Source organism: Chroicocephalus ridibundus, chromosome 4 (assembly GCF_963924245.1).
Source record: "Chroicocephalus ridibundus chromosome 4, bChrRid1.1, whole genome shotgun sequence".
Lineage (NCBI taxonomy): Eukaryota > Metazoa > Chordata > Aves > Charadriiformes > Laridae > Chroicocephalus > Chroicocephalus ridibundus.
Genome location: NC_086287.1, coordinates 55898586 through 56142566, shown reverse-complemented (window position 1 = coordinate 56142566; position 243981 = coordinate 55898586). Strand labels below are relative to the sequence as shown.

At 41.7% G+C, this 243981-nt stretch overlaps 2 protein-coding genes and 1 non-coding gene across 11 annotated transcripts; 1 reads left to right on the top strand and 2 right to left on the bottom strand.

The window, feature by feature from the left end:
• Positions 1 to 46464: 46464 nt before the first annotated feature.
• TUNAR (TCL1 upstream neural differentiation-associated RNA) lies at positions 46465 to 217908 on the bottom strand. 9 transcript variants are annotated; one of them, XM_063332745.1, is made up of 7 exons: positions 217468 to 217906; positions 203619 to 203736; positions 190546 to 190635; positions 116535 to 116654; positions 92252 to 92560; positions 82824 to 83118; positions 46465 to 52743 (listed from the first exon to the last, which is right to left on the bottom strand). In XM_063332745.1, the coding sequence occupies exons 6-7, from the start codon at positions 82860 to 82862 to the stop codon at positions 52558 to 52560; spliced, it is 225 nt and encodes a 74-aa protein (XP_063188815.1). In that variant the 5' UTR covers positions 82863 to 83118; positions 92252 to 92560; positions 116535 to 116654; positions 190546 to 190635; positions 203619 to 203736; positions 217468 to 217906; the 3' UTR covers positions 46465 to 52557. The 9 variants fall into 9 exon arrangements, with proteins under 9 accessions (XP_063188815.1, XP_063188821.1, XP_063188820.1 ...); XM_063332751.1 differs by lacking the exon at positions 190546 to 190635 and adding an exon at positions 112487 to 112646; XM_063332750.1 differs by lacking the exon at positions 190546 to 190635.
• Positions 217909 to 223016: 5108 nt separating this feature from the next.
• GLRX5 (glutaredoxin 5) lies at positions 223017 to 230056 on the bottom strand. The gene is made up of 2 exons (XM_063332727.1): positions 229677 to 230056; positions 223017 to 224416 (listed from the first exon to the last, which is right to left on the bottom strand). The coding sequence occupies exons 1-2, from the start codon at positions 229993 to 229995 to the stop codon at positions 224232 to 224234; spliced, it is 504 nt and encodes a 167-aa protein (XP_063188797.1). The 5' UTR covers positions 229996 to 230056; the 3' UTR covers positions 223017 to 224231.
• A 1905-nt stretch (positions 230057 to 231961) lies between these two features.
• LOC134515731 (small Cajal body-specific RNA 13) lies at positions 231962 to 232234 on the top strand. Its single transcript, XR_010071098.1, has one exon. It is a non-coding gene; the product is annotated as a small Cajal body-specific RNA 13 (non-coding RNA).
• Positions 232235 to 243981: the final 11747 nt, after the last annotated feature.

The following is a 243981-nucleotide window of genomic DNA, read 5'->3' as shown; positions in this document are numbered from 1 at the left end:
CCAAGGATGCTGAATTTTTCAGGTGAAGCCTGGCTGGACTGAATTCCAAAAGGGAGCTCATTCAGAAGCATTTGACTTCTTTCTTTCCTTCTGTTTGTTCAGGAACTGAGCATTGATTTTGTTAGCACTTTGTCTTTCAACAAAAAATGTTGACACCTGCAACTTAACACATTGCAGCCTTTAAATTTCAAGCAGCCGGTTTCTCTGAGTGGAATCCAAATGCCCCCACTTGCTTCCCAGGTCCCCTCAGGTAGTCACTGTCAAACTGTGAATGGAAATGTTTTGAACTGGCCATTAATAAACAAATACTTCTGGCCAAAGCACAAGTACTTGAGTCCATGTGGCAGACTGATGTCTCCTCTGGCTCCAGATCCATCCTTGTCCATTGTATGTTTGGGAACACAGATCTGGAAGAGTTTCCCCTGGCTCACCGAGTCCAGGCTCCACAGTCTCATGCAATTAGAGGACATCATTTTGTGGCCAGCAGGTGGAGGGAGGTCATTCTGCCCCTCTACTCTGCTCTGGTGAGATCCCACCTGGAGTACGGCGTCCAGCTCTGGGGCCCCCAACATAAGAAGGGCATGGACCTGCTGGAGCGGGTCCAGAGGAGGGCCACAAAGATGATTGGAGGGCTAGAGCACCTCTCTTGTGAAGACAGGTGGAGAGTCTGTTCAGCCTGTTCAGGCTCCAGTCTTGTTCAGCCTGGAGACGAGAAGTCTCCAGGGAGACCTTATAGCGGCCTTTCAGTACTTAACGGGGGCTTGTAAGAAAGATGGGGACAGGCATTTTAGCAGGGCCTGCTGCAACAGGACAAAGGATAATGGCTTTAAATTAAAAGAGGGAAGATTTAGACTAGATATAAGGAAGACATTTTTTACAATGAGGGTGGTGAAACATGGGCCCAGGTTGCCCAGAGAGGTGGTAGATGCCCCGTCCCTGGAAACATTCCAGGTCAGGTTGGACGGGGCTCTGAGCAACCTGATCTAGTTGAAGATGTCCCTGCTCATGGCAGGGGATTTGGATTAGACGACTTTTAAAGCTCCCTTCCAACCCAAACTATTCTGTGGTAAACTGCTGTGTCAACATATATTCCTCAGTCAGAACTGGTCAGAATAAGGCTGATTTTTTTTTCTTTTCTGTTTTTTTCCCCACAGTGGAACGTGCCTGGCTGTATCAGCAGTGGAATTCTGGAGGTCGGATCTACATCTACAACTCTCTACTGTTTGACAAACAAAAACATCTTTGTAAGTCAAGGCTGCAGCATCCCTGCTGACCTTTCGATATATCCCAATAATCACATCAGGCAGCAACATTGTCCAACAAATTTGGCGTGGATTACATCCCTCTTTATCCCTTTAAACTTCCAGTATCAGCAGCTGTTACATACTGAAGGGCTCACTCATACACAACGTGATAAAATGAGTTAGTGCCAAGTAATTTAAAGGAAAATTAAGTTTGGAACTTTCTATATGACTCCTGAATCCCCACAGTTGCTCCCACAAGAATAATAATAGTCAGATGTTACCCTCAAAATATTTTGTGGGCAAAATATTCCTCCCAAAAGAGTTTTAGATTTAAAACTCCCCTGAAAACAGTATCATTAGCACACAGATGAGCTATAATAGTACTCGAATTCTTAATGTTTCAAGCCTTTATCTTCATGTAGAATTTAATTCTAATGGGGAAGAACACTTCTGAAGTTCAAGAAGCTTCTCCTTGTATTGCTGGCACTGCAGCTTTACAAGCAAACAATCCAAATCACTTTGACACAAGGGACAAATGCAGAAGTATCTGAACGTAGAGACAAGAAAAAACATTGCCTTCTACTTCACCCCTAGTCCCCACCAAGGGAAGGATGTGCGTTCAGCCCTGTAGGAGTCAGCACTCTCCAGGGAGCCCCAGCCAGCTCCTTGCTGTAAATCTTAAAGAAATTGACATTTTTTGTCCCATTTATGTGAGCTGAAAATGCAACTGAAGGAGCAGCAAAGGCAGACTGAGAAATCTGGCTCCTTAAACTACCTTAATCTGGCTGTGCCCACGCCTGGAGCCCCACCAGTGACTCTTCCCATGGGGAGGATGGGGCTGGTGTCTGTACTTGCAGCTGGTCTGCACCGGGCGCTCCCAGCATAGAAAGAAGCTGGGAGAGAAGAGCTGACAGTGAGGTGGAAGAAGTGGGAAAGGAATAGGTAGGAGTTTATGTCCCCTCAGTGGAGATACACATCTATCATAGGCATCAAAACATCTCTAGATAAACAGTGTAGCCTCTCTTCCTAATTACAGTCTTCTTAAGTTTTTTGCTACAGAACCATTTGTCTTAGAGATTGCCTGTTCAAGTAATGGCTCAAGATCAGTTTATTTCATGTCAGAGAACAGAGAGATTCATGATGGATCTGGCACTTGGCACTAATTTAAGAGGCACTAATTTGAGAGGAAGGCAAAACCAGAAAATGCTGCATACTTGTTCATTATTAAAAACTCAAGAGGAGAATTTTCTTGGCTATTGGAAACATTTATTCCCTCCCCAAATTTACATTAGCTGATACAAAGGAATGAGTAAAGGATCACAGCCGGTAAGGCTAGAATTCCTGGTTCACAGGGGACATTGCCTGCAGTAGCCTCCTCTAGCCCTAAAGGAGAAGCTGTCTCCACCAGGTCTATCTATCACCAAGAGCTAAATGTCTATGAAAAAGCTTCTAACAGTCTAAAACATTTCTAATGGAAATACACACTACTTTCTTACTCCATCCAGACAGACTTTTCACCTGTCCTTAGATCAGCCAAGCTGTTTGAGGTGAGCAGTGAGCCCTGCAGTGTGTCTCCTGTCACAGCACATTCGATTCCTCGATGTTGACACACTCTGTACACACTTGGAAACAATATAATCAGCCATCACAATGTGAATTCAGTTCTGAGTCTGGAATGTCAGCATACGTTTAAGAACCATAATCCACGACGTAATTACCAAGATACTAATTAAAAGTATTGGAAAGGGGGTATATGGTCTTGAGAAGGAGAAGCTTATGGTCCCAGCCAGAGTTCTCAAGGGAATTAGTCTGCAAAAGAGATGACCCTGTGAAACTATTAACATGTGTAGACTTTCATTTTAGAAGATAATCAAACATCCTGAAGAAGACAGCACTGCATAGGACTTTGAGAAATTACCTACATCAGTCGTCTGCCTTGAATGGGGATCAACCATTATTTACCAGCCCTTGTGGGACAGTTCTTTCTCCTTGCTAAAGAGGACTTCAGCTTCAAGCACGCCTGCCAGAAGAGCTGGGCTGCCACTCAAACCCCTGGTGTGCCACCTTCTCTGGAAAATGGAGAACACCAACAGACAATTTCAATCATAAATGCCATAGCTGCTCTTAATGCTATATTTTCTTCAAATACTATGGAATATATATATATTGCCCTACTACATTGTTCCCAATACTCATGAGTCCCGCCTGTGAAGAACTGGCTCTGCTGGGGCATATCACAGACTCTCAAAGAGCAGGAGAGCATATACCTTCTCATTTTCCTGATACACGCTTGAAAGAGCCAGGATTCTTTGATACAGTTTCATTCTTCACCTTATTTCACACATTAGAGGAAAAGAGATTAAATATGTAATCAGGTGGCCCAGTAGGCCTCTAAATGATGCAGAAAAGGCAGAGAAGAAAAGGTAGGGGAGTTATCTAAGGGAGGCAGAGGCTTCATAAAATAAGCACCATTTATAAAAGCACAGCACAAATGTTAATTGAGCATTCCTTCAGCATGCTTTACAAATACTGTTAGGCTACAATGGAAAAAAATCGGAACACAGAGGTTGTGAGTGTATCTGCAACACAGGTGGTGACATTCCCCACAAGCCATCCATTGGTGGGCACTCAATGGTCAAGACTCATCACCTCAAGAATATCTGAAGAACAAGTCTGTAGAGATTCCGGTGCGGAATGGCCATGCCAGCACAGCCCTTTGCTGCGCTGCATCATATGGTTGTATCAGATTGGTTCTGGCTTGGAGGTCTCCATACCACTGCGTGATGCAGACATGTTCTGAAATACTGACTGAAGGCCAAGTTGTAAGCTCATAGCAGAACCCAGATCTCAGGAGTTCTTTGATATTAGTATTGGGTCCAAATTATTTGCCTACTGCACAAAATAATAGGTAATGTGATTATTTAATTCTGTCTTTTAGAGGCAACATTTTAGAGGCAAACAACAAACGAAAACCACTAATATCCCATGGGCAGAGGCAAAAAGGTTGAGATAGCACTGGCTTGCAAGAAGAATAAAAAGCAGGAGCCCGGCCGTGGCAGGGGTCTGCCACAAATGGCCTACAGAAGGAGGTGGTAACTGAAGCATTTTTGAACAACCAGTAGAAGGAATTAATAGGAGAGTAAATAATGGTAATGGGAGAAGGGAATGGATTTTCACTATTCAGATATAAACTGGGAAAACATAGCAGGAATTTATGGACCATGTTAAATACAACTTTCAATTTCATAAGCCTTTCTCAGAGCATTTGGTTTAGACTTGGGTCTGGCTAGTGGGGAAGAACTGATAGAATTAAATGCAATTTGGGTGAAAGCTGTAGTTGAATGGAACTGTAGAGATTGTGACATAATCCCTGGCATATCCTGATGTGTCATGAAATCTTCTAAGATGTGTAAGCTTTAAAGTGCTGAAGTGCTGAAAAGAACATTTAGAGTGCAGATAGGGCATACTGACCTGCCCTGTCTCTGGGTTGAAGGGATAGTGTTCAATCTGCTAAGGAACAGAAAAAGTGAAAATGCTGAATAAAGACCATAAACATCAGAAAAGCAGACTTTTCAGACCAAGTTCAGGAGTCTGTAGGAGGGCTCTGCAGGGAAGGTCATCAGGAGGATAAGGGAGTACAATTTCACTATACTAACGCACAATAAAAAGCCACCCTAATAAGGAAAAGAGATAGAAGCTGTAGTAAAAAGTCATCATAATTGCACCGGGAACTGAAATTAAAAAAATTACCAAATTAAATGTGAACACAGAAGTATAACAAAAGTACAGAAGGAACAAAATCAGAGAGGATAAATTACAAAATGCGATACATGGCAAAAGAAAGTACATTAAATGGCAGGACAACACAAGTACAGAAGACGATTCGAGGGTAGTGTGGAAGCCACTGAGGAGCTGGGGGAGATAAGGATGGTGGCAAGAAGGAAGGGCTGTAGCAGTTTTGGAGGTCACAGGAGACCAATAACAAGGAAAATCTTTGTGGAAAATTGCAGGGAATGGGTCTGTTTAGTCCAGAAAAGGGAATACCAAAATAAAACATGAGAACAATCAAAGAGTATATAAAAAATTAAAGAAAGCAATCTATGTAATTAGAAACAAAGAAAGAGAAGTTCCAGTTAGCATCATCTTTCTAACTGCTGAGGAAAGGCAACACTGACAAGACGCCCGAAGAGGATGTAGGATTGTTTTCTTGGAAGGTTTTTGCCAGTGGGTTGGACAAGCATTTGTCAGGGGTGGTCTATGTAAATTTGACCCTCATTTCAAAGGGTTAGGCTTTAAGTACCCTTACAGCCATGGTTGTCCTGTTAGCTGAGACCTCAGTCTCTCCTCTGGCAGGGTGGAATTTGGCCTCTGGCCCTGAAGTAAGAAAAAACCCAATTTGATGCATTTGTGCTGGGAAATATTAGCTGGCAATGAGCACCGCCTAATTTGATGCTTTTTTCTACTGCTTTTACCTGGGCATGCTGTCTCTACATCCCTTCCTTGGGGAAATCCTGGAGCCAGTGCCAAAGCAGGCTCATGACAGGACTGCAAATGACTGTCACGGAGCCAGGACACAGAAGTGAATAGCACAGAGCTTCACACTTGCTGATTGCCTTCTGACAGCTTTGTTTTGATAAGGCTTGAGGTGGGAGAATAAGAACAAGCTCCCTGTACATTTTATACAGAGCCGTCCTTTTTTCTCCCTTTCCCTGGAAGAGTGAGCTCATGGAATACTCAAATTGAATTTCTATGTTTCTGTCACCTGGTAGTTTTCTGATGTAGTATGAGCTAGTCCATGATATTCAGAACTGAGCTGAATTTGGGTCATCATCAGCCATTTAATTTTGCTTACCAGTGAGGCAGCGCTAATGAATACATCTTTCCGAGCAATGTAGAGCATGTTTAATGTGTTAGCACTTGTGAAATTGAGTTTTCCTCTTTAAAAGATGCAGGGAACTTTCAAATGTAGGGAGGTAACATAGTGGATGAAATGTAGATGTTACCATATTACATTTTGCTTTGACCTGTTGAAATGTTCCTATCATATTTCAAACATTCTGGCACGATACCTTACAATCAAAGGGTATCAAGAAAAGATTCATCTTGCCTCTGATCTCTGTTCAAATATTGCTGAAGTGAAGCTGATAAAGAAACTTCAAAAGGAGTGTAAATTATTTAGATGTTCTGGGGCTTTCACATTGGAAAATACAATTGGGAAAAAATAATGAGGTTTCATTTCTCCAAACACTGAAAGACAAAAGTGCTACATCAAAGACTCAGCTTCTTTTATCTTTAGATGGTATAAGATAAACAAGAATTCAAAATATGGGGAAAAGAAGACACCTAAGGGGCCAAATTCCTTCCTGATGTCTTCCATAAACTGTCTCAAAATAATTTTCCTTTTAAATATTGTGATGCATTGTTTGCACCTCTGCAGCATCTGCATAGGTTTTTTCTTCTACATATCTTGAAACATTTCACAAACACAGTAGTGACACCAGAAACAGGTCTGCCACTGAAGCATCCTATGCAGTTGCTTTTGCTACCTTTAGGCTAAAGGAGACAGGATCATTTCACTAACCATTCTCTAGGGCAATGCCCAGCATCATATTATGTGTATCACACTCCTTTGAGAGATTATTCCACAAAGCTAGTAGATTCCAAGAAGATTTTCTTGTCTTTCATCCTGTCAAAATACATAGGAATGTATTTTTTTCTACACATTATCTATCTATTTTTTCCACAACTTCTAATAGTTTGCACCCTTCCAAAATGTAAGGCAGCCCCATATGCCTTTGATAAAACAAAACTTTGTAGCTTTCTGAGAGAAGTCTAGGAGTCCAGAACCCATCAGGGAGGTTCCTACCCCACAGAGAACATCAGTACTTCTGGCACTGAGTGGCAAATTAAATAGAAAGGTCTAACTCTGATTAACCCATCTGAAGGCAAAATCTGTCTGATTTAGGAGCAGTGATTGTTCTGGGTCGTTTGGCAGCTCTTTTCAGATACTGCGCCTTTCCTGACTTGTCATGATGAGATGAAGGTGTTGATCAGCCTCCCTACCTCAGACATACCTACATAAAGGAAAACAGCGACCAGGCACCTCAGTGCAGGAACGTCCATGGGCCAGACTGAAGTTGCTTGACAGCAGTGAGAGGCAGGAAAAGGAACGTTCTCTGCTACTGCCGGTGCTGCGTCTGTGGAAAGGGTGTCATGGTCTAAGCATTGCAAGGGTTTTAGAAATTATCAGAAAAGGTTGTAACTTTTTTTCTGATTAAAAAAAGAAAATAAAGAAACAGAAAAAGTTTCTATCTTATGTACAAATATAACTGTGACAAATGCCTTGGTCTGTTGGAGAACCAATTACTATTCCTGACACATCAATACCACCTACTGCATTTTCAAGTGAGACACTTTAGCGCTATTATAAGTAAATAATAGAAAAAAAAACTGCTTACAAAAGCAGACATCAATTTTTTCCTTCCTCCCACTTGCCAATGTTTATCATGCCCAGCTTCATTCACTTATGATTAAGAGACGATGAATGCATTAAAGGGAAACGATAGAGAAGTGCAGGACCCCACGATGAAATCCACAATGTATTTTTGGCAGGGCCTGTTGTGGTAGGTCAAGGGCTAATGGTTTTAAACTAAAAGAGGGTAGATTTAGACTAGAAATAAGGAAGAAATTTTTTACAATGAGGGTGGTGAAACGCTGGCTCAGGTTGTCCAGAGAGGTGGGAGATGCCCCATCCCTGAAAACATTCAAGGTCAGGTTGGACGGGGCTCTGAGCAACCTGATCTAGTTGAAGATGTCCCTGATCATTGCAGGGGGTTGGACTAGATGGCCTTTAAAGGTCTCTTCCAACCCAAACTATTCTATGATTCTAAAGAGCACTGACCAAAGAGCACTGACCAAAGTCACATCTTTCTGGTTGCTGCGAGCTGCAGAATCCAAGCGAAGGCAACGTCTGCTCCGATGTTGGCTTCTGTCTCCATCTGGTCTGTACAAAGAGATGCTACTGTTCACTTTTCGTGGTCTGTACCTTCCTTATAAGCTGACTTTGCAAGGCTGGCAGAAAAGGGTCTGTCTCGTTTCGGATAGCCTGTGAGGTAACGTTTTTGTCTTCCCAAGAAACCTTGTATTACAAATGCATCGCTACTGTGTTAATGCCAGTTGAAGAGAGAGAAAAAGGATGTCAAGAGAAAAATAGATACCGAGATTATATAGTGACGTATAGGTTTGGGACCAGTAAACAACAGCAAATGTTCTGAAAGAGAAAAATTGTTCCCTTTTCCTTCTTCAAGTTGCCAGAGCTATGCCACTCATGCACCTTCAAAGCCCCTGTGAGCTACAGCATTGGGCATTATTAGATGGAGAGCAATGTCTCCAATAGACACAAACCCCCTCTCCAGTGGCATATGTCAGAGCTTTCTGCTTTATAACAGATACTGACTTATTTTATTATCTTTGTTGTTGTTGTGCCTTTCTTTAATAACATACTGGATTTGCCATGAGCAATTAGACTTTGACTGGTTTTGGCAGAGCGTCCCAACTGACTCATTGCAAATATTTTGTGCGTCTAAAAATATTACACAAGGGGGTCACATCCTAGAACTGTCATTCAGAGACATAATTATTGCTTATTCTATAATTCCTTGGTTTTGCAGCTTATGCCTATTTTAGTAATTACAGCAATAATAGTACTTACTGTTTAATATCTTAAAATACACTTTGATACTTCACCCATTCCACTATTAGTTTTTCACTTACAGACCACAGCTCATGGGATAAATTTTGTTTTCTCAAGGTCTCTTCATGGTAGGCATCTAGGGATGTCTGCTTCTCCCCAGAGCTCATCACGATATCACCTCTTACCATTTACATCATACAACACAAAAGCTGGGCTCTGGTGCTTTTCTTAGTCCTGTGTTTTTACAGGAAGGTTGTGCCGCCGTCTCCTCAGACCTTTTAAACAGATAAGGAATTACAATTACACTGCAACACATGAACAGTTTTTAAGCTGCGTGTGCACATAAATGACTGTCTGGCCTGAGCCTGGGTTGGCTCCAGGCTATGTGCTAAGCATGCTCTAGTCATGCAGGAAACTTATCTGTCAAGGGCAAAAAAAAATGACAGCACTATGGTTTCAAATATATTAAAAGCTTGTGGTATAGCTATACCCTGAAAGTGAAGAAATGTGTTTCTAAATTTTATGTGTCTCATATTTTGCTGCTAGCAAACATGAGCCCATGTAGGCAAAAAGTCAAATCAAGATCTTCCATGTACTACTGTCAAGAGTACGTATCCACCAACAGTTAAGAAATCCAGTGATAAAGTCAGCCTAGATAAATATCCACAAATAAGGCTGGCTGTCTATTTGCAACAGGAATAACACAGAACTGTCATCATTGTTGATGTTAATCATTGTTAAAGCAGGTGGTATTTGCGGTATATAGAGAAAATATGTTTACTGAGCAAGGAGTCAACACCAGAGAACGTGATCCAATGTCATCCCACCATACTCACGCATCAGAGCTCCTGTATTCAAACGTGAGCTGCTCTTTGATGATCCCAAGAGTGTCCCAGGTTCTTCTGTTTTCTGGGGGAAGGAAAGGCTCTGTCTTAGAATTACACAGCTCGGACCCAAAGTGAAGCTTATAGCGGAGAAAAGAAAAATCAAAAGCTAACAGACCTAACAGAGTGCTGGCCTGTGGGATGTATTCCTCCTCCAAGCTTTTCTCTGATTTCCCATTGTATTTTTGAAAATCTGTGGTCAACTTAACCTGCCTCTTAGTCTATTAGTTATATAGTTTAAACAGAATACTTGAAAATAGTGTCCTTAAAATTGTTCCTTTGTTTGAGATGCAAAACATTCACAGATATCACTAATTAGGCTTTCACCCTTCACAAAGAAAATAGCTTCTAGCTGGCATTTGTGCCAGCTCCGGCTGCTGTGACAGTGAAAGGCTGCAATACATTAAGAGTCCCAGAAACATACTTTGTGGGGAACTAAATTTGTACCTGTGGCTGTACATACATGGAGTTAATACAGAGACACAGAAAATAAGACTAAATAGGACCTGAAGAGACCATCCAGTCAATTTTCCCACACTGGGACAGAATCTAGACTTTTCCTGAGACAGGTCTTAAAAACATCCGGTGATGAGGTCACGTGGAGATCATCTGCAAACTCCCTAAGCAACCTGTTTCAGTATTAACTACTTCAATTCTTAGAAAGCCTTTCCTAATATCTAACTTCTTCTTTTCACTGTTTAAACTGACTACGCTCCTCTCATCCTCAGCTGATACGGAGGACACTTCATTGCCTTCTTTTTCATAGCAAACATTCAAAGATGTAAAGACTGCTATCATTTTTTTCATTCATTTCCCGTCTTTCCCGTAGCTAACCAACCCCAAATGTTTCAGCCTTGCTACACAGCTCACAGTCTCTAGACCTCATGAGCTTTTCTTGACCTCTTTTCATTTTCCTCTGTACTTCCTCCAATTAATCTGCATCACTCTTGAAAACAAGGCCTAGAATGGGATATTATACACCAAGTGCAGCCTTACAAGTGCTAACCTGAAAGTGTTTTGCTTTAGCTCTATAAATAATGAAAAAAAAAATGTTTGTTTCAAAAAAGAGAATATATCACCTGAGCCTACACAGCATCGAGTAAGGGAAAGTTTCTCTTAAAGAGCTTGCAAACAGCAAACATGACACAGTGACGTGGGCAAGAAACAGCATTAAGAAAATTTGTAATAACTAAAAATAGCAACACGGTGCATTCATTCTTAATAGACGCTACATACTCACTCCTGACAATAAACCTAAAATGAAGGTAATAAGGAAGACACTTTGAGGCTCCGTAATTCAGTATTTGAGAAAAAGTATGTTTGGTTACATGCTGTAAATACACCCCATATTGATTAAAGCAGGCAGCCCCTTGGTAAGCTGCACTGAATGGTACACCACTATCCAAAGTGAACATCTCAGAACTATCAACGTTTTTGACTGAGCTCCAAGCCATGTCATCTGTCAAAACTGATCCATCCTTTATGGACCAATACGTACCACCTATCAAGTCAAATAAAACATGATCTAATCAAACCAGATACATTGACTATGTAATGAAAGAAATCACCTATCAAATCAGACACTGATTGAGTTTAAAGATACCTCCAAGAGGGACAGAATATTTTTGCTGTGGCAGGTGTCCTACTCCAAGCTTTAGTCTTTTCCTCCAAACTTAAGGAAAGCCTTACCTGCTTTTAGTGAAAATTCCTCAAGTTAGGCTTGAGTTGGTAAAAAAATCCTTTCTGTAATCTTTTGTGCAGTGACAAATGCTTTTCACTCCATTTGAAAAAGTCTTCCATAAAGCTAGATGGTGAGGTCTATAATAGAAATACACTGTTTTTCCACGAGTAGTTGTAGACAGCACTAAGATGCCTTCACCTTCTCTTCTCCAGACTGAGCAACCCCAGGTGTCTCAGCCTATTCTCATACATCCCACCTCCAGCCCCTCAACCATCCTGCAAACCCTCTGCTGATCTTGCTCTGCTCCAGTATGTCCACATCTCTCTTGCACTGGGGAGCCCCAAACTGGAGACTCCAGAGGGGCTCTCACAAGCACAGAACAGAGCAGATGGACCATTTTCTCCAACCTGTTGGTACACTTCAAATGCAGCTCAGAGTATGGTTTGCCAGAGCCCTAGGTCTCCCACACACAGGGGACTCCTTTTGGCTTTGCCTCCCAAAGAAGGTCACAGTTTTCTTTTCCACTCTTTACTCACACACTGTTTCCCTTTGAAGATTTAAGGAATAAGATCCCATTGCTGGAAAGCCTGATGATTGATTAGCTTTTGTTGAATTCAGTCTTGGGCAGTTTCTCTTATTGAATTTAATGGAAATTGTTCATAAACTCACAATTTCCATGAAGAGAACAGTAGGTCACAAATCTGTTCCCTACAGGAAGAGCTGAGACAGAGGGGAAGGCAGTCTTTTAAATGCCTCCAGGGATGGTGACTCAACCACTGCCCTGGGCAGCCTGTTCCAATGTTTGAGAACCCTTTCTGTGAAGAAATTTTTCCTAATAGCCAATCTAAACCTCCCCGGCGCAACTTGAGGCCGTTTCCTCTTGTCTTATCGCTTGTTACTTGGGAGAAGAGACTGACCCCCACCTCGCTACACCCTCCTTTCAGGTAGTTGTAGAGAGCGATAAGGTCTCCCCTCAGCCTCCTTTTCTTCAGACTAAACAACCCCAGTTCCCTCAGCTGCTCCTCATAAGACTTGTTCTCCAGACCCCTCACCAGCCTCATTGCCCTTCTTTGGACACACTCCAGCACCTCAATGTCTTTCTTGTAGTGAGGGGCCCAAAGCTGAACGCAGTGCTTGAGGTGGGGCCTCACCAGTGCTGAGTACAGAGGTACAATCACTTCCCTAGTCCTTGTGGCCACACGATTTCCAATACAAGCCAGGATGCTGCTGGCCTTCTTGGCCACCTGGGCACGCTGCTGGCTCACATTCAGCTGGCTGTCGATCAACACTCCCAGGCCTTTTCCACCAGGCAGCTTTCCTACGTATTATTTCCTATTATTATTATTCCTATTATTAATATTATCCCTAGTATTTTTATTTCCTATGTACTATTTCCCATGTTGGCCCCTGGATGGACAGGAAGACTCTGTCAAAATGAAGGTGTCTCTACACCCATCCAGAATGAGCTATTTAGGAAATTTGCCAACAAAATCAGACATTGAAGTATTATGTGTAAACTGAGGAGAGTTTTAAGAGGCTAAATTTTGGACATAGGATAATATCAGATCGTGTTCTATCCAAGCCTGTATATCTCCCATCTTCATTAGAGCTTCCTAAATATTCAACTAGAGTATTTTGGTTAGTTATTCTCCACTCCTCCTCCTGAAAATGCGCTATGTAAAGAGAACTCAATGCAGAGAAGCAGAGAGAGCACAAGAGAGTGCCTGAGTGTGGTCAGATAGTAGGAACATGGCCTGGCAGGCCATGATTTCTGTCCTCATGCTAAAGACTGCTGCATTATTTTATGGTACAGCCCCTCAGTTCTGATGAGTTGGTCAGACCTGAAGTCCTCAGAGCAAGACACCAGTGCCTCAGGGCAGGGGAGTTCAGGCATTCCCTAAATGGCTGGACCAACTACTACTGAAGATGAACATTCACGCCTGTTTCAGGGGGATATTGGGATATTATTGTTCTTGAAGCATTTTGAGGGAGTACTTTAAAGCATTTTATCATAAATTCTTTTTTTTGAAAGCGACTGGGATACTGGAATTTGGAAAGGATATAGGAATTTGGAAAGGGGCGGTCATGCATTCAATGGATATTATATACACGCCATATTCTCACACACTTAACAATACAGTTTTGAAACACATACCCAAAATTGCCTGTAATGGCAGATGCAAATTACAATAAAATTCACAGATTTAAAAATGTAAGAACTGGTCACTTTTTGAAGCAAAAGGCTAAGGCTAATAAAAGATTTTGCATTTTAAAGTAAATAACAGTACATAATTATGTAAAGTAAATATCAATATGTAATTAAATATATTTTTACCATATGGATTCATTTAATTATTATAATTATGTATCTGATATACATTGTACATCATATTGAATGTAAAATTATTATGATATAGCACACATTTATATTTTAAATTACTCACTTTATGTGCTTCTTGGGAATGTGATAAATGATCTTGTGCATCCGCTTTCCAAGACTTTGGGTCCTTTTTGGGTGCCTCAGACAGATGTCTTTAAATCCTTGATTCATTCTAGAAAATAGGGCATGATAAACAAGATACTTGTTTAAGGTGCCGGTGCAATTATTAAAGTAAGAGTTCTGTTCAGGAAGACCCAAAGCTGAGCGCCTTTGAAGAAAAAGTATCCTGGAGATAGAGACTTGAGTGACTGTCAAATTTAGCAACCCAGCTTTCATCACTTGTCAAATGCTGTTGCAGGGAAGCCCATTTAGAAATGTCATGTGGTAGAGCAGCTGTGGAGGTGCACACTGGATGTCAGAGCCTGTTTCACTTGCTGTCTTTCCTCAAAAAGCTCATTAAGTGACCACACAATCTTCTAATGTTGCAGTTATGGGTATTAAAAGGCATTTATGCATCCACATTAAGTATTTTTTCATGCTGTCTCAGATGACAATGTATCTTGTACATTTTATAAACTGCCATTTAAAGTAGCATTTACTGTAACTTCATTACCGAATCCTAAGTGGAATTACTACCCCTTGAAAAAACAGTGGACATAAGAAAAACTAGCACGAGTGCATATTTTTGTCAGACCTGGCATGTCTAAATACTCATTGTGCAGTCAGTACGTGGTACCGATTACATTTCTTATTTTTCCGTGAGACTTACAGAGAAAGTGTTGTTTTCTGCGCTGTCAGAAGCTTGGTCTCGCTACACAGTGCACCGTTCTTGCCCTCCTTGTTGCTGGTGTTTGCTCTGGGTGTTTCCAATGAAGGGTTTGAGTAACAGCCCGGCAACACGTAAACTGGACTGTTCTACTCCCTCCAGTGGTTTTAGTTGATTCGGAGAGGCTGCTCAGCGTACCAGAGCAGGATGTTACCAACAGGATTTAAGGCAGCCGTCTCCGTCTCCCTTTCTCAGGTGGTTAGGAACGCTCACATCTTTGTCAGACAGCCCCTTCAGGTACCATTTCTAAAAAGTAATGCTGGATACTGCCGATATGCTGATTTTCTTGTATTTCTGCATGCACCGAGCTTAGCAAGCTGCGTTTGGGACCGGGAATAGCAGGGGTGCCTAATGAGTAGCAGTACCTCACTCACTCTTTAGTGGCCAAATTCTGTCACATTCTGCTTCCTCTAAAAGAAAGCAAGTAACAGATGCCTTTAGCTTTTCAAACACCCGAAGTCTGCAAATCAGTTTTAAAATTGAGAAGCCAAAGATTTTTCTCAATCTGCCTAAAACTGGAGAGCCACGAGAGTTTCCGCAGAGTGGCTTCTTCCTTCATCCCTCCCGTCTTATCATTCCCTAATATTAACACAAATACAGATATACCGTGCATTACCTTCTCTTCAGTGGTTGGGGGCGGGGGGGGCATTAATTACTTTATTACAGGTGTTCCAAACTAACGTTCTACCCCGGTAAGGCCAACTGCGGTTTTACACCACAACTTCAGCATGGTAATAATTGCTTTCTAAAACCCAGGATGTTTTCTAAAGTAAATCACCATCTTGATTGCATGATAGTGCCTTGGGAAACTTTTATGAGTGTTTATGAAAAGGGCAGGAAATGAGAGGTAAAATCAAATGTGTTTCAGAAAAGTTTACAGTTTATCTAAATTTCCTGGCCTTGAGGAGCTTAGTGTCTCTAATTCAGCACTGCAATAAAGTTAATTGCCTCGGATATGCCTTTTAATGTGAATGTAATGCTCAGACAAATATAGCTATTAAGGGACCTTGCGTCACTGAGTTCATGTGTATAACCACAGGGCCTGTGAGCCCTAGGTGTGGGCCAGGGCTCCACCGGACTCACCACAGTCCATGGGGGCTGTCTGTGGGCTGCCAGGTCAGTGCTCCCCACATCACGTTCAGAGCTCCTGGTTCTCTGCTTGTGCAGGTTGGGAACCCTCCCAATCCCTGTGCTGAGGGTACTTTTTCCCCTGTGGACCCAGAGAGGAAAGGGCAGGGAAGGAGGTGCTGTCTGGTGGTATCTGGTTTGTCCCAGTCTTGGGAGGCATTCCACAGAGGCACGCCAGGACGCGGGCAGCGTGCTCCCTCCTCTACCATAACAGCACGTCATGAAGAGCAAAACGCCTTCCTCGCTATGCAAAGCTCACAGGCTGAGTGTCTTGGGAACAGACTTTAATATTTACTTGCTATTACTCCATCCAGAGAAGACTACTCTTCTCTGGGGAGCCGTCAACAAGCCTTTAATGCAATATTCAAGCTCATTAACAGCCTGTGTAGACAGCCCAAAAGAAAGAGGTCATCACCGAATATTTGAATGTATGATGTCTGCACCTGAGGAAAAATGCAATAACCAGAAAATATCCACTCTCGGAAACAGTCTGTTCGTTAACAGGAGCAATGCTGATGGCACAAACAAAACATAAATGCGCTCTACATTTTAAAGGGCAAATCCCCAAAGTAGAAGTTTTTATCCAGGAAGCAAAACAAAAAGCCAAACACTTTATGAAGTCTGCTAGGGACTACTATTGCTATTGATTACATGCAGTAAATAGTAAATTGGAATGGTAATGGACATGGACAGTGCTATAAAACTTCCAGACAGAGAAACAGGTAATAGCTTGCAGGTAAGAGACTACACAACCGCAAAAACTTAATTTAAGGTAAGAAAGAAGAGGCAAGAAAAAATTAAGACATTATCACAAAATACCAAATATGAAAATATAATAAATCTGTCAACTAAAGTCCCAAATCATGGCTTAGCTCCCAGAACAAAGTTACCTTACGTGACATCAAGGTATCAAGAGGACCTCTCCTCCACCCCTGCTCTGCAATATGATCGCTTTCGACAGAAGGTTTTTTGGTCTGTTTTTAAACATATCCAGTAATCAAAATTTCATAGCCTTCCCATGAAATCCTAGTGCTTCACTAGTCTCACTGCAAGAATGGCTAGTGCATTGAGGTTGTCTCCCTGCAGCCCATGCAGGACCACGGTAGAGCTGATACCCACACTGCAGCCCATGGAGACCTCACACAGGACCGGACTCCTGGCAGGAGCTGCAGCCCGTGGACACCAGCCAACCCAGGAGCAGGTTTTCTGGCAGGACCTGGGGTCCATGAGGACCCACATTGGAGCAGCCTGTTCCTGATGGACTGTGCCCTGTGGGAAGGACCCACACTGGAGCAGTTCTTAAATGACCATAGCCCTGGGATAGACCCCATGCTGAAGCAAGGCAACAGTGTGAGGAGAAAGGAGCAGCAGAGATGAAGGGTTATGAACTAACCACAACCCGTATTTCCCATCCCCTTGCACCGCTTGGAGGGAGGAGGTAGAAGAGCTGGGAGTGAAGGAGTGAAGTTGAGCCTGGGAAGAAGAAATAAGAGGGAGTGGGGGTAGGTGTTTTTCATAGAATCATAGAATCATTTTGGTTGAAAAAGACCTTTCAGATCATCAAGTCCAATGTTAACCTATCACTGCCAAGTCCACCAGTAAACCATGTCCCTAAGCACCACACCTACACTGTCTTTTAAATGCCTCCAGGGATGGTGACTCAACCACTGCCCTGGGCAGCCTGTTCCAATGTTTGAGAACCCTTTCTGTGAAGAAATTTTTCCTAATATCCAATCTAAACCTCCCCTGGCGCAACTTGAGGCCATTTCCTCTTGTCCTACCGCTTGTTACTTGGGAGAAGAGACTGACCCCCACCTCGCTACACCCTCCTTTCAGGTAGTTGTAGAGAGCGATAAGGTCTCCCCTCAGCCTCCTTTTCTCCAGACTAAACAAACCCAGTTCCCTCAGCTGCTCCTCATAAGACTTGTTCTCCAGACCCCTCACCAGCCTCATTGCCCTTCTTTGGACACACTCCAGCACCTCAGTGTCCTTCTTGTAGTGAGGGGCCCAAAACTGAACGCAGTGCTCAAGGTGGGGCCTCACAATTGCCAAATACAGGGTGACAATCACTTCCCTAGTCTTGCTGGCCCCACTATTTTTGATACAAGCCAGGATGCTGCTGTCTGCCTTGGCCACCTGGGCACGCTGCTGGCTCCTATTCAGCCAGCTTCCTGTTTCTTCCTTCATCATTCCCTACAACAGAAGGATACAGGAGAAGTCTACTTGTGCCCAAGGCTCTGAAGTCTCTTTCGATTGCCCTCAGGGTTCTTGTTGCAATTTCATCTCTGCGTACCTGAAAATCAATAATGGATAGTAATCCAAGGGCCGTATCAGGGTAGGAAGCTTTCTCTTCACATCTTTAACCCAGGTGCCGGGGCGGCAGCACACTGCCCTAGGAAGTGGGTCCGGTCTGCATGTTGGGCCTTCTGTTCCCTCCAGAAGGGAGTCTCCTATATGACAATAACCTGTCTTTTTTTTTTTAATGGAAGCAGTTTTGATGTAGGGCATAGGCTGAATTAACCTTGGCGACACCTCCGAGCCAGATGAACTAGTTTTGTCTTTGTTTCTCACTACCTTAATCTATTTTTTATTGATAATAAATTAAATTAATCTTCCTCAAGTTTGTTCTGTTTTGGCCACGATGGTAATTGCTAAGCCATCTCCCTGTCTTTACCTCAACCCACAAGCTTTTTCATCTTATTTTCTCACCCATCCCATTGAGAAGGGCGAGTGAGAGCGCAACTTGGTGGTCATCTGGCAGCCAGCCAAGGTCAACCCACCACGTGTCCTTGCAGCTATCTTTTAAGTATTTAGAAAACGTTATTATGCCATTTTGTAGACCAGACTTACAGTATCTCTCCTCTTAGGTCTTAAATGAAGTGAATTTAAATTGAAGGTTGCTTTCGAAATATAGACAATTACCTAGAAAACCATAAGCAGTAAGAGTTAAAGACCACCTTAGCCTCTCCTTAGCACTATTTAGCATAAGTAAACTTCTCAGAAAGAGAAGAGCAGGGAAAAAAACACCTCAAAAGCAAGAGATGAGCTGGAACTTTCCAGAAGCACAGTTTGCAAAATGACCTTAGCTGGAAATAACAACATAATTATACCCACTTCTCATACATAAACTAGAACAGTTTTATGTTAGTGGTACGGTAAGCAGGAAGAACTTCCCTCCGAAACAGCGGTCCTTGTGGGCTGAGTTCATGCTCATACAGAGGCCAGACACAGAAATTATTAGGTCTTCTCGGAAGCCTTTTTTTTGATTATCAGGGAAGTTGGCAAAGTTTTTGCTTCTAATGTCTGGCCATCATTTAGTGATTTCTAAATTAGAGATTAAAACTTTCTAAATTCCTTACTTTAATTCCTTTCTATCATCATGGTTTGAACACATTCATTTATTAATTTATTGTATCGTATTATTCTTCCCATTCTCCTGTTGGAGTTTCTGGTCGGGATTTTAACAGTCGGGGTTTTTTTATTCTTCACAGTTGTAAAAGCCCAGTTTTGAGGGTTGAATTTCTTCAGTTCTCCTGCTTCTCACCTTATAGCAAGGAGTCAATACTCTCTTTCTTCCTCACTTCTTTAAACTAAGTAGATCCCATTGGTCTATTCCTCAGAGGGCAGCACTCAAAAGTGAATAATGTATTTGAGCTGAAGCTTTACCGACGAAGGGAACAGTGGAAGGAATTATTTCACATATCTTGCAAGTTTTGCACCTGTCTATACATCCTAGGATGACATTTTCCATTTTTGTAATGATATGACATGGCTGACCAAAGGCCAGTTTATGACCATACTAGACCAGATTTTCTTCTTCAAAACTGTTGAAGAAAGTTGCTCCCCATCCATATCAATGGAGATGATTAATTCCACTTACATATCACGCCTTTGGCTTCTTTTAATTTAAGTCTGGCTTCTTTTTAATTTCATCCTATTGTTAAGTCCATTTTCCATTTTGTCAGGGACATTTTGAACTCTATTCTTGTCATCAAAAGAATTTGCTGTCCTTCTTGGTTTAGTGACATCTGCAATTTTAATTTAAGAATTAATTAGTAGAAACTAGAAGCCATCATCATTAGTACACTGCAAGATGAATCATGGTTTGAAATCCCTGAAAAGAATCAAGATTTCATTTTATGCTGCCTCTAAATTGTAATGAAGGTCACACAGACAAGAATTCAAAGTCTCTTTGGACTGGTGCAATGGGAAACTGTTTACTTATCTCCACATTCTTTTGTGTCTCACACTACCCAAGGGTCTGGCACGTGTGAAGGTCTATCTCTTTACCCAAGGTAACATGCAAATGACACCAAACAAGAGGCTTTGACTCTTGATTCTGTTCACCACTCATGCTATTGTCTTTGTTTCATTTATTTTATATTATTGTATTATTACTTTAGTACTTATATTATTCCATTCCCCAGTAAATTAAGTTCCCCATTAATAAATGGATTTGATTCAGTAGGCATGTATTATATTAAGGAGAGGATTCAGCTAAGTTCTCTAGGTGTTCTGCCTGTCCTTTTCATTAAGTGATAAATGGAGTTGTTTCTAAAAATGGTCGTTACAAGTTTTGTCCATAATGCATATTTCAGTAGCTAAGGTATTCAGCAGTATGGAAAAAATGAGTCATTGCTCAGAGCTCCAAATTAAAGGGTTATTGTCTAATACAGAAGCTCTGGATCAGTTTGGAATGGCTGTACCCAGTCCAACAGGGCCTGTGCTTGCCCGTGTTGGCTGCTCCACGCTGCTGGAAGCCATCAGCCAGCAGAGTGGGAGCTCAGGAGGTCGTGTCTACACAGCAGCGGGGGGATGCTGCATACCCATCAGATCCAGAGCTGTTGGCAGGTAGAAGTAGGCTCTGATTTAATTTTAGCTTAAACCCCACAAATGTACATAACTTGATGCCCAATCTCATGATGCTTCTTTGTAGTAATTTGTCATAATTTTGGACTAATGTCTACGCATAGAGAGATTTCCAGGACTTCCAGCTATATAAGGTCAGGTGTTACCTGTGCATTAAAGGATTACACCATGGGGCCGTGATCCTGAAAAGCCTTGTGTCTTTGCTCTACTCTTATGGCCTCGCTGGAATTAGCAAGGATACCGACACAGTTAAAGCCAAATGCGTACAAACAACCTTTTGGTATCAGAACGAAAAGATGAACATACAAAGAGGTGCAAGGGGAGATAATCATGTTTTAAGTGTATCGCACCTGAAGAGGTTAGTATATTTTTTGCATTTTCTCTTTTCCCCAGCGACAGCACTTGTATTGCAGCTGGATTTTAAGAGAACAGCGTGAGAGCGGGTAACGATGCCATTAAAACCCCCGGTTCCCTGGAGTCCCTCGTTCCCAAGATTTAGTTCTTTCACCAGACTATAAACAAAAATCGTTTCAGACCTTTTTTTCGGGGCTGTGCTAATAATGTGCTGGCCATAACTATATTAAGTCGTGTGCTTACATTTTTTTCAAAGAGGATTTAATGAGTTTGACTGTAAAAAAAGGAATCCAGGGGAGGGAAAGCCACCTTTGAGCAGCAAATCTAATCTTGGGCTGCTTCTGCCCCCTTGTGACCACTGCGATACGCTTTCTGCAGCTCTTTTCTGTGTAAATACATCAAATTTATTCTTGTTCTCATCCTCAACCCTTCCCAAAACTGGCTCCCAGTGTGCCAGGAGGTGGCTGTGCTTACACACGCTGAGACTCCCCCATGCCAGGGCTCTCTGCCCAGGGGAAGGCAGAACACTGACCCTGGAGTTTTACTCACAGAAGAAGGCGGGGGGGCACAGACCACAAAACCAAACCAAAAATTCCCAAACCACCACATAAAACAGGTTTACGATTTAATCTGAAATTTTTGTTTTTCTCCAGCTGCAAAATGGAAGCTTTGCAGTATAATATAATAATGAACGGTATGTAATATAATATAATATTATATATAACTATCTCCGCAGACACCCTGGGAACACGGTGCTGCGCAAGATCTCTTTGCTAATGTTGCTTATGTTTATAGCAACTTTCAAACACAGTGAGATTCAACAGACATGCCCTTTAATATCACAAAGCTCCCATAAAAACAGAGCCCAGCTAACCCAGTCTGCTGTGACTCATTCCAGTGAGCTTCCATTACCATTTTTGAATGTGTCTGCTCAACAAACATCAAGGAGCTCCTGCTTACCTCATCTTTCGCCCTAGGACTTCTAGGGAAAGGCTGTTTTCCTCCTCAGGCTCTGGGCCTGAGCCCTCAGGTTCCCTGTGGAGGTGCAGAAGGAGCCAGTCCGCAGGGCGATGCCATAACAGCCTCAGATCATCACACACACGCATATATATACACATATACACAACAGCTCTCCTCCCTTACACGGCTGCTTTTACATATATAAATACAGACACATCAAAACGCAGACTATTTAAAAAATACCGATGATTCCCTCTACACAGAAAGTGGGAAAGTAAAAAGTGGACATTTTTTTCTCAGGTAGAACTTCATTATTTTTTCTTGAGAACTGCTGGAGATGACTATCGTTTCTCTTGCCCTAATTTATGATGCCACAGATTTTCAAAAGCAAGATAGGTTTTTAAAATTGAAAGTTAGTTACTGACTCGGGTTCCTTAGGTAAGTTCCTCCCCTCCCAGCCCCCCTCCAAAGTTTAAATGCACGGTCCAAAAATCAATAGTGATGGTATTGCACAATAATTGGTTTATTTTCATATAATATTCTCCAGAGCCACCGTAAACTAGGAGCTGCTTATTGATATGCAAGTCATATTACCGAAATCCCTTCTGCCTGATAAAACCATGGAGAATGAGGATGGAGATAGGGAAGGGGAAGGCTCAGCCACGCCAGCACTATAACCAGCAGCATGGAAATCATTCACCGGGACCATTAAAGAAGCTGTGTTTGGCAAGAAGAGATATTGTGATGTGCGTTAGGTATGCTCGTCGCATATGGCAAACAGCCATATTTTTGGGACTTCTACAGGTACTTGAACACTAACCTTGTTCCATTTTTCCTCCTACTGTGATAAAACATTACAGACACTAATGCAAAATATTTTGCTTTGAGATTGAAATACCAGCATCACTGGCTGTCTGAGCATGAATTGTATACTAATGGTATTAATCATATAGCAAAACTCACCGCAGCTGGGTAAGCGTATGATTTATATTCTGGTGGTGCCTTAAAACAGGTACGATTATTGATTTATAGTGAGTTTTCTTAATGATTAAAATTTTAATTCATCTTCCTAACAAATTGTACTCCAAAGTGGTATTATTATGCCTCTGCAAATAAAGAGAGGGCGGCCATGAGGCTGGACCTCTGCTCCCTGTTTTTCGGGTCCCCTCCCTCCATGGGCTCCCTCATCCCCGCCGCCTGCACCCCGGGGTGACGCTGGGATAAGCTGGGTGCTCTGCAGGATGACTTTAGCACCAGCAGGTGTCTCTGCCATGTAAGAAATCACCATCCAGAATATATCACCTTGGAGGAAAAAGACTACCTTTTTTGGATCAATTTGAGCACTATTTCCAGAATGGGCACAAATCCGAAGAGCATCCTTCCTCCCTCCCTGAGTACAGCCTGTGACAAAATTTAGATGTTTTGTGTGCATGAGAGGACAGGCTAGATGCAGCTTTCCGGAATTTATGTAATACAGATTACTACCCCTGTTTTTGTCATGTCTATTTGAACAGAAATGTATGTGGGAAAATATCCTGATGGAATCTTAGAATGTGACAATGGCTGTGGGATGCTTTCCAAAGGGAAGTAACCTGGTGCTCATCTGCTCGCCTTCAGTGGCGGCTCTGGGAGTGTGTCCTGATGGTCCGCTGGGAATTTCCATGCCAGCCTCCTGCACAGCATCCTGCCTTGGTCCTTGTCCCTGGGAGCAAGCCTCCAAGCCCAGACTCATGGGGTCAGGGCAGAGGTCCCTCCGGCCCTGTGGCTTGTCACAGAGTGGCCAGCAGCAAATGTTTAAAGAACTAATACAATAATACAGAAATAGAAAGTGGTCTTTCCTCATTCCTATCCTCCCAGCTTCCAGTTCTCAGGCAAGTCTTTCCCACGCCTTCAGAGTTGCCCTTTCTGTGCCCTTTTATGCTTTTCCATTACACACAAAAAAATTGAAACTACTGTCCTTAACTGACATGTACAGTGCCACACCAGAGAGACCAATGGACTTTGTGAAATAACATAGATTCACTACAGCATGGATTTATTAAGTTTCCCGGTCTCAGCTCTTTTTTCACTTCCCCGTGAGACCACGGTTGTACAGGGAAGTACATCCAGCACAACACAGTTCAGGTGAAAGCCTCCAGAAGAGGATGAAAAGAAAATAGTGGGAATGGCCAGGAGTTCCCTACCTGGATCAGCTGCTGCATCAAACAGCGACTCTCTGTCAGAGGCAGATTTTTCCTCCCATCCATCCATGCATCCATCCATCCATCTCCCCACATCCAGCCCAGACCCCACCTGCTCCTCCCCTCTCTTTGCTGGAGGTCTGTGGCTCTACTGTTAAAATGGCCACGCTCTAAGTGACGGGGCAGAAACATCAGCCTTTTCTAGCATTAAAAAAACAAAAAGATACTTTGGCAGACTGTTGAAGCACTAATATACCTGTTAAGTATGAGTTCTTGTACAGACTCCTTCAAATGTTTATTTCCCTATTGCTGATTTTCTTATTAATTCATTTCTAGCTGCCGATCTCAAGCTCTTTCTTTCCAAACCATTGATATTGCTAACACCCCCTACAAATCTACTGAGATCCATTTTAAAATTTGGACATAGTTTACCAAATCATGCTGTGGATATAAATCTTACCACTATGAAATTGTTTATTATTTTATTATAAGAGCTTTCCGCAGTATATATACCAAAATATTTATAGTTAGAAAATCCCTGGTGCAGAGTTGCTATTAATAGCTGTTTTGGCATTTATAGATGTAAAAGATGCATTAGATCACTGAATCTAGCAGCAAAAATGTAGCTTTGCTCATTAGAGCTTAAAAGGAAAGCAATTTTTTTTTAACTGAACAGCGCACAAGCGAACCAGAGATGTCTAGAATTAAATCATAATAAAAAGTTGTATTCTCTGAAATGATCATTTGAATTTCTGTACCATTTTCTGCCTGAGGGTTTCACAGTGAAGGAAAACTGTAGCTCTGTGGAAACTCTGACCAATGCCAACTGGAGGCATCCCTTAGTCCTGCACACTCTGTTTCTTTGAGAAACAAATTAATAGGCAACTAAATGTGCACAATCTGTGGCTGCACCTCTCTTACGCGCCCACCTGAATGTCACCCAGCTGCTCCCCTTGCTTAGCAGGCAGTAAGTCCTTGAGCAAATTCGATGCCTCATGGTAAGCCCATTGTTGCTTTCCTCAACAAACCCAGAGTCACTCGGAGATGAAACCGGGCCGTGGACTCCTCCACGGCACCTCCTTTTGTTTGCAGCCCTTTGCGCAGCTCCAAGGGAAGAACGAGTCAAGCAGGTTTAAAATTCACTTGGAACTCATGTCCCAGTGGTAAAGGTTTGAAAGAAGAGACAGAAAAGAAAGAATGTGGGATGCATTCATTAATTCCTGCTTCTTCAAGATCTAACATATTTCTTCTGTCGCTAGGCTTTTAGAAGTGCTTCCAGACCATAGTATTCCTTTGAGTGCTGTAATGGCATTTATGGAGGCCAGAAGGAAGCTCCAATGTATAAAACTTTCAGCAAGGGTGTTTTAATACATAGAGCAATTTTGGCATTTGAAAAGAGTATCATAGGAAAGATCAAGACATTTTGCTAAAGAGGACTAAACTTGTAAATCAGAAAGTGTCAGCTCTATTGCTTTACATCTATATATTGCACAAACATTGCCAGAACCAAAGTATCTGTACAGTGTTTTTTTCCCAATAATTCCAAGACACAGTTGCTGTTTAGTATTAATTTTGACATGTAGCAAATCCCCAGACAGATAAAGGCTCAGCAATGAGACGCTTTGGAAACGACATTCCCTTAAATGTTTTAAGCATGTCCTCAATACCCACTCCATAAAGGAATCAGACAGGCATGTTCGTGCTCCAATAATGCAGCTAAGCTGGTAGCCACGTTGGTTTTTTTTTGTTTGGTTTTGGGTTTTTTTTTGTGGCTGATTTGATAGGGTGTCCTTTAGGCAGCAAAATTAAAAGCAGAACAAGGAGCAAAGAGGAAAATCAGGATTATTTTTTTTTTAGCTGAAATCATTCTAGAGAAAATTTTCACTGCAGAATTCCCAATAGACACACAGATAGCAAAACGCACCCAACAGCACGTTAAACACGGCAGCACCATGAGGGCAAGTCACGCATCAGAAAAAGCCCTCCACTCACATCAAAGGGAACGGAGACTTCGGGGAGTCCTGCTGAGCAAGTTATAGCCCTTTCTGGAGTCTTTACATTTTAGTTAAATTTTAAGTCATGGTGGTTTTGGTCATACAGGATGAAAACTTGCTCTTGATCACAGGCAGGCACCTTCATGAATCTCAAAGATCCCTCAAACACAAATGTTAAAAAAAAAAAGCCCAAACAAAACAAACCAGAAGTTGGTATTGTGTTTACAGTAGATGTATATTATTATATCAGAAAGACAAGTTTTGCAAGAAGGGTCTGCCAAACGAAGGTCCCCACTGTAGTAAGAACGTAGCCATAGTAGAAATCAAGAGACTCCATGTGAAAGAGAGGCATTATTAATGCCATAGCTATAGGAAACGTTTCTGTCAGAGCTGTCATCTTATTAGGTACTCCTAATCCCATCACGAAACTTTAGCGATCATGCAACCGCTTGTTTTGTGTTGCTGTGGCTAAGGGGAAAGGGAAAGCCTGGGTGGATTGTCTGGTGGATGCATAGCGCAAGTGAGGTAAAAAAATCTGATTGAATATTTAGATTTAAGGAAAACAAAGGTGATTTGGGACATAAACCGAGCTGTGTTCATGATTAACAAGAAAGCGTTGATGCTTCCTTCAACGAGTAGGTGGCAGCACTACCATTCTCTGCACAAATACTCTCCTGTAACTATGCTTTTGTAATGGATGGACAAAGAAGAATAGCAGTCCTGTTCTGGAACAGGCAGCTGGAGGCAAAGGAAAGAAGGAAAGAAAATAAGCATAGTTCCTCTAGCAAATTCAGCTCAAGGAACTCAGAATATTGCCATTCACTATGTAATCAAACATCCATAAAAAGCCTATTTTTTCTTCCAGATAGAACTTCATTATTTCCTGGGCATGAAAAGAATGAATTTTGCCTCAGGTCTGTCAAAAATATTCTGGCCATTAGGAATCTATATGGAGTCAAGAAGAACACATACAGGGTTCACATATAACGTAGAGGAAATAATCAGGCTGCGGTGCACATGCTCTCCCATGTCCATTACTGCGCACAGCTTTGCCTTGACCAGGGGTAAGGACGTGGCTGGTGTGCATGAGTGTGTGCATAGCATAGCAACATTTCTGCAGGTTTCTGTGGCAGAAATGATATTTATTTATGCGATATTCAACAAGATTTGAGAATTTGTCCTGCCGTTCTGTCTCCAAAGGTTAGCCCTGCTATTCACAAATGCTTTTTCTGCTTTAACAGTCAGGAAATTAGTAGCCTTCAGGGCTTGGAAGCCTGCTTGCTGTCTCTCTCTCAATTTGGAGAACTGAAGCTGTGGCTCCTGTCCCCAGCTGTCAGCCCTGCTACACAGAGCAGAGAGGAACAGATGATGGCCAAGTACTCAGAACAGCCAAATAACAACTGGAAGGAGCTGCCTGTATTAATCTGGCAGAAAGCCTTGAGTTTTTTGGTTGTTTAGCAAGTTTGGGTACCATGGTTTGTAATATGTAATAACACAAGTGCTCAGAATCTTGGAGCTATCTTTACTATCATCTACCGTGTGGCAAAGGTTGGAAGCTTTAGGGCAAAGAATGGCTTTCCATTGAAAAAGTACTTAGCTGAATTGCCAGCACATAGAGGCTCAGTTTACCTTCTCCTGCTGTGTGTAACAACATTGGTGTGGAGGCATATGGAGATGTGACACAACTTCCAAAGCTCACATGAGAGGTTCCAGATTTCTTGTAGGTCTTAGATTTCTCTCATATCATATCTACAGGGCCAAATACCACAAGTGCATGGAACACAGACACAATAGCTTTTGGGAAAGCTGTTTGGAAGAGAAAGCCATTTGGAAGAGTAGGAGCTGAGTGTGCAAGAAGAGACGGTCATACACTGGGAGCCTGAGGAACGAGCTACTCAGCAATCAGGCAACCCAGGACATACATATGTACCTTTCACAAGGGAGGGAATATGTATTGCATACCAGTAAGGGATGGAGAAGGACAGGACTTCTGAGGAGACGTGCAGAGGTAACTGGAGGGAAGGCATTACTAAGAATTGATACAAAGAAGAGCACAGCCTTAACGTGCTTAAAGGGTAAGAATCTTGCTCAAGAGAGCATGCATTTCATTCTAAGATGAATCTGTGTTTGGTTTGGGTGACTCAATTCTGCCTGTGCTGTTCTAGGTTTGACATGAGCCATTTTCACCAAGTTGTTCAATACAAAGTTTTGTTTTTCATTCTTCCTGCAGAAAGAAAACCGTAATTGCAAAAAGTGCCACTTGCATATAAGACAATTTGATGATCTGGTGAATGCGAAAGAGCCCAGCCTAAGCCTTTGACTGAGCACACGAGCCTGTTTGCTTTACCTAGATCAACTGACAGCATACCAAAGACTCCTTTTGACAGTGTAAGGCTTAGGAAAAGGCTTCTGTGGTTCTTTCACTTGAGGCTGTTGTAGCCCAGACCTTATTTTGCACCCCTAAATATGAAATCTGGTAACTGTTAAACTCAATTTGGATGCAGACAAGGAAATTTCCTTGATGATACCGTTGCTGATATCTTGAATATTTAGCTAAAGAAAGAAGTGATCCAAGAATTCTACTTTGAAAAATTAGAATAAATTAAAAGACAGAAATCCAAGATAAAGCATGAAGACTGGAGAAAGAGGGCTACTTTGTAAGAAAGGCAGGTATTGCTTTTGCAGAGGAGAAAAGCCATTTCCATCAGAGGTGGCATGATAAGGGAATGACTAAGACAAAGAGGCTCCAGGAAAGGCTCGTAGAACATCTCTTATCACACAGACAAAAGGACAAACTGATTCCTACTGGATTAGTGTCTAGAAGGGTAGTCAAACATTTAAGCAGGGCTAATGACATTGAGCAGTCTTTTACCAAAAAGGAAAGAAATAAACTAGTCAGATAATCCCTTCAGGTGTAGCATAAAGAGAAGTAAACAGAGGCAGGACATGTGGGAAGAATTTTAAGGCGCCTCGGACAGACTGTGAACCCTGGAGTACCTAACCAACGGGAAACAGGGGAGGGAAAAATTCGGCCGGGATTAGGGAATAAAAAGGTGTGTTTCAAGAACTGGAAGTGTGCCTACTTGCTAGGTCACCCGTTCTTGCAAGAACGTAAATAAAAATGTGCTTCACAGAGGATTCTGCCTGAGCCTATTTCATTCGGACTGGAACTTGTTTCTCACAACTTGAACAAACTAAGGTGGAACTGTGCGTATGAGAGAGAAGCAGGAAGGACTGCCTGGGTTCCTTTTCATTTTTATTTTAAAAAGGTATTTACTGTTGCTTCTTTTGACTCAGACACACTCATTTATATGCGCATCAAGGTCTTTATGTAGGTTGATATACTGCCAGAGGTCTATAGGTCATCTAGAGTTGGCCAGTATGAGCTTGTGGATAGTCAGTGGGTTGGCTGGGTGAAGAATAATGCCAATACAAAGGACTCACTACATGAACAGGGACACGAGGGAATTTGAGGCACAAGGCACTCCACAATTGTTTCCTTGTATTTTTTTATCTAGAAAAGAGGAACTAAGCTAGTTTACCAGGATTGTTCTGAGATTTGCAAACAGCACTTTCCCACATTAACACTACGTCATCCCCATTAATTTTTTCCTCCCCCAAAAAGTGCTATCACAACCATTCAGCATCCACTGATGCTGGACTGTTGCATAAGATGACATAGCTGACTTTAGTAGTGGGATGACCTGAGGATTAATGAAGGCATGGATTGTCACACAGGAGGAGGGGAAGCTGGTCAGTATTTTGTGGAAATCAGTGCTTCCAGCCATTTTCTTACAAAACATCAGCATAATCAATTTTATCTGTCATATACATACATAACGTGGATCACACACAAGGTTGGTAGTTGGCCCAGGATTAATACAGGATATCGGGTCCGAGCTAGCCAGAGTTCTTTCCTAATACTAGAAGTTTCTGTTGTAGATTTGATGAGGCATAGAAGTAACAACTGCAGGTACTGCAGCCATCCAAGGCTGACCAATGCCTTCTGGTACTCATTCGGTCATTGACTTAGAATCATAGAATGGTTTGGGTTAGAAGGGACCTTAAAGATCATCTAGTTCCAACCCCCTGCCCTGGGCAGGGACACCTCCCACTAGACCAGGCTGCTCAAAGCCTCATCCAGCCTGGCCTTGAACACCTCCAGGGATGGGGCAGACACAGCTTCTCTGGGCAAGCTGTTCCACTGCCTCACCACCCTCACTTCTGGACTTCATGGTGTTATCTAAGTCACAGGGGCTTTAGTGGATTAAGCGAGATAACAAAAGGGTAAGAGACTCATAGCTTCCCTTTTACTCACAACTTTGAAAGCAGATCAGAAATCACGAAGATGGAACTTTTCCATCTTTTTCCTCTTTCCCAAATTTCAATTTCTGCTTAAATAACCTCACTGCACCATTTGATTTATTTCGTCTCAATAGAAGAGAGACCAGCAATGCATGACATACTTACAAACCAGAGCCATGCATTTCGTAGGGCACAAAGAGGTGAAACGTATGCTAAGTTGAATTCATGCTGAAGGGTTATCTACCATGTTTACAGAACAGCCTGAATACTGCAGGCATCACTATGGCCTTCCAGAAAACAGTGAAATAACATAGAAAGATGCCCAGTGAGTTTCAAATGAGGGCCACTGAGAACAAATGGGTGCACAGCAGAAGAGGTATCTGTTAAGGAGGGGTAGAGAGTTTGGTTTCTGGAGGGACTTCGTTTGGTGCATTACTTGATATTCTGAAAAGCAAACGGTTGGAAAATTTGCTACAGTCTTTAAGTTCATAACAGTCCACTTAACATCCTCATAACAAAGACAGATCCCACAGGTCTGCCTGAAGCATTACGGCTCTTTGGTACCAACCATCTGCAGATTATCACCTCCTATTCAGGTGAGGAAGATACTCATGTTCCTTTTAACCTCCGCCCCTAAAGCCCAGGTGTGCTTACTCCTTCCTCCCCTCTTCCACATACTCTTTACACATCTGTATTTGCTTCCCTCTGCATTAACCTATATTATTTAAGTGCTATTTGCAGTACTCAGAGATTTGAAACACAATGATGGTAAATTATTTAGCAAACAATTAGAGGATGGAGTGCAAACAAAACCACTAACTTCCAAAAGTATCTTTAATCACTTGGTGCCGGCTCAGGACCCCAAGCAAATATTGAGATAATTAATCGCTGTCAACATGTCAGTCACATGAAAAGCACCTTCAGTCAATTATGCAAACGTGTCCCTCATACTTCAGAAGGTGTGAGCACAGCTACCTGCTGCTTCTGTCAAGGTCACGCTTTGAATTCACCACGCTCTTCCCACAATGTAGAAGTTCAAATCTATTCTGATGGTTCCTTTAGGATCTTCAGGCCTTTGTTCAGCAACCATTATCAATGAAAGAAATGCTTGCTTTGTATGTCAAATGAGTACTTCAAATATAACCTTTGAATAACCTCCAGTAATTGCTTGACAGATGACATACACGTGAGTTTGAATGTAAAAATTATTCTAACAAAATCCAGACAAGCACAGAGACATAGAAATTCACGATCAAAAAGGCAAACCAAGGCACCATTCCAGAAGCCAGCTGTTCACATGCTTTGTTGTGCAGAAAAGGTTTTAGCTTATAGAATTTAAGAGTACCTCATCACAGGATGGCAACATAGTCATGCCTTCAATAACTACTTAAAATATTAAATATAACTGCAAAGTGCTAGTGTTGGGGGTCTTTGGGATTCCTAACATCCATATATATACATATATGAGACAAAGTAAGGGATTTGCTGGAGGTACGCCAGTGCTCCCACTGAGAGAGCACTCATACCCTATAAGTAGCGATTCTAGTGAGGCCCTTTGAGCTCTTCTGGATCACAGCAGGCTGTGACCAGCATCTCCCCTGAGTTGGGATGCTGCTCAGGCAGATACCTCCAGGGCTAAAAACCCAGGGCAAGTCAACCCTCTCGAGTCTCAATTATCACCCTTTGAGAAGTTCTGACGCATTGTGAGTAGTTACTTCAAACTCGAGAAGAGGGAAATTTTAACTATAGGCTAGCTTCTCTTTCATCCACCTCTCCATCCATGTGTCCATAATATACACATTAGCTCTTATGAGTATGTGTGCTCTTATCCTTCACTGGATCCAAATACTTTACGTCCATTTGTCTGTGCACACATAAGGAGTCAGAAGGGGCACTGGAGCCGCTCACTGCGAAGGGATCTTTGGTCCTAGCAGTTAAAACTCATGTAGGTGTTTGTATCTTTGTGCTCAGGTGCGTACGTACTGATTTGGGATACCTTACAGCAAGTTAGTGTGAATCTTGTCATTTTCAAATCTAATTAAGTCCCTGTTCAAATGTGTTGTTAAATCATCTTCTAAATCCTTAGATCCGTTAATCATTAAGTTCAACCTCTTGATCTATCTCAAATCATCAATAAATTTTGAATTGCTGCTAAATAAGAACCACGTCAAATATTTCCACCCGCGACACCTACAAAGGGGTGAGTCCAAGGTTTAGGTTTCCAAATGAACTAGGCACCCAAATGCTATTTTAGCATGACTTCAGCTGCTTTTATCACGTGAAATCCTCAACCTCCACTGCTCAGGCAATGCCTCGCATCCCAATGGCCAACTCTACGTATTCAGACTCCTTGTCTTTGAGCAACTTATTTCTACCTGTGACAGAAGGAATTAAAAAAAAAAAAAACAAACCTTAAAGCAGCTAAGCTTAAGTAGTTAAGTAGTTCAGAGCAGCTGCACAGGGCTCTGGAATGACTGCTTTTCCCTAACCCTGGATGAGGTGGCACCGGGAAGCGCAGCATGGCCTCCCCTCACCAACTGTCCAGCAGGCTGAGGAGGGGAGACAGCAGTACACCTGTGGGATCCCATGGCTCAGGCTCAGTCCTCTGGCAAAGGTCTGGCTGAAATCCCTGTTTTGGGGCCCCTGTGCTGCACTGCATGGAGCCCAGCCCTGGGAGAACACTTTGGAGACTCGCTTGCAATGCCTTTGCTGACTGTTGTGAGTCTTGCTAGAACGCTTTGCAGTTGCATCCTCACAGTCTGGAGGCCACCCAAGGGAAGCCAGCATTTCACCTAAACACATTTTGGACTCCGGAGCTGATGCTGCATTTCGGGAGCTAGCTCATGCTGTATGCTACTTTTTGCCCCGGGCAGATTTACTGCAGGATCCCTTTCCCAGGGTGAGAGCCAGCCATGGCTTTAAACAAGGGGATGCAGCTTCTCAGCATCTGCATGCCTGTAACATCAAGAATGGTAAGGGCTCTCTAGAGACAGGTTTCACTGTACGTTAACTTTTGCATTGCGTCGGCTTTCCAGTACAGTTGGAGAAGTCCCTATCAGAGCTCAGGGTATTAGGACAAAGCACACCAACGAGACAATAAAATTTGCCCGACTAATGTAAGTCAGAAATCTTTCTGGTTGACTCTTCTCTGCTAAAGTCATCCTGCTTCTTCACAGGTCACACAACTTAAAAGGGGATGAAAAGGCATGGAAGGGCACATTTGGCTCAGAGGCAAGTCAGCAGCTCCCCGTAGAAGTCCACCGCTGGGCAGGAGTGGAGGCAGCGGCTGGTGGGGATGGGAAGGCAAGCTCTGAGGTTAGCGCTGACCTGTGAGAAACGGTTTTGTACATGCTGCAGCATAATCAAGTAGTTTCAGTACTTTGTGAAGGATTAGAGAAGAGATCAAGAGCAAAACTGATTCTGCAGCACAGGAAGGACAGCAGTCTGGCTCAGGATGCTCAGAGAGGTCTGCTTCACACTCCTACGTGACCACAGCATGCAGCTTCAGGAACGGCAGCGTTCCACGCTGCAACTGCACATCTAGCCTACAAATTATTCAAGGCGGAGCAGGTAGCAGTCTCCTTGCTGGCAGGGAAGGACTGACCAGGAGCCTAGAGAGAGAAAAACACTGAGCGAAGTCCTGCTACCCAAACAACAGATACCATGGGAAAGGAGTTCAACTGCCTGGAAACCTGAAGGGGAAGCAGCATCTCTCCAATAATGACAGAAAACAGGGGCAAAAAGGGGTTTGGGTCTCCCTGTGACTAGGTACAGTGACGAGGTGATCTTTTTCTTTTAGTTCCCTAGCCTTTGAAGAAGCAAGAAGGCTGTTACCACTGCATGACCAGGGGGTCACCATAACCCTCTAGCAGATAAAGTGGAGTATTGTTGGCTAAACATTGTATAATCTGGTCCTCTAGTAGAAAGACGTCCTCCAATGAAAAGGAGTTATCTCCAGATAACTGTTCAATAAGACCTCATTCTTCATGTGTGCTCTTAGATGTCTCCTCTGTTCACTAAGGAAATTGCTGCAGCAGGACAAGCACTCAAAAAGTGGTTTTCTTCATATCTTTTTTTCCAGTGTCCACAGAAGTGGACATTTTTAAAACAAATGGAAGTCAGAAGGTATTTAATATAGACAATTAGTCTCCAATACTGCACATGCATCATTACGCAGTATTGAAATGGCTGCTTCCCACTCTTGTGCGCGGACTTCCACGCTCATTTGTGTTTAGGTCTTGCGCTTAAATTACATTTATAGCACCCTTCTGAAGAGAAGGGATTTTTCTAAGGGGGTCAGCCTCTGCTCGTACCCGTTATTACTTCCTTAACAGAGCCAGAATGGTATAAGGAACATCAGCGTACACTAAGTTTAATCTGTGTTAAGATGTCCATCTTAGAGGGAAGGATAGATTACTCTAATATGCAAGGTTTTGTAATACCAAAGTGTCTCGCCTAAAACTGCAACTGAGTTGGTAGATTGGGTAGAAAGAATTATTCCCATGTAGATTCTAACATTGTATTTTAATAAATGTTTTAAATAAAGAGAAGGCTACTTCCCATGCAGTTTTGCTTTGTTCTAATGAAATATTTACCATGCTGTAATTGCAGTCCATCCCTCAGGCAGAAGGATACTGCCAGCCATGTAATAAATATTCTACTACGCCTCAGATGGGCTTTTTGAAGAGGAAACTTGGTAGGTAGCAGTTTTGTTGATAATGGCCTGTTCGGAGATGACCACCAGGGCTGTTGTTCACTAAATGGATTTTAGGAACGGCAGAGGTGTAAGATGCAGCACGCATCATCGCATTCTGCTAATCACTTAAACATTCGAAAAAACTTTAGTAAATATGCCTCACAGAGGAGAAACAAGCCACATGAGTCAAATCACTGAGTTACTTCTGAACTGCAGAAGTACTTCATAAAACCACTTCCAAAAAAATACAAGAAACTCTCTTAAAAAAAGACAACAAAACAAAACAGAACAGGAGAGCTAGAGAGAGCGGTGTGCAGAACTGGGTCCTCCCCCCACTGCTGTAGCTCTGCTGCTTGACTTACATCAACTGAGAGCCTGGATCTTCATTCAGTCAATGCCAGACTAGGCTTTTTTTTTCTTTCTTTCAGAACTCTTTCAAAGGCACAAAACCTGATTTAATCATAATAAAGGACATCAAAACGGGCCTGGATTTATTTCCTTACTTGAAAAATCTGTAGTCAATGTCCAGTGACACCTGCAGTGCACCTGTCTTTCAGTCACTCCCACAAGTCATTCTTGCCTCTTCCACTACTGCTGATATGGGCCCAACATCTTCAGGGTCACGTCAATTATCAATCTCTGTTTCCATAAGCCATCTGTAAGTATTCCTGAAACCAAATCACTTCGAATAGCAGAAGTTCATGTGATGCTGCAGAGAAGGCAGAAAACCCGACAGGAACTCCCATACTGCTTCCTGTCTCCATTACTGACCACAGCTTCTCTGTCGTGGGACAGAACGCGGTGGGGACAGGCAGGGAGGGCGCAAGCAGCAGCAAGAGTGAAGCTATTCAGTGTCTCGGTTCCCTCTCTCAGTCCCTGCCTTTCCTTGCTGGGCTTTGATCTAATACTTCAATCTGACAAATGGAAGAGAACAGAGGATAGCCAGGAGGTAGCAATAAACATGCAGCCGTACTTTTCCGCCTTTAGTTTCCACCTTCATTCATAGCAGCAAAATTGCCTCAACATATTCCTCCTTACAGGATGGGGAGGAGGACACTTTATGCCAAACAGAGATGCATTCGTTTCTTCTTAAAAGAAAAGATCAGCCTCTCACTTCTCTATTCAGAATTGCATATTTACAGAGTTGTTACATTGCCTACAACCAGACTTTAAATATTTATTGCTCGTGTGGTTGAAAAATAATGCAATCAGATGACAAGCAATCCTCCACAGACTCTCTCTCTGACAATATTTCAAGCCGTGGGGGAAAGCACATTACGGCTGGCTGGCACCTTGCTCCGCAAGCAGCTCTGTGGGGACGGATCCTGCTTGGATACTGGGTTCCTCCACGTTTGGGCAGGGGAACACATGCCCAAGGAGCCCAGTGTTTCACAGCTCACAGAAGAGACCCACAGGCTCCCTAACCAAAGCAGGGGAGAGAGAGAGAAGCAACACAATAGTCATTTCCAGTTTTGAATACTCTTGATGGGCCCCACAGAAAATTACGTTGGCTGGGTCTAGTGGGGCTCTTTGTCTGCAGAGCCTGTACCAGCCAGTCTGCCAGCCTAGAAGGAGACCTCCCTCCTCCCCATGTCTCCATCCTGGCCAGAAATGAAGACAGAAATCACAAAGAATGGGAAACATTCAGCTGACCTGACTCATCCCCCAACTTGACAAATGTTTTTCTGCCCAAGAAGAGCCATCAGTGCCACTGGAATAGGAAACAACATCACAGAAAGGAGCAGCAGGTCTCAGAAGGGCCATACAACATCTTCAAATGGCTTGCATGTCATCAGTGCTCACCCTACAACCTCTGGGAAACCCTTGATGTATTCACAGGAATTCAAAGAACCATTGCTAGAACAAGCTGAGTCTCAAGGACCGATCAAACCTTTCCTCATGAAGCATATACTGGCTGTACAGTGTGTGTTCCCTCCATGGTCCAGGACCTTCTGGAAACTGTGGGATACTTTCTGCCCACTACATTAAATATATGGAAGATGGAGTCAAATGCAAAATGCTCTTCAAAGGTTTCAATTAAAAATAGTAACCACTTTTCAGAAAAAAGGCTTTTGGCTTTTAGTCATCTTTGTGGAAAATGACAACATCTTAGTTTTCCCCTTGTTTGTGTTGATTCAGATACACATCAAGCCCAGTTCAATAAGGGCATCCAATCCCTATCGAATTGTCCAATCTCTATTGGATACTTCGCATGATGCATTGTACCAGCTCCTTTCACAAATGGAAGCTCTGAACCAAAGACTTAAATATTAGAAATTTTATCTTTTTTTTCCTGAAAAGATAAGATGTACCTACAGAGAGGTGCAGATGCATAACTAACATCTTAATACATATGACAAGTCAGAAAGCTTTCCTGTTTCTTATTTGATCATATCTCTGTGGCTATAGGAGGGAGAAGATTTTTTTTTTTCCAGGGGTGGTGGTGTCGTCTTATATCTTGGCAAGTTCTACACTGTTTCCAATTTTTCTTGTCTGGGTCCTGCAGTTATGCAACTCCCGATTTACTTTCGTATAGAGTAAGAGTAAGGATCTTTCTGTGCAGAGCATGGGTTGCCAGAGGCTTGTTGGCTTCTTCCGGGAAAGATGAAGTCATTACCTGTGCTCCTTTGTAAGTACAAAAAGAATAGATCCAAGCACACCATACATCTCACAAATAGGTGGAGATGGGCCAGCAGAAGTTGCTATGAAAAGAGTATAAATAGCTCTGTTAGCAGCGATGCTGCACCCAGAGCTGAACTCCCGAGCTGGAAGTACAGGGAGACTCAAATAAGTGACAGAATTGCTCCATGCTTCTCCTGCCCCATCACAAGACAGAAAAAGTGTTTTTTTTTCCAATGTATTTTCCATCTAAAAAATCTGCAAGAATGCAAAAGTGTTATTTATGGCTTTAAAAACACTAGAACAAGCAAAATGTTGGCAAGGACTTACATATAAAGGGACAAACCCATGTTATGAGATAGCCAGAGAGAATGGAGATAAAAACATCACGGGTAAAGAAAGGCACAATAGCAAAACTTAATTTCCCAAACACTGCAGAAGAAAAAACCACAGGAGAAGATGTTACATGCCCCAAAGCACATGGCTAAACACACACCAAAAATCAAAAACACTTAAGAGGGAGGCAAATTTTCACATCTTTTGTGATGTTATACCAGCCAGAAAAACCTGGAAGTAATGCCAATGAGATGGCAGAGAGAGGGAACAAGGGAAGGTGGCCAGCGATGGGCATCCTGCGCTCAGAAAACATGCTGGGAAAATGCCAGAAACAAGTGGCAGACAGGATTTCTCCTTCTGCTTAAACTAGTTTCATTCCTTGAGACCCTGCTCTGCTGAACTGGCACAAACCACAACATTGGGTTTTACTCCTACGAGTAGAGGCGCTCTCAAAAAACTCCTTGTGCATCTGACAGAAAGCTGGTATTGCCTGATTAGCCCAGTTTTGTCAGATTTTTTTGTACCAGTTTAACAACACTGGATTGAACTATATTGTCTAGGTGAGATAAGGGGGTTCACAGACTTGGCCAGAGGTGGCCTCGTGCCCTTTGCTTTGGTGGAATCCCACCCTGGGCAGAGCAGATGCCTCCTCGTTGCCCCCCACCCCATGCTCACAGCCACAGGAGACTCCAGTGGCACACGCTCATTTAAATGAGGAAAAGCCACAGACTTTCAGGAGTTAAACTCCTCCTGTGCAACAGCAATAACTATATTAATAGCCAAAAGTAAAAGTAATGCTGTGGTTTACTGCAGGAAGATCTCCTCTCTCCCTCGTGTCTCAGACTGCACCACACAGAAGAGCCACGGGCTGCTTTCACCACGCACGAGCAAACCACATCTTCAGGGAACAGCTTTAAGAACTTACCTTTCCAGAGGAGTCAGAGTCCTCTTCTCATGGGTAAAGGGGGGAAAAACAAAAAAAAAAATCCAATGCCCTGCCTAAGATACAACTTTTTTCCTGCTGACAAAGGTAAATTCTACCAATCTTTTCTTCTCATTGGACAAAATACTTTGCTTTCTTCCTAACACAAACAGCTCAATAGCCCTTTGTCTCAGGTTTATCCCTGTGGAGATGAAGGAACAGGGAAATTACCCTTGCCCCCTCCCCAGCCGCCCCGCTGGCAAAGCCCCACACCCCGCTGGCAAAGCCCTCCTCCCCTGCATTTCTACTCTCTAGAAGCTGGCTTTATACATCCTGTTTTCCCCAGCATTCCTTGCTGCCTCAGGGTACAGGCTTCAACAACATCCCAGGTGCCCCAAATCTACGTGCCCCTCCCAGGCAGGGTGTCGATGGGGCGGGTTCCCATTTCAGCAGGTGTCTCTGCAACCAGGAGAGGATCAGGACCAGCAGAGCAGGTCCCAAAGCTGAAGCATCTCTGGCTCTGTCCCAGCCAGGAGATTCGGCCTTGGACATGGGTGCAGGAGGGAGCTGTGTTATGGAACGTATCATTTTAATCGCAGAAAACTTGTCGCCTGCAACTCAGGCCACTTTTCAGGGCAACCGCAATGTGCTGCGATGGTCTTCAAAGGCTTCCCACCACCAAAACCGTCATTGACATTGTAACAGTGTGACGCCATACCCAGCAAGGAGAATGACAAACAAATGTAGTCCCAGATGAACTACAAAGAAAAAAAATTAATTAAACATGCGTATAAAAATAATTACATGCGGCATAAAGACACATGCAAACTGACATTCTACAGATGACTCATACTTCCTTGATTTTTTTTCCCAGTGTTTCTTTGAAGCCTGCTCTTAGTCACGGCAAGGAGAGAGCATTTGCTCATGGAGCCTTCATTAAGATAGCTCGCCCTGATCACAAATCCTCTTCACCACCCGCCCGGCCGCATCCGTGGTGACCGAGCACGTAAGATCTCAAAACTGTCTCACTGGATCTGCCTGCGTCTTCCAGAGCTTTTCCAATCCCCTGAAACAAACAAACAAACAAACAAACAAAAAAACCAACCAGCTCAAAAAGCCTACAGGATTGCAAGCAGGCAGATTTATTGGACAGCAGTTTCTTTACAGACTGCTGCAAACGTTCGATTAGATTAGCTGTGACCTTGTAAGCATGAAATCAGCGTGATCACCATCACTAGTTCTGTGAGTAGACTAACACCGAGGGAAGAAGGGGATTGCACCAGGCAATAAACCAAAGTGAATTCTTTTTTTTTAAGCAGCTTTATGAAAACAAAACCCTCAGAGGCCTCATTAAAAGAGATACTGACACCCCCCACCCCACACCTCTCAGCTCTTTCCTCGATTGACCGAAGCGTGTAAGGGAAGAATTATAGCCAGCCCTTGCCACGCAGCACTCAGTGCGGCCACAGATCCGTGTACGCTGGTCTCCCTCGCCAGCCTTTTTTTGTTCCCAGCCAGAAAAGATCTGCAGAGGGGTAGCTGTATTATCCCTGCACGGTGCGGATGTATTCCTGGCAAGCTTTAGATAAAAGAAGGAGCGGGGCTGGTAGGAAGGGCAGGGTATGCCATGGGAAACCCCCCCAGCTGCTGCGGCTGTGGGAAAGGGTGATGCTCAACAGCCGGTGCTGTTGGGGCTGGAAATGGCGTCAGAAGAGAAAATAGGGCCCTGGGCAAGGAAGAGGTTTTCCATTTAAGCCTGAGACACACCAAGCAGAGGGCGATAGCAACGTTAAGCAAGACTGTTTAGCGGTGATGTTTTGTAGGGAATTGACAGGGCTGATGTTCTGAGCCAGGAAACCAGGAGAAGGGAGTTGGAGAAAGGGGGGAAGGAGCAGAGAGGGAAATGAATGAGTGCTCTGGGACATTTGTTCCCTTCTTCTCTTTGAGACAAATACCTCTTTCAAGCCGTAATAACCTTCCTGCAAAGCAAATTGGACCGAATATTTTAGCGCGGCTGCAGGATGCTGCTCTGCTCCAGTGAAGCACTTAAACACCTACTTTCAAGCTTATGGGCAGCCCAAAAGCTACCAGGACCGCGACTTTCTTAGAGAGAATTATGAATATAAATGCTCTGCTAGATTCAGACCAGGGAGCTCGATTCTGCCTTCTGCTCCAGTCACGTAACTTTAGTCAGGGCTGGACTGAGAGCTGGGAAACACCACCCTGCGTACCTGTGAATGCAAGGAAAAAAAACCTCCTACCAAAGGGAAGCCACTGAAGTGAACTAATATACTTAGCTTTTACATAACAGAGATATATCTTCCAAGGTAGTTTTCAAAGAGCTGCTGGATATATACTGTACATCCTTCTGCTTCTGCCAGTCCTTAAGAAATCACAGTCTCTTAAAAAGTACTTATTGCTTATAGGGTTCTATACATTTTCTTCTGTGTAGCTTGAAATGATTGACACAAACTGACATATATTTTATTTTTACATCTGGACTATTTTGTGTCTTAAAACTTCTTTTCTGCAATGACATATCAACAAAAATATTATCATGTAGGACTTGATGAATAAAAAGACGCACAGAAGGAAGAAACCATCTGGTTGAAAGTAAGAATATCCAGCTTCTGTACAGGGGACAAGGGCTATAAATAAAAACTTACTGATCTGAAAGGATATTGGAAAGTACCAGTCAGACTCTGTTTTACTGTTAGCCACACTTCAGTACATCCTCCTGCAAAGCCAGCACGGGTGGATGGAGAAACAGCCTGCATGCTTATCGATTTCCTTATTTAGTTTCCAGGCAGTGGAATTACAACACAAGGATCATTGTTTCCAGACCCTTTGCTATATTCTGCGAAGGGATGAAAAGGTGTATGAAATTTTTGAGCTTATTTGTTAATTGCAGAGATGTCTCAGAACCAGACTGATTACCTGGATCCCCTTTTTTCAAAGTAAGCAACATTATGGTATTTTAATAACATGGGATTTTGATCCTCTTCAGGTTTTGTGGCAGCAAAACAACCCTACTTCAGCTGTTGGTTATGTTAGGACCTTTTGTTTTCAGTACAAGCCACGTTTGAATCAATTTAAATGACTAACCTCTTCTATTGTGTTTATTCTTTTTACATTTCATTATGTGTCTGAGATGATGGGAGTATTCCAGCTATTACATGAAGAATTTGTGAGCATTCCAGGCACTGTGGATGAAACACACCACTATTGTAACTCGCACAACACCATGTCACGAAAGCGCTCACAAGTCAAGTAAGACTCACATGAGTGATTCTTCAAAGCTGAGCTGGACTTACAAATTATCCCTAAATGATCTGAGAACTCAAAACCAAACAAAATAAAAATTTAGTGAAGGAAAATCTCAGCTGGATTCCCAGGCCTTCATCCTGTGGTCCTCCCACCCACGCTGCCTCATGGGGATGGCAGGAGTCTGGGGAACACAAGGATGCAGAAAACGGGTTCCTTTTCAAACTCTACCAAGGCGTGAGACAGCTCCTACGGGGAGCGGCTGAGGACTTTGGGCTAGTTTGGAGAAAAGGAGGCTTAGGGGCGACCTCATTGCTCTCTACACCTACCGGAGGAGGGGACGGGGGGAGGGAGGTGAGCTCTTCTCCCTGGGATCCAGCGATAGGACACATGGGAGTCGCTCAAAGCTGCACCAGGGGAGGTTCAGACTGGACATGAGGAAGCATTTCTTTACCGAGAGGGTGGTCAAACCCTGGAGCAGGCTCCCTAGAGGGGTGGCCAATGCCCCAAGCCTGTCAGTGTACAAGAGGCATTTGCACAATGCCCTTAAGAACATGCTTTAACTTCTGGTCAGCCCTGAAGTGGTCAGGCAGTTGGACTAGATCACTGTACGTCCCTTCCAACTGTAATTTAATTCTATTCTATTCTATTCTATTCTATTCTATTCTATTCTATTCTATTCTATTCTATTCAGGTATAGGAAAATACACACAGAGGAAGATATGGAGAGTGGGGCCTGCAGCACCGCACAGCATCCTCAGAGGAGGCAGCACGATCCCGTTCAGGAACACACCATTTCAGTCCACTTGAGTCGGAGCAGTGGTGACTGCTGGGGACGAGGGCCACACCGGCTGAGCCAAGGGCCCTTCAAAACCACTGAGACCCATTTCTCAAAAAAGATGTGTTTTGGGGAGGGACATTTAGGGGCACCTTAAAAAAATCCCTGGCTGCTTTTCTGTTTTATATTAGGCATTGGGGTTATTTTGCTTCTTCACTCTAACGTTTTAACAACACTGCCAAAGAAAGATATGACAAGTTTTCCCCCTGAAATCATAACCTGGGCAGCATGAATCGGGAAGCTCCCGTACCCTGGCTGATAGAGATGGTCCATGGAAGAACGAGGCAGCCACTGACCACGGCAGGACTTTGATGCCGCAGAGAAGCCTTTCAAAGCCCTGAGACACCCCAGCCCCGGTCCCCTGATGCCCTGGCCTTTGCCATAGTCACCGTCACCACAGCCAAGCCAGCTGAACATGTAACTCAATGGGGATGGGAAAAATGTGCCGGCTCCCCTCGCTCCCCCTGGGAGCACCAGGGACAACGTGGCCAACAGCCGGGCACGGGGAGGGGGTGGCCATGTGCTCGCAGCCTGAATCTTGTACCTCTGAAGATTTGTTACAGGGTTGTCAGCGACAAGCGGGCGTCTCACGGCCTCTCGCTTTCCGCCTCCCTCTAGTGCTCCCGAACGCGTGGGAGAAGCAGCCTGACGCACAAGAGTTCTGCCGTGAGCGGCGGTCTCAGTTTACAAAGTATTTATGAGGGTGTGTGGGGGGGAAATCAACCTAAAAAATTGCATTCGATGCTGAACACTCTGCTGATTCACACAGCAAGTTTTATAAGCCAAGTCTGCAGCCGGTGCTTCCGAGCGCTGAGCAGTTTTGTTTGTCCGTGGGACAGCATTCCCAGGGCAGATCAGTGCCAGGGAGGGATGCGGCGCCAAGGGTCCGGCTGCCCGGACACAGGCTCTGGTTTGGACTTTGTAGGGGACGGCCACCTCAGGGGGGAAACCGTGATGCTGAGGTTAAAGCACAAGAGTTGTGGGGTTTGCGGCTGGCCCGAGAGCAGCCGTCCACCTTTGTGAAAGTAAGCGGCGAGAGGGGAAAACATAACTGAAGAAATCAAAGAGCATCAGAAATCTTTATTTGATACCTTCTACCACATACACAGGGACTACAGATGACTGAGAGAGTGGGTCTGAGCACTGTAATCCAGGTTGTGCTCAGCGACAATGTGATAATGCAATAAAAAGGTTGGTTTGTTGTTTTTTTTTTTCCCCCAGACTTTCTTTGACGTCAATGAAAATTCATTCAGGAAAAAGGTGGGCAAAGTACTGTGGCTTTCTGGAACTGAGTTTTGACTTTAATCTGCAACAACTTTTCAGTCTGAAATTGATTTTCTATTAAGAAAAGGAAAACAGCCAACCCAAAACTTGTTTAAAAGACATTTAAATCCAAATTGCGACAAACAATTGTTTCCAAATGCCATTCTGTGACAATCTCTGAACTGCTGAAGTTTTGGCTTCAGCTCAGGTCAAAAACCATTTCAAAAAATAACAAATACCCAGCAGGCAGAAAATGCATTTTCTCAGCATCTCTGATGATGAGAAGTCACAGCAATGGGAGGAAAGCCCCGAGTTTGGGTGTTTTAACCCCCAAACACAAGAGCGAGGGTTCTGTGTTGAACCGCGCCAGTGTTTGGCTGCTGCCTTGTTCATAGCTCTGGTGTTAGGTTACATTTTTGCACCAATGGAACCAGGCACATTGGTGATGGTGAGGTTTCAAATTTTGGAAAGTCAGTCGCCTGACTATTATTGGCTTTCAACGATATAATGTGTTGCCTTTCACGAAGTCCACGGGGCACCGGGCGTGAAGTTCGTCGGGGTGCGCCGAGGGCTGCTGCGCCACAGGGAAGGTCAGCCAGGAGCTGAGCACTGCCCGTCCTCACCAGATTTTTTGCCGCAAAGACGGTGCAATGCACTGCTTCACGAAGTTGGACAGCTGAACTCCGTTTTTTTTTTCTCTAAAATCAAAAGAACCTAATTTCGTAGGGCTGCCATACTGAGCGTGGTATTGGGGTCACTTGGGGCTGGCCATGTGAACCGGCTCGAGAAATAAGACCCCCTGGTTTGTGTAAAAGGCCATATACTTTCTGCCTGAACTTGTCGTGAGGTTTGGATAATTGCATGTTGCTCTAAGGATGTGGTTATATTTCTCTTCTTGGCCTTTAAAACGGGAGATCAGTATGTACTAGAAAGAGGCTTATAAAACTTAAAAAGCAAGAAAGGATGCAAAAGCCATTTGCTCGTGTTCGCAGAGCTCAGTGGAACTGTACGCAAATATTATTATACAATCAAATAGAAACATGATAAAGCCGCTAATGAGTTAGCATGTTGCTGGCTAATGGTGAATCATATAAAGGAAAATGTAAAACATTCAGCACTGAGATTTTTTCGAAGCAATTTAGAGAAATGCCTAGTTTCTGAGGGAAGTTGTAGACTGAATATTCCTCCGTTGTCTTGATTCTTTGATTGGTTATATTAGACCAGCTTTAGTACCATTCTCATCAATCATAGAGTCTCAAGCAGACCAACTGAAAATAAGGCCAATGAGGCAAAGAGAAATAGCTCGTTGTACAGGAAATGTAGTATTTTTCCCTGTCTGATTAGGTGCATTGTTGCTATAGCTGAATTGCCAGCTAATTGTCAGCTAATGCCCCAAACCTGTACATACATATTCATACGCATATTGACTGTAAAGATACTTACCCCCTTAGTCTGAGTTAGGTACGTGCACCGTCTTAGCAGGGCGAGCATCTAAATTATGGCTTGGTGCGTACTGTGCAATGGCAGCAGGGGTGTAAGAATGGGAGTTGTGCGCTCTCACTTTTGAGTTTGAATCTGCTAAAAATGTATGTGTCTGACATCGCCTTCTTTTAGCTAATGCAAACATTTCATACGCTTCTCTCTCTCTGCTGACATTTGTTTGAAAATGCACAGCCCCGAATGCTGAATCTCTGTCCCACAGAATTCCTTCAGGCTCCAGAAATAATGGTATCAAATTATTATAAAAATACTGCTAACAATGTGCACTGGATGCAAAGAAAAACATTGCCTATTTTTTCCTGCCCACGATAACAAACTAATAAAACATTGACGATGTCATCTTCGTTCTTTCCTTATGGATTCAATACCAATATTTTTGCATTAGCCACCGTTATTACAGAAAGCAGAATAGTAGCTGCAAAACTAAAATTGAATTGACTGGTAAGGGAAAAAAAGGCAGCACATTAAAATTTGAAAACATATATAGTAAATTTTAATCCATATCTTAAATTGACAAAGCCAGAATAATTTATAAACTTTTTCCCATTAAATTTGCGGGAGCTAAAGGTGAAAAAATCACTCCCCTGCCACACATACATTTTATTACATTTACCCACCATCAATATCAGCCCACCATAATACCGCTGCTCCTCAAGAAGGTAAGGAAGGACGTGCGGTGGGAAGCAGCCAACCTCCCCTGCACAAGCTCTGGCTCAGGGTGGCTCCCATCCGGTGTCCCTCGCTAACGTTAGCGCTTTGCTGCCAGAGACTGCCAATGACCAAGGGTCTTCTTATGGTGAGACCTTCATGGTCTCAAGGCCATATTAAGGTATCAGTGCCTTTAATCTATTCCTGAAGACCTTTTATGAAGACCTCTCAGCATCATAAAACGAGTTTGCCTGGGTCTAACTGGTGACTGAGCCTGCGGAGAACCCAGAGACAACGTCATAAACTTGCATTTCCCAGGCTGTGTAGGATGACGGGAGGGAAAAGTGTCTCCATCAGCACTCCAGGTGAGTAACCTGGTTGTTGTCAGCAAGAAATGGGTGCTTGTGCTGCTGTCTCTTGCAGGACAGACTTTGGTCCCTATTCTCACAGATTAGGGAAGCCCAAAGCTGTTTTCCTCACCCACGTGGAAGCAAACTCTTCTGCTGCCAAGAAGAGGGCCAGGAGTGCGCATAGATCATCCTAAACTGAGTTTGTACTGGTCGCAGAAGAAGGGATCCCAGTGCTGTGAACCGTCTATGGTTCACAAGGACCACCTATGAACAAGACAGGGTGTTCCTCCACTCTACAGAGCTCGACTTGGGACCTAGGTTTCAGTATGAAACTCTGCTGTAGGGGCCAGTTACAGCCCAAAACCACCCCCCTCGCAGTCATGGATACTCTGCCAGTGAGGGACTACCCACGCAGGACTGTGTGCCACGCTCAGGGGACTTCAGGGCATATTTCAGGACGAAAGTTGTATCATTGGAAACAACTGGGTGCTTTCAACCCTACAAATTGCCATTCCCCATCTGAGTCCCCAGGTGAAATGCCGATAAGCAAAGCTAATGCTTAAGACAAGGAGGGTCTTACTGGATACCAGATGGTTCATATGTAGATAAATGCGTACGGGTGCACGTGGGATTTCAGCCTGGCACGGAGGTTTCCACGCTGAACAGGTTTCGTTTCTCTTGGATCAGTGGTGGGGAAGGAAAGCTACGCTGGGTTTATAAGACCCTTTGGGAAGAGCCTCCAAAATGCACAGCCAGGCACGGAAGCAGTGCAGGTTCTGCAGGGTGTCTGCAGGGTGTCTGCAGGGTATCTGCTGGAAATGAAGGCGAACAGGATTATTTTTTGTTGTTGACTGCATAATGTACTATTCCTTACATTTTTAGATCTTTATAAATCTGTGCATTCTGCTCCAAAGAAGACAAAGCCTCTCAGTAAGCAAGAGGTGCTTACATATATGTGCAGGGTGTTCCTGGGCTGCCAAAAAGTACTCTTGGGAAGCAGCCAGAGTCACTCAGAGGCCTGCTCGGTGTTTTCTTTGGAAGGTTGCTGCTGGAAATTGCTGCTGAAACGTTTTCAATGAGGTTCTTTCTTTCAGCTAGACATATTTCTTCCAGAAACTTTCCAAGGAACAACAATATTTTTTCTCCAAAATACCGGCTAGCCAGAAACAAAGTACTCCGGCCAAACCTCAAACTATTTAATGAGTAAATTCTGCAGTGCTGCCTCCCTGGAGTTTTAAGTCAAGTTACTTTTTATCCCTGTTCCCCTCTCTGGGCCAAGTCCTCTGCCACAATGCATTCTGAAATGTCAATTCTCACTCAGAAGCGATGAGACTCCCGATGTGGGTGAGACCTTGGGGCATTTGGGGTGAGCTCCAGGACACAGATTAAATGGAAATATAAGACACTTTTACTTAAGAAATCTTTCGTAATGAAGTTTTATCAAAGTGTAACTGAAGCCTTTTTTGTATTTGGATGTCTACTGAATCAAAATTTTACCTCTGGGCCAGGGGAGGGATGTGTCGGGGAATTCAACCAGCAAATTATCCCCTAGATTATCAGACAATAACATGAGGATGATTACTGACTGTCCTTATAATAAATAAGGATAATAATAAATAATGAAACTGCCCCACAGTAGACCTTTGCAGCAGCTCCCAGAGGCTCCCAGGCCGGGGACGTGAAAACTGTGCGGAGGTGCGATGAGCCCCACACCGCTGCAGGGGTGCAAGCAGAAGGAGCAAAAGGTACATAATTGAAAAGGCCGCCCCGTCAGCCAGCGCAGCAGAAGACATGTTCCTGTATGAAGACGCGATTCTGGAGAGAATGAATTTTCAGTGGCAGTTGTCGGAACCGGCGATGAGAGCGGGAGCCCGTCTTTCTTCTTTTTCCTCACTTTGTTGTGCGTGTAATGTGATTTAAATAGTTTTATCTTCTTCTTTCTTGAAAGTCTTCTGTACCCACCAGACAACTCACCAGACACTAGTGGGGAGAATGTCACCTTCCTGTCACCTCAGGAAAATATTTCTCATTCCTGTAACACAAACCATCAAGCTACAGAGGATAATTTAAAAATGCAAAGCTATTCTTAGTTGACAGAAGCAAAAGGTGATGTTTTTGTATCTTATTAAGATATTGGATATTAATTTCCTTCTACGCAAATGCAAACGTGAAAGTTCCTGTCGCTAATGGAGTAATATTTTATCTAAAAAAAATTTACTTTGGAAACTATTTGCGTTACCTACAAGTCAAGCCAAAAATGAGACTATCAGCTTTTTTCCTTGCCAAAACAGATTTACCATTCAGCGCCTGTAATGAGATGTTTTATTCAACTATTTATACTGCAGTTACTGACTACAAGGTATCCATGATATGTATGTTACCTAGTCGAATATTTCTTATAGGCACATGCTGAAAACTGCTCACATAAAAAAGCAGGAGGGGAGTTTGGCTCCAGCTGGCGTCCAGCTGAAAGCAGGCCTGCCTGCGGCTGCCTGGGAAGGCAGGCTTTCAAATCCTTGTATAAAACATTTCACTTCATTCTTGAAAACATACTTTTCCTATATCAGTGTTCATGAATACCAAATAAAAGGCAGAGAAATTGCCCTCGAAGGCAACTCTTCATTTTTATTTAAATGAATACTTAATGAATCTACTTAAGAAGTACTTGCCCCAGGATATTTCTAGAACTATCCGTGAATAGAAACCCATAAAATTAAAATATTAAGTCCTAAACTTTTTATGGAACGGGATGAACCTTTCTTCCTCTTCCAGGGTGCGATAAAAGCCCCGTGGCAGAGCGTAGAGCACGCGGCTGCTGAGGGCGCAGGGCCGGAGTGCCCACTCTGCCTACGCTGAGACTACAGCAGGCCCACTCCTGGAAACTCATCCCCTCAGGGGTCTTCTCTTGGGAAAGGCAGAGTAAAGACAGAGTCCGTCCGCTTTTTGATCCACCCGTTCAGCTTAGGCATGTTTGGGCTATTTGCAGATGCAGGCCCATGTCGGAAGGAGCGCAACCATGATGAGCAGCAGAAGTTGCTACTTTACTTTAGGGCCGTGGGGGTGTAATATGTTGTTTTACAATGCAGAGCTTTAATTGGTAATATTAATAAAAGTACTCCGCGAAATTTCATTCATTAAGCATCTTCGTGCCCACAAGAAGATGACGGGTATTATCATTTGCTGCAGAGAGAGGCAAAGAAGTACCAGGCATGAGAGCTCATCTCTTGTCTCGGACACATCCCTCCCCAGGCTTCCCCTCTGGAAGATGGGTACGAGCCTCAGGCAGATCCCGTCAGTGTTTGCCGGCAGAGGAGGAGGAGGAGAGGATGAAGAGAAGCTGCTGCAGAGAGGATCCTGTCAGCGCGAGGGGCAGGCTGGAGTTAGGGGGGTGCCCGGAGCGTGTGCAGGTGCCCTGGGACACGAGCGATGCCATTGCCACGTGCTGTGATCAGCAGGAGTTTAACCAGAAGAAAAAAATGCAGAGTGGAGGCAAATATATTTTACCTTTTTTGGGTTTTTTTCCGTTCAGGATGATCAAAAAGCAGAGTTTGGTAATTCCGTAGAATTACCAAGAATTACCAATAAATTAAAAACCAAGACCAGCCTTGCGCAGCTCCTCTGAACTGCACCACGAATGTTTCTCACGCCCCCCCACCCTGAGACCTTCAGCCCTACCAGCACCCTCCGAACACAAACGTTTCCTCAACCACCCCGGCTCAGCACCCTCTTTCTGCGCCGTTCTCTGCTCATTCAAATCTCTGCTCGTTTTCTCACCTCTGTCATGTTTTCATTAACATGAGATTATTTTTGCTATTTTTTCCCTCAGTCTCCGTATGGGATTTCATTTTAATTTATTTACCGACCTTTTCCTTCTCCTAATGGTTTTGTTATTGAATGTGAGATACCACAAGAGACTGAACACCTCTGTTTATGAGAGGTGCCCCTCAGGGTTTTCCAGGCTTGCTTTTATAGCCTGCAACGAAAATCTGTATTTTTCGGACCAGTCCTATCCCCTGGAAACCAGTGAAATGCTCATTGCTGATTCCAGAAGGACAGGACTGATCACTGAAATCAATGAGACTCCAGGATCGAACTTTTTACAGCTCCAGCTGACTTCAATAGCAATCCCCCTGGTCTATCCGAGGACGCAATCCAAACCACAAGTCAGTAAAGAATTAATTGACCTATTTTTTAAGAGGATATGTCAGAGTTAATGGGCAATGTACTTAGGCAGCTTGAGGCAAAATTGAGGTCTCATATTTTTAATGCTTCATATATTTATAGGTACTGAACTCTGAAGAAAAACGGTGATCATCATCACTGTACATTCCTGTCAAAAACACAAGTCAGAGAATTTCACTGCGCCAACCTCAGTTAAAGCACACATCAGAGAAGCATAAAGGGTTAATGATCCTCACATTTAAAATATACTCTGTATTTACAGTCTGGATTTCGCTTAAGCCCCTCACTACAGGCGCTCTATATTTCTCTTCTCAACTGCATAAACCTCTGCTCTCTTCTCTCAATATAAGCACTTAGAGAGCGTGACCAGATTTGGAAAGCCGTCAGTTCTGTGAATTTTGTAATATCTTGTGAGATGCCTCAATATTCCTTTCGTTTGCTTTTTTTTCCTTTTCTTTTTTCTTTTTTTTTTTTTAAACTATAAATAGAGCCTTCTTTCTGCAACCAGTCTCCAAAGGTCACCTTACAATGTTTTGCTACTTCCCGTATTAAGCAGCAAAGCTTTTCAGCTGACATTCCAACTTCAAGTCATGCATATGAGCACGATGTGAGCTCGCTTCAGACCACAGCGAGAGGGCTGCAAACGAGACTGCTGTATAATTGCTGAGCAAAATAACATCCATTGTCAAAAAGGGCACTTCGTCAAACAAAATTTAGCTGCATGAATACGAGTGTCTCCAAATATTTGGTTCATGCTAAAAATATAGCACATTTATTAAAAATATATATTTATAAACATTGGTATGAACAGACACAGACGTTAAGCAAATGAGAAAGGAAAAATAACCACGTAACGTATTTCTCCCAACATTTTATCAGGTTTAGGCAGACCTTGCTCAATGGAATTGTTTTTTTCATGATTGCACCATATGTTCATTCTAAATAAAAAGCTTGTCAGATTCAATGTAAGCAAAAGCAAAAACCAAGAGAAAAAAAACCATTTGACCTGACGGACGCGTGATCAGTGCTATGAAGCTATCTTCGAGTTCAATCTTTGCGGGTATACAGTATACATTTCTAGTTGTATGTAGTGTACAGTTTCTTTCTTTCTTTTTTTTTTTTTCTTTTTAAATTGTGTTAAAACAACATATCCCTGGTGGATTTCTTCAAAGCTACAATTTACATAATTGCAGTCATTTTCCCCCAAACCTAAAACCAAACGGAAAGGAAGAGGGCAGGGCAGAAGAGTTAAGCTTGTTACTGTGTGAAAAAGTCTCGTTAAATTAATTGTGCTTCAGCCTTCGCTGCCTGCAGGCAGTGCTTTTATGATGTGTTAATATAATACACAGTCAATTCTGATTAAACAACTTGTCAATAGCCAGCAATGTTTGTAGTCACTCTTAATGGCCGTTTTATCTGGTCTATTTGCATGCCTTCTACTTTACAACGTTGTGTAAATATACACAAAAATGATCACAATGAGGTTCAGAATTGTCCCAATAATTCCAAGCATTGCCAAGATGGTTTCTTCTTTGCTTTCCTTTTCTTGACTGCCTTTATCTTCTTCATTTCCACTTGTGATTACCATCTTGGTGGCCAGTTTCTTTATCCTCCCCTTCAGGATAACCTACAGTTAGGAAGAAAAACACCAAAATGGATTGTTAGTTTGAGCTTGCAAACTAAGATTAATAGTGGAACCAATTGCAGATTTTTTGCCCCATAATGTGTTATATTAAGAACTCACTTTAAAAAGATTAATATTTTTACTAGCTATTTAGTAAACGCTTAACTAAAATGGTAGTTCAGCTAGCCTGCAGATTACTTACTGTTAATTCTGTTACACTCTGCTTACGTGCCAGAAATCGTTTGTAACATATACAACTCATCTGCAATGTCGTTATAGAAATAGTTAGACATGTACCAACGAGGTGTGACTCCACTGGTGTCGGTGGGGACTTTGCCTGCATGAGGACTGCAGGAGACCATCTTGTCAAGTGGCGGAGACCCGAGATTTACAGAAGTGGGTGAGGGAAACAAAACTGGGAAGACCTCGTTTCTTTTTAATAGGAAAAATCACCAAAGACAAAGGCATTTTGTCTCCTGACGAGAAGGAAGGCAGCAGTGACTTCCTAATAAATTATTAAAAATAAAAGCAAAACCAAAATAACATCCATCTTGGCTTTTATTTTCTTCATTCTTAATGTACGATGAAAAGTTACTCGCAGTGCAGTGAGCTGAAGTGTATCGATCTGCCTGCAGGGAGAACACAACCATTTCCCAAGCAGCAGCCCCAGCCTTCGAACGGCTTAAAAAACAGATTTTTCAAATGTGGGACCAGCCCCGACTCCTGGCACTGCTGGAGCCACAAACAAAGAAGCTCCTTTGGTCTTCCAGCCAGGTGCTGAGACCTGGGTAAACATTTTGATTGTTCAAATTAGAAATGGATAAATTCTATTTATCTGTGCTTATCTAACGCTGCGAATTCTAATCTCACGGGCAAACCGGAGCGCCCCAGAAAACTGAAAAAGGTTGGCTGGTTTCCCAAAGCCAACTGATCTGCCAGCAGCTGGGTTCAGGCGATGCCCTGCTGTTGTCTCCCAAGCTGTAAACCGTATCCCATGATGTTTCTGCCGCAGGAAGCAGTGTTAGGATGTAGCAAAAAATCCTCCCCAACAGCTCCTGCCTATAGGAGAGGGTTGGTTGGAGGAGAAAGGGGGCACAGGCGCTTCCCTCATTGCTCCCTCCACTAACCCGTGGGGCAAAACCACCAGATCCCATGCAGCATGGATGTTCAGGGTGGTCTTTGCTCCTTGAGAAGAGGCCACCACCTGCACGGACAAATATCCCCGAGGGGAGGCCTGCCCTGAAGCTCCACCAAGCTCCTGGGCTGCACAGCCACGGAGCAGCAACCAGAGTCCCAAAAGGCGTGGGAGAGGTGAGGAAATTCTGCAATGGAGAGACAGAGAGGGAAAACAGAGAATCCAGACAAAACAACCTGTATTTTGTCACATCTGCAAGTTGTTCCTATGTAGGACAGCAAGTAACTGCTGCCAGCTTCCTAGAAAGGGCATCGTGGTTGAGTCCCAGCAGGTACAAGTGATTAGTGGTGAGTAAGGCAGAAGTGGGGGTCTGCGGAGGTGCCACTGGCCTTGACATTTACACTTGCATTAGCATTTACGTGTTTTGCCTACACGACACCAAGTGATTCAGAGAAAAACAAGAACGAGGGAGTCGGTAACCTGATGGTACACCCACGACAGACACAAGTCAGCGGGAGCAGGGGGCACCAGGCAGAGGCGTACTGCATCAGGCACCAGAGCATGCTCATCCAGCAGGTAACCTGCCCCAGGAGTGCAAAGCTTCAGAGGCACCTTCCCAGGGATGCTGGCTCCTGCTGTCCTCCTCCAGGTTTCCTTCCAGCCCTCAGAAACTCCCTGGTCCCCACAGTTCCTCCAGCCATGGCCACCTGCAGCTCCTCCTGCAGGACCTACCTCTTCTAGCAGCAGAAGGGCTTTGTTATATTTGCCCACAGCTGGTGTCCAGAGGAGGGCTTGGTTGCATCTGGCAGGTGCCCTCACTATCTTATTAATTGCTGCCATGCAGTCAGTGATATCTTAACAAGCAAATTGGCTCTGTGAAGTCACAGAATTCCTACCAAAGCCATTTACATTAACCGCACAACCCAAGCACATCCACTCCGTGTGGCATCGGACCACAAACCCACATCCCAAGCTATGACATGCAGCTGTTACTTCACCCACAAAGCCACGAGTCATTTGGATATCGTGTTCTTTTCCCCTTCAGTAACTGGGAAGTTTCCCCTCTGGCAAACGTTTGCATTTCACTCTTTATTTGAAAAACCAAGTGGGATCACAAATACGATCTGATAAAATCCCAGGCCTGGAACACAAGGATTTGAGGGGAGGATGAAGTCCTTGCTGGCTGGTTCCTACAAGAGCTGAGCTCTCTCGATTCAGCACTCTGGCTCCCACAGAAATAAGGTCATACCCAGGCATCCTGTGGGTCAAGCCGCCTTTCTGGCTCTGAAAAAAGCCAGAGAAGATACAACGGGTCACTTCGCATCCCATGGTTTGGGCCGACTTTCCCATTTACATCAACATAAACCCACACAAAGTTGTGCAGAGCCCCAGCTAGGGTGGATTTGCAGATGCACTGGATCCACCGACACTTAACTTGGGCATGGTGACTCTGCACCACATGCACTAGACAATCCTATTCCTAGGATTAATGGGAGCAGAGGCAGCACAGGGGCGTTTGAACCCCTCTTATTAACAGCCTCACTCTTTTCTTAATATATCCAAAGTGTGCAGCACGAAGTTAGTGTCAAACTCTTTCCTGCAGGACACTATAGATCCTAAAATTAACATAAATCTAAAAAGTAGTTAAATAATTCACAAAAGAACAAAACATATGAAAGGCTACTAGGTATAAAGATAAAGCCTCTGGCTTAGGAAATTCTTGAGTTGTGAGTTTTTTGGAAGCTAAGAAAGTATTCTGGAGAAGTACCACCATATCCTTGTCTCGTTATTAAAGCCTCTCTCAGGCACCCATTACTGGTTACTGCAAGAGAGGGAGTCCCTGGGCTCCACAATCTCTGATCTGAGGTTGTACAGTCACTTTTTTCTTCTTCGTGAGTTCTAATTATTAGCAAGGAGGGACTTAGTGGTTTCAAATCCAAACACCACCAATGCGGCTCAGACTGCCAGATTATTTTTGTCCCACTAAGTGGCCTTAACTGAGGAAGAAGGTCCTCAGTGTGACGCAGTGAAATATGCATGAAGAAGCTGGTGACCAGGGCCATGATGAATATGAATGAACAAACAAGGAGGCAACAGCAGTTGTGAGTTTATATGTGAGCTGACGCTCAGTGCTATTTGTTGGAGGTCATCTCCGTTGCTCCAGCCATGCCTATGTGCTGTATTTGGCTCACGCTATGATGAAGCCTGGGACTGCGTGAACCAAATCGTTTTTGGATGAAACTACACCCAGAGATATGCTTCATGAACTCTTCATGTGCTAGAAAAACAATAAAAGAAACTGCAGCCTGTGGGAGCAGAGGTCCAGACAAAAGCTGGTCCAAAGGTAAAACCCCAAAACACATGTAGTGTGGACACTGGCACCATTATTTTCCCTGGAGGGATTGCTCCAGCAGGTCCACACCGCTCCCTATTTTATACATCACCTTAATTATAAGAGAGAGAGTGCACAATGGGCTCGGTATTAAGAAGCATTTAACATTCAAACAGGACAAGACTAGGACCAAATACAATTATATTAGTACTTTGCCAAATATAGCACCGTTGAAATCAAGGTAAGCGTTGACTTTGAACTGTGAGGAGACCAGAATCAAAATTTCTTCTCCACATTTAAGGACTAACCTTGTGAGAAGAGGAACACTCTCCTAATGGCAGATTCAAGCCTTTAACCTTCACAGATCTCACGCTCAGAGCAGTATTTTGGCTGGCTGGGGTTTGTGGGTGGTTTTTTGCTACTGGGAAAATATTTGCTGTCAGTTTTAGTATAATTACCCTAATTAAGAAAATAGAAAAGTCTTCTGGCTTTCTGGGTACCTTTTTTCAGCCTTTCTTATTCTCTTCTGAAATTGATTTCATTTATTTGACATTGTTTCATATTTTTAAGATTCTTACGACACATTGCTCCTTTTATATTTTTCTGGTAGGACTTCATGCTTGTCAGAAATACTCCTTTTCCTTCCCCAGAACTGCTGATGGAAATGCTGAGAGAGGAGGGATGGAGAGCACTAGATTCACCAGTTCTTTAATAACTATCCTTCTTATTTAATTACTACTTCATTAGGAAAATGCTTTCCTGCTACATCGAAATTCACATGTTTCCTACTTCATTTTGTAATATTCATTAACCTAACTTCAGCCTTTTGAAAAAAAATGTGTATTGCAAAAAGCTATCCCTGAAAAGATATGTATTCCATGTATTCTGCATTGCACAAGGGAGAAAGGACAGTTAGGACACTCCTTGCACTACTGCTGACTTCTTATATATCTACGAGAAATCCACTTAGTCTCCCTCTGCCTCAGTTTCTCTTCAGTGGGATTCTTTGAAGAACTGCCCAAACTCTGCCAGAAAACGATCCGTAACAAAAGCGAGGCCCCACAAACACTTCCAAAAGAGGGAGCTGCTAACATGAAAAATTTTGAATGCAACGATGCTATAAAATACACCCACTACCATCTCCCCAGCTGACTGGGACCCGTTGCACATCACTGTCACTGCAAACAGTCCAGTGAGCTTGAGGCAAAGCATTTCTAGCAAAAGGAGATAATCCTTCCTCGTCTCTTCACACTCAGCATGAGGAGTGACTGAGCTAAAGGTGACGGCTTAGTGGCAGGGCTTTGGAAAAGGCAGCAGCAAGTGCACATTTACTGCACTATGTTTGTCACATCGAAGATACAAAGCACATCCCTCCCAAAGTACCTGCCCCGGCGTATCTGGCAGCTTTTGAACATGCTGGCACCTTGACTTGCTCTTGAAAAAGTTTTGTAATCTTAAATCATTTCTCCTCTAAGGCATTATTTATGAGGTCCCCAAAGAGGCTGCGAGTGAAGGGTGCAGCCAGCGGAAGCGCAGCTCCTGGGAAGTCAGAGGAAGGGAGGACGGCCCCGGCTTTGCTCCTCCTGATCAGCCCGTGCTGTCATGTATTATCTGGCATTTTGAAAAACAAGAATGAAACCTTCTGAAAAGCTCCCAGGGTCAGAGGCTCAGCTGGTGCAAAGCAGCGTCCCTCCCCTGAGCTCAGCTGAGCTCCCTCTGTTTACACCAGCTGAGGATCCGGCTTCTTGTATTCAATCTAGCTGGAATATCAGCGAGCACAAATTTGGTATTCTTAATCCATAATCACAGACAATCACCAGCCAAATTGTTTTGATATTTAAACTTGTTTACAGTCCCCAGGCTATTAGTTGTGATGACACATTAAGAGATAAGAGAGCTTTAATTTTCTGAGGATAGTTCCACCCTCCGGGGATAAGAAACACGCAGCGGAAACTTGTTTTGATTAGCAAACTGAAGAGGGCACAGAAATCATACAAAGCAGAGTGTGAGTTCAGATGCTGCTGGAGCTGACACCTTCCCTTATCTCACAAAGAAGTGCTCGAATTACCAAGCAGAGAGGAGAAAGGCTCCTCCAGGATTTAACCCCACTTGAACATCACAGACATGCAGAGTTTTGTTCCTTTCCTCCCAACAAGTTCTTTAAACCTCATTTTGCTCCAAGGGCACTTGGGAAAGCTGGGTGCTCAGCTCAAAGTCCTGGACAGCCCCCAGGCAAGATGCTGAGCAGGGCAGTTAAGTGAATACCGAACTGCTGCCCACAGCCTGGGGTAGGAAGACAAAGTTATCGAACACATTTGTGCTCGTTAGCAGTCCTTATTCTAAGCATTACACTGGCCTATTATCACTTCTGTGATGACTTTGTATCCACTTACCATCCTTGTGCCATTTTGACTAGGTAAATCCTCTCCTAAACTCCACTAACAAAACGTGCTGTCAGCTACCAGACAAGATCCTGCTCAGAGAAACACTGATGGGTTGTCGGGACACAGAGATGTGCTTATTTTTAGAGCTGGATTTCATGGGACTGAAAGGCACCATGTAAATGCAAGATAAGGCCAAAGGAAGCTCTGGGGTCATAAGGAGCCTTACTAAAAGCTCATTCAGACGCAGCAGCTTGCACAGGCGGTGTGCAGTACATATGAAGAGCAGATGAACCAAAATGATGTGAGCAGAAACGAATATACGGTAGCAATCAGAATACCTGAGAAAAGCAGACACCTGCCATAAAAGAAGGGAGAGGGGAGACAAGAAGTGCCCAGGGAGAGGGGTTTCATTAGAGAAAAAAGATGAGAAAGGGCACGAATGTGAGCCAGGTTCAATAACACTTCCCAGCAGTGAGCAGAGACCGGTGCCTAAAGCGAAGTGATGTCTCAGCGGAGAGAGGACACAAGCGCTTGTGTAGTCCTCAAGCAGGAAAATAAACCCACGTCAGGCTGCTGCTATGCTGGCAGGTTTGAGTCAGTGGGAAACACACGCTATTTATAGCACTACAGCCAGCATATTTCCAAAGGTCTCAGCAATGTGAGACCTCCTCTAGAATAAAGGGAAGCACTCAGCGGCAAAGAGGTTATTCTGAGAGGGCAGAATTCAAATAGGTAATGCATTAGAGGGCTCATCCTGGTCCCTACCATGGGTCCAACCCAGTTTGTTCTGGCGGCTGTTTTTGTCCCCCAGGCATCTCAGAACTCAGAGGAGGCAAAGGACTTGCAGCCAGCTCTACAGTTTTACCTTCCTCTCCTCATTCATGTCTCTGGGACCATGCACAACCCTGAAATGCTCAGGATACCTAAAATCTATTATATAAAGGCCAGGTATTTTGAATACAAGTATCGCTATCTTAGAAACAAAGCTATGATCTGAAGCAGAATAATGATCCTTAAATACCAGGCTATTACTACAGCCTCTCCTTTACCTGCCTGTGTGCAGACAGTGCTGTCCGTAAACTCCCAGACAGCCTTTGGCTCCTCCACCTACAGCAAGGTCTCCCATGCCAGGATTCACAAAACTTCATGAGTCCGAGTTTGTGAAAGAAACCAACCTGACTGAAATGACAGTAAGTCACCCACTAACACGTAGCCCTCTCCCCTTTGCTATGAGATGCACTACGAAGAATGAGTTGTTATTGGTCAAAATTAGCAATCTACTTAAAACAGAACTGGAAGCATGTACGGTTCAAACTCCAAATTTCACAAATCCAGAGATGATACATTTTCTGTCCCAAACAGTGGTGAAATATCAGTATAATTCTTCTTGGTTCAGACTGGCCTATTTTGTGTTCATAGTCCATTTTCCTGATACACAGCACTGTGCTTGGTTGCTTGGTGCTACACCTCAGAAGCGTTTGACTCTCGGTTGGTACTGCAGCACACACTTGCTATTTTCCTCCTTTTAAATACTCGGTATTTCTTTTCAGACCTTTTGAGTCAAAAGGGCATTTTCTCCCTCCCACTCCTCCCAAGATTAACTCCTGATACCCTCTATCAGCAAGAAGAGAGGAAGAATAACATGGTCTCTGTTTATTTTGTTCACATGAATCCCTCTGCAACGTGTGCAGTGGTTCTAAAAAAATAACTGATGATGTGTGTGCTCCATTTTCAGACAATTTACTGCTCTGCTGCAATGAGCAGTTAGTACTGGGAGATAAAAGTTGCATATTGTGGACGCAATGATGGGGAACAGATCTCTTAGGCTCCCTCTTCGTCTAGTGTCTGCTGAGCCCCGTCCTGCAGAGCCTGACTGGCTCCTGGCTCCAAAGCAGCAGCTGCGATGGGGAAGGAGAAGAACCAAACACCAGCCCCAAACTGGTATTTGTTGTCTCACTGCTGCTCCTTTCCCATCGGTGGGAAAAGGACAGATAGAGCTAGCCACAGTGGAGACTTCCCAGAATTGCCTTATAAGATGCCCAGTAAAAGCCAAACACACTGCTGTCTTAATGGGCATAAAAGTGCCCAAATGGAGCCAGACCTCAGCCCAGCTGATCAGGCGTCCCCTTGCCAGTGGCTGATGCCAAAGACGCACAGCACAAGTGTGCAGTAATGCTTCCCCCCCCTGCACCTAACTACAGTCCAGAAATCTGCAGGTCAAGGACTTCCTCCCCCAGAGGAAGCATCTTTGGGTTTAATGACCCTTCATAGATTTGTTTTCTCTAAATTTGTCTAATTGCTTCTTAAACTTGTGTTATTATTTTTTTTCTATAGAGAGTCCTCTAGCAATGGGCTCAAAAGATTATTGAAGGATGTCTGAAAAAGTATCCACTTGTTATTTGAACCTGTTACTTGATTCCTCATTATGTAATTTGAGAAACTGTGAGTAATTGGCTTTTATTCTGCAAGCCACCTAGAATGCTGTAAGTCTCTTACCGTATCCCTGTTAATCATCTTTGTTCAAGACTGAAAAATCCTGGTCTGTCTGGTTGCTCCTCATACAGAAGCTAGTCCATGCTTTTGGTTCTCTTTCTTGCCTTTCCCTCTGCCTTTGCTAGTTATAAAAAGGGGTTTTGGAGCAACAAAGAACAAAAGTCTTCCGGACTTCTGGTATTACATGGAGCCTGTGTGTTAAACCCTCTGAAGATGTACTGTCCTGACTCCAAAGATTTTATGATTTATATCTTGCCCAGGTTGGTAGATGGGACACTTTTCATTCAAAGAAAAAAACGAAAAAAAGAAGAAAAAAAAAGGCTAACATCTCTCCTTCCCACACCCTAGAAATTATGATAGAACAAAGATTTGAAGTTTGAAGTCAGAGTTCTCTCTCTTAGTCCTTTGCCCATATTTACTGAGCTTAAAAAAGCAGAACAACAAAAATCTGCAATGAGAACACCTGAATGCTGGTATATTCAGCTAAAAATAGCCCTGATAAAAGCCTCAAAATTTGTGTTTTTGCTCAGATAAAAGTAGCATTAGATGACACAGCTATGTGAGAGAATGAGATCTTAAAGTATCTCTTTCCATCATTCCAGATCTCAGCACCTCATTTTCTATTTCAAGGGCATCTCCAGGGTTCTCTTTTAGGAGTAAAAATACATTGAAGCCCCGTACAGGAAAAAATACAATACCCAAGTCTCAGTGAAAGACAGGTCTCCATTCTCTGCCAGGAGGCACATAACCTCTGTCATAAGCAATTTGAAGATCTGCCCTCACCATTGCATGTTGGAACAGAAACTGAGCTGCTTCAGAAGACATTTAAGAAATATTAAGAGATGGAAAAGTGACACAAATTTGTATTAAATTTTTGCTATATAATGTCCCTAAATTCTGCCAAGGCCAGAAGATAATTTGGCCGGTAATGGATCTAACCACCCTCACCTCTGAAGTGACCTCTGCTTTTGACCCACAGTTTGTGGGTACAGCAAATATCTTGAATCTTTTAGTTCCAACTATATCTTTATTCCAAAAATTGATTGCAGCTACATCAAGGGACACTGCAAATAATTGTAGCCAACTGACACTTTCTGATTTAGGAAAGTTGTGTTCAGGCTTTTTTTATAACTTCTTCCAATTATAACTATTTGGTCTGAAATTATGCATTCCAGCCATTTGTCTCAGGGGTAGTATTTTCTGGGGAAAATTCAGTTTTGCTTTGTACAGGAATCAATGGGGTTTTATCCATATAGAAACCTGACAACTTTTTCTATGAAATACTCAAGTATCTTCATTGCATCGGCAATTTTGTTGTAGCACAGAAGGCCTGATATAAGTGCTGCAGAAGGTCTTGTGCATATGTGCTAATTTTTAAGTGATTAGTGTTATAAAAGAAATTACCACTATTGTCATTTTTTTCCTGCTTAATTACTCTCTTATCTCAAAGCACCTTTGCAGTAGTTCAATAGGTTGAAATGACATTGACGGCTATCAATATGAAAATTTGAATAGCAAAAAGTTTTGAGTTTGCTTTTCAAAAATAAATCCTTTATTTTGTTTTTTTTTTTTATTAATTTGCAGAAGATCAGCCAAAAATGCCGCAATTAAAGGTGATCTAGGATAAATTCTAGGATAAATTCAACCTCCTCCTGTTCATGAGTTATCAGGTAAGTTTTAGCTAAGCACTATTGTGTCCACCGAATTCCAGCTTCAGTCAGAGCATTTGCCAGAGAAGAGGAGAGAAAAAAACTTTTGCTTGTTGGATTCTTCAAATTTATTTGCAGAATTTAAAAGGTGGCAGGAGAGCCTGAGAAGAGGAGCCCTGAGGAATGGGGCAATTCATTCACACCAGGCTTTTCAAAGCTGCTGCCCTGTTCTGTATCTCTGGGAGCCTGCGGGCTTGAATATCTGAAACTGGTGAGTACTGGCCATTGCAGTGGAAGGCAATGGGAGCTGCAGTATGTGCTGCCAGGTACTCAAAATTATATCAGGCACCCACAATTATGGATACTTGTAATCTTAGTCTTTTTTGCCTTAGGTTACCAGCTGTACAAGGGAGTAATGATACCCAGAATTGCTATTAAGGTGCTGTAAACGGAAATAAGTCAGTGTTTGCACGTGGCAAGGACCTGCACGATGGAACACCCTGGAATGCCCCAGCGGAAAATAATTTTGCCTTCACAGCAGAGTCTGAGCTATGCATTGAACAGTGAAAAGAAAATGAAGTATTGAAGTCACAAAGTGTGTCATCTATTATGCGCACCAAGCGAGACTTGGATCCTGGGCAAAAATAGTCTGTGACTGATGCACCTGTGCAAGGTGGCAAATTAACGGAGTAGAGACAATTTTACTTGCAGCATTTCTTAGCTTCAAGTGCTGAGCTGTGCAACCTTGATAATGTTCTTTTCACATACTGTTTTGTGTGTAATTATTACCTATATCAGCCCAAATTTAAAAATAGAGCACTTCCCTATTGAATGCCTCTTATAGGACACAGCTGCAGCTGAGTCTTAAAGGTGCCAATAACCTGCAGTTCACGCTGAAGGCTACTGGCACTGTGACAGAAACACCATCCAAACTCCGAAAATTTCAAAGCCTCTTTCAAAGTCCTGGGATGAGCATTCAAAAATGGAGGCAGCCAAAAATCCCTGTCTGCCTTTAAAATATTAGACCTAATAAGGTAAAATAACAGATAATTTGAGGAAGAAGCTAGTTTCTAAAACAAAGTTATCAAAGTAGGATAACACTCCAGGCAACCAACTCCCACACCTTTTATCATCATCATTAGTCATTTATATTGCAGCAGCATGTGGCAACCCCTGCTGACGTCTGGGCTAGAAACCAGACACAGACAGCGAGAACGGGACCGAGCCCGAGCAGCTTACAAAATTACACCAGTATGAAGTATGGGAGGGGAGGGGGGGAAAGAACAGAAGGTTGAAGCGAGCTGCTGAAGGTCGATTTGCACAAACCCAGTACAGGCAGGAGAGCCAGGCCCTTGATCCGCGGGAGCAGTTGCCCCTCTGGCTCGTGCTCAGAGCACGCGGGCGTGCGGGAGCAGAGGCAGCTCCGCTTGCACAGGTCCCACGCTCCCGAGGAAATGTCGTGGTTTGGGCCGGACTGGCCACTGAAACGAACGACAGATGCTCTCCCCGACCTCTCTCTCCAGGGAGGGGAGGAAGAGAGAGAGAGAGAGAGATCTAGGAGTTTAAAAGAAAACTAAACTACTTTAATGAAAATAGTAATAAAATAATAAAAAGAAAATAATTAAATATATACAATTTATACAAAACCATATCAAACTCCCAGGATGACATCATCAGCAGGCACTGGGAAAGTCCCAGACTGGACTCAGCAACAGGTGGGAACTGGATTCTGGATCTGGATTCAAGAACACATGGATTGGGATCAGAGGCAGGTGAACAGATAGTCCTCCTTGGACACTGCCCACTGAAGAAAGAGGGCTGACCCTTTGATCCCTCAGCTTTTATACTGATCGTGATGCAGATGGGATGGAATACCCCGTTGGTCATTTTGGGGTCACCTGTCTTGTCCGCTCCTCCCCGCAGGTGCGACCCCTCTACACTTTTCTGCTTCCGACCCTCCAATGGGGCAAATAACAAAGTTAGCTGACCTTGGTTTTTATAGCAGTAAGTACAACCAAGAGCGTCTCCGCACACCATTCCTTGGCATAAATTATAAAAAATCAGGTCTTACTCTGGAAGCAGACACTGTCTTAAAAATACACCATTAACTTCACAAAGTTCAGTTAGTTAGAAGAGGCTTAGCCACAAAGAGAAATTACTGAAAATAAAATTGGTTCTGTTTTACCTCAAACCAGGACAGGAAACAAGCTGGCTTTGCAGGGAGTAGCTTGTGTGGGAAAACACGTTAGTGAGGTGACACCTCTTCAGGGCTTGGGGTAGAATTCTGTGGCACAGCAGACAAGTGGGATTTGGGAGTGAAAAGGTCACAATTAACTCACCAAATGCTCTGGCAAGGCCATCAGGATGGGCAGTGAAGAAAGGGGAATGGGAAGAGCTGGATTTCCTAATCCCTGTGCACTGGCGCATCGCTATAACAAGTGCTCGCTGTTGTGAGTTGTGGATATCACAGAGTCACAGACTGGTTGTGGTTGGAAGGGACCTCTGGAGGTTACCTGGTCCAAGCCCCTGCTCAAGCAAGGCCATCTACAGTCAGTTTCCTAGGACCATGTCCAGACAGCTTTTCAACATCTCCAAAGATGGAGACTCCACAAGCTCTCTGGGCACCCTGTGCTGGTGCTCAGTCACCCTCACAGTAACATGTTTCCCAGTCTTCAGAGGTTTCCACTGTTCAGCAAAGGATGTCGCCTTGCATATGGAGCAAAGCCATTTGGATTTATTTTTTTGTCCTATAGCTTATTCCTATTCTCTTTAAAAAGATACGAAGAATGTGGCTATAGATCTAGAGAGATTATTTGCATATGTCTTCCAACTCCATACAGTATGCCTAACAACCCATGTTCTGTCTCTGTCTGCAGTGAGTACCGTACTATATAAGGAACATATTTTGGTAGCTAATGTAATGCAACATACACATCATGTTGCCTCAAGCTCATGGTAAATTGTATCTGTTTATATGATGCGTCTTGACATACTCTAATGTAGTGCCAGTAATTTAAAACAATGCCCATATAAAATGTGAATAAGACCAAGAACATAGCCACAAAACTGAAAATATTTCACTGCTTTCTTATAGTAACAGTATTCAGTAGCATATTGGTAATTCTTCTTAAGGATTTAGGGAGAGGAATGTATATCTTGCTACATTTTTCTTCAGTGGACACCAAGCCAAGTTCTGTTCACAAAATCTTGAGCAAAAATACTGTTAAAAGGAAAGCTAATCTGGATTTATGCCCCCAGAACAAAGCGCCAAATTTAACCCTGATTTTTTTTTTTTTAACATGTAATGGATTCTTTAAAAATATTGCTTGCAACGAAGAGGCTGACAATAAAAAATAAAAAATTCATAGTATTTGTATTATGCAAAATTGGTCATTGGAAAGGATTGTGTGTAGCTCCCAGCGTCCTTATAACACACAGGGAGAGCACTGAGACCGTGATAAGTGAATGAATAGCAACATGCCTAGAAACGGTAGGTTGGCAATGTTTCCTTCAACTTAATTTTCAAAACAAAGTGTTTATCGGTTATGAATTGTTGGCCAAGATATTGTGCTTGTCCACACAGACCTGTTGGCTATTCTAGCAGCTGTCGCAACATCCCTATAGGACTGCTGCTTTCTTGGTTAAGATACTCTGCTCACATTTGTAAAGTATCCATTTGGCTCTACTCTTATTTTTAAAGCCAAATGGTCCTCTAGGGAGGTGTTTATCCATTTCTTCTCCTTTCGCGCTGTAAGGCAGCAACAAGGAGTGCCACCTAAAACCCACAGAAGGTGGCAGCCCTGCAGTGGAACAGTGTTCTTCAGGCTCTGGTGAGAGGAAGGACTTCACTCTCACAAAGCAAAATTTGGAAATAAGCACTAATCATAGAAGAGATATTTAGGTATTGCCATTTCACGACATTTAAGGAAATTCTAATAGATAGAAAAAAAAAAAAGAAGATCCTGCATGAGTCACATATCTGGGATTAAAATAAAAAATAATAAAAAAGGCGCTTGGGCCAAACTCCTCCAAAGGCCATTTGAGAGCTTTTAAAAGACAGAACTAACTATTCAGGTTAACATGAAAATTCTGATCTGAATCAGTCATACTCCAAGAAAAACTTCTGGATTCACTACACTATGTAGGAAAGAAATGGAAGGCTGCTTGATGGGCAAAACTCAGTGCTGGTTCAACTCTGGACCAAGAAGTGATGCCTTCTAGTGAATACTCACGACACTGGTAAACATAATTAACTTATTCAATGATATCACAGCATTCCTAGATATTATGATTTCAGAACCTATCTGTAATGTGAATTAAACAGGCAGTTGTACTGATTAATGCTAGATGTGAAAGGAATAAGAAAAATTGAATGTGCAAAGTGCTTTAAAATACAGCGTCACTGTACCATCCATCCAGAAAACCTGAAGCAGAGCAAGATGAAAAACTTTATCTAAATTCATGAAGCTGCCCACTGAAGCTCCAGAGAACCGAACTCTTTTTCTTGCTTTCCAGATCAGTACCTATTTTTTGGGCCACATTTTCTCTCTGAACCATCTGGTTTGAACTGGTGCAGCTCAGCTTCAGTTTATACCGGTTGAAGTCTTGCAGCATACGCTTTTTAACAAGTCACTTTGCAGCACCAACAATTTAATTCAGCTTAACAGAAACATAGAAATAGAAACATTAAAATGTCTTCTGACCTTTGCTGTTGGCTACAATCAAAACCATGCAACAAAAAGAGCAGAGCGGAAATGTAGGACATATGCTCAAGAAGATGAAAGAAATGTTTGGGCATGTAACACAGTACATTGAAGAAAATATTCAAGAAAACTCATCCTCTTGAAAATACTATTCCCATAAGGCTGCAAGGGTCAGTGTCATCTTAGATTACGCACTGTACAAGTGCCAGCCATAGGAGAAGACCCACCCACAGGCCCTACACGCTTGGGCAGGAGGTCACTAAACACTAGCAATTGATCTATGGCTCTAGAGACTCCAAGGAAGGGCGCAAAAAAGCCAAATAAAATGTGCAGGTTTCCTTTTTTTTTTTTCTATTATACATACTATTTTGCTAGAGAAGATTAATAAAGCATTAAGAATGACACTGTCCTGTCAATTCAGTGTTACCCAATATCAATGGCAAATAAAAATAAATGAACACAAGTCAGAAAAATATCCTTAAACTAAATTCCTCTCCATTTCCTCCTGATAAAGAAGCAACCTTCCAAAGATTTCTCTTTGTTTGGAGTACTTTTTCTCCAGAGACTTGCTCCAGAGAATGCTGGCTAACTGCATTCACAGACACCTGTCTAACTTAAGAACTCAAGCTAAGTCCTATTTTGCTTAGCTTATCAGTCCTTAGCTTCTTCTAAACATCACTGACACAGGTAACATATCCAACCCTCGTTCTCCTCACAGGGTTTGTGACTTTGTGTCACCCTGTAAACCACTCTTTTTTACACCAGCTGGTGAGCTGGCATGTTGCCCACGACACGGGTCCAACAGGGGACATCCTTTTGTCACCCAGAGACTTTTTCTGTTGAGTTTGGCACGGGCGTTGCCTCAGTCAGACCACAGACCTAGCTCTGCATCTCCGGAAGCCTTTCAAGTTCCAGTCTGACATTTGAACCACACTTTTCGATTCCTTAGATCTCCCGATGTCAAGCACACTCCAATAATTCACATAGAAACTCTGCACAGTGACTGGTGACTGAAATGCAGCCAGCTCTCGAGTGAAGCACAGGCAGTTAAAAACCAAAGAGCCAAGCCAAATGGTTCAGAGGAGAGGAAGGGATGAAGATTTTTTTTCTGAAGAGAAAGCGTATGGCAAATTTATAGAGGGAAATGTCTTATACCATGAATCAAAAGACATAACATTTTTTTGCCAAAAACTGGAGCGCCTAAAAGCTCATAACTCTACAGTAGTACAGCAATTATATTAGCTTTCCTGTATTTTAAAAACCCAAGACAAAAGTTTAATGCTTCTGACTTTGCTTTTTAAATAGAAAGTGAGAGTTACACTAGACAAACTCCAATTTAAAATCTCAGCGGGGCTGACAGCTCAGTTGAAGAAGAAAGCTTTTTCACGGTACAAGCTTGTGGGTTGATTTTAATAATGGACATTTTCTTTCCATAGATCCAATATTTATATTCTTTTTGTTATTTGAAAACCTGTCTAGGGACACATAAATCTGTCCGCATCATAATTACACTTGCCTACGTTTCATGCCTATAATCGGATTAGCACCTATGGCAGCGACCATAGGAAAACTGGATGATCTATTCTGCATGGGCTAGTCAGAAAGACTCCAGTTATTTTTCCAACAGGATAATCTATTTTATGAAGAAGAAATTAATTTTGTCAAATTTTCAGGAAGATAAGGTTTGGACAGGAGCATTTTTGGTCTTATTTCTGAAAGAAAACATTCAGAGGACTCTTGAGTCTGTTTTCCCAAACTCGTGATTCTCTTCCAGTTGCTCCCAGTTCCTTCTTCCTTTCTCCATTCCTTTCTTCACTGGAGCTTGCTCGGAGGGTGCAAGCCAAAGCAGGAGCTGCTCCCTGGCTGGGAGTTGTTGCAAGTAGCTTGCAGAGCAAATCAGCGTTGCTGTGACTCCCTTTGCTCGGAGGGGGGAAAGGAAGAAGGATGTAAGCTCCTGGAGTCCTTCCAAGAGAAAGCTTAGGGTTGTACAACTCAAAGCTACACTCAAACCCCCACAAATAATCCAAGAATCAGGCTTTTTATGGAAAGCCACTGGCGGTGTTTTACTTTGAATACCGCTGCTTCTTGGACTACAAATGTCAAAAGCCTATCTGTAGTGATGCGCTGCTGCAGGCTGGCCTTGGGAAACCCTTCATAAAAATCTGTCAGTGAGGCTGGGTAAGTTCCCTCCTCTGACGAAGTCATCCACTCTGGTCACAGCTACTCTCTCTGCACACTCCCTGGGGCTAAAGTAAACATCACTAAGGAGAAAACCGGCATGACTTACAAATGCACCGCACTTCACCACCACATGCAGATATTTGCAAATAATTAAGGAACAGAATAGCTTTCTCATAGACACCTGCATCCACACCATCCTCTACCAGTGTGAGGACTATGTCACACTCCGCCCACTTCATATCCAGTTTAGAACAAACTCCCACAACACACTTGCAACAAGATTTTTGCTGTATGCTGTTGCCTATCACAGGAAGGATGGCTGAGTGCCCAAAGCACCAGGTGCCACTGGGGACTCAGGACCTCTGGGGTCCCAGGGTGCACCTGCGTGGAGGATGGGGACACCCTTTGGAGGTGGGAGGTTGGTCAGCATGAACAATCCGGGCTCTGAGGAATCACATCTCCGTCCCGCCCGCTCAGTAGCACTCCCTCCCCAGGTTTGTGCTGCCAGGAGGGTGCTGTGCAGGGCCACCAAACATTTCACTGAAGCACCAGATTTCCATCTTGTCAAAGCACGGTACGGTCTGCTTCTCCCTCACTGTTGCCAGGTGGTAATTGCTAACCAGGAAAACAGGGATTTGCAAAAATGACTGCTCTTCGTAGATGGCACACTGCCCTCTCTCAAGAGCCATAATCCCTCTGTTAGCACAAGTTTCTGTTGCCTTCCGTCTGTTTTCTCATTCCTAACTTCTTGTAAATGCTAATTTTGGTTTGGTTTTTTTTTTCCCCCGTGTCATTTTGCTGTCAAGACCATAAACACTAGAATATCACTATTCATCTCATCAAAGGAAGATTTACAGATGTTTGGTCTTGATTATTTTGTTATGATTTTGCACATTTTTTTTTAACAGCACAGTAAACAAGGTATTTAAAACCACCCAAACGTGGCCTATAAATTCCTCCTGTTGTAACTTGCAGTCATTTATAACTGGCATTGCCAAGATCTCTGCTGCAGTCATAGGACTGCTGCACATGTAAGCGTGCCCCAGATAGCTCCAACAGAGCCAGGTGGGAGAAGTCGTCTCCCGGAAAGTAGAAGGGGCCTCCACCCCCATGAGGAGCAGCTACCTGAAACCACAGCCACCATCCTGCTACATCTGTTAGACGTGCCCCAAAGCCCACACTCTGCCATCTTTCCTCTGCATTTTGCTTAATCCAGCTAGATCAACGCGAGCTGGGTACATTTATACAGGTTATTTATTACGAGTGTAAGCAAACACCCTAAACGGAGACTGGCAGTCAGTTTATGAGGAGGAAGAAGAAATCAGTTCCTTTCGTTGTCGATCATTTTCACAGAGTTTTGTGGCTGACAAACGGGCTGTTTGAGTGAAACTAAACAAGACGTGTGCTAAATCTCGGAGATACCCAGTTACAATGCAGCTCTGCTAATACCAGTGGAGATCTGCATGCGAAAGCACTGTGCAGAGACACGGAGATAGGCACTGAGCATTTACTGAACCCTAAGTGTGTGGCAGATAAATATCTGAAGCAGGAGAAGAATGGAAAAAAAGTTTCAGGTAAAGAAACAAAGTGCAAAACCACAGTCTGTTCATATTTTCTACGGCAGCCACCTGTACCAGTGGCGATGGTGAAACTGGCCAGTGGTGTGATCCAGCTGTGGAAGAAATCCGTAGCACAATTCTCCCTGACTACACCAGGTACTGTATTAGGCTTTGAAAGCAATAGTGGTAGAAATAAGAAATACGTTTTCACAACATAGTCACCCAAATTGCCAGCGTATGTACTGACCCCTTATCCCTGTGTTAGTTCCTGCAAATGACTCGCACAGCAAGTTACCAGCTCCAGTAGCCTCAAAGAAGAGGACTGTGTGACAATGAAGATTCACAGAAAGTCCCTTTCTTTTGGCTGTTGTACTCTCGTTTAGTAACAGCTTGTACCGAGAACAGCCCCTGCCTCATGCTGAAGCATTGCTTTTTAGCTTAGGTATTTAAGGAAAAGCATAGATATACCCACAGAGACATCAGCAAAGACCAGTGGCAAGTGATCTTCACCGCAAAAAGCATCGAAGATGATGAAAGCATTAATCATTCATACCAAAAAATCAACACAAAAATCCACATGTAATGCTGATAACTGGGACCAGGTAGGTGGTAAAGCAGCCAGTGAAAGCAGCTACTCAACTTTTGGCCACATTTTGTTGTTCTGTGTGCTTGTGGAGTTGGGTATGGAAGTTGCATTCACTTATAAATTAATTCTCTAGAAGAGGCTGTTTCTTTTACTGTTTGCACAGTATCTACCACTGTCAGGCCCTAGTCTTAATAACTGACAACAGCTGCAATCTACGTGATAAGCACAGGACAAAAAGGCTCCCAGATTTCAAGCCCACCCTCCTCTTGGGTTGAATTCGTGTTCTCGGAGGGGCTCGTGCTGAGCCTCACAGCCGTTCTGAGCACCTGCAGCTCCTGCGGGTGCAGAAGGGCCAAATCCTGCCAATGGCTCGCAGAAATGGCTTCTGCTGCTGCGTCTCTCCCACAGCCCAGCAGGGCACCGAGCTCTGCTCACCCTTGTTGCTGTCCATGTGTCCTTCAGGACCTGAACTGCATACATGCTATAATAGATCCAAGAGGTTTCCTTTGAGCTCGTGGTTCTGCACAAGCATAAATCAATGTATTTATTTTATTCTAGGTTATGTGAAAAGCATCCGCCTTGCATATTTGTGCTTTATCACCCGATCAGTAAGCCAGAAGAAGTACGGCCAAATCCCGAGAGGGTTAAACCAGTCAAGCTACATCAGTGAACACCACCTGAAAGTGCAGACATTGTTTGGCATATATCTTAAACTGTCAGGAGGAGCAGCCAGTGAGCAACGCAGTACTTGACCTGTCAGCGTGATACAGATCATTTACATAGCTTTTTACAAACATTAGCAGATTAATCCTCACCTTGGGACACACAAGCAAGGTTCAGTAGCCCTGATGAACAGATCTGGAAGCTGACTCACGCAGTGGTTGTAACCTGATTTCCAAGAGAACCCAGCATCTTTACGTCTTATAAAAGCAGGGAAGGGGATGGGACTTCATACCTCCAGACCAGAAGAAAAAGAAGTGTGAAGCAGAGAGCAGCTTTGGCCCAGCCATTTGTGTCTGTGGGAACCAAGGCTGTGGTGACTTAAATACAGATTTCACACCAGCTGTTACAAACCCAAGAAGGACAGTATCTCACCCCAGCAGAGAGGACATAGGTATGTTCATGTGCAGAGCACTGCATTTCACACCCACAGTGTAAAGCAAATCAGGCAGCTGAAGTTGAAAAGTCCTACCTGATTGCAATTTGCTTACCCAAACAGCTATCCAAAGCATCTCAGCTCATTGCATTTCAGTGGGATCTTTCTGAAAGCAGCAGCAGTCATCACACACTAGCACGTGGGTGAAAATTGAGTCCTGTGCACAAGGCTTGGGCTTTGCCTTGAGGAGCAGTAAGGATCTGTGATGGATATGGCCCACAAGATCATACTGGCAGAGCTCACCGACCAAGAGACAAAGCGAGACATGGCCATGGCTCATGAGGCCATGCTGGCTCTTTCATTTAATCACCTGTGAGGCATCATGTGTGCACACATCATTTATGCAGCTGAGGGGTTTGTTCTTAGCAGTATCACCAAGGGCTGAGGAGTTGTCCATAAGCCACAGGGGACTGGGAGAGCAGGTCCTTGGAGAGGCAAGATGGGGAGGGATCCCACAGCTGTGTTCCTTTGCAGGAGGGATATGCATGTATGCACCAAAGGGGCGAAAGGCTCAGTTCACACGCACGCACCAGGGACAGATGTACCCAGATACGCTGTCACAGGGGTTAGCAACATGTATTCACATAGACTGGGATAGACACAAAAAGGGAGAAGGGAGGATGCGTCTGTACAGGCATCTACTAGAGATGTGTAGGCAAGGAGGACATGCCACCAGATTCTTAAGATATGTAGTAATTCACGGAAACACGGAATTTTTCAGAGTTGGAAGGGACCTCTAGAGATCATCTAGTCCAACTCCCCTGCCAAAGCAGGATTGCCTAAAGCACATCCCTCAGGGCTGCATCCAGGCGGGTCTTGAAAGTCTCCAGAGAAGGGGACTCCACAACCTCCCTGGGCAGCCTGTTCCAGTGCTCTGTCACCCTCACCATAAAGAAGTTTTTTCTCATATTTGTTCAGAACCTCCTGTGTTCCAGCTTGTGCCCGTTACCCCTCGTCCTGTTACTGGGAACCACTGAAAAGAGCCTGGCTCCATCCTCCTTAAACCCACCCTTTAGATACTTGTAAACGTTAATAAGGTCTCCCCTCAGCCTTCTCTTCTCCAGGCTAAAGAGTCCCAGCTCTCTCAGCCTTTCCTTATAAGGGAGATGCTCCAGTCCCTCAGTCATCTTTGTTGCCCTATGCTGGACTCTCTCCAGTAGTTCCCTGTCCCTCTTGAACTGGGGAGCCCAAAACTGGACACAGTACTCCAGTTGTGGCCTTGCCAGTGCAGAGTAGAGGGGGAGAATGACCTCCCTTGACCTGCTGGCCACACTCTACCCTATGCAGCCCAGAATTCCGTTGGCCTTCTTGGCAACAAGGGCACACTGCTGGCTCATGGATAATTTACTGTCTACCAAGACCCCCAGATCCTTTTCTTCAGAGCTGCTTTCCAGCAGGTCCACCCCTAACCTATACTGGTGCCTGACATTCTTCCTCCCCAGGTGCAGGACCCTACACTTGTCCTTATTGAACCTCATTAGGTTCTTCTCTGCCCAACTCTCCGGCCTGCCTAGGTCATGCTGGATGGCAGCACGGCCCTCTGGGGTGTCAGCCACCCCTCCCAGTTTGGTATCACCAGTGAACTTGCTGAGCATACACTCTGTCCCCTCGTCCAGGTCATTGATGAATACATTAAACAATACTGGTCCAAGTATTGACCCCTGGGGGACACCACTGGTTACAGGCCTCCAACTCGACCCTGCTCCATTAATCACAACCCTCTGACTCCTGTCACACAGCCAGCTCTCAATCCACCTCACTGTCCCCTTGTCTAGTCCACACTTCCTCAGTTTCGTAAGGAGGATGTTATAGGAGACAGTGTCAAAAGCCTTGCTGAAGTCAAGGTAGATGACACCTGCCACTCTGCCCTCATCTAGCCAACCAGTTATAACCTCATAGAAGGCTATGAGATTGGTCAAGCATGATTTACCCTTGGAAAATCCATGTTGACCACTTCCAATAACTTTCTGCTCTCGAACTTGCTTGGATATGGCATCCAGAACAAGTCGCTGCATTACCTTCCCAAGGACGGAGGTGAGACTAACCGGTCTGTAGTTCCCTGAGTCGTCCTTCCTGCCCTTTTTGAAGACTGGAGTGATACTGGCCTTCCTCCAGTCCTCAGGCACCTCTCCTGTGCTCCGTGACCTTTCGAAGATGATGTAGAGTGGCCAAGCAATAACATCTGCCAGCTCTCTCAGCACTCGCGGGTGGATCTCATCAGGGCCCATAGACTTATGGATGTCCAGATTGGCCAAGTGGTCTCTTCAGATGTTGTTACTTAGTAAAAATGTTTGTGATTTATCCTTAAAGAGCTGATGTCAGAAAGTCTCCTCTGTTTTAGGAAGGAAATTGCTTATTGATCCTGTCTATTTGCATCATATCCACACTGTACTACTCCCATGCTTAACCTGCAGGGATCCTGAAAGGTTGTTTCTCTCTTCATGCACGACTTGACTTCTGCAGGGAGATGCTGCACCTCCACGTGAGGCTCCAGAGGAGGGCCGGGTGTAGGAACAGGTTGTGAGGTAGGGAGCACTCGTGTTTCTGATGTTAAAATCCCTGTGATGCCCATTTGGTGTGCCTTCTTCATGTACTCATAAATCTACTGAAACTAATTTGGAGACAGATTCAGCAAAACTATTTTAGGATTCTCTCTGTAACTTTAGGCATGCTTTACTTGCTTTTTTTTCCCTCCAAAGGAATATACGACTTTAGTGATGCTTTTGATCTATCTCCTTTTGTGAAACATTGCAGATGTGACTTGTGGTCTTTTACTGGCTTCCTAAAATTCAGTGAGGAGGAGTAGAACTATTTTGTGGTGAGCACGAATGGATGGAGCAGATGCTCGGTGGGCTCTTCTGCATTAAACATCCATTGCATGGTTTTCAGTGTGTGGACAACGACTAGACTCAAAGATACACGTGACCCCTTACAATTCCATTCGAAAGCACATGATCAGATGCAGAATTTGAGGGACAGCAATTAGGAGAAAAAGTAAGAGACCAAGCATTCCTCAGTCAGCACTGATGTGCTAATGATATTAAAACCATATTACAAGGTACGTAACACTGCACACTCAGGATCTTCCCAGTAACGTGACACACCGAAACACTTCGAGCATTACACAAAATCATGGCAAAGATGCTGCTCCCTTTATACTGAGTTAACAATATCTCAGCGTGGCTCCAAAGGAGCAGGTACAACGTAGATTGTCACACATTTCCATAACAGTGTTTTGAGAACGCCTCCAGCTGCGCCAAGCTCCAGAATATTTTGATGCAACATAAAGCATTTGCTATGGAATGAAAACACAGGAACCCAAAATAAATGGATATGACATCAGTGAAACGGATGACTCTTCCTAAGGAAAGCTTTGTTTTCTAGTTTTGATTAAGACAGATAGAGAACAAGTACTATGTTCAGCAGCACAGAAACAACACTATCCTAAGGGCCATTGCGGTCATCCATTAAGACCCACTTTCAAGAATGCTTTAAAAGCCCTGCAAAAATCCTACTTTCTCCTGCTAAGTATTTTGTACTGCTTCTATAGTCAGTGAAAAGTTACATTTGTTGTGAATAACTGAACAAAAACCTTTCAACCAGTCTTTGGTTTAGGCCCAAAGTAAAAAAGAAATTCCAACAACACACAGGTCAGAGGTCTTAATAAACAGTCTTGCTATCTGCTTTCTCATCCAAAAAGTTAAATGATTTTGTTTTTAAGCATCAGACTTGCCTTCCTTAAAAGAAAGTTTCTGGTACTCATAACACAGTTCAGTAACATCTCACTTTACAGAGTATTGCTAGGTTTTGGGATGTGTCAAGGTGAAGTCCTACATCACAGTTTCACATGGAGGAGGAAATGGTGCTTTTCAATATCTAAAGACGTATGCATAAAATTGTAAGTCCCAAAATTTTAGAAGTCAGAAATTAAGAATATGCACTGCATTACTATCCTCATTAAACTGGTAACAAACTATTACGGCATGATTTATATCCACAAACACCACATTGTTTTCTACTCACACTACTCTCTTCTGTCTGGCTTGGTTGAAAGCTGGAACAGGCATTCCTCCACTCTGTTTTCTCATAAAGAGGTGTACCAGACATCCTTTACCCTTTTTGCAACCTTTTATTTCATCAAAGCTTACTGATCTCTTTGGCTCTTCTATTTTTCTCCAGGCCTTTTGTTTCTGAGGCCCTTACCATGAATGAAATTTTTTATTTATATTCACAGACTTCAGTGGTTCTCCAATGTTTCTTAGGCAACTAAAAACCACCTTACCTGTCAGGGTTCAATAATTACCCTACTATAATAATTTGATTTACTTTCCTGATCTATTAATATATATAAAAATATTATAAATCCCATGCTCAGGTCCTCAAAGGTATTTTTAGATCCCTTACCTGCCCTGGTTTAAAAAAGAACTAAGGGCTATATGACATGTTAAGTTCTTAAACACCAGCATGTGTTTGAACTTAAACATTTTTATGTATTACAATATCCCAGGTTCCATGGAAGAATTGCCAGCTTAACTGGAAAAGCCTTTCAGAACCTCTCCTATGATATTTATACATAACATTAGGTCTAGTTTAGAACAGAGGAAGGCGGGGATGACCCTGTGCACCATCACTGCTGATGAAAATGGAGTGCAGGTGGTCCCCCTGGCTGCCCTGAGCTCTGTGCATTGGAGAACAGTAATTTAAATCAAGTTATGCAATTGCTCACTAGCATGGAGTATGTTTTCACTAAGGCATTACTTTCTAACCCTTTTCCATTGTAAGCCAGTAAAAAGTTCATGTCAGGAAAAAAAAAAGAATGTATTTGATGCTGTAGGGTGCATTTTTAGTTCTCTTCTTAACATTTCTCAGGAATAAAACACAAGTGAGATGAGGTTTCCAGTGAAAGTACTGCTTTTAATCGGTCTTTCATACTCTTCTACATTCATACGTCATTGGGTAATTGGGTAAGTGCAGTCCCTGTCAGCATCCAGAGGTGTGTCACATCTGGAGCTGTATAAATAGACCAGAGTCTATTAATAGAGCAAAAAGCTTTTTTTCCTTCTCAACATGTACAACATTTTCCTGGGTTTGTATTAAGATGCCAAGGCAGATTTTTTTCTCCAACTTCAAATGTAATTTTAGCAGCTAGGTATTTTTTGTACAAACCATCTTTTCCTTTTTCATAAAGAGGATAAAAAGCTGAGAGATTCCCTCGGACAGAGGAGGCATATCGGGGTTAATAAGAATCACTGTTAGGTACCATATTCTCTGTGTCATTTTTTTGCACACAAGTGCTAGATTCATAATGACCTTTGTGAATTCTAGACAGCAAATGATCAGTCTTTTTATGATTTAACTGGATTTTTTTTTCTCTGTTGAAATTTGATTCACTTACCAAGGGCCCTCAAAACCATTACATACCCCCACAGCGATCCTCAAACCCTGACAGCATAAACAGATTCACGTGCGTCTCCCCCAGAACCTGTATGACGTGTTTAGGATATTTCTATTTAGTAATTTTCTGTTTAATCTAAAATATACTTCCCCTGAGTAGTAACGCAATTGCATAATTAATGGTTACATTCAGACAGAATGGCTCGGGAAAGAAAAAAGAATTTTTAAGGACAACTGTGTCAGACTGGAAAGGAAGTATGCATCAATAATTCCCTTTCACATTTGATACTTCAAATAGTATTAACTTAAAAGTCCAAATGCAAGTCATTAAGCAAAAAAAATGAACAAAATGAAGAGCAACCTTGCAGGGACAGCGGTGAACTGAGAATAAGGACATTTGGGTTCAATTCCGAACTCTTCCCTTGCCAGTATAGCTTTGGGCAGTTTCTTTGTTCCTCAGTTCCATATCTATTTAATAAGGATATTAATACTCGATTAATTCTACTCCGTGCCTGTTTGCCTTTTGAAGGCCTTTTGAAGGCCTTTTGAAGGTTTCTGTAGTAGAAATTACTTCCTCTGGTATCTGTGAAACTCTCAGCAAAATGGAGGCCTGCTTTTTTCAAAGACACAAGACGAATTAAAGGATGGGATCACAGTCAGATCTTACATCTACCACAGACCTGGTAAAAACTGTGGTTTAGCATCAGGGTCTATACAATATGTAGTGTTAAAGATGGCCCTTCAGAGAGCCTCTAATTAAAGAGCTGACCTGTGGGAGCCAATAAATATTGGGACAACTCTAACAGATCTAGCTAAAAAAATATATGACAAAATGTTTTCCTTTCAAAAAAAAAATTAAAAAAAAAATTAATTAAAAATGTTGCGAATTTGCACTGAGAAAAACAGGTGAACAAGTATCAGTACAATTTCTTGTAACAAATTAAAATCTGATTAAAAATGTTAAAATGAAATGCTGTGTCATTTTGAAATCAGTATTTCCATATATATATCTTTTTTTTAGAGCTTTTAATTTTTTAAAAACTTTATGCCTTTGCAATTTTTTATCCTGGTTTATGAAAAACACAGATGCTGATGTACTGAAATTTCTTGTCCCATAAATATTCTTTCTGTGGCTATTTTTGTTTAAACAATAAAAGTTTAAGACAGATTTGGCTTTATTTTGGGTTTTTTTGTGGGCCTTTCAAAAATCAGGTTTTTGTTGGATCTTGAATCAAGACAGCTCAAGGCAGCCCAAGCACAGGAACTGCTTATGTGTTCTATCATTAAAATACATTTTTCTTGACTAGAAATAGTTGCTGCGAGTGTGGAAAGTATTCCCACTGTTCAGTAGAACATCCCTGATAATGCAGGTGGTTCAAGCTCTAATTCACATAGTTTATTCTAAAGAAACAGTACAATGGACTGAAATGAAATACATGTGTTTTCAGCATCAGACCTTTATTCAATAGTATCTTAAAAGAAAAGGAAAGCACTAATTTTACTTGCTGTAGAATTGACACGGAAAGCCAAATACAGCTGTTGTGCAAATGTTTAAAGTAAATTATTAGAAATGTCACTAAAGAAAGAGTTCTAAGTCATGGTGAATCATTGACAGAAATGTCTGCTAAAGATAACGAATATCCTGTATTGTGCAAAACCTTCTCTCAAGATCACAGACTCTTTAGAAAATAATCCGCTATTCTTGTTATGTACATGTTGCTATTATAGGGATAAAAGAAACAAACGAACCTATTGCTGCATTAATGTACTGGATACAATTTAAAGGATGCCATGCTTGCTTTTTCTAATATTTTTCTTTCTTCCATAATGCATAACATAGGGCAATAAAAATTCCTATGCACTGTATCCTGAAAAGGAACTGTTCTTTACAAATTGCAATGAAGGAAATATTACTTGTTATGTAATATATATCCTAATAATATAGACATTTATAAGCATGCAAAATTGCACAGGGAAAGAAAATCCAGATGATTTTATGCTTCCTATTTCAATATATACCTATATTCTGTAGGAAGTTTATTATAATTATGACTTCATGTTGTGTTTCTATACCCTGAGGATAAATACGTTCCTGGATCAAGTAAAGAGCTAAACATCATGTATTAAAGGAAAAATGAACATATTTAATGTAGAAGAAAGCTTGGTAAGTATCCTTGAACCTAATAATAGAGGATACTTTTATAAGATCAGTGATATTTTAAAGAAGGAATTATTTTTCTTTTTTTTTTTTGGTTGAGTTGCCGGAAGAATTGACAATACCTAGTAGCAATGGTAATACTGTCACAAAAATAAATAAGGCAATGAATGATGCTAGTAAGAATACACATCTCTTGGATTTGGAGACCACTAATAAAAGTAAACTTTCACATACTCTGATAATTCTTCACTAATAATGTATCTGTACAGTTGCATGATCTTTAAGAATGTAATTAACCTATTTTTCTTGTCCTAATTACAAGGCAAAAGGACTCACAGGGGTAAAAGGAAAAATGGTTTTGTTTAGAAGGGAAATACAAATTATGCCTGAAGCCTAATAAATCTGTTGCCATGACAATCAAAGAGCCTGGTCTTATAAAACCTTTCATAATTTATTCACATGAGTAGTTCTTACTCATACGAGTTGTCCCATTGATTGAAATAGAACTGCTGATGTGAGGAGAGATTTGCAGTGGGAAACTTGAGTTTAGGATGCAGTCCTTGCTCACATAAAGAGCTGAGGGGACCACTTCCACACGTAAGAGCTGCTTCCAGCAGTGAAGATTGGAACATGATATTTAAGGGTTGTGCTGTCCTTCCTCAGTTTTCCTTATTGGTTTTTATACTAGTCACCATTAGTCACTACTTACCATTTTAGATGGTAAAATACACCAAAATCTACTTCAGTGCACACATATACATACTTTGAACCTTTAATCCTAAAATCAAGGCTGGTTCCCTGAACCCTACAGAAAAACTGTCACACCGCAGGAATGTGTATCATCTCTCTTCCTACTGCAGTGATTTGAAAAACCCGCATTACCATTCTCTCTCTAAAAACTGTCCTCTGGAGTCCTTCATCGTACAAGGAGAAGATGTATTGGAAGCTACCACAAAATTCCATCTTTTGAATAGGTTTTAAGCTTTAATGCTCATTCACGAGTCCTGGTGTGGCCTGGTCTGGCCTTTTTGCTTTGGCTCTTTGTGTCCCCCTCACCCTCAGCTGCTGCCAGGAACCCATCAGCTCCACACCCAGCTGGACAGCCCATGACAACTGCCGCACAAACCCACTCCTGGTCCGTCTCTAACCCCATCAAAAGCAGTGGGATTTGCAGAGAATTACCGTCAGAGTGGGGGCAGGCCCTCATCACAGTTTGCTCCTCAAGAGGCACTCAACTTTCCCTCTTCCAAACTCAGTGATCCACCAGAATGCATAAGAAAATATATATATTTCACATCACCACTCCTTCATCTTTTAGTTCTACCCTGATTTCTGAAACAGAAATCCAAGTAAACCAGGCTTTCTTTTCTTCCATCTCAGAACAACTCACTAGATAATTCCCGATCTGCTTGGTAATTTGCTGATAATGACCCTAAATTTCAGTAAGTCGGGTAATTAGTTAATAACATCACCTTGCACTCCCCTAGCACCTTTCATCCAGGAAGATGAAAGCACATGGCAGCTGTTAATGAAAAATATCTTGCAACATCCACTGGAGCCATTTATAATAATTCTCAACACCCTGCTAATACATGACAAAAATTATTTGATACGAGAACATCTCGTACTGGCTTTGCTCATTTTATGACTTGGGTCATCAAGAATAACATTGTCATAATTCACAGTGGTCATTTTTTGGCTTTCTGACATGTGTAAAAGGATCTGCCTCCCACCGTATCTAAAACACAGCATCCAAGTCTGCAATTGATTTTGGGAAGCAAAATAATCTTTTGTACCTGCAGATCTTGCAGACATTCAAACCCCTTCTGTAGCTTTTATTTACTCAGATAATACATATTCAGAACTATTCTTACATTGGTACAGGATTTCTTTTCTATTTTTGCCTTCTAGCGGTCAGGGCACAACTAAGGTGCAGGGAAGGTATAGCACCATGACCCCAGAGAGACAGACAGAGCGAGAGAAAGAGGAGGCAGGAGGAGGGGAATGGAGGGAGGGAAAAAGAGAAAGAAATGTCAAAGCAAATTCTTAAACATCCTCTTTATCATGGAAATGTGTACAATACAGCTACTGATGCTCCAGTCCAAGTGCAAATGACAGCACAGGTGTGGACACACACAGACACGCTGTCACAAAGCGAGGGAGAAAGGCAGAAATGATCTTACAAAGCTGCTGCAGTAATCAAGACACTTGCCCCTGGAAAAAACCATACAAACATACACTCTTTTGTTAGCTTTCTGCATTTTTTCAATTTTCATTTGATCATTGCTATTATTTTTACCTCTCACCATAACAGAAATATGGTTATTATTAAAAGGAAGGAAAAAGGCCTTACCATGCAGTGCATCAGGAGGAGATGAGAAGCACAGAGCATGCTGCAGAGATTAAGCTCAGCATGGCATTCTGATATCCTTTGGAATTGAAGAAAATTGTCCAACCCATTCTTCCTAACAAAGCGGACAAGTTTTCTCTAGGCTTGAATTTTTCACCAGAAGTCAGATCCTTACAGTGCATTATATTTTCTTCTTCAGGAGATATATTTCCTCCAGTTAAGTTTCAGCTCCGCAATGCCATTTCCAATCAGCTCTGAGAAGTTCTTCATTCCCAGATTCGTGGTGTCATCAGAGGGACTCCAAAGAAAATCAAAGAAAGAAAGAAAGGAAGAAAAAAAAGAAAATAGTACCTTACCGAAGCCCTAAAATTACTATGCAGAAAAGGAGAAGAAAAAAAATAAAACAACCCCTCATTTATTCTATTATCTACGTGTTTCACAACAATCAGTACTACCTCTTTGGTCTCATATATGCAGTGCTGATTACCTGTAATAAAGGAAGAGGCAAAAACTTTTCCAGTTCACACATGATGCATTTTCATTACTGCTGCTCAACTGTGCACTACCAAACAAGCCTTCTCATCCTGAGGAATCTTTAAAACCATCTGACAAAAAACATCAGCTGTACCTTCCCCCTCCTAAAGAACATGAATATTAGAATTTCTAGAAAATTGTCGGAGAAAGCTTGACAAATAACCCAAAACCACAAATTAGATCTAAAAGCAAAACCCCTAAAGCAGGAGTGTTCTTGAGCAAGGAGATGCCTTGCCTGGGGACACACGCACTAAGTCATCATAGGGAAGGAGAAAGGGATAAAGAATGGGTGGCTAAGGGGGGCTTGGAGAGGATGGGGTGGGACCTACTGGGTGTCAGAAGGGAGTGGGATCCTGAGTCACCCTCAGCCTCCTGCCTTCTCACTGACAGCAGCCTGGGTTTCCCCTGCACTTTCTGCAAAGCATATTAATTGATTCTGGTTGCTGAGCAACTAACTCTGGGGAGCCACATCGACGGCTCCGGCACAGCTTCAGCAACAGCAGTAGGGAGAGGGTACAGTCTCCTCTGTCTCCCTCCTCCTCCCGGGGCTTGCTCACCCTCCCCAGGATGCCCTCAGCCACCCCCAGGAAGCTTTGCCCAGGAAAAAGCTGCCAGGAAAAAGTTAATGCAGCAGGGGGAGGAGATGAGTCGCTCCCCCGACCCTGTGTGGCACCAGCAGGACTCGGGCGAGCTGCCCTGCTTCACGCTGACAGCACGGCTGTAGCCCCAAAGAGCATCCTCCACCCCAGGCCAGTGGGGCTGGCAGCCACGGCAGACCCACCCAGGCAGGGCGGGAGGTAGACAAACCAGGGTGGTGCAGTTCCCTTCCGAAAAGCAAAGCTGAGTTAACCTTCCGGTTCTCCAGGCACACTGCAAAGATGTCGTTAAAATGACAAAACAACTCTCACGGTTATGCCAACTCACGGGTTAAAAAGTGAGTTTCCAGTTGAAGCTGTGGTCACTTAAGCCCTGTCCCTGCATTAACAGCATAAATGTATTACTTATTTCTGACCTCTTTATCATGTTGCACTTCAGATAGAGTAGATGCTTCTCTGGCTGAAAGGGCACACAGTATCCCAAAGCCACCATCCAGAGGAATTGCCTGGATATCTTTGCCGGAGACTGCAAAATGGAGCGCTCTACATAAACTTGTCACTGCTTTAACCAATGTTGTGTTTACGTTCCTCATAGGAGAGAAACAGCAATGAGGCCATTTAGTTTTGGCCCTTAAAAGAAATGGGATAACTGGAGATGGCTCCAAGAGGCTCCTCTTAGAGCACCTCGACTGATGACCCCATAGGAGCGACATAGAGGATTCCTGCAAGGTTGATGCCACATGGATGGACCCTGAATACTGCCTGACCACTGCAATTTGTGGCAGGGCTTTCCGCTGACTTCTGTGACTGTAGAGCCTGAAAAAAGATCTCCAAAGCAACCCAGTGTCCGAAACAAGATGTTTCTCTTGTTCTCTCATTTTGGATAAATCCTTAGTCAGATCATGGCATTTGTTCAGCACTGAGTAAGCTGTCTTTCCATTGCACAGGTAAGATGTAAGATTTCTCTCCCCGTGACCTGGCAATAAGTGCAATATCAGATCTTGGCCAAACTGCTCACGCGTGATTACCGTCAAAGACCTGAGCTAGATCAGCTCTTTATTTCTGTTACAGTGATAGGACAAGTTAAAGGGCAAGGCCCTGAGAACTGCCTTAGCTTGCAGTCACATAAATAAACAGAATTATCCAATTCTTCCCTTGAAAAACTCTAACCTATAGCTTGTGTGTGCTATCTAAATGGCAAACACAGGGTCTTTGTGAAAAAGTGACAGGTTATCTTAAGCAAAAGTAACTTTTCTGGCAGTAGTTTAGCCCCACCATACTCAGTTTAGCCTCATTTTCTTAGCAAAGCCAGATGCTTCATGTATACTCAAAGCTCAGGAAGGACCATTAGATCAGGTTAGCAGAGCTGCAGTATGAAACAGCAAGACTTTAGTTCATCCAATACGTCTCTTGATATGAGCATATACTAGGTATTCCTAATCCCTCAAGTACAACACACAAAGAAATATGGGAACTTCAGTATTGATTTAGTAATGAAAGTCATTTAGCCTCCTGCAACAACAGAATACAGCAGGATATTTCCAAGCAAGAGATCCTGTACTTCACCTGATCCGTGAAAATGTGTCTCCTGAAGTCTTCTAACATACTAAACATAGCTTAAACACATTAAAACATATTAAAACCACACATAATAAACATAGACTGTTCTTGGTCATACCAATTTATGTAATTAATTTGGTATCAGTGATTCTCCCTTTATCTCTTCTTCTAACTCTTCGGACATTTCTTTTGACTATCTTTCACAGTACCTAATCTTCGCTCCTGGACGGGAATAAATCCAACAAAGTTTCCTCTAGCAGTAGTTGATGCAAATAGTGTATTTTGTTGTGTTGTGTATATGACATTGCTTCTTTTAGCCCACAAGTTTACTTGCTTGCAACAAAGTGCTGAAGAATGACAAAAAACAGGGTTGAAAGGGAGCTAATCCATCTCTGTCCCACAGCAGATCAATCACACACATGCCAGTCCTGGGAAATGGCTTTCTAACCAGTGCTTACTGGTCTCCTTTCTGGACTCCCCATGCTTATAAAAGGCAATTTATTCCAGTGCCTCACTACTATAACTACAAAAAGGGTATTTCTAAGCTCCATTGCTGCAAAATTAAACACACTATTCATAACAATCAAGGAATAGATCTCCTCCATTCCTCCTTGCGAATACCTTTTATGTATATAAAATTAATTGTGTTTCTTCTCAGTCTTTTCCCTTTCTAGATTAAAAACTTATCTGAGCCTTTACTCTTCTGTCAATTTTTTAGAGAATGGTTTAATCACACGCTGACCTTTGAGTCATACGAGTACAGAAAACTGAGTGTGAAATTACATGTGTACAGGATGCACAGTAATGCGTGATAAAGTAAAAGGTACTAAAGAGAGTGTCTCACTTAGGAAGTGAGCCATGTAACATAGGAACTGGAAAACAAGGGGGCACTGCTTCATCTAGCCATGATAATAATGTTAAATAGTGCTTCAATATTCTTTTTTTTCTTTTCTGAATGAAATAGGGTGACAGAAAGGGGGAGATTCGATACAGCTAGGTTGTGTGTCTCTGTCAATAAGTCCTTCCAACCTGTGGAAGAAGATGTTTCAATTTAAGGGCATAAGGAAAAAAAGACTATTTTTTCCTTTGAAATTGTATAACAATTTATGAAATACTAAATAGAAGAGGGAAGCTAGCACAAGAACTCAAGTAGATAGTAGATATAGAAATAGAGAAAAGATTGAGGGGGGGCGGAGTAAGTGCTTGGGAGTGATGAAAGGCTGGAAAACATATGAACATTTAGACTAAAGGAACAAAGGGAGGTGGAGAGATTTCCCAAATTCTCACAAAGAAATTAAGTCTACGTGAACGTATTTCACCACACACATAGTAAAGGAAGATTTGTTTCAACATGATAAGTTGTAGATGTTTTATCTTTTCCACTTTTACTGCTTTACATGCATGCCCGTGCCCGTTTTTATCCTCAATAGTACAAGCTTTAAAAAGTGTGACAACAAATTATTAATATTTTAATGTGCCTTGTTTTGCACTTTATTTTTACAAAGAGGAATACCAGACAGTGTTGAAGCTCTCTGTATTGGAGCAAATATCACAAAAAATGCTAGGGAAGGGCAGTTGAAGGGCAAAGCAATAAAACAAAACAACCACAGAAAGGAAGCAAGTCAACAACTGGTGATTTCAGAATGAAGGCAAACTGTTTGGCGTGTAAGAAGGAGCCATTACATTATTAAAAGAAATCGTAGGAGAGGTAGGTTTGGAGATATCGACATTTGTGCAATTTTTATTTTTTTTTTTTTTTAGAAAATGTAAAGCTGCTTAGATAAAATTCAGTCTCTTACAGAAAGCAAGTGCAGTGTCTCTCACCTACACAAGGCTTGAATTTAATCTCATATAAATGCTTTTTATTATGCATTGAAAAGGCTGACTAATACACATGCTCTGTTTCTATTCCATTTTCTATTTATCTTCTCTCTTCCCACCTTTCTACCTTCCTTTCAATAGTAACATTATCCTCCTTGAGAAAACAAGTGCCTTGTGAGACTAAGAACCAGAGCAAGCTAGTACCTAGTCAGCCCTCATCCCCCGGGGGAATGGTACAACTGGTGTGCGACCAAAACCACGTAGGTTACTGCAGCTGAATCAGACCGGCTGCATCCCTCCATGTTCAAGCCCCGTAGCCAGACAGGGCCCATGCTGCAAGACCTTGGGCATCAAAATAATGAGGAGATGCAACAAGCCTTGGCAACCGCTTGGGCAGAAGCCCATTCCAGATCTTAGACTGGCTCCTCTACGTTGCTGAGACCTGATAACTAGAGAAAGTCCCCAGGAAGACATGGAGGGTGGACGGGCTCCTTACCGTGCTGGGCAATTGCTGTCTCCTACCTAGACTGAAGCAGAGCAGAGGCCCCTGGGGACTTGGAAGATGTGGGCATCGGCTGTCAGGCTTTAAGAAGTTGAAGCACAAAAATCTCCCAGAAATCTCCCTGCAAGTGTCAGGAGCAGGGAAGACAAGGGAGCTGGAAGTAGAGGTGTGCCAGCATTGTTCCTTGGGTGCTCAGACCACCTCAGCAGCCACTGTCACCAGGAGATGCCTGCCCACAGGGCCACCCATACGGGCTCTGAGCTGAGTGACAGGGGAAACCTCCTCTCCACTCCACCCAGCTGCCTGGCCACTAGAAGCAAATGAAATAGCCCATTTACCAAAACATTGACCTTCATCTCAATCGTGGTTTAATACTTGACAGAGACCATCACTTTATTCCTTGCAAGTTGCACCTTTTCTGGTAGCTGCCATTTGAGAACTTAATTAGATTTTTAAAAACAGTATTGTATGTAAAGGATACAGTAATTTTAACATGAATACAAAGATGTGCACAGATCATGGAAATTATTTAAAGTATGAAATAAAAGATATAATTCAATTATGAACCAAATTTTAATTAAAACCCTATGAAAATAATTTGCAAAGGAGTTTTCTGGATATGTGTCTCATTTTGACCTTTCAATATCCTGTGTCTCAATTACTATTCAGTCAATTGCAGCACAAACAACTGAATTGATTTCTTGCCTTTTTTAGTTTAAATGCCATAACACAGGCATGAGAGTCTGAGCTTCAGTGAGTGCATTTCCAGATCATCATCATCAATTAATTGGAAAATCTAACCGTAAGAAATAGACCATTCAAAAAAAAAATCCCAAATCATGACAGAGGCGGCACACATAGTTCCAACTATCTGCAGTACACTTAGCATCCTAAAAACTACTTCTAACATACTTAAATTATAATATTACTGTAATAACTATTTTCAATATTCTATATGGTAACTGGTCTCATTCTTTTCTAATTTCCATCAGTGCAAATCAGACTAGGATATGATAGCCGTCAAAAACTTGAAATAGTAAGAAAATAGTATGACCAATGGTAAGTAAAGCCAGTAAAATGCAGAACATTTTAGATGTGTTGTTCTCTTTCTTTTTAAATAAATGCTGCTTTACTACAACTTAACCACTAATTGACTAAGGAACGATAAAAGGTTACGGCTTGTGGTTACTAATTGTTGGGCTTGCTCATATTTTCACAAGTTAGTCTGAAATAAATTCTAATGATTCGAATTTCATTTACAGAAAAGTAAACCTCCTACATTCAGTGATTTCAATGAAATAGACCTTAGTTTCCGTCAGTACAGCTAGTAACAATAGATACACAACAATAACTGTTCATTGCAAAGTTAACTTCAGTTTAAATTCACTACGTACCGATAACGTAGCACTGCTTCCCTTACATCACCCTAACACTAAAAATAGCATTTCAATATAGCTGTATCAAAAAGGTATGCCCGAAAATATGACTGCCTACCTAGTAGCACAGCCAGATTCACTGCAGAAAATACATACGCTAAGTATCTTTTTTCTTTGGAAAAGAAAACCTGGTTTGAAATTAACTTCTTAGCACACAAATGGAACATAAAGGAATAATCTCAACTTATTTTAAAAACGGATGTCTTGACATAAAATGCCATTTTGTATAAGCAAGATGCAGTGGCAGTTGCTTTTTTTTGGGGGGTCATCAATACTGAACAGAAGCTACATGCCAAAACAAATGGTCTGATCCTACTCCTCTGACCTAGGTAGCAAAACACTCCCTGATTTCTGGGGGAAAAGGGCTGGGCTGTGTTTTTAGGAGATTAGCACAGTCTCAGGCAAGAACCGCCTAGCCTGTTGCACCAAATGGAGACAGACTTGCACCCCTAATGCCGCTTAAATAAACTAGTTCTGTGTGTACATTAAAGCACCCGGAAGACAGGTCCTATTTTCTGAGAGGCGGTGATGTGTTTGCAGTGTCTTTCTTCAGACTGGAATCTCATTAGAAAAACAGTAATCTTGCTGTACAGCCATGTAGTAAGATAGGACATGCAACACATGAATTCATTGAATCCCAAGGGTGATCATCTGCCTGAAATCCTTTTCTAGATAACCATGTTCACACACGGTAAAAAAAAAAAAAAGCTCTCAAGCAGCAACAGTTATTACTGCTGAATAAATATCCACATGATTTCTCAACAGGCAATATACCCACCGGGCAAAAAAATAATAGTATGCTAATGAAAGATTAGACAGGCACTGGCTAAATTAGTCCTACTATGGTTTTGTTAAGCTCTTGGGTGTGTATTACATGACATTACTATTTAATACCATAGAACAAAAATTTCATTCTCTCTCCTCTCTTATTTCTCTTTCTTCTCTCCCCCCCCGCCTTTAATAGAAGAAGTGGAAATTTCCTTTCCTGGGTTAACTTATTAAGTACAATAACCTGCATATTCATATGATTCACACCTAGAGCTCTTAATAACTATGCTACACAGGACACTGCTAGAACGAATACTGCACAGTGGCCAAAGTAGTCCTAAACATTATCAAATACTCCAAAACGCAGAGTATGAGTATTGGCATGATACTGCACAGGACTTGAGTAAATGCACTTTGAGGAATTTGACAGATGCCAGATTTAAGTAACTGCTGGCATTTCTATCCCGAATACCATCATTCTCCAGGATCCCAGTATTTTGACTGGTAAAGCCTTTCAAAACATGCCTTTTTATTCTTTGCTTCACAAGAGACTCATTGGTCTGTTTGGTTTGTGTTTCTGTTTGCCACTAGCAGAGGCGTCCTTGTAAGCAGCTTTCTGGTGAAAGTCACTGGGAACAGCTCAGCAAGTCCCCGAAGTTTGACAGAGAATGTCCCTTAGCTGGGGGGAAACCAAACTCCACCAGCATAATCTGTCAGGCTCTTTTAAATCCTTCCTAAGTAATTATTCACTCCATTGATTAATATTTTGAAAAGTTTACAGATGAATAACGCACAAGTATTCAGAAGGATTCCTCAGAACCAAAAGATAAAAGCAAAATATACAAATATAGATCCACGAGGTATTCTGAGATACCTCTTTTTAAAAAAACAAACATACCAAAACCAGCCAAAACATACTAACTTTTTACAATATATGTATTTCTTAAATATTCCATTTGTTTTTAAGCTTTTCCTTAGTGCTGGGCTCTGTTTAATTAATTAGTCACAGTGTTTGCACATCTTGGAATGCTTTGTTTTAATGTCTCACTCCCTTTTGTGGATTGATCTGCTGTGAGATTTTAATAAGAGCCACTTCTCATGTTTTTATGCAGAATTATTGTACAGAGGAGAAAGTGATAACAACTCAGCCTTCTGTTAATTACACATCTAATTATTCTTAGAAGTTTATTTGTAATTATATCTGCCAGCAGGCTTTGTTTCAATTTTCATAGCCAGATTGGAAATATAGCTTAAATTAATTGCTTTCTGTAAACAACCATATTTTAAACCAAAAAATAAGTATGAATATTTATATTTTGGCTCAAAATACTCTTTTCTGTGATAGTCATTCTTGTAAACAAAAATCTTAGGAAGCATGTAAAATCTTTGCCCTTCAATAATAATAATACTTACAGCTAGCAAATGTTCTCAGAGGACAACAAAAAATCTTCATTAAGACAATAACTATTCATGGTCAAAGGGTCTTTTTTTTTTTTTTTTCCTAAATGGTAATCAGGGCTTTTATGTTAAAAGTCTTCAAATTGTAAGCCTCACCTCTAGAGGCACAGCAGTGCCATTACTCAAAGAGAATAAATGTTCTTTCAAGGGTGAAAGGGAAAGAAATATCTATTTTTGATGCTGTTAGATTCCCACTTGTGAAGTAGGAAACCCCTTGTTTACCACAGTACTTCTACAGTGATGCAGAACTCCTCTGAAACGTAAGCTGCCCAAAGATCTCAGTTCAGGAAATCATGTTTTCAGGAAAAAAAACTGTTCAACAAAAATTATCCTTAGAAAGCACAATCCTAAACATATTAATTGCACTTATCATATGGAATAACATTGTTTTAACCAGAGTAATCAATCTAAAAGTAATTACAGGATGACAGAAAGAGATTTAGACACAGATCTTTCACTACGCACAGATCGTCCTCCAATAGTATATAAATGTATACAATAGTTGCATATGTTAGGGATTAATTTGGAATGAGAGTCAAGTCTTGGCTATGGAAAGCAACAATATTTCTCAGAAACATTTCAGCTTATAGGCAGTGGATTTGTAACCTGACAGACAACATCCAATACTGCATGTTTAAAATTTAAGAAATACAATTTGGCTTCCTATGGAACACATTCCCTTCTGACACCAGTCTCCTGCCAGCCCCTGCTCCCTTAACTGAAATGAACACTGGAAGAGAAGCCCGTGAGACTTACCTGTTTGCCTTACAGGAGACAAAGAAGTTTAAAGCATCGAAGTTCTCACGACAATCACCCACTAGCATTTAGCTTACGTGGAAATAATTACATTCTTCGACCTTTTAGCTTTCTCCGTAAGTGAAAGCTGGTGATGGATGCCAGCAGCCTTGTTAAAATATCACTGTAATCCGTCCAAGCTCTGGAGATCGCTTAGAAAACCAAGTCATAAACATGCAGTGTCTATAGCTTCACGAGCAGCTCAGCGTTTTCCAAGCATGTACACGTCTTCCTTTTCCAATACTGCACTTCACAGAGCACTCTACCTATCTTCATTTGGGTAGAAAGAACATAGCTGTTGAAAGTAAATTCTACAGAAACAAAAGTGTTTTACATGTTTAAGCTTTCTCACATCAAATAGTTATGATTTTAGCAAAGGAGACAGCCTTTAGGTTTCTTCGGTTGTTGCCCTTTCCTCTTAAAAATAATAAAAAAAAAGCTTCAAATAGTGAAGGAAGAAGCAAAGAAGAGGAAATAGCAGTTCAAGAAGCAGCAGGCAAGGATGGGTGTCTTGCGATTGCTTTGAGTTAATACTCCTCAGGGGGAGATGAAAAAAAGCACAAATACAGCAAAATCTGTCTTACAGAGTAAAAATCTGTTGTATAAGCCAGTCGCTGGCAAAGTAAAACAGCATGTGCATTTACTCCGTTAATTTCTAGCATGCCAGAGTGCAAAGGAAATTAGAAGCTTTCTGTTGATTAGAGGCAAACAGGTAGGAATAGGGAAAGAAAATTCAGTATATGTATCTACTGTAATTCTTTCTGCTCCCCTGAGAAACGTTATCAGATAGCTCCAAAAATCTATCGGAGATGTGTATGTGAAAGCAGCATTTATCAGTACCACAGAACGTTTTATCATTACCAATATTGTCTGGAGCATATGTGGAGAATGAACATTTAATAATGCAGCATCCCCGAGATACAAATAAACACATTTGTGACTGCTCTTTCTATAGCCTAAACACACCAGGTCTTAGGGCTCTCTGGAATAAATGACTACGAAGGCTGTTACAAGAGTCGTAAGTGCTGAACACTTTGGAATAACTGACCCAATTACTGGCACCAAGCAATGGGAACTTCAGCCTAAAAACCCTGATTCAAATCCCACTGAAGCCCAGGAAAACAGATTTTGAGAGGCTGTGGGGGACAACCTCTGCCAGCTGGCTCCTGTGTCCCTGGGCATCGCTAGACCGCAAAGTCACCGAGAACGTCTTGGAAGGAGCTGGTTCAAAACCTGCTCTGACCCGAAGCTCTCCTGGACGTAACAGTGCGATGCTGGGTCTGAATTTCCTCGAATAACGTCTGCAGCACAAACACATGCCTGTTCCCTTCAGGGCCAAAAAGAAAACATTCTATTTATTTGTATGATGAGTCCAGTCACAGACCAAAATGCCACTGAGACAAATGCTATTCAAGCATAAAACAAAGAAAATCCCCAGCCGCATGAATTTACAGTCCAGCTGTCACCTTTCATACATTCCACACACACTGCCCACCTGCAGTGCCACCAAATCTTGCAGAACAGAGAGTTCTTGAATTTAAACCCTTCTAATTCTTGGGTTGTTTTTTTCCCCAAAGCAGAGATTGATCTTACCCCTTCTAATCCGTGAAAACATCACATTTTGAAAAAATTAAAATTAACGCCTATTTCCATTATCCCCGAGGACAGAGAGGCTGAAGCCAATGTGCATCTGTGTGATACAAGGAAAATATGAAAAATAAGGGGAAAAAAAAATATGTCATGTTTCACATTTGAGGTCTGAGGAACTCCACACACCAGATACAGCAAATCCCACATCCTTGGCACAGAAGAAATCACTCATAGCTCAGGGCTTTGCCTGAAAAAGCTGTAGCATGAAGTTTAGTTTGCATATTCTTTTCTTTGCCATATTCACGTTTCTGTATTTTGCTGCAATCCAAGCATCCTAAGCTTATATGTGCATGGAAAACTGCCTGCCCTTTGATAATGCCTTGGGTACTGATCTTGTAGGGGAAGTATTTGCTCATATGTCCCATACGCTGGCAATTCCCTCTCTATATCTGATGCCCAGGTGGAAGGCAAATATTCTTCCTGGATGCTCAGCAACCCCACTGCCTCTGGAAAAACTGCAGACAGGAAGGTAGGAACACAATTTTTTGAGCATTGCAGAGAAAATCCCAGCCTACCACTCAGTTCAGCAACTTTCAGCGACATTTTGAGTCACATCGACTCCACTCAGACCTTTCTGGGTCCCTAAGAAATTGTCCCTCTTCCTTGTCAACTCTGAAATTTAGCTGGGTGTTTGCTCCTTTCGGGAGACTTCCCACTAGAACAGGGCTGCTCTCCAGCCAAGCCTTTGACAGAACATCACATACAATAAAACACAGTAAAACAGTTGCACCAACTATTACAGAACAATCAGCACTTTCACCCCAAAATAAACCGCCACCGATACAGCACGCAGCGCTTTCTGCACACTAACGTGTATTGCTCACTACGGTAGATTGATACCACAGATGAAGGGTTACCCCCAGCTTTGTCACTGCAACAGAGTCTCTGGTGTTATGGCACAAATCTCCCATCCTGTATTCAACTCACATTTTACTTTTAAATGCACTTAACACGCATGCCGTCTTTTTAGCACGCCCAGGCATTTTGGGTTCTCAGCCTGAGAAACCTCTGAAGAGGTCTGATGTTGAATGGACTTTGGAAAGGCTGGACCATTTTAAGATTGCACAGTAGGAGAAAAAATTAGAGAGACAGAAGATAACAGCAGCTTCTTTCAGAAACAGAGGCCAGTTACCATGAAATTTGTCACTATCTTGTTAAGTATCAAGAACTCAATGTTTTGACACTACAAAGTACACCTGCCTCTAGAAATTATTTTGAATGTCTGAATTACCCCTCTTCCATCAGGTCCAATAATCCTTGTGTGAAAATGTTTGCCTCATATTTTGTACAAAATACTTCCAGCGCTCAAAGATACATTTTAGGAATAGAGGTCAGTGTGTGTATGTCCCAAAGCGAGGATATTAATAACACTAGAGGATCTATAGTTTTCCATGAGACATGGCATTTCAGCTACTGACTGCAAAAAATTGAATTTGCTCCAAAGGTTGTTTTTGCATAGGAAGGTGACACTACCCTTGCAGAGGACTTATGGGTATCCCCCTCACATCCCAGGAGAGTCCGAGTGTCCCAGAAAGGACTCTGAGTGTCTCCAGCTCCTTTTGAAAGTCAGCAGGAACTGAGTGAGGGTATACAGCCCCTCAAGGAGCCAGCATCCTAGCAAGCATGACATAATGCTGTATTGTGTCATTTGGTTTTTCCCACATACTATTCTAGCAAGAAAAAAACCCTTTGACAGACTGCGATCAATTCATTTTAGATAATACATGCATCTCCCTGAGCACAAAAGACCTCCAAATAGACTTTTTCCTTTTATCCTGCTCAGACAATCCTTGCCACAGTAATTCTCTCTATGCATTTTGGCAAGTTGTTTTCACTAAATAATATATCCTGCACAATTTCCTTGGTGAAACGTAATCAAATGGCAAAATGGTCCCAAGACCTAAAAGAAAATGCTAAAAAAACATAACAACTACTAAAAGTTAGCACTGTCCAGGGTGCAGAGTCTTGTAAGAAGAAACAATAAACAAGGAACACCGACATAAACAGGGGTGGAAAATGCTGTCTTTAACAATTATGTTACTTTTATTTCCAACCAGAAACATAAATCCTGATGCACTCTGTGCATATCCATATTCATATCCAGAATAAATTTATTTGTACTTAAAGAATGAGTCCCTATACGTAAGAATGAGGAAGTTGAGTCAGCACGCTTAAGGTTCGGTTTTGGCTTAAGTTCAGCCATATTTTAAAATGACAGTTTGTGATCATTTCTAGTAGTAGCAACAGCAGCAAGAAATTAAACAGCTGTGTTTGGTTTTGATTAAGCTCAAGTGCTTGCTAAAACATTTCTTTTATGTCAGATACAAAATTAGTTCTAACACTGCAGAGCTGGACAGGTTGCCATTGGGCTATCTTGAGATATTCCCCTAGAGATCAAAGTACATTATGTTCCCTGCAAAAGAGTAGAGCATACACGTAAACACATCTAGATCACACCAATGCATGTGTCAACATGAATCTCAACTGACAAACAGCTTTTTATTTATTGTCCTATGCTCAGTGTTCAAGTGCTCAAATACCTAAGCCAAGCCTGAGAAAAAGGCAGCATTTTTTCATGGTCCACAAAGAGACAGAAGCTCCTTCATCAAAGGAAAATTACTCTGGTCTTTCACCTGCTTTAAGACAATGTTGCAACACAATTGTGGCAGACATCATGCATGTGATGAATGGGAGGATAACTAGAATAAGCTGTCAGGATACGTCGATATAATGCCAGAAACTTTCATGAACTATAGAGGGTCCAAGAGTGCATCACACTCTGAAGTAAGCTAGGACCATCAGCTCTCAAAAAAACTCCTAAGTCCTCAATTACCCCTCAGCCCCCTAAAGTTAAAAGATAAATTAAAAAATGGAGGTGGAACAGAAAGAAGAAAGATAATTGATGGCCAACTCAGAGATGAAAGTAGTGGTGAAAAGGCTTAGGACAAAGAAGTAGTAGAAATGTTAGGGGAAAAAAGGCTGAAGGAAGAGGTTTAGAGAGAACAGAGATAGAGGCTGAGGAGGGCCATGTGTGATAGCGCTGAAACACATACAAAAGGACAAAGGTGTGAAGCAAACAGCCTGGTATCCTGTCAGAAACTACCTGAATTGGATAAAAAGGAAGAAGATTCCCCAAACTGCAATTTGATCATCTCATAGAATTAACTACCTGGATCAAATTCCCTTCTGATTTACTCTCCAGAAACCAATCACTGGCAATAATTGAAAAAAGAAGGTGAACATTATCTGAATTTGGTTGTTCGTCTTTTTAAACAGTTCTAGGCAATCTTTCAGGACAAAGATTTTACTGAAGTTTATCTGAAAGCATTTCTTTCAGTTCTTTAGCGTTTGCTACATGACCTACAGGTGTTTGGAATCTGGATACTTAGAGGCAAAGAACTTTCTCACTGAGAACCCGGGTGGGTTCTTGCAAACTGAGAGGGAGCAATTTCAGAAAATACTGCCCCATCCTTTCAATACCATTCCTAAATTAAAAGTCACCACCGACAAGCTGCCAAAGGAGCAGTTTAAGCTATGCAGTTTTGCATTGCATTGATATGGATTAGGTATGCTCTTATGGATGGCTACTGTATCTCAGCTGACCAGAATGGCAATTTCCAGCTCATAGCTGGTAAGCAAAAGCTGCGAGTAGCAGCTTTTTAACTTCTTTTGACCCACAAGAACATACCAATTTATATTTTTCCTTGCTTCAGTTTTAATATCATACATTGTTTTACACCAAGCGCTGCATGTTCAAGGCCTATGAGTGTCAGTGCTGCCCAACTAGAATCCCAAAGGGATCACAACCCTGGCTGTAAAGGCAACCACGTACAGGACAAAAAGAGTGTTCTAAAAACCATAGGCTTATAGGATAAATGAGGTTGGAAGGAACCTCAGAAGGTCATCTAGTCAACCTTTGACTTCGACCCAGTTTTGCCTGTTTGCCAGAAGCACCAGCTTTCTCTTAAGCATAGCTGTAGGAACAGGCTGTTACTAGCGTGCTAACTTTGTTGTTCTTTCTTTTCAATTTTTCTCTAATTTCATACCTTCAAGAAAAGACAGTGCTTAAATATTATGAATGTATTATAATCATTCTCACTATATGCTAGTCTGGAAGCTTGATAAACCACAGATAAAAACTCCACAGATAAATAAACTGCAGATATTTTGTATCAGTTGCTGGTTTGTTACATGCATTGCATGGGAAAGATGTTTGGATTTGTGGAAAAAAGATCGCATATGAAAGATTCAGCCTAATCATTCATTCAGGACAACATTTGCATTACAGAGAGCCTGTGACCACAGTCCTTTCTTGAGCATTTTGAACCGTAAACGCAGTAACATTTTTTTAAACTCCATTTGAACAAAAAAGAAAGTATGTTTGGATCTCACGTGACTCATTAACTCAACAGAATCATCATATATCAATCAAGCTACATATAAAAAGGAATATAACAATGACTGTGTAGACCTGTTTCTAATTAACATGGCTTAACCAGCCACAATGAGCAGTCTCACTGTGTAAGCACGCTCCTGTGACCGTCATATAAAAAATAATCTGGAAAGGTTAAAAGGATTTCATTCCAAAAACCTTGTCATTTTTTCATCATCACAGCTCAATTTTATTTTAGCTTGCAGCTTTTGAAGGGAGCAGTTGAGAGCAGTATTTGAAGACTGAGTAGCTAGTATCATCATCATTACCCATATGCAAACCAGACATAATATTTATTTCCTACAAAAAAGACATTGTGATGGTTTCATTATAATTAGTAAAATGCTTTGCAACCCACAGATGGAAAACACTGTCTGAAGTCAAACTATTCTTATCCATAAGAAAGCTTTTGCTTTTCAGTCCACTTCTAGACTGCCATTCACATGTTTTGCTCTTTCTTACTCCTGCAGAATCTTCTGCTGTTTGGTCTTCAGTTTGTACTTTTATCCTTATTCTCGAAAGCAGATTACACTGGGTTCTGGCATAATGCTTTGCATACTTCCCCTACTGACTATTAAAGAGCCTCACCACTTTATGACATCATTAGAAAGCAAAATTACAATTTCATAAATGTTAGTATCATTCGCATTACAAACTAGCTTTTTGCAATCTTAGCTCTCTATTCCTTAACTAACAATCCCCACTGAAGATTAACACTCTGACTTTAGTCTACCAGATCTCTTGTATAGTTATTCTGGTTTTTTTAAGAATATCTCTTCTGTTTATCCAAGAATAGCAAAATACAGAAACTTATGACAGGCAAGGAATAAATAAATAGTATTTTTACCCACGCCTGTACTGTACCCTGCACTTTGTCAAGAAAAACTATCCTGAATCTTCTGGCCTGAGGCATTAAAGCAAAGGTAACAATAACTTGTGCTCATGAAAGATCCCGTGGCTTTTCCCATAAGCTTCAGGTGACAACTGCAGAACTTTGGAGAAAATCCAGCTCAGGAAATTGCCTTCTAACTACATCAAATAATTTCTACAGATCCAACTAAGTAATGTATTTTTTCTCCACTCTTCGTCTTAAGCTCCTGTTGCTGGCAGCCTTCAGTAACATGAATATTTTAACCAAGAGTTGTTTTGAATTCTAAACACTCCTAAATAGTTAAATTTCACGAAGTATTTTATCAACTGGGTTCAAAAGAGCCATAAAAGCTCAAGCTTTTCTATTTGCCATCTTACGTTAAAGAAATAACTTCTTGTGCTAACACGGTATTTTTCTAAACTCTGTATCTAAATTCACAAGTGATAATTTCTTATTCCTTTTCATTTATTTTTCTCCTACAGTTTATGAAAAATAATATATTCTTTAAGCTATCTTGTTCAAGTGTGATTATGAATTCTTAGCATGAGGAAAGAAAAGACCTGTTCCTTTGGTTTTAACGCAGCAGATCTAACGGAAAGTATGTTTTTAGTTGATTACCATAAACCTGAATTATTTAGAGAAGGAAAATGGGCAAGGGTCGATACTTTCAGCTGCTTGAAAATGAAAGTAGACCCCCTGAATTGGCTTGTAATCCCATTACAAGCCTGAAATTTGCGGGAAACAGTAGGACCAAGGTTCTGTGAATATAATGGCTGAAAGTTTTGGAAAAACTTAATTCAGCAAAGCCACCAGAGAGCACCATCCGTGTCTGCTGTCCCGCAGCAGTTTCATGGTTGAACGTTGTCTTCCTCTCTCCATCAGCAGCCCCTGGGCAGTGACGCCTTCTGATGGGGGCCCTTGCTTTGACCAGCTCCGTTCCAGTAGCTTGAACAGGGTAAGGCTTATTGTCAACAAAGCGGGGTTTGGCCATCTTTCTTGGAGCACAAGGAGTGTCGCACTAAATCACTTTTAAAAGATTTGTTTTGCAGACACATGCCTAGACCTGTTGGAAATCTCAAACAGTTCCATAAATGTTGAAGGACTGTGTACTAGAAGATATATGTTTTAAAGCTACACCCTTTTAAAAAACATCCTGTTTCCACATTTCGTTTGTGAGTTTTCCTATGTCTTATAATACTTAATACCAGATGAAAAAGATCTTTACATCCTGTGAAGAAAATATTATCTCCTGTGAAGACAAAGTCATTAAGGTTCTTTTGGTCTGCATAGGCCTATTTCCTTCAGCTGCATACATTTTTCTCCACAGTTAGTTTTAGATAATAGTATTACTCTCTGCAAAGTATTTCAAATGATATATCCAGTACTTATTCGATCAAACAGCTGCCATAAAATAGTCTTAAAATGGAGGATTAAGATCCCAAAAGTCAGTCAGTGACAGTATTATAATTGCATATACAATCTTTATACAGCCATGGGCATACACAGTTTTGAATACCATTTTCATATACTGTTTCGTCAATACAGCATCTCCTTATGATCTTAAACGTACATGTGAAACTCCACATGAAATAAAGACCAGGTAATATTTTCACAGATAAACTACAGGAAAGAGAAAAAATTTTGTCCACGTATTTTGAAATTCCAGGTATTTAACAAATTACAGCTTCTAATATGTGCAGGTGATTTGGGGGTTTTCGGAGGGAGAACTGGAGGGGTGATTTTTTTGTTTAAATGGGATAATGATTATATTTTAGAGGAGTGATAATCTATGAGGAAAGTCCCATTTACTACGAAGGATTAGCCCCTAATTGCAATCCTAATTTGATACACAGTAAATTGCACACTAAACAGTCCGCTTCTCTGAGGTTATCAGGAACTAGGTGATAATTCATGTTCTTTTGTTAATCTTCAATACTCAAGTTTGGGTTTGTTGGGTTTTTTTCTTTGCAACTTTAATGCTCTTCTAACACTTTGTTTTGTTTTTTAATGTAATATATTATACACATGCTCATGAAGATGAAGAGAACCAACGGGCAATATTTTCCCAAAAATATATTTTGTTTCACAGACTGTGGAATAATTTAACAAGTATGCATACATACCAAGAACAATTACCTAGTTCTGCAATGTATTTCATCTATTACATTGTATTTCTCTTTCTAAACACCTAATGTACAAACTTCTCCCAACCAAATCTCATAAAATACAATAGCATTGCCTGGGTGATCATTATGAAGAGTTATATTTCTGATTTAAACTGTTCCAAGCTGAATAAAATAAGGTGAATTCTGTTCTCATATACACTTTAATGTAAAGTTTCCGTAATAAATTATTATTTAGTGGAATTTCACAAAGCTTTTGTAATGAAATCCAGAAAAAGAAGAGAGCCTTCAGTCATATCGAATTTACAGAAAGGTTTTCTCTAATGTGCCCATTTCTTAGAATGCTGTTCATCTCAGTCTTTACACTTTCAGTTATGTATATATCACAAACTACAGTGGTATTCATAACTAAACCCAAGAAAATATATTTTTTTCCCCCTTTTGTTACCCATTTTTTCAGCTTGTTCCTTCAGCAAGTTATTTAAAACTTCAACTTTTTCTCCTCAGAACTTATTTATTCTTCTCTCTCTACAGTGAAGTTATAGGGCTAATTTATATGCAGCAAACACATAAAAATTCCACAAGAATCTGCATACATATTTCTCTATCCTTTTATATAATATCTCGTTGTTATAGTACTTGATTTCTCTACAGTTTTAACAAAACATATCTTCCATACTTCTTAATAAATCATGAGAGAATAACTATTAGATAAAAAGCAAGAGAAGGTGTGAAAAATTAAACAGGCTGATATGGCTTTCCTAAGCAAAAAAAATAAAAAAACTCTTCAAAAAAAGAATCCTTCCAATACAACAGTCTTAGAGCCCATATTATGTGTAGTCCAACTCAACACACAACACAGATGCTTTGCTCATCAAAAACTTGAAAGCTGCATGGTTTTCCACCAGCAGGGCATGTTATAAAGCATAAGGCAACACAAAAATTTCATTTTAGCAGTTTTGTGGGCCTATGCTGCAGAAAGTTATAACCAATATATCATATTTTCTCCTTAAGTCTGATGTTTCCCATGCCCTCAAAATTTATTATATCTGGGCTTTTGCAATATAAAAAAGAAAAAAAAGGGAGAAAAGATAATAATAGCTTAACTTAAGGAAATAAAAACCCCTCTAAATTATTGTTAAGTAAACCAGGTACACCAAAAGCACATTTAGGATATTTTGCTGTCTCACCTAGGAATTAACTTTAAGTTTTCCAGTTTCAGTGTTAAAATCTAGGGATGAAATTCAGTTCTATTTCCCTCTAGTGACCACTTTCATTGAAATAGGAATTCATTCAGATTTATTGTGAAGCGGCAGAAAAGGAGATGACCCCTTAAGGCAGCCTCTCATTCTTCTTGTAGCCAATTATGTAATTCCTGAATTTGATTTCCAGTGCACATGAGGCACAAGATGTGCTTTAAGTAAAAAGAACAGGGACAGAGATTAAACACAGAGGAGGGCTATATTCAAGTGTTCTACAATGAAATTTCCAAAGCTGTTTTTAGTTTTGGTATCTGCTGCTCTGTGAACTTCTTTTTTCAGATCACCATTTGCAAATGCAAGTGAGACATCATTTTCAGCCTGTTAGGATGGGTTTTAAACAACCTGAACCAATTACTTCCACAGAAAAAGGCAAACACTTATTTGAACGGCACTTCTTTCTGTCTGAGGTGATGCTTTTGCAGGCATTGGAAATTTTGCTCCAGTTGTATGACCTTTGAGAATGTTCCCCTATTCTTTCATTCTTTGGTGTTGGGCATTTATACAGTAGAAGAATAAAAAAAAAAATTCTGTGCAAAGCATTGAGAGAATTTTAAGCCTGTCCCTTTTCCTTCCTATTATAGACCCAGATTTTATTTAAAACAAACAAACAAAAAACCAAAAAAAAAACCCGAAAGAAACAAACATACAAAAAACACAAACCCAAGCTTTTACAAGAAAACAAAGGTATTCTTCCCCTTTTAACAGCAAGATGGTACATCTTAGCAATCGCCGTATGGAATAAGAGAATACAAATTACTCTGTGTTCAGACCTACCATCATTACTAAAGGTAGTCTCTGTCTGGATTTGGTGGGCAATATCTTTGAGATCAGCTCATTGAATTTAAAGAAAGAATCTTCCTCTATGCCTCTCTGCACACTCCCATGATGTTGTGTTATTCATGCAATGTGCAAACCCACAAGCCCAGACACCAGCACTGAGTGTGAATACCTTTTTCAAAGCCATGGTAAGTGCTATTTCCTAGGTCATCCTTTCCTGATAAAACAAGAGACTTCCAGTCAACAGACCCCTCCCAGCCCTAACAATGTCTCCCTAGGCATCAGGACCTCTTTCCAAGAAAATATATTTGAAACAGAATAGAGGTAATACAGAACTAAACTTACAACTTAGTAGACCTTCCCTGATCACATTTGAGATCCAGAAGACACATTCAATTGATCTTTTTAGGTATGATACCTCCAATCACTGTGGCTGGATAATGTTAACTCAAACTAAAGTATCAGTAATTCAGTTATGCAAGTTTTTCTTGGTTTTGTTTGGTTTTGTACTAACCAGGAAACAGTAACTCCAGGTTGAACACAGAATTTTCTGTCCTTCCAACCCTCACTGCATTTGGTTTGCCTACAGCTTGAATATATCTTCAGCTACTAAAAACTAAAAAAGTGATGTGAACAAAAAAGTGATGTATCCACATGCATTTTTCTCTCTCTTGTCAGGTGCTCCAGTGAAAACAGAATTATAGGAAGTACTTAACAGAAGACCCTTTTGTAGTGGACTCATTATCTGCTGAAATGTCTATATTTCAGTGCAACTTCCTTTCCATTCAGATGATTTGTATTTCCTGTCACAGTCTAAGGAATTTCTATATTATTTCCATTTCATACATCCATCACATGAGATAGGTTTAAGGAAGTCAATAATATTATATTTTTTTTCTCCGTTCATCTTTAGAAAGAACATTTTGTTTTAATTTCTACACCGGTGATGAAAAAATTGACTGCAGTTGTGCAGAAGAACCTAGTTATTAAAATCTGAATTAATCATATTAAAGGGAAATCCTCATTGCCTTTTAATGTAGTATCCACAAGACCTGATAAGTGATTCTCTTTGTTCTGGGCTTTGTCTTTGCTCTCATAATCTTGCAGGTTTTTTTTTTTTCCTCTAAAATACTACTATTTATGGTCTATGAACTATCCTGGATGTAACATTTAAAGTAATAATTAACATGGGTCAGAAAAGATATCACAAATGTTTTGTGAGTTCTCACATTCAAATCAAAACTTAACTTCAGATTTTAAGAAAAGACTTGCATATTTTTTCCTCCTTTTCAAGGGGAAAATGTAGGTCATTCTCTGCTGGAGAAACTGTATTGAAGTCATCGGAGTTATACCAACAGATAATTTGACTCAAAAGGTATCAGCGTTTGAATGCTGCAGTACTGCCCAATTTAATTATTTAGCAGACATAAGTCTATATATCTTGTTCAGCTCTCAATGAAAAGTAAAACAAAGGATATGTTTCTCTATGTATCAAGGATATACTGATATTCTTCTAAATCCCAGGCGATGGAGGAATAAAGACCTGCTAAAACATTGAAGGTAAAAGGATGCTGTCATGTTTTGGGCCTGGTCACAAAGTCCTGGTTGATGAGGCATTTTATGAGTAACCAGCAAAAACATGAAGAGCACAGGACAGTTTTGTGGTGGAACTCTTTCATCATCCAGACAACCACTGGGAAAGGAAGGTAGCAGCAATATATTGGCAGCAAAGCCTTGAAATGTCCTGGTGACATTTTTGTTTCTATGAAAGATGAAGAAAGCAAGTAAAGGAAAAAGTCTTCCGGTTGTCTTTCTGGCCAGCCTGGAAGAACTGGTTGAGAACGTGAAGACGCAAAGTAACTTGTCTGAGAATGACCATGAAATAGATGACAGAACTAACCATCCTCAGACAGTTAGAAAGGAGAACACAAACATCATAAATCATGGAGCTTAAGACAGCAGAGTGCAGTAAACACTGAGAGGTGCAAGTACTAGATTTTTACATAATGTCAGTAAAAAGGGCAAAAGGAATTGGGGGGAGCAGGTAGATCTGTTAAAAACCAAAAAAAACCACAAACCACAAAAGAAAAAAAGGAACACTCATAGGCACAAAATATCCTGAACTAGAGTGTTAATGGTGTACAGATAAAATCAGAAAGGCAAAACATAAATATGGAGTATTTTCTCACGAGTTATGTTATAAGTAGAGAAGATTAAGAAAAACGTTGATCTATTCCTCAACAGGAATCTTGAGAAGGCCACAGTGTTAATGACATCTTTGCTTCTGTTTTCACTAAAAATGTTAACTGTGATCTTACTGCTAACAAAATTAGCAGCAGAGAGGGAGAGATGAGTTAATAAAACCAAAACAGTGGCAAACAGATCAGAAAATAGGTAAATGAGACGTTTCAAGATAAGATAGGCTCACTGAAAATTCTCTGTGGGTATTTCCCTTCAGCCAACTCTTTATCCCAGGGCTGATAAATGACTACCACAAAACTGGGAAAAGGCCACTCCTACATCTATTTTTTAAAAAAGGAAAAGAGAGGAGAGGCAGGAAAGAGGAGAAAAAAACACTCAGCCTTATTTCAGTTCTGGAAAAATCCTGGAACGAATGGTCATACAAATCATTCACAAACAGCTAAAAGACAGCAAAGACAAAGGCAGTCCGTGACTGCCAACACGGACCTTTCAATATCAAATCCTACTGAACGAACCCATTTCTTTTTATGGCAAACTGATCAGAATTGTTTAGATGTAACAGTGGAAAAATAAGTAAGAATAACCATAGTAACTCAAAATTAAATTTCACTGAGCTGAGTAGCCTTTCTCTAACAGAAGCCACTAGCAGGTGTCAGGGAAGAACATGAAAAAATATGGTAAGTATATATTTAACTTTCCTGGGGTAGGCTGTCCTGGTTTCAACAAACAGCTTAATGACTTTTGGAGTTGGAAGTTGTACCAACAACTATGTTGGGCTATTCCATTCAAAATGAAAGGATATTTTAAATAAAATTCTGCAGAATCTACTCTCATACTGTATTTTTATAAATAACTTGCAGGACATTATAGATAGAATATATTTATTAAATAGGAGAAGTTTCAAGCACTGAAAGTCCTAGGACTAAAACTCCAAATAATCTTGACAGATTAGAGAACTCTCCTGCAAAACCAGAATTGATATGGGCAGGAGCAGGGGGTGGGAAGTAAAGTTATACACTGAGATTACACTACATAAACAGAGGACAGGGAAATAGGGAATGACAGATCTGCATGGCTGTAAAAGGTCTGAGGATTAAAGCAGATCAGATCTGAGTGTGTGCCAATAACGTTGCCAAAGGGCTGTTGCAGCATCCACTGGAGTACATTTTCAGTTACAAGCACTGCTCTTCAAGAATAGTCCAGGCCATCTGGAAGAAATTAAAGAGAGCAGCAAGAACGACAGAATTCAAGAAAACATTGTTCAAGAAAGGTTGAAGGGGTCGTTTAATCTAAAGGAGAGAAATCTAAAAGGAGATTTAACAGTTTTCAGATGTACAAAGGGTAGCAGTCAGCAAGAGACAAAGCAATTCTCTGTGACCACTCGGGACAAAGCAAGAAGTTTCACACTTAAATGCCAACAAGAAAAATTTAAAGACACACACTAGAAAAACTTGTGAACAACTAGAATTGTCCACAAAAACAGCTCAATCTCCATCACTGAGGTTTATCAAGGAAAAAGTTAGGCAAACACCTATCAAAAAAGGCCTAGGCATAAATGACACAGCTTCAGGTAATGGGGGTGGCATCCCAAGTCTCTTCCTGCTTTATTTTTTGTAAACTTATAAGTTCATTTTCTCTATATTTTTGTATAAAGGCAAATAACTACTAGAACAAATCACCAATGGATGCAGGTGATTCTCAATTACTTCTTGCGTCTAGAAGATAGAATTCCATCCCATGAAATATACTGTCTTGCAACAGATGATTATTTGGCTTTATGCAGAAATTACTGACACTGACTTCATGGTTTTTCTTCTGAAGGTTAGACTACATGGCTCCAATGGTTTCTTCTGGCCTTAGCATTTGGGAAACTACAAATAGATTAACTCAAACGTTCCCTCAGTGTACCATCAAAGATACTAATGAATTTTTATTTCACAATGTTGTACCGCAACGCTATGCACAAGGATCTGAAAGGGCAAGAAGCAGTGGTCTCCAACTGAAATACAAGAAATTCCATTCAAACTTCAGAATAGAACTCTTTGACAGTGATCTAATACTGCAATGCATTTCCCAGAGACGTTATGGAGCCTCCATCCTTGGAGATATGCAAAACCCTGAGCAACCTGCTGTAGTTGACCCTGCTTTGAGCAGGGGTTTGGAGGGACTGCAGAGTCTCCAGAGGCCTCTTCTAACCTCGAGTGCCTGTGACTCTGTGAGATCCTCTAAATCCTAGATTGCAACTACATTAAATGCATCTATTACAGATCAATCAAGCAAAAACTCTGAAGCATTCAAGAATGAAAGCAAACGCAAAAAAAAGCTATGTGAAGAGCATTTTCTCTCCTGTTGTGGTCCACATGGATTATTTTTTTTCTGCTGCATCCTAACTATTTTCGTTCCAACTGAATGGTTTTTCTAATGAAAATTAGGCTGTTTTCTGCTGTCAAGAGTGTGGGAAATGGATTTGGTGAAAGCTAAATTACAGGCATTGTAAGATGCCACCCTACATGTATGTGATAAGCAGGGATGCAAAGAAGTCTAAGAAGGCTTGGTAAAAAGGGGAACATAATGAGATGCTCCACATGAATTGGAAGTTATAAAGACCAATTTTGCACAATATTTTAGAATAGATAATATGAAATTACAAATGCGAAAAATAGAAGTTCACAATGGAATATGCTTAAAAGTAAAATGGACAAAATACTGGGAAATGTTCAGTGTGCATAGAAAGATAGGGAATGGAGGGAAAACCAGATGGAATCAGCTTCTACAGCCCAATGAGAGACACTGTCAGGTTCTAGACCCTCACCACCAAAATCTGGAGTTTTGCCATATGCAAGTCACTTGTTGTGACTGATATAAACCCAACTATCCTGTGACTGAGGGTTCATCAGCAATCGTTCTTTTTAAAGGCTCTCAAAGAAGGCCTGTCTTTATCCCCAGGACAATGGAAACAGGGCAACCTAACTAACCCACTTCCCCCATCAAGCCTGTTTTTTTCAGAACAGGAATCACCTCCTTTGATTTATCTGATCCCTCAGAAGAAACCACAGACATACATAGCACAAACAAACTCTTCCTATGATGCTAGGAAGAGTTAGATGCTTCTGAATGGGTGTGAGAATCATCAGTAAATATAGCGAGCACTGTGCTAGTCACAGGTAATAGCAAGAAGATGGCATGCTGTCCCCTCGCTGAAACTGCACAGGAAATTCTTGTGCAAGTCAGAAACAGACTCAAACCATCTCTTGGATGTTGGCATTTATACCAACTATTTTGGAAATAGAAGACTCCTTAATTCATTTGAATGGCTGAAAAATGGAAATGGTGTTTGTAATTTATATTATAGATTAGAAGTTAAGTGCTTTCATGGAGGAAATAGAAGCTCTACATACAAGACCTTCTCCAGCTTGCTGGTTCAAACTCAAAATATCCATCTTCCACTAGCATGGCTTAACATTCTTGTCTAAAAGAAAGGTTTGAATGGGAATCACTTTCCTGCAGAAGCCATGTCATCATGCAATAAAGAATTCACTGTTTTCATACAATAATAAATCTACCACTCAAATTTACTATGAGAATGTAATTTCATTTGAAAATGAAAAATACAGGCAAACTCACTATGAAAGAGAATTCATCTGTGAATGGCAAATTGCCTCCTGGAGCAAATGCACTTATTACGCTCAAAGAAAGGATGAGATCTCCCACAGTTAAATACAACTAGTAGGAAAAATAATTGGTTGATAAATCAGAGTAATTAAATTTTGCACATGTGAATGCTACCGCACCTCTGTCTTCAGTGCAACAAGGCCAGCCCTGTAGCACAGAAACAGCACATAAAGCTCAACCCTTTAGTCCCTAAAAAATCTATTACAGAAAGAAATGGTGCACCTTTTCCCTGTTAGCTCTCCATTAATGAGGAATGGGAAATCACACCCCACAAAGCTGCTGGGATAAGGGCAGTCAAAACCAGCAGTGACACTACCTAGCTCGTGTTCAGCTTCTGACATTATTCTACCGATCATTAGCATGTCTTCTAGCATTTTAAAAAAAACTTATTTTAAAGCAATAGACTCTTGTTTTCCTTTGGGAACTTGCTGACAGGTCATTTGTTAGTTGGTCTGCCTTATTTGTTAATTTTTGTATACCAGGTAAATACCTTTTGTTTCCAGTTATAACTTCCATAGGACAGATACTTCCCCGTGAGACCTTTAAACTTTACAGGTACTCTGATTGCTCTGTACTAGTACTGAAAGAAAGCTTCTACAATTATCATTTCAAAGTCTAAAAATTAATTCTTGACCATTCGAGATATTTCGTGTTTAGGCTATCTAAACACAGTTATCTCCATGTAGGCACACACACATGCATCAGTCGAAATCTAGCCAGTGCAACATAGAGCATTATTCAGTTCACCCTGACCTAGGGAACCAGCAGCTGCTGAGCTGAATCACTCGCTTGGCTTCAGTGACTCCAGGCTTGATTTTTATTGACTGTAATAAGGGCTTGGATACCAAGGGCTCAATCCATTGCCCACACAGAGGGAGGCAGTGCCATTTGAGATGAGACAGTGTAACCTGCCTGTCCTCCCACTAGCAACAGGTCTCCCAGAACCATCAGGGTGCCTCACATACTCTCAGGCACCTGAAATGGCACCAGTTCCTGTGTGTGGGTGGCTGAAGCAAGCCTCTAGCCCACAGACTCCTAAAGGTAGGTATAACAAGTTTAGGTATCGCAGTTGCCAGCTGAATCGCTGGAATTTAGGAACTTGAAGATGAGCTATATCTGGAAAGGCCACGTTACTGCCACAGTGCATGCAGGACTCATACGAAGTGGCTTATGATGGTTTTCCTCCTATAATTCAAGAAGAAACTAACAGGAGAAAAGCACAGCACAGGCTCATTCACAGATATTCCTCAAGAGTACAAGGATGTATTGCATACGCTGTCTTCTGAACCAATCAAGCAGAAAGCACCAGTAATCACTTTCAAAAGGGTTACAGAGGAGCGATCTTGGGGTTTAGGGGTCATTTTAAGGCACAGATACACATTCAGATTTAGATGGTCATGAGTTAACCCACTCCATGTTTCGTATCACTTCTGGTTTGCAAGCCATCTAGATGCATTATCATAGGATAGTATTTGAGGTAAAAATTCACACCCCTCAGCTTCTTCATGCAGGCTCAGTAGATGGCAAACTTGGCTACACTCCAAGCTAGAGCTTGCCTACGCCACAGTATCTTGGAACATGGATGGCACCAGCTAGTAACCTTTGATCATTTAGATGTATTCAGACATTTTGGTGCTGACCCCCTTACCACAAAATCACCACAATTTTGGTAAATTGAGACATTAGGCAACAAAAGAACCATGATGCACTGAGGCAGTGTATCTACATAGAAACACAACTTCATCTTTTGACAGTCAATATTTGACAAAAAAGAGAAGCTGCCTTTCATTAAAACAATCTAAGCAAAAAGTAGTTATTTTGCCAATAGCCTAATGTTCCATAAAAATCAGTTCCCTAAACCAGTTTCCCTAAAAAAGTTCAGATAATCTTATTACTCATGTAATCTCTGTGAATTTAGTCTCCTCTTAACTTTTCCACTACAGCATTTTTGTAAGAATTTACCATAATAAATGTGATTACGGATGCAGCTTTACACAGGTCTAGTTCCCAATGAAACTTATCCATTAGGTGGTGAGCTATTCTATTAGATTAGATACTGCTAGACCACTGAGTAAGGTCTTTAAGCTTCTTCCCAACATGCCTCTTGTGTGTATGTGTCACGTCTGTAAAAAACGGTAGTGTCCACTGAGAGAAAGAAGACATGCAGCAGATGCTCGACTGCATTTCTTTTCCTGCTTGACTGCAGAGGCTGCTCTGAGAAGTAAACAACCCACTCAGTAAAATAAACTGCTGCAAATGCTCACTATGGGTTGTAGCATTCGATTATTGCCTTGCTCATTCTCTTTCCTTAAACAGCTTTGTTCAAATTCCCCCACCAATCTATATACTTCTAAATTTTTATCAGCTATATCTCTTCTCTCCAGGCAGAGCCCACACTTTCTTTTTGCTCCAAGACTGTTCTCTCTTTTCCAAAACAGTTCTCAATGTCTATATGTAGGATTGTTTATTGTTTTTGTAAGGCACTTATTCTTGGAATTAGTTCCTGCTTTTTGACTGATGGGTGACATGTTCTATAAAGTATTCAGTCTCTAAATCAGACAGTGAAAGAAAAAACTATGATGTCTCCTATTTTCAAAATTGAAAGAGAAGCTGATGCCAAAAAACAAAATAAAAAAAAAGTGGCTTTAAAACAGTATGGTTCACGAGGACACTGTCTTTTAGGGTCAATGTCCAATTTATCTCACTGCACACACAGGGTGAGGACTGCAAAGTAAGACTAATGAGCATGGCAGAAACATACGCAGTAATTCATCATCATAACAAAGCATAGCACGATTATCAGGAATTTCAGACGCCTGTAGGCTTAACACAATTACATGGAAACAAATTGTTTGATCTGCTCAGTTAGAAGTGCAAGAATGCCAGAACATAAAATAGAAAGGGATTGTTGCCACCTATATACACAAATAATCCTTTTACAATATGACAAATGTATAATTTGTCTTTCTTTTTTTCGTTTGTACACTGAAATTGTATTCAGTGCCTGCCCAAATAGGTCTCTGTGTTCTGCAACAGGACGTGGCACAGAAAACATAGGAAGAAGAAGCATTTGGCTGCAGGGGTAGAGGAGTTAATGGATATAACCACAATACCTTTTCTCATGCTTGCCAAAGACTTTAATACAGCAATAGTTCTCAAGTAAGACTGGAAGGAAGGGAAACCTTTAATTAGTTGAAATTTACTTACTTCAGAAAAATTGTCTCTGCTTGGTGTTTCTTACTGAGAAAAGACTCACATCAGCATCATCTTGTGAATAATTGGGTTTGGTCCTGCTCCTGGTTTTCAGCTATCTGGAGTACAGTTTAGGCTGCTGTTTATTTGACTTTCCTCCCGGAGGACCACTCTTCTGCAGGAGAATTAAAGCTGTGTAATGCTTACACAGACATTTCTTGCACTTCTGATAGCAGAGAACAAGACCCATTCTGAGTAAGCACTAATAATAGACAACACTGCAAGTAGCTGCTGGGGGCTCGCACGCCTGAGAGACATAATACTAAAGGCAAAGTCACTGTTGAAAGGAGCATTTGCTATCACAGATCACTACTGTGTTTCAGTCATCATGCCACTTAGGTGAAGTGGGACTTTGAGAGCAAAAGTCTAATTAAAATAAGTGGGCATTATATAACTATGCTTGGAAGGCAAATTTTCTGCAATATTCCTTAGTGACTAGGAGCTGCTTTTCTTTAAAGCATTTATACAGCTCAGCTCTAGCAATTTGATGTTTGTGAGGTGATAAGAAAATAAATTAGATTTCGGTACACAGCGGTCAAATTAATTTCAAGGGTATATATAACTCTTAGCACTTAAGATCCATAACCACGTCATGACCCATATCAACATTAAGGTCCCAATTTTTCAGGGAAGTTTGGATATCAATCCATAGTTTGGATAAACCTTTGTTTAGAAGACATCATCATGCTGCAGAAGTGTTCTGTATACAAATGTCATGTTTCAGGGAATACCTTAGCTCCCCCAGATTATCCATCATGGTTAGGACTGAACTGGTGAGGCTCAAGGGATGCATCTGTCCCAGAGAGAGGATTTACCCCTTGGTCCTGGTTTTTTGTTTTAATTGGTTTGTCTCCATTGCTTTCATGTTTTTCTTCCTCACCTCATTTATTCTATTGATCCTGTCTTTCCTCATGTTTCTCTTTCCTGGTTTCCTCTAGATTAGCACCAGGATGGGAACTCCCATGGGGAGCCTCACTTGGCCACTTTCTGCTGAGTAAAGCAGCTAAGCTTGGCAAAGGGAAGATATTCTTGTCAGAAGCAATGGGGAAAATTTCTGGGAGGGTCCATCCTGTGTGTCAGAGGTTTGGTGACAATCTGTCATGCTGTTGCAGAGTCCAGGTAGCGGTGCAGCCACTATGCACTGCCACCACTTCTCTAAATTATGCCTGTGAAGGAACCATCTACGGTGCAAAGATACTTAAGCTCACTCACTAGGTTTGAGCCTGGTTTGCTAGCCCTGCCTTCTCAAGGGGTGATGCACAGAATTCAGGTATTCTGCAGCAAGGAGGAGCCTGCTGCAAGCAACAAACACCTTATGGGGGAAAATACATCAAACGTTAAAAACAGCTTGAAATTAATTTCACTGAATGGATGAATTCACCAAGTTCTTTGAATTCTCACAAAACAGTTTCATCTACCCTTAATTTACGGATCTACTTTTAAAAATGTAAACAACTTTCAAATAAGATTTTATTGCATTTTATTATCATTCTTGTTGTGTTCTGTACTTTCTTATTTCACTTCCAAAGAATTTTGTGATGATTAACTCCTGCATTAGTGATGCCATGTGTAATGGTCCCTTGTGACAATAACTCAAATTGCTATTTTCATACCTACTTCCTCTCTCTCACACTTGTTTTGTTTTTACCCCAGTGTAACTAGAAAATCTATACCCTCGCTCATACAGAGACATTTTCAAGAAAATATTTCTGTCTCCTTTTGCCAACTGCCAGCTCACACGGACTAGGGGAATGGCTAAGTGAAAATATCCATCTAGTACAGCTTTGCTTCCAGTTGCTACAGAGCTCACTTTCCCTCTTCATCTGCAGAGCTCAGGCACCTGTCAAAACAGTAACTGATCAAAAATTGTTCAATGAAAATACTCTAAAAAGATTTGTGGGTGGTTTTTTTTGTTCTTGTGTTTCTGATGGGCATCAATGAGTTGTATGTGAACTCCTGAAATGACTGGTTAGTTAATAAGGCATGCAGCAAGCGTTCAGTTCAAACAAGCAAGGAGCAAGCTCATGGTTTTACCTTTTTTTTTTTTTTTAAACAGCATAGTTTGATAGGTTGACTAATTACTGAGTTTCACCAATACCACTCAAAATAAGATGCATCACTATTAAACCTTCATTCCAGTTATCAGCAGAGAAAGAGTTCCTGAAAGTAACTGATCATGGATGGAAGGGAAATAATTTGTTAGAACATTAATTATTCTTAACCTCAATAAAGATGCAGACAGATCAATTTCATTTTATCATTTGAATAGAAGAAATAGGGTTAAAGCTTTAAAGTCCCATAATTCTAACAGTGATGTAAGAACACGTAGAACGTGCATAGAAAACCTACAGCAAGGAGAAATGCTGAAAAATCTAGGAGGGAAGAAAGTGACAGCAAAAGACAGGCAATCAAGGAAGATTTGAGGCTTGTCTTTCATTTTAGTTGTCTTTGATCACATCAGTAGTAGCCTATTACTGTTCACCAGCTCCATATCCCAAACCTATCCAGATAATGGTAAGAAAATTTAGGAAAGGAAAATTCAACGTTCAGGGGCAGGCACCAGTTGAGCACTTATTTTCCACAAAGTGTTCTATGCATGTGCCCTGACAAAGCAAAACCCAGACTAAAACCAGCAAGGTCTATGCAAATGGATGTCTGAGGTGAATAACTTTTTTAAGCCTATTCAGCCAGGGCTTGCCCTAGGAAACTCTATCATCCTGCAACAACAAATTCAGTCTAAAAGGACTTAATAAGAGTATTAAGTCTACCTGCTTGTGAGAGCAAGACTGTTCTCAAAATGCTCTGAGAAGCAGTTTCTATCTGAGCTTTAAAGGCATGAAGCAATGGCTTTTCTATTCCTTGCCTTGAAATACATCCAAGCTTGGGATTCAGTGTTCAATGGCTTTTGCTGTTCTCCACTTACAGATGCTATATATACAATAGAAAACCACAATTTACATTAGTTGGGCATATATGGGAGTGTGCTCAATCAGTAAAAATGTTTTCTTATCTGCATTTAGGGGCTATATGGATGCATTCTCAAGAGCTGCCAGACACTAGCATGGAAAAAGCCTTAGTCTTTTACATCACAACCTGATTATTTATTCTTTTATCCTATTACTCCTACAGACACAGCACCCCAAGGAACGTCTCCAGACAGACCCTTCTTCCTTGCTCTCAAGGTCACTTACAGACATTTGTAGATATTCACCTATCCTTAGTTAGTAAGCCGAAAGACATTTCACTTTCTTTTGTACTTCCTCATCTAATAATGTTTCCCTCTGAATTGCCTCCAATTCACTGCACTGTTAATTAGCTTTTATGCATTACCAGAGATGGATGCGTCTCAGCAGTGACTTAAGTGATTTCTCTAAAGCTTGTATTTCAGTTTCCATTCATAAGAGACTTCAACCTATATTAGTCAAATTGTTTTCCCCCTTATAACACTTTAGCATTTACATGTTTCTCATTCTAAAGCAAAAAAGGGCAGAACAGCTGAGGAAGTAAAAGTCCAAATACTAATATTTGTCTTTGCCTGAAATACTCAAGTTGGCCAGAACAATATAACATTTTCTGGGTGTTTGTCAATGCAGTATTTTCTATGTAATGTGGATTATTAAACAAGAAGACCTGAGCCTTACCTTAAATACCAATATAATGGGACCTTAGCTGTTTAGCAATATTGTTTTAAGCTGAAGTTTTATGCAAAAAAACCCACCTCAAACCTTGTACCCACCACAAAACCTATATGAGAGTCACGTGTCACTGTGGCAAGGATTTCTATAACAGATTCTATAACAGACTGTAAACAGCACACAGCTTTATATGCACATTTTAAGGACATATTTATAGCTCACATACCCTTTCGACTTTTATTACCTAATTATTAGAGAGAAAATTTGCATTAATAAACAGGTCATACAGTGTCCAAACCTCTTAGCGTTACAATGAACATGACTATAGAATTATTTAGCTGCATAATACCAGAATGTGTCTGACTTACATAAATGTTGAATCATTTAGAGGTTTAAAGCAGCGGTTTCCCAAACTGGTGGTCTATAGACTCCTGTCAGTGGTCCGCAGCTGAAGGTTTATAGCTGTCTGGTTACACGGTGCTCATTTCCTGCGGATATTGGAGAGAGAAGATATTAATGAAGACCAAAATTGACCAAGAAAAAAATATTTCAGTTTATCAATAGCAATAAAACATTTTTTTCACTAGAGACAGTAGCCCTACATTTTCTCCTAATAAATTTTGCATTTGATTATGATTTTGTCAAACTGATTGCTTGTACTGAAGTTTTCTCTTTCAGACTGTTTTCTCTTTTCCAATCTCAGAAACAGGTAAAAAGAGAAATGTCAGCTGGCTTAGGAAGCAGCTTGCTGGTGACTAAAATGCAAAAAGCGTGTGTACAAGGAATGGAAGCAAGAAGAGGCAATGAACCAGAAGTACAACTGCATGGTTTGGGACAAAATCAGGAAAGCCAAAGCTGTCTGAAGCTCAAATTATGGAGGCTAACAAAGGAGGGATTCTACAGGTCCCTGAGCCCGCTAAAGGTAACTCAGCAAAAACGTTGCTGTGCTGATGGGCAGAGAAGAAGCACTAGTAGTGAACAGCACTGGAAAGGCTGGATGTCTTTTTTGCCTTCATCTTCACGGGCAAAGCCTGCTCCTGGACCTCTGCGTTATCATATAGTCTGCAAAGAAGAGGGGCAACCAGCAGCAGGGGAGCAATAGGCCAGGAACTGCTTATGGGCTAGACATACTCAAATCTACAGGGCTGGTTTGGATGCCCACAGAGGTGGCCAACATGACCATGAGTGTACTGCCTCGTCACCTGTGAAAAACTGCAGCAATCAGAGGAGGTCCCTGCTGACAGGAAAAAAGGGTAACGTAATGCCCATTTCAAGGGAACGATGGCTACAGCAGATACCAAGCCACAATTCAATACACAGGGACCTTAAACTCAAGGTCTAGGACAACAGAAAGCTCATGAAGTTCATTGAGGAATGGTGCAAAGTTCTGCCCCTGGGGAGGAATAGCCCTGTGTCACAGTACAGCACGGGAACCTACTTGGGCAAGTAGCAGCCCTGCAGAAAAGGACCCAGGAATGACTTATCACAATTAGTTGTAAAGAATTGTATTTGTACCTCCATTTCACATACCAGCCTCTCCATCTCTGTCTCTAGATTGTTCTGCTTCCTTCATTCTCCAGTTGCACATGACTAACAGCTTTTACTAGGATCCAGCTCTCCATCCCTCATACCACAGGTGTTTCACCATGTCCAGCTCTTGGCACCTGTATCCCAGGCCCACGTTACAAACCTGAGAACACCAGTCTAAGTACTGTCTTGGGTGCTGCAAAGATTCTGTGTGCAAGCTAAGGAGTCACACAGGAACGAGTTTCTGTTCGTCATCTAATGTACCTTCTACCCTGCTATCTTAGGGCAACCTTTTAGCTCCATGGCATGTTTGAGATAAAAAGACAACCTCTATTAACTAAGAAGAGAAATGCCTTAGACTACCTCATTGTCCCCGGAAGGCAAAAGCCTAAACGCAAGCAGTGAGGCGCAAAGTTACTTTAGTGCAACTACTCTTTGGTTATGGGACACTACAACATCTTCAGAATAATACAGAATAATTTGATCTCAGGCGATTTACCTTATTCTTAAAGGGGATTTACCTCATTGCTAAAGGTGATTTACCTTGTTGAAGCTAGATTACCTTCCTTGTGCGTTACAGTACTAAAACAATTGCTATAGTACAGCTGGTGCGTATAACTTGATTAACATGACAAAAATGAAAAGCATTTGGCAGGACAGGTTTGGACTGCAGGTGGCTGAGGCCTGTCCTGCGCAGCGGACAGCCACTGGGAGGTCCTCAGTGTCCGCTGTTGGGCAGACTGGAATCACATCAGCATGGGAAACTGGTTCCCCCCCCCCCAGTACATCCTGTCAGTGGGGCTGCACAGATGGTAGGGGCTCGAAGCTCTTTTGGACAGAAGAGACACTTAACTTGGGCCCCAAGACATCTCAGAGGCCAACCCAACCACAGAGCCATCAATCAGAAAGGAGAATGGTACTTACCTAGAGTTCTAAAAAAAAAAAAAAAACAACACATATTTTTTCAGCCCATTTTGGCTTGAAAATGTGATTAGTTTCAGGACAGCCCCAACTATGATTTTTTTAAGTGAATAAAATGTTCATCGATTTTGTTTTGTCCTACTCCAGTTAAACATGCCATAATTTCACTATACATAGTTTCCATAAACAACTGCTGAATTTGGCACATGATTGTATATGTAGAAGAGTTTTTGCCTTGGTTTTGTTATAAATGCCTTGCAACTTTCGCAATATCCATCCTAATAAACTCACATTAAGAGCCACAAGTAAAAAAGGTGAAGAAACAAGTATATTACTACACAGAAAATAGACCTGCAAATTTCTGACCTCAAATCCACATTTCAAATTACCTTTTTTTTTAACTAAAATCCAGTTCAGGAATACCTTCAAGAATACTGTTTATGAAAACATAAAAACTTTTCAATACCACAAAATGAACACTCAATTGCTCAAAGATCACGAGCAATTCCAAACTTTCTCAGGTCTAATGAAAAACTGCTCTAACTGTATTTGTTATCCAAGTATTAGAACTTGCACTGCAGGATATAAAAGATTCATGTCAGTTGAGATTTAAGCTCACAAAAGTAGAACGATACTTAATGGTTAAGTGAACTGCACTGGAATATTCCTTACAGCAGTTTATCTTCTTCTATGTCTATGTTACAGTGCATTTTGTTTCACCCAACCAGTGTAAAAACTCCAAATTCTTAAACATGTTAGGGGTTTACTGCTACCCCAAAATTTAAGCAAAACTTGTGGGCGTCCATATCTAGGCCTGTCCTTCATAGAGAAAACTGCTTTCAGAAAAGCAAGACATTTCAAGCATTGGCCCTAAGCTTATAAGCAATAATGAAAAAGAATAACTCTACTGAAAACAGCAAACTCAGTAGGAAGAACATTTCCAGAAATGTAATTTTGGAGACTGAAATACACTGTAAGGCACAAAACAGTGCTATCTATGGAATCTCTCACTAATCTAGTGCTTGGGAAACTATAAAAAAAAAAAAAATCTTAATTTAGCCATTGATGTTTTATCTGAGTTTACCCCAAACTTTCTACTTCTCTAGTTACCTTGATGTCCACAGGAAAAAAGCTTGTATTCAATTGCCTCCCACCCATTTTTCAGACTGTTCAGACTGTGCTGCAGCTTTTACCTAACATAGGTAGGGTAGGTCAAAACTTGCAATATTTGGGTTTTCTGCCAGGTTTGATGGACAACATCATTCCTTTCAGAGCAAACAATTCTGTCTTCCCTAGCCTGTGAATTTCCTTTCTGTTCTCTGTCACTATGCTTTTCACATATGTCACACTTATCCATGTACATTTTCACGTAAGCATACTTGCCTGGCCAACCAGCACAGATCCTGCTTTAACCTCACTCTACCTTTATCCCTATTCCATGTTGTCAGCACCTACCTGTTGGGACTACTGCTCCACCTGTAACTTCTAACCTGGTTTGCTACACACAGCTCCTCCCTTCTTCCACATCCAAAAAACGTTTCTATGCTACTTTTGGTGCCACAAGAATTTGTGCAACCCCACACCAAACCGTGTCAGGGAACCGGTGCAGATAAACACTTAGCAAGCAAAAAAACAGCAAACATCTTTCTTCAGCAGTGCTGCATTATGCCATCTTCAAGTATTTTTATTAGTATGGGATCAGTATTAAGAACTCGTATTAAGAACTTAATAATAAGAAATCTTCAGAAAGTCTGACGAGTCCCGAAATATGAACAATTAATATTCTAAATATCCTTTAACATACTGATCTCATTAGAGATCATGGTGTCTGAAGGAGTAAAGCTTAGATCTTCCCACCTTCAGTTTATCTACCTGCAGTCTGATTTTTGCCTCCCAGAACATGTCTGGGAACCATCACAGCTTGTTAGCTCAGAGCTAGCGACCTTGTATCTGACAGTTCCTTCTCCAAAGGCGAAGGTGCCGTGTCCAAGATCTGCGGTCTGCGATCCCTGGTTCAGCTTAACTTGAAACACCTCAGGAGCTTCTCCCATGGGTTCTCAAACGGATCAACATGGTTTCCTTTCCTATGTATCCCTTATGCTGTCTGTTCATCTTCTGTGAGCTGCAATTTTAAAACATTTTTGAGACAGGCAGGCATCACAGGTCATTTTATTTTTGGAGTCTGGTGTGGATGAAGAAAAGTGAGACATATATTGTGGTCTTTCTATGGACTTCATTTCTGCTCTTCAACTTTTTAGTCTCCTGGTTTAAGTAGATAGATAGGTAATTGAAACTTGGAGTGTCTGTTGTCTCTCAGAAAAAAACATGAACATCTTCACTCTAAATATTCTGCTCACATTTAGCGATCCATAGCAGGTCTTACACTTCAGAAGGTTTGCATATCGAAAAGTTAATTAACAGATATAGTCCATTTCCATATGTCTTCCTCTAAAGGTTACTGCAACAACATTTCCGAATATCCTTTAACAATTTAATGGCAGCCTGGCAGTGGTATCATGACAAATAAATTTAAGTGACATACAGATTGCAGTGGCAGAATACAAAGTGTAATGAAGCAATGTACTTCTTATGGAGATGTGACATGAAAAACATTGACCTGTGGTCCTAAGTCGTTTTCATAAGACAAAAGCTTTCTTGTTAATAAAAACAAATCAGTCAATGTTCTGAACGACCGATATAATAAACCATCAGGGAAGCTATTCAGCTGTGTTAACTCCATTTAGCGAAACAGGAGTCATTATTATTCCACCTTTGTACTTAAAGTTTGGTGATAACATTAACTGCACTATGACAAAGTAGCCTTCTTGATTAATGGGAGATACCTCCAGAAATGGCAGTGGGACTCAACTTAGAAACATATGCTACCTTGCTGGTCATATTAAACAAAGCCAGCCTGACATTAGGAACACAGGGCTGGACTTAAATGACAGGACAGAATATTAATTGCAGAAAAGCTGAAGATAGCGCAGTGGCCCCGCATGAAATATTGCCAACTCAGAGATTGTTTATATTAAGACAAGCGACTAGAACATGAGGCGGACGAAAGAGGGGTCAGGAGTGCAAATATTCTGCATGGGAAGGAAAAAAATAGGAAAAGGAAAAAAAAGTACCTCCAAGTCCATGAATCCCAAACTGATTCTCAACAGATGGATACTATACTGCTTTGCAAGAGAAATAAAGTTGTGCCTTGTAATTTCCTTTGCAAGGTAAAGAAGTTTTATTGCTACAGGCTCTGAGACTGGCAGAAATTAAGTGATTTACAAGAAATTTGTGGTGCAGGTAAAAAAGGATCACAGGTTATGATTACAAACTGTGCTTTTTAAGTGAAAGCTCATTCTTACAAACACACTCAGCCGTCATTTCCTGAGGAGCTGAAATGTCGTAACGATCCTTTTCTTTATCAGCCCCAATCTCATTTGCAAGTATCTTTGCCAGTCTGGTTTCTAAATGAGACAGCATTTGGAAATACCAAGGTACCAGGAGAGATGCCACTGAAGTATTTTTGATCTGAACCAGAAATAACCTGGAAGTTTTTCAAGAGACCCAGGAGACCTCCCTTTTAACCACTCCTTTCCTTACCCTGCAGTGATTTTTGGAGACTTTACACACTTTAAAAACCCAGTTCTGTCCTAATCTATACCAGAAGAAACTCCACTAAAACCAGTCAGAATTTTGTCCAATTGCACAAGGTGCAATCGAATAATCATAAAAGCCAAACAAATGCTGTCAGAAGGCACTCTGTGGATAAACAGACATGCAGACCACAACAGAAGCTTAGAGAAAAGGAGCATTATCTGCTCCTCAGGCAGAGCTGAAAGAGGCATCACAGATAAAGATATGCAACATCTCTGCATGATTAGCAAAATATAGGATAGCCAGTCTATGACTGAAAGGGCTGTACTAAACTAGAGCGTTTGCAAGTTCTGCACAAAGTCAGAAGAGTTGTTCCTGCTGATGCAACATGAACAGCTAATTATGACGGACATAATACTGAGAGATCCCACTTGAATTCAGGTCTACCAGGCACTGCACAAGCAAATTGGTAGACAATTTCATGCCCTATCAGCTTAAGATATGAAATGATAGGAGTCGACAGTGAAACAGAAACGAGAAAAAAAATTTAGTCAATGCCCCTGTTATTCGATCTGCGTGTAAAACTTGATTACGAATAAGTCTACCAAGAATAGCAGCAGGTGCCACATCAAAATATATCATGGTAAGAAAATCAAGGACTTCAGCCCCATAGAAGACAAAGCACTCAAATATCCTAGACTGTGGGAAAAAATCCTGGCTCAGCAAAGATGAAAAAATTACTATCCATCTTTAACTGACAGTAATATTTAATTGTGACTCCTCTTTAAAATCTGACGGCTTTTCAAGGGGAGATTTTAAATACTCTAGTATTTTTACATAATCTAGATAACAACTGCAGTTTCAATTCCCCAGAAAGAACGATTATCAAAACACACTGTATGATTGCAAAAGAAGTTTCCTTTAAGAATTTGTCACTCATGCAAATTATTATAGCATTTTATGTACTTAGATCAGTTATTACCACTTGGATTGGTTTAAGAGGTCCTGTGCTTGTTTAAAGTCATTAATCAGATTTTCATTAAAGAGGCACCTTATTCACAAGCTTATGATCAATTAACCTGCAAAGGGACTTTCAAAGGGACTCCTAGGATTTACAAAAATAACATATCAGCCTTATTTTTTAAGCCTCAACTTAAAGTTGCAGTTGATATACAATTTAAAAAAAATAATAATTAAATTTTGTCTAACCTTTGTAGGAGTCAAGTTGAATGTTTTTGTTTCTTACCATCACCCTTAGATCAGCTTCTTCTGTTACAGACTTGAAGATGAATACCACAGTGCGATGGTGGAGAATGGCACAGGAACGTCTGCCACTCTGCAGCCTACATCCCATGCTGTGCTTGAATCAGCCTCATTTTGAAAGATTACACTGTGCCTTTCTCCAAAGGGAGCAAAGAAAGTGATCAGACACACTCTTTCCCTACTCTCCAAATGAAAAAAAATAAATATAAAAGTTAAGTAGATCTCCTATTTCGGCACTGTCATAATAACTTAGGGAAACTGCGCAGACAAACTGAATGTAGACTCACAGCGAATCATTGCTCTGGAAGGATTCATTCTCTCTTGATACCAGCTGAATTTGTCTTGATTGGAAAGAGAGGCAAAAAGATCTCGAAAAGTCAGATAATCAGATATAAACTTAGCAAGATAAAGCAGATTAATGCTTCTCTTGCCCTTTTATTCATTTAGCTTTAACTTCTGCACAAAGACCTCTGCAAAATCTCAGAAAATTCAGCCAAGGGTGGCATAGCAGTTGATCCAATTAAAGGAGTACAAAGATTGTAATGTGTTAAAGAGCCTCAATTCCCCAGTCTCCTAGACGATTTGCAGACAGGGAACGGAGCAGTGGGACATCATCTCTCCACGCATTAGCTCCTCCTAGAAGGTGAATCACAGGACCAGTCACAGCTGCTCTGCAGAGATGACTTCCACTGCTTCTCCAAAAACACCTCTCCAAAAGCATTTCTCTTTGTCATAACATAATCTTTGGTAAGAATACACAAGTGAGTTACCAAACCTACCCATAGGTATAGCACAGGCCCTCTGGACCTTTGTGAAGTGCAACAGGAAAGAAGTGGTCACTGTCATAATTAATAGATGTATCTGACGTAGGTTCCAGCCGCAGGAGAGCTCTAATCTCTGCACCACAATATTCTCCCTGCCCAGGACAAAGCAACAGAGTCTCCTTGTGGCCTAGACGTGAGCCATATGACTCACTCAGCCCAGCCTACTTTATGCCCAAATCCCAGAGATACTCTGTTACTTTGCTCTGGTTCAAACACTTCAAAAAAACTTTAAAAACATCTTAAAAATTGATCTTAGTTATTCTACTGAATAATTTGACCCAATACCATCCTGATTGACACCCTTTGCAGAGGTGTCTGCGATACTGAGATGTTTTGAGTTACCCATATTACAGAGGCAATGACTGTTTACAGGATATTATGTATATAAGCAGTTTTGCTCTTTTAGTCTTAGCTCTGTGAACAGGGCTAGCCCTAAGGCAAAGCCTAAGGCAGAGAGTGAAATACATTTTTTAAAGGCTGTTTGTTAATCGAGCCCTAAACTGCTTTCCTGTTCCTTGCCAATTTTATCCTAACATAAGAACAAATCAATGTTAAGGCACTCTGACAGATGCTGGGCAACTTGGACTACTTTGAGCCTCCTCTCACTTCTGTGGCAGCTAAGATCTCTCAGCACTATCCAAACTTTGCTCAGCATCTAACAGGATTCAGCCCTAAATGGGCTGCAATCTGCATATGAATATTTTAATTACAGGCTGCTATGCAGAACGACAACAACCAACAAAGCACAAACAGTTCAACTAAGAAGTTGTAAACTGTGTGACAGAAATGATTTTATAATTTCAGCCTGTTTATTATGCTTTGGGCATCTCTCTAAAAGGTTGTGATTGAGGGCACTGCCAGCTTGTCGCCTGGTTTGCAAAAGAAAGGTGGCAGGAGTTCTATCAGAACTTCGCTGCCCTCCTGCACTCAGTGCAGAAAATGATGAGAAAACGAAGAGGTTTCTCAGACTACAAGCCTGAAATTCACCCTTTTCCTGAAGGCCATTGTACAGAAGGAGGATAATCAGTAGCTTTCATGAAAGAAAAAAGCTCCATGTGGCAGCAAGAGGAGGAAGGAGGCAGAAAAGCGGTTGAGTGCCAGCCAGGCTCTGCTCTCAGACCTGCATCAAATGCACTGGAGTGCAACTCTTGCTTTCTTTCCATGGTGACACTGCACAGAGGAGGAAAAAAACGGACTCCACTGCTCCCAAAAGCAGAAACTCTCCAGGCACTGTCTTTTAGCATTTCACTTCCACACTCTGATCCACTATTTAGATCAAGAGACAGCTTTCAGCTTTTCTTTTGACCAGTGAGGCAATGGCTTTTGGCAACTGGTATCTCCTTTGTCACTCCTATTGTGTTCTTACCCATTGCTGTCCACGCTGTTACAGTGCTTCGCTGATTTACATCTTGCACTTTAAAAAAGAATTCCAAACTTTCCATTTTATTACACATGGGCTTTCAATATATTTCCAAGATCTCTGGGTGCTATTACAGCTTCTAGTGCAGTTTGACGACAGGTTTTTCCCAGTTGCCCACTCCTGTCCATGTAGTTCTTCAGCATCCTAGAATTACTGTTTCAGCAGTGTCTGGTTGTCATCTGAGAACAGCTATCTCTGCTGAGGACAGGATGATGTCTCTAACCAATGCCAACTAATACTTGTGCCTCTTAGTTCAGTGCTAGTGTTACCAAGGTTCCAGCATTCAGTAGCTCTTCATCTATAGTAGTGGGTAGAGTGTAAATATTTAATAGGTAGGTTCTGGTCTTGTCCATGACAGTAAAGGTGAATATATAATCCAGTAAGCATTCAACACATGAGAGGGCTTAGTAACTTCTCCTACTTCTGCTCTGGTAGAACTTGACCTCTGCCATAGAGTTGGACTTGAAACTTATTTTCATGATCAAGAAGATGAATTACATGTAAGCAGTTTTAACGATGTCTTTCTAAGTCACCACGAGGTTGGAATATTATCTCCAAACACGGATCAAACCTTGCAGATGTATGAGATGTAAAATCTGATGTCAGTTGTTGGTGCCAGCATAGAAAGAGAGTGTCAAGAACCCAGTTGTTAACATCAGGATACAGCCTGATACAGGATACAGACAGTCAAGTGGTGGGGGTGCAGGCAGAGGCAAGGCAGCCCAGAAAGGAGTCAATGGGATATGTACAAGAAGAAAATAAAAGAGGAAGAACCAGGAATAATAGTCTGGAGGAGCTTTGTTGAACAGGCACCAGCCTGAGGCATAAAGGTGAGAGGTAGGTGGTTATGGGGAGTCTATGTGGAGATTTGAGCTACAGTAAGATACAGGGGGATGATGAGGCTGTTAGGATGAACATGAAAATGGACCAAGGTGACCCTGGCAGAGCGGTCCTTATACTGTGGGTAAATGGCCTCTAAGAAAGAGTTTGTTTGAACAGCTGTCCAAATACCTTGTCTGAACAGACAGAAATTCAGTAATCCAAGAGGAAACAGCCTAAAAGACATTTTCAGTATTTTCTCCTTGAGTCTCACTCTGCAGAAATAATTTTTTTTAAGCATCCTTCGTCTCTTTACCAGCCTACCAAACAGGCAGGCAAAGCTGGGAAATAAGCCTGTTCGGAACAGCAAACATAAAGGCGATTTAGGGGCAGAATTGCTTGGCTAGTTTTCCTTGTCTTTATTTTTAACTTAGCAATGAAAAGGAGGGAAAGTTTCTTGGTAACAAAAATAAAAACATTCATGCCTTTCAGAGCAGTAATCACCTCATGAAAAGGGCTAAGCCAGAGCGTAGGTAAAGTTGCGAGATGCCTCAAAAGAGAAGGAATCTGACACTGGCATGACATTTCCAGTTTAACATTGACCTCCTACTTCCCCCCACTACCGAAAGGTTCATCAGTTTCCAGAAGCTTTTAAGAGCTTGAGGTAACGAAATGAAATACTATTTCTCCTCTCTAGGTGCTCTACTTTAAAACAACTACAATCACACTTTTTTTCCTCTTAAAAGCCACTGTACTTTGCTTTAAAAAAAGTTCTAGGTTGCAAAACAAAACAAGATCAAAATTCAGTATCATCCTGCAGATCTGGCCTGCTTTTCATGAAAATGCTGCTGCATTTTCTAAAAGCTTTGATGAACCCAATGAGAAGCAAAAGTTGAGACAGAGACCAGGTGAATCTCAAACACTTAGTAAAGTTTTGATCTCACACTGAATAAACTGTGAGGGGAATTTGGTTGAATTTTCCTACAGGTTTGATGCTCATTCACATCCCTCATGCAAAATAAATTTCAGAATGTGTTAAGTCACGGACATATACAGTCCATTAGCTGTATTAGATTTTATTGCATGCACACTTGCTCTATACAGAGACATAATAAGATCTGAAGAACTTTCAAATCTAACATAAATGTGATCAAGTATAGGAAGACAAGAGAAACTTGAATACTAGGATACCTAACCCGGTGGTGGACTATTTATGAGTCTGGACTGTCCCCACACTCTTGGTAAACCTATGCCTGATAATCTTTACCATTATGAAGACTCATATCATCATCAATTTGACTCTTCCAATCTTTGGATAATGCATTTTCCCCAGGAAGATCTTGGCTTTCATGACAATGTTTACATAGGTCTTCTGTACTGTTCAAGACAAAGCCTGTTAAAACATTTAAAGAGGTAGGTTTTTGAAATTATAATAAATAGCAATAGATGGCTCTGATACGGGTGCGTGGCTGAATTCGTTCTAAGGACTCTCTCTTCAAGATGTCAGTGTTAAGCCCCTTGAGTAAATTACCTCCTTTGTCCTCATGATAGGGCAATCAGTTAAGCCCTCATACTCATCAGCACTAGTAATCAAAAATCATCTAGTACAGTCACAGGCAAGCAGACTTCATCTCTGGATTCAGAAGTGTTTGCAGTCCTTGCCAAGAGAAGCCTCTCCCTCCTGATTTAGCATCAAGTTGCAAAATAAACAATCAGGCGAAAACTGCATTTCTCAGCTTGGGCACTGCAAACAAAACCCCAATGAATGAGTGTTTACTGGAATGAGCTTGGAAAATAGCGATTTCTCATCAATGGGCTATCCATGCGTTACCTATAGATTGTTATCCGTTAAATCTCCTTAATAATATACCACATTACATAGAGGTCATTAAAAGGTTCCCTAATAGGAATAAGTAATGACATAAGTGTTCATTGGAAAGGACTTGACAACTTGAAAGTTGTTGACTTATATATGCATCTGCCAAAAAGTCCAAACGATACCAGCACATGCTGGGTTTTGGTTCATATTATACTCATTAGAACTACATTGTAAAGACTGGATTGGACACACAGTTTTGGTTTTGTTTGAGTTTTTTTGGCAGAACTATCTGAATATAGAACAGTTTCCATCTTGAAAAGTTGCTTAAATCTGAAGAAAAACAATCTAAAGCTATGTATTAATAGGCACACATATTCATAACTTTTTGATGATACAGTCAGCATGTTCCAGTATTTGTAGTGAAGCTTGATCAGGTCTTCTCTTTGCCACAACTTTTCAGCAACTAATTCATTTCCTTCTATTTGGGGTTTATTTTGTAAACGTTAAGGGTTTCCAAGACATCCAGCATCTTGCAACGTATCATTATATTTATCTGTTAAGAATGATGAATATTAAAACTGTCAGTTAAAATATGTTTTAGAGACAAGTTAACTGGTAATTACAGTTGTAACAGGTGACATCTCACTTATCAATGTCATGGTCAACGTACCATGAGTTTAACAGGTCCACAAGGAACAAGTTCCTAAACCCAGAACATTCTGAATGTAGACTGGAAGCAGATGTGGAGAAGAAGAAAAGGACAGCACCATGTGAATACCAGTTTCTCCACGATTATACTGTGTTCAGTGTTTTCAAGAGGGAAACTTCCCAACACAAACAACATAACAATGAACTTTAGAAAAGAGGAATAGCAAAACATACAAAAAGTTTTCCCAGAAAAGCTGCTCTAACTCAAAGTGAGTTACGATGATCCATGCTTTTTGTTGAGGCCTTTTAGAAAAGCAAAACAACAGAAGACATGCAAGCTTCCAGACTGATCCTTGCAAAAAGGCCAGTGATGAAACACAAGTGATTTTCTGATTATAACAACAGGACAACCGATTACAACTATGTGTAATTCCTGTAAATTTGAAGGAAGCAGTTTGAAACAGAGAAGTTGAAGAAGACAGGGAGCATTTCTCACCCTGTATTAATTCCTCCACTGACTTTCTATCATGGAAGACCTCGAACTCTAGAGAGGGATTTATCTTACAGGGACCTCACTAATACGTACAGCTCTCTCTAGCACTGTATCTTGAGCTAGTTGCCTTAAGCTCCCTGGAGGAAAGAAATAAGTATTTTTAGGCAGGATTCACCCAACCTATTTTGCACATCTGCTTTACAATACAGTAAGACTTCACCCAAGAGAGTCTTGTTCCTCTACATTGACTATAAAGGGAATCTCAACCATTCACTCAGGAGCTGGAGTTTACACTGCAGATCTCTAAGATTAGATATACAAAAGCTTACCCCTAGGGTCTGTATAAAAACCATCAGTTTTTCTGGCATGGAAAAAAAGAGAAGGCTTTGCCAGAGGAGACTGCAGGAGTGCGTCAGAAAAAAAAACTATATAGTTTTCTGTCTGATGCCCTGCAATCAAGGTGATATCTGGCTCATGTTTGACCTAAAGAACTCAGATCCAATTCTTGCAAAGCCCAAGCATTTGTGACACACAAGCATCCCTAAAACATGAGTCTCCCACTTTTCAGGCAAATGCCATAATGTCTAGGTAATCCTTAAGGATGGTGGTGGCAGGGACACCACTGTTGGTTATGTAAATGAAAAGAGCCAATACTGATCAGTTTTTTTGAAAGAACAAAAGCAAGGTCCTGGTCCATGAAACCTAAGACGACAGAGCCATCAGTGCTGGAAATAAGGATGGATTTCAGGATGTCCCTGCACTAACTTTTACTACTGGGAGCTCCCATTTCTCTATTTCATTTTGGATTGCCATGTCTCCCCAGGAAAACCACTCTCAATCTCACACTGCAAGACATTTACCTCACCACTTATGTTCTGTGAGACCCAAGTCCTTTACTGGATGCAGCCCAAACATCATCTGGGGCTTGGAATCTCCCTCACTGACTTTTTGGAAATAAAATTTCTACCGACTTTTGAAAATTGTGTCTTTGTACCACATCATGAAGTCACAAATTTCTGTCAGTAGGTAAACAAACAACACAATACAATCAAATTTTTATTCCCATCCTCTTTACTCCCCCACAGTATATTTAAGTATTCCCTTGAGCACATTATCAAATACACAATAAAACCATAACCGATGATAATGATGAGTGATGAGAGAAAAGCACCCTGGCAGGTGTCTAATAGAACATAATCACTTAAAAGGAAGCGTCCAGTACCATTTACTAACAATATCTCTCAAGCTCAGTTTGTTTTTCAGATATCAATACCCAGAAGTCATCCATCCCGTTTTTTTCCAGATAATAAAATTTTTCTTCCTTTTGTCCACAGTTATTGACAAGACTATTATCTAAATGAGTATTAGCTCTTTCTTAATTAGCAGGCAATTCAACTGTGACTTGCACACAAAACCTTGTCTATTTTAATAAATGGTTACATTGCTTTACCAGTGCTGAGCAATTAATTACTCAGAAACTGCATTTGGTTTTTTATGTGGTATTTTCCTCGTCTTTTCATTGTGCACTAACCCATGCCACTGTCACATATATTGAGAGTTTTATTTGCAATCTAGGTTGCTTATGAAGTATCAAAAACCAGAGACAATTAATGGCTTGGAACAGGAATTCTGTGCCCCCAATTTTTCATCATAGAATGGTTTTGGTTGGAAGGGACATAAGGATCATCTAGTTGCAACCCCTGTCATGGGCAGGGACACCTCCCACTAGACCAGGCTGCTCAAAGCCTCATCCAGCCTGGCCTTGAACACTTCCACGGATGGGTCATCCACAACCTCCTTGGGCAAGCTGTTCCAGTGCCTCACCACCCTCACAGTAAAGAATTTCTTCCTGGTATCCAACCTAAATCTACCCTCTATCCTCTCCAAAAGCAGCCAGCTGACATCTATTTGCTTCAGTGGAGTCCAGTTACCTGTATGCAAGTGTAGAAATGGGTACATCTCAAAATAATATTTGAAGACCTTTAGTTTCAGGTCATTCCCCCCTGCTTTCCTGGGGTTATTTAGTATGTATAAACAAGGCCTGGAACCTCAGACCTGATTCTTCTTTACAGTCATTCACAACAGTAAATATAAAGCAGGTCTAAACCTTCACAGAAGCTGCCCAGGACACATTTGTCAACTACAACAGGGCTGTACTAATTTATACCAGCTCCAAACCTTGCTTATGGCATTTTCCATTCACTTTGCTGTGGCACGCACGATTACACAAGCTGCGGGGCAGGAAAGTGAATAATTCAGCCCTCTTCCCTCCTCCACCCACATCTTTTATTTGTATGTAAAACTACTGCTCCATTCCCAGAGTTACATAGATAGGCAACATAAGTAAACTAATGAGGTCTAGCTTTGTGGAGTGTCAACTCTATGTGTCTCAGAAGCCCCTACCTTTGGAAACATAGGATTGCTCTTCACATGTTGTTCCTATTTTTGTAATTTAATAATAAAACCACATGAAAATATAACCCTGTCCACCCCACTGTTTATAACCTAAACCAGATCCATACATGACAACAGTAGGTAGCCTGGGTGGGCAGACCGCACAGTCTGTCCTGGGTACCGAGGCTTTAGGAATGGCTTTTTATCATGTATTTTGGGAAATGTTTATCTGGTTGATCAACACTGTATGTAGACTGTCAGAGCATAGTGTAGTCCCATTTCATGTAGGGCTGTTTTGACTTGCCAACTCAAGTAGAAGGATGCAGGTAAGTTATATGAGTATTTTTCATTTTAATATTGAATGCATTCTGGTTTTAATTAGTAGGAACAAGAATTCGTTTGCAACAAGATCTGATAAGCCTCTTGCAGCACAAAGGATGCGAAGGGTTCTCACGTTAAAAGCAGAGCATTGCAACTGATTCTAATTCATGGCTGGCCACTCCTCCCCAGATCCTTGAGATATCTCAGCTGTGAGCTTTCTTTTTGCCACTGTGGCCCATCTTTCTCCTCTGTCCTCTTTCACGTGGCTGTCTCAAACTGGTAGTTTGCTCTTTGCCTCCACATACATTCTGTTGGGCTTGAAGCTTGTTCTGAATCCTTCTGCATTCTCAGTCTAGGGAAATTCACGCAAGGTCATGCACTTCTTCAAAAGACTCATGCGCACTCAAGTGCTCAGCTCCGTCCCTAACTCTGGGCAAAGAGTTTTACCTAAGGTGAAAGATTGTACAGGCCCACGCAGATGCAAGCATCATCCCACCAGTAAGGGCTGTCCGTCTTGTAGTGGTAACTTCTGTATCTTCAGCAATGCCAGACAGCAAGCCAGTAACGAACCTTCAAATAGTGTCTTTCGACTAGGCATTTCAGGGTGCTTCATAAACCTCTGCTTACATACAGATGCAAAACCACACCTGTGAGAGTTTGTAATTTTCAGATAACAACTCCATTAGTTAAGAGGTTTAGCGAGATCTTTAAAGTTACATAGCACGACCGTAGCAGAGCTGGAAACAGAGTGCATACAATCAACTCCTAACTTTGTATTTGCTACTTAACAGTCTTGTCTTCTTACCCCCAGAAGCTGCCTGGAACAGTAGCAGGGTGCAAATTCAGTGCTCAGACCCAGTTTTGCTCTAATCCATGTTCCCTTTTACTCATCAGTAAATTGCTAAGCAATCAAGCTCAGAAAAAGGATGGGCTTGATCCTTAGCAGGTATTAACCACCTGAGCTCCATTACAGTCAATAGCTAGCTTGGTCTTCAGTATAAATAAAAAGATGATTATGTTTTTCTATTGGGCACATAAATATCATTTAAACCCTTCGTAGAATGCCTTCTTTTGTTAGGATGATAAGGACTTTCTGTAGGTGTAGTCTCCTTCATTAAACTGTCGATTTTCTAGTTAACATGGGTAGTCTTATCTGATTGATAAAAGGCTGATCAAGTGTTGGGGTTTTTTTACCTAACCAGCCTAGTTTTATTTGTATTTTAAATAACTGTCTTAATGATCATTTGTCTTATAGATAAAGAAACCACTATTTGCTATCATAATATGCTTTTCCAGTAGAAGATTGACGTACTGTAGTCCTGGACTAGTAGGTTGGATTGCTGATAAACTGAATAACCTTAGAAATTTTATGGAGGTCTTCAATAGGCCTTACTAAAGTGCTGGCATCAGCATGCAGACACATGCGTGCCTCAAGCTGCCACTCAAATGCAATCCCGTTGAAATAATGAGAGCTGCAGTGTTTCATCAAAATGTAAATTACATGACAAAAGACTGCTGTGATGAATGACATAAGACAAACAGGAAAGTTCATAAGACCAGGCTAAGGAACTCTGACTCTTTCATTTGTAGCTGTTATCAGTACCTAAGGAATAGTACAGAGGTACGTTAGTCCTATTGTTGGGATTGACCAACAGAGACCACGAAGTTAGATGTCTCACCCAGAGCTAGAGAGGCACAGTGGGTTTAGATTGGGATCTTCAGCTCCTGGTCCTAGATTTAAATAAATATTTCTCTTAATTTGGTCACAATCCTTGAAGCCTCTCCACTACTGAAACAGTCACACTGCTTCATTCCCAGGTGGTATTTTGTCCTGGTTTTGGCTGCTATTGTGAAGGTGGCCAAGAGAGGGCACCCGGCCCTTTTCTACATAGACCCCCCTGTGCGAGCTCCAACTAACTGTATGGGCCCAAACAGCTTCGCTTCTCAGCAAAGCTTCTCGCTTGCAGGAGAAAGCTAACATGTCCACTGGTGAGAATCAACCAGCCACCATGCAGCAAACGCCCCCAAATGCTCTAGGAGAAGGGAATTTCTGGTCTGGTTGCACAGGTGTCCCCTCACGAACTGCGTCCCATGCAGAACTCCCACGCACAGATGAATGGGCACCCAAAGTATTTTCTCCATAAATACCTGGTTTTATTTAAAAGTGAGATGAATCAGAAATAGCCTGGATGATTTTCATGCCTCAGGTGTTCCAGGAAGCAAGTACGTGTGCTGATGCTGACAGGACAGGTTTATTCTTGATATAGTAAGTAGCATTTGGTAAATTGTTGTCAGACCACTGAAATTAATAACATGGCTCACTACAAGACCATTACAGCCCCTGAACACTACTGGCACTATGTGAGTGAATAACAACGGTGCCATCTTTGACAAGGTAATATGTAATTCTCAGGGTATTCAGAGACAAGGTAGGATTTCTGAAACTTGGTCAGGAAGGGTGTTTAAAATTATAGTGCCATTGGCCAAAAAGCCCTCCCTGTGGCTTTTAAAGATTTGTGACAGTGATAAATAAAATCACTCTCTAAACCAACCCTTTTCAATATCATTTATGAATGCTCTATTCAAAACTGCACATCATTACAGTATGGAAGAATATTGGTGTAGAGATGCATACACAGATATTAAAATACAGATATTGCCAGTCCAGGGATGAGATTAAAAAAAAAAAAATCCACATTAATCACATCTGCTTAATAGCACTTAAAAAAATATAGTTTCTTAACACAATGTACCTGCCAAAGTGTTCAACTGATTTTACATCATGTCAGGGAATAGCTGGCAACGCTTTCAGCTGCACAGGAAAGCTAGTAATCAATGAGAAGAAATGCAATTCACCATGCTTGATGGGTGAGCTAGTGAGGCAGCAATACTTCTGAGAAAATGTCAGGAGTGACACGTGGGCACCCTCTTTCCGTCTTGAGTGCTGGAGCCAGACCTGCTTTCACAGGCAAACTGACACTATAATTACAAGACTTTTATATTGATATCAGGCAGAAATTATCAATCACAGTGCAGCAGAAGGCAGGTAAGACTGCCCAATAAATAGACATTTCCTCATATTTTGAGCTGCAAAAAAGGGATATTAAATTTAGACTGGTTTTCACGCCTCAAAATCCTTTTCATCATTTGCAAATAAAAGACGACGTACACATATGAAGATATCTCTTTCATAAGAAGCATACTGAAAGTAGCTACTAGATCCATTTTTTTTAAATCCTGTTATTTTTAAATACTGTTCATAGCAGAAGTAATGTAACCACAAAACATTTAGGTAAGAACTGGAAAAATCACTTGTACAAATTCAAGAGCAGAAATCATTGATGTAAAACCTCAACTGTGAGGGTTAGATTTTGCCTCAAGCAATACCTGTTAGTAGTCCCACTGAAAATAGAACATAGTCTCAGAGAAATGCTATTAGGGGAATGACAGAGGCGGGGGGGAAAATGCTTGAACTTTAAAGCATCAAGTTTAAAATTCTCATCGTGGCTTTCACAGGTAGCTCTGACTGCTGCTGCAAGCTCCTGACAACGTGTCCTGGCAGCTCTCACCCTTTTTCGTAACGGTGTCCCTCGTCTCAGCCACCCCTCTTCCCCAAGATCCAAGGCTAAGTAACTGCCCAAGTTACCCACCCTGTCTCCTCACCTCACTCCCCCTGAAACCAGCCTCGGCAGCAGCTCCATGAACCAAGGACTAATTGTGGTCAGAGAAACAGCCACATCAGGCCCCTTTAGTGCTCCATTTAGGACACTGCTTGGCTCTCCTACGGCGCCCACGCAGGCTTTTCAGGTCAAGAGCTCTGCTTTTGTTCCAAACGCACTGTTAACGCTAAAGAAAGAAATGATTGCAACAAGGGAAGTGTCATTTTGACTAATTCCTGTGTGTCTCTGTACCACCACAGAGCGGCTCAATGCCTGATGACTGAATTGTGACTCTGGGGATAGGCCTGACCAAAATGCAAAGCCTGCCCCTGAGAAGCCCCTCAAGACACAAATTCCTTCCCAGCGCCTGAGAAAGGGGAGACAAAAAAGCATTTGCCAGCAGTGAAAGACGAGGACACAACTGTACTGTCCTCCAGGCCTGTCCTTAACTGAACCTCATCCCGTCCCGATAGAGGCCTAGCAAGCAAGATGTCCCCATAGCAAAACCTGGCCACCTGCAGACTGCCAGTACCTCATGGCAGCCTTTCACACAAAGGGAAGGCGGGTGGCAGAAATGAGGGAGGCAGGAGCAGGGGGAGGCACGGCCTTGCTGAGGGAGGGCAGAGCAAGAGGGAAGCCTGAAGGCCCAGCACAGCAAGGGGACAGGGAGAGGGACCGGGCGGCAGCCTCTCCTACCACGCTGACACCTCTCCTGAGGAGTAAGAATCAGGGTGAAGGCACTCACAAGGCTCGTGTCCAAATTTAAGCAGGATCTGAGGGGAGAGGCTCTGGGCCCTGGCAGAGGAGCCTACAGTGGGCAGAAGATCCTCCCTGGCAGTGTTTTCAGGTGTTGGGAGGAGGAAGGCACAGCCCTGGGCATCCTCTGCCCCTCCAGAGTTGCACCCTGTCATGGAGGATCCACTAATGGCTTGTTAGCCATCAGCCCAGTCACTTAAGTAGAGAAAAGCTCCTCAGCTGTTCAAATCAGGGGCCACCATGTTTCTGCAACTTTGCTATGGATGTATCTGAATGCTTCTGTTTAAAAATATCTTGGGTGTTGGAAAAAAAGAATAAAAATCCACCACACCTCAGAACACACCAGTTTTCAGGCAGGAGAACAAACAGAGGGACCATCAGCTGCCCAGAAACTCAGACCTTCATGGCAGGAAGGCAGAAAGACACTTCTAGTGACCAAGTTGAACCTCATTGGGAAAGAAAAAGTCAGCCACATACTGAATTTCTGCAAAGTGGTATCTGAAACACACCCGACTTCTCTGTAAGTATCAACATGGGGCAATTATCACTAAACAGTTTCTCCAGAGCTGCCAAGACCTTGCTTTCAAAGCAGTTATGACAACTATACAAGCAAGGAACCAGTGCCAAGGACAGGAGTGTAGGTCCTTAGGAATGTCATGGAAAGAGGTCAGAAGCTAGAGCTGGGAGGGCAGGATAAACACGGCTATCTACATTTCGCTTTTATGTTTTCCTAGATAAACATATCTGTAGGTATGTATCAAAAATTCTGTCTGCAAGCTCATGGCAGGTACATCCTTGTAGTAGTGACATGATATAAACAGGCTTCCTTTGTAGGGCTTCCCTCTCCTTTCTACTGAAGTTGAGACAAAAGCTGCAACCTGCTTTATCATGGGATTAATCATACTCAGGCCTAAAGACTCATCTTCCGCATCACCACTGACTGACAGATATCTGCTACATGGGGAAAGAGAAGGAATCCCCCATGATCTTTCTTTTATTCCTCACTGGAGCTCAGAAACAACTACTGAGCAGAGCAAGTTTCTCATCACTGTACCTCTTCCCCACCAGGTTTCCTGCCGTTTTATACCACTCTAATGCTGAGTCTCCTTTCTTTAGAAAAAAAGATTAGCTTCGATGTAGCTAGGAGCTTTAGATTGTACAAGTGAAGATTGCTACAGTATTAGCTACATCCGTCTAGTGATTCAGAACATTGCTTGATTTTGAGGACTGGGAAGGAGAAAGAAAATTAAAAAAAATAAAAAAGGTAGCCCTTACAGAAATTCTGGTTACCTGCAGCAGCAGAACAGATCATCTGAGTGGAAGCAATAAAGGAGCAAAATCTCTAATGGGAAAGAGGAAACGTGCATGGCCATCTCGGTCCTCTATCTCTGGCCTTCCAAACTGCTCCCCCACACGCAGCTGCTTCCCTCCAGCACCTGTATGGGAAACGTGATGTGACTAACTCTGCTCTCCAAAGCTGCACTGCAGCTGAATGTCTGAAGAAAGCAGCATAAATTTCCCATACAGTGCTGAACAGCTGCTTGCAGACCACAGAGGATGAGGGTCTCTCCACTAATGCCATTCTAGCTGAGCGTTGCTGAGGAACTTGTAGATTTGTTGCAACCACTGCTGTTCCAGACACAGCAGAATAGCATCCTTAGGGGATATCTATTCAGTTGTTCTTTCAGGGGATTTCACCTTAAAGAGGTGCTGTTGCATAGGCTACATGTGAAATGAGAGAATTTAAATAGAAGAGTATAAGGGGAAAGGAGAACAACTTCATGTCTGGCTTGAAAAACATTTTCCTGCAGTGTTTGCAGCCCAGCTCAGCACAGGAACATTTTTTTTCAGGGACTAACTGAAAAAGCTGATTTATTGCTCAGGAAGCACAAAACCAGAAGAGTTCCTGGAGATAAAGCGAAGAACAACAACAAACTATAATATTTAAAGTCTTTTCAGTTTGAGTCATGGATGAAGTACTTTTGATAACACAGACAGAAGACGTGTGGTGCGTGTCCCCTGATCCCTTATTGCTCCCGGTCTCGGCTGGTAGCTGATGGGAGCGCCGGGCTCCTGGACTGGTTTCTGTTACCCTGCGTGTGAGGCTGTCCTGGGGAGGGATCGCTTGCACACAGATAGCTGTGCCACAGCAAGCCAGAGGCTGTAGGGATCACAGCAGGATAAACCCCTGCTACAATAGCCCTGAATAGCCAAGAAAAACCCCTCTTCTCTTCAACAAACACTAGGAAATAACGGGGAAAACATGTGTCTCATGGTTTTAGTCTGGCTACGTCCTCTTTGAAGACTAAGAAAAGGCAAGGAGCTGATCTGTGAACAGACTACCTAATTTCCCTCATTTAACAACTACTCCATTTTTGTTTGACCCAGACAGTTACTTCAGCTTAGAGACAGAGAGTGTCTATTCAATGACTATGAAATTTTATATCCATGCCAAGCAAGCCGTAGCTTCTGTTTTGCATATTTTTACTAGTTCTTGAAAGCACTGCAAAGAAAGTAAGTCATACACGTGGAAGGAAGCAATTTGCCACAAACAGGATGGAGCAGTGCTTATACACAGGACTGCTGTTTACAATGTTTTTTATTTTCATTAAGCAGTGCACAAGGACCTCCTATATATCTCAGTAAGTCAGAGCATGAGAGTGTTGCCTGCCCATTCCATCGCTTCACTTTTCCTGCATTTCTCCGCAAGCCTCATGCTCCAGGAGGTGAAGCCATGGCATAGGAACCCAAACAGGGCCGAGCCCAGCGATGCAGCTGGGGTTGCACGTGTCAGCTGCTGTCTGTAGGTCCACACTGGACCCATGTTCTTCACATTTGCCCCCAAAAAAGTACATTTCCCCCAAAGCATATTAAGCATACAGGACCAATTATTATTTCTCTAAGCTTCCCTGTAGTTTAAGCATCAGCGTCCAGGCTGTGAGAAGTATAAAGTTTGCCTCCTCAGAGACTGGGGCCCATACATTACACTGATCTCAACTCCAGTTTTAAGATCCCTTCAACCAGCTTTCTGTATCCCTTTGCACAGTTGCATAAGCAGGCCTGAGACATGCCATAAAAGCTAAATGAGGAGGTTTCCCTTTTTAATTAAGTATCAGCTTCACAAATCTGACTTCTGGCACAGAAATGCTGATGTGTTCCGGCACGCTTTCCCCAGAGATGCAGCTTGTTCAATCACCTGTCCAGCTTATCTGTACGATTTGCAGGGTTGTATTTTCTACAGCTTTTTTCAGATGCTTTTGCATCTGAATTGTGGCATAGTTCATTAAATGTGATGTTAAACAACAAACAGGAAAAAGAAACAACTAGTAAGTTTACAACATGATGGACGTACCAGTTCTCTATGCAATGCTTTAGCTCCTGCTATGAAATCTAAATTCTACCATAGAGATGTTGTGGTATCAGTTACAGGCAACGGAAGCTTTACAGGCCTCTCATTATATTAAGATATGATGAAAGCTAGCTATATTGAAAGAAATTTTTCACGTACTAGCTCCTGTACATTGCTAGCAACACTTATACTATTTGCTTAATAGCTAAGTTTCATCTGATTCATATTTTATTTAATTAGGATTTTACTCAGACCAGATGGCTGTCTTCATTAAATCATGATATATTCTACCCAAATGGAAGCAGCTGGTTTTTTTTGAATACACTATAATTTATTTCTTACATGCCAGAAATCACTCTGAAAGGAATACAGACTATAATAATTCAGTTTGTTTTCATTGGAGATTATTTACAATAAACTTTGAAAGTTTTTAGCAAACAGAAGTCAAACATAGGCAACATTTGTTAATAAGAAGGGCAAATTTCTATTATTGAACTTGGTATTAAATTTGTCTTCATGGAAGTACTTCTAGACACACGTAGATGATCGGCCTAGCATGCTACGTGCTGCATACAGACATCAGTACAAGAAGCCAACATGCAAAGAGCATCCAAAATATATAACAAAATAGACAAAGGACAAGAAAAAAAGTCAGGTTTTTCCTCCTATTTCATGATGAAAAACAAAAAAGAAACTTGGATGATAAAGAACATTTTCAGAGTCCCAAAGACTCTCTCTGGCAGAGAGGAGAATGAATCTGCTTCTAAAAGACCTCTTCTTTTCTTCTTGCAGTTTCACTGAACTGAGCTGGCAGCACAATTGGCAAATGCCACATCACTGACATATTTTGTAATTCTTTTCAGTGCATTTCAGAAAAAGAAAGCTTTTCTTAAGAAGGCTTTTTCTTAAATTACTGGGCTCCAATATTCTCTCTACAAAAGAGTAGAGTTGATGCTCCCAGCTTATGTCCTTATTGCTTCATTTACCATGCATTGATATGCAGAAGTCAGAGAGCCTGATTGTACCGTGATGATCAAAACCTCCCGCTCTCCCACGCAGAGATTTCTGTGGTAGAACCTAAGGTCTCTCTATGCATCTAAAATTTCAGATGCTCCCTAAAGCCTCTGGAAGTACTGAGGGAGAGCAGGACTCATAGATGATAAGTTCCAAAAATGTACTGTTTTGATATGGTTTGGTAACCAGGCACTGACCTTAAATTCTTTATACAGTATTACTCCTTCTGGATCCTTGTTCCTCCTCCTCTGTTTCCCCTACATCCACAGCTCATCTCTTCTGCATCATACTTCATGTTTCATAAATCTTTATTCCCCCTCTTTTTTGACTCTGTCTCGGAGTTCAAAAAAATTCTCCTGCATACCTTTTCATATTGAGTTATTGAATTACTGCAAAGTAAATTGGTTCTGTTCTATCTCAAACCAGGACAACATTACAAAGACAGTAGCTACTTAGTAAACCTCTGAGCAGGAATCGTGCATCTGTGAGTGTGTGTGCACACTAAATTTAAAAATTAAACAATCACCGCATTTGTAATTATAGCCCTTGTTAGGAGAGCACTAGAAGATCTGTTTTTACCAATGACAAATTCCATAGTATTTTTAACTCATAACCTCATGTCTTTGAGTAGCCGTATCATGATTTGTCTTATTTTCTAGAAACAAAACCACCTCATTATAAAAGCCCAATTTTGATGAAGCCAGAGCATCTATAAACAAGAGCATATCAGAAAAGTACATACTGTGATTCAATGCAAATAGAGACAAGAAAGCCTCTGGAACTAGGAGAGACATATCAAGGTATATTTATCCATCAAAAGTATTCTCCCCAAAACCCCACTACTGAGTTTCCTTAGTGCGCTAGCATTTTCCATTTTCCACTCAAATTCAATTTAGAAATAAAATATTGTTTCAGCTTCTGTGCTTGTTGGCAAATTGCCTAACCCAAAAGCTAGAAATTCAGTGACTGACTTCTAAGTCAACATTCAAAGAAGGTTTTTGAAAAGGATTAAATTTTCTTTTGGAAGCCAATTCAATTTGGAAAAAGTTATGGGACAGGAGAGCCTATTAATCTAAAATATAGGACACTAATTATTTGGAGAAAAAAGTATAGTCTCAAAACACTGTATGACACACTAGCAGTTTGCTGAGCCTTTCATCACTTTGTCACCAGTTCTATTAACGTGTACATTTTATGCTTCCTTTTCTCTCAAAATCTGAGAACAAAATTATTCAAACTTATGTACCTTGGACCTCTCTATACCATCCCGTAGGCAGATAGACCATGACACCTCACTTTGGTAAGAATGGGAATGACAGAAAGCAAGAGTGAGGCCAAAGAATTTTGGCTGAGAAATACTCCTAGAAAAAGGAGGTGCGCTGAGCATTCCGCAAACGAGCAAACATGATATCACACCCCCCTGTTTGTCTGCACTAGGTCTCATTTATGACACATACGCCTTCTCAGCAGGTAAGAAAATTATACTTTCCTCCATTCCTGTCAAAACAGCAGAAGTGTCTTTCTCAAACTTGCTTTCAAAACAGTTCTTAAAGGAAAGGTGTTACCTCAGGGAAGGTACCAAGTGCAGGAAATTTCTGTTCTCAAGATGACAGTTTCATATACTTACAAACAACTTAAAAGCGGAGAGCTGTGCTTTGCAACTGTAACCATAGAAACAGATACCAGCACCTGTATTAATGGAGACCTGGGATTCCACCCTGCATAAATTACCTCATCCAAAAAATGCTTACCTACTGAGGCTGTGCAATTAAATAAACATTATTCCAGCATCTCTTATATCAGCGATATGGAGCAGTCTCTTGCTGCTGGGGACAGAACTAGAGCCTCCCAAACTTGTGGCCTTCAGAGCCCCCAGATCTGCCTAGCTCAACAGAGAAGCCACCTCTCAATGACTTCCACCACTCTGCTTCTTTTACTCCTCTTTCTGTTTCCCCTGGTCTTTCTCTTCTTTCTTCTATCCCACTTCACCTTTTTTTTTTTCAGCTGTATTCTTCACACTCTCCTTTCCTGCATTTCTGCTTCTCTGTAAGTAATGCCAACCCTTGAGGTCAAAACCAATTGTGGAGAGGGGGCTCATAAGGTGGTTGCCCTGCCCAGAACAGTCACTGACTTCATCCCATATCATCTGCCCTATCCTCTGTCAGAAAGCAAAGGATGATAGTGTGCCAAGTCCTGGAGTATGTCTTCCCCCACTTTAAGTTTCCCCATCCCCACTGCAGGCTGAGGCACCAGACTGCCAGTTTTCATGCATAACAGTGGAACGGCATCACATGCCATAAAGCTAAGGGCTTCATTCGTGAACAATATGTGGTACATGGTACCTGTAGCACAGAAAACATTATTTTGCTCAATAGAAAAAGCAGCTATTTTGGATTACTCTTTTTAATGAAAGATGAATATGAAAATAAATAAGCCCCACCAAATTCTTTCAGAGATAAATTTTCTTGTATTTTACAGCAATAAAAATGTAACTGCTTTTTTAAATGCATCCGGCAAACACAGCTAGAGCAATAGTAAAACCGGCACACTGAAGTAGCAGTGGTATGCTAAATTTGACATCTTATTCTCCCTAATGTATCAGGACATTGGAACCAATCATTCATAAAACCTCCTTTGAGATTTATGGAGATCAGGTTGAAGTGACAGTCCACTGTTGATGTTCTACATCTATTGGAATGTAAAGCCAAAAGATATGAGTGCAATACAGGGAATCTACTAGGCAAATTGTGCTGCAGTCCTAGGTCAACAAAAGCTAAAAAATAATTTAAAATATCATTCATAAAATCCTATTTCCAAACAATCAGAACATCTACAAAACATTCATCTTTTGAGCTGCTTTTTGTAGCAGCAAGATAATGTAGCCTAAGGTAATCTCTAGATATTTGTCAGGAAATAATTAGCTGATAGAACTCCTTGTATTTTACATTTCACCTTAGTTCTTACCACTGGAAAGAGACTCAGAGAGGGACAGAGAGAGTGGCTGATAAACAGTGCCTACTCTCTCAAGTCAAATAGCTTCACTGTTCATTCCTAGGTCTCTGACTGATCATCTTTCTGCATTATATTAATTAACTCCAGGAATTTCTTTTGAAGTGAACCAACTTGCTTCCCTCCAAGACAAAGAACTGTAGTGTAGTTCTAAAACTATTTCGCTCCAGGGACTGGTTGCTTCAGGCAGGATGAGCAGGTCTGTGCCCAGCTGGGATGTCTCCATCCTTACGAATCATTCAGTCATCTCCCACCAGGCTTTGAACCTCCAGATACTTTCATGCCACCTCCAAGGGCAAGCAACATACACTTTGGGCTTCAAACTACAGGAACATGCCTCTGGCACACTGTGACACTCCTCAGAAAAATTTTGGGAACTCCAGAAAAATTACCTCCAACTCCCTTCCTTCCATCTCCCCCCAAAAAGGACATTTTAGAGCAAGAGGAACATAAACAAAAACGCTGTGGAAGGAACTGCACTTATTCATACACTGTCAGGTACCATTCAGCCCCAACACCTCCTCTCATGTTGTCAAAAGATGTTTTTAAGTGTGTGTGTGTGTACATTATTACTGGAAACAACAAGGCAATACAGACTGCATGTTTGTACAGTGCTTAGCACAACAGAGGTGCAGTTCTCCCATGACTTCTGAAAGCTGTCCTGATTAACTCATTCTTTAAGTCTCACAACAGCAGCAACAGACTCGCTGTGCAGGAGATGCCCGTTCTTCTCTGTACTGTGGGTAAATGGCTGCTTCTCCTCTGTATTGCATACCTGTGGCACATTTATAGAAGCTGTACTTCTGCACAGAAACTTCAGTCATTTTGCTTTCATAGTGGCTGCTAAGAGGTCTTTATGAGAAGGTATTTTTTTAGGATGTTTTCTGAGACATGGTAGTTTTCTAATTACCATTAGTTACCCAATATTCTTGTGGAACAACAATTCTTGGAAAGAGATGGTTGGGACCACCCCGTAGCATCTCCTCCAAGTTCTTGGTCCAGATTTTACATGCATGTGAAAGACCACATGCAGGAGCAAACAAAGAAAAGAAGGAAAAAAAAAAAAAGACAAAAAGGGCTACTTTGCCTTTACATTCAAATGCATGCAATGCCCTAGCAAAATTACCCAGAAAAAGAACAGACCAGGAAGATCACCAAAGTCCATCCAAAGCTGACACCATTCTGTTCTTTGGACATGCACTGATCTAACTCATAAGCACCAAACCAGAGTAGCAAGGAATGACCCCAGTGGGATAGTGGGATCAGATCAGTACCAAGAATTTGGGATTGTGTTTTTTTTTTTTATTACTATATTTATTAAGTTGGCTGTCGAAGCTCTCTCCAAGCTAATGATGTAAATGCAGTCAATCTTTTTGCAGTCCAGTGCAACTCAGGGACTATCCCAGTTGGAAGGGCCTCATTTAAAATACGCTGGCTAAGACCTTGTAGCCCTTGGTTGCATTGGGAACACACAGTTTCAAATTAGCTCCAGAAATGCTGTACAAGAAAGCCAGAGTCATCACGTTTACTACTTCACTTTGCTGAGGCTTCGAGTGACTTTGTGCTTGCTATTGCATTTCAAAGCATACTTTGTAGATTTAAGTCCTTTTTCCTGAACAGACTCTCAGGCATTTTTCACACTGCTGGTAAGTTCAAGGATCTGAGAATTAAGGTGTATTCATTACCTTGGGAAACACCAAACTTTACTTCAGGCTTTTACAGAAAGAAGCTGAGACCTGAGTTCCTATTGAACGTTTCCAAAGGCTGCTAACAATTTGTTTCATATTTCTGAAGCAGCTTTTAAAAGGCAGCACTTGAAAGTAATATTCTATTTTCCTTGAGATCTCAGTAAAAATTCATAACAGCAGCAATAACAAAAGAAATAAGACACGACTGAGCATGATACTGCTTGAGACGTCTTCATTTCCTGCACCAAGAAGAGATTTTTAATAACTGCAAGCTTGATTTGGTGCTGCCCTTGCTGATCAGGGTGAGGGTCAATGGTGATATACACTACTGTTTGAAATTAAGGACAGTGATCACAAGTAATCATGTTACCGCTTCTCAACAGGAACTTAATGTATCAGCTAAGCCTTGGTAACTGCCCATCTGAGTGTCTCTCGTTCACCCCAGCTGCAAATAAAATGTATTGTGATGGCTTCACTGCTTACCAATTGTCACTTGAGCTAGTACCTGATTATGAATGTGATCTTATGTACACACTAACTGCAAATCAAAGCGCATCACCTTAACCAACCACATATCTAGTGACTACATCAGGCCAGGAAGAGGACCTTGGTAGGTTCTGTAGCTCAGCTGATGTAGGGTAATTCATCATCAAGTCATGGTAGCACCAAGTTGTTTTTCTAAGTTTTTGTCTATACTCTTAAAGTCTATGAAGGCCCAGTGAGACTAATTCATTTCACATGGGATATTGTATGTAATACTTGAGCTGTGTTTCAGCTCAACTTCTGCAAATGAAAATAGTTTTGTTAACCCAACCCACTCAAAATTCATGGACCAGACTCAAAATAAATCAGAAGATTGCCAAAAAGTTCTGAGGTTTCTTACTTGCCTTCTAGGTTTGTTTGTTTTGGTTTTTTTCCTAAATCCCCCTAGAATCTTTTCACATTTTTTTCCCCAAACGCTACATACTGAAGTCCTGCTCTTTAACGTTTGAACACTGAGACGCTTCAATTTTCATTCAAGAAGAGGGGTTTGCAAATAGCTATTCATTATCATTAGGCTTTAGGTAAAAGCACAAAAGCTATAAACTCAACAAACAAGGCAGCCTTTTAGTAGCATGTACTTCACCAAAATCGTATGTGAACAAGTATTAGAAACAGTAGCACTTCAGTACAACAGCAGAATAACTGAAATCCACCACTAAACATGAAGTTGTCTTGCCTAAATTTAAGGGACTAATAAAAGCAAGGCTGATTTTAAAAGGTTCTAGTTCATAGAAAACTTGTGAAAACATCTTAGATGAACACAGTCAGTTTGTATTTCCACAGAAATAGACAGCAAATCAGTGATAAAAGATAAAGTGCAGTTAGCCAAAGGAGAGAAGCCAGTCTGTAACTGACCCACAGCCTGAGTTTACATCCACGGACACTCACACAAGGCCAGGTTTAGCATCATGAAGTTTACTTCCCAAGGCGAGAAGAGATACAGGGTCCTCCAGCAGGATCTAACTTAGCAACTCTTTTCAGGCCCTCAGAAATCCTTTTCTGTCAGGAAGGAAGCCTTAAATTACACTTACAAGACAATTAATGATCATCAACTTCTGAGTGGCACGATGAGATAACAGTGTTAGAAAAGGCCACCAATTTAACATTAACTTTAATGGTGTGACTGGTTATACGTCAGCATAATTGATGCCCTGCCACTTTAACAGTTGCTGTTATGGGAATAAGAAGTGTAATTGATGCATTATTACTTTAATTTTTCTTCATTATGAAGGTTATTAAGGTGCATGGTAAGTTAGAGTAATTGTACATTTCAATTAAATGGTTAAGGAGTTTGGAAATAAATAACTGTAGGATCTAGCGCTGATGCTTGCCTTTGCAATGTACGCCAAATTTATATAGATAAAGATGAGTTGGTTTTGGCAGGGGTAGAGGTGGAAACATATGAAAACAAGTGGGTGCCTAACTTTTTTGGATTCTATTTCATGTAAGTTCACAATCCACCCTGTTTGTTCTTTTGTACACATCCACAAGTTTCTAAGCATTTCAGAGAAGTTGCGTCTCTGAAAGAGGTAGGGATGTACTTTTCTGTTTTTTCACAGAGGTAAGCCCTAGATGCACTACAGCTCAGCACTGTGTGAACTAAGTGTTTCAGGGATTAAGGATTTGCCTCCCTTTGCGCTGAGTAGAGAGGACCTTGTTCTGTACATACTCTGACTGACCAAAACCAGCATGACCATGTATGCCTTCCCCAAGGCACCTCACTAATGCAGTCAAAGCTAGTTATCTCCAGACTTGATCACTGCAACTTCACAACTACCTGCACTGCACTATGGTCCCTAATATTTACAACCCTGTGTCCCAGAGTGGAGCCACCAGACCTTAATCATCTACAGAGGTTCCTTCTGCAATGTGGGAGACCAGATCAGCCATGCATTTTAAATGACATCCTCAAGGCGGCAGTGAGCTGAGGTGGGAGCAGACCAAGTGGGTATTGCACAAACCCAACTGAGCACCACAGATCAGTCCAGCCATATGGACACCAGCTGTGTATTGAAGCCACCAAGTTTCCAAGATTGAGTGTAAGAACTTTTATGGCAAACCAGAATGAATCGGCAGTCGTAGTATGAAGTATCCTTACTGAAAAGTCTATGTTTAGTCCCATTTGTAAAAGGGGACTTTACGGGATGATTCTTATTTGAAAAGACAACCCTGTCATGGAGGATTTCAGTGGCAGCATTGAAGAAGTGGAAGACAGGAAACAATGAGTGAAGCTTCTTGATTGAGAGATGAAAGACTTTCAAATTAATCATCTTCTGTTGCTGACGCTGAACTGGCCAGACTTTCCTTGCTTCTATGTGCTAGAAAAGCAGGGGGGAGTGGGTGTCTTTTCACTGCCCCCCTCACTGCAGTGAGACTGGATGGGATAAGTTAGTCCATACCATAATGCTACTGAAGTCCATGATGAGTCAGGGATTAAGCTGAAGAAATGACTATTTTTTATTCTTCATTATAACATAATTGGCATATTAAATCACATATGCAGAGAAAATATTGCAGACAGTGTTCACAGTCATAAGTGTGTATCTTGGTAACTGAACCATCATAAACGTCGAACTGAAAGACTGGACTCACACCCTTGGAAACAGCCAGGTCATCCAACGATCTTAGAATCACCATATAGTAAATAAGAACAGTATCTATCGTACAGTATTTCTGTAGACTGCAAAACTAGATCAATAAGACCACCACTCTATTGGTGAAACAATAAGGCATAAGATATAACGTGATGGGGACAGCAGGCTACCCAAGTGCAAAAGAGAGAGTATACAGGTAATTAATGAGCTACATTTAGTATAACCTAGTCTTTCCCTGGGAGTTTGCACGTCATTGCTACAAAAGGTTCTGTTATTCTCTTATGTGTTTTTAACATGAGATTGTTAATCCTTTTCAGACTGTAAGTGTAACCTTTCACCTCCATAGTTAAAGGAACGAATCTACCTCTTTAAAATAAACTCTTTGCAAGGTCTTTCATCAACATGTACTTCATCTTTTGTAATTGTGAACTTCCATTAACACAGACTAACAAATATATATTAGCACTAATTAACACCAGTTCTTTGGTCATTTTTGAGGTTTTATCCCTCACACCCGTTTTCCTGGCAGCTCACATAGGTGGGAGGGTGGGAATGGGGAAAGCTTTCTCAGAAGCTAATTCCTAAACATCCCTTCGTGCACATGGTGAGCTTGAGGTGCACTCCAGTTCAGTTGCAACTTGAATCATGTCCTTGTATCACAAGTTTCTGAGCTTGCCAGAATAACATTTAGACTAAGTGATAAATTGCAGAGACAACTAGTTCTCTGTGGCAATGACTTAGTTGCGTAGACAAATTTATTTGAACTGCCTGAAACAGCCTAACTCAATCTGCGTTAGATGGCCAAGCAGATTGCAACAGCTTCCAATTACTTCCCAGACATTCATGGCTGAATCAGAAACCTGCTGCAACAGAGAAGATCCTTTTTCAAGTTTCTTGGCTTAATATTCAGCTCACATGGTCTGGGTCTTTGCAGTCATATTAGGGGCTACAAAGGAACATTCCTCTTGCCAAGGTGAACAGAACCCCTTTTCCACCCTGGTTCTCTTGCCAAGATTATCTCAGCATATCTCATTTTGTGACATTATCTGGGCAACAGGCATTGGTGACAGATTGTTTTTTCCAGTGATCACTCTGCATAAGACTAAAATGGTTCAGGCCAACTGTGGTGTTTTGGCTTACCAGGGATATTTGTACTACTGTCTTCAGATGACCTTTAGATGATCAAACAGTCCTGAAAGTATTTGTGATTTTCTGGAAAATTTGGTGCTTAATTTCTGCAAAAGTAGAAAGTAAATGTTGGCCACTTCCTGTCAATCTTCTAAGAGACTGTCTTTTCAGGAATTCATACAGGATGCAACAGGCCTTCCAACAATGCACTGAGCAATCACAGCTTACAATCATACTAGTGGCAGACTGCATAAAACCAAGAATACGTTAACATTGTGAGAGTCTAAGCTCAAAAACATATTAGTTCTATTCTAGTCAAACTTGATCCAAGGGCTTTTGAAAACAAGGACACCAAGTGGCTATGTAAATATTTCATTTCATTCTAGAATTAACATCTCCCACTAAGCATTTCTCTACCTTAGAAAGGCAAATGTGACTGGTCACAAGAGGATATATTTCTGTCCCATCCTTCGTAACACAGGCATGAAGACAGCAGATAGAGGAAAAAAAGAAAATTCATGAAACCATTCAGCACATAGCTGGATTCTCCAGTTGCTTATTATGCATGTGGTAGATTTCTGTGGCTAAATCTGAGCACCTGAAGTCGCTTCAAGATCCCCTGTTCCATGGCTAGGCATACATTCTCTTTCCCTAAGGACTGCAGATATTTACATGACAGATTTACGAAAGAACAGCCAGACAACAGATCCATTTAGCCTGGTTCCCTTTCTTCTTTCTACGGTGAGTAATGGCAGATGTTTGGTGTAAGAGTTTAAGAATTAGAGCAGCTGTAGACCAGTGTCATAATACAGCTTAGCTCTTTAACTAACTACATATTTAAGTGTTAGGGATGGGATTCAAGTAACCTAACTTCAGTCTTGGAAGATCTAGACACCTACTCCAAGCTGTTGTTGAACCATAGTCTCCAGTCAGATGGTGACCTGCAGATAGCAATTCATATCCTCCAAAAGAAGTATTAAAGAATGGGCGTAATAGCTCTCTGGACATGCCAGTCTCTCCACACTGACTGCGGAAAAAGCCTAGATACTGAGTTAGAGTAAAACACTAGATTTGACTAGCTAAGAGTTAGACAAAAACAATCCTACCCCAAGAACTAGCACAACAGCAATAAGAGTTGGTGGTTGACTTCAGCTTTTTGTAGTCCCATTGCTCTGCTTACTGGGTCAGCTTACAGCTTCTGTATGCCGCAGGAATATTCATCAAGCCAAAAAAAAAAAACAACTGAGCAGTTTACTATATACACGCATTATAGGATGTTAACCACTGGATTTACACCACAGGAAAACATTAAGCCCAGATTTACATAAAGCTGGGTTAGGGAGCTGCCCAATTGCAAAGACAAGAACGAACTGGACATGGCCTTCCCAATACAAGCCTCTCCATTTGTTTGGATCATCAAAAACTGATTCTTTAAAATACTGTTTCTAAAATTACTCTGCAGGTAGTTATACAAGGACAAAGAAAGAGATGCAAAAGCTATATTAACTGCTTATATCTAATACAGACTAATACATCATAACAATTGGAAGAAAAAAATAATCAGATGGTGACTAATAAATGGAGTATATAACAAGACAGCAAAAATATTTTCATCTGTGAAATTATAGAGGTACAAGAGCTTTAACTTTTTGTTAGTTGGCAGGCATTCCCCCCTCCCAATATTTCTATAGCAAATTTCATATTTTCCTTAAAAATTACATTTTTAAGTTAAACGTAGTTTTGGTTTGTAGTTAATTTGCGCTGAATTTGTCTCGCTTCATGCCTCAGAGAGGCTTTAGGGAGCCACAGAGTCTAAGCACAGAGCCAAGCCCTCTGCAAGGACCGGGCCAGTGTAGGAGGGAGGGGGGAGCACTGGGAGAAGCAACCTCCGAAACACGCTCTGCCTTACTTTTATGGGGTTTTCATTTTCTATGGGTGAGGATTTGTGACATCAATCTGGCTTTCCAGCATGCACGTATCAGCATAACCCTGGGGTTTAAGATAAAATGCTTCAAACAGGACTTCATGTCATTTCCTGCTGAAGGGCAAAGGACCAGCAAAACCTTCCAGCATGAGACAAGACTGGTTTTATAAATGCAGCTAACAAAGGAGTGAATCCCCTCTGACAAGTGCGTGAGGTGTTTGTACTAGACAAATTAGAGGTACAAAGCTGTATGTTTAATTCTGACTGAAAGCAATTGAGAGGTACAAATTGTACCAGAGGAACTTTTTAAATTGAAGGGAACGTAGGAAAGAGGTGGGGGGAGGGAGAAAACAACACTAAGATGACCTCTACACAATGACAGTTGAGAGATGATAAAAACTTAACAATTTGGAAGGGGGGAAGGGAACAAGGCAGGCAGGGGAACAGACCGAGAAGTATTCTGGAAGTTTTTCACAGTTAATTTGTTTTTGAGAACAGAAAAACCCTGCTGCCGTGCCTTCTTGGATTATTTCCAGTGTTACAGATGAACCCATAGTTTAGTGAATACAAAACCCAGGACTTCACACACACACACGCCCGCCCCTTTCTTTTTTGTATTAGCACAAAGAAAGACAGCAACCACATCAGGAAAGATTTGGTGGTTTTAATTGAGCTGCAGTTGTATCCTTTCCTGTGTTTTCTATCATGTCAATTTTCCAAGTGGCCATCAAGTTTTTGTCAGCTGCAGCAACCCGAGTATACAAGGCTGACATTTAGAATAGCTCCAGGATTTGCCTTCCTCCTGGCAGCACTATCAAGAGGGGCTTTAAGCATGCTTAAGTTGACTTTAAATCAAGATGTCAGCTTTGAAATCAGGCTGTCTTTGGAGTTCTTGTCAATAGCGTTGAATTTGCTTAAGCCCTATACACCTTCATGCATTAACGGGCCAGTATTTGAAGCTGTGTTCTTCTAACAGACATCACAATCTTTTGTCCTTTACTCAGCATTTGGGACCTTTACAGGTTTGATTGGGTCCTCCCCCTCCTCCTTTAATGGGAACACACAAATGTTTTCAGTCTGAGGTTCAGGAAGCAGGGGGGAGGTGTTGCAGTGGAGTAAGGACATAACAAAAGCGAAGAGACGGAAAAACTTTGCATCTGTGTGTTTATGTATCTTTGTGTCTATTCTGTAGCAGAGGTGAATACAAAATGGCTTCCCATCACCAAACACCCTTGGAGACCGAGGTGCTCATGACGCATAAAGGCAAAACTCTTGCAGATGCACACCACAAAGGCCAAAAGGAAAAAGAGTCAGGGAGCTCTCTGTGACAAGTAGCTGCTAGATAGCCAGACAAGATAAGGGATCAGGTTTATGCCCAAATTTTCCTCTTTCATCAGTTCGGGGCTACTGCATTAAAGAATCCCCAAAGTTATTTGTCATCACAGGAGTTTTGGGAGGAAGTCCAACACGCAACATCAAGATTTAGCTTTCTAGGTCAGAGCTCATTCAAACAGCCAAAACCTTGGCCAAAGAGCTTTGGGGAGTTCTGCTTCAACCCATGAGGAACATAGCAGCACTTCTGAAATATGGTTGCTGAGTTACATTTGCATTTCAGAAGTCAGACATCTGAAAACCTCAACTATTCAAATTGGGGATTTTGGCTTGTTTCTATACTTTTTGCATTTAATACTATGAAGAAATATTTCAAATGCCATAAACTGGCAGTGAAGTCTATGAAACCAAGTCAATTCAGCCTGAATACACAAGCTGCACTTTTGACTTATACATGAGAGAGAATTAATCCAGATTAAAGGAGAATAAGAGGGTACAGCACAGTAGCTATTGCAGAATGTCTCCCACATGGATACAGTAAGAGCGTTTACAGAGGAGCTATTTTAGAACAGACATCTCTGAGTACATTTATACTGTAACAACTTTTCTAGTTAATTGCATGGTGCAGACAAGTTTCTAAAGCAAAAAATTGGTAGTTGTGAACAGAACTGGAATATTATTCCCTTCCCATCCTGGGTTGAAAACTGTGAACTAAGAATATTTGCTTTTCTATACAGTCATCTCATTCCAGAATACCCAGGAGTATTTCAGAATATATATAATTTTAGGTATGGACATGCACCCTGAGAAAGTTTTCTTAGAAGGCAAAGAATATCCTAAAAAGTGGCAAGAGGCGAATTTCATAGAATTAAAATCTGACTATGGACAAGATTTAGTCAAAACCATAAAAACCTCATTTTACCCAATCCTGTAAAGAAGAGAAACACTAGCCTTTCACTAGCATAAAGCAGGATATGAATAAGAAGGATGTGTAGCCAAATGGAAGTGATTGGGTTATAATGTACAGGGTAACACTTTTAAACAGTAAACTTAGCATAGCTCTGACATAAAAAGTTCATCAGTTTCATGGAAATATTAGATGACTTCTCCAGTCACTTTATTTAGTGAATTCCCATTAATGTCAGTTTTTTCATCCCAACTATTTATGGCAGCTTCTTCCAAAATGACCTCTCAGTACTCTGCAGGAGTTATTATTTAACTATCAGGCCAAATCAGCCTTGAAAAAGAGTCATGAGACCCAAAATGTCATTATTATTATTAGGGAAAATGCATATGAAAAATGTTGTTTTTCCAACACCCTAACAGGGCCAGAAAAAAAACCCACTAAAGCAAAGGAATGAAAGATTAAGCCATCTACTAATACCATGCAGCACAAATCAGCGCATCAGCCTCCACATGAGCTCTCCCATACACTCAGATGTACAATAAGCAGAGGGTTAAAATATCCTAGTTCTATCAGTTGCTGCCGCAGGCAGTAACTGTAGACAGTAATACCACAAAAAAAGGTTTTATTGAACAACCATCAAAATTGGTGTTGGGAGATGGGCAAATTCAGAGCAGTGATTGTAATGTGGTGCTCTATGCACAGACGCAGTCTTAGGGTGAAGATCTGCACCCAAGGCAGAGTCAAATAGGAGGACTTATTTTCTTGTTGCCTTGCTGACTGGGTTCATGTCATTTACTTAAGAACTGCAACTTCTCTACAATGAAGTTCAGTGGAGGTGGGAACCGGGGTGAAGGGGTGAATGGCTGAATGTCTGGGGAGGCAGGAGCACAGCTGCTGCAAGCAACGTTTGTACTTGCCAACAGCTCTAAAGGAAATTCTTGTGCATCAGCTGCTGCGCAGGAAATCCTCTTTTGTAATACCATAAAATTTGACAGTAAAGAGTAGCTTGTGCCAGGGAAGAGTTTGTTTTCTTCTTGCGGCTATCACTTATATGGCATACAGCATCACCTGCAAAGATTATTTTTTTTTGTGCTATAAAAAGGGTGAAATTTCCCTAAAACAGCCCTACATTCTACATTTGAAGCCAAATATCCCTTATTTTACCGAAGTGAGTTTTTTGGTGGCCAGAGTGTTTAACATTCCACTGAGCAATGAAAATACAAACCCGAAATTTTAGCAAGTACACAAATCTGAAAGCTGTCTCTAGCACTGCTAAGAGAAACAGCATGAAATCTTCACAGAATCAGAGGCGATTCAAACCAAAAGAAGTATGCATGAAGCAAGCACATTTCATAAGATTATAAAAACATTTGCAGGCAAAGACCTCAAGAGGTTGCCAAGCAAACACAAGGACAGGATATAAACTAACCATTACATTAAAACGAACAAAAGTCTGTCTATCTGGTGCCTGAAGTTCTCTGGAGATGGAGACTGCTGTATTCAGCCATCTACTTCACTAGTCTTGCATTAGAAGAACATAAAACTTAGAAGGAATTTAAATCTTCCTTTATACAATCAAAACCTATTTAATCTTTTTTTATCCCTCATACACAACCCCTTTTCCTAAAATTTTTAAGCCTCATTTCTGTTGCCAGGCAGCCCTCTGCCCACCTTCCTAATAGAAGCTCTCTCTCCTCTCCCTGGTATGAACTGGTGTCCCACCTTACATTCTCTCAAGGACATGAGTTTGGCTTTTTTTGCTAATTGCAAGGCAGCATGTGAGCTGATGGCTCTTTTCCAAGTAATAATGCGTTCTCTTGCCATTCCCTTTAGCCATTTAACTTTTAACAGGCTTTGAAAGTGTCTGGTATCCTTCTGAGCCATATCATGTACAGCTGAGTGAAAACTTTCCTGCCATAAGAATATAAAGCTGTGTACTTTTCCATTATAAAGTACTGATCCTGCAAACGCCTCTGCATTCTACCACACTACTGGGAAAAGTAGATATATTGCTAATGTGTTTCATTTGGACCATGTGAGCAGTCCTTTTTGTAATCTCTTATATGCATATGAGTCCTTTTAAGTGCATTAACTTGATTTACAATAAGCAATAACATAATAGGGATTTGAGATTTTGAAGTTAAGTTAAGGTTTCTTAATAAAAGTAAATATTAACTCTGATCGTAGATAAGGCAAACTGAAGCACAAGATACCTCATCCAAAATGACACAACCAGTGCAAGCGCTGGAGACGTGCAATTCTCTAGACTCCTGTTGGCACACTTCCCCCATGTGGCATCTCCCCTTTTGAATTAAGAAAATAGGTCTCTCTAAAATGTCAAATTAAGGATTCCAAGCAGCGCACTTTCATGAAAGAAGAGAAAAAGTTTGGACTTTAAATTTCAAATGCACTTAAATAGCTGAAGTGGTCTCATAGTTTTAAAAAAAATATTTATTTAAAAGCATCCATTTTCATTAGTTGAGATCCATTTTGAATGGTAATCAAATGCAGCACCACTGCAGGTTTCTTAAGGATGTTTATACGATGCTTCAAAATGCTGAAAGCTCCAAGATCAAACTGTCATTTAATCTCATGATTGTGTAGATGGGACAAAAATACCAATGCTCATTACATAAAGATACAATAGGGAAGAGGCATAGCACAGAAGATAACTGGACATCTGGGTAAATATAAGTGATATTAGTTCTCAAAAGCAGTAAAAAATCCCAGGAACAAATACAAAATCAAAGCATTGCAGTCCTATCATCCCCAGCTATTCACTAGGTCATAACCGTATTTGCTTTCCATAAGCCAGAAGTATCTGAATGGAAATCTTGGCTGGTGTGAGATGAAGTGACCCATGCAGAACTGGATTGTTAGGAGAGAAACACGCTGATGTTTTGGAGAAGACACAGCTGAAATAAGTCAAACTAACTCATTCAGAACTAGAAGACTGAGCAGCAACCACTGCCAGAAGAGGGAGGAATAGTTAAAGGATGCTTACGAAAAAAGCCTGGCTATAATACCATGTTTTTGGAAGCCAAGACTGCCCCAGAAAAGAGTTATTGTGAAGCTAGACTGTGGCAGGACCTGTTGGTGCTCAAGTCAAAAAAGCTAGAAAGAAATTAAGGGAGGCTTTTGTCTCAAGCAATGGCAGAGGACAGTCTGACAGGCGCTCAGCTTAAAGTATGAAGTATTACGACTGATCATTTTTCTCAATTTAAAAACAAAACCAAACCCCAATATTTTCCCTATCCAAAAAATAAACTTCATTTGAACTAAGATCATCTAGAACACCAGACTGTTTCTGACCTGCATCCATCCTGCAAAACAGCTAACAGCAAAATAACTTTGTGACCTTTTCCAAAAAGCAGGCAAAAGTCCCTGTGCTGGAACAGCTCAGCTGGCAGTACCAAAAGGCACGCAACAGATAATCGCTACAGGAAACAACAAGTCTGCCAAATGCCACCTGCCCATAAGAAGGTGTCGGCATTGGGGCAGAAGCACACACTTCAATGCAGCTATAATGATGTAAAGCAACACAAGGCTGCAGGAGCTGGGGAAGGAGCAGACGATTTGTGCTGGCCACCCCTACAGCACGTGCTGTGGTCTAAAATGGACTGAATAAAAGCTGCTCTTGCTTTCTGCAAGATTAGATTCTGTAAATCTCAAAGTGATGCTAATGAGGATCCAGTTTATACAATCAAGAAAACCAAATTCCTTACTCATGTCCCAACCCAGAATCCTTGTTGAAGACTGAACTGTCACAGCAGCTCTTTGGGCCATTGTCTGTCTCCAAAGGACAGTGTGAAAGCTGGTTTAAGCAAGCACCTTGGGCTGCTTCCAAAGCTGCTCCCATCATGAATGCAAAGGCGAGAAACACTTTGCACCTTACACAGCCTGGGCTGGAAGGAACTTCCTAAATTCTCTGTGCTAATGAACATTAAAGGCAGGATATGGTTATCTGTATTTGCAGATTTGCAGCAGCAAGTTTCTACCGATGTATGAAATGAGAAATCCCTGCCTCGTGCACAAGGAGAATTATACAGACATTGCTATTCAGTCAGTGGTGTGCCCCACTTGGGCTTGCTTCACACGTACTGTTCAGCTCATAGAAATGTAAAGACACACAAATACGCTGTGCCCAGAAGTCTCTGAACACTGGGGGGGGGGGGGAAGTATCTTTGGAAGACTTTAAAAACAAATACAAATTTTAAAGCAAGTCTTATATTCCTTCTCATCAAAAGGGACCCTGCCAAATCATTTTCCTGCTGTTCCTTTAGGATACCCGTACTGCCTTTAAAAACTCTAGAAATATGCTGGCTCAAGATAGTCTTCGGAAAAAAAACTTAAGAAAACAAGTAGCCACCCTTGAAGTATCCGATTCTCAATTTTCTGTTAATTGTAGTCCTTTATATCAGTACAAAGTAGGTGAAAAGAAAAATTAGAGTGTTTCCCTCGGTTTGCATTTATTATCATTAATGGTTAGCCCACACCTGACACTACCATTTTTACTCAGGCTGCCTGGTCTTAATTTTTCGTCTTTCTATGTCTTTATCATGTACCAGAGAGACCTTTGTTGTTACAGTTTCCCCTCTAATGCTTATATTTTCTTTTCTTCTAGAAATTCCACATCAGAGATGGATGATTTTTTTTGCCATCATAGTTTCTCCACCAAAAGCATAAATTTAATAACACCCCCAGAACTTTTACATTCACCTTGTCTCCTTAAATTCCTTAAAAATAAAAAGGCAGACATTTTAAGAGTCAACACATTCCATTTGACATTTTCGAACTTCTCTGCTACAGCTACTGCTCATTTCAGCATATCCTTCCATTTTGAACACAAAAAACCCACCCTTTTTCAAAGTTCCCATCAAAATTCAAGAGTTCCATTCTCCCCTCTCACACACACGCTTTCTCACAGCTCCCAGTGAGCTGAAAAATTAATTACTCACTCTAGCCCCTAGTCCAGCACAGGGCTTGGCACTGTCCCACTGGGACAAGAGGGGACTGAGGGCATGTGTGCGCTGGTGAGAGCGGGCAGGGGAATTTGCAGGGCCAGGGAAGCTGGAGCAGAGGTGCCGGAGCCAGCAGAGCTCTGGATCACCACAGTCACAGCCCCACGGCGCCGAGCTCAGCTACCAAGCCCTGATTTTGAGCAGGGCTTATCAGCGCAGGCAGACCATTATGTGGATGCAGCCATGCCATTTCCCATTCCCAGATGCGCTGTGCTGGCTTTTAAACGATTAGCAGCTCCTTGCTGAAAAGCACAGCTTATTAGGGTAAAACTTCCAAGCACAACACAGAGCTCTGGTTGCTCTGGTGAAGTGAGTGTTTACTGAGCTTTGCTCGCCAGGCAGGGCTTGCCATTCTGCGTGTGCCACCGTTACCTGCTCTGAGCCCTTTTCAGATAGAGTCTTTTTTCAGGTGGAAATCCCAGAAGGGCAGACGTCAAATTATACAACTAGTTTCTGCTTTCCACAGTGAGGCGTCAGCTCCCTGCCAGCAAACTCATTTGTAATGCTGCACTTGTAAACTCCCGATAAAAGGCTCTGATGGAACCACGCTTCACTGGGTCGTGGCAGTAAAACTGCATGGCCTCTTTTTCATTATAAAAAGCTTCCAAAAACCTACCACTACAGAGCAAAGCCTCAGTGTGTGGAGGGATATAAACCCATACAGGTGAGATTTACCACAGAACCTAAGCTACTTTTAGGTGTTATCAGCCTAAAGAAAAACATCTTTAAAAGTCAATCTACAGAAGAATCCCAGCGAGAGCATGGAACATTAAGTATATGTTTCTTTCCATGTTTTTAATAGGATTTCAGTGCATTGATTTTGACCACAGGGGTCAAGAATATCAGAAGAACAGTATGAAGGGAAAGAAAAAAAAAAGTTGTCTTATTCCAGGGGCTTGCCTTAAATACATGACAGAATTTATCACAAATAATTAGGCTAATATTTGCTTCAAGTTACAATTGCCTTTTTAAAATTTCTAGTTTTGTTGTATGCTGTTTAATGGGGTGACATATACCACAAAACAGCCTCCAAGACATGTGAGATTGTTTACATTCAGGTGCCAAAGCCACCCTGAAAGCAACCAAACGGCAGATAAAGACTAATTTGGCTTGGGGTAAAGGAAAAAAAAAAAAAAAGAAAAGAAAATGCAAGAAAACCAAACCAAACCAAACAAGTAATTCTGGCAAAATTTGAAATGAATCAGTGAGAGGGTGAAGAATCAATGGGTAAATGATTTTGAAGCACTTCTCTTGAAATTAGCGGACACTGGTCACACTGTGACTCTGTGCTGAATACAAGGGAGGCCCTTGAGACATCCTTTGAGACTGGATGCCACAGATCTGCAAGCACGGCCATGGGTACCACTGGGGCAGGGCTCCCAAGCACACAGCATCACCAGAAATACCTGGAATTTCTATGGCAACACACGGCGGGCGGCTGCCAGCAGGGCCAGCCCATGCCCAAGAGTGCACACGGTGCTTGGACTTGCACTTACTGATCATGAAGGCTGATCTCTGCTTAAGCTGTTACTTGCTATTTCTGCTAAAAGCTAGATTTGGTAATAATATAGATAGAAAAACATACTGCCTGCCTTCTATCATCATTGTCCTTTCCCCACCAGACAGTCTGACTGACTCTCCTGAGCAGCCAAGTAATTTTCAGGGATATCACTGTCCCCTGAGTGCAGGAAATTGGTACAATTGTACACAAAGAAGAAGGAGAAAAAAAAAAAAAATCTAAGCAATACAGCCAGAAGACGTTTATAATGCATATATTTTGCATCAAGAAATGCATTCTATGGCAGAGAAGGGATAAGAGACAGGCCCTAGAGACAAGGTCTCCCTATTCCTTATTTGTAAGCACAGTCCCTTAAAGAGATGATGAGAAATCTCAGGTTTTGACTACATTGAATCCTGCACTGGATGTTCAGATTGTTTATCTTGTCCTCAGAGCAATATCCCAATGGGAAGACTCCCACTCCAGCCTAACAGAAGAGATCCATCATGTCTCCAAAACTTTGTTAGCATCACTGGCACTCAGAAATCCACACTGGGCCAGCTGTCTGCAGGGTCTATATAATCAAGGGTCCACTAGCCGCATTATCACACACACCAAACATCATCACAGCAAAGAGAAAGCAGCTCAGCAGACACATGGTCAAGCTTCTCCTTTGGCTGCCCAGATCCCATCACAAGCCCAGGGCAGCTCCTGTGTCAGGCCCTGCACGCCTATGGGTACAATCCACACTGTCATCATGGCACAGGGACACCCATCTGTCTAACCCAGGATGGCAACGCAACTGCATTACACAAGTAGCTTTCAACATCCAGCTCCACGTGGCATGTGATGTTCTAGTCAGTGTCAGTGCACTGAGATACATAAAACATTTATACACACCAGCTGCCTCAAGATCTGTTAAAGATCATTCTTTTTGGGGTGTTCCTGTGTGTTGGCATTTACAGCTTGTACATTTTTTAAAAGATCAGGATTGGTTTGGAAGATCCCAGTCAGAGAGCCTAGCATTTACACAGAGCACATGGGTACCAAGCAGTGACTGTGCGTATAGGAAAAAGCTTTAAAAGCCCTATTTCCTGGGTACGAACCTGCATTGCGCGGAACAAAACTCAAGCATGGCTCTCATTTAATCTATGAAAACTTAGTAACAAATGATCCATGCACCTCCAGAAGTATCACCATGGTATAAACAATTGTCCTGGTTTCAGCTGAGATAGAGTTCATTTCCTTCCTAGCAGCTGCTGTGTTTTAGATTTAGTAAGAGAATAATGTTAGCAACAACTAAAACAGTATGTATTATCAAGTAATGCTTATATTAAGTCAAGGACTTCTTCAGCTTCCCATAGAAGCTGAGGGGGAGCATAGACAGGACAAGCTGGCCAAAGAAATATTCCATACCACAGATATATGGCTCAGTATATAAATGGGGGTTGGCTGGGGTGCAGGAATCCACAATCGCTGCTTGGGATGGGCCAAAAGGTGGAAGGAGGAAAGGTGGGAGAAGGTGAGTGAACAACTGCATGGTCCTAGTTGCCAGCTAGGGTTAAACCATGACAGCAGTGCTTGTTGTGCTGCCTATATCTCAAACATCCCCTTCTAGAACCTGTTTTGGGCTTTATGACTCTGTTTGGGCCATGGAAATTTCCCAATGGGTGTCTGCCTCAGACTGAATTCCCAGCAAAATCATATAACTGTTTTGTTGTCCATGTTAAAAAGCAACAACAAAAAAAACAACACACAAAAAAAACCAACCACAAAACTCTTTCAAGGTGACACATTCAGAAGTTCTGCTTTCTCAAAAAAGCCCGAAACAACCCTACCAAAAACCACAATCACACCAAAACTGCTCATTTTTAAGAAGAATCTTGGTTTTGGAAGGGTACTGAGTTTTCCTGTTTCCAGGAAAACCTGCCAAAGTTTTCTGTTTCCAAACTGAGAAAAGTCCCATTTTACACGTGACCACTAAAGGCTTATTGGAGTTTGGCAGATGAATGGTTTGCAGATTCCATCTGGACTGAGCATCCCCAGCCCAGAGCCACAAAGGCTGAGGAAAGCTTCTGCCGAAATCTCTTCCACCAGCTGCTCAGGGTCACTCGTAACACTGGCAGAGTTCCTGTAGGCATTCAATATGCAGCCTTTTGCCTAAAAAGGGAAGGTATTTGATCTAAAAAAGCGGCAGTATGACACATCACTGCATATTGCCATGCCTCCAACAGATAGTTTAAAACTGTGTAGAAAAAGCAAGTTTGTCCCTAGCAGGAATTAGGGCTATTTATTAGCATGCCACAAGGCCTTCATGATACTCAGACAGTAAAAATAGGAATCTACAGCCTAGATTAGACATGGAAATGAAGAGAAGTTAAAGGGAAGGTTGCAAAACATTAGCCTATGACATTGTTTTAACATAGATATACACCTACTTAAAAGGACTGCTTTAAGTGGGCCAAGTAGCTAAGCTATCCAAATAAAGTCTGAAAGTCGTCTGAGTGGAACATGGATGATGGACAACTGAGCTCCCACAACAGTCAAGGATGGGAAGCAGGTAGTGCTAGGACACAACTCATCTCACCTTGAGGCAGACATGCAAAGCAGAGCAGATAAATGCCTGTTTCCATGGGCTCTGCAGAAAGCTTTGGGTGATCAGCTAAAATGAGGCTTGTAATACACACATCTGAAGCTACAGAGAATTTCACCAAAGCATCCAAAAGAAATGGTGAAAAAATCAACAGAAACTTTTAAGCTAACTGAGGTAGGAACATCCATTCACCTTCAATCAAAAGTAGTAGTATTAGAACAAATCTCTCCAGCAGTCAATACTTTCCCCACTCCTGCCCTCCGTCCCTTTAAACTCCTCAATTCAAGTGCCCATGGAAACTTGTCCATCTGTGCTGTTTAGCAAGCATTGAGAAGCTTTGGCTCAGGGAAGATAGTTGTGTTGATTTTTTTTTTTTTTTTTTTTTAGTACATAAGCACCTAGCTGAGAAAGAGCTTGCTCAGGGCTCTGTAAACATCTAGTTCCCACAGGGTATGCTTGGAAGCTCAGCAAGGTATTAACATAATCATTCCTCGTACTGGTAATTTGATATTTTTCCCCTTCCCAGCTTCTTTAATTCCCTTCAAAAGCATTTGCAGCTTTACAACTTAAGCTGTAATCAGTCAAATGATTATTTTAAAACTTTTCAATTACTTGGGTTTTTTCCCACCTTTGCGTACACGTCTGACTTTCACCATGATTCACTCACTGTGGCTGACCACCACCAGGTTTCAGGCAGGTGATCAACAGATGCATCGTTGTACTGCCTGGCAGGGAGCACTGTGGCCATCAGGTTTGAGAGACAGCCATGATGGAACAGAAGGGCTACACAAAACACCACTACTCTCCACCACCCACTCTAAGCATGCCCTCCAACCCACAGTGCTGTGGGGAACACGAGTTGTCTTCACCTTAGAGTAAATCCCCCTCATCCCCCAGTATAAAGTACCTCATACAGAAGGCCAGGCTTGAGTTCGACTAATGACTGAAATTTGGGGCAGGATGCATTCCACATGGTTTAGAGACTAATCACATAGACTTCCCCAAAACTAAACTCTGAATGATAAGCTCCTCCAGGAGCATTTCATAGCCTTTATCAGGATCAGTCAAATTTCTCTCTCCACCAACTCAAGGAGTCTAGGTGACTCTTAACACAAGAATATAAAATATGAATGAGATGAGTCTTATTTTCTTATCAGAAGTCAAGATACTATTTTTCATTTGATGTTGTTTATAGCGATGGTGCAGATTCCACTCCACTGACAGCCCACAGCCATCACTCCTTTGCATCTTTACCATTCAAACTTTCTATGACTTTGCTGTCTAATGAGTCCTGAAATTTTATATTCCTTGGAAAGAAACACTATCGAAGTACCAAATCCTAAGGAAAGTACCTCAGAAGTTTCTGTTCCAGCTTCAGCATTTTCCAGCCACCACCACCACTCACTTCCATCAGGGTTGAGTCTGCTGGCACACCATATATGTAAAGTAGAATTCTGTTAATACCCTAGGAAAATTCAGAGTAAGCCTCGCATTAAGGCATTTGGGAAACTGGCCTCCCATTCCAACTTCATTAGCTGACCTCCTCACCTTAGAAAACACCTTTAGCGATACAGCTAAGATCAGCATAAAAATTTCTTTTAAAAAAAAAGCTTCAGTGTAAGCACCAGTCATTCTGCCACTGTAGCTTATCCTAGTTTATAACAGCAAGCCTACTGGAATACACTGTCAATACAGCTCCTAAAACTTCCCAACACATCTCAAAATGTGTGAATTAGTCACTAAATTCTTCCTTTGTAATATTCTTTCCCTTATAAATAAATGTTCTTATTCTAGGAGAATGTTTCATAGCTTATCACACATATTTTCAAGATATTTTTTAGAGCTTGCAATAAGGATGTATTAAAAGAACAATATCTATGCAAGACTTCTTACTGAAGCCAGATAAATATTTCAGAGATGTCCTAGATTCATAGGTCGAGAAGAGTACAGATACATCTGGAGACTGTGAATGCAATTGCTAATGGCCTCTCCATCAAAATCTGATCATAGTGATAACCAGGCAAAAGCTGGAAGTCTCATTTAACTGACACGTGTTCTGGGTTGCTGCTGTGGAATAAAGTGTCAAGCATGAAAGCAGGGCAATATCGGAGACAGTATCTCACCAATATCCTATTAGCAGGAAAGAAAGATACACTGACAACAGTTCCCCTTATCTACAAGAAACCCAAATTAACAGGAGATAAGAAAGAGTGGATTGGATAAGATTCTCAACGAAAAGAAACTGAACACAAAGCTTATTTGATGTTGATACCTTCATACTGTAAACACAGAAGTGAGAAACAGGAACTTCCAAGTTCTAATATTTGCTCTATCTGTGACCCGAAGAAGATTTAAAATCTCTGTGCCTTCCTTTCACAATCTCTAAAATACAACAGTAATAAAAAAAGTTCATTCCTGAACAGGGATAGCACGAAAATTTTATGTTTTCAAGAAAGGATTTTAGAACCTTGGATTGGTCCGTACTATTATTTAATTTTTACCTAAATCACTTGATTGTATGTTTATGTTCTTTAAATCATATGCATTACACAATAGGACTAAATGTGAATAACTATCTGATCCCTAAACCCTTCAGGATTCATGCATTGTTATTTATTAAGATGCTTGAAAACAAACTATTAATCTATGACATTTCTGGGTTTGTGGAAGTTTATAGGATTTATTTTTCCCTAACAATTTTATTGTTATAATGGCATTGAAATATAGATTTAAAGTCAGAACCCTTCCCCACAGTGGATTATTTTCAAACTTGATACTGTGCTTACTTCTACTAGAAATCAAGAAATAGCGTCGTAAGTGGCATAATAGCGGAGATACTTACATATCCCCTGGACCTGATGAGATCAGACATGCATAAAAGCCCCAGAGCAACATTCTTTACAAGAAAAGAAATTTCAGACATACCATATCAATTCACCCACTTAAATTTGTACTATGACAAGTCCAGCACCAGCAAAATAGTCATACCAAGAGCTGGGTGTATTCAACAGGTGACTCAATTTGACTCGCTGGGTCTCCTTGTGCCTTACAATAAGGCTTTGAATGTTAATTTTGCACTTCATGAAAAATTCAGGAGTGTAAGACTAGCTAAAACAGCATGCGTACTAACAACAGACCTCTGTCTAGCAATAGACCTTCATGTAAAGTGGAGTTTGAGGCAGTATAAACCAAAGATGGTTGATCCAGAGCATTTCCACATTTCTTCTATGAAGGCCATTAGAGAACATCAACAAATAAAAGGAATTGTGAGAAGATTTGGAGAAGATGAGACTCGATTGTTTGACAAACATCAAAGGGATGTGAAGACGAAAGCTTAGAAGCAGAGATCTGCTGGAGATGAGAGGACTGTCCGGCAAGAGCTAGCATAAGGATAAAGGGCCACCTTGTTCTTGTCAAAGGTTGGATACTGGGATCACAGACCAAGTTCAGGGGTCACTGTATATCACCCATGTAGCTATCATAACATAAAACAAATCAATGAGGATTTAGTAGCCATCGGGATCTCGAATATTCACCATAGAAATGAATAGTTTATGCAATAGGAATAAGCTGCTAAGTGTATGTAACGCATGGGTAGAGCATCCTGAGCAATCTACATCCACCAATATATCATGAACCATGTCATATGGCCCCCTATTAACCTGACAGAAGCAAGTTCTAACCAAAAGCGATCTTTGCAATTCACATTTAAGTCACTAAATTATTTCCAAATAAAAATAATGAAAAAAAAAACCAACTATGATTTTGCATGTCTGCTTAGTTGTTACATCTTCAAAAAGAAGGTGTAGGTGGTACTTACTTCAGGAGGTAACAGCTGAGGAAGAACAGGGAACACATGTACCTTAGAAATTAATATATACTGACTGTATGTGCACTTGTTTAAAAGTGAGCCCAATTTCCACCCACCCCATACAATGTATTATTAGATTGTAATCTGCCTACTTAGTACAGCTGAAACTGGAAACCTTCCCCAGCTATATTCATAACAAACCAAGCCGGTGTTAACATATACCTTTCCTATTACTTGGTCCTTCAGAAGGTTCTTTCATAGATCTATATGCTTCATCTTTGCACTGAAATCATAAACATACAGATCTCTTCAGCCACTGAAATTCAGACTCACCATTTTCATTGCAGATGCAGCATCTATATTAAAAGTAGAAAAAATTTATAGATAAAATGGATTCTGCCTTGCCACGTTAATTCCACTAGTGTCCACATGGGCTGCAGGCATACTGTGGTAAATGAAATCAAGAATTGGTTTTGTAATCCACTTGTCCCAATTTATTAGTCCATTTGGGCCATTCCCCTTTCAGCTGAAGTCAGTGCTGCATCCCTCTTCAAAGAGTAGAGCAAATTCACTGGAACTCAGGACCTCTGAACAACACTTGCTGAGCACAGATATTCTAGGATATTGTTTTTAAAACAAGTCCAAAGAGTCTCTAGTTAATATTTCTAAATGGGAATGCAAGACAGCATCTGACTACGTTTAACATACACTTAAACAACATGATTTAGGCATAGAAAAGACCCCTGCAATTTTTACTTGAGTTATATTTAGAAGAAAATCCCTGGCTGTTGCACATATGAAGGCTATTCCCTTAGCTGAAGAAGGAAATAAATACTTTAGAAGAACGCTTTACTCTTTTCCTGGCACAGGCTGTGCTTCAAATAGAAATTCATTTGTACCATTTTTCTATTTGTTGCCTGTTTTTATTAGTCTGCCTTGACTTTTCAGAAAGTAAACTCAGTAGAGATCATTGTCTATTCTATATTGCTGCATTGGCTAACGTAACATCAGCCTTGAGTGAAGTCCTTAGCTATATAATAACTTTAAATTATTAACTGCCATGATAAACATTTCAGGAGAAAAATATTTACTGAGAACAGAAAAAGTGACAAAAAACCCAAGTGCAAGTCATTATCTGGCACTTACATTTATGGGCGTTCATGTCTTTATTTTATAAAATAATTGCATCTGTCAACAGCACGTCATTACAAGTAGAAGAGCAGGAGACTTTGTTAACAGAGTACCTCATCCTTATTAAAGCTATTTTAACAGCTTTATCTCTAGCTTCACCCACCTCCCCCCAAATCCTTGAAGTTAATGCCTCATTTTTCCTTTACTGGGGTTGTCAAGATGGGTTTGTCTAGAGTTTAAGAGTCTAAATAAATTGTGTTCTCCTTCTCTACTGTTTTTAACCGTTCCTTGGTCTCTTGTGAACAAAGCCTGGAAACTTGTTTGTGTTCTGAGTTGTATTCGTACATAATAGATGAAGAAGCCATTTGAACTTCTATTGTACGTGGGTTTGTAATTTCAAGCAGTAATAAGGCATTAACCATTCTATTCAAAGTTAGTATATATGAAGATCAAAACAAAGGTGCTATAAATCTTTTCCGTTTAGGGACACAAAACAAACTTTGCATTTAGCCCAATGTTAGTATGATCTCCCTCTGAACAAAACTTTCATGATGCACACTCAGCAGCTCAGATCAGTGTTCACTCTCCCATACTTAAAAACGGCAAAGGAGTTGAGGAGCCCGCAGGGAGCACAGTCCTGATGTTACTGGTCATGAGCACCAGAACCAGCCCATTTTTTAAACCAGGAGCAGGCATTATTATCCAGAGGATTAACCACCATCCTCCAGCAGGCTTGCCTTCTGTTCAAATGTAAGCCATAATGCCTGGATTACCATCCAAACCCCAACACCCTTGAGCAGAACCACCAGCCTCAAGGGGAAGTTCCAGACACAGGAGAAACACATTCAGAGACGTAAAACAGGGAAGATTAAGTATCTTTCATCCAAATTTGGTTTGAGAACTATAACAAACAAAAAAGCCCAAACAGCAAAACAAAAAGAAAGAAAAAAACCAAACCCAAAGCATAAGAAAATAAGTAGGCAGGACATGTTTTGACTGAGAGAGGGGCAGGGGAGAACAAAGTCAAGACCCACACAGCACAATGATGAATGACCAGAAAATATATTCTGATAAGTTTGACCCCATATCACTGTAACTCAAGATAGTTTCCATATCAGAATTGAACTCCTTGGTAGAAAACAGGGAAAAAAATTAATTGGCTTTTGTGTAAGTGGCCAATTTTAGCAGTCTGCAATTGTTTCTGGGATGTAAATCTATTTCTCTCTGCAGATAACACAGAAAACAATTACTCACGGAGAGAACACTTTTAAACACCTATCTTTGGCAGGATAGGTCTCAAGAATAGCTTATTGCATTGATTCTCAGTGGTGAAAGAAGCTAATTATTTCCATCAGGAACCTGTAGGATAATAAACCAACTTCTCATTTAGTAATAAGCTTTAGAAATTCAAGTGAGTATTAAAAAAAAAACACAACTAATTTCTGTTTCATTCAATTGCACCCCATAATCTTGATAGAAAGATTATTCTGACTTCAGAGTTATTTTGAATATAGTTTGTCTGGTTATAACATTTTTGCAGAGACACTCGGAGGCTGGCTTCCACTAGGGACAAGCTTGGCATGTGCAGAACAGGTTGGAGCAGAGGCAGACTCCCCCTCAGTTCATCTCATTGCTTACAGACTGAAAGATACATAAACTCATATCTCAGCTGTTCCAATATTCAAGATATACGTGGGCAAAGGAAAGTCTACTGGGCCCTTAATTCAGCCACAGTGGGAGACTATTAAGCTCAAAGACAACTGTGGAAGAATTGCACGCAAATTCCAGAGTGCAGCTCTCAAACAAGCTTCGTGAGGAATAAATTTCATTGCAGAGCTGCGATACGCACTGTGGTTTAACAAAGGGAAAACCTTTTGTTTCACCACTTAAAGGATGCCGACACCATTTGCTGTAGCGAGGTATGGGATGTGTCCTTATCATTCACTCCATGATCATGCATAGAGGCTTTTTTTCCCCCCACCTTGCTTTCTTTTTTAAGCTTTATTAATAGAAGAAGAAAAAAAAAAAAACAAAAACAAAACACCAAAAAACAACACACCCAAAGCCTACATAGGCAAACCACCATGAAGACACAGTCGGTCAAGCTTGACATCTCAAAGAGCATCACTGAAACACAGGTATACTGAGTCCCTACAGCACTTGCCACCGCGTGACAAAAGCACATTATATTTCTTGTCTTACGGTGATCTATCCCACTTCCCATAGCAAATTTCTCTGTGGATCAGAACTTTCGAGTACCTTAGCAGCTCGGAGGCAAACCATAAAACAGCTACCAGATATCAGTGTCCTCAAGTTCCTTTGTTTACTTTTCCTGACTATGTAGTTGTTTTTCCCATAGGGAACTCTCTATGCATTGAAGCGTCTGATGACATAGACAAACCATCTGATTTGAAGTTAATTCCTTCCCTATATTCACCCACCGTTCTTCAGCATTCACAAAGGGGTTATTGAGCCCCTTCACTGCAGGAAAGGATGGTTCATGCTGCAACCAGACAGTGTTAGACGTGAACAAATGTAGCATCAGGAATAACTTGCTTTTTGCCACAAAACCCCACATGCTGTGAAGCTCCCAATCTTAGGCTTTCAGTAAAAGGGAATCCCTCATAAGTGTCATGGAAGAACAAGTCTATCAGTGCAACAGAAAAAAGTTTGTATGGGGCTTTTTTGTTTGTTTAAAAAGATGCAAAAGCTGTTTAATTAGGATTTGTTTTAAAGATTATTCTACTAGATAGTTGACCGATGTAAAAACATTGCACCAGATGCGTTTTCTTTTCTTCCCAATACCAACTTCTTGCGTGATTAAGGGCAAGTGGTGGTGGAGTTAAGAACATAAGAGACGCCTTAAGATACTTCAGATACCTCCTGCCAGGGGATTCAGTCACAGGTGAGGAATTCAGGGAGAACTAGTCTCCCCTCACCTTTCTATTTAGTGTTTCTGCTGCTCTGTATGTCCCATCACAAGGCAATTAACAAAAACAAGCTTTGGACGATTTTATAAAATTTATTCAAATTAATCTAGGAAGTATTCCTTAGCACCAGGCGGTTATTAAAGCCATGCTTAATTTCAGATTCTGTTGCATTGCTGAATCCAGGCTTCAATGTGGTTACACATTTAAAATGCAATTTAAACATACATTAAGGATTCCAAAATCCCACAGCATCCACTTAGCCTCCCCTTCACACTTATCCATCAGCAATGGGAGACAAGATACCACAGTGACAAAAAGAGGTTTTGAAGGTTTTACAAGCAACTGCAGTTCCTTCCAGCACTTCTATGTTTTATCACGTATTTTCATTTCAAATGAGGGAAATTTGAGATTAAAAAAAAATGCTTCAAGTCCATACTCCTGAATTGTAGCATTTGGTTCTGCTCCTCAAGCAGGATCAGAGGGCACAGTAGTTATCTTAATTCCTGGCTATCAATTAAATAGCTGCAGAAGTCCTGAATTTGTTGTACATGCTTTGGATTGCAGCCCATACTAGATCCATTTGTTTCTGATGAGGAGCACACGTTTAGATCTAGAAGAAAGATGTTCTGTGACAGCAAGAAGAGCAACATTTGCTTTCATTACTTAGTCTGACTGCTTTTCTGTGCTGCAGATAGAAATAAATCCTTGCAGCTGGAGCAGAATAAATTAAGAGAGGGGAAAGAATTTGGATGCAAAGAACAGCCCTTAAAGTAACCAGAAAGAAAATACTCTGCAGCAGATCCAAATGGGGATGCGAGATACGCAATAACTAGAGGCAGGGTGACACAACACAAGATAAAGTTTAATAAAGGATCATGTTTCAGCGTAGCTGGAAAGATTAAGAGTAAAGAAAAAAGAAAGACTTTACTAAAAACTATCCCCTGATATGCATCCAATCATGCATATAAATGTGCTTTTAATTTGTAACACTATAGCATTTCAAATGTTTCACAAGTTGTGAAATTTAACAAGAGCTATGTTGCTTTAGGCTGAATGTGTTTTGTTTTTGCCTAAATTACTGAGCCAAACACAATGTGTGGAGTTTCAACTCAACGCAGCATTCATGTGCTAACATTTTCTCTGGTTAATGCTTTCTTATGTATGGACTCATAGTGAGCGGGAAGTGATTAAACAAGCCAATTATTTGTTGGCTACATTTGGTTGTTCCTCCTCACCCCTCAGGAGCTACATGAAGCCTGATGCAACCTCTCCCTGTAAAATATTTCAGTGACTTCTGCATGCACACTTCTCCTGGGTGGCTCAACGAAAGGAGAGTGAATGGCACCAAACTGCTGTCTTCTTGTACGGACTTGCCAATTGGAGCCTCAAGACCACTTTAGACTTCAGGAAAAGGTACCACAATACGTCTGGGCTTTATTCAACAGAAGTAACAAGCTTTGCATCAGGAAATCACGGTATGTAAGAGTTTCGGGCATATATCATACAGTACCTTCACAGATCTATCAAAGTATTTGAGCCAACAAGGGTAAATCATGCTGTTGTTCATTAATGCTTCTTTCAACACAGTTTCAGAAATATATCATTTTAGTCTGTAAGAAAAGTGAAGACAAAACAACTAAAAATTTCTAGTGAAAAAGAAATTTTAGTCCCTGTCTGTATATTTTGTCAGACACTAGAACATGAAACATATAAGAGGGAGTCCTGATTAGTCCAGTTTTACAGCTGATGCTTTAGATTACTGACTATTAGCAGGCAATTGAGATCACCTTCAACTCTTACACAAGATGCAGCTAAAAGGAACTATTCTTAGTTAGGCACTCAGAGGAGAAGCCTGCCAGGAAACCCAAACAGTTCTAGAAATAAACGCTTGTAAAGCAGTATTCTTAACTGATAGGCATAAATATAGTAACCCAGCACTCTTCCAGAGAGCACAGAGCAAGCTGGGGAGCATAAAATTGCAGTCCAGCATCACTGCCAGAAAGCCCAGGGAATTGCTCCCATGCTGTCGTGTTGGTAACTCTGACTCCATAGCCTATTTTAAAACATTGAATATTATTCTAACAGTAGCATTGCTGTTAAGGCCACGGAGATTGAATTTACTGTCGGGGGGGGGAAAAAAAAAAGGAAAAAAAAGCCAAAAATATTAAGACAACATAAGGCCAGATTCTGATTGGAACTATACTGTACACATGCATTAACCCCAGTGACTTCAGAGTAATTACACAAGGTTGCTAAAATTAGCATCTTGCCCATAGCACCGAGCAAATTAGAAGCGTGTAGACACAGATGAAAGGAGAGACAGGAACCAAGAGCAGCAAGACGCTGCCCCCATGAAGTCTTTGCTGTGCTGATGACAAGCAAAAGGAATTTGGGAGGAAAAGCCATTCTATCCCAATCGCTCCCTAGGAGCCTGAGTGGGAGGGTGCCGGGGTGGAAGGCACCTTTTAACAAAAGAAGGGAGTGTAATGGAGAGCTCAGGAAGCCTTCAAAAGGAGAGACAGTGAGTTTGCCTGCCAGGCAGGTTTTTGCAAGATCTCATCATTCTATTTATAACACCACATGCCATGATACATTACATCACACCACGGGAGATATGCATGCACACCACATGCAACAAAATGCATCAGAAACACTGTGGGTTCTCTCCAGAATAAATGCCCCCGGATCGCAGTAGTGGCTTAGAGGCAAGTTCTCCAGGAAGACTATGAAATTCCTTGGCAAAAATTTGTAACCTATGGAGTTCACTTTCACATTCTGCCAGCTCAGCACTTGAAAACTTACAGCATCTATCAACACCCCCCTGTTTTCCCTCCCCACTTTTTTCATTTGTTCTGGGTTTATTCTTGTCTTTTCCTCTGAGAACGAACTGCAGTGTAATCTTTCCTGTATTTAACTGTGTTTTATCCCTCTACCTAGCCAGGAGCTCATTCAGGCATCCTGTTTCGTTCCATTAAAGGAAACAGTCACAGGTAACTCTCCAGCAGGCCTGGGGTGTCCCAGATATTCTGGAGCAATACGCTGCACTCAGGATTGTGACCAGACATAGCTTTGGATAACTTGATCTAGTTAGAACTCTGGAGTTGACGAGTTGGAGCAGATGACATCTAGAGGTCCCTTCCAACCTGAATTACAATTCTATGATTCTCAGTATATTTCCTAATGATGTAGCTACCATTTGCCTTCTAAAACCACTAATATAACAACCAAGTGTACCACCCAAATTATTTTTTATGATGTTTTCTTTACTTTGATTTATTGGTGTTGAAATTCTCTTACAGTAGAATAGGCAACATTATTAAGACTGACTTCTACAAGTGTTTGCCCTTCACAGGGGGACAACATTGCTAAAAAAAAGAGAATGAGTCCAAGGGCACTTTTTAACTTCCAAATATTGGTTGTAAAACGACAAGACCAGGAATTGTATGGCAGCAGGGGAACAGTTGCACAGAATGCATCCCAAAAGAAGATTTAGAAGCTCTGGATTGGTATAAAAGCAAGATAAGATTGGAAACAACAACTGAAGGAGAGATGTGTCATCTCCTTCTAGGGCTTGTCCACATACAGACAACATTGCATTGGTATCAGTTATGTCCTTAGCCAAAATAAGAGATAATCATATAGTTAAAAAAATAAATATAATTTTGAAATCCTTAGGAGATTATGCATGAAAATCCTCATTAAATGCCTATTACCAAGTTTTGAAAAGAAGTACTATGTGAGCACACAACTAATTGAAGACTGCATCACAGCAAACGTGCACAGTGGCACAGAAGAGAGATTGCATGGGACACTCTCAGTTGTTATTCCCTAAATTCTGTATACTTGACATTGTAAATTTGTTGATATTTGTTTACTACAGTATTTTTTGAAAGGAACATTATTTTCTGTAGCATGTCAGAGCTCGTCCTGGCACAGGGTTTCCATTTCACTTAAGAGGTGGAAAACACGGAAGAAGTAGAAGTTTTGGCATGAATTTAGCAAATGGGGTAAGATTGTTAATACTGCAGCATGAAGAAAATTTTAATGAGAAGAGAGAAAAAGCAAGCAAGCCCAAAGTTATGCAAGGCAAAACAAACAAACAAACAGATCTTAGAGATACTCTGGAAAAAGCAGCAGCAAGGATTTCACTCTGGCATTTTCAGAACACTTAGTATTATCTGTATTTACTTTGGTGAGTCAAGTAGCCAACCATCAGACTGAGCTCTCGGTGCCTATTTAGTTAGCTGTCTGAGACAAGCAGGGTTTAGTGTGCAGTGTTTGTTGATTCTAAACATAAAAGGATCTCATCTCTCCACTTCAGTTAATAGGATTATATATGCTGGGCAATCTGCAGGGCATCAAATGCCACACTGAAATCTTTACTGAAGTAATTGTTTAGTCTCCAGATTTTGAGTCACAATCATAGACAGGTTTTTGCCCAGAATTTGTATTATGGAAAAATAAATAACGCCTCAGGCTGCTGAGCGGAGCAAGTGAAAGTAGCTTTGTAATCAGTTTGTTTTAAAATTAAACTGTCTAAATCTATACCTGCTTACATTGCATATTGCCAAAAAACTTATCCAAAGAAAATAAGCGGTGTCCCCATAACAACGGACAGCATCGTGACAGCTTTTGTGAGGAAAGGCCCTGGCTCAGTGCCAGCTGCCCAGACCCTTCCATCGCGTCAGGCCCCATACTACGAGTTCACTGGAGTGGAAGAGCCCCAAAGAAGCGATGATCCATTGCTGGGGAAAGCATTCAACAATAGAGGAAACTCAGAAAAGCGTATCGAGTCCAGACTGATGCTTTCTCCTTCTCCTGTTCTCTATACCTCAGGAGTATTTTGGAAGAAGCCAAAAGATATGCAGGGGTGCTTTGAAGTAAAGCTGGTATTTGAACCTAAGGCTGTACGTCCCGTTATTTGTGAAGCAAATGTTGCAGCAAGTTGGTGCCATTTAAAGATGATATTCAGGACACCAAACTACTGCCTGTGTTTGCATCCACATCAGTACTTAAACCTGACAAAGACCCTTCCAAAAAAATAAGCCTATAAACTCCGAACAGACGTGAAGGAGATCGCGTATGAGCCTGCTGCATTTTGAGATCGGCGCTCTGCGATATTTCACTAACAGGTGGATGAACGCAGATGAGTAGAAATATGTACCACATCCTCCTGCCTTTCCCAATATGAATTTCACCCAAAGCACACATTTCACCTCACCAGACCAGATGGAGAGCACAGACCAGCGGAAGAGCTGTTCCCTGACAGACTTTGCATCCCTCTAGCACTCTGTGCACTTCTGTCTGAAATAAGGTCCTGCAGCCAGAGCGCCGAGCATCCCTGACCTGCTCCGACAGCCTGACCCACTGTCACACTAACTCACTGCTGAAATTGTAACCAGCTAACGAGACTGCTAGCAACAGGAGAGTGCTACCTGTCAGCCCACAAAGCCCAGTTTCCTAGAGGGTGGTGAAATGCACAGTTCTGTAAATGGTTGGGGTTTTCTTGGTTTCAGTGTCCAAGAAAGAGGGAAGTGTCCAGCAAAACACACCACTGTTCTCTACCAGCTACACTTTTTCTGCATTTAAAAATTAAATTAAGTTAAGTAGTATTATTTCTCTTTAATGTCTTCACCATCAACAAAAACTTACTTGCAACAGGATGCCCTACAAATTCATACATGTTTCTCTGTTTACACCCCTCTTACTCAGCCACATCTAATCCTTCCACTGGGACTTGTCTGGGGGTGAATTAGAAGTTGGGTTGCTTCTAAAACACTGGCTGAAGCTCCTTATCTAGAAACCTCACTTTCAAAAGACAAGTAATTTAGCTTGCCAACCAGTATTTAAAAAAAAATAAAAAAAAAAAATCAAAAAACCACACAGCACCAAACCCATAATTTCACAACCCTTTCATCTAGATAGTTAATTTTACTAGGTCCACCAATTTAATTTTACCCCTCTCACAGTAACACTGAACTCACAGGTTTAGGTTGCCAAGTCTTGCTGGGTAGCGATGCCCAATGCAGATTGACACCAGCCTGGTGACAGGAGTGTCTTCAGCCCCACGGACCATTCCTGGCTTGTGAGGAGCCTCTGCTCTGTCTCTCAGCAAGCGGCCAGCAGCCCCACAAGCAGCAGAGCCCTCCTGCAAGGAGGAAATTCTTGAAGGGCCTCCACAACACAAGAGTTCTGCAGAAAGCATCCTGTCTCCATTTTCTTATAGGCTGTAACTTTTTCATCCTGATACTGTCCACTACTGCTGTACATTAAAACAAGTAACTAACTACTCATCACTCCTTTTAGCCAGGCAGAATTGCTTCTTAAGCACAGTAAAAGGACATACCTAAACCACAGGTTTCCAGCCTGCCAGCCCCTGCCTGTCTCTTCCCTTCCCCCTTCTCCACTACATCCCTTGGGCCCTCTCCCACACAGGCTCCCCTCCACTGGGCACACCTGGCAATCAGAATTTTGCGTTTGCTTTGAGCTTGAGTTATCAAGTTTGAACACAGCTCTGAGACCTTGTACTGGTTGTTTTCATACCCTCGCTCCACACACCCAGACAGCAAAGTGAGACAGGGTACGGCGTTTCTTTCCAACTGGAGGAGAAAAGTAACAAACCCAGCCTTTGCAGTGATGCTCACTGGCACGGTTCACACATCGGAGTAAGGGCTGAAAGGTGTCTCGTGTAGGGGCTCTTGGAAAGCATCCTCCTACTAGACAAGCCTAGAGCAACCTCCTACTGCACTCTCACATCCAGATATGACAGGAGACTAAGAAAACTGTCGTTGCTGAGGTCGGCAGTTTTGCCTGAGCTCTGTGCCCGAAGACAAGTGACAATATTAAATTCTGCCAACTTGAGGGGGAGCAAAGTTCCCAGGATGCTCAAACAACTGGCAGAAGCTGCCTTATGGTTGCCACACCCATCTTGGCAGAGGTTATCAGTAGAAATCATTGAATTATTATTTATTTTGATGGAAGTCTGGTTTACTACTGCTTATGTTTAACAGGGGCCAAGATTTACATTTCTATCAGACAGCTTTAAGTGACAATAAGTAGAGAATACACAAAAAAAGTTAAAGGATCAACACAGCCTTAACCTACACCCACAGGGTCCTAAAACAGAGATGAAAAACTTGCTTTTGTCCACGTTGTTCTTGCACAACAGAATTTGCTTAGCTGCTTGTCATTGACCACAAATTAAGTTATAAAATACATAAGTGAACTCCTATGGTATTTTTAGTTATTACAATTTCCATGGAAATTTTAACAGCAATAACTGTTTGGGGAAAGTGTTGAGGCAAATGGGATTTAAAATTTTTCTAGCTATCATCCATGGATGGAGAAAGAATACATTAAACTGTTTAATACCTCTTTGTCAGTCAATGAATAAGCCATGACAAGGTAAGATAAGAGGTTACTTGAGTTGTTGGAAGGTCTTTCCTCCAATCAAACCCAGCTACATCTCTGTCAGAGACAATATTTTTTACCCCAGCAGCTCCTGTACCTACGCACATAATTTAATCCCAAATCTCCCTTTCGAGGCAGTTCCTCTTCAATAACCTCTTGACAACTGTGTCTTCGTCTCACGTGTGGTACAACCAGCAGAGAGCAAGCAGTGGACTTTCAGAGGGAACATCACCCCTGCAGAGGAAGGCGCTGATGGAGAGCTTCCCCAGCAGTGGGTTTTGCCTCTAGTCAGGGGGGTGTGGCCACAAGCATAAAGCCACTGAACTGCGTGGAACAGTGACTAATAGCAAGCCCAACTCAAGCTAGCAAAATATTTCGCATGACTAAGTACGACTTCAATAGGAAAATAAACCTTTATCCAGAACCACCCAAAAACACTTGTCTCTGGTATAACATGGCTCCCATTGCAGAACGCAAAGGCTCTGCAGTACTGAGGGAAAGGAATATTGTCCCTATTTTGGGACCCAGTCGTTACCGTTACTTGACAAGGTCCCCTTTGCCAGTGAAGCTGCATCCAGTGTCAACACCTGCCACTCACGCAAATAAAACAATACATAAAGCCTCATTTTTTTTAATTGAAGCTGATACTTTTAACCTCTTGCAAGCATGAAGTAAAAAGCACACACATGCTTGGTTGACAGATGGTAACCTCAGAAAGCAGCAGTTCTGCTGGAAATCTGCGCCAGCGTTCAGGGAGCCGAGCTACACGGACGGATCACAGGTCACAGAAAATCCACAGACAAGGAGAGAGAGCCCAGCATAAGTTTCTTAAATCTTCAGTCATTATTCTAACTACGTGGTCTCAGCTTCAGGTTTGAAGGCACCTTTTAAACAATTACGACACTGACAGTTTTTATTCTGTTGTTTATTATTCCGAGGGGTTTATGTTGCAGACTTTACTGAATCAGTGTTTCCAGTACTGTTCTTATGGACAACGACTGATGTTTCCATAGCCAACAATAGCTCTCAAGGTCTCTTAAAAGCCTAAGTATTTATTGATACACAAAGTTACAGCTGCCTAGTACTTTTTAAGTAGTCTTTCATGATCCAAATATTTCATAAGCTTTTTTTTTGGTCAAAACAAAGCATCACAATATAAACATCAGCTATATTTGGAGAATTTGGGGAACGAAGACCACTTCATTACTTTTATGTTATTTAATTTCAATGCATTTGTTTTAGGTGTAATCCTACTGTAAGCATAAGTGGTACATGCTTGTCACCTGCTATAGCTTATGCTTAGGACTTGGAACAGTCTAGCCCTGTAACATGTAACAAAACATTTGCCACTTTATCACAAGTTCCACTCAAACCTCCTTTTTGAGATTATCAACACTTTGAGGCAAAGTTCACAAACAAGGGAAAAAACATCCTGGATGATTTCCTGCGCTGAAACATTGAAGTGAACGTAGATAGAATCACAGAATCATTTAGGTTGGAAAATACCCCTGTGATCGAGTCCAACCATCAACCCCACTCTACAAAGTTCTCCCTTACACCATATCCCTTAACACCACATCTAAACGACTCTTAAACACATCCAGGGCTGGTGATTCCACCACCTCCCTGGGCAGCCTATTCCAGTGTCTGACCACTCTTTCTGTGAAGAATTTTTTCCTAATGTCCAGCCTAAACCTACCCTGATGCAGCTTGAACCCCTTCCCTCTTGTTCTATCGCTAATTCCCTGTGAGAAAAGATCAGCACCAGCCTCTCTACAATGTCCTTTCAAGTAGCTGTAGAGAGTGATGAGGTCTCCCCTCAAACTAAACAGTCCCAGCTCCTTCAATCGTTCCTCATAAGATTTATTCTGCAGGCCCTTCACCAGCTTCGTTGTCCTCCTCTGCACTCGCTCCAGCACCTCAATATCTCTCTCGTATTGAGGTGCCCAGAACTGGACACAATACTCAAGGTGTGGCCTCCCCAGTGTTGAGTACAGGGGGACAATCACCACCCTACCTCTGCTGGTCACACTATTTCTAATACAAGCCAGGATGCCATTGGCCCTCTTGGCCACCTGGGCACACTGCTGGCTCATGTTCAGCCGCAGACAGCGCAGAAAGTATTCAATGTTGCACAACAAACCACACAGAGTAGGGTCAGGAACCTAGAACCCACATGCGAAAGCCACAGGCACTCATGTACATGGACAGAGAGCACATACTCATAAGCAATTTGAGGTGGACCATCTATTACTATGTAAAACCTTGCAACCCATACACATACAGGTAACAACATGGCACCCAGTAAACCTAGTTGGGCATTTTCCCTGTTCCACCTCTTTCCCGTTTAAGCTTTAACCCAGGCCCCTGGATATTCAGCACAATGACCTGCCATAGGAGAAATCCCAATTTACACAGGGCGTAAACAGGCATTTCAGAAAGTACATGTCAGGCATTTTCAGAAACGCTCACAACCACCTCAGGTATATTTTTATTATTCAAGTCATTATATACCCCCACACTGCCAGTCTCCTCTCTGCTATTTTTAGACCTGGAACTCTTCAGGTGGGAAAAGAGGTTGCATAAAGCGCTGGCAAAAGGGGTTTCCTGGCTCAATTTAAATTACAACGTAGATTTCATTACAAATACCAAGATTATACCTGACATGTCACACTGCAGTTTCCCTGCTGTCACAATCCAGGCTGCAATTTCTGCAGGTGACAATACATCAGAGGAACAGTCAAAAGCCACATGCTGCTCTGCTCCAGACAGACACATTGTCCCAAGTCTTTAGATCATTGCAACAAAGAGCACAAGTTCATCAGAAAGATGGCTAAAGGCAAGAAAGGAGATTTATGAATACTGCAGCCCTCTTAAATACTTTTGAGCTATGTGACTTACAGAATAGGTGCTGGTGCAATCCAAATACTAATCCACATTCATGCTCTACTCTAACAAGACACAGAGAAAACAGATTATTTGACTTAAGCCATAGCTTCAGCATGAGATGCGCTTATCGTGCTCGCCTGGTCTCCAGGTGCATGCCTTTGCCATGTCCTACCCATAAGTCAGGAAGAGAGATGGTGTGATCACCTCTTCTTGCGATCACTGCGGTTCCTTCTGAGAGGAGACTCAGGCATGCTCTCTCACGGTCCAGCCTGGCCCTGTGGCTCAGGGAGGAGAGCAGTCCCACCCACATACCAACCCATCACGACTGCAAACCCCACGATGGCTTTAGGTGGGCTAATTAAAGACAGGACAACCTGATCCGCTGTGGCAGTGAAACAAGTCCTGTTCAGAGTGACACTCCGGTCACTCATTAATGAAGCAGTTGTTTTGCTGTATGATTACACAGGGGTGTTCAACCCAAATAGACTCCAGTTAGAACTTGCTTTTAATTAGGCTACAAAGACTTTAGTAGCACAGTGGTTATGACTGTTAATGTTTTGTTCCACAACCAGATCTTAACAAATTTGTGAAGCAAAGTTTCCTGATAAAGAAAGAAAAAAAAGATTGGAAAAAAGTTTTGAAGAAGTCCATAAGGAAGACTCGAAAAAGATTCACACCATGAAAAAAATCCTGTGTCGGAGAATTAACTGCAAGGTGAATAACAACTATGCTGTGTTCAGAAGTTAAAGGCTGGATATGACTCTAGGGCTGTATTTAAGAAGTTCAGACAGAAAGCCAAGTGCTGACAGCAAGGAGGTATAACTCAGATGAGATGGTTTCAAATGGGCCATCTGGCCAGCAGAGGAACAGACATGGCAATTGGAAAACCTGAAGATCCCTCATTATAGCACATCACAACTGAGACTATGACTCTGTTTCCAGCTCTCCTTGAGAAAGCTCGCCCACACACACAGAGCCCAGGTGACAGCTACTCTGATTCAGTGCCAACCCAAGAAGGCTCCGCTTTTGGCTGCCTGCACCATCTCTCAGCAGGGTGGGAACTTGCAAAATGAAAAGGCAGCAGCTGTCTTTGTGGGGGAGACCTATCAGGGGCTCTGCATGCTGCCACCACAGTGCTCCCATGCAGATTTCAGCTGAAGCAGGGCTCCAGTCACCACCCCTGCGCTGTTGGAGAAAACATCTGCCACATGTGCTAGGAAGAGGATAGGTACTTCTATAAGCAGAGGCCGTTTAATCCTTCCTAGCTCAATTCAGTCCTTGCAGATAGCCCCCCAATGCTTCAGTTCACAGCTAGTGTTATTCTTTTGCTTCTTTCCCCTCCACATCCCCTTTCATGCTCCAGAGATACCAATGAGGAGGTTAGAAGGAAAACATTCAGTGACCTCAAGGCCATATTTTGTACAGGAGTCACTCTATTATTTACACCGAGAGGCTATTAAAACATAGTTACCTAAAGTCTTACAGCACAAATGCTCTGCTACACTGAAGTCAGACACGCTTGTGGTCTTTGATAATATAATATGGATTGTTTTTTTTTTTTCCCCTGTTTCTTTCCAGCTCTGATACCTGGCAATCAAATCTCTACTGCAAAATACGTTAAAGTTAAACTTCTGCAAGGCAAAAATTTCTTCTAGAACTTCTAGAAACACTGCACATGCTTCAGTTTTATCTGTTTATTGGGTTGCTTTTTGTCTGTGCCTTTGGGGATCCTGTTGTGTTTAATTGGAAGAGGAAAGGTTTTGTTCTTTGGCAGAGGGGGGAAATGGGGAGGAGGGAGGGAAGGAAGAGGGGAAGGAATGAAGAGATTAAAGCCCAAGTTTTTCTGTTGTGGAGTCACACAATAAACCATAAAGCACTACATGTACTCACGCACCAGTTAAAGGAGCCTAGAGAATCGAAATCGTACTGTTCCCTCATACCAAATCTTAAATAAGATGGAGATAAACTCCTTTTTCTTCAGCACCAAGAACCAGGTTGTTTCTAACACCATTTGTTTCCCACGTTTAATGAATACATCAGACCTCTTCTCCAGCTCTCACTGTAGTATAAAATAAGTTCTTTAAGAAGGCAGGTCAGCATGCATTTTAATAACTGCCCCGCTTATGTCCTCTCACATTGGGAAGATGGGAAAGCTGTTTCTGCTGGGATGTGGGGCAGACTGTAGCTCATACCTCCAGAAGCCCATTCTCTTCCACAGCAGGCAATCTTGTACAGAGGATATTGGCATTCACGCTCCACTTCAGGAGCCACAATGTATACCTCACTGTTTATTGATAGCAACATGGACTGGAATTACCAAGCCACTGACTGTTTCTGGCTTCCTGCAAGTCGATGATTTAGCTGTTACCTTGCGGATTAACTTTAACCAGTGGGAAGAGCACATCCTAGATATCCTTGAGTAGTCTTGTGATAAAATTCCCAGTTGTTCTTATTTGTAAAGTTTCCTTTGTCTTCACTGTTCTTTCTTTACATGATTTCATCTCCTTGGATGCTCCTCATACTTTATTTTTAAACTCCAAGCACTTCTACACCTCCATCAATTTTTATTATGTGTAGGATTTACACTTTTTTCTGTCCAATTCAGATGCATAACGCATTAGCTTGGTTGAAAACTTCTGCAAGTTCTCAAAACTGCACAGTTTTTAAAATAAACTGATTTCCCACACTAGTCAGCCCAGCAAATTTAACGCCTCAAGCGCTGTAATAACATGGTTTTAAATAGACTGCTGAAATATTAATCTTAGCGTTCATTATTCTTTCACTCTGCCTCTATTGTTTGATGTTTCTTCTCATGCCATCCAATATTCTCCCTGTTTATGTTTCAATATCCTCTGGACATCATTGCACCCATATGATGACTCACATGTTGGGAGAGCTGTGTGTTTTAAGCCTCGCTGTGTTCCAGAGGAGCACATTCCTTATTCTTCACATGGAGCCAGTTTTCTTTGAAAGATCTGGCCTGTCTTTCAAAAACCTCTTTAAATTTAAACATCTATGTATATTAAAGTTTGTAATACTGTAGGTACCTTAGGTGATCAAACCGTAGTCTTACCTTTTTTTCCTTGGGTTTGGTATTCATCTAGATGTTCTGACAAATCACAAAAAAAGTAAGTGAGCCCCTCAGCAATCCCCTTGCTGCAGGCAAGGCACCAAACTGAAGGACATTGTGAAACGAGATAGCAAGCACAAGCAGTAATACTGGGCCAGTGCCATTGGAAATTGAGAAAGATACTCTTTAAAGAGGGACTCCACTCAGGCAATCTTTTGTAAAAGCTCTATATTATATCCCAAGAATGGACTGGTGTTCAGACTGAGCTTTAATTTGGTGGTTTACTTATGATATACTATTAGTCAATGCATAGAATTTTGTTACATATTTAGTACAAAAGCTTTTTTCTAACGATGGGTTTGTGTCATCTGATTTAGTCGAAGGATTATAAGCTGCCCATGAATGTATTAAGGCTTAAAAAGAGAAGTCTTCAAACCACCCAAGGAGACAGGTTCTGGAACAAATTCACAACTGGGGAAGCGAGAGGAAAAATTTTCAGTAGCTAACTTTAAGACAAAGACACTTTTGCAAGAGCAATGTCAGCTGCCTCCAGCAGCAGGACCCTAGGTTTGGTGAGCAGAAAAGCCCTCCTGCTTCTACCTTCAGGGAGAATGTACTTAGTACAGCAGAGCCAGCAGATACAACGCTGTGTCCCTCTAGAGGCATTATATACCTATCACCCTGTGTACCTACTACAGACTTTAGGAGTTTCCAGTATCTTCCTCAAAAAGAATGCCCCACAGCCTCGCAGCTCTTCCAGGAAGCTCATCTTTTGCCGCTTAGATCTTCAGCTACACCACACACAAAAAACCCTACCAACCACAAACAACCCAAACTGTGCTATCTCCAAAGCAGCTTGGAGGCCTGGGGGAGTTTTAGGCTTCACACTGCTATTAATGAAAATAAAGACTTAACTCCTGTGTGCTGCTGGCAAGTTGCCTTTGGCTCACAAATTGAGCCTCCCACAATTCATCCAGCACAAACTCTATGCCCTGCTGCAGGCATCATTCCCTGGGTATAAGCGCAGTAGCCATCCTGGTCTTCTCTGAAAGACTGAACTTCATCCAAGCTTAGTGTGCAAGACCTGACCTTGACCTGCAAGTTTGATCCCCAGAACAAATAAGAGATTCATTGCTCACTGCTTGGCTGTCTCACCAGATGTTTCTCCCTTGCAAGAACAGGCTATTTGATGATTGTCACTTGAAAAACCCCCGCTATTTTTAGCTACTAGAAGTAATCCTTAAGATTCCACCATGCCTTGGTGAGACACACGCAAATACTTCCTCCTTTTCTTGGGATGTTCTGTCCTATATGGGAGGGAAAAGACGAACATAGAGGTGAATGGAATAGAATATCACTTTTTCCTCCATTACTTACACACCACGCTGCAGTCAGATACCTGGGAACAAAAAAATAAAGATCCCAACCTAGAGCAAAAGTATCTTCTGAATTCAGCCATCCACCTTTGCGTATGGTCAGGCCACACTGAAGCAATGAATGAATGAGCAAGAGATATTATCTTTGAATTTTTCTAAAGAAAATGGAATAAAGTGAATGCACTGGATTATTTTGGTTGAAGCCATTGACATTCATATTTTCCTCAAAGCAATTTTATTACCTCTGCATACAGGTTTCATAATAACCAGCAGAGGAGAAGCAAAAGGCACCAGGAAAGTTCCAGCTCTGAAGAATTCAGTTCCTAACTGGTAGCTTGATGGAAAACATAAGGGTTCTTTATATCATTTATAGAGTAGCCTAATGGATGTAAGGAAAAAAGTATACAGACCTTAAAAGAAAAAAAAATGAAGATAGAAAAGTACATTTAAGATTTCCAGCCACAAGCAGTCCAGTTCAGTTTTACTTTCAGTCTGTAATTATCGAAGACCTTATCTCATTTATATGGTAATAACTTGTCTTGTGTCAACTCAACAAGCAGAGATAGCAGCTACACAGCGCTGGCTCCTTGAACACCATGGCTGGCTGAAGCCTCCCCGGCGTGGGCGGAAGGACCTGGCTGGGCTCAGAGTGCCGATTAGACTTGCCAATGAGCCAGGGCTAGTGGTGCTGCGAGGAGCATAACAAATGCAGGGAGTTTCTTGTGGCTACGAATTTAATTTAACTCTTTGCGGTTTTGCGCACACTCGGTATGAAAGCATTTTTTGGAGATATTTATTTGCCCAGGGAAGAGGAGACTTACCGTGGCAGTTTGGAAAGAACTGTTCCTTAACAAGGATCAGTAAAATTTCATAGCAAGGGAGAAAAACTATTCTAGGATGATTACTATAGCTGCAAAGCTGTATTTTCTCCAGCATTCTAATTAAATATAGATAAAGTGAGAAGAGAGGCCAAAACAGATCTGGACATTAATGAGATAAAGGCTTTAGTGTTTTGCAATTTCAGAGATAATTACTAAGGGATGTCTTATCCCCTCCCTGAAGAGGAGGAGGTGCACAGAGACCTCTGGGTTCCAACCAACCCTACAGCTCTCAGATATATTTTTTAAAAAAAAGTTAAAAAGTGTAAAGTTAGCCAGGTAGCAAACATCAAACAGAACAAGGATCCGGAATACAAGTACCCTGTACAGATAACAAACCTCACATCATGCTGCTTATTGAAAGTTCAGCTGCTCTAATGAGCTCTTTCTCAAAGAAATTAACTGTGGTTTTGCCCAAAACCCATTATCCATTTTGGGGCATAAGACAATGTTTCATTTCAACAAGTAATTTCCCACCACAAGCGAGACAGTGAGGTGTGGTGATTGTATGTACCAGAACTCCAATCACTGCAAGGTGGGTTGTGTTTTAGCAACGGTAGTCATTAAGTACATACTTCCAGCCTACCCAGAACAGAAAAAGCTGGGTTTAAGATGGAGGGGTTCAAAGCACACCTTTAATGAAAACCAGGCAGGATATGGTTTGCAGTCTAGGCTTTCTAAAGGGGTTCTGTGCCTTCCACTAGAGGGAAGTGTATTTTGTAGGTAAATTAGGAACAATAAGACAACTGATGTTATTTGGGGGCAGGGAGGGGGAAGCAGAAGGGAAAACCAGGGTTTGGTTTATGCCCCTGTAATACTAGCACACACTGCGCTGCTTTTTTCTCTCCCAGAAGGGACAGGCGGATTTCAGGAGGATCAGGTCTGTGCTCACTCCTTGATCCCTTGTTTGTGTATAAGAAGGGGCAGCCTGTTCAGATTACACAGCTGATGAAGCACTGGGAGTCTGGGTGTTTTAGGAACACTGATTTAAAATGCTTTGAATTCAGAACACTGAGTTTTATATGGGACTTACTTATTGTATTTAAATACAACACAGCAGTTTGTACCAGAATATTATTGGATGCATAGGATCGCTGACGGTAAAATAAAGGATTTAACATCAATATGTTTGACGACTGTGTTATTCTTTAACACAGAGGATGTTACACATGAATGCCTTAATGCCTACCACATCACGGTAAACCCTGAGCCACGCAGTCCAGAGGAAGAGTCTCTAAAATGCCACTTAGAGTTTCTAACCTCAGCAAGGGTTGGATTTCCATCACTTCATCTCTAAAAGCATTCCCTTAGCCATAGGTGCTTCAGGTGCATACAAAGAATGTGAAATTAAGGTGAGCAATTCAGAAAAGCTCTGACTGGGATCTAGAAGTTTTCCTTTAAGTGCAGCTCTGCCCACCACCTCAGCAATAACAAAACCCATCTTTTTCCACCCCAGCATAACCGTAATCTCAGTCATATCACAGACTCATGGAAGTGCTAGATCATGGACTGCTGTACTGGGACAGAGGGAAGTCTATGTCAGGGCAGAGGGGATGGAAAGACTTCGGTGAAGCCTTGGTAAAAAGATGCTAGCCATCAAAAGATAAGTCAGCTTTGGACAATCTGAAGTAGCCTTGGGAGAGATGTGTAAAGAGCAGACAACATAAACAAGAAACTGTTTTGCCTTAGTTGATATGAGCATAGCTGAATTTGTAGGCACAGGTCAAGAGGTTCAGCTTTTAAGCCTGGGCACAAAGGATTCAGTCTCCTGGGGGCTTAGAAGCCAGGGAAGGATTTTTGATAGTGAGTAGCTGCAATCTATGCCATCTTGGAAAAAAAAAAAAAGAAAAAGAAAAAGAAAATATAAGCAGGCATAAAACTGCTTATCAGTTGAGAACAACAGCATCAATAATGAATTTTCACTATTAATAAATCCTGCCTCCAGAGTTTTCCCAGAAAGCTTAATAAATATTTCATAGTCTTTCTTATTCTGAGAAGTAATCCAAAAGACGACTCTGAAAATCTTGAGGAAAGGCGAAGGAACTATTTAAAGTGTAAGTTTTTGACATGCTAATAGCTATGAAGGATTAGTGCAGTTTAGCTTTGATTGCATCAGGAGTGGAATAGCTACAAGAGAGATTTAATAAGACGTCCAGTGTAGCGCTATTAAATACTTCTCAAGCACAATAGAGTAATATTCCAAGAACACCGCAACCACCACACCATAATCTTCAGCAGAAAGAGCATTCCCTCAGTGGGATTTCCCCCCTGCCCCCAACATGGCTTAATTAGAACTCAAAATACCACACATATACCATGTTCCTGTAAGAGAACCTTGTACCATGGAAAATGTCTCACTTCTGATTCCTCGAGCACAAAACAAACAGCCACACACTCAGGGCAGAACAAAAAGCTGAGAAAAGCATCTTACAGTCTGTAAAGTTAAAAAAGTGAGGGTAAACCTCATTTGAAGTTGTAATGAAAAGCTCAGTCTCTAAAGGCTTTAAATGAATAAGCCAACACACTACTAAACATTTTAAATATGTATTCAAAGTCCTGTTAAATTCTAATGCTCCTCTGATGATTAAATCCGATTCTCCTCCTCAGTAAATAATTCAGTAGCAAAAAATTGCTTGGCCTGGAAAAGAGCCGAACAATGGGCCAAGACACTTCTCTGAGAGGTTTTGGCCTCAATTTTGACTTTGTGAGGAGAAGTTTCTGCAAAAGAGATGCTTTGAAAAAGTTGAAGTGTTTGTATTCGCAGCTGCAATTTAGAATCAGCATTTCTCACCTTTATTTTTTTTATTAGAAGAAGGAACAGCTGATGGCATGAAAAGAGAACCCAGCAACATAATTTATATAAGCTACTTCCACAGGAGAGCAATTTTCTTATTCAAGGGCAAAGTACTGTTTTTTTCTAGTTGCGATCAGAGAGGTTCATCCTCCGACACAACACGCTGGAGTTATGTACTTGGGAGTGCAGATATCTAGGAACCTCATCTGGAGTAGACTCCAGAAAGCAAAATGCTATTCTGTGTCTGGTTTTGTTTATTTAACGTTAGCACAAAGATGCATCTCCCTAAGCACCGAATCTGGTTAGGAGTGAGACTGACACTAATAAAGTACTCCTGAAAGAAGAGGCAACTCAAGTTTCCTCCCCACTAGAAACAAACATTTTTAAACCAGAGACTATAAAGCAGTTTAAAAAACTTTCCCAGGTCAATTCCATTAATTCTGATGATTCAGAACATGGTTTGTCTGAAACAACAATCACAAAGTAAAAACCTCTTTGAGTGCACCTGAGCCTTCCTTTCCAGGCAGCAAAATGCCAACCCAACCAGCTTCTCTACAAAACAGAGCCATTCACAGGCATTTACAATCTCTTAGCACGTGATACTGTAAAACGCTCAAGCCACCCTGAGAGACTTACTGCTTAGGCATATACACACAGACCAAAAGAGAATTGCTCTAACAGAAGTGAAACACACAGAGCTATGTTAAAAGGTAGATAACCTGGTTTGGAACTACACTTAAGTTTTCCCCAAAATAGGAAGCTTTAGGTACCCCTAAAATTAGAGGGAAACCAGAGACAAGATACCCCAGAGCCTCACCTCATTCATGTTATATTTTCTTCAAGCTTAAGCATGCTTAGGTCCAGCTTGATCCTAGCCAACTTCAGTAAAAAAAATTAATTATTTCTAGATAGCACTTTCCACAAATAATTCTTAAAAAAACACCAAACAAACAGAGATTTAACTTTGTATTATTTCACAAAGAATTTACCTCCTAAATCAGAAGAGCAAAACTACATATATATATAACTGACCTGCTTCCCTTGGAGCTTTCTCCATGAGCAGTTTGCTTAGCTGCACAGACAAACCTTCATCGGCGACACCTTTTGACTGTGATCTCGGCACTGGAAACAAGGAGCAACACAACAAAATGCTTCAATCCCGAGGAATGATACTTAAGACTTAAAGTCTAAGACAGATCAGTTCAAGAATTGTAAGAGCAGAAAAAGTCTTCAGAAAAAAGTAAAAAAAAGCAGCAGTCACTGTAGAGTATCTTCTAATGAAACAATTCTGCACAAGGGAAGACTGCATGAAGATACTTACAGCTTTTGTATTCTGTAAATAGAAGCCATCATCAGTTAAGTCCCAGAAACATCAGCCATGTCTAAATCCCCACTTGACTACTTTTGTCCCCAACATTTTCCCTTTATCTCAGCTCCACATCATGAGCAAAATGGGCCATACCTGTCTCCCAGGGACTAGAGAAAATCTTGTTTGTTCCAGACCAAAACTACTCTATACTGCCCCATTAACTGCATTTAAACACATCACCTGTGGTTCCCACAACAGCACAGCACCATCACTCAACAAGGTAATGCAGTACAGCTGCCTTGTGTCCTGCAGAAGGACAGCACTTTACATCAGCCAAAACTCCACCCCAGCTCCTCTTTGGCAGCAGCAACCTGCTTTCAAATGCTTGTCTTTGTGGCTGCTGGGATGCCATGAAGGGAATCTCCTACTGGTACCAGGGCCCCGGGTTGGGCTGGTTTTGCCTCCACCACGTGCTCTTCTGGCAGTTAGCAAGTGCAAGAGGGCAGAGAGGCTCCAGCCTGGACAGGAGCAGAGGGTCTGGAGATCCAGGGGAGAGTAATGCAATCAGGGTGCCCCATGGCTAACACACGAAATGGTCTCAAGCATTTACTCGGTTAACATGGGTATTTCTTATTAAACATAGCTATGTAGAAACTCCCTCCTTTTTGTTGTTGTTGGGGTTTTTTTGTGGGTTTTTGTTTGTTTTGTTGGTTGGTTGGTTTTTTGGCATTGTCAGAGTGTCTGATTTTGTATTTTGACCCGACCTGGAGTACCATGTCCAGCTCTGGAGCCCTCAGCACAAGAAGGACATGGACCTGTTGGAGCAGGTCCAGAGAAGGGCCACAAAGGTGAGCAGAGGGCTGGAGCACCTCCCATCTGAGGACAGGCTGAGAGAGTTGGGCGTGTTCAGCCTGGAGAAGAGAAGGCTCAAAGGAGACCTTATAGCAGCCTTCTAGTATCTGAAGTGCACCTACAAGAAAGCTGGGGAGGGACTTTTTACAAGGGCATGTAGTAATAGGTCAAGGGGTAATGGCTTCAAACTGGAAGAGGGTAGATTTAGATTAGATACCAGAAAGGAATTTTTCACTCTGAGGGGGAACAGGTTGCCCAGGGAAGTTGTGGATGCCCCATCCCACCCAACAAGCGCAGGCTGGATGGGGCTTTGAGCAGCCTGGTCTAGTGGGAGGTGTCCCTGCCCAGGGCAGGGGTTTGGAACTAGATGATCTTTAGGGACCCCTCCAGCCCAAACCATTCTGTGATTCTATGATTGTAATCCTACAGGCTTCCCCAAGAAATGCTGACCTTTCAGCTGGACCTTCTTTGTTTGTTGGGGGGTGGAGTGACAGACAAGGTCTTGGGGTACTAGAAGTAAGTGTCTCTTTGTCCAATGTATTTTTTATGAATGAACAGGCTCAGAAAGATTCCTGTATTTTTGAGGGGACAAGCATTTCTGCAAAATTTCTTGCTGGAACTTCCTATACAAAACGCTAGAGAAATCCCGTCTGGATACCGCACACTAGAACTCACATGGAAACAGAGGCATGGAAGAGCTTATAGAGGTGATCAGAGGAGCATTTTTTCATGACAGAATGCTAGAAAACTTGTCTTGCACAGTAAAACACAGACTGAAAGAGGAGACAATTGCAGTCTGTAAGGTCTCCAAGAACTAAGTACCAGGAGAGGAAAAGAACTATTTAATTTAATAGAGATATTGACATAAAGATATTGGATGCGAACTTACTGCAAACACATCCATCCTGTAAACTAGAAGAAGGATTCCAGTTATTAGGAGGATGAAGCTCAGGAACTTTCTTCCAAAAAGTCATCTTTTACAAAGAGGCAAATGAAGCACAAAAAATGAAGCCCTCTATTCAAAATCATATATAAAGTTTGTGTCAGAGATGGGAATTAGATACCAGAGACTTAAATGCCAGGCCAGGTCCTTTGAAACAAAATCAATATTCTTATCAGTAAGGGTCAAATATGTTGAAAAGATGGTTTGCTGAGCCAAATTTTGCAATCCAATATAGGTGAAGTGAGAAAAGGAAACTAATACAAGAAAACAGATTAGATTTTTATAATTATTAATAAACAGCTAATAAGTAATAAATAAATTGTTAGTGGTGAATCAGTACCACTAATCTTTGGAATGATTAAAAAAACATTTTCATTTAAAGAAAAGATTTGCATTTCTGACACAGGGCATTGCCTCAGGATGCTGCAGAATTAATCAAGATGCTTATGGGCAATCTTTTCCTTCTTTTGCATGGCAGAGCAAGTAATTTATTGATACCTCAGTGTAATCTGCTCTTCTGGGTTTGTTTTTTTTTTCCTCTTAAATTTTATTGTTGGAATTATCAATACAGTTGTGTCCTCAGCAAATAGCATCCTTGCTTGTGAAGTTCAGTTATAAACAAACAAGCTTAGACACTTCTCTTTCTTCTGAACTCCTTTTGATTTGGGATTATCAACTGACTGTAATTTACATTTTTCCCTCACACAGTGCTTGTCAAACCGTTGACCTGGCTTTTTCTTTCTCTGTCAGAAGAAATCAATGAGGGTTTCCATTACGGGATTCACAAGGGTGTTTCCCTTATTATGAGTTTCATTGCCATGCCTATTTTATCTCAAAGCCCTATACACTACTTGCTTCATTAGATTTCTCTAAATCCTAATTCCAGTACCAAAATCCAAGGAACTGCTGGAGAGAGTCCAGTGGAGGGCTACAGAGATGATTAAGGGACTGGAGCACCTCTCCAATGAGGAATGGCCAAGAGACCTGGGGCTGCTTAGCCTGGAGGAGTCTGAGAGGGGTTCTCATCAATGCTTATAAATATCTAACGGGTGGGTGCCATGAGGATAGAGCCAGAGGCTACAGGACAAGGGGCAATGGGCACAAACTGGAACAGAGGAAATACCATCTGAACATGAGGAAAAACTTCTTTCTTTTGAGGGTGCCAAAGCACTGGAACAGGCCGCCCAGAGAGGTTGTGGGGACTCCATCTCTGGAGATATTCCAAACCCGCCTGGATGCGTTCCTGTGCATCCTGCTCTAGGTGAACCCGCTCTCGCAGGGGGGTTTGGACTAGATGATCTCCGAAGGTCCCTTCCAACCCCTACCGTTCTGTCATTCTGTCATTTGCTATTTCTTAGTTAATCCTCAGATGCTCACTTTACGTGAAAAGAGAGATGTATTTGTGTTCAGGAGCAAAGATTTTTAAAAGTGGTATGTGTTTGGTTCCTCAGGTCCCCATTGTCTCTCCCTGCCCCAGGAACAGGGACCATGTTCCAGCTATAAACATGTTGTCACCATCGCCAGGAGGGAGATGGTGACACAAAGTCACACACTCTCCGCAGTGCTCCCTTGTGCTCATGTGGATGTACATCGCCTGTCTTGGGGACCTGGATTCCCAAACAGTATTAAAATTGCAGCCCCAGCCTTCTTTTCCCCTTGGCCTTACATGAGGCAGAATCTTTCACATTTTTGGGTAGCCCTAACTTTGCAAAATGTCACCGTTCTTAGCTTCTGATTCACACATCGGTTAGGAAGTTACCTTCGGTAAGAGCGAGTGACTCTGCGCTCTCATTCTGACCTCCCAAAACTGGAACCAGAGGGTTCACTTCCTTCATCTAGTCATCAGCAATATTTGACAATATTTGAAAGAGAAGTGAGAGGACGTGCAGGCAGCTTTTATAGGAAAGGTTGGCCACAACCACACTATTTACATTCCTAGGCCCTATGCAGCCATTTCTATCCTCTGGTAGCTCCTACCAGCAACGTTTACAGCCTCCCACGAGAGTTTGGTCGCAATGATGCCATCTTACTGCTTTTTCTCTGTTTTTTCATACAACACCAAGACCCTTCATTTTCCTCTTTTCCAGCAAAATTGAAAGACCAGCTTCTTACATTCAGTCACTGCGATTGGAATGGCAATTCCTCAACATAATGCAGTCTTAAGGCAGGTTGTGCAAGGATGCAGAGGTGATGGTTATTCCTTTCTTCAGATAGTTGCAGAGTTAGTGATTCCCTCTATCTCCCTGGAAACATGTTTACAACTTCTCTCTCTCCCTGCTTGTCTATCAAAGTGCTGCTGTTGACATCCAAATGCCTTGCCTCGGCACCTCGTGAACTCCAATGAATTAATAACTATGGCAGCTTTGCAGAGAAAAACACTTGAGTAGAAATATATCAGTAAAACTTAAAGACTCAGCCTTTCAAGAGGTGTTTAAATGGCCTGAGCCATGGAAAGATACCAGCGTGATTTTCATATCACCTGCCTGCATCACTATAAACTTACTGAGTTTGCATAAGTTTCTGCCTAAATATCTTTAGAAAGCTGGAGCAGAAAGGATTTAATTATGTCTTGCATTCAGTTCTTAGGTGATTTGGGGCATTTCTCCAGTACACTGATGCTGAACTTGGACTTTCCAAGTTAACACATGGAACTATCAGAGCATCCTCGTGTGCTGCACAGCTTTGTCCCAGTGCAGGGCACAATTTCCTGGGAACTGCTTAGGGCCTCCAGCACAGGAGCTGCCAGCATCTTCTAGAGAGGCAAACTGCACTGGGAGGAACAGGACTTATGTGTGTACATGGTGACAGGAGGGACAACAGGAGCAGCTTGCCCTAGGCATCGGGGCAAGTGTCGGGGGGGGCGCATCTTCTGCTGGTCCCTGGTCCCTGCAAGCTGTGAAGGCACCAGCGTGTTGTTCTCACAAGTACCTTGTGCAAGTGCGGAGGCAAATTTCACATCACTACCTGCAAAACCTGGCGTCACATTGGTGCAGTACCACAGAGGCAGAGCTCCGCTGCTCGGCTTGAACTGAGAATTAAATGCCATGCTGGGAGCTGCCACCGGGCACGCTGAGCTGTCGCTCTTCAAAGGGCTTGGGTTGTGTAAGGGGACCAAGGGAATCGCTAAACCACAGACAATGAAAACAACTCTAAATGAGAGACTAAATGAAAGGAAAAAAGTTGTCAAAATGTCAAGGTTAATGTTTTCATAAAACTAACCAGGGAATGGCTAGACAGTATGAGTGTAAACTTTAAACTTAATTAAAACTTTTAAAGTGTGAATACAAAACTAACTTCAGTCTAGACTGTCAATAAATCTATCCTCCTTAATGAAATACTTGTCCTTTTGCTATTTCTGGTCAATTTTCTCCTTCATCCTTGCAGCTATGTGTAACTTTGAAACTCGAATTCTTGTCTGTTAAAGCCTGAGGAGCCGTGCGGAGCGGGACCACAGCCTCCCATGGCTCCTGCTTCATGTCCTTCCTACAGCTTCTGCTCCATGTCCTCCTGCACCCCTGGCTGAGCCAGCTGCTCTGTCCCTAGCCTGGTGACAGCTTCAGGATGGGCAGCAGCCTCCCAACACGCACACCGAGCCAGAGAGGAACAAATCTCTGCCCCCACCCCTTAGCTGGACCATGATGGTTTCTGCAAAGCATCTCAGAGGTGGTTTCCTCCATCTCCAAAGCTCTGCCCGGGCTCTGGAGGCAGCCCAGAGGAAAGGCACCTCCTTGTCTTACAGCCGGGCAGTGGCTCTGCGATTTGGACAGACAGAGACAGCAGAAACGAGGTCTGCAGTGCCTCTAGAAAGCCCAGGGTTGGCAGATGTCCATCAGATTTTAAGAGATCAGTTTAAAGAGCTCTGGGATCTTGTTTTCTTGTGCTTTGTTGTTAGTGGGCATCATCATCCAGAGTTAGAATTATCTCTAAGTTATCTACCTAACCATTTTCCTGATCTTTCAGGAAGCTTTTTCTTGAAATAAAATTGCTTTTTAATTGATTTTAAGAGAGGAAAGGAAAATAGTAAGAACTCCCCATGATCTCAAACTGTTTGGTTATTACTGTCTCGGTGCATACCATACTTTTACCTACTGTCCCTCCTAGGGAATGCAGAAAGGAATGTAGGCTCTGAAAACACACAAGGCAGTTGTTCTTCCTTCCTTCTTTCCTTCCAAATGTCGCTCATACTTACTTGTTTGCACAAGCAGAGTTTGGTTAAATTGTCAAGAAATAAATGGAATCACCACACTTCTTGCTTAGACATTCAAACGTCCCTAGACAGACCCTTTTTTTTCACCTTTCTAACCTTTGCCAAATCTATCATTGTTTTCCTTAAATAAAAATTGCAATTTTGTGACCAACGGGTACCTTTTTTCCTCCCTCTTTTTAAAAACATGCCTTGTTCAGACACACAGCTTGCAGCCTGTGCTGCCAGCGCACTGCGGCTTTCCCTGGGGCAGGATCTGGACTTGCACTGTGCTAAAAAATGGTGGAGTTGGGAAAAAGGTGTGGGGATAATCAGCATATTGATAACCAAGGCTGAAATCACTGGCTCTGCCATCTGCTCCACCTTATAGTCTTAAACTTGGATTGAAATCTGCCTTCATCTGTCTGACTCTACCTTAGCATGAACTCCACGGCTGTACTCCTAATAAGTCCATCAATATCATCTCAGCACTGTGAATAACAGAAGGCTAAAATAGTGTTATGGCTCTGTAACAAAAAAAGGATATTGGAATCTTATATCAAAACCATTTTGTTAGGGAGCCATAATATTAATTTAGCATTTGGGTGTTCACGGTGCTGAAATAATGGCTGTTTCACCTGGTTCGATCCACAGAGAGCAGACACAACCAGTACTTCAGCTGTGTGTGAACAAAAGTGATGCTGGATATTCAGTGAGCAGAGTTATAACCAGGAAGACTACAGCCCTGAAAGTTTCTTCAAGAAGGTCACTAACCAAACAGATTAGATTGGAAGCTTGTGTTTTTCCTATACAGAAGAGACAAGCTGAAGTTTAATCTCATTTTCATAAGACAAAACAAAAGCATGTAAAGCCAAGAGCATATTGCAAATATTCCAACTGAAAAAAAGCATAACCTAAGAGCCAGGATACTTCAGATGAATCTCAAGATGTTTCAACTTAAGAATAGATTTTAAGTTACCAGAGCTGCCCCCATTAAAACAATGTAAAGATCTTACTTTCTTCCCAAGGAGACTTGGGACATAAGCCATTATTTCTTTTCCTGCAGTACATAACATAATGGACTTAATGTGAGTACATCCTCTTTGCTTTTTCTCAGTTACTGGTGAGGAATCTCAGACGTCCAACAATGTGTGACAGAGCAGTAAAGAAAAATAATAATGTAACTCTACAGGAGATATGTCCTGGCATAGTGAATCAGTGCTGGATGTTCCCAGGGCTACCACCTGCATTCAAAACTTTCTTTAATTATACAGTGTTTTGTTACATTGAAAGCTGATGGTATTTTTTAATGAAGGCCTTTGCTGAAAAAGATCTTTCTTCCTTCCTTCCTTCCTTCCTTCCTTCCTTCCTTCCTTCCTTCCTTCCTTCCTTCCTTCCTTCCTTCCTTCCTTCCTTCCTTCCTTCCTTCCTTCCTTCCTTCCTTCCTTCCTTCCTTCCTTCCTTCCTTCCTTCCTTCCTTCCTTCCTTTTTTTTTTTTTGTTAAAGATATGCTTTTCCTAGCTCCGATGGCAATTCTGTATCATATAATCTGCCTGGATCTGTAAAGTTGAAAATTTTGCCACTGGGACATATTTCTGAAGGAAGGGGTGTCTGTGAAGGTGACCTACTCCAGCCGCAGCATGTTGGTTTAAAGGAGAGGGCAGCCTCAGAAATACAGAACAGCAATAGCTCCTAGAAATTTTGGCCAGAAGGAAACAGGATGGGGCACTTGTACTCCAGTGAGGGACACCCAGCAAAACTCTTATACACATGCATGGCTTTGGGCAGGAGTCACCCTGAGGGGACATGGTCACTGGTTTGCTGCCTTTGGCATAGGGTCAGAGCTCATCCTAGAGAAGAGATTTGAGCACTGATAGGGATGATCACCACCCCAAGCCTCCACACGGCACGAGATCCACAGTGCCTGACAGTGCTATCACAGTGATGCTCTATCACACTGCACAGCAGGACAGGTTTTGGAGCCCTCCAACCCCAGCACCCCCACCCCCAAGGCTGACTGTCAGTTTAACAATGGCGTTGAACCATTAAAAGTAGCTGCAGCCTCTTCAGAAACTTCTGCTGCAGTAAGAAAATATCAGAATATCACTTTGGGCCCAACTTAGTGTGTGCTCAGCTTCTTTACCAGAAAAGCGAGCAGCAGAGCTGGAAAAGACCATGCACACCCAAAAAATCTACAAGCTCTTGACTCCCCACCATTGACTTCCAGCAGGACCTGGACACGCAGGTGGCTGTCAGCTCAGCTTCTGGGACTCACACATACACAAAGCCACCTCCAGAGCTGCCTGGGCTGTAGGCAAGACTCCGTGTTACCCTCCTGATGGAAAAGGACCAGCAAAGCCAGCAAGCAAGGGAGAGCCCTGGAGAGCTGCCCCTGGTGCAGCCCAAGGCAGGAGAGAAAACACCTCCAAGAGATGCCCCAGAGGTGAGGCCATTGGGGCTGTTTCACCACCTTCAGCATCCTGCCATCCAAAAATTGCCTGCGCTGAGAGCCGGCCTGGGATACATGATCGCTTGTTGGACTAAGTTGTGCATTTTGTTTCACTAAGAATTGCTCGACTTGGGAGAATTTATACTTGGATATTAGAGAGACATAAACAGCCATAAAAATTCCAGCTCTGCTTGTACAAATGATCCGCTGATGTGTGTTAAATGCACTCTATTGCTGCACTAAAGTCAATTTGCAATTGATCATATTGCATTTCTAGTGTCAGCAGATATGAAAACATGTCATTTACCAATGCTTAATGAACCTCTATGCTGACAAGACATAAATATCAATAAGCAGCTCTCCAGTTAAGGAGGTTAACCAGCAAAGTACTCAGTGAAAACATTAAAGAGGTAATCATCTGGCAATAGCTGTATAGATGGAGCAGCTGCCCTCAAGGATGACTAAACCTATGCAAAGAACCATTACAGGGGGAAAAAAAAGGGAAAAATAAGAGGCAATTAACTCCATGTTATAAGCTGAAAAATTCTATCTGAATGAAAAAAGTAATTGCCTTTCTGGATTGCACTTGTACCCTTTTCCACCAGTACTTGAGGTAATCTACTTAGTAGGGCTCTTTGACCATGTTGGATATTTGGAAAGGAAAAGGCAAAGCAGCAAGTTGCTCAAATGTTGTTCCTCTTGATTCTTCCTGGTAATGCTGATCCCTCCTTCTCTCTTTTTCGAATCTTTGCGTTTGCTTTCATGGATATTTTAAGCCTAAGATCTTCCTCTTTTTTTTTTTAGGACAAAGCTTTCAGTTTCCCATAACGTTAAAAGAACGCAATAAAGAGAACATTACCAGTGCTTAGAAGCACTTCATGAAAGTAAAACACAGCAGATTAAACTTTGCTTTATAGTTAATGGAGCAATTTAACAGCAGCTACATTCACCGCTGGACTGAACATAAATTTCAAGTTCAATTCAGATTTTAAGCAGATGTAAATGGTGTTTATATTTAACCTATGAAGCCCAAGGCAGCAGAGTTTTCTGAGCAACCAAGGGAGTCCAAAAGAGTTTAACCTCTCACAGCTCAGATATACCTGCTGCTCACAGGACATAGTATGAACGATACCACCGTTGCAGTCAGCTCTCACCATGAAATGGTCCCGTTTCACGCCGCCAGGGGAAAGGACAGTACAACTGAGGGTGGTGCTACAGAGTGCTGTTGGCAGAATTCACATCTCCTGCCTGAGATCCCCTGACCTGGGCATCCTTTCCCCATTTTACAACCATTTCCCACTCCAGGCAGATACCAGCTATCCTCTGTGCGCAGCAACCACTGACCCCAGCCGCTCCAGGAGCAGGGGTTCCCCTCCTTGCCAGCTGCTTTCCCTTGCCCAGACAGCCCCGGCAGCCGCCTCGCCGCACCCCGGCATGCTGTGCCCCACCTCCACTCTGCCCGAGGAGCATCTCTCCTCCCGGATCAGGCTCTGAGCTAATATCCCAGCCATGAAGCCTCTTTCTGTAAGAGTCAGGGCACACATCCAGCCCACAGCTGGCCAGACTGACCCTGCTTTTGTACGGAGGAAAGGCTGACGCCTCTCAGAGGCCAAAAGCCTCTAGTTCTGCCACTGCCCAATGCCCGAAGTATGTGAATTAAGCATCTTTAAAAAAAAAGAAAAGAAAACACATTCAAATAGAAAAAAGCAGTTCTATATGACCATTAAATAGTAGCAGGCCAGTGGGTTTCAGCGGTGCATCATTCTGAACCAGCACTTCACAACTTGCAGCTGCTTTGGAAAACCACCGAGTGGTCAAATTATAAACAGTTACCCCAGGCAAAAGGAAAACTGCAGTAAAGCTGGAGGCAGAAAGGGAATCTTCTTTTTCTTCAGAAGAAACAGATGGATACTCAGAGATAGCAGGCATTTAAGGAACTTGCTGCCTTTTTTATATTCAGTAACAACTGACTATTCTAGTGACAAAAACTCCCTGAAATTTTAATGTATTGTAATGACAGCTGTTCAAAATCACCGCATGTATAAGACAGGAAAAGGGGTTTGTACATCAAAAGAAATGCAATTAGCAGGAAATTGCCTGTGTTCTGGTATAGCCTTTGCCATACAGGCTGACAGGGTACCACATCACCTCGAGTGCTGTGTTCAGTTCTGGGCCCCTCTGTACAAGAGGGACATTGAAGTGCTGGAGCGTGTCCAGAGGAGAGCTACCAAGCTGGTGAGGGGTCTGGAGACCAGGTCATATGAGGAGAGGCTGAGAGAGCTGGGCATGTTTAGCTTGGAGAAGAGGAGGCTGAGGGGAGACCTCATTGCCCTCTACAACTACCTGAAAGGAGGTTGGAGAGAGGTGGGTGTTGGCCTCTTCTCCCAGGTGAATAATGACAGGACCAGAGGAAATGGTCTGAAGTTGCAGCAGGGGAGGTTTAGATTAGATATTAGGAAGAATGACTTTACTGAAAGAGTGGTCAGGCACTGGAACAGCCTGCCCAGGGAGGTGGCTGAGTCACCAGCCCTAGAGGTACTTAAGAAACGTGTAGATTTGGCACTTCAGGGCATGCTCTAGTGACAGAGATTGTAAGGGCTTTTTGTGTGTGTATGGTTGGACTCGATGATCTCAAAGATCCTTTCCAACCATGAAGATTCTATGATTCTATGCTCTCCAGCAAAAAACTCAGCACGCAGACCCGATCCTCTGCTCTCCTGTATATATCCTATCCTATTTCAACAAAAGTGTGTTGCCCCTTGATAATAACAATCACCCACAGCTCTCATATCACATTTTTCATCAGTAGATGTAAAAGCAAACATCAGACCAACAGAGATCAGTTCATTAACCCCATTTCGCAGCTTCAGAAAGTGGGGAATGGGAGACGTCCCTCCTGGCAGGTTGAAACAGAAGCAGACTTTGGCGCCCAGGGATGCTCCCCTGGGATCCGTCACCTCTGTACTTGCAGCCTGGACTGAACACAGGTCAAATTCAAAGGGCATAACTGTATCACGCATGTGCTGGGGGATGCGTCTCAAGGCTCTTGGCACGGCTTCCTCGTTTAGGCACCAGTATTCCCAGGTATGCTCAGAGGAGCTTGTCTGGTTTTCCCTCTGGTTACTGCCAGTGTCCACACAAAGTTGTACTGATTTGCCTCTACTTGCACCTCTCAACATGCAAAGGCCAGTTTTTCATACACAATTCAAGTGAAAATCTTCAAAAATGGAGTAAAAACTCAAATAATTTGCATGGATACTTTTAAACTATCATTTATATTTTTTAAGCTTTCTGATAACTTCATGATGGCCAAGCTCCAAACCTCAAGTACCAAACAGATGATATAGAGATGAGACAGAGGTTTGCGACATCCCTTTACTGTATGCATTAACTGTTGGTGATGAAAGTCAGTAGCCGTAATTGTAGAAACACTTCTCAAAGGGTTTCAAAATGTGCTGAAGAACACAGTATACAATAAAACAAGGTGGCAAAGAAGCCTTCATTTCCATTGGTAACAGTTCATTGGATCCCAGCTACTGTTTGACCAACTACAATTTGAACCAAACAAGAAGAATGACAGAATTGCAATCAGTAGCTCAATCTTAATATTGAATTAAATATATCCTCCACATCAACCGCAGTTATGCACAAATAACTCGGGAGCATTCCATGTCACACAGCAGTACTCTAAAAATACATTTGCCTTCAGATAGGATTATAGATGGCCGAGCAGTTTCTTCTTAACTCACACCTGAACTTCAGAGTCTTTTCCCACTACAGTAAGCTTTAATCAAATTAAAAATTTGCTCCCAGGTATGATTATATCTCAACCTTATAGAGATATCTTATTATTATTGCTGCTTTGCGTAGAGGGGAAAAAGAGGCTTTATGGATCTCCATGCTTGATTTTTCAGAAATGAAATAAAAGAGGAGGTTTTGTTTGCACTGAAGGATGAGATTTCCCTCTGGATTTGCTGCCCTCTAGATATCTTTCAGCAGAAAACTGCTGTGCTTTTTAAATGGATTTCGCAATAATCTGTTTTAGCTGAGGATGCAATGGGGAGGGAATAAATGAGTACAAAGGCAGGGAAGAGGCAGTGTTTGAATAGTTTGTCAAGATGCTTTTTACAAAGATAAGGTGTCTTCAGATGATGCCAGTTGTCCAAAGGAAGGGGGGCGGTTATATGTGTCTGTAGGGGAGGCAAATCAGTGCTAAAGAAGTGCTGGGTGGTGGCTGTTATGGCACAACATGCTCCATTTGCTCTACAGAAGGAGCCCTGAGATTATCAGCACATCATTCCCACATACTGCTCCGCCAATGGGTGTTAGTGCTGATGTGAGAAAACTGATGTGGAGGCGTATTCCTTACCCCAAACTCCCTCGCTATGTGTCTCTTGGATAATACGGCTCTGCAAAGCGTTTCTCAGTGATGCCAAGCTCTGGGCTGGTAGTGCCACTCCAGACATTCCAGATTTGTTTGGTTTTCTCTGCAGCAGAGAATGAACATGTTTCAGAAACTTTGACAGAACCTGTTTGCTAAATTCTCCATTTCCAGCCTTGCGGTAGCTCTGATCTCAACAGAACATTTTTTAGTAGAGGGATGTGCATGACTGTACAGGCACATAGTGCAATAGGAGTTTCAGAGGTGAATGTCATACAAAACAAGAGCAATGCTGGTGATTCATTATAAGATTATACTAATAAAATGAGGATTAAGTAAGCAGGGAAGCCTGTAAATAAGAGGTAACCACAACTGAATTCTTCAGTTTGTTCAAGGCAAATTGGGAAAAAGATGTTATTAAGACTACCTAGAGAAAAAAAACCTCTAAAGGTCCCTCCAAATGACATGAGACAAATAAATTGTTTCAATTATTTCTGTGTTTTCTGTCTTAACCAGGGTGCTTACTTCAGCAAAGACTTTGGGGAAAAAAAGAGAACTTCTTTATTATTAGATGGAGAAAATAAGTCCCAGCTTTTGGACCCCCAAATCTTTACATATGTATGCTATCCAGCTTTCAAGTAATTTGATTCATACGCAAACATTTGTGCAGACTTCCCCCCAGGCCAAATCCTGTAAAAAAAGTACTTTTGTCAGTCTGCATGTAAATAGTCCTATTGATCCCAAAGAAAAAGCCATTGCAGCAAGCGCTACTTCCATTTCAGTGTCTGCAGGATCAGACCCTGTGATCTGACAGCTTGACAAAATTATAAGTTGGCATGTAGAAAGCAACATTCATCAAGGGAAACTAAGGGAAAAACCAGTTATTAACTCTTAAGGTCAATGTAGGGTGATCAATATTATTAATTGCATGTGGATAAGTTGAGACAGCAGTTCAGCACTTTAGCAATTATCTGAGATTCAATACAAGTATTAAATACTAACAGTATTCAATCATGGGTGGTTAAGAAAAGAAGCTCCTAATTCTGCTCACCTTCTGCAGGTGAAAGAACAGTTCCTTCAGACTAAGGCATTGCTGGATACCCTCAGCCCTGTGCTCAGACCAAGCGTGTATGGGAGTCAGAAAGGTAACATTTTGTCTGTCTTGTCTTCCTTGACGTTGGAAACAGAAATCTCCAACTAGCACAAAATGCCCTGCCTTGGTGACATTTCCAGCCTTACCATAAGCTGAAAATTCACAAATCCACCTGGACAGCCTGTTGCCAAGAGATTACAGCAGGACCCTGTCTGTGTTGGAAGAGGAATTGGCAAATACACATGAAAACATGTATGCAGGGAACAGCAGCCTGAAAGGACATACTTGCTTACACAGCACATAGCACCACAGACACTTCTACCCATGGTCCTACCAATTAGAAAAAGTCCCCTCTGAGTTTCCTAGCTTTATCACATATTCGGTCCCAAATACAGCGTTTCACTTATCTGTTCAATGTCAGTTCTAAATCCTTTAATGTTTTTCAGCTCAGATAGCAAGAAAACATAAATTCCCAATTTTAAATGCATGAGCATGTCCCCCCACTTTTATCATAACTGAAGTATTGTTCCTGTCCTATTGTCATGCTTTCAGCTGTTTTCAGATGCTAATTTATCTGATTTGATCACTCCGCTCTTGGGCACCAGCTTCTTTGGCTAAACACCTTGTTACGGACTCTCGCTCACTCCATGGCTTTGGGGAATGGAAAGGATGCTGAACCTGCACTCTGTATTTGATTAACCCAGGCCAGCCAAGACCGGACAAATTCCCAAACAAAGAGAATTTGTATTAAATTTTGCAAGCGTCCTCAAAAATATCAAATGTCTTTTTAAGTCCTTGGCCTGAATGGCCAGACCTTGGCCGTTCTCACCAAAACTTCTGGGAAGCAAGAATAAGCGGTACATGGTGGTTAGTCATGCCACTTGTTGCTTGCCTGAAAAGTGCTTATTTGCTATGGTGATAAGCAGAGAGTGAGGAACCTGAACAGAATAAAAGTCTTGCTCTTGCTTTGAACCAGAATCTCAGGTGGATATTAGTATTTATAAATTCAAAGACTGCCACTGGTTCAGAGCTAAATTTCAGGCACTCATCCAAATTGAACCCAAAGCTTAAACCTTTTGACATGAGCCTTCCTCTCCACCAAGCATTTGTGTAATTAATACATCTCTTTTTTTAAACCCTTAAGAAAAAGAAAAAAAAGAAAAAAACACACAAAACTGTATCAAATGAGCTGGAAAAGTACAGAGAAAAGGAGGCGCTCAGTGAGAGCCCAGAAGCCGTAGCTCTGACTTACATAAGTGAAGGACAAGCAGTGTCTTCTATACAGGAGAGTTTATTTTCCTGTCATGATCCAAAGTAATAGTGAAGGTGGGTTCACTTGTCAGATGTATTATTCCAAAAGAGAGATGATGTTTTCTAGTGACAGCCACCCTCAATGTGGATGGGGCCATGATTTCCCTCCAGTTCCACTGCCAACATCAACTCCTCTTCCCCCCAGCCTAACCTGAGCGAAGTTTCTCCTTCCAGCAAGTAACGCCTGCGAAGGCACCTGCTGCCCTGAGGCAGGAGGACTGATTGATGAGGTTCCCTACCTAAGCTTTGTGCTAACTGAAAGCTGTGACAGCATCTGGAGGAGTGAAGGGTTCGTACAATCAACTCAAAGAATTACAAGAAGTGGTAAAAGTGGATGTGAAGGCAGAGGTGCTTTATTTCTGGTCTATTTTAATCCAATTCTGACTATAGAAATTTCCAAGCAAGAGATTTTGGTGCTGGTTCAAAGAAAGAAAGATGTACAGAGGGCTGAGCTGAGGGAGGCACAGACGTGGAGGGGGAGAAGGGAAACAACTCGATTCATTAGAAGTGTCACATTTTCAGCTACACTGCACAACCCAGTTATGTTTCTCCCACTTCAGGATGCCAGAAGTAACCCTGTCACCTTCCCTCTGTCCACTTACCTTCAGCAGCTTCTCTAGGATGGGACATCCTCCCAAGCATTCCCCAGGGGACACCGGGAGCTATTCATCCAACACAATAACCTCTGCTCTATACCAAGCTCCAGGTCATGACAGTAAATTACAGCCAGGGAACACAGCTGGGCCCATCCCCACGTGTGGCTGACCACTGGGTACCAGGGTACCTCCTAACAGCACACAGCCTCTTACAGGAGAGTGTTCCTCAATTGGACAGGAGGTCAGTAGCTCGGTGGTCCCAGACAAGAGGAGTTCACTTATGGGATCATGCTGCAATCACAGCCTATCAACCTAGCAGATCTCCAGACCATCAAGTAGTGATGGCATTACAGTTTATTTGCACAGAGCAAACCTTGATAATAGCTTTACTAGACAGCAGTCTGGACTGCAACAGCCAGAATGTGTAGAGGGAAACCTGGACTGCCCAGGTGACTGCTACAGAGAGCCTTTTCTTTGTGGTGTAGAGCCGAGAGCCAGGAATCTCAACTCTGTTCTTGCTTTTGCCAGAGAGCTCTTGTGCAAATCCCCTGCCAATGCTGGACTTCAGCAGCCTGGCACTCTTCCTGGCATCATATTTGTTGTGACCCTCTTTTCATTACACCTTGTAAGATCATTTAGGATCTTTATAAACAAGGCACCACAGGATTACAGACAGCAAATTGCCAGTGTACTGTTGTTGTTTGGTCTCCTTCAAAGTTCATACAAATACATATACCCCTCTGCATGGATCTAAGTGCAGAATAGTGACCCTGAGGAAAATGCTAGCTGACAAGATCTGCTTGGCTCTTTCATCCCAATAGCTCTATGCATTTTGATATGTATATGTAAATCAAGACTAAATAAGTGGGCTCTGTTTAAAGTTCCAGTCATTCTCACCATCTATATACAGATAAAAAGCTAAACTAATCAAAGCAACTGCAGAATGTTACATTCTGGACAATTATGGAAGCAAAACCATATTGTTTAATGATATATCGCGTTGACATTACCACCTTCTCACCAGAGCCATCAGCCCGCATGGTGAGAGCTGGATTCTTATTGGTGGAAGTAAAATTAATCCCACTGGATTCAACTCAGTCTACACCCATTGAAGATTTACCTTTTACTTTTCTACATTGACCTCCACTTCCCCATGTCCCCAGGGTGATCAGTCAATTGTACAGTCCCTGTGGCACTTTTTCAGTTGTCCCAGTTTTTCCTCTCCCACCTCCTTTTAAAACTTTGACCATATAATTCACTTAAGCTTCTAAATGAGATATGTCTATGAAGAGCATCTGGGTCAGCCAGCCTTAATTTGAAAATGTCATTACTCCCACACAAAACTTCCCCCATCAATCCCACAGCAGCCATCATGGTTTCTATGTCTCCCAGAACAACCTTAGTGAAATTGTGGTCTTTTCGTCTTTCAAAAAGAAGGGAAATAGGGGGAGGAGATAAGAAAACATCATCCAGGTGGTGAAGACTGAAATTGTCCAGGGAAACAGAGCAAGAAAGTATTCTCATTCCCACAGATATTTTGGGCTGCAAATGTGTAAAGTTTTCTCTGGAGAAGGGAAAACAGTAAGCTTTTAGCTTATGCTTAGCTCAATTCCAGTGATCTTTAAGTCAATTTCATTTTGCAAAGTTCAGAAATATTCAAGATGTTCCTGAGGTTCTCCCATACAGCCTTTCCTGCGGGTAGCTAAAGAAAGCTGTTTCTGGGTCAGTGGAGTTAAAAGGATTACATCTGAACTAAAGGTGGGATGCTTTTCACTTTCTTAACCTGAAAGTTAAACAGCTGATATTCCTAGTCTTTCTCTGTAGTCAGTGTGATGAAAGGCGCTTTCAGAGGGCAATTTACTTCATAGGTATTAAAAATAGGCTGAATATATTGCCCTCTAGAGCTGTTACCTACATACTTGACTCTAAATGCCTCCAGGAGCCAGACCTGTATCTTTAGCCATAAAGGACTGGATTCAGTTGGAGGTGAAGATGCCTCCATCCAGGTGCCTACATGTGAGCGATGTGTCCAGGTTGGAATCGCCAGGAGATTTTGCCAATAGAGTAAGCAAAGCCTTAAGAGTGATTCAGCCTACCCTCAAGCAGAGAGCTGGGTTTGATGGGGTGAATTGAGAGCTGGAGGTACCTGGTTTGGCCTGCAGCTGCCACTCCAGAACAGCAAAAGTCCTGTGCCAAATCTTCAGCTCTCTATGGTTGTCCCACTTACTCCAGGCCATCTCTAATGGCACCAGACACTCATGTTTAAGCAATTGAACTGAGCCCCTGGTGCACACCTCTCCAGACCCCTCTGGAAGTACTGACTGACCATCACTGACTATGATCAGAGCATAGACGGCCATTTCACATGTAGATGCCTCCATGCAGATGGCAATGTTTGCCTAACTCTCATGTTAAAACGTACTCAGGTTTTACACACCAGTTGTGACACAGCAGCACAGTAGTTTTTAGCTTGTGTGTCCCACCACATACAGCCCATTTTCCCAAGGAGGACACAGAGACAGCACAAACCTAGCATCACTGGTCACTGGCACTGCAGAAACAGGATCAAGGACAAACCCTACTCAGTGGGTAAATCAGTGTTAGTTCATTGATTAAAAAAATTGGGTTAAGTCAAGTCATTGATGTAATGGGAAATAGAGCCTGAGCCCTGGAGGACGCATCTCCAGCAGAGTCAGCAACGAAGCCTAAAGAGTCTCATTCCAGCTCTGGCATCATGACCACAGCCCCCATACAAACTGCTGTAAGAGGTCAGGGTCTCCTCCTGAACTATTTGCTCTGCCCTGATTACAAGCAGAAGAGAACACAAGTGCCTCTTTGAATTCCATCAGAAAGTGTACAGGCTTGTATTATCATGGTAATAAAAGTAATACACGTTTGTTGAGCTCCAGTGGGGCATATCAACAAAAGCAGCAGTATGTTTTGAAAAACAGAAAATCACTTTATTAAGAGCTACATCGAACTTTGGATGCTTTCAAGCTACACTGCAATGTGGTAAAGAAAATAGGTACTTTAGGTTCAAACTTATTATCATTCAACTGCCTGTTTATAAAGGAATGGTAGGAGATGTTTAAAATATGGGTGCAAGTAAGGGCTCTTCAATCTCATGAGCCAATACAAAGTTAAGCGAGTAAATCGCTCATCTGTGGTCGACTAATAGGAGGAGAAAATCAACTCTGAAAAAAACAATTATAGTTCTATACCTCCATCCTCCAAGATGTGATCTCAAAGTCAAGTAGGTCCCCAGAAACCTGTCTCCGGGACTCACTGGGAATATTCTGCATGCCAGAATAGGGTAAACTTTTTTTCAGAAGATCTAAATGAAAACATCCAGACTGAAAAAAGCAAGATGGCAACATAGCATGGTCAACTGGAAGCAGAAGTATAAAATCCAGAAGGTAAAATTACAGTGATCAGACTGGCTTCAGCATTTGAGATTCCAATCAAAGCAGGACAGTGAACAGAATGAAGTATTAACCCAACTACTGACATGGTGAAACAAGGATTTGCCAACTTAATAAAATTCAAACTGATAAATTCCTGTTGTCCTCTCAGGATACTAGCTCCCAGTACTCTGTAGAAGAGATGCTGCAGAGCTCCATCATGCACTCTTTATGATCTCCACAAGAAAAATGGAGTGTCAAAAAATAATCTAGAGGGGGCTCAGATACAGTGTCCTATTTGGGGTTGCATAATTTTGTGCTGAAGTTGGGGACTGTACTTCCTGGTGGAATTCAGCTTACCTCAAAGTGGAAAGGATTTTAAACAGCAAGGTTCCAGTACTTATAATCCCTGAAGTCCTTGAAGTAAGAGGGCCCCTCTGAAAGGGAGACCCTCTATTTCATCCTCAGTGACAGAATTACTACATAAACCATCACCGCCCTTTGCCTGGACTTGGAAACCCTGGGCGTGATTTTCAAAGCAACCAAGCACCAAAAGTTCCAGCTGAACTCAGCCGTTCTGGAAAACGAACTCACAATAACTGATCAGGCAAAATAATACACCTCTTGTGAGAAAAATTTGCTTTAATTTTCTGTTAACTTTGGCTTCTCCAAGTAGAAAACTATATAGCAATTTCTCCTAGACACAGGATCTGAAGTTTCACTCTCCCGCTCCAGTTCTTTTGGAGGTGAAAAATGAAAAACAACTTGTCCACCAACTTAAAGACCCTACCTTAAGCCATGAAGAAAAAAAAAAACAAACACAAACTGCATAGTTACAATCATCTGCCTTATTCTGGCAGGATGATCAGAAAACATATCTCTATTTTTGGAGCCAAGCCAAACTTTCAGAACTTGGACATCTTAGAAGAGTTCACAAGATGTTATTGATAATTAACACAAAGCTCTTCCCCAAGACTGCGCCTATAATCTATATTTCCTGCTCCTGAGAAAAGCTCCAGTTCTGCTACTGAGGAGGAAAATTTTCTTTGTCTTAACGATGAATAAAGTGGTTTTGAGAATCGCTCTAGGCAACCATCACCAACATCTTATTGTGTTATGCAGCCCAAAGTAGTTTTGGGTATGGGAAGTGGAGTGTTGATGGATGAGAAGCTCAACATGAGCCGACAACATGCGATCACAGCCCAGAAAGCCTGCATCAAAAGAAGCATGTCCAGCAGGTCGAGGGAGGTGATTCTGTCCCTCTACTCCGCTCTGGTGAGACCCAACTGGAGTACTGTGTTCAGCTCTGGAGCCCCCAACATATGAAGGACATAGACCTGTTGAAGCAGGTCCAGAGGAGGGACACAAAGATGATCAGAGGGCTGGAGCACCTCTCCTATGAATACAGACTGAGAGAGTTGGCATTCTTCAGCCTGGAGAAGAAAAGGCTCTGGGAAGATGGTATATCCCCTTCCAGTACCTAAAGGGGGCCTACAAGAAAGCTGGAGAGGGACTTTTTACAAGGGCATGTAGTGATAGGATGGGGGGTAATGGCTTCAAATTGAAAGAGGTAGATTTAGATTAGATATCAGGAAGAAATTTTTCACTTTGAGGGTGGTGAGGCTGTAACAGGTTGCCCAGAGAAGCTCCATCCCTGAAGTGTTCAAGGACAGGCTGGATGCTCACCTAGTGGGAGGTGTCCCTGCCCATAGCAGGGGGGTTGGAACTAGATGATCTTTAAGGTCCCTTCCAACCCAAACCATTCTATGCAGAGATGTCTGGTCTGTCTGCTCTTCTGCTGATGTAGAAGTTACAAGATCACTGCATGTTGGTCTGAGATTCAGACATGGAAACCAGCTCTAAAGAACATTTGATGATGGCATTGATGTACAAGTTGTTAAAATTTTTTGTAGGGTCTTAGTTCTTCTGAATTTTGACAGTTATGGATGTTTTCATAAATGGCAAGGAAGGACCCAAACCTTCTGATCCCAAAGTGTTAGCGATTCAACTCTACTATGGATCTTACATCTGGAAAAGTCCACAAGTCTGCATACCATCAAATTGTCACGTCAAGCAGCTGAATTACTGTGTGACAACATGAGCCACAGTATCCCATAGCATTAGAGAGGGAAGACTTTTCTTTTAGAAAAGAGCACTGAAAAAACTGAGCAGTGGGACCCTCAGTACTGTTGGGGAGCTGAGTGGATCAGCCATGCTGCTCTGCTCCATGCTGCCCTGCTCCATGCTGCCATGGCTAAACTGACTTTTCAACTAAATTAGCTAATTTAAAAGCATCCTGGACACCTCTGCACCATCCTTTCCTCCCTTCTGAGACTGCATAGAAAATTCAAAGGAAAAGGTGAAACACAGCCTTTCAAAAATCTACAGTCTAGTTTATCACCCATAAATATAGTGCTTCTCCAGGCATCTTGCGGCTGATGCTGTTCCCTACCAAATAACCAGTGAAACGCTAGAAGTGCTGTATACTGGAGCTTACTGACATGAACATAGTTGCACACAACAGAGCAGAGAGGAAACCAGCAGGGTTATTCTGGAAGCCTGTAAATTATTTTTTTTTAGTTTGTGTCATTTAATGTTGCTATAAATCAGTATTTCCTAGTCAGCAGAGCACACCACAATGTTGAGATGTACAGATCTCAAGAGTGGGGGATAGCATCCTATGCCTTCTAATTAGCTTTGCTGGCATAAATGACTCTGGCTGGGCACCAGAGTCAGTACGGCTGTGAGCTGATAATGCTCTGAGGAGGCAGGTCTAGAGGAAGATGAGCAACAGCAGCATCACACACCTGGGAGAAGGGAGGCAAGGAAGGGGAGATCCTAGGAATAAGGAAAAAATGCACAGAAACAGAGATCAGAAGAAATGGAGGAAAAGGCCTTGCAGGCAAAAAACAAAGGATAAAGGAGAAGTGGAGGTAGTAGTTCTGTTGTCTGTCTAAAAGAGCAAAGAACCACCGGTAGAAGTTGATGAAAACTGCTTAATGATGAGTAAAGTGATTTTGAGAATCGCTCTAGGCAACCATCACCAACATCTTATTGTGTTATCCAGCCCAGAGTAGTTTTGGGTATGGGATTTTTCTACTAACAATGGGTCTGGGCGGGAAATATTTGTTAAAAGTTTTTTGATTTGGTTGTGGGTTTTTTTGTTTTGTTTTTTTAAACTGTTCCACAGAATCTGAGATTTTTTTTTCCAGTTAACATGAGCAGTTTGTCAGCCTTTGCTGGCAGCATGGAAGCAGGTGGGTACCTTTGAAGCAGCACGTGGGAACAAAGAACAACAATGAGGAGGCCACAAATAATCCCAATTTGCATAAAATAAAGATAGAAAAAACCCCACATTGTTAAGGGTAAAGGTATGGATTATGATGACATTTCCTTCTCAGCTAATCCAAAGTGTTCACTATAAACATACAGGGGTGTTGTTAAACGATGTTGACGTTGAAACGTTATCTAATTAATTCATGCATGGCATTGGCAGGGGGAGGGGGAAGAATAGTACATTCCCTCTTCTTTCATCTGCTGAAGTTAGATTCTTTGCCATGTTTTTTTTTTTCCCTATTTCCCTAGTACCAAATTCCTCCTGTTAGATAGCTAATTCAAGATTTATTTTTTTTTTTTTTAAAATGGTATTATACATTCTTCTGGTGAATGACACTGACAATGATAAAGAGGATTCAGCCAGCCAGCCCCTGGGCGTTAACTTTTTTGTCAATATTTTTCTTGCCCCACATGTACATCCACCACAAAGCTGCTCTCTTGGTGCTACCTGCAGGAAGAGCTCCCCACCACAGCTGCCACTGATGCTTCTCAACTCGTAGTTTCTGCCCTCCTGCAGTTCCCCAGAATGGCCTTTACATCCTCTGTAGGATTTAAGATTCAAAAGCAGCATGTCAGCTTTTTCAAAAATATTCATCTTTTCAGACTTGTAAAGCTAAAAGACACACAGAAACAACCTCCACCTAACCTCTCTCAGAGGCTGGAAACGGATCACTCATTCCCTTTCTCGGTTTCTCACCTCCAAGGGCAGCTGAAAGCAGGGCTTGGTGTCATGTAGGTGGGATAACACCATCACAGAGCAGGAACAAGCCATGGGACTGATGCAGCATGGAGATGCCAAGGATGGTCGGGGCTTCTTGGACACGCAGCCTGGCACGGTCACATCAACCAAAAGATACGCAGCAAATTCCCCTCTCTTTGATCCTACATTGGCTAAAGATCCTTTGAGGTTTACCTAAATTAGAGTGGTTGCTGCTTCTTTGTCAATGACAAGACTGGCCCAGTTGGAGTTATAACAGATTAATGATGAGGCATGATTTTTCTTTGCAGAAATCTTGCTCTTTAGATCCTATCATGACACCACTTTTTTTTTTTTTCTTTGTTTAATTTGCTTTCCTACTTCACATTCTGTTTTCAACCAGTTAATAAACAGAAATGTGCATCTGGGTAAAGAGAGTGTGTGCTTCCTCAAATTATCTCAATCCTGTTTTTAACTTTGGGTACAATTGTTACCCTCCACTTCTCCAATGAAATAGCTGTTTTTAATTACGGAAGGCATATTTTTGCTGCAGATCAGCTATTTCACACTAAGCTCCTTCAGAACTTTTCAATGTACCATCTGGAGCTGATGATTTGCTGCTTTTTAAATTATCGATTTGTTCCAGCTCTTCTTCTGACACATCTTGATTACCAGAAAAGAGCAAGTCCCAGTAGGTATTGCTCTGATATTCTCTGTGCTGAAGAGTGATGCAAAGAAATAATTTAGATTCTCAGCAATGTCTTTATCTTCTTTAATTTCTGCCTTTAATCTTCAGCGATCCAGTTTCTGAACTACCAATTAATTATTTGTACTCTTCTGACTGATAAACATGAAGCATTCTTATTTTATATCTTTAGCTGTTTGCAGCCCACTGTATTTCCTCTTAATTTCCTTTTCATCTAGTCTTTACACAAATTAATGCACCAATGTATTGGTAAGCTAAGGTTAGATTTTCAAATTTGGAAAGATTCCCATTTGACTCAAAAAAAGCTCTCCAACCCTGCCATTCAGTTATTTACTCTTATTTTTATTAGCAACATACATGCCCTCCAGACTCTATTACTGTTCTTAAGTGGAATTCATGGCATCTATGAGGATTTTTCTTCCTGTACTCTTCCCTCAGGAGCTTTCTTGACTAAACCTCTCAACGCGACCAAATCACAGATGTCCTGAAGTTCAAATTTCAGTCACTTTTCTGTACTTTCTTTCCCACTAAGTTACTGGACCGTATCACATTAATATGTCTGTTAGCAGCTTCAGATACAATCTTGTCTTGAATTCCTTCCTGCATATTGCTTAAGATTATGAACGAAAAAACAGGATATAAGGATTTAGGCACCTAAAAAAGGGCAAATTCTGATCTGAAATTCCATACCTACCTATGGCTCTGTCCCACGCTGAAAAAAAAAAAAAAAAAAAAAGGCACCTACCCCCTGTTTTAGAGTTGCCAAAGGCAGAAACAAGGCAGTAGCTGGAAAAGCTGGAGTGTGTAATCCATACCAGTAACAACCTCATGGTGGAAGCTGCTTTTCTGCAACAGCATAGTTATTATAGTACTTGCTTCTGGACATGGAAAGGCTGCATACAAGGGAGGTCAAGCCAGCATTGCCCATCTCAAATGAAGCATTTGGCCACCAGGCAGGTCACCAGGCGCCAGGAGAGAAAAGAATATAGGCTCTCCCACTTGTTGGGGCAGGGTTCCTGGCTCAGAAAGAACCACAAAGCTTCTGGGCTGAAAGGAAGCCTGACACTATAGCTCAGCGGTTTGGGGTCTCAGAGGAGAGAGGTCTCCTAGGTTTGAGTCGTTGTGCTGATCCTTAGCACTTTCTTTTATCCAAGAGTTCAGTGCAAAATAGTCTCTAAAACAAAATATGTAACTTAGTGTCTGGTACCTGCTGAGACTCGCCTTTGGTACATAGGAAGAGCTTGTCTTTCTGAGATGGAGAGATGTGCAGGACCACATTGATGGAGCTGAAGTAGCGGCCTGAGCCCCGAACTATCTCCCGTTCACAGCACTCACTCCTGAGGCCTGGACTTGGGCAACATCCAGTCCCAGCCCTAAAACTTGGAAGTTCTTCATCAGGGCAAGCTGAACTGTATCTCAAGTCCACGTGAAAAGCCAAGGTATTTGAACAGGCTTGCTTTGGGTGACTTCCTAACTTGTTAGAAGCTTCTTCAGTATTTTCTTCTGGTTTCCTGCTGTTGACACACCTAATTACCGCCCGACAAGAGTTTCTCAACCCCATCCCTACCCAGCTGCCTCCTCACATGCTGCCAAATGGTTTCTCATGCATCAGATGAGCTTTAAGTAATTTATTGTTAGCAAAAAAACCAAAATGTAAAAAGTCAGACTACCTTTGACCACGCAAAAGCCAACAAGAATTGTTACTGCTCGGCCTGCCACAAGCCCTGGCAAGGCTGAGCACTGAATTGCTGTTAATGGTGTAGGAAGAGAGGAAGATAAGATGCAGCACAACAGACATAATCCTCAAATCCTTTACTGGCCTTCTCGGGTGGGTCCATACCACGTGCGGCTTGGCCACCCTCCCCACAGATGGGTCTATCTTCAACAAACGCTGTGCCACCAGTGGCCACGCTCACTTGGACCACAGGGAGCTGGGTGCAATGACTCAAAACAACTTTGTAGCAGAACAGCGGCTGCACCGAGTGAGGCCTTGTAAACCATCCCAACACCTGCAGTAGGCTCGCTGTCTGCCTCTGTGCCTGAACATGAAAAGACCTCTTTTCGGTATAATACTCATTCAGATAGAAAACAGCTCATGTAGAAGACTGGGGAATTCAAGCTGCTGATTTATGTCACATACAAAACCCTGGTCACTGGTTACGCATGCAGAAACACTCAGAGATGTAAGCCCTCCTGCAACTGGGGAAAAGGCCTTTACTGAACAACTTTTCCATTAAATATTCTGGAAATACCCAGTCGTTGTGCTGCTGTGGCCACTGCCAGGGCATCCGGTGACCTGATCCAGCTCCTGCTGTTCTTTCCTGGCCAAATTTGAAGCCTCTGAACCCAACCAGAGGATGCTAACAAAATAGCAAACCAACAGAAAAACGTCACCACAACCATCTGACCTCTTGCTCTGATGAGATGCCCTGGACTGAAAGAAACCCAAATTCCCCTTTGCCACCTCAAATTTTCCCCTCCTGACCCAGCTGCAGATGATCACACTGGCTGTGGCCCGATGGTGCGGGAAGGAGACAGGTACCTGGTACCCCGAGACATGGGGTGAGGGTGCCTCAGAGTTGCACACCCACCCCACTGGGCGCTGCAGCACCTCCACTCCCCACATCCCCCAACCCATGGCAAAATGGCATCATGCCCCACGCTCGGCCCCGCTCGAGTCGCCGCCCTTACGCTTACCTTTCCCAGACACGTGTACGTGGGGACAGGCCGCCTTGGAGGATGGCGGAGGGAAGCCGGTGGGTCCCCGAGGAGCCCCCGGGCTGCCCCCCACCGCTGGCAGCAAGGCAGCGGACACCCAGCAAAGGCTTGGAATTGGCACGGTACGTCTCAGGCGGTTGCTCGGATGAGGGCGATGAGCTGTGGAGCTGCTCCCCGCCTCGGCGTTACCATCTCGCCAGCCACCCAGTCCAAGGGGAAAACATCGCCTTCAGGCTCTGGCGTCATCTCCATCGAGGGCGTAGGGATGTCTGTCTGGGAACGGCATTACATACCAGACCGGGAGGGGCTCCGGGTTCAACACTGACACCCTCTTCTCCCAAAAGAAAACCAGGACCCCCAAAGAATTACATGCAACACAGATGGAAAACAGGGAGGACCGCATTGAGAGATGCTTCTGGGTCAGGGCTGCGCTGCTTCGCCGGTTCAACAGCACCATCTCCTGGGTGGCTTCGGCCACGGCTGCCGACGGCTCACCCTGAGAGCATCTCCCCAGGGAGAGGGACCCCCCCGCAGCCTGCCTCTGGAGCCACCTGAAATTTTTAGTTTATTTGTTTTTATTTGCTTTTTTCCCCCTTTCAGGCGCTATCAGTCTTCTTGCACCTTTTTCCTTTCACACGTTACCGCTTCTCCCTGACGGAGCATCACAGACAGACGAGCAAATACAGTAAATACTGAAGGAAAGCACGTCCTAGATTCTGCATATTTTTAAAATCAGCAGTACCAGACATTCTTGAATACCAGCCGTAAAACTAATCTCTTCCAAGCTGTGAAGCTTTGAATATGTGTGCAGTCTTCATGGACCACATCCTCTTTGAAGTAATCAAAAAGCCCTGCTTCTTAGAGAATACCTACATTTTCTTTAAGAAAAGCAAGCAAACAAAAAAAAAAAACACAACACACACAACAAATCAAAACAACGCCCCAAACACCTAAATCTACTTTGAGACCTGTTTAGATTTTAGACAAGTGAAATTTTGGATAAGAACAGAAATTCTAGGTTTCTTAGTATTACCATTCAACAGGGAAGTCTTGTCTGACAAGTGGTATTTCAAAGATACTCATTGTAGCATGCATTTGAAAGCTCTAAAATCCTTATTGAGCTAGTCCTATAAAAGCATGTGTTTTTCACTCACCAGATCATCGGTTTAAGACTAAAGGCTCCAAAACTTTATTCTCTCTATAGCTGTTGTAGGACAAGTAGCAAATAAACTTCTCTGCATTTCAGTTTATATTAGTCTGCAAAACAAAGATTCAAGTGCCCTCCTTCACTGTTTTGAGGCTAAATTGTACGTAAAATCCTTCAGGCTTTGAAAAATGTGCTAATATAACAAGCAAAAAAAGTGTAATTCAATGTTTCTTTTCTAATTCAACATTCCCCCAAAGCCCCTTTTGACTCAATTCACTGTTAAATGCCAAGTGAAGTTTTACAGAAGCTCATCTTTAAAAGATGCTAAATAACCCCCCTGTGCAAGATTTACATTAGAAGGGACGATATACAACTACAAAAACGACATGCCAGCATCTCAGAGTGTGTAGGAGCGCTCTCATATCTATTTATGTAGAACAGGTGCAACAACTTTTAAAAAAAAAAGTTATTCTCCCTCTGTTGTTTGTTAGAATTAACTTCTTCAATTAGAAAAGTTGTTTCAAAATTAATATTGAACTTGGTCCTTGGATTCTTCTTAGGTCCTTGAAAACCACCACCACCTGCACATACTTAAGGCACACAATGGAAATTACAGCACGTATTTCAACAGCTAGAGAAGAGTTTCTAGTGCCTCCTTCCATCTTTAACAAGTTGAGTGTGTTTATTTACTCTGATTCAAAAGGTCTTAATACATTAAAATAATTTGAGAATAAAAGTCACCCTTGAAAGGTTTTCTTTCTTGTTGAGAGGGGAGCGCAAGCCAGCAGCCTGCTGTCCTACAAACTTTTCTGCTGTCTGATAAATAAGAAACAATCTCTGAAATGGCGATGAAATGACAAATGCTTGCTCGTTATAAACAGCACTGCACGTTCCTCTCCACCACACCACGAATTTTTACACAGTACAATTTAGTTTTTCTAACTAAACCCCCCTTTGCTCCTGGCCTACTCCCTTACTTCCAGGGAAACAAGGCACGTGCAAGAAGCTGGATGAAAGGGGGATGTTTATAAATCAGAATCTCAGTAACTTCAGTCCTATTTTCTGCGTAGTTAAAACCTGTTTTTCCCTAAAAGCCATGTCGGGATAGGCCTCAAGCAATTAAATCAGTCAGGGGTTTCTGTAGCCATGGTGAGGCCACGTGAGGGGCAGCAGTGCTGCGAGACAGAACTATTCAAAGAAACACACAGCAGCCCAATAATAAAGCCAAAAACCAAACAACAAACAGCTTCTTCCAGAGCGGAGTTTTCATCTCAACCCTTTCAGACAAAAAGCAAGATGGACCCACCACAGTAAACCATCCAAAACCTTCAAAGTCTCCTTACCTTTCCTCACTGTCTTCCTGCCTTTGCCCACAGAGACTCTTTAACAGGTAACACGTATCTTGTAAACTTACAAGGGTGGTTTTTTTTTTTTTTTCTTACACAATCCTGTCATTCGGATGCTGAAAACCCCCATGTAAGAAGATCTGGCCGCTAAGGCCGGTCCTCGGTGTTGCCCTGCTGGGTGCAGGCCCTGCCAGGGCCTCGGGGGGATCCTTGGTGCCAGCTGAGGAGAGGTTTTCCTCCGTACGATTCTTCCATTTCACCTTCCCACCCTTGATTGTTTCCTACACACTGTGTCAGCATCGACAGACTCCTGGAAAAAACCCTGCCAAAGATTTCTAGCTGGCTTCTTAAGAGAATCGCAGGGCTCACTCAGAACATGAAAATCGGCCTCTGTATCGTCAGACCCAAATAAAGGCACTTCAGATATTTCAGGGCATTTAAACTGCATAAACTTCTTTTTTTCAGAGTAGACAAGCAACGGAGAATATTGACCATATCCAAACATTTGCTAGCAAAATTAAGGCAAGGAAAAGATCATTAGAGCTGAGAAACACACCTTATGACCCATTCCGATGTCCTGTTGAGCTGTTAACAGCTCGTTTTCTCAGGGAAACCACTTTTGGTTTAAGCGATTTGAAATCTCTCAACTCAAAACTAGCAGCACAGTAACAAGTGTTTGTAACCTGCTTCCTCCTGCTCCGGCCACCAGCAGTTCAAGAGAGCAAAGAAACCCTCCCTCCTCTTCAGTGAGGGTTTAGGACACCAGATGGGTTTTGGAATACAAACAAGCTCATTTGCTTAAATCAAATGACCTTGCTCAGTATGTCAGAGGTGAGAAGTGTTAGAAGATGCAAAGGATTAGCTTGATTTATGATCTGGTGAATAGGTTGGTCCACTCAGCTCAGCCTTTTGCCACAGCAGCAGCACTACGGGCATCCTCAGAACAAAATGTAAATAATTACAATAATGGTTTCCAGCTTGGCAAACATTCATACTACAACCCTATAATAATAGAATAACAATCATAGATAGTAGTTTACATGCATTCACCTCATCACAAGCCCTCAGCAGTGAAATACAGCCAAAATGAGCCCAGAAGCACCTCACTGGAGGAGCAGCCAGCGAGGGCGCCTGCCTGGTACAACGCACTAAAACCTCAAATAGCAGGAGCTGGAATAAGTGGTATTTTGGATCTGGCAGCTCCATTCAACCAGCCTTGAGCTAAAGAATGGCAATGCTGCCTTGTTCTTACCCAGCAGGCCAAACTCCAAACCAGGCGGCTTTGCTTCTTTCATCACCAAAGATGGCAAGGGCAGCTCCCAGTCTTTGCTGTTGGCTGTCCTTCTCAGCAACTTCAGCCAGCCTTCCCAAGCCCCGTTCCTGAGCAATATTACCTTTTCAGTCTCTCTTTTATTACAGAGTCATCAGGGAAGCACAAGCAGTGCCAGTGTTTTTCCCCCCCCCCATCTTTCCCCTCATCTCCTGTGACAAGCTGCTCCTTCTGGGGGGAAAAAAGTCACCCTTTGCATCCTCCTGACCAGGGACCCCTCACTGATCTTTCCAGTCCCCCAGTATTCACTCAGCATATCACCGATTGTCACCCCAGACTCCAATACTGTCAGTTGCCTTCTCTCATTGCCAAAGAGCACTAGAAAAACAGGGGCAAATCTCTCATCAATGAGAGGCATGATTTTTTTCTCCAAAAAATCCGCTCATTTGCTGCAATATCCCTTTTGGATTGGAGGCATGTGCTCCCTTCTGCCTCTAGTTTGAGGGACAGCAAAAGCTGACAAGCAGACTGATGAATACTGCCCATCTTTTAAAACATGTAATATGTAAAACAACTGCTTGTGCACACAAAGCCTGGAGATATGGTTCATAACGGAATTCAGGCAGAGGTCATATTTTATATCCCCATTTTTGTGGCTTTGTCACACAGGCTTTATGGTATTGCTGTTTTTACCTGCTCAGTCACAACACATTTCGATCAGGCAAAGGACTGATATAACCACATTGATATACATGTTATACAAAATTTTAACCAATTAAAAACCTAAAAAGTCTAAGAGGAACGAGGTAGAGAAAGTAGAAAAAGTATTCATAGTTTTGGCAAAAGCAGGAACTCATGCTGGAAGAAAAATGTTGCTGCTTGGAGAAAGAAGAGCTGACAATGCTGAGGTTACATTTATGTTAAACTACTAGCAGATACTACTGAGAAATGTTAAACTTTTGCAGAAGAATAAAGAAGAGAGCTCTATGGAACAGCAGCTCTGGGGTTTTGGTTTTTTAATAGATTTATTTAGTATCCAGACTAAGAGTTAACCATTGAAGCAGAAAATAATTCAATTGTCTTCAGGTTACCTTATTCTTTATTTACTGTGTACATCCATTTCAATAGGTCTTTTGACACAAATTAACAAAGACATTTCTAAACGTTGTTTTACATTCTGAACGGCAAAAACTACTCAGGAAAAGATTAGCCGTAAGAAAGTTTGTTTAATCGGAGTTCAGAGAGGTAACATTGAAATGCTCAGAACTAACCTTGGCCCATACCCAAAGCTTTGCATTTCATGAATGTGATGTGGTATATGAACAAAAAAATCTTGCACTCGTATCTCCATGCCCAACGGTCACAAGTGACTGCCCCCGAGTGTAACTGACTCGCACTCAGTGGCCATTCAGTCACCTCTCCTGGTACTGGCAGCTGTCACGAACAGTGAATACGTACAGCATGTACTCACTGCATTTAACCCTGGTGATACTGATTGCATTAAAACTATACAGTAAGCTTTCTGTAAGCAGGTTGGCAAATTCTGTAAAGAATGTACCAGTCTAGTTTCTCTACTGGACAGGAGAGATTTAGAACTGGAACTTGCATCAAATCTCTCGTCTACAAGTTCCAGTCCTGGCTCCCCCTGACCATTGATAATTTTTCCTTTCTCTAAAACACATTTTCTATCCTATGCAGTGGAAAACATTCCGAGTTTCAAATCAAAAGTGCCATCAGTCATTTAAAATAAAGAGGAACTATTGGAGACAATCAACATAAAATACAGTTTATTTCCAGTCATTTGCCTAATTCACATGCAAACTGGTTTATATTAATAAAAGTAAACTGCATTTAGAAACAGCTTGGTTAGCTTTTGACTTTAGCAGTATTGCTGTACAGGTGAAGCTACACTGGTTAACATAATTTGTGTGACAGGGAAATGAGGCTAGATGAAGACATCAGAGACCTTTCACAAATACTTCTCTCTGCAGTAGCCTCTCTGCTGCACTCAGCTACGTGAAGCATTTCATCTGTTAATCACATTTGAAGACCATATTCTTCAAAGCACAGCACTCAGGAGAAAATACTTGAAAATACAACAAATATAAAAAGATAACTTAGTAACTAGCAAATAATACAAGATTACAGTAGTAACTGAAGTACTGTCCCCTACTATTTCAAGCTAGAATACTGAAGCCTTCAACAATTCCCATATTTTAGCACTGACACAGAACTGCAATACACAAAGTATATAAGCAGGGGGAAAAGCTGCTTTGCAAGAGGTAGAAAAGGCTTTATAAAATCTTTAGGCACAAGTCTTAGCAATCTCTTAAAACCCATCAGAATGTTATAAAGTAATAATGACCATTATACATGTATTTGTACAAGTCTGTTTATTTTTACCCTTTGGAATAAAAGTATATTTCATGCACTCTCATATAATCTTTTTTCTTCTATATTGTTTGAAGACTATTTTTCTCCTATATCATACGTGATTACAAAAGTTTTACAGGCTCTCAGGAAGTCTCATCACCAGCAGTTATACAGCAAAACTGATGCACTATTACTTAACACTTCTTCCAGAGGAGCAAGGGAATGCAAACACTGTTTGCATAGGTTTGTGTAACAAAGAACAGAGAAACACGCACTCAAAATCCATAAAAATATTTGTTCTTTTGGTTTTCTCCTGCTTCAATCAAGAATTCAATGTTTTTTGAGTGATTTTTTTTTGTTTTTTTAAACACAATTTCCACAAATGTACGCTTTACAGTGCAGTGGTTATATTCAAATTTTCACAATATCCATAAATCAAAATACCAAGATCACTACATTTACCATGAGCTAACAGACATTCACAGATAAAACTTAGTGTCAGTTCAAAAAGATGCCTTCTTTGAGCTAAAGTACATAAGGCTTTACTGGTAACAAGTTCTTAGCGAAGATTTGCTTTATTCCTATCACAGCATCTTTTTCGCTCGTTTTACTTTTTGTCTTGGTCTTTTTCTTTTTCTGCATCCAGAAGCGCTGAACGGATCCCCAGTTTCTTCAGCTCTTCTACAAGATCTCCATTCTGATGCATCTGGAGGAGTATATCACAGCCACCAACGAATTCACCATTGAGGTATACTTGTGGGATGGTAGGCCAGTTAGAGTAGTTTTTTATTCCTGGATAAGAAAAAAATAAAAATATTAAAGGGTCTTCCGCCCCCTCTCTAAACAGAATGGGTTTTTAAACAGAATATATTGCTTCAGCCTGACAGAACTACTGATATTTTCATTTCTTCCCCATTGAGGCAAAAATGTATCTATGTAACAGGAGCACTATTAGAAAAACTACGTTAAAGCTAGGTTTGGTTCTCATTCCAACTCAAAGATGTGGGCTGAAAGATACGGAGTTGGCTCCTATACTGACTTCAAACAGGAGCTGGAAAAATTTAACGTCTCTTTTCCCTCCAAGGAAACAAGCAAATATGATTTTTCAATCAATTAAAGAAATGAGAAGTCTTGAAAAACATTGAGAAGTGTTTACATTCAGTTATCCTTTGTATTTCCCAAAGGAACTTTAAAATATTTTATGATCTTACTAAATTCTTATACAGTTATACTTACTACTGCAATTTCAATTGCAAGATACATTTGCCCCTCTAGAAGCCTTATGAATTTCAAATTGCTTTATCTTTCATTGCCAGACCTTACAGCCCATGGGAGGGGCATGAAGGTTGAAGTCTCTTAAAAGTACTCACTGAACAAAACAGAGCTCGAGTCACAATTATGAAGTACAGAATTAAAGTTTAAGCCTATACTTCCTAGAAGGCAAAGGTAGGACCATCCAAAAATATTAGCTGATCAGCTGGTGTAAACTGAATCACAACTTGCACTTAAAGACATCACGAAAAAAAATAAAAAGGAGAATAATAACTAATTTGCCACTTCTAAAATGACACTTCAAACAAAGTCATTATTTCTGTAGCAGAGGAAATAGTTGAGTTCTGCACCTGCATGCTCTTATACCAACTTCACCAGCGCTTGCTTAGAATTCAACTTTCTTAAACGTTTTCAATATAGACAGGGGAATTTGCTTTCCCTTAGAAAACACTTTAACCTCTAAAGATTCAAAAATTACCTCAAAATAGAGGTAAAACTCAAAATATTGAAGAGGTAAAAATACCCATATTAGCAAATCATGCCTACTCTATTGGAACTTAAAACACTTTATTTTTTAATAAACATCCATAAGTGCATATATATATGCAATGGGATTACAATTTTAATGCATAAAAGATGAAAAAGAGCTGATAATTCCCATTAGTCAAATACCAGTGTGTTTTTAAAATACACTGAAATAATAATAATCTACAAAAAATTTTGTCGTGACAAAGCATTCCTACCTATGAAGTACAACATGATCTATGAGATTTATTTTGACTCAAGATTTTGTGCATGGACAACGAATGCTTCCAAAGTGTAAAACAGCAAGTTTAGCATATAAATCAAGGCCAAGAAGAATCTATAACCATCTAACCTAGTCTCCAGCATCACCACCTGTAACTTCTTCCTTTGCGTTTCATTAAAACCTCTCAGTTCTTTAGATATGGTTTGCAGAAATTAGTAGTTTTGATGTGAACCTGGGTTTAGCACTTAAACACTCGTTGGCCTTTGAGCACTCAAAGGTGCTCTGTTCTAAAAATCTTTTAACCTACAAACAGTTGCAATGAAAAAACTGAGTCCCAATGCTAAGGCACGCTTAAGGATAGCCCTTCTCAAAGAAACCACTGGAAATAAGACATAAGGTTTGATTTTATTAAGACACTGCAATACTAAACATGAATTGAGAAACAAGGGCACTGCATATAAACCTAAGCATTCCAATGCTTAATTATTTACACCAATATTCACACCAAATTATTTACTTCAAGGACCCAATTGCACATACATCTAAGCACTGATAGAACTTTCAAGAATCTATCCAACTTCAGATAAAAATAGTAATACAATCAAGCTTAGTTGCTCTGTATGATGCATTTCATGTACTGGACAAGCTGCTTTAAATGCTTGCGTGCACAACCAGGTAACAAACCGAACACCTCCTGAAGCGGCCAACCAATTCCCGGCTTAGTAGAGCAGTTAGTGACAGTATTTCAGCGGTGTTAAGGCAAGTTAGCCTGGGCTAGGCTAGCTGCAGTCAGGCTGCGCGGTGCAGACACCCCAAGGGATCTCCTCCCCACTCCCTGAAGGTTTAATACCTCCCGCTGTGCCTCAGAAGGTTCTGCTTGGAACCACCGTCTGCTTTGTAAAACCCCACTCCACAGATCAAGTTTGCAGCTGGACAGCTGAGCCAGAGCACTTTACAGTGACTGTGAAATCAGAATCAGTGCAAAGTGCTACCAAAAAGAGCATCCAGCGCACTCCCACACCACTTCCCCAACTCCAGTGACCAGTTCTCAGCCTCTCTCTTGCCAGCATTAGCACTAACGAACGATGGGCCACACCAAAGGACTGACTCAAGCAACCACTCTCACTCCCACCACGCTTTCTGCAGAAAAGCAGCGTGTTTTCATTTGTTTTCAAGCTCATTAGTACTGGTGCAAGCATGACTGAGGGAAAGGTAGCCCACGGGTGGGAGGAACGATTAAGACCACCCTCTTGGCAGCATCCCACACTTAGGTAACGGAAAGCAACAATGAAAATAATGGTGGACTACTACAACAGTTCAAACCAGTTTAAACCACCACTTTTCCAGTATGTAATACCAAGCTTCTCTGCCACCTTAGTGACCTGAACCAGCCTAATGCTGTCTATCAGCTGAGGGCAGGATCACTTGTGGCACAGCCAACTCAGAGAAACTTTAACAGCCATGGAAACACAGTCCAAGAGAGGGCTGAGGTCTCTTAAACAAGCTTTAATAATGAAGGATCTGTGTCAGGGAAGCATATCCTCAAGCTCAAGTTTTCAGATAAATCACATGAAGTAGCAATAACTATTTAGTTTCACAGATCTGAGTGCGCTTTTAGCTGAAGAGGCAAGTCGGGGAGTTGTTTTGGTTTTACAACTTGCCATAGGTTAGCGCAGGGCAAGTTTCAGCAGTTGAACTATAACCACCTGAAAATAAGGTGTTTCAATAGATACAGGAAAGAAACCAAGCTGCACTTCAAACGTGCCTGAACCACCATCCCTGCAAACAGCCAGCTCTTAACTATAAATGGTGTAAGCACAGATGTATTCAAACATTTAAGTTATTTTCAGCTAAACACAAAGCTGGTTACCAGCTCACAGGAATCTCAACCTTTAGTTGATCAGATCTATGAGATATTTTCACAGCTAAAGGCTCAGCATCCCCTCGCTAACCCCACACGCGTGCAGTGCAGATTACGTTCACAGAGAGGGTTTAGGAAAGCGTCACGCGTTGCATAGTAACTTTTCAGCACCTGAGGTCAGATCCCAGCGGAGACTAAGAGGGCCTTCAGGCAGCCACTGCTGAATCACACTTGGCAACTTACAGAGCTACAGCTTCCAGCGGCCCTGCCCTCTCCTCTGTCAGAGACTGCTATCCACAGAGAGGGCATATACTGGCTTTTTAGGGTGCAGTAGGTAATACAGTTGCAGTAATATGACAGCCCACTGGCCTTGAAAGCAGCGGTGTTGTTCCCCAACTCTTCACTTCAAGGGTCCATCCCTGCTGCTGGCTCTGGCACTCACCTCACAGTACAAGAAGCTAGTTCAACTCGCACGCCCAGCAATCCAGTTAATAAATGGAGCTGGCTCTCCGTGCGGTCGGACAAGTGCCAAAGCTGGTGCATGGAAGAGAACAGAACAACTTCTTTAAGCACCTGAGAACCAGCAGGATATTGTGCAAGTGCACGCTCCGTTACTGCATTCAGCACAGCTTAGCCAAACAGTCCAGATCAAACCACTAATTTTAATTTAATGCTCAGGTAGCCAGGAGAACAATAATCTCAGATGACTTAGCACAAGCCAGAGCTCACGTGGAGGAAAAATTTGCTGTCCTCAGAAGGGAGATGCTCCTGTTACATAGGAAGAAAATACTATATATTCCCATGGCCTAGTCCCCAGAGATTGTAACTGACAAACGTATTGCCTGTTCAACAAAGGCCCATTCAACCAAAAGTGAAATGCTAATGGCTCGATTTCAAAGTTTTGTTTCCTCCCTTTTAGTTTATGAGTTTGTTCTAGCAAACCATAAGTTGAATAAATTTAGATATGTAAACAAAGCTTAGAAAACTACCATGATTTGCTCACCTGCCAAAGGCAGGAGATTTACTTGAACAAAACCAACATTCATGAACACAAAATACCATCATACCCAAATTCCAGTATTTAAGTTTTTATACCATACCAACTATTATACCTGTGAACTGAAAAGCAAGCAAGGATTGGAAAAATCAGCCTTTCAGCTAAAAGCTAATGAAAAACTGAATTAGTCAGATGACACCAGAAATACAGAAGGAATTCAGCTGATACATGCCAGCATGTGGATTTAAAGCACATTTTAGCGTATTCTGGACAAGACCTGTTAATGCCATGCACCTGCAACACTAACTACTACATACTATTGCTTTTTTTGTTTGTTTTAAAACTTTCTCAATTAGCCACACAAAACCTTAATAATCAGCTATGCACGTATGCACATCGAAGAGGGAAAGAAGAAAAGCATTATGAGAACAGAGTAATAGCCTTCTACAATTAGCAAATAACCTTACGTAGAATAGCTCCTACCACTTGAGCAGTAATGGTGAAACTATTAATAAATATTTATTGTGCAAATGACTGGCATAATTTTGTACTTTATCCAAAGAACCCTGGCAGGCAGTGCCAGCAGAATACAGTGGTATAAGTCTAAGCCATTCACGAAATTTCAACAGACTGTTGAAAGGCAACATAAAAATCTGACTACATAATGAAGTACTTCAGGGGTCTTTTAATGGAGCTTTGTGCCTACTAACTAGGCAAGGCACCGTGGCACGAAAAGCCTGATCTCCAAGAGTTACCCCCAAGCAGAGCTGCATTCTGCAGATAACTACACTGCTCTGGGACACAGCGAGGGGACGGGGACATCCAGCCAAAGCCACCTCAACCGCGCATCTCCGTGACACGCTTCAAATTCTGTAAACCCCCAAACCCTGTGATTTAGGCCTGCTTATAGAACGCAACAAAAACAAAGCAAAACAAAACACCCAAGGAAGGGAGCAAAGCGAGGGGGTGTGTGGTGTGCGCCACCGGGAGGTCGGCGGTGCTGCAATAACCCCCCTGCAGCCCAGGAGCGTTAAAGCAACCCCGACCCGCGCCCCCCGCCCAAGGCTGACACACGCCTCAGCCTCGCGAGGTGAGGCCCGGGACCGCCTCAGGCTGTGAGCGAGCCCCAGAGGCTGCGCCCGAAGGTGACCCCTGGCCCCGGCCCACCGCTGACCTTGGCGGAGGTCGGGGTCCTGCAGGACGTCGTGGGCGCGGTAATCCTCCACGCCGTGCAGCCGCAGGATCTGCACGACGGCGTTGCTGAAGCCGCAGAGGGGCTGCGCCGGGCTGCCCTTCATGAACACCACCACCGGGTGGGCCCGCACCAGCCGCTCCACCGCCTCCCGCGACCCCGAACCGCTGCCGCCGCCCTCGGCCCCGCCTCCGCCGCCCCCGGTGCCGGTTCCCGCCTGGCTCAGCGCCCGCCCGGCCCGGCCCCGCCCAGCGGCCGTAGCCCCCGCCAGCCGCCAGGCCGCCCGCACCAGTCTGCTCATGCTGTCCCGACTGCCGGGCCCCGCCGCGCTCCTCCGGCCCCAAGCCAGCGCCCGCCGTCGATTGGCGGAGAGTGGGGTAGGTGGGGGGGTTTCTCCTTCTCATAGGAGGAGTCACCCGCCAATCAGTGCTGACAGCCAGTAGCGTGGGGACGCAGCGCGCCTTGGCCCGCCCACCAACCCTGAGGCTACCTTGCTTTCCTATTGGTGGAGAGAACCGCGCCGCCGCAGTTGCATTGGGAGGAACAGCTGCCAATCTAGCGGGATTTCGTTAATCCCCGCCCACTCCGCCGTCGCGATTAGTCAGGCTCTCCCGGTGCGGTATTTCGCTCGGGAAGCCTTGGGAGCGCGTGACTTCCGCTTCCGGGTAACGGCCGTAGTGATGGTAGCGGAGCCCAGCGCGCCTCAGCCACCTTCTGCTAGGCCGGCGGTGGTGGCGGTGGGATGGAGGTGCTGCCCTTACCCGCCCCGCCACGGGGCGTGGAGCCTGCCGATACCTCCCGTCCCTACCGCCGGCTCCGCGGGGTGGCCGGGGTGCAGGCCGAGCGGCATCCGCCGTATTGAGCCGCTCCCCTTGGGGCTGGCGTTTAGTGCTGGGGGAAGAGGCCTGAGTAACCGGTAGCTCTGCGCGGCCTGGAACAGCCAGCGGGGCTGGCAGCGGGATGGGGCGGGTGGGGTCGGTGCTGGAAGACGGGCGGAACCGGCCGCCATCAGGCGGGGAAGCGCTGGGTGCGGAGCGTGGTGTGGAAGCGGCCGGGTGTGCAGGTAGCTGCCCCTGAGCTCCCGGGCAGGCGTCGGGTTCTTTCCGAGAATTCAGAGCGGAGCGCGGAGGTCTCCTGCAGCAGCCAGGCCCATCCCGTGAGTAGAAGGAAGCGTTGAAAAGTTTTCCTCTGTGCTAAACTACAGTCTCTTACAAATACCAAATTAAAGTCTGTTTCTGAGTATTTATATTGCAGCTCTGGCATCTGGGCTTCTGGTGTATTAGTGGCCATTTGGATGCTTGCCTTTGTAAGGAAAAGAATTTTTTTCCACAGAATTCCACTCATGGGATCTTTACAAACAAGACCACCTTGACTTCACTGTACAGAAGACTGTTGTCTAGTTCTTGATTTTTGTGGCATCCAGCTCATGCTTGAGTAACAACTCGTTTTTCATTTTCTATGAAACTGCCTTAAGGCATCACTTCTATTGCCTCGTATTTAAATTTAATTAGAACACATTCCAAAGGGAATTGTGGTAAACTTACAGTTGTTTGTCATTTCATGTGAATAGCTTATGAATAAAAAAGTGTTGCTGTAGTATTTAAGAGTACATGTATCTATGAAGAAGACTTTCTATCATGAATTTAAAGGCAAAGTTCACATTGTTGATGAACATTGTGCATTTTATGTGTAGGTACGTTTTGTTTTCGACAGAACATCAGAAAACAGACACAGTCATGCTAATCAAGACACAGAAAAGTTATTGCTTTCTGTGGTTTACCTGTTGTGATTATCATGGTACAAGATTGTGCAATATTAAAAAAAAAAAAAGTGCCCAGTTCATGCTAGATAAAATCTCAGTAAATTCTGCAAAGCAAAAATATGTGTTTCTCTTTTAACTGGTGTGATATACAGAGACTATTATAAGTGTAATAACCCAAGTGGTCTAGTTTGTTGTTTTAATCTAGCAGAAAGACTCCTGACACTTTAAGATCCTGTGGAGTCAGAGGAGAATTAAATGAACACTGAGGAAAAAGAAAGAGATCTTTATATTTTTAAAGGCAACTAAATGTCTTCTTTCAAAAAAAATGCTGGTCTGTGAACAGAACTTTGTAGTATTTGCCTTCCTGAGTTTCATTCCAGCTCTTTTTGCAAGGACGTGGTTCATTAGAAATTATAAGTGAAATAAGAACATCAAATTGAAGTGTACTAAACCCCTGTGAGGATGTGCTCCTACCGGAATAATGTAACCACAGCTGTAGTTTAATCCTCTGTAGTCCAAGAGGTGCCCTTGGTTGTTGGTACTCTGGGCATACCAGGCTTGCAGAGAGAGCACCCGTGTGAGGAAGCCGAGGCATGCCTGTAAGAGTCGCAGCAGCAACATGCGCAATATTCCTCTAACAGTTCTAATTCTGTTGCCACGGAGATAATGACTTATCCCATGTCATTATTGATCTATCAACAGTAAGAGCAATTTTGCAGTCTGATGTTGTTTAGCAAATAGAGTAACATCTGCTAAACACTGAAAAACTGCTATAAATGTTAGAAAGCTTCTCTGAAGTCTGTGTACTGGGCTAAATAAAAAAAATTTGTAGTTGCTCACTGTACTTCTTGTGAGATTGGCCTGTGAGATAATATTAAGCTTAACAGAATGCTTTTTAATGAATTATTTAGTATGTTCAAGTGCTTTTGGATTATGCAATATGCAGCAGTCTATTAGTGGATAAACACTCTTCCCTTCTGATAACACAAAACAATTAGCCCATGTACACTCTAGAAACAAAGAGATAATTGTTTGTTATCTGGTCCAGTCTTCTATCAGTCTAAGTGAAACTTCTTGTATTTTCCAGATAATGATTTAAATCATCTGTTCAGAAGAAATATAAATGGGACTTCCATAAGACTCCTGACATTTTGCTGATGTTCCTGTTAGAAGACCTATCGCCTCATTTTGAAAATAGTCATAAAAGCACCAGTATTCAAACTGCAGGGCTTACGTGCTCACAGTTACTTGCAAACTAGGTTACTTACAGGCATTCGGCTGCTGAACAGAATTCCTAGTTATGAATTGTTGAAGTTCTTATACAGTGCAGAACAAGGTAGATGTCTAAGAACAATACTGTCAGCAGAAAGTTTTTAGTTTGGTTTGCTTTTAAAAAGGGGAGGGCTACATTCGCTGGTGAGAAAGATCAGAAGAAAAGTCTTACTTCAGCTTATCGGAACAGGACAGCTCTTCGTGTCCAAGTCTGATATCTGTGTGTGTCTCTGACTTGTGATAGTGCCTGGAAATGAAGTCCCTTATTGTGCCATAACAGTTGAGCTCTACTTAGCTGGTTTTATTGTCTCTTGAAGCTTTTTAGTGGGATGGCTTGAGCTCTAGCTGTTCTGCATGCCAGGTGAATAATTTCAGTATACCATCAAGGCAACATCTGGCAGCACCAGCATACCCTCAATTTGAGAGCATTAAGAATGCTTGAAAGGTACCTACAGTTCTGGACTGCACAGGTAAAATTTGTGTGGGATACCTACATTGTGAATGCTGAAGAAACGTCTGTGAAAAGTTCCTGGTTATTTTGAAGATACACTAGTTTGAAAAAGTCAAAGCCCCACATTTAACAAATAGAATGGAAGATCATGTTCAAGCTTGAATGTGGACCTTTAAACAAGACACTCTTTAGACTTCAAGCTTGCTTTTAATAACACTGATCTCAGTATATGCCTCTTTGTAGTAACGCTCTTTGTGACTTGTGAAGCTGTCCTGGAGCAAGGACATGTAGCGTGGCCTTTGTAATAGAGGAGGCAAATTATTCTTTGGGATAAGCAAGCTTCTTGACACTATTCTGCCTGACCAGAGTCTGTTAGACCCTTGTTCCTTATTTGCAGATGGTAGTGGTGCATAAGTCTTCCAGTATTACAGAGGAAGCATAATTTTATATGCATCTAGCTTATATGCAGAGCTGAGAAATGTTATCTCTAATGAGAACACCTCTTTCACCCAGGAGTTATGAATGCCAGAATCTTTCATGGGCCTGAAAAGAGACTGGGTAAACTCAAGAAAGTTAAATTGATCTGCTGAATATAAAGATGTCGTTACTGGATCAAGTCTTGAGCCACAGAAAAACAGGGACTGGGATTATGACTATATGCATGTCCTGTTCTTTGCTTCCTCTGCATTCACTTTTGACCAGTGTTGCAGAATCAGGGTCCTGGGCTCGAGTTTTTCTGATTTAACTTGGTATGTTAATTCGTACAAATTTTAATTTTCTTAAAATGCTGGAAATGTTTTCTGGTCTTTCATAATTGTGGGAAAACCCCAGGGCGCGCTCTGCCTGTAAGAAAGATTCTTGTGCCCTGGTTAAGTTCCCCTGGCATACTCTGTGTATAGCTATGATGACAGGAGTGCTTTTGTTGGTGTAGTCTGTTTAATGAACGTGCTGCTGCAGTGAGGCAAGAAAAGGTCCGATGAGTTTTGGTGTCCAGGAGGGGGCTCTGGCGGCTGGTGATCCCCGAGGTAGGCACTTCACTAAAATGGCAGGCTGTAGTGACTGAATGCTTGTTGCCTCTGAGAGCGACTACATCTGTTCTTCTTCAGCACTTTTGAATTCCCTTATCTACTCTATATAAAGTTAAACAGAAAAAAATATTAAAGTAAGGTACTTTTCTGTCTCATTTTGAGGAATGCATCTCGTGTTACAAAAATTTTCCTCAACTTTAATAAACAGCACCAGCCGTTTGATCTCCTCTGGCTGAAGACAGGTAGTACTGAGCAGGTATCATCACACGTGAGTTTCGACTGTATGAGGTATTTCTCCAAGTAAAAATTCAAGAGTCTTACACACATCAATGTATTTATAAAGTAGATGGAATTACTGTGGAGTATCTAAATTATAAGATCTTTTTAAAATCTTAGTATTTTTAAACTGGGTACTACAATATTTCAATAAAGATTTTATTTTTTCATCACAAAGCATTTAGTCTTTTTTTTTTTCCCTAGGAATGCATGTACACGTTTTAAGGCATTTTTAAGTTCTCATAACGTTCCTTTGAAAAGGAACTAAAGTCTAGCCAATGCTGTGACCCTAAATCGCGTGAATTGCTGTTGCTTAATCTTTGCATGACAAATCTGTATTAAAGAAATTCTGGGGAGCCTGGAAGCTTTTTGTTAAAACATTAGTCTTCAGTTGCTAGTATTGTCAATGTAATTTTATATTAGATGTAGTATAAATAAGCTGTCATTACTGTAAAAAATATTGAGGGTAATTCTCAGCTATATACCACATGCTTGCGGAAATGCAGAAGTGATATTTTAAAGTGGGGATGAAGAAGAGCTTAAGTAAGTAACTAAACTAAAACTAGTCATTGCAATTAATGATACTTGTAAAAAAATGTTCCTACTCCCACTATTAATAAAGTGATATGCAGAATAAATTGACCCTCATCTCACTTGCTTACATCTTTTCATATGGATTGAAGCTTTCGAGTCTGTATGCCAATTGGAATTGTTTGGAGTAAAATTTCCCACAGGCTTTGGGTAATGGTTTATGCTCTACTAAAGAGAACCTGAATGTGGACGAGGCAGATGTAAAGTGTGATGTCTCACAGAAGACAGCTGTGGTGCGGAATTTGAAACTTTACTGAGAACTGAGCTTTGACAGGAATGTGCATGGAAATCTGCCCATGTTTGGCTGTGGTATGAGGTTCAAACTCTTATTTTTGTATGTACAAACTAAGTTGAGCTAAAAGTATGTTGAGATTTTTCCTCACTGTATGTGATACTGTCCCCATATTTCTGAATGTTTGTGGGCTGGGCTAAAGTCTCTGTCCAGTGGTTAAGAAGAGGGTGAACAAAAGTGTGGGAAGCTGGGACTCGGACAGGCGGAGGGGAACTGTACTTCGCATCTGATGCAGATAGCTATGTGGGTTGCTCCTAGAGATGGATGGGAAGGTGTCTTCTGTCCAAACCTGGTCACTGTCCCTCCCTTCAGAGTGGGGAGATTCTCAGACCAGACGTGTAACCTAGCAAGGGACACTGGGACAGTGAGTATGGAGGGGAGAGGGAATTGGACTGATTAGGAACATGGGTAAGGCTGTAGCAACTAGGTCTGATGGCACAGACAGCAGAAACTGTTGGGGCAATGCTGGATAAGATTAAGAATAGAGGAGTTCTGGGTAAAATAAAAATTGGTCCCTGCCATGAATAAGATGGAGGGGGATAGGACTGAAAGGGCTGAAGTTAAGTGGCGCATGCAAGATAGTCTTTCTGAAGAGCACAGAAATGAAACCTCAGAGCTCGTAGGTGAGAATCTAGCAGCAGTATGTCTCAGTCTCTGTGCTGCTGGTCACCTTAGTGACCACCTTATGGTGATGAGTAACTGGCTTTTGATCTTTCAGTCACATTCTGATCCAAGATGGTTTGTGCAAGGATCAATGTGAATTTGCATTGTGAAAATTTTTGTTGATTGATTCCTAAGATTTTTGTTGATTGACTCCTAAGGAAATAAGCATGAATGCGTGTTGTTAGAGGAACACTCTTAAAGTTGCAAAGTCAGCTGCTCAAGAAATGTTAGATTTAGGCTGAACAGCTTTCAAAGGCATGTGCATGGGAAGTCAAACCAAGATTTTCATTATGACATGAGATCTTTTTCCACAGAAACCCTGCATATTCAATGTATAGGCATTGGTTTTCTTGGTGTGCTCTGAGGCTCAAACGAAAGAGGGCTGCTTGCAGGAAGACAGTATCAAAGCCCTTAATGTGCTGTGCTTAAATAGACATTATTTCAGCCTCTACTATGGAGGGAAACCTGGAAATCTGGTTAAAGCACAGTCCTCAACAGTGCTCACTGCTGGTGTGTTTCTCTTTGAGCATTCATGCTGATGTAGTTTGAAGGCTGACTTGGAAAAATTCTCAGCCTTTGCAGAGATAATTAAAATTAAGAAAGCATAAAGTATGTGAAGTTGGAAAATACAAAGTACTGCAAAAACTATTGTGAAAAGTTGGGTGTCTTAAACTGGGTTTCTGAAATAAGTGGGTGCTTTGAACTCACTGTGTTTTAAATCCCTGTCTGCTAACCACTGATATTGATGATATAGGTAAGTTGTGAGCTCCTATATGTGAAGCTCTCCGAAAAAGTGTCCATGACTGAGTGTGGTAGGAATATTTTGGATAAGTTGGTTTTCAGAGGAGCTTTTTTCTAATGTGAAGAAAACTAGACCCAAAGTACTAACACAAACTTCAAATGGGAGAGGAGGATTGCGCGCTGGCATACTTGCATTTGTAATATATGGACTAAAAGCTGAAGAACAGACTCAAAAGTATCTGTTGTGGGAGGTAAAAATACAGATTCTTAAAGGAGAGGCCAGAAAATTGAGACTTTTTTAGATCTCTACAGTTTGCTTATTTAATAAAACGAACAAACAAAAAACCCCGTAACGAACCTACTTGCAAAGCCAGAAATACCAAAATAAAGATGAGGGAAGTTTTGAGGGGGTTGATGTTTGGAAATGTTTTTTCTCTCCTTTTGTAAAGTATGAAAACCTGTATCTCTTGAAAATCTGACTGTTCTGAGAATAGGAGAACTACTGAGAGAGCGCTGCCAAGTGCCCCAGGTAAATACTGCGATTGCCTTGATTCTGACTGTTGACATGCACTGTTTTTAATGCTCATATTGCATGACAGAAACATACAGGTTGGTTTGGTGGTGGTTACTAATCATGCACTTCTAGAGGGCAAGCAGTTCTTTCACAGAATTAGGTAGCTTCTCTACCAATAAAGATGTATGCGCCTTTCCTAATTCCATGGAAGCTCTCCCTAATTTTAATGCTTACCTTTAAGTTAATTTCTTGCGATTCAGTGATTGAAGTTTCAGTGCTGCAGTGCTCTCAGCTCTTCCTCTGAAATTTGTAGTAGTCTTCTTCCCTTGCTGATGTCCTTGGCAGCTGAGATTGCTCAGTACTGTACTGTACTTGTACTCTAAAGTTATGTGCCATTTAATTGTAGCACTTGTTGGGCTTGTACAAAGGCCTGTTTTATAATCAGCTTGACTTCATTTAAAAAAAAAAAAGGAGGAAAAAAAAAAAAAAGGCTCATTTGCACCCTGTGAACAAAAGCCTGAGAAAAAGCTCTGAGTTTTAGAACAATCACTTTTCTTGTGACAGCGTGGCGCAGGTCACTCTGAATCATCCTTGGACTCCCTTCCCTATCAGTAGCCCTGTTGCTCTTTGTCCAGAGATTTGTTAGGATACTAGTTTTCAATTGCTGCTAGTCCTGGGAAGCATGAGGAGACAAAGGTACATCCCACCAGCTGCTTTCTGTCACTGAACTTCACTTTGAGACACTCGATCGGAGGAAGCTGATCTGCACTCTGATGCAGTTTCATGCTGGACTACTGTGGTGAATGATTTAAGGTCCACGTGCCATGGAAAGAGGAAAGTAAAACTAAAGACTTCTAGTGTCTTTTAAACACTGGCATACAAGAGTTGTTTTGTATAGCATGTGTTTCCCAATCCTTAAAAGACTAGATGTAAACCAATAAATTGTTTCAAAAAGCTGGCATATGTAGAAGCAGGGAGACTCACATAAATGAAAGTGTAGGTCCAGACTAATGAGCCTCAGGGAAACAAGGATAGCAAAACCGCATTTGTGGTGTGAAGGAAAGCAAGGAGAGTCACGTGTAGTCACATGCGGTGGTTCATTTTCATAGTAGGAAGTTTATGGAATGTTATATTTCAACAGTTGTCTTTGCTATTTATCCAAAGGACTCCAGAGAATAATTTTTTTTAAACCAGTTTCTGGCATGTCCTTCTGTGACTTAAAAAAAAAGAAAAAAAGAGTATGTGGAGAGGAGCAAGGAAGAAAACCGAATCCACTGGAGTTGGACATAGATTTGGCTTCAAATTGAATTTTTCAGTGGGCTTTGGCTTCTCCTGGCTTGTCTCTTGCTGATGTCAATGGGGGCATTATTCCTAAACCTTGCATTTTGTTGCTGCTTCCTTCACGCTTTCAAAGCAGGAGTCAACAAAACCCTTCCGTCCTCCGTTTTCTGGTGTGGCTAGATTGTTGCTGCTCCAGAACATCTAGTCTTTTTCAGATTCCCTGGGAAACTCTGCATCTGCCTGCAGTTGGAGGTCTCCAGGTGCTACTGCAATACAGTCAGTAAACCTTTTTCAGTCCACAGACCGTTCACAGCGTAAATCAATAATTGTATAAAATGTGAGTCTTCTTCACCTGCTGTCTTAAAAAGGATTAAAAATGCTGCTTATATGTAGGACTATTCATAAAGCTAATTTTCATGTTTTTTTTTAAATAAAGTGGATGAGTGTTGATTCTTTTTTTCCTGTTTAAATACAGTATAAAACTTATGCAAAACAGAGAATATCTTTCATTTCAAAATGTGGGGAGACATTTGGACTTGTCTTTATTCCTACACTAGTTTACCATGGATGTCAAGGCTGTGTTCTTTCATTCACTTTAATATTAATTAATCAAATTCTCATAGATGAGTAACATGAAGATTTGCCGGTAAGATTCTGGGTTTAATATACCAGCTATAATTCGTTTGATTTTTAGACTACCTTTCTTGGCATGCGTAGGCTTGCACAGGATTCACAAGTGGTGTGTGTTCTGTAAGTGCAGTGCTGCAAACCACACAAGCCTCAGCAATACCACTGTCTTATCTCATCTGGAGGGAGACACGTCATATAAGCAAGCTTCTCTATTTCTATTTACAAGTGGAGGAACAGTTATCTTTTTTTTTTTTTTCCTCTCTCTATTCTTAAAGATACTTTTACACTCTACTTGTTTGCAGCCTCCTTCTATTTCCATGTTAACTTATCTTCCTAACTTAAATAGGCCACAGAGGACTGTAAAGACACTTGGGGAAAGAGAGCTATGCAGAATAGTGCACTTCAAAATACATTGTGAAGAAGGTAGCTGAAAGCAGGGGAGATTTAAAGAAACAAAATAAATTCAGTCTTTTGTTCTAGATGCAAAATGTTGACAAGTTATAAACTGTATTTCCTGCAGAGCTGATGCCTAAGTGTTTATCCTGGATTGAGTGACACAGGACTAACTTCTCTTCTAATGCTTGGGAAAACTGCACTTTTGGAAGACTCTAGTGTCTGAATGTGTGAAAATATTTACTTCATAGCCAGCTATGGTATGTGGGTTTCAAGGTCTCTGTTTTTGAGCCTTGCCAGGTGCGGGGATGAGGAGGAGCGAGACCCAGGCACTTGACCCAGGCTGGCCAACAGGATTATTTCATGCCATGAACGTCACATTCAATATAAATTAGAAAGTTTACTGAGAAGTTCTCTCTCTCCCGTGGTGGTGGCAATACTGAGAACTTCTTGCCCCAGTGCCGGACCCCTGAACCCTTCCCTTCCTCCTGAAGCCGCAGTGCTCGCAGTGTCCCACATTTGCTGTCCCCTGCTGGGAGTGCACAGCTTCTGCTGAGAGAATGGGCTGAGTATAATTTTTTATATCTTATATTAGTATCGGGATCGATACTGGTTCTTTAGTATTAATGTTAATTATTTAGTCTTATCCTATTAAATCTATTTATATTTCAATGCTCGTGTTTCCTTGTTTTCCCCAAATCCCCTTCCCGGTGGGGAGGGGTCATCAGGTGATAGAATAATTGTCTAAAGGACAAGAAATTGTTATGGGTTTTCTCAAACCATAACAATGTTACAACTTGAATTAAAAAAACCCCACCCAAACTCAAGTCACCCTGGGGGATGGGGACACAGAGAGTATGGTGTGGGACTTCGTAGCCTGCTAGTGAAGATGCTCCTCCAGGCAAGGAGAGTTGTGGCTTGGGGTTCTGCCCTTGCCCCATCCATGCCTCCGACTTGCTGTATGTTTAGTTGTTCTCTGGTTGACACTTTTGCTTGAAGAGTATTTTTTAAAACAAAATAATTATATTGTACTCAGATACATAGTCTTAATTTTCTTACATATAGAAGCAGTATAAAAAAAAGCTTCCTTTTAATAAAGCCAATATAAGGACTTTCAGTACTGCGGATGCATCAGGAAAACTGCACCAGTGTGATTAAGTCTACAACAACCTTTTACTATTGTTTTTCTGTTCACTAGCTGTGAAGTGACACTGTCTCCAAAGTCAGAGTCTGCTCCCTTTATCAGCTTTGAACACCCCTAGTGTATTCTGTTGGGCATTGAGTGTTTCTTCATGTATTTTGGGAGGAAAAAAAAAAGCTTTCTGAGTGCTTTCAGACTGTTAAACGTGTAGGCACCACAGTGAGAACAAATGAGAGGAGCCTGCAAGAACGTACGAAGAAAATGGGTAGAAGAAATAACCATGCTCAGGAAAGGGAGAGTTGAGAGTGTTGCTTTGCTCTTGAGACAAAAATTGTTTGATATCAACATGGAAGTTGAATGTTATTTATGAGTCTTTTGATAGCGCTGGAGGACTCCAGTATCATCAGCGACAACTGTTCCTTTAGAGTGCGTGTTCCAAATAATGGAGTGTGATTCGAGCAAGTGTTGTTTCCATGAAGAATCCTGATGTCTAGAGTGTGTGATGCAAACAGTCTGGTTTGCTCATAAATAAATGGAGTGGTGCTGGTTCATACTGGCTTAAGTCTCTTTGAATTCAGTGGACTTATGTCAGTTCTTGTCTGCTAACTTTGCTCCCACATTCTTTTCACTTGCTTCTATCCATTGCAGAAGCTGCAGAGGCTTCTTCGGCAGTATCTCGCACCTAATGGGAAACTTGAAATAAATTTCCTCTGCATATGCTTACTGCAGTTCTAGGAGTGATAATGGGAGTTTTAAGTCCAGATTTAAATACCTAACATGCTGAAGGCTCCTATTCTCAGAAAGGTATATGGGTGTGAAGGACTTGGTTTACAGTAATTGATTTAACGGATGTTGTTAACGCTTTTTGTACTTAACATTGTGCAAACTCTATTTTGACTGCATAGCCTTCTGTGATATTTGTTAACTTCCAGTTTGAGATGAAATTCCAAATTTAAAAGCTAATAAATAAGGGGCACCAAGTATCACTGTTCTTATGTTTTCATAGAAGCATACTGACAGACAAGTATCCAAAAATCAATTCATTTGGAATCTGTCTTGTAGAATCTGTGCTTAAATTTCAAGTGTCCTTGGAGGGTTAAAATACCCAAGTCTGCCCACGAGTCGGAACTCAGGTGAATAGTAAATGTTTAACTATGGGAGAGTATTCGGGCCATGGGTGTCAGAATTGACCTGTGTGTAGCACAAGGTCCCACTTCAGTCTGCCTCTGCCCAGGATGTGGAGCCTAATTAGACAAAAGGTAAATTTCAAAATGTGCAGCAGGGAGAATGTGAAATGCCAGTTTAAGTCTATATGATCTCCACATGAACACAGGGCAGGAAGTTAGCCTGGTTTACTGGTGTGATCCTTGCCCTAGCGATCCTAAAGATATGCTGGTTTGACGTTAGTATTTAGAGTTTATGGCTCTTCAGGAGAGAGTTCTTCTGTAGCAAGTCTTACCACGACCCACAGAAGCTTTCTGTCAAGCAATGTGCAACTCTTATTAGCTATAAAACAACACTAAAAAAACCCCCACAGACCCCTGAGAAGCCCTAATGTTGAAACCTGTCATGCCGAAGACATATGTCGCTGGTACGCTGCACCCAAATGTTACTCTGCCAACAAGTGCTGTTCCTCCCACCCCACGACTGCCATTTGACTCATTTGAATAATAATTTTACATTGCTGTACCCAAGCAAACATAAAGGGAGACATCTTGTAATACTTGTTTGTCATCGGTTATGAGTGTGAATAAATGGGTATGCGACACTAATAAGAGAGCAGCTACCCTGCAGCATTGTAAGTGCTTCTCTATTACCCTTAAGATGTCGTGCAAGTCCTCCTGTGGAGTAAACATGCCAACACCATTGTTACTTTTGTGGTATTTGGTGCTTTCCACCCACTCTCTTGGGTATTCTGCTCATCACAGGAAATGTCTGAAAACGCTGTATGTTCACTGACAAATATTCGTGGTTTGGTTTAGAGGCTGAGCCAACTGATTCTAAAAATACATTCCTTCCTTCCAAGGAAAGAGAGGTAGAGCTGCTGCTCTTTCCTTTTCAGAAGTTCCTCCACCCTTCCACGCTACTTGCAGTCATTCCAACCTCTCCTTTGTTGTTTAGGTGTGGTGTGTGGGCAGCTTTGTATTGTTTGGATAATGCACTGAATGCTCATTTACTTAATGCCTGCTGTTTGCCTGTGTACATTGGTTTTTCTTACTCAGCATGTACAAAGCTGTTTGAGGTAGTAAAATCACAGCCATGAAAGCTGCCACATAGGGAAATGCAGAACTTTATGCAGGCAATTTTTAGATACAGCGATGCATTGTCCAACACCAGCAAGCTTTTTGAATACAAGGGGCTGTTTTTATTTTGGACTTAAAAGGTCTAGGTATACAAAGTAATTTCCCAGGGTTTCATAAGGAATTAACTGCTGACAGTGAGGGTTGCTTGCATGCTCACTGGTGACTGAGCCACTTCTCCCAATGCAAATTCACAGATAAGATTTCCCGTTCTCTGTCATCTACCTATTCCAGACACATTCCTTTGCAGTCCAACCCTTTTGGGTTGGATCCAGTTCCTCACACTATTCCAAAGGTCATTAAGAGATAATCAGCTCTGAATTAATATGGGGCAAGAGCAGTTGCATAGGCATAGATCCAATTTTACACACTGGTGATATAAACTTTACTCCAAGTAAATAGTCTGTTAAAACTGTGCTAGTGAATAAATTACATTTTCCAAGTTAGATGATAGGCTTGTCCACAAACAGACAGAGATTACAGCATTCAGTACCGCTCTCAGCAACAACTTTAAAGTTCATAGTCACCCCAAATTGTGCCACTACAGGACTGACTGTGGGCATTCAGAGCTTCAAGATCAGAACCAGCTATAAAAGCACACTCCTCACCATTAAGTTCTGACAAAATTTGCATTTACCTTTTCCACTGCTGGTGAGGGATGGTGAGGAGCCCATGAAGGCAACCCCGGCTGACGCAGCTGGACAACACTATCGGTGAGGGCCAGCCCACCCCAGCCAGCACTGGAGGGTGGGGAGCTGTTGTCCCCTGCCTCCCCCAGGCTCTGGGAGCTCATGCTTTTGGGAGCTCTGGGAGCTCTCCGCTTTTGAACTGCAGCCCTCGAGGGTCTTGGCCACAGTACTGTTATGTGTGGTCAGAGACTTTTATCACAAATGGCCCGTTTTTCTGATCGTTAGGCAGATGAACGGCACAAGTTCCCAGCAGCAGAGGGCAG

Excerpts from the sequence above, each read along its gene's own strand:
- TUNAR (XM_063332745.1), bottom strand. The coding sequence starts at position 82,862 with ATGCTCTGTGCTTCTCATCTCCTCCTGATGCACTGCATG. Across the intron at positions 52,744-82,823 it reads TCCTCCTGATGCACTGCATG|GTTATCCTGAAGGGGAGGAT; the intron begins GTAAGGCCTTTT and ends TCCTAACTGTAG.
- GLRX5 (XM_063332727.1), bottom strand. The coding sequence starts at position 229,995 with ATGAGCAGACTGGTGCGGGCGGCCTGGCGGCTGGCGGGGGCTACGGCC. Across the intron at positions 224,417-229,676 it reads GGACCCCGACCTCCGCCAAG|GAATAAAAAACTACTCTAAC; the intron begins GTCAGCGGTGGG and ends TTTCTTATCCAG.